General features: G+C 43.5%; 3 protein-coding genes across 3 annotated transcripts; 1 reads left to right on the top strand and 2 right to left on the bottom strand.

Annotated features, from left to right (window-relative positions):
- The first annotated feature begins 14,172 nt into the window (after positions 1–14,172).
- LOC138595654 (cadherin-6-like) lies at positions 14,173–84,262 on the top strand. The gene is made up of 12 exons (XM_069666994.1): positions 14,173–14,350; positions 36,292–36,675; positions 49,417–49,711; positions 52,903–53,022; positions 58,781–58,948; positions 60,956–61,143; positions 66,530–66,783; positions 74,063–74,199; positions 76,297–76,418; positions 79,130–79,247; positions 79,483–79,734; positions 80,733–84,262. The coding sequence occupies exons 2-12, from the start codon at positions 36,439–36,441 to the stop codon at positions 81,233–81,235; spliced, it is 2,394 nt and encodes a 797-aa protein (XP_069523095.1). The 5' UTR covers positions 14,173–14,350; positions 36,292–36,438; the 3' UTR covers positions 81,236–84,262.
- Positions 84,263–86,012: 1,750 nt separating this feature from the next.
- On the bottom strand, positions 86,013–201,689 carry drosha (drosha ribonuclease III). Its single transcript, XM_069667781.1, has 32 exons — positions 201,552–201,689; positions 199,568–200,414; positions 199,416–199,484; positions 198,978–199,278; positions 197,180–197,321; positions 195,861–196,021; positions 194,358–194,438; positions 191,955–192,041; positions 191,612–191,698; positions 187,424–187,495; positions 187,023–187,104; positions 185,880–185,954; positions 184,349–184,518; positions 181,750–181,874; positions 176,579–176,678; positions 168,251–168,358; positions 160,415–160,522; positions 152,773–152,911; positions 152,618–152,678; positions 152,240–152,299; positions 147,743–147,842; positions 145,051–145,153; positions 134,934–135,004; positions 126,639–126,683; positions 122,365–122,522; positions 112,622–112,727; positions 110,232–110,373; positions 105,624–105,706; positions 104,025–104,128; positions 98,450–98,542; positions 97,419–97,465; positions 86,013–86,586 (listed from the first exon to the last, which is right to left on the bottom strand). The coding sequence occupies exons 2-32, from the start codon at positions 200,410–200,412 to the stop codon at positions 86,456–86,458; spliced, it is 4,056 nt and encodes a 1,351-aa protein (XP_069523882.1). The 5' UTR covers positions 200,413–200,414; positions 201,552–201,689; the 3' UTR covers positions 86,013–86,455.
- A 50,563-nt stretch (positions 201,690–252,252) lies between these two features.
- mc4r (melanocortin 4 receptor) lies at positions 252,253–253,236 on the bottom strand. Its single transcript, XM_069667178.1, has one exon. The coding sequence runs from the start codon at positions 253,234–253,236 to the stop codon at positions 252,253–252,255; it is 984 nt and encodes a 327-aa protein (XP_069523279.1).
- Between the last annotated feature and the right edge of the window lie 35,122 nt (positions 253,237–288,358).

Below are 288,358 nucleotides of genomic sequence, written 5' to 3' on the forward strand. Positions count from 1 at the left end.
AGACACTGCAGCTTCCACACTTTCTTTGCACTTTATTAGTTGTTTGTACATTAATACAAAGAGTCGCTTGGCTTTTAACTCAGGGAACGACAATATGGCAGCACAAAGTTCTGTTTGTCTTAAGGCTAATGGGATTGGAGGAAAGCTGAGCTGCATTACCATCTGATCATTATCATAGCAGCCGAGCAACAATATGAGCAGTTTAAGACTGATGGTCCAAAGTACAGGCACTGTGTTCACTTCTATTACTTAAGCCAGTCTCCCAAGTCTCCCAAGACGAATGGCAGCATCTGTTATTTTACCCCTAAAACTTATAACATTAAGGACTAATGTCAGTGTTAAAAATATAAAAATAAATAAATGGTATTCAACATTTTACTCAAGTAAAAGTACTCTAGTGCCAGTCAGTATCAGTAACTTTTCACCTCCCATTATATATCATTATATACCAAATCATTTTGTAAGGTTATTGGAAGTGGCCATCAGAGGCGATTCATGTTTCTGAGGTAAAGCTGTGTGCCCCGGAACCTGTATAAAAAAAAACGACAGCACTGCGTGTAGCCAGGGCTACACTTACAGGTATCGCAGGTATCGTGGAGCGGATAAAAATATTTTGAAGAAAAAACATGACAGACACAATTTATTATTTCAAGCAGAGCGTTTTATATGTCTTAAAACACGACTGCAGCTGGTCTCTAATATAGTTTTATGATATTGCAGGCATGAAACGCCCCAAAACCACATGTACCAGATTAATGCGAGCTTTAATCTTACGCCTTTAAGTGTGCCCCCCATGTGTCCCATGAGAAAAGCTCTTTACCATGCTATAAGCTTTTTGGAAATCTATTACATGTGAAATGCTTCCCGGTGAGAAATGGATTTTCACAACATTTGTGTGCGCGATGAATTTACGTGTTGTGTTGAGTGATAATAAATGTAGTTTGGGAATCTTGCCATACAGCCCTTAGAGTACGTTTAGAGAGTTTCTCATGCACTGGCCTTCCTGTTACTGCCATCCCAACAGCACCTGTCCACTTTACACAGCAGACCTGATTCAGCACTGCTCCCTCCTGTTTTCTGACTAGATCTGCATTATGTTTGGATGCCTCGCACTGATTAAACCTACAGTGTTATACTATATGTGTACATTATGAAAACTGACCTCATGGGGGGGAGAAGATCTGCCAAGTGGACTGATAAAGCAGAATTTCCCAGACTTATCGCACACACTCGCTCATTATGGTCCGGGCTAATAGACATATTTTGCCTCAGTGTGTCTGTGATTATATGGGCTGGATGAGGCCCCGGCATGCCCCTGTTTTTTTTTGTCCTGCCATTTGCAAAGCCTTGTGGGATATGACTAATGGAGTGTTGTGCTTAAAGGATTGCGGTGTCTGGTGCGAGTGTTCCCTGGGTCGTGGTGAAGTTAATTACCTGGGATTGAACAGTTACTTTGGCCCTCTCCTGGGATCCAGTCAGCAGACAGGAGAGGAAAGCGATGCGTCTTGAACTGGCTGCATATCCAGGTCACTGTGGAAAAAACAACACCTTTTTAATTCTTTTTCTTCTTCTGCTTGAACCCTCCTGTGTGCCTCTTTGATCTCTGCATATGGCTTAAGAGTCCGACTCATTTCACCGGAGCCAAAGGACACCAATATCTCCCCATGTGGAGGTACTAGGAGGGTAATGGCTACTTTTCTTCTTTTGTTTACTATGTGAGGGAGAGAACAAACACATATGATATATTACCAAATGTAGCAATACAAAAGGCAATATATCAAGCGTGCACTTTAAAACAACCTTTAAAAAAATAAACAATTTCTTTGAGATTTCTTCGATAAAATATATTTTTTCCAAGCCCCACCTTACTGATCCTGTCAAGATTTCTTTTCTCACACTCACATTCGTAATGTTGGCAGATTTTCCACTTGAAATTCTTAGTAATAATTTAAACAATAAGGCCTTTATTTCAGCTGGAAATGACTAAAACAGGCTAACATTTTTAGCTACCAACCATCAATTTTGCCAGCTAATATCTTAGACTGTTAAACTGTTGTTGGCTAGCTACGCAAGCTAACTTTAACTACATAAATTGCTGACAAAATGCTGTGTCCTGTTGACGTTATTTTCTGCTACAATTTGCTACAAGTACAGATATTCCCGTGATGCTCTCTTTCTTAGCTATCTTTTAATTTTAGACACAAGTTTAGAACAGAAGGCTTTATTTGATCTAGCAATGATCAATTTTATGAGCTGTGTTTAGCTAGCTACATACACTAAAGTTAGCTATATATATGCTGATTTTTATATACTTGATCAGCTGAAATGAGGTCATAGTAGTCTCACTGGTATTTTAGGGATCCTTACTTTCTCAGTAATCTTTTACATTTAATTTCACCTATTTTAAGCAAGAATCATCCATTTGGACAGCTAAAATTACAACTCTCACTTCCAGGTGTTTAAAGCTGCTCTTAGCTATGCAAGCTAAGGTACGTTACAGATGAAGCTTTCTATTTTACCATTTCTTTTTTAGCAGTTACAGTGCTTTTACTGTGCTTGTCTGCAGCCTTTCTGTTGTTTTGGCAAAGTAGCAATACTTTGGTGTGTACCAATTACATTATATAGCCGATAAAGATGATAAAAGCTCCAAAAAATAAAACCCAAAATGGACTTAAAGGTGTTACAATTTCTATGAACGCCTGAGAGGATTTAATGTGGTTTGTGGAAAGAAAAACTCGTTATACTTTTTTTTGGGGAGTCACCTGGATAAAGCTTTAAATTACTTCAAGGCTTCCTGAGATAGCAAAGCCCCATCAGAGACGGCGAGATGGAAAAGCATCAAAGAGACCTTGACTCTCCCCTCTTAAAATGTCAGCTTAAACACACAACCTTTGCACCGCAAGCCCCGAAAACTCTCCAAAGCACCCCAAACAAACAGTAGCCTTCAAAAAAATAAAAGCTAGTCTGAAAAGATAAATTTAAAATGGCTGAACGCAGAGGGTGAAGAAATAAAAAATAAAATAAATAAAAGATGAAGAAATCCCTATGAGCGTTGGAGCGTTTATCAGGGGATATATATCCCCAACTAGTTGGCAAGTGTGCAATGAAGCCTGCCACAGTGTCACGCCGCACTGTGGCTTTTAATAGGAACACGGCTTAAGAGGCCCTTACATCTTTCGTTTCACTTGAAGTTGTCACTCAGTAATCCCTCGGTAAAGTGTAATGCCGCTGGATTAGCGCCGCAACCCCAGATTTCCAAATTATCATCTGAAAAAACCCACTGAATGATGTCGCTAATAGGAACCAAATTATGCAAAAGAAGAAGAAGGCCATTTTTTCCCCTCCTTCCAGCCTCTTTCAATTCGTCATGTCACTTTTTCTCTCTCCCTCTGTAACTTTTAGAACGGGCAGATTAGCGCGCCGCTGTGTTCTTGTCCACTAGCTGCTCGGAAGTCAGAAAAGAGAGAGAAAAAATGTCCAGATGAATATACAGCATCACAGGAGGATTTATTAATAGGGGGCAGTCTCAGTCCATCTGTGGTTGAGCTCAGGCCTAATCCTTTCCACCGACTGAATGAGACTGTACAAATTCCCCATGATGGCCCACGTCAACAGCTGCAGGAGTGGGTGGGGAGGATGAGAAGCACAAGGAAAAAGGAGAGTGAAGCATCCAGGGCCTCCTCCCACTGTCCATACTCCCTGGAGCCATCTTAACCAAAGCCGAAGCCCAGGCTGACCATGTTTGTTGTGATCGCTAAGCCCGGAGACTTCCACTTTCAGGATAAATATGATTTCCACCGGCCCTCCTCCGAAACCCACACACCAAGCCTGACTTACAGATTCTTTTTTGGGAGAACTCTGTCTGTCTGCATTTTCTCTTCCTCTTTCACACTCGTTCAGTTCTTTCATGTACCATCTCTGTCTCTCTCTGAGTTGAAAGACTGAGAAAGACTTCCTCCCAGAGTGTATTTCAGTGCATCTCAACCGTGCTAAATCGTGTGCACTCGAGGATCATGTGCTGTTTTTGTCCATACTTTGTCAACTTGATATCAAAAGCGCCACAAAGGAACAGAATTGTGACTACAACGTGACGACAGTGGCTCACCCCCGCCCGCCGAGAGATCAATGCTGATAGGAAAAGAGACAGAGAGAGCAGACATGTTTTTGCCGTTCCACTTCTTTCTTCAGACACAGCCAGGGGACATGGGAGGAGGGATGATGGTAGCTTCAACCTGCCCTCGCAGCACAATTGGGCTGCCTGCCATGAGTCCGATGATTTATGATGCCGTCAAAATGTACACTGTTTTTTCTGTTGCTTCACCAAGGGTCACTGTGTTGTCTTAGATGCCTCTATCTCCCGGTGCGTCGCGATGCTCTCACATCTAAAAAAGAACAACTAATCTCCGGCAGTCAGTGTCCATTTATCTGCAACACCTGAAAATGATGTTAAAATGCTAATCCTGCATTTTTAATATTCCTTCTCATCCCTCGGTGCTGTGATAGGATCCATTCTCAGCCTTTGTTGCAGGCAAGGAACGCTATCTTAGATGCTATATACATACACAGTCTTCAGATGTTAGCACCAATTACCAGAGAAACCTGCAGAGCTGCACATCTACATAGAAGGGACCATTACGCTTTGAATATTACCTTAAATGGTGAACTGCTGAATTTATACCTCTACATATGCATGAAGCTGCGCCTTTCAAACCTCTGCAGACACAGTGAAAGAAAACTCCCACACACCTTGCAAAATTCTGGAAGAAGTGGAATTATCATCATTTAGCGGGACACTTTGTTTGAGCATCTCCTGCCAAATCTGGGAGAGTAAACGCGACATGACAAACTGTTTAGATGTGTGGCTAATTCATTTACCCCCCTTCCCCCTTTTTCTCCTCCACACGCCCATCCTCACCTCCTACCCCCGCCGGAGTCAGAGCACCACCGGTTCATCTGCTGAAGCTCTCCGACAGGGAGAGGGATTTCTCTCCGTCAAAGGACACGGCTCGGCTTGGCTGATTAGCTACGCTCTCTGAGCATGCCCGGACGCCTAGGCCCTGCCGTTAAAGAGGTGGAATGGATTCGGCTGCAGGAGGGAGGGAGGGGTTGAGGGAAGAGGGGTTTTTTTTTTTGCCGACGCAGAGTGCAAAAGCTGAGGTTGCATGCTAATAAACACAGGGTGTCACAGTGTCATGCAAATATAAACTCCCCTTGGCAATTTCTCTGCATGTTTGATACAGCCCCTGCGTGCCACTTTGCCTCACTATTGTTAAGGGGGCTGGAGGTATGGTTTTGACTTTTTCCGCTTTTTAGTTTCTGTAGAGAATGAGGTCCTCAAATTTGGGCCCAAATGCCGTTTAAAATCCTTTTCAAATGCTTCACTGTGATTTACTGAGTGGCATATCTGAACCAGCCCCCTTTAAAACCGACACTCCCGGTGTGTTTGAGCTGCGAGAAGAACTTCTGAGGAGCAGATTTAAGCCCTCCTATTAGATTATCAACACACATCGCAATTGAGACAAGATGATTTGACTCAGCGTGTGAAGAAATCGCAATATTTTTTCATTAGGAATATGATTGTTTGGCAGTAAAGCATCCGCGATCTGGGATAAATTAGTCTCTTGGCCCTCTGAGCTGCGGTGAATCCTTTAAAATATTCTCATTGACTAATCTGCTGATCAGCATGAGGTGTGGCTGCCTTTCTGTCAGCAGAGAATTATGTTGATTATTGCACTATGTCAGAAAATCTGCACCGGGTTGGGGGGGGGGTTCCAGAGGCAGTAACAGCTCTGCTATCCTCTGCATAACACCAGAATCAACTCACAGGAGAGTAATGAGAATATTTTGGTCCAAACAGAAATAGGATCATAATCCCTGCCTTGTGTGTGTGTTTCTCTTAAATAGGAAAGAATTGCAGCACTATTCACTAATAACTTCCTACTTCCTAATAAAGGGTATTTTGGAAACCGGGAAAGGTCATCTCATTATTGGGAATTACAAGAGGAAGCCGTACACTCATGTTGAGTATGTACACATAGAGGCCAAACACAAGTGCGAAGACCTTATCAGTTTTCCAAATTAGCAATATGTGCACAGAAGAAACAGCACTAAATCTGTCTCACTGTTAACATGCACATGCACACTTTAATTGGCTTCAGGGTATGCTTAGGTGCCCATGCCAGAGTCCTATTAAAACCTGTTAACCACTCTATATATGGAGGCACTGTACCATACTGTAAGACTAAAGAACAACAACTTCTCCATATTAGAAAAAGCCAATCAGTAAACTTTGCTTCGGCAATATTCATGGAACATTTATTCATGTTTCTTTAACTAGGTCGTCTAAAACAACCAGAAAAACCCCCCAAAATGTATTATCTGTGTAAAAAAATATTTACGCGATTTGTTTTACTCTTTAAGTAACATCTAAACACCGGTGCTAGCATGACAAATGCAAGCTTAAGTAATATCATGAGAAAAACTAGCCATGCTAACCATGCTAACCATGCAACGTGCCAACCACTAAATCACCATATTTTGCATCCATTTTCCTTTGATGTCACACTCATGGTGGGAGTTCCGAACAGTTCCTATCGTGTCCTGTAGCAGTATCAAATAGTAACGTTAGCTAGTGGTTGAATGCTAACGTTAGCTATTGTGTAATGGTAGCTACTGGGTTATCAAATATGTTGTTTCACCTTGAAATGTGTCACATTATAACTCCAGATTCTCACCATGCAATGTCTTAATAAAAAGAGATTAAATGAGTAAGATACAAACTTAAACAGCCCCTGTTTCAAGCAGTGAATTATTGAGAGTATATTTTTTGCCGTATTTTGCTAAAGTGGGCCTGGGAAATATTTGCCAAATTGCTGCAACTGTTGCCACAAGTGGCTATTAAAAGATAACAGTAGCACACAGTCTGAGAAATGTCCGTTCAACAGTGAAATGTAGGCTATGTGTTAGCTTTGCTATCATTAGCTAAAATAAGCCGTAGCTACTGGTCATACAGACTAAGTAAGGCTGTGACAAAACTAATGGACTGAACTAAACTGGGGGGCTTTTTATGACTGATGAATTACACTTTCTTTTTGCAAGAGAAAGAATGTTACTGCTTTTATCAGAAGTTTCACAATCACACGTCAAGCAACATTCAGCCATTAAAGAGCACTTTAACCTGTGAACGTCTTACGCTGATTTTTTCCTATACTGTCCTCCACGAAGAGTTAAGCAGTCTCCTTATAGCAGCAGCTTCCTTATTCCTACTGTACTGAAGGTATTGTCACGTGTGTGACTAGATTGATGACATAGTGTGAATAGTCCTCTGACAGTTAGCTCAGGCTTATTTTCAGCTCTACTTTGGCTGGAAAAGGTGAGTTAAGTGTTCCAAGCTCTGTCTGCAGTGCTCCAGAGAGAAAGGGAGACTAAGTTTTGATCTGCTTTAGTTTATCTTACCTCAATCGATCATTTGGTACAACTTCCACCTTGTAAGTATTTGCAAAAACACAGCATTTCCATCTCTATCTGATTACAATTTGTTTTTCCAAGAGGACGTTGGAGGACAAATTCTTTTTTTACCGTCTCTCTAAGAAAGGCAGCTTGCTCAGCAGTGAAAGGAAATGTGCATTATACAGCCATGTCAAACCAATATTAACGTCAAAGCCCTAAGCCTCGGAGAAAACAATCCACCATACAGTGGAAAACTTGTGACCATCAGCTGTTTTAAGTGTGAGTCACTCGACACAGAGCACTGATTCAAGAAGTGCCTGCAAAGATAATTACACAATGCACTGTAAGTGTGTCGTAAACAAGTTTGAATTGCTTCCTTGTGTTAAATGTTGCTTTATCTCGGTTGAAAATGACAGAAGAAATATGGTCGACTCCAGGCAGGGTTCCAGTTAAAGCAGGAGATGCAGCAGTATTTGTGACACAGTGAATATTTATGCCACCGAGTCCTCCGCGATGAAAGATCCAAACATTTGCAGCGTTTATTTCTCTCGGGAGTTGGGAAACTATGTTGATAAAAACTTATCTTTGCCTCACAGAACAACAGCGTATCTGAGATTCTTTAAAAAGGACCATGATATCTGTGATGCGGGGTGCTTGGGCGCCTGACTCCTCCGTGCTCCCTTGTTCACTTTCCTGTAGCGTATTGATCTTTTTCTGGGATTGTTTATAGGACTCTGCGTGTCTAAAAGGAGACCTATTGATTTCCTTTTGGGGGGTTCTGCCACAGCAGAGCTCTAAGTCTCACCCATAAAATTAAACACATAATAAAACTGGTCAGCTTAATCATACATAATGAGACATGCGCTTTAAATGAGAATCTCTGTACTTTTTGTTGGAATTTTCAAGGTTCCTAACATCCTTGATGGGTTGTTTTTGTACAGCGCTTTCAGCAAATTGCTTCTTTTTTTGTAGCTGTGGTGGCTATCACTGCTCATGCTAACCACCTACTGTCTTCGTTTAATCTGAACACATGAATCCTATTGGTCCAATAATAAGACCCGAGTCCAGTTTTGCAAACCAGCATCCACAAAGCTCAGTACTGACCAACCAATTAGTCGCTATAATGTCCAAGTCAAACCTGGACCCACCCTGACCCTGTGTGTGTACGGCCTGTCATGTGATCTGTTGTCAAACGCTAAAGACCAAAGAAGATTTATTTAGAGTCATAACTAACTGTACTCTGTTTTGCAGAAATAGTCAGTAACTACATTTACACTTATAACAATGCTGTCTGATCAATACAACTCCATTAATTACCGGGATAATAATTCAGATGTCTCCGGGCTTTCACATAAAGAAGTCAGTCAGGTGGTTTGGCTCGGTAAAATGTGATTTTGATGGAAGCCCCAAGCAGACATGCATCTATACATTTAATGTGCTCTGATTTTCCGTGATAACGAGTAATTTCCGCTTGTTTTCTCGAGATCATGACTTATTTCTCTCGTTATTTCTAGAGAAAAATGCTGGTTTTCCAATAACGAGTTAATTTCAGTAGTTTTCTCAAGATCACACAACTGTGGGGATATGAGTTATGATGATCTGATGTTACGGTGGTGCAGCGTTATCTCAAGATCACCTTAAATAAGTCGAGATCTCCGGAAAACAACCGGAAACGACTCGTTATCACGGGAAAGCAGAGTAAATAAAATGTATTGACGCATGTCCACTTAGGGCTTCCATGGGAAAAAAACACTTCTGTTTTCACTCGCTGCTGACCTGCATTAAGATCATTTCCCTTTGCCTTGATTTGTACATTTCTATGAATTCCTTTTAAACCCAAACATAACTTTTTTTGCAGGTTACCAACCAGGTTTCCTCGGGTTTCCAACGAGAGGAAGGACTCTGACTGGAAACTCCAAAGTAAAAGATGTTACCAGAAGTTTCTGGGCGATCGGAGTGAAGACGACGTGGACCGAGGAGATTCCTCCTGACGTCTTACTGTCAACGAATAATACTAAAACATCAAAGCCAACAATTGACTGTTTTCCACACAGCCAAAGGTTGATAGAAGTAGCTTATCCTCCTGGACCCCCACTCCTGAGCTGGAGCTGAATCTTTGTACAATTGTTAAAAACATATCGATCAGTAACACTGTTCCACCACATTAACATAAACACTATTCTCCTGCATACAGCATACTGGTGCACTAATGCAACAAATGTGTTTGTATCTGCAACTGAAAATCGTCCCCCACCGTATAATATTTACTCCTGTTGGAGTGATGTTTGGGTGAAACTACAATGGCCAGCTGTTTTAGGAAATTACTGAGCTCTTATCCCATTGGGTCATAGTGAGCCAGCTTAGAGCCGAGTGGCACAGACAGAATAGAGGATTTAGGAAGCATTTAGAGATAGACTATGACCTGACACATTATGGCTTTAGTCTTTTAATTTTTTCTGTCCCTGCACGGCTGGGACTGGGTCTGAGGTTGTATCAGTTCACTTTAACCCGACGGTGTGTACACAGCCCATTTATATGTCAGTTTATCACAGCGAGACAGATTAATGAAATATGGACGTCTATAAACACAGAAGCAGAGAATCCGGGCAAAAATGAGGCTGTATCTTCAGCTCTGATACATCCTTTCTCTGACAAATCCTGAAGTATCTCAGCTGTCAGGCATAATAGGAGTACAAATTTGTACTGAGGTTGCCCTCTACATCCCCTGTCTAACTCTGTGCCCTATAAATGTCATTTTTCGGTAATGCAACACATGCTGAATGAGGGTGGATATCTAGGCTTTCTGTTCCGACACGAAAAACTCCTTTACAAGTCTCTTATTCCTGCAGACATTTAGAGGGAAATAATATCATTGCCTGGATCATTATATTCTCAAATTACTGCTATATAATTTGTAAGCGTTAATTTGCAAATAGCACTAATTACAACGTAACGAACTGTCTGCATTTTATTTTTAACAAGCAGCAGAAATGGCACATTGGGACAAAATGGGTGTTTGCAGACCGCTCTGCCTGTTGTGCTGTGTTTACGGAGGCAGGCTGTTAAATAAACTGCACAAAATACTGAGGCAGTGTAAGCTCATTGAGTAGCAATGATGCAGTCAAGGGCAGCGGTTATTCATCTCAGGCTGATCTCCTGATAGAACTTGATGCCAAATGCAGACATCCCTTTGGCTCACTGCATTTTGCGCTATAGGCAAGAGTTTGATGTTTGGTTGAGAGGACAGGGCAGCAGCAAAGTGGATGCTTGGAGCGCTTCCAGGGATTAAACTCATGAATCTAGCAGCAGCCAGTGGTCATCATGACACAAACACTGCATGGGTGGTAACGCATGCACAGCGTGGGGTCTTTGGCTTAGAAAAAGAAGAGGGAAAAAATTTAAACCATAAAACCATAAACGCCCGCAGACTCTCCTTCCATCTTCATATTGCACATTTCGTGTGTGCTACATTTTTATTAGATGTGGCATATGTTTTGTGGATCAAGTATCACTGGAGCTGTGCTTTGAAAATTACCAGACGCAGATGATGAAACACAGAACAAGCTCTGTATTTCAATGTGTTTCAGATCTTTTTTTCTCCACACATTACCGCATCAAATTCTTTTTTCTTTCTTTTATGTCTTCTATACGTAAAATACAAAATATATGAAAGAAATAACACATTTTTTTCTAAGTATTAAATCAAATTCAAATGTTTATAAAGTAAAATGGAAGCAGAGAGAAGCTAACTGCTCATTTGTATTTTACTGTTATCATTAAATCACTATTTAATTATCCCGTTATCTCAAGGAATCATGCTATGTTTACTTGTGGTTATATTTCCATTACCCCTAGATAGTAGATAAAAGTGACCTGCATTTTATAATATAATAACTTAATTAAATGACTAATTATAGCTCCAGTGTCGGCCTGTGTCCTACCTTTACTACACTCAAGTCTAGGACTGATTTTAAAGCTGTTAATTCAATCATGGCTCGACTAAATTATCTAAAAACAGGCTCAAAGGTTGTACACGCGTATGCTTTATTAATCTGTAATTATAACTTTAGTAACAAAATACACTTTTAATGTATAAAACAACATATTATATTATATGCAATCCACCAAAATGCATGATGAGTATCTTTAAGGCGTCATGTTTCTTGTTTTTTTCCTAAAAAGCTATTTTAGTGAAAGCTTTGAGGATGGCTGCGGGCATTACTGTTTCTTTTATGTGACTCACATTAAGAGTCCAAAAACCACATCCCTTGTGACTTCCTTTCACATGTCATGTAGCATGTAAAATTGCTGTTTTTGCATCACATGTGACGTCTTATATTTCACTTTCTCCTTTGAAGTTACCGCGTGAAATATACCCGAAACAGTAACAGTAGGTACAAGAGTATATTACACGTATTTCTACACGTATAAATAAAATATTACAGATTACAGTGTGTAATCTGATCAAGGCTGGGCCCAGGATAAAGCATTTACGCTGCATTAGTTTGATTACTGTAAACCCCCACAGTTTACAGGCTTGGTCAGTAATCAGATTTCCCTCTAACCTTCTCCTCCAAAACGAGTCTGACATCATTAGCAGCTACAGACATCAATGCACTGTGTACAGCAGATCACATTTTCACTTCAACGGGTCTTGCTTGCAAATCACAGCTCCCACCCACAGAACAGTGACTTTAAGAAACTTAAGTCAGCTACAGGCAAGAAACAATCCAAGTGGTAAGGCCAAAGCAAGTCAAACAGAAGGGGTGGACCGCTTATGCTGATTTTAACTGGCTTTTATAGGTGGAATTTAGCCTACACACTCACTAGTACATCTCCTTTCATGCTAACACAATACAATACAACACCACCAACTACAGCCTCCAAAATGATCATAACATCTAATCAACATGTCTCTAAACACCGTTCAACAAAACACAAGGATTGTTGTAGCAGATTGTAGTATTTTTACCAGATGTAATTTCACTCCCTCTAATTACTGCATTGACACATTCTTCTCGTTTTTTATTTGCAGCTTTGCATCTTAAAGTATGCATAACAGTATCTTAGATTTAAAAGGGATCTCTGTTACCGGTTGTCATTAAGGTCAGATGTTACAGAGCATTTAAAACTTAAACTATACTATAAATATGAACTATGTCAACACAATCTAGCATTAATAAGCCTATAACGAAGAAGTTGCAGCCATGTTTACAATTATAGAACTAGTAAGATCTGTACTTAAAATAGTGTGGGTACAATGCTAAATTTAAGCTAAGGTTTTCATACGAAACAATCAAATCAGGAATCAAAACCATAGTGGACAAAAAAGCATGTGTGGATTTACAAAATACTTCAGCTGTGAGCAAAAACAACTGTAGTAGCACTGACAACAAAAACAACAACTAGCTAGCGGCTACCTGCCAGCTGTAGCTAACGTTAGCCTGAGGCGCATACTGCACAGCACATGACAGAAGTAGCTTACGTTTAGCTAACGGCGCTAACTTACTGTATCAATAGAGCTCGGTCAGACAGTCCTCTTCTTCACCGCCCTCCTCGTCGTCCTCTTTATCCTCCACCTTGGCCCAGGCCTCCACCACGTGAGCATCCTAGCCGTTCGGAATTAGCCGTTCGTGATGTAGCCACCGATATAATCCACTTTCCTTCGTTTATTATGGATGTGAAAAGTAACACGGTTTATAATCAGCTGATTAAGACGAGTTGAATGTATTTCACCGAATTGATTCGTCCCTTGCAGTAACTAAAAAATGACTAGAAACTGTTAAAAGTATGTTTATGTTGTCCCACACATTTAATGACGCTTGCAACGGTAAGAATCAACCGACCAATCAAATAGCACTAGCGGCAAGGTCAACGTCCTCATTATGCGTCACTATAACGTCATTACGTAAATGTAAAATATGATTACAATTGTATTTTTACATGTGTAAAGAAAGGCCAGATATATCGTTCTTTTTCTTTATATTTAAATACATCAATGTTTTTATTTCTTTAATATTTACATCTACTTAACACTATTTCATTAACAGAAGTTTAGTAGGCTGTTAGTTGTATTGTCATGGTTGCAACCCCAATAATATTCATTAAGTGCATTGATTTGATTGGCTGTGTTCACTTGCAACTCTTTTGTGTTTTGAGTTTGAAACTCTGCTGGATGCAAAATACAATAAATAAATTGTGACAATATCACTAGATTGTGATTTAAACCGGAAATTATTATTATTTTTATTAGTAGAATAGCACGGTAATGTCGAACACATGCTAATATAATCTTTAATACATACAAAGCCGCCGAAATTTAATTATAAGCCATTGTAATAGCACATGATCTACGGCTCTATGTTTTTCTAAGACGCAGGGAGTCTAACTGGAGGCTTTTACAAAAATAGCCCTTCATTGATTGACTCAAGCCCACACTCAACCTCTGACTTTGCAACTATTAATCAGGGATTATGCAAATGTAAAGAAAGCGCGTGCACAGAAACGTTTGGCTCTTATTATTAAACTTGAACATCGCTTGGCAGTTAAAACGCACCCCCCTCACCGGAGCGCTAATCTCCTTTTATTCCATCTTCCTTTTGTTTTAATCGCTCGTGTTTTTTTTTTCCTCCTCCTTCTCCTCCTTTCTCGCGCCGTGTTCTGCCGGGGACTTGTGAATGGCAGCCAATGGGAGGGTTGAGTCCCCTCACAGCCTCTCAGCCTCCCTGACATCCACACACAGCGAGAAGTGATGCAGCGCGACTGAGACGCGCAGTTGAGGTGGAACAACGGGCAACAAAAGCTGCAGCGAACGGATACACTCTGCACCCGACGCTGCGCCTTCACAACCCCGGGGAGAGAGAAAAAAAACTGCCTTCCGAGAATAAAACTTCATTATCAGGTGAGCGGAGTCATTGCTTACAACTTACTTACATTCGCTGTGGAAATTTGCTCTCATTTGTGGCACATTTAGCGGCTCGAGCAGAGAGAGCACTTACTTCTTCTGCAGAGCCTATTTGGACATGTCCGAGCCGAGGTTACTCTGGGTAGCTCACACACACTAATGCGAAATAGTTGTGCGGCTTATATAAGAGCTTCATCTCTTGTGTAGATTCTAATGAAATCGAGTAATTATTGGATTTGCTCCGGGGTTTTGCATTGGCAATGAGTTGGAATCGGAAGTTGTTCGCATTCAACTTACAGCGAGGGTCAATCCCCAGTCAAACTTTTATTATTTCTTTGTCATCCATGCGCGTAATTTTTATGTTTTTGTCGCTGCAGAAACTAAACGTGCCCTGGTACAGAGGTCCTGCTCTGCGCAGTGCGTTCGCCCTGACGCGCTCCAGCGATGCGAGCATGCACGGCCTGGCCCTTTAACGCAGATTTTCTTAATATTTTTTACATGTATGAAACTTCCGGCGTTTCTAAGGGAGCTTAAATGAATCTGTGAGGCTGTTTTCTTCCTCCCCTCTCTCCCCTTTACACCGATGATCTCGCTGCAGCCAGTGGCAAATCCACGGGATGCGAATCGATGCAGGTGGGACAGCGTGCTCTGATAAAGGCGGATGACTGTCTATCTGTGGTTGCCTGCAGTCGCACTGTGATGCCCTGCTGCCTTTTTTGGTAAAGAGTTAAGCTGAAAGACCCTTATTTTGGAGGGGAAACCACTCCTGGAGTTGACTCAAGTTCTCTAAAACAACGTGTCCTCCAGCGTTATTGACTACAAGATGATATCAGTGATGTGGCTGTGAATATTTAATGCACTTGCTGAATAATGCAGGCATGGGGCTATAAAAGAATTAACTCGGCTTCTTTGCTCAAAGTTGCAGGTATTGACAAAACACAAAGAGGGCGGGGAGAGGTGTAGTGGAGCTTGTGCAACCCTGAAAATTGCATATGAGTCCTCGGGAAAGTTTTACTGTCCTTCCTGTTGCCTGCTGATTGCTCCATGTTAGTTATTGCGCTGGCTCAATGTAAGCCTGAGGAAATGTGCCTGAAGCGGGCCAAGAAGTTGTTTGGGGGAGTTGTCAAACTACCCCGGGACTTTTCTTCTGCAATAATGACTCCTCTGCACACATACTTTTTAGATTACAAACAGGGTTTTTATGCTTATCAGGAGAGAAGGTTTAAGCTCTGAGAAAGAAGCTTTATATGTGTAACAAATAGGTTTTGTTATTATAAGGCAGCGAGCAGGTTGAAACAGAGATTGTCTGAACCAGGACAGGTTTTGTGGTCCAGGTTTTTCACTCGCATGGTTTTGAAGTTCAGAGATGAAAGGGACAGAGCAGAATCTGTGGCTGATCAAAGTCGAACAGGAAACACGGCAGGTGCTGAATATTTAAAGGGGATCCTCTGGGTGTGCATGTGTGTGAGGGAACATGCCGCATACGAGGTGTTTCTGTGTTTATGGTTTGTATGAAGATGTTCAAAGTTGCATCGCCGAGCTGATTTGACAGGCCGGGGAATAGACACATCAGAGCCATGAGCATGTTTGAAATCAGAGCTCTCATTGGCACAGACAGTCCCTCACATTGCATCTTTCTTTTCTCCTCAAATGTCTCCATGTGCGGGTCATGTGCAGCAGCTTAGGGGACAGTCCAAAAAGCTCCCATCCCGTCCCTGTGAGCGCTGACGTCACAGGATGGTGGGTTTACCCGGCGGGCCAGACGACGCTGATGACCGGTGACCCGAGTTGATTACATTATTTGTGCTCCAGATGGGCAGCATCATTTTTGATGTGTCCTGCTCATAATATCGAACGTTTTCTAGTCCTCTTGTCGGCGGCATCTGGAGCTAATAAAATCACATCCACAGTGGCTGCTGCTGCTGCTGCTGAAGCACACTCCAACCCCCTGTGGGAATGTCCGCGGCCCTCTTTCCTCTGACGATACTTGTGGACATTTGTTGAGCCTACATGCACACAGCAAGTGGCTCTAATGTGTGTGTGTGTGTGCTGAGAATGTTTGAAGTCAGTGGCAGACTGAGAGAGCACCCCTGGGCTTTGTAGTTCACTAGATGCACCTTGATTGTTTGAGTGCATTAGTCACGGTCTGTATGATGTGATAATAAATCATGACGTTGTATTTGCTGCGAGTGCTCCGGGATTCCTGCAAAGATTTTCTCGTGCCAAATACTTATCTGGAGATTCTGCTTGTTTCTTTTTCAGCCAACTGGTCCTCCCTCTTTTCTTTTCCTCTCTATTCTTTTATTTTCTGCTCCTTTCTTTAGTTCCTTTCTCCTTTACAATGCCCCCTGCTGCACAAGCCAGACTGGTTTAGCCACTTTATGAAGAATGTCCGCTTTTACTCCCATTTTCCAACCCCTATATACCGTGACACTCTCTTTTATTTCTCGTGGCTTCTCGTGACCATTAGTGCAAATTTCCTGCAGGCACAAAGGGAAGTTAATAACTGCCCCCTCACTAATGAGACAGATTCCCTTTGGAGACGCCTATTTACGGAGCAGTCACAACTGTAATTGCACAGAAGCCAAAATACAGAAACATGAATTTCTCAACCACCAACACGCAGCGGGAAAAACACTGTGACGTCTAGTTACCTTTTTTTTGTCACCTTCTTTTGGAGAGTCAACCCCGGCCCCTGACTGAATTTGCTACACCTCAAATACGTGAAATAGATTAAGAAAGGATGTGGGCTAAACAAAAGGAAAAGAGTTGAATAAAATAAATAAATAAGAAAGGTGATAAAACAGGTGGGATTTCAGACAAATAAACTGCTCACTATAAAATAAAAAAGTCATTGAGGCGTCTCGTGGGTCCTCAAAACGGGCGAGTCAGCCTCAAACCTCCCAAAAAGGCCTGTTATGCTTTCTGATCACACAGTTCACACCTCGCTTAACAATGGGTAATTATCTCTCCCTGCTTTGTGCAACAATTACACGGAAATATACACATTTTCAAAAGTGTTTGGACAGAGATATGTTGCGTGTGTGCACCGTGCTGGATGACGCAGATAGTATGGAGTGCATGTTGATAAGAGAAGAGTCCATCTTTCTACAGTGTGGCACACTAGGACGGATGTGACTATGAAATCACTTAGATTCATGTCTTTGGGGTGGGAGACAGAGTAAATTGCTGCCAATGTTGAATAATGCAGTCTGCCAACAGCTTTTTTTTTCACTCTCTCCCTCGCTCCCCCTCAAACTGTGGCTTGGCTCCACAGCTTTTCTAATTATGAAGTGGCTGAGAGATAGCTTCACAACTCCGATACTGCCTGTGCTGCTGCTGCTGGTGCTGGTGGACGAATAGCAATCTAACTGAATTACCAACAAAGCCTGACAGACTTGTGGAGTTTAGTGAACATATTTGCAAAAAAAAAAAAAAACTTAACATCCCCACCTACCTATTCAGGAGGAAACTCAGACACACAGACACAGACGCGCTGACTAACACACACTTTGAAGTAGGCACAAATGCAAGCAAACAAACACAGTACAAAGAGGGAAGGTGTACAGTTCTCCACACGCTTCTCAGCACAATTTAACAAGATATATTAGTCACCCAGGAGGCAGCAGAAAGCCCGGCATGCACGGAGTACAGCAGACTGCAGTCTGACAGTGAGAGATAGTGATTTACAACAAAGCCCTGTAGACCGTGGCACAATTTCAGAGATGCCGAAATGACACTGGTAAAGCAGGGGCATGAAAGTATATCCACCAGCCACGTCTCATTCCTTACACTATTTGCCCTGGGAAGAGGAGGGTGGAGGAGGACGGGGGCAGATGACAAATCCGGTATTGTAGCTACAACACAATGCCCAGGAGTACAATTTTGTTTGGGTGTCATCTAAAATATGAGCAAAAAAAAACTAGAAGGAAGCAGCCTTCAAGGACGCCGAACATTCATTCTTTCTTAAATTTAAGGTGAAATCGATTTTCTGACCCTGCGAGTGTAGCGTCAGGGCTTGGATTGGATTTGGAATTAAATCTCTATATCCAATATGTGGAGGGGGAAAAACAATAATCATCTAATGGTGGAAATCACAGATCCAGATCACTATCAGAATCTAATCAACTGTTACTTGGCTCCGGGGTGATCTCGCCACCAAATTTCATGGAAATTTTGTTCGTTTTTCAGACACCCTGCTGACATAAAGATTAACCAGCAGGGGCGACAGTAATACTTCCTTGGCAGAGGTAAAGATGAAGCTGATTTTAGTGAAAGAAAGATTTGCTTAACCTTTCAGCTTAAGCTATGCAGATTATTGGGATATAAAGCATTTGAAGAAACTCCAAGAAATGGCATCACAAAAAACAAAATAACCAATGTATGCAGAGGTTTCGATTGCAGAGTAATAATCAGTCAATTACATCCGTTTTTTTTAATTGTGGGGGGTAGCATCAAACCTCTGAGGTGCATGTAAGAACTCAAACTTGAGGAACACCATCAAACATACGGAAAATGTCCAAACGTCCTCCAACCCTTCATCAATCAACATTTTAGTTTTCAATCTGTCCTAATCTGGTCATCTGCTTCTCTCTTACTGTACGTTGTCATACAGGAAAGAAAACAAAGCCTCCTGGAGGCAACTGGTGCAGCAGGAAGAGTGTGAGTGAATGCAGCAGACAGATCATGTCCGCAGGTCCTGCCTTTCCCCCTCTAGTTGGATTCCTGTCTGTGCAAAGCCCAGAGGCTTAACTCCGGCTGCAGTAAGTGGACTGAGGAACGCTAAACACTGTCTTGGGGAAGGCTGCTGAACATGACAGCCAGTTAATAAGTGTATGGAAGACGAACAAGTGCATGAAGGAGTGAATGGGGCGGGGGTGGAGGGGGGGCGTCGGTCTGTCTGACTTTTGAGACTTTTGTGAAAGCAAAGAGGAGAGGGTGAGGATTGGTCATGACGGGAGGAGGGGGAGGGGGATAATATTGACTGTAGGATGACGAGAGGGTAATAGGAGATCAGAGAGTCCAGCCACAGGACAAGGAGCATTAGCGTCTGACTGGAGTACAATGAAGACAGGGCAGAGAGTGGAGGGAAAGGGGTCGGGTGGTGGATAAAAGAAGGGAGAGCTTCCAAAGAGCTTGTTCCAAGTGGAGAGAGGTATGGCGGGAGGAAGGCGATAATGATGCTTACTTTACTCCTGCAAGGCAGCCGCAGTGAGAGCTGTCAGCTTCAGGCAACGCTGGCTGGCGGGACACTGCTGGGATGCCACTTCGCATGTTAACCCCCCAAACACCACTGACAGTCTGTGATAGATTGCAGGTGTGTAATTACATGTGTGTTTGTTTGTGAGTGCAGGAGACGGTGAGGATGTTTCCGGGCCTTTGTGCGTGTGTGTGCATATTGAGGTGTGTGACTTTTAGCGTGTCAATTTTTCTTGGCAAGCGCTGAAAGCAGAGTGATGTGATTTTCCCCTCTAACAGCCTCCAGGAGTAATGATCCAGGTTATTGCAGATGACGTGTAACACCTCAACCCGGCGGGCATTGGCGCTGCAAAAACCTGTCCTTATAGGTTAGGCTTCAGGGAGGCTGTTGTCTTGGTGGCAGAACCGGGTGCGCAATTCCTCCATCTCCCAAACCTGTCACCTTCAGATGGGCCCCTCCTTCTGAGGATAATGGTCTCCTGTCTCTGTTGTGAATGATATCTGGACTCCATTGTGCGCCTGTTTCCTCCACTGCGCCATTGTCCTGCAGAATGCCTTTGTGAGTTTTTCTCTTTTCATTTTTTTCCCCGTAGAGGTACAATGTGCAAGCTGTATTTCTGAGGTGCTGTAAATGAACAGGCAAACACAACAGCAAAGGTCCTATTTACTCTCAATCCCGAGAGTGAGAAAGAGAGGTTTCTGCCATTGTTCTGCCACCTCTCAAAACATTAGGATGGTTCATTGTGAGAGAGAGGAATAGAAAGACCTCCCCGCACAAACTACCTGCCGAATCAAAGCGTGCCTACCAATCTGGGATCGTATACTCCTCAGGGAAGGACACAATCCTAGATTTCTGCAGCAACATGGGACACGCAGTAATAGCGCACTGCTGTATTGGACCGAATAATACCCAGGGCGTCTCTCAGGCAGGAGGGGAAACCTGTCCCCTTTGAGGAAAAGGTCACTCTTTGAGAACCCCAACAGCTGCACACAGTGCTTTGACATGAATAACTGACAAACTGATGTGTACGGGTCTCTCAGGCCTCCAATTACTGTTTGACGCCGCTGTCCATCAAACACAAATGGGGCAGGACCTGACAGAGGACGTTGGAGTTTCCTGAGCGGGCAGGCGAGCGGCCTCAGTCGACAGTCCACCCCTGTGTCAGAGGCGCTGCAAGCGCTCTGCAATAATTGAGTTTGATCTAATGAAGGTAATGCCAAACTTGGGTTATTGTTTGCCCGAGGACAATGCAAGAGAGTTGTTGGCAAAGATGCCAGGGGAATTTCTTTGAAATGGAAAAACTGCATTAAACATTCCATTTGTATTAATTATATTGTGCCTCTTATTAACATTGGCGCGCTCAGCAGCAGGAGCAGTGCTGCCGGTGGTATTGGGCTTCAAGCGGCACTCAGAGCAATAATATTAGAGGCAACCATCCATGCCTGAGGCGCTCGGTAACTGCCTGTGATGTCACCGAATGAATGAGTATAGCTTTATTCTGAAGCATTGTGTCTAGACCTTTGGTCCTGCGAGACATCAGTCACTCAAGTTACTCACCACTAGAATTCAATTAATCATAGCCTTAATTCAATCCGATGGTTGGGCCTCCCAGCTGTAAGCCTCTAAGTGGGTTTTAAGAGAGCTGGTGTAAGGTCCTCCATGCAGCTTGGAGGACCGACTGTGGCCGACTGTCTGCCAGGCATTTAGTGACACTCCAGAGGTCAAAGGTTGGACATGCAGTGGCAGGTGGAGTGCTTATTGGGTTTGGAGGAAGCACACACAAAAAGTGCACCTGTACATTCACCCACTCACTCATCAGCCTTCAGCACAAACGCAAGCAAGCATGTGGATGTGTGTTGGCGTGGACACACACAGAATACAATGTCAGAACTCGACCTACAGTTGCAGCAGCTTGTGCAATGCAGTGTGGATCTCCTCAGACTCATAAATAATGGACGTTGGTGAAGCATCTGTCAACTTTTCTGTCAACCCTGTTCCAGATGGGAGTCAGACAGGCCAGGCCGGAGCAGCGTGTTACATACACATAACAAACCACCATCTAGTGTGCCTCATGCACCCCGCGCCCTGTTTACATCAGCACACTGACACCCGGCTCACCTACACGCTTCAACCTATGTGCTGATTTATATTAGGTCCTGCACCCGGCTTCCTCAACCGTTTCTTCTTGGCACACACACACACAAAGATATAATCATTGCAAGACATGCTGGCGTGCTCCGAGAACTCCCCTTGGTTCAATAAATAAGAGTAAAAATGTTCTCTATCTAAATACACATATTCCCCAAAAGCGCTTGCATCAGTAGCACCTCCTCACTTTGTGGTGGGGAGATTGTAAACACACCTCCAGTGCCTTACATGTTTGTTGACTTAAACATGACGCTTCACATTAAACACTCGCTGGGAGTTCCTTCCCGACATAGCCACAGAGCTGCAACAAGTCATGCTTCCCAGACATCTGACTCAGAGAGATCTGGATGTGTCGTCCACAGCAGAGATGGGAAGTCCTTAGGAAGAGTTTTCACTTATCACAGTATTCCTTTTACCCCAAAAAACCTGTGCTTTCTGAGAAACAGCCGGGAGAAATGTCCCTCAGAAGGACACCTTTACATTTCAGAGCCTTTCACTTATATGTCAGTAAGAAGGTTCAATCTGTACTTCTACTTTTACTCTACCCCTTTTTGTCAACAAGTATCCGTACTTCTACTTGAGTAAAGAGTTTGTGTACTCGTGACAGAGAGCTTAGGGGTTTGTGCGCTTGAGCAAGTCTCAGTTGCGGCTTTGTTCTCCATATCGCTCGCCTCCCCTTCCTCCCCGGCAGCTGGGTGGTAGGATGAGTGGGCCGCGTGCTGCCGGGTGGCGGTTACTGTACGGTTGCTTTATGGACTAAAGCAGCGTCTTCCCGGCCTTGTCGTAATAGAGGATTCAGCTCATAAAGCAGCATCATGATTTGCAATAAGCAGAGTTAGGGGAGAGTAATGAAGGTGTAAATCAACTGAGCCATTCTTTTTTTTTTCGTCGTCTTCTTTTAATCTGACATTGGCAGTCTCTCTCTCTGTCCGCTCCCTCCTCCTCCTTTGCCTCTTCCCCCTTTTCTCTCTCCCCTCGCAGTAATGGAAAGCCTGGCGCTCTGTAATAAAGCAGAGTGAGCAGCAGTATTAGTAAACAGTCTCCGCAATCATTCAGCCAAGTCCAACTCCTTTATTTTGTCTGCGAGGTATTTCATACCCCCGTGCGGCGTTCGGGTTGTGGGCGTGGGGGCTAATGAATGAGGAAGGAATGAGGAGTATTTAATTCCAGTCTGGGAGAGGGACTATTTGTTGGGCCTCCTCATAAGAACGCCTTTGTTTTCATTTTTTTTCACAGAGGTTCTAAACAAAAAGCTGCCTATTTTTCAATGGCAGCGTTGGGAATGTAGATGCAAATTCGCTGCACACAAGCATTCGAACAGAGGAGCAGGACCACACAGTGATCAGCAGGGCACCAGGGCTTACTCTCGCTCGCTGCCCTTTCCCTCAGATGAAGACGTCATCAGAATTTGAAATGGGGTAGTAAGTCGGATTGGAAGCAGTCATCAAAAGAGAGGGTCCAATACTCCCGAGTTAAAATGCCTGGCTGGGAATCATGTTAAAATTTCCATTCCTCGCTGCAAATCGATCGTATGGGTCCCTGCTCTCCAATATCCGTGGTCACCTTTGCTATAAAGTAGGGTATTACTTCTTTAATGCAGTGGGGTTCCATTCTGTGACCAGTGAGGGGAGGAAGGAAAAGAAATGTATCTGCTGACCTCAAACACAAAGAAATGATGGCTGGGGATAATGAAAGAAAGTGGCCTGAGTTGTATATATGTATCGTTTTTTTTGCCACTTCATGAGCAAGATTGGTTGCTCGAAGTCCGCCCATGACATTGGGTTGAATTATTTCCCTCGTCTGCCTGTTTAACTCCAGGTAGCCTCCGCGGACACGTTAATGCAGTATTGATTGTTTATCTGTAATAACACCATGCTGTTGGCGCACTGGTGACAGCAGGGGGAGGGCAGGGGAGGGGTAGAAAGGAGAGGGTTTGGGGATAGAGGAAGGGAGGGAGCAGCGGGTGGTAAGGTGGTGATAGATAACAGAGTATACCCTCTTTTGACTGGTGAATTCTGGGGGTAAAACGAGGTGGCTGAACATATCCTATCTGGCAATAGTCCAGGTGTGAAATGGAAAATAGAAACTGGGGTGCAAACGTCAGTGCAATGTGGCCGCTGCTCGATAAGGTTGTCTCCTGCCTCCGAATAATTCAATCTCCTGCTCTGACCATTCTGGTAACTTCCCCGGTGCCAACGCCGCCGTCCACCCACTCTCTGCCCCTGGGCCCCGGAGCCCATATGGCCGGCTACGCTGTCTCTTTTTGACCTATGGCCGGGCCCTGTTGTTCAGCCAACCCCCCTGAGGAGCTTGGTAATTACAAATAAGCTGGAAGTCACACCAGCCACGAGAAAAGGTGAGTGTGATTAAAGATGTGTGTACAGCAAAGTTCAAGGGGTTCTCCAATGGCATGCCGGCATATTGGATCGTGTGTCTCGGCAGCGCTCGGGAATCAAATGCTAACGTGGATCAATCAGGCTTCTTTGTTCATTAGAGTTGTCCGCTCCCAGGAGTGGCAATAAAAAAACAGCCCATCACGGCGCTCATTTCAGTGATGAGGCCGCCGTCCCTCAGGGATAACTAGCAGAGGTAAATAAACATGAGTCACAGTTAAGGTCAGAGGAGATCACGGCCGTCTGTTGTTCATCTCGGAGGACGCCTGAATCCCTTTTGGCGTGATTGGATTGAGAGCAGTGAAGAAAGGCCCTCATTTGTAGCAGCAGGATCATTCAGAAATGTACTGAACAAATAATATCAGCGAATATCCCTCTTTCATTTTCGAGTCGAGCTAAAGGAATATGTATTTATACGAGGCATTCAAACTCAGATGCCATCACAAATTGGGCGGCTCATTCTTAAATAGTATTCAAACGATTCTTATTATTCTCGTGTCTTTTACATCCCCAGGCAGGGCTGATACCCTGGCAGAAGTCCTGCCAGTGACAAACGGCTTTCTGAACACTCAAATGGCTCAGTGGTTTTTCTTTGGTGCAGTTTGAGAGAATTTGGTTCAATTTAACAAGAGTCAAAAGTCAAGGTTTCAGCGCACATCTCTAGCTTTTGAGAGCGTGTAAAGCCTTTGCTATTAATAATGTTAAAACAGGTGCACCTAAGTGTTGCTGTGTGTTTTTATGGTGGGCTTCCAGGCAAGGTCATTAATCTTAGCATAGGGCGACAGACGTTTCCCCTGCACAGCCTTTTATTAGGGCTATATTTTAGGTCTGTGATGTCTTTGTTTTACCTCCATGTAATATTTAGTGTTGTGTGACGATTGTGTTTGTAGCTGTCTCGCCGCTGACCCGCTGCTACAGTCGATACGCGCCTGAATGGAAATGTGCCTCCACGTCTCTCCCTCTCATGTAATTGTCACAACGGGGAGGCTGAGACAAACGTGGGAACACAACTCCTCCACTGATTTTCAATTCACTGCGGCAAGTTTGACCTTTATGCAGTCCAATCAATGCATCTGCTTCCAGAGACGCACCATTCGTTTAAAAGCAACATCTGCAGCGTGATCTAATATCCTGCTACGGCGATATTATTAAGGTGTAAACAGTGTTATTGATATAGAAATAACAGCTTTTAATTACGCAATTTATTGTGAGTATTATTCCTGCATTGATTCTGCGGTGGCCTTTAGCTCCAGACAGTGCGGGGCTAAATGTACAGAAAACAGACTCCTGTGCTCGACTGCACATGGCACACACAAACACTTGGGAAGCAAACACTGATTTGCATAGAGACGGAGGCTCCCATAGCCACCAGTGTATTGCCACAAAGGCCACAGTGGGGAAAGCAGGAAGCCGGCAGACCTCTCCATTGAGCCTCCCCCCTCCCTCCCCCTTTCTGCCATTGTCAGCTGCGTTAGACCCCTCGGCCGCCGGTGACAAAACATGTGCTCTGATGAACACACAGGAAAGCAAACAACCAAGGATGTCTCATCTGCTATCGTGTCACCGGATGAATGCCATTAAGCTATTATTTCTCTGCTCTTTATGTGCGAGGATGTCTTGTGCCCATTTGTTCAGCCGTCGAGCAAGGATGACCACATCTGCCCGCCACCAGGGTACTAGGCGTTATTAATCTTCGCGAGAGGACATTTAGCAGAATCAAACCTCCATTTATTAGCCCCTAGCGCGGGATTGGAAAACTGGCGAGGGGAGATAATGACTTTAAGCTCCCATTTAGTCAATTAATTCTGAGAAGTGGAATCAAAAAAGTGCTCGCTAAAAAAGTGAGAGCCTCTGTTGTTTATGATGACACAGTTCAAGAAAAACATTTTCCAGGGCTTAAAGCCGTTATTTGGCACTAGAGTTGGAACAAAACAATGCTGCCCTAATATACTAAGAGAATCCGGAGTGACTTCAGAGAGGAGGGACCCGTTAAAATAATGTGCTGAGAGGATCCTCTTCAACTGTGCTGTCGCTCGATGGTAAACACAGCCATAAACTCTGCTGGTGCAAGTTCATAGAAGCCCATCTTTGCTTTTGTCAAAGTGACAACAGGGAGAAAGAAAAAGGGAGTGAGCTGGAAGACAGAGCCGAGTGCGGAGAGCTGGCAGCCCACAATTTAGTCCAGACTGTGCAGACATAAAAATCAAGTGCACTAGAGGAAGGGTTACTTCAGGAACCCTCTGTGGGTTCTAAACTGGGCCACTCCGACGGTAGTTGTGAGAGCTTCGGACTGAGTGATGCGAGCTCTGCTGAACGATGGCACAGTGGAAATAACTAGAAAACAGGGAAAATAGCCGGCTCTCATTGACTTGGCCCAGATTGTATGATTTATATGGGTTATTTGGTATGCATTTGGGCAGCGAGGCAAGGTAATGTGTTTGCAGTGAGCTCTGGAGCGGTGCGCTGGGATGAATGTTGTGGGCACAGCCCTGCCTCTGACAGGGATAGTATGAGCTAATTTGTTTGGATTACTGCCATGCAGACAAAGACATGTGCTCACATTTCCCTGTCATGTATGAAAACATACCACAATTTGAGGGTTTTGTGAAGTGTCCTTGTTGTTGCCGTTCAACAGATTTGTTGGCAGATAACATTAGAGCTGCACCCTAACAGTTTAACACACGTTTGAAGATGAGAAGTATGAGCGTCTGTTATACCTATCTTTAGCTTTTTTGGTGGACCCTTCTATTCTAGGAAAGATTGCCTGGTACGTAACACATGTTTGGACGGCGTCTGGCGTACGTTTCTTATGGGAAGTGAATGTTTACCATGTGGGAGTTACAGAAAATTATGAGGCTGTAGAAAAACAAAAGCTCAAGCACTCACAGAAACATGGATGACTCAGTTTAACGTGGGTAACGAATGCGTGATTGTCTACCGTGCACCCGAAGCGCTATTTTGAAACAAAGACTGGAGTTGTGCGCGCTACTACTGCTGTATTCAGCTATGAGGCAGTACCACGGACACAGTGAAGCACATGTTTTCAATGCATTCTTAGGTTATAGTAGTCAGTAGAAGGTTTCCAGGTAAGCTCAGGATCATGTACATTTTCTTGACTGGTTTTAACACCTGTTTTATGCAACCATAGCACAACATTGCTCACTAGTTCATTCGTTTGCTAGTTAGCAGCTATGAGCTAGGCTTAAGCTAGCTTAGTCAGACTTTAAAAAAAGAGGTCTCCTGGCTGCTGTTTGGAGAACTAAAACACAGAAGGGACACAAATAAAGTCCAGTCTCCTTGCTAGTTTTTCTGACACATTCAGAACTGTATATATGACCTCTTTTGCCATTAGCAGTACAGTTAGCAGTATCATTAGCAGGCAGCTTGCTTCATGTGTGCACTAGTAAAATGTACTTCCAGATGCCCCCAAAATTACACATGTGGACAGTTAAATTAATATCATAAACATGCAAAGGGTTAAGCTAACAACGATAGTCACATGGACACTATTTCGAAGGCGGTAGCCCTAATTAACATCCTGTAAAGTAGATTGTTAAGTTGAAAATTGGTGTAAACATCTTGGAGTGAAAGCTAATGTGCTATTTAGAAGCAGAAAGGCAGCCAGAGAACTGAATCTTGGTGCGATTCCAGTGTTGTAGGTTGAATCCTAATTTGGACTAGAGGACTCCTGTGTTTTGCTTCGCACTGCTGACATTCAGTCAGAAATTTCAGATCGGCTTTGCATTCCAATTTGACTGGGGATTTCAGCTGTTTATTCGCCAGCGTTTTATGATGATGAATTTGCCCTCCTCGATCCATAGACATTCTTTATTTTCCTTTGTGGTAATATCCCCCATCTGTCTGAAATCTCCCTTTAGTGATCAATTTCCTTTCCTTAATCTGTGAGGCGTGTGCATCTGTACATCAGATTGCAATGGGGTGACGTTATTTTCAAGACAATATGACAGTGTGTCTAGACGGTGTTTCTCAGCTAAACAAAAGATCAATATATATTGACAGGTTGCGAGGGATTTTTTTTTCCTGTTTGGTCGCATCTGTATCCATTTTGCTGCAAGGACAAGGCTTGTTTTTCTACATTCAGAGAGCAAAAGTTCATCCAGCCACCCAGTTTTTGATAATTTGCCTGTTTTTCCAGCTCGGTTGTGAACCACTAACCCACATGGGCAATAAGACAAATGGAGAGCCCGAGATTTGGGTCGAGCCGCACGGTTGCCTGATTCACACTTGGGATTTACCTCTAAATTTCTCCAGCGAGCAGCATAACATGGAGTGTGAAAGACGCCTACTCTGTGTCTGAGTCTTCTTAACAAACTGAGGTGAGGTGAGGAGGAGGGGATGCAGGGAGGCCAAAGAGTGAAGAGATAGTGGAACAACCTGCCGCTGACACCTCCACACATTAGCAGCCTTTAAGGGCCTCCTCTGTGGATTGTAACACGACCACGTTACCTGTGGCACCAGTGCCCAACCCTTCTCCTCTACCCTCCTACCTCCCCCATCTCTCTCCCTCGCCCCTCTCTCTTCTCCCTCGCTCGTCGCCCTGGCTGACATTCTCCTCTCTCACTTTTAATTGCACCCCCGGGGCTCTTTCTGGGTTGCTGTGGAAGTCTTCGGCTCAACGGGCGCGATAGGGTGCTTCGCCGTGTTGCTCATATACCTCGTTAGGGGGAAAAAAACAGGAACATGGGAGAGGTAGAAGACGGTAGAAAGAAGAGAAGAAGAGTAGGCCTACTCTAAGAGGTCATTCCCAAGTCTAGATTTGGCTAAAATGCCACACAGGCCCTTTGTGTATAGCACATGTGCACTGAAAAGGCCATTAGCTGGCCAGATCCAATATGTATTGACGAATGCATTTGTGCGACTCGCTGTGTCCCCGTCTCTATCCTCATCCTCCTGTGTTCGATAAAACCAATAGATACATTTAATAGCTAATTGTTCTGATTCAAAATGTTATCCCAGGCAATTCTTTGAGCGTAGAATCACGGGCCATTCGAAAATTGGCAGCAGACACATTAATCTTGCTTACCCAACACCACAACACAATGCACAAGTCTTATTGCTCCACGGTGACTCCACACAATCTGTGACAGGCAATTTAAAGCAATTTACTTTTTTCATTTTTTCATCAAGCACTCTTTTTAATGCAATTAAATGGCACATGATATGAAGCGGAGACGGGGCAGGCGAGAGAGCGAGACAAAGAGCGAGTGAGTGTGTGCGTAAGGAGGGGGAAAATAAAGGCAGCCTTGTGCTTGTTGTAAACACTGCCTCTTAACTGGGAGAATATAATTATGGTGTCATGTTCTATTACACACCTTCATTATGACGACGGTGCTCCCTGAGAAGGCGAACAGGGAAAGACGAGACCTGTGGCTCTTTTTCTAAAATCACCTCCAGCGACAGGCGTTGGAGGAAGACGGCCGAGAACATGAGCGCTCATTCTGTCGTTGGCACTTTCTCTGTCACGGTCACGCAGCCTTGCTCCGGTTTCATTTTTTTAAAGGAAAATTCCGGTTTATTGCATCTTGGATTTGTGTTCTTGGCTCATCATTTATATCACCCAGTCAATTGGGATCTGAAAACACAATGATATTTGACCGGGAAAGAAGAGGAAGGTTGAAATAAACTTTATTTAGAGGTGAAAGAGAGTGCATCAGAATTGCTAATAAAACTGTGTGCCAACAGCAACGGGTAGTGCGGTAGGTCAACGTGGAACAAGGACAGTCTCTAAACAGGACAGTCTGTAAACTGTGATGGATGTTTGGAAGGGACTATTTTTACTAGAAAACCAAGGAAATCTGTTTTTTGCCCATGAATTGCCTTCATCATAGTCGCATTTCCTTGTTAGACCTTCTAACAAACTTCTTTTGGCATCAAGAACTCCTCCAGGATTCTGACTGATCGCATGGAACAACAGGCCCTTATGTTTCGACGTATAAAGCTCCACCCTGGCCAAGTGGAAGATTCCCTTCGGTGGAATATGAGTATAAAAGGCCCTGTTGTTCCTTGGGATCTATTTTTCTCTGTGATAAAGGCTCGATGCCAAAACTGCTTGGTTTCAGGGTCTAACGTGACAATGGTGTGACAAAGAATGCATAGAAATTGCTCAAAAAGAGAGCGCCTTGGAGTTTTCTTTTGATTTGATGTGTATCTTTGTGCAACTCATGGGTACAAAATTTGGGTCCGGAAAGCCCTCCCATCCTTACATTTTTTGGACATCCCAATTAGCGTGCTTAAACTTGGGCGTTAGTGAGGCAATTACCATAATTATTTTAATCTAAGTAATTAACTTTGTGCCAATAGAAGTAAAGGCCAAGGCTAGGAATGAGATCCAAGTTGTGAGAGATTGTAAATTCCCTTTAAGTCTCCGTTCGTCCTTTCCTTCAACTTCACTTTCATACAGTACAAATGGAAAGAGGCAGGCATTTTGTCGTAGCCACCGGGCTACATGAGGCACCATAGCATTCTTAACCGGCTGTGACATTTTTTGACGTAGCAAAATAAAGCTTTAGCTGACGAACTGCTGGTTGTGGTCCCTTGTCAAGAGAATTATCAGGGCATGGAGCTGTACTATACGGCTTCCAGGGTATGACAAATGTGGTCAAGGGGCCAGCGCTCCTTGGGGACGTTGGAGCCCTCCGTACAGTGGAAGCATTAGCTTTCCACAGTGACATTATGAAGAAATCTATTGAAAAGGCCGGCTTCCCAGTGCTGGGGGACTCGAGGTAGAAAGCTTCATGAGTCCACCCAGGAGACCGACTGGTATTTCCAAGTACGCCGAAGCCTACAGCAAATCAATAGCTCAAAGTCCCACATGCTCCTCACCAGCGTCAATTAAGTAAATTCATAAAGTCGAGTGCGCTGGGAGTTGGGGGATGAAAATAAAAAGGGAAAATACTGGAGAGAGGGGAAGAGAGAGGAGGGAAAAATCATCCAGTCATCTCGCAAATTTGGAGAGGAAACAGAGCTACTGCCACGAGATTTGCGGCTTATAGAAAGTGGAGAGTGGCGGTCTGGGAGACTATTTCTCTACGGGCATTATTAAGAAGCCTGACAGTCCATCTCACTTTCACCTGCCTCCATCAGCACACGCACTGTTGACCCGGCAGTCTTTTTTTCCCCCTGCCCGTGCTGAGCCAGGCAGAGGACACATGCAAAGTGACTGGCTTTCAGCGAAAAGCCCAGCGATAATGCATATCAGCTCAGGCCTGTGCAAGCAAAGTAGGCACAGGCAGGGGGGTGGGGGTGGGGATGGGACGTGGAGGCAAGAGGGGGAGGTGGGGGTGGAGGAGTGCTATAAACTGCAACGCATGAGGGAAAAGAGAAAGAGGGGACCTAACCCCCAAGCTTCCACTGCTCGCAATTTGCCTCATAAGGGGAAAGCAGGGCATGCCTTGGCTGCCTCTGGAAGACAGGTAGCGTAATGGATGGGCCAGTCTCCCAGCCTGACTGCTGACGCTGCTCTGACAGGACGTTTCTACCTCTCCTTGACTTCCTCTCTCTCCCCGTTTGCCCCTTAGTCTTGTCACGTTAACTACATCTGATATAAAAAACTTTTAAGCAAGTGAGTTCCAGATTGCCCAAACTCCACTTCACCATCACATCTAGAGGGTGTAAACAAACACTCAGGTGTGTGCAGCGGGGATTTTTCTGTTTAAAGAAAAGCAGTAATCCTTAAGACAGTTCGACGTCTTTCAGCCTGCTCAGAATCCCCAAAGTCGTTTAACCGATGACCAATCTCTAGGTTAATTTAAACCTCCTGAAACGCAAGAATTTGCTGGTTTTCTCTGTTTAAAGGGTATAATTGTAAACTGAATATATTAGCTGGATTGTTAGTCCAACAAACCAACCAAAAAATCCTTAGTTACAGCTCTTAATATAGGCCTGATGTAGGCAAAATACAGGTCAGCGAGGTTATTAGCTAGAACCTGAAGAAGCTAGCATGCTACCTGAAGACGGGCTACTTTATTTTCTGGCTTAATATTTTCTGGATTGATGAACCAGCCCAAAACTGATTGGTTACAGCCCTGAAATTGGGACTAATGTACACTTTTTACACCTTTATTTTCTATTTCTCTTTTCTTCCTGAAGTATTTGCAAACATGGAATTAAGTTTTAGCTTTCTCGCTAGTTAGCTTACAGTGTTCTGCAACCAGCTGTGAGACTCACTTCCTTCCATGTGTCTAAACTTTGGGAACGTAAGATACAACAAAACATTGCTGTTAATAAAAAAACAGTTGACAAGCTCCTTTGTCTGATGTTGGAATGTGCGCCCTCAGTGCATTTCGGGATGGGCTTGTAGGAGTGAAAGTAAACTGTCTTTATGAACATCTGCCGGAGGAGCAGACAGAGCCAAAAAGCTGAAAACACAAAAACTATATCAAACTCTCCATTATGTTTTGAACCGAAGCCTTCCTCAGCGCAAACAGCTTGACAGACAGGCACAGAAGTGGAAAAATATGCAGCTACTGTATTTTTGTTTATGGAGCCAACAAAGACACCCAGCCGACATCAAAACGCCCTGTTCGAAAGTTGCTGTGAAGCTGTCCCAGTCGATGTGGTGAGACATCTGTTTGTATAAAGCTCAGCTGTTGTTCTGTGACTTTTCTTGATGGGTTTTCATTATTTTTGTGGAATCAGATTCACAGATACTAAAGTTAGCACTGCTATCCACAACAAAATTGCTTTTTGTGACACACATTTCCCTTCAGTCTGTCTGGCGCCACTTCAGCATGAAGGTCAGGGTACTTTCATTCATGTCCAGAGACATCGTTTCCTCATTCCCTAACATACTCTGCGAGGGAAGCCATCTCGACCCGCCATACATACATCGGGGCTAGACTGCACCCGCCTCCTTCCTCCACCCGCCTTCTGAGAGCGTGCGATAGGGAGACAAGCTGCAGACGTTCCCCAGCGGACCCACTGATAACCCTCCTACCAAACCCCAGTCGAGGAACACTGGCGGCCTGGATATCGCCCAACCGGGGAGGAATAATGAGAACAAAAGCAGAATACATGGCCTTCTTTCTCTTCCTACCCTTCCCCTCCTCCTCCTCCACCTCCGTCCTGCGCCGTTCCTCTTGTTCCGTTTCCTTTCTCACATTCGCCCAGCACAATCTGCGCTGGCCTTCAGAGGACGGCGGACAGAGAATGAGGAGAGGGGATGGGTGGGAGAAATGATTGAGAGACGGAGAGCGGAGATATTCCACGGCCCACGACAAGGCCCTTCTCTGTGGTTTGCAAACAGTCATTTTGTTCAGTATCTTTACAATGATCTTAAGGTAATAAACTGGGGTTGACATTGCCCAGGGTCTCCATTGGCATTCTGCTGGGCCTGATAACAAAGTGTGCCGGAGCAGATTGTTTAAAAAGATAGAACGGCCGCTCCACATAGAACCTCGCGCTCTATTAGATGTTGATTCAGGGGCTTAATGCAGATAAAGCCGCTCTACACATGCTGTACGAGATGTAAGTCTATACATTGACGTGTAATATTTCTAATCTGATATTTATCAGGTTAGGCAGCTCTCCGCCTGCCCATCAATCAGATGATTGACATTCAACATCCAGTACGTGTGTGCACATGAATGTATATCAGGGCTTGCGTGGATGGGAGCGTGTGAATGTGTGGCAGCAGAAAGTCAATCACACGAAGAGCCGCGTTAAAGATTTCAAGCCAGCTCTCCAGAATGCTTTTATCTTGTTGTGCTTGATTACTCAAGTCATAACAAGTCTTCAGCCTTAAGGTTGTATGGCGTGAAAAATGCAGTGTCCTGTTGTATGGATGGAGGGCTTAAACTAAAAATTAATTATTTGTTGTAACCAAGGTAACGTCTTCAAATAGATCGTGGATGTATTTCAAGCTTCATATTTCACTCTGTGATACCTGTGGAGTAGCTTAGCATAATTTACAGTTTTAAAAACTCCTCATTTGGGCACTGGGTTTAGCTCAGTTGAAAGAGCAAGCCCCCCACAGAGGCTACAGTCCTCGACGTACTGATCGCAGGTTCGACTCCCGGTCTGCCGATCATTTGGTGCACGTCACCCCCCACTCTCTGCTCCCCACATTTCCTGTCTCTCTTCAGCTGTCCTATGAATAAAGGCAACTCCTCATGTTTCTCACACTGGTGCTCTGTGCAGGCCGTCATACAGCCTCAGTCAGCGCTGTCGCTTTAACACTGGAACCGCCAACGGGTAAAATTTACCCCGCAGCTGTCTTGTGATTGTACTTTTCCTAAAAGTGTGTTCTGTAGCGCCCCCTATTGTTAAAAAATGTCAACATGAAGCCAAATTTTGAAAATAGTCATTTATACCTATAACAGCCAGCGGGTCAGATTTACCCAGATATAGAACGCCGTCGTTTTCGCGCTATTCATTCCGCACATCTAGATTGATACTTTGTATGTTGCTATGGCAACGCCTTCTTTTCTACTACTGTGTGTCATCAAGGCATAAACTCCAATTCAACATGGATAAGAGGCAAAGATGCGTGAATGTAGATTTACTCAATGAGTAAAGGTGAGTCTGATGGTGGGGACGTCTCTGGACTGTATGATGGTGTTTGGTTTGTTTTCTGCGAAGCACCTCGCAAATAAAGTTCTTGTTATATATATATTTCACGTAAGCATGTAAGCTGCATAAAGACACCACATCTAACATTTAATTATACAACTTTGTGTTGTAAAATGATAAACATAAATAAACAATGTACCTTGAAAATCAGTACATTCTAATAGTGGGTAAATTATAACCGTTGGCAGTTTTAGGTATACTGTTACCCCTGGCGGTTCTAGTGTTAAGAAACCCCGCCTCTATAAGCCCACTCTCTTCTGATTGGCCAGCTCCCCAAAGCATACTGAGGCTGCACTTTGTGACATCACAGAGTGCAGCGTGTTGAAAGAACTGTGTGACACCTGGCGTTCACAGCAGACTGAGCTGAGAAGCCTGGGGGATTACTTCTACATACTTTTACCTACAGATTTGAAACTTCACCCACGTTTAGTCTGAACATCCAACATTGTAACATTATATATATGAGTTAAAATGTGAAACAGCATAAGACCTCCTCTTTAAAGATCTCCTAAAATGTAATAGTCTTGATATGGTATTTTTCAGAACAAAAGGACACCTATAGTATATAAAAGGGGAAACTTAAAGACTGCTGATATGGTGGCTGTTTTTTTTTTCAGGGACAATGAAGATAAACTTTGTGAACTCATTTTGCATTGATATGCCCGTGAGAACACACTCAAAAGGCTCCTTTTAAAACAAGTAACATTATTAAAGAATATTCACCGTGAGTATGCAGTTTGGCATTGATACAGTGCTGCAGACTGTGCTGAGAATTTTGTAAAAAAAATCGTAGTCGTAGCAACCTCTCCTGGAAAAAAACATCCTTTTGAAATCACTCCAAGCATTGTAAATGGTAAAATGGTAAATGGACTGTACTTACATAGCGCTTTTCTGGTCTTCAGGCCACTCAAAGCGCTTCTACACTACATGTCACATTCACCCTTTCACACACACTGATGGCAAAGGCTGCTGTCAGGATCTACAGCACGAAGCTACGGCAAAAGCTTCATAGAGGTACAATGTTTAGAAACAAATTCATGTGTCTACTCTTGGATTTGGGAATATTTGGCTTTATCAGTGTGTCAAAGGTCACCTCAGATCTAAAATTCCAGCATCTTTAGCTCAGCCGAAAGTGGAAAGTTACACAATGTGCAGAAAAGTGCCTGCAGTGTGCATGAGAGAGAAACTGTCTGAGAGCGGAAATAAGTTTGTGTCATAAAACGAGGTCAATTGATTTTACTAAAATAGTCTCACAATTCAGTTTGTCACTTTAGTTTCCTCCCTGTTTACAGCGCTGAGATGTCCTATACGTGTGGTCTTTTTTCTTATTACATTTCTGTTACTTCAGGCTTTTAAAAATCAACTTCCTGGACCTCTATCTTTATTGATTTCTTTTTTTAAAGCTGGAGGCGCACATTTTGAAAGACAACTTTTCACTCCCTATCTACACTTGGGTTTTATTCAATTTTCAAAGTACTGCATCTTCAAAAAGCCTGGAGTTGGTCTTGAGTATGGGTTTATGAAACAAAACAAGAGCTTGTGCACTAACAAATTGCTGCCTCTCCTCCCAGTATTGACACTCTTGTTTTTCTGTGTAAATGTTCCAGGTGCTGTTTGCCGCCCTGTGCGAGTGTGAGGAGCCTTTCCTGCTTCAGTAGATTACAGCATGTGGACTGATCCGATACTCTGACCAGAAACCAGCGGACGCAGACCACTGAGGGGGGGAGAAGGCAGACGGGTGTGGTGGTGTGACCATGGATAGAAGGAAAGTGTGTGCGTTGATGGCTCTGTGGGTTATAGCCCACCTCAGCTCACCAGGTTACGGGCTCAGGGCCCTGCGGAGGACTACAGGGGGGCGGAAGGGGTCCACAGGGCTGACGGGAGAGGACGCCAATGGAGTGCCGCTGAGGCGCTCCAAACGAGGATGGATGTGGAACCAGTTCTTTTTGTTGGAGGAGTACATGGGGGCAGACATGCAGTATGTCGGAAAGGTACTGTATCAGCACACGTTCTCTGTTTCTTTGTTATCGCACACAAACAGAGAACCACATCTGTCACATCATGTGCAGGCGGTGTGAGACAACAGCTGCAGCGTTCGGAACACATTCACATACATGATCTGATATACCTGATCCCAGCATGCTCTGATTGCAGCAGCTCCATGAGGGTAATCACAGATGCGTCCCCTGCAGACTGATCTGAAACTAAGCATATATGCACAAAACAAACAATGATTACGCACGGGCACGTTGATAAGAGCAACTCACAACAACAACACGTAACACGTCTAGATCAGTAAGCATGTTATAAGGGTTATTGTATTCAAGAGACACTTTAAACTAGGGTTGGGTATCATTTTCGCACAATGTGCCTATGCAAAGATACTCAGAAGGCTGCTTATTTAAAGGAATATTGAACATTATTCTGCATCCACAACCAATTCTAGTGCTGACCACTGATTCTCTGACGCTGTGCAGGTCAAACTACATGATGGCACCACTACTAAACCATCCCAAGCCTTGTTTTCTGCATTATTTGCTCATAAAAGCTTGTCTTTAAAAAATACTGATATACAGCTCCGGAAAAACTTAAGAGACCACTCCAAATTTCCTTTAAATCAGCATCTCTCTCTACATGTCACGGCCAGCCCAATCCAGATGTGAACCCCACTGAAAACCTCCTGAATGTGATCAAAAGGAAGATGGATGGTCACAAGCCTGTGTTGTTTAAACATGAACTTATTTTCTTTGCTTTGTCCGAGCTCTGAAAAACATTTTTTTTTTGCATCTTTTGGTAATATCTCAGTTTCGTTCTCTTTGGCACCGCCTATGGTGATAAACGGTAATCGCGGGAGCACACTTCCCAGATATCCAGACAGTGCTGCATGTGTGACGTCCACGGCTGGCTCCGGTTGTAACTCTTGATTTTCCTGGCTGACGGTCGCTTTCCTTTTCAGACTGTTTGCTTCATCTGAGCGTAGAGTTGTTGTTTCTTCTTCTTTGGATTTTCACTTCTTGTTGAAGTTGTATCTGTAGTCATCCATCTTTTCTTTGTTTGTTCAGCCATAGTAGATTACTGTTTACTCGCAACACTCGCAGAGAGCGGAAAAGCAGCCGCTTAGCTCCGCCTACCCTCTCTGGCAGACCAACCACTGCTGGCTGATGGAGAACGCGTCACTAACTGGGCGCCGCTTGTGATTTTCTCCATGAAAGTCGCCACAGACACCCAGTCTGTAAAACTGCAAATGCAAAGGCTTTCATCAGAGGGCCATGGGCTCAATCACCATTGTGTTACCTCATTCGGCGATAGATACAGACTTAACAGACTTTTATTTAAATGACAATCAACATGATTATCACTTTAAGCAGCCTCATTTCCTGCAAATAAAAGACCAAAATGAGAAATGTTGTTTACAATAAAACAAACCTATAACTAGAAGAACCGGAGAAAATCATATTTTTGCTGTGGTCTCTTATTTCTTTCTGGAGCTGTATCTGTGATAGGCCCATTATCGGCCTATAATATCGGCTGACATATCGATGTATGATATATCGGTCGGGCTCTAGAGTATCAGAAATGTTCAACTGTAAAAAGTTTGTGTGGTAAAGTTTCAAATCTTGTTTATTAATTTGTTGATCAGATAAGTTCTTATATTCAAATACTAGTTTGCTTCATTAAAAAGTGATTAGACTTCGAGGTGTCGTAATGAGATCGGTATACATGAGACACTTGATCGTCAAAGATCACGTACAAACGCAGACATAGACAGCAATAGTTATTGATATTTTGTCTGCGTGGTTGATCAGAAGCTGAACTGGAGTTAAACAAAAATTAATGAGCTTGTTTATGTGCGTTAGGAACAAACCAGTTTAAAACAGTGACTCCGATTCGGGAATTAATTAGCATTTTAATTAATATCTCCTTTAAATAACATTGAATTATTCTCAATCAACCCACTGGTACCTTCCCACCTCGCTGTCTTTAGATGGTCTTTTGGGGGCGATGGGCGCCGCTCCCTCAAGAGACCTGAGCCCGTCTGAAATTTCATCCGAGTTTAAACTCTGTCACCTTGTTTTTCTACACGAGTCTGGTCCGAATGAATAAAGGAAGTACTCTGTAGTGGGCGTAAGCAGCCACAACAACTCGCCACAGCAGCAACGAGAAAGAGAAGAGTGGCACATAGAGAAACTTCATCATTAGAAAATGCCAGAGCGCCCGACTACACGTTGTAGGGAGAGCCACCTTTGTTCTCGTTCCCATTCTACAAGCACACAGACGGGAGGTGAGTGGGTTGACAAGGCCAAGTGGATAAGTGATCTCTCAGAAGTGAAGACATCGCAGCAGTAACCTCTTTAGTGACAAGATGTTTGCAACAAATACAAAGCAACAACTTCCATCGCACCGTCTTTGGCCTGCGTGAGGCGAGTCCACGGTTTTTAGTCTGCGGGAGGCTCGCTTCTTCATTTTGTCTATTTTAAACTCTCTGTTTGTTTGTTTGTTTGTTTATTCTTCAGGGATTTCATTTTTGGCTGACCACCGGGGTCAGCCCTACACATGGGTCTGTATGTGACCGACTGAGCGAGTGAGTGACCGTACTTTCAGAGCCAAATAAAGTAAAACACGGCCCGGGAAACACTACCGGAAGTGTTGACCTACATTACTCTCCATGCCTGTGACTTTTACTACAGGAAGATATGTTGATATTGCTGTCAGAGATCAATAGGACTCATCACAATTCATTTTCACTGAGTATATTGACCGAGAACCAGACACGGCTCACGGTAAAAATAGGCGAGCCTCCCATTCTCTACATTTTCGGCGCGCGTGTCACGCCAGAATTGTGAAGACTCGTCTGTTTTCATGCATTCAAATGAAAAGGAAGACGTCTCGCAGCCGCCACGCTCACACCACGCTTACAGTGTTGCCCACGAAAGCGCACATTGATCTGATGTGGTCAGCCACATACTAGGTTTTCACCTAGTCTTGTTTAAGTTTCTCTGAAGCTACTGCAAACGTTTTACAAGCCGACATGTGAAAAGTTGTTTTTAAACTGTCAAAGATCCAACCCATTTACCAATACATCCCATCCATCCATTATCTATCCTGTTCAGGGTCGTGGGGGGGCTGGAGCCTATCCCAGCTGTCGTTGGGCGAGAGGCGGGGTTACACCTGGACTGATCAGCAGTCAATCACAGGGCTGACACATAGAGACGCTCACATTCTCACCTAAGAATCCTAACGAGCATGTCTTTGGACTGTGGGAGGAAGCCGATTAGGCGATAGCGCTAACCACAGCACCACCTTGCAGCCCCCACCGATACAAATGAATGCAAATTTCCCCTCGCAGATATTGTTTTATTTGCCTTTAACAGCCACACACACAAGAAAAATGTGAATGTTTTGGTGTTACTTTGGAAAGTTTAGTTTCTATGATGGCGCTAAAAGGGGACAAAGCTAACTATGGTGCCTTGTTTCAGAGGCATATTGGATTTAAAGCGAACACGATCAAATTGTCTGGGTGAAAACCATCTCGATATGGAGATTGATACAAATTTATGTAAATAAAGTCACCATTTTTTTACCCAATATGGACGAATGTAACCCTAACCCAGCGTTAAAAAGACGCCAGGTATTCTGCAGTTCTTGTCAAGCATTTCTAGCTCGCCAACAGTTCTTTATTTATTTATTTGGCTTTTTATGCCTTTATTGTTAGAGAGAGGACAGTGGGTAGTGGCAGAAATGGGGGAAGAGAGAGTGAGGATGACATGCGGCGAAGGGCCGAGGGCGGGAGTAGACTGTAGCCTCTGTATATGGTCGCCAATTCAACCGCTGAGCCAAACCAGCACCGCTAACAGTTCCATCCAACTACTGTCCTACTGCTTTAAGTCACGTCACCATCACTTTGCAGATCCTTAATGTGCTTTAGTCAGTGTTTCACCAGTTTAAAGTTCTGTCTGTTTTAGAGGGAGAATCCTTGTAGTGGAGGAGCCCCAAATATATCCTAAGCTCCAAGTTGCTGGAGGGCAAAGAAACACCGCTAAAGTATGCTAGAGGGCAATACATAGAATCTATACAGACACAGCGATCATATATTTTGCATTATCGTCTAGCCTTATGCTCGACCTTCATAGAAGCCTAAACTCAGTGAAAAGATCTGCTCTTAATGAGATGCTTAAAAATAAATACCCTCCTGTACATGACTGTATCGCTCTGTCGGTAAGAGTACGAGGATCATCTCATCATCAGAGAGTAGACATGACAAGCTGCTCCGATCGGCTAATGCTCATATATCGGACTTCCAACCGTCCAGCCTCGGGCTTTGTTTTCTGTTGGCTGTCGGATACATTTTGTGCTTACTGTCAGCTCTGTGGCTGCTTGCTCCATGTCCATTCTGCTCACATCACGCCGTCCTAACGCGGCCGTCTTGCCCTACAGTAAAATATGACTTTCTCCCAAGGTATTATTTGTTCAACAAAATGAAAACACAGTGTCGACCCAGATAACATTGGGGGGGACGTACAAGAAGACGGGCCAAATAATGCTTGCTTTACATGCAGCGGTGCGGAAGTCAAGATATCCGTCTCCTCTTCCAACCTACTGTAATTGAGGAGATTGTGAAGCGTCGTTGCAAGGTCAGGACGATGGAGGGGAGGAAGAAAGGCTGTTTTGTGCGAGGAGCTGAATGGGGCTAGTGCTTTGCATTCCTATCGCGTGTCCGCGGAGGATAGAGCCGTCCAACCAAATGAGATTCCGCAACATACGTCCTCCCTGACTGAGGGTTGACTTTCAGCCCTGGACTAAAAGGATTACAACACTCGCTATGGTTTGAGGCGAGCAAACACAGGGGAAAGAACAAAAAAAGTTGAAAAGAATGAAAAAAAAACACAGACTGAAAGAAGATCAAAAGTAAGTACCGAGCATGATCAAACCACTTTGTCTGTAGAGAGTGGTGATTGATGTGCCACTCGTCCTTTTAGCTTGTAAAAGGACTAATAGCAAAAGAAGAATGGATTATCTGAGTGTGGTATACACTTAGAGAGCCAGGGGCTGCGGCCTAAGAGCCCGTCTCCTGAAGACGCCATTAAGGGATCAACCTTCGAGCACCACACTTAATCATGACTCTGAGCGCTTGTTGTTCCCCCCCAAGTACATGCAGCTGGGCGCTCTTCCCTCATTGTCGGCTCTCTAGCCAGTTGTCACATAGGATTGCAGTGCGTAGATCTTATCTGATTGCAATTACTGTTTGTTAATTGCCAGATAAAGTAGGAGTGATTGAACGTGGCCCTAAATAGGAATGAATGGCTTTTTGAGTCGAACACATGGTTCAACTTGGAGAAGGCGCATCTGTATTCTCAGGTGGAGGCAGTTTTCTCACAATGCAGTGAAACAGGAAAAATACAAAACTTCAAAAAGCACAAAAGAAAGAGCTTTTTTCATTGCGGGTGACATCATGGCAACAAGAGAACACAGCACGGAACAAAACCACTTTTGTTTGTGCTGAAAAAATGAATCGGAAATAACACAATGGCAGGTTATTATAAACAAGGGAGCAGCTCTTGACACACAGTAAAAGATAGAATGATGAAACCGCGCTTGAATTACAACATCCCGTCTCCAGTTATTTGGTAAACTCAATCTCCCCCACTTGCCTCTCTCTTTTTCACCCCTTTTCTTTCTTACGACTGCTTTATCGAGTTGTGAAGCGCTAACAAATGAAACTTTAATCTTTCCTGAACAAGCGTAACAAAGGCAGTTGGAACAGGAAGGAATTAAGAGAAGCGATCGAGATGAGGGAGGGGAAAAAAAGGAGACGCTGGCGGTGTCTCGTCGGGGAGCTGGTTGGCTGCTAATCTTGCTAATCTTGCTGTATTGGCCAATGATTTTTTCGCTCCTGCAGGAGGGGGAATTGTACTCTGCCTCTCATTAGCAGGCGAGCTGCATACACGCCTCGGAGGGCCCGGGCTGTCACTGGGGGAAGAGCATGTTTGTTTATTTCATTATTTCTTTCTTTACCAAAGGGCACATATCCACTGAAAATGGTTAATGGCCTGTGGTTTAGGAGTGTTTGTGCTGTACTATCATATCTCATAAAGTATTTACAGCCCCTGATAGGCCCCAGTGGTTCTGGGCCTGGTGGGTAGACTCCTCAATGTAGTCCCTAGCAAGAGAGCGTGCACGCCGACGCGCACGCCTGCAACACTGGCCTCCAGTAATGGGCTGGAAATCAGGGGAGAGAAAAAAATAAAGGCGGATGAACAAAGACATAATATGCTTCAGTCCTGTATGACTCAGCGGCTGAAGCAACCTGGGGGGAAGGACTCGAGCGTCTTGTGCTAGCAGAGTGGAAAGGTGCAGGGATTTGTGTGTTTATTTGTGGGGGGGTGGGGGTGGTGTCTGTTCTTGCTCCCCCATTACCAGCTGCTCACCTTGGCAAGGAGGCAAGGAGTTTGCAATATGGCACAGGCCTTGCTGTACCCGCGCCATGGCAGCCCCGGCGGTCTCCAGCGGCGACCCGGAGCACACATTGGCAGTGTTTGTTGATTAGGCGATAAGTTTACGCTTGTGTGCTAGCAGGAGGATAGGAGGGGGCGACTTCAATTATGCTCCTCTCCGTCACGGCGGAGGAAAGGGTGTGATGAGGTCGTGCAGAGACGAGGCCCCGGCGAACATCTGTCTGACAACGTTGCAGGGGCGAAAGCGATGTCTGAGCGAGATACGCCGACATCGCCCCAGCACCTTCGATTGTTTCCACACTATCACCTGCCTACTACTGTTTCTAACACCTGTTGGTTTTGTCAGGGGGAGATTAATTGATTTTCTATCATCAAACGTTCAGGCTTTTCTTTGCTATCAAGAAATTAGTTTGCCGAGTTTTAATAAAACGAGGGCAAACTGATAAGACAAGAAAAGCAAGGCCGCAGCCAGGATTTTAGATATACTGAGGGCTGGAGCAAGTCCCCACAGCTCCACCACTCCAGAAATAACCACAAAGGGTCAAGTTTATGATCATGATCATATTTTATCAGCTAGTATCAGATAGTAAAGCCTGTTTCATCCAAATTTTCCACACAAGCACACGACCTGCTGCTCTCGGTTGTATCGTCAGCCTTGCAGCAAAGTAAATAAAAACTGTTGTTTATGAAAAAATAATAAATAACAAGCCGGAAATTTTGCATTAAACATAAAACAGAAGATTTAATGTAAGCTGACGCTACACCTCATCATGTCTCTGCAGCTCTGACTGCATATCTCAAGTTTACACATCAACAGACATTTGATAGGCTATTTTTGTGCACAGTCTGAGGCTACCATCTGGCTACATAGAAGGCAGCCAGTTCCCGACAGGCCAGGACACAAGGCCTTAAAGGCTAACTGGCTAATTGCCCTAAGCAGCCCGTTTCCAGTGCCATCTTTTTGGCCTAACTGGAGTGAAGCACAAATGGCGGCCAGATCGAGTCTGCACTAACATTTGCTGCACTTGAAGCTGATTAATTTCACAAACAAAGACGGCTCGCTTATAAGTTCTCACGCGCAGATGTCTGATGAGTACCACTCCACTTCTCAGCCCACTTCAAACTGGAAGATGAAGCACAGAGGAATAGAAATAAATATCGTCTACTGTGAAAAACTGCCAGCCTTTGGAAATATTTTGGTATCACTGAGTCACTAAGTCTAATTGAGTGGAAGGTTTTGAAATATGTTGCATGTTATTGATGATATAGCGGTTTAAGTAAATGCTTAATAGTTTGCTTCATGGCTGAAAGAAATAAGAAGCTTTTTCAGTCCTTTTTGTCTGTAATTGAGTCCTTAAAGCCGTCATTTATTCAAACATGTGAGAATATGTGAACCTGTTCCCAAAGAAAATCAGCTTGTTTCAAGTATTCTCTGAAATCAAGTTTCATTTTTCTTGATCAGAGAGCAGAGACGCTCCTTGTTCTTTTTTTCCTTCAAGATGCAGACACTGAATAATCTAAAGGAGCCCCCTTTCTGTTTGAGGTATAATTTCAGGAATACATTTATTTGCGCTCTTTCTGAGAGATGAAAAGACTGAAAACACTCTCAGTTCTGTACTGCAAATATAAGGCTAGCTCCAGCTCAGCTGTGGGATAGTTTAGGTTTGGAAAAAGACTTAATTTGGCCTCTTAAACAAAGATATTATCGCATTGTAGCGAAAACAAGTTAATGCTAAGCTAACTTGCGGCTGGCTCTTTTTGTATTTTAACTTGGAAGGCATGTGAGAGGTATCAATCTTCTCATCTAACTCCTGCAAAGAAAGCAGGAGTTGTCTGAAACAACTTGGTCAGGCGACTTTGGAGAAAGTAGCAAGACGAGTTAAAGCTCACTTTCGCTTTGTGTTCAGTTTGGCGCCCCCTGTGGACAAAGTCGTAGCTCTTATCTCTTTGCTGACATTGTCCTGTTCATCCTGCTTTCTCTAACAGTCACATGTATCCCTCACTTTAAATTTCTGCCCCTGAAAATGTAAACAACGGCAGCGTGCGGTCAATCGCTTCGTCTGACACCTACCCCCCCGCCAGCGGTTTCAGGCATTAAAAATAAGTATATAGAAACCATCAATCTTGTCGCTGATGGTCTGGTTTGCCTTTGAAGGTCATAGAGAGTCATCAGAATTAATTTCAGTCTGTTTCATAACCAGTGAAAACCTCCTCACAGGAGCTTTAAGCTGAGTGTCCAACCAAAGCCACGCCCCCAAAAACGAGCCTCTGCTAACCGTATCAACCGTTTTTTGCTGCCATTTTTATGCAGCTAGCTTGCTAGCTTTAGCTTTATGTCTGCCTTGCCTTGTAGGAGGGTCGAGTTATACCCAATCAGAGGGAGGGCAGATTTTGCACTCAAAGCAGGACTGAATGAAATGATTGAATTGCCCTGGAAAACCACTGATACTGTCGTTTTTGTTTTGTGGCAGAGTCTTTGATTTATTGTTATCTTCAAGGTTTTAAAGACAATTTCAACAAATAAAGCCTTTAAAAATAAAAGGTCGACCCTTGCTTTAAGAAAAAAAATGACTTTAGGCCTTTTTTATAGACAGAATGACACAATAAGACGGAGATTTTTATGCAGTGTCCCTAAAGTCCCAGTGTTAATGGCTATAGCGTCATGCTCTCTGCCTTTTTTACGATTAGCTACCATAGGAGGGCAGAGGAGAAAAGGCTGGCTATTGATGTGCCAGGGCTTCTTGGTGACCAGACTGAATGCACATGTGGCTTTCTTTTCTCCCCCTGTGACAGTTTAATTGTATTTTCGATATAAATTGATCAAAGGGCCATTGTGAATGCACGTTGGGCTGCCACATTGATTTCCGGGAGAGGTTTTTTTCTTCCACTCTTAATTTGAGTAGAAGGGCAGCAGTAAATTCTCCTCACCAGCAAGGTGGGCAACTGGGAGGGACGGGGTCACTGCAGCAGGCGCTGGAGTTCGATACTCTGCGCTGCCTTGTAATATCCTTCAGGGGGGCGAGGAGGAACTCTTCAGAACCACAAGATCTCTCTGTTTCCATAGAAATGACAGTCGACACCACATATGTCACACTGTCTATCTCACATCTCAGACGAAAGGAGAGGACTCAACGGTTATTAACTGAATTGTCGTGCCGGCAGAGATAGGCAGCTTGATAGACAATCATAGAAAAGGACATTGCAGCTCTAACAGCGGGGGAAAGATAATAATGTTGAAGTGGATTGTTTTCAGCCAACTGAGTCTCTGTTTGGAAGCACGTTCTGCAAAGCAGAACAGAAAACAAATAAAATTCTGCAGGATACTCTCCTGGCTTGGTTAGACAGAGAGAATGAGAAAAAAACAAGGCTTGTTTTGACCAGAATTCAAGTGGGTTAATGAAACAGTGCTCCACGCTAGATCATAATCCGAAGAAGCTAAAATTCTGCAACACACTCGACTGGCTCGGTTAGACAGACAGAGAAAGGAATGAAAACAGTCATTTTTTACCAGCATTCAAGCAGGCGAACAAAATAGTGTTAAAGATGCTAATCCACAAAGCTGCTCGTCTCGCATGTGCCAGCTTTGCCCTGATAAAACAGCATGAATTAGTAAAGCTTCCGAGCACCTGGGATGAAAAGCTTTTTAATATATGATGAGAAGGGAGACTTTGCAATGTGCTCCCACGTGACCCAGCTGCAACGCACAATATCCCCCCGCAGTCTGTCCACCGGCGGAGCCAAGAACACTTGTAGACACAACAACAGCTCACGCTCAAAGGAAAACATGCATTCAAAGCGTCAAAATCAAACGGGCCCGCTCACTTGAGTTAATGAGGTGTCAATAAGGGAGCTCAGAATTATGTCTAACGCCCACTTATGGGTGTAAACATTCAGATGGCGTTTGGCTCGGTTCGTACCTAGCCAACACGTGCCCTCCTTTTGCCCTTTACCTCCCCGCGCAATTATGACCATGTCCTTGGTTATTAAGGGGGGAAAGGAACGTAGGCAGGCGAGCAGTGGGAGGGGAAAACGACTGGACAAGCTTTTGATGAGTTCTCTGAGATAAATATGTTGGGGGGGGATTTGGTGGTGGAATTAAAATGTCAGCGCATGCTAAGCTGCTGTTCATGCAGAAAAAAATTAAACAGGAGATAGAGAGGGAGAGAGCAAATAAAAATGAGAAGCCGCGCAGACAAGTGGACTCTCGTGGTCCTCTGGCATGTTGGTCATGTTGCTGATCCATCAGGGATTGGCAGGCGGCGGGCGCGTGCGCCGCACTCATGCTGGTACTTCACAGACTTCGACCCACTGGCATTCTGTTTTACAGCGCTGTGAAAATGCCACCGTGCACGGCCCTGCGGCGAGGAAGGCATGAAGACAACCTGTATGTAACACAAGCAGCAAAAGCAACATTTTAGGGCCTCTGGAAATTTTGGCGTGCATGATGTCAAAATCTGATGAAGCAGCAGAGTGAAAATGAGCCTTCATAACAAACAGATCATGACCGATAAGCTCACTTTGCTGTTCAGACCATTTCTCATTACCGTGTGGGTGCAGCCGATAACATTTTGATTGACATCTTCCTGGTTTCACACACAATAATGATGCATGTAACAAATAGTGTGGTGCAGCTTTTCGTATCAGAATCAGAGGAGGCAGCAGGAGCCTCCTGAAACTATTCACTTCAATCGGTCGCTAACAAAATGCTTTGCTATCGATGTCATAGTTAGCAGTTAGCATCTGTAATGTTAGCTGAGATGAGGCTAGTTGAGATATATCAGAATCAGAGGAGGCAGCAGAAGCTGCTTGAAGACAATTATTCACTTACATCAGTCGCTAACAAAATGCTTTGCTAACGATGTCACAGTTAGCAGTTAGCATCTGTAATGTTAGCTGAGATGCAGCTAGCTGAGATATATCAGAATTAGAGGAGGCAGCAGAAGCCTCCTGAAAATATTCATTCCAATCGGTCGCTAACAAAATGATTTGCTATCGATGTCATAGTTAGCAGTTAGCACCTGCAATGTTAGCTGAGATGCAGCTAGCTGAGAGAATCAGAGGAGGAAGTAGAAGCTGCTTAAAGACAATTATTAATTTCAATTGGTCACTGAATGGTGAGTTACAAAACGCTTTGCACTCCATATGATTGTTAGCAGTTAGCATACACATACAGCATTAGCTGAGATGCTAGCTATTTGTTGTCAAAGCTATGAATGCATGCTAAACAAAGGCTCTGTAGCGTAACTTAACTCCTTCCGGTGACGCTAAACAACCACTGCTAAAAATAGATCATCAACAGTCTGAACCAAACTCTCGCTAAAAATAGTGAACTGCCGACACTCGACACCCACAGTGGGAAACGGTCGCTAAAGATGCTAACGGTGGATTTTTATAGCCTAATAGCTGCCGCATTATTTTCCTGTGATTGGTTCCTGGATTCTAAAAATATCAGAGCTTCACAATGCTCTATTCATACCCAGAATTATAAAGGCTCACACAAACTTAAATGACAGTATTTTAAATGTGGATTAAAACAGTTTTTTTATACTTTTCGGTGCTTACTATTACGTACATAAGAGCCTTAATTAAGCCGTAAGGAGGCTGTTGTGGGTATGTGTTTCCAGTGGCTCTAGCTGCTCCGGCTGTGTGTTTTCTTCTTGGCAGGATGTGAATTTCACAGAGACGAGGTGAAGCCACGACGATGACAGTTTACTAAAGATGATATGAATCTGTTAAATAACACCAAACGCACTTATCAAAGCTGTCAGTGTTTCTCTGCCAAGGCCCAGATTGGTCAGATCACTGATATGAGAGGAGCGTATCAGAAATACCTAAGTGCAAAACTGTGATTCTACTTTGAAATTAGATTTTTTTTTCTTTGACATCTTCGGTTCAAAGTGTTCGTTTCTGAGCTGTTTTCTTTCCTTTGCACTTCTCAGACATCACCTGTCAATCAAACGCAGCCAGCACTGTGATGTTTCTTTTTTTTCTTTATGTAGATGTTTCTGTTCACAGCTGCTATTTCTGCTCACGTTAACTAGCAGCTTTTTCCCCTGCAAAGAGTGAGCTGACACTCCTGTTCATAGGAGAAAATTAAGCAAATGTGAAAGCTTTCATAAACCGGAGTTGTAATCATTGTTGTGCTATAACAATTAGCAGTAGAGAGCTGCAGAGTGGAAATGTATTAAAATGAAAGTGCCACAAACTGCTGCTTGGAATAGTTGTTTTGGTGCTGCAGGGATCCACATTATCATATTTTCTTTTCTTTTTCATCCGCAGCTTCACTCAGATTCCGATCGAGGAGATGGAAGCGTGCGGTACGTCCTCACGGGGGAGGGAGCGGGGACCCTCTTCAAGATAGACGAGAAGTCAGGCGACATCCACGCCACCAAGAGGCTGGACAGGGAGGAGAAGGCCTACTACATCCTCCACGCCAAGGCCGTCAACCGCTTCACCAACGAGGCGCTGGAGGGGCAGTCCGAGTTCATCATCAAGATCCACGACATCAACGACAACGAGCCTCGGTTCACCAAGGACCCGTACTTTGCCAGAGTCCCTGAAATGTCCGACATCGGTAAGTTTGTGGCCTAAAATGTTCCTTATAATTCGGTGAATTGTTGTGTGTATCTGCACTTTAGGACTATGAGAGAATTATTTTATTCGGTATCATGGTGTGTCATTACAAATGAATTATCCTGAACTAACAAAAGCTTCTGAGTAAAAAAACAGCAAGAAGTAGGGGTGAGCCGACGTGTGAATGCAGCAGGTAATAGTCAGGAACATTCATCACGAGCGAGTGGGCTGGGTGATGACGTTTACATCACACGACTGGTGTGAAACCAGAAGAGTGACACATAACAGGATGATTAAAAACATCCGAGGTTGAAAAAGAAAGATCGTTTACAAGATGACGCAAATCTGCAAATCAGAATCAGAAATACTTTATTTATCCCCGCGGGTAAATTCGTCCGTTACAGTTGCTCTGATGTAAGAAGCATGAAGAAATAATCGGTGCGATGAAGATTTTAGGAGCTTCTGGATGTGGGGGCCGACGCCAAAATTGTTCAGCGGACTGCAGCGTACTTTTTACGGCATGTCCTGCCTCATTTTTAGGAACGCAGATTAACATTGTTAATACTTATGTCTCTATACTGCAAATAAACAATTAGACATTGCATTAGCTTGCTTGAGGTGCAACTTGTAAGTTAAATTCTTACTTTTACTTAGTCTTATTTAACACGTCACTCACCAGTATGTCCAATTCTCCACCGTTTCTCATGGTTGATGGTTTCCAGTCCCTCAAACCTGAAAGTGATAATCTCGAAGATCTCAGTTTCGTTCTCTTTGGCGTCCAATTTGTTTCTTTTTCTTTGGATTTTCACTTCTTGTTGAAGTTGTATCTGTAGTCATCCATCTTTTCTTTGTTTGTTCAGCCATAGTAGATTACTGTTTACTTGCAACACTCGCAGAGAGCGGAAAAGCAGCCGCTTAGCTCCGCCTACCCTCTCTGGCAGACCAACCACTGCTGGCTGATGGAAAACGTGTCACTAACTGGGCGCCGCTTGTGATTTTTTCCGCCATCAATCATCAAGCATTGTGTTACCTCATTCGTCGATAGATAGTGACTTAACAGACATTTATTTAAACGAGAATCTTCAAGATTATCACGTGCTCACAATCGGAGGTCCATCATTTGCATACGGATTAAAGCATTGTTAACCTGCACCCTCCCCCTCGTCCTGAGATCATTTTGTCATTATGGAAATGAAGAAGTTGATGGATAAATTGTTAATAAATAATAACAAAATAATTGAGCGATGCAAAACTAATAACATGAAATGATACTAGTTATTTAAGGGTGTACAGCTGTGTGTTAAAGCATATTGATTGATCATAACTCAGACAATAATTAAGTGTTTACACAAATTAGGGTGTGTGCTAATGTGTGCCTGTGTGTGAGAAGCCGGATTTAACTGGCTTATGATTCAAATAGGAAAGAGACGTTGCCAGTCTAACCGGATCAATGGGACTTTATCAATCATAATAATGATGCAGAGGCAGCAAAGAGGGCCCCACTAATTAAACGAGAGAGGCTAGGAGCTGTTTCATGACCGGAGAATAAACAAGGTAAAGCGTGTGTGCGACGGCGCTGGTGCAGATAATCTTTTAAATACAGTATTGCATCTTATTAAAACAGTATTTAATTTAATTAGCAGCATTGTCAGCTGTGTCATCTCAGTGAATTATTCCATTTCTGCGGTGCCAGTGTGACAGTGAGACGGCACCATTTCCTGCTTTATCATCTCGTCTTGTCGTTGAAATTAAAGTTTAATACAGTGCGCACTTTGGCTCCGGCTCCTGGTCTGAAAGTACATACTGGCCTCATGAATATAGATAAACAATATAAAAAGGCTCCTAATCAATACTTGCATGAAAACACGGAGTGAACTCTCTGTTCTGCTGCTGCTGCTTCGAGCTTCGGGGACTGAGGGACATCGCTCTCGCAGCCCAGACATGTGACAGAGTTGTCACTTGGTTCAGCAACCCCAAGAGGGAGGCCGGCACTTATCTAAGGGCAGCACGGGTGCCCATGGCAACAACCGAGGTGTGATGTCACCGCTTGGCAGAGCATGTGTTCATGAGTGAGTGCGTCGAGACACTGGCCCTTTAAGTGTGACATACACTTTGAGTTTTATTATAGTCTCACGGCTCTGACATTCTTCTTCTCTCGGACTCTCGCTTTGACACGCCCCGTCTTTGACAACTGAGCGATTACAGTCGGGGTAATTTACTCCCCCTGCACTAAAAAAAAAATGTGATTATTCCTGACTTGTTTGTCAGAAGATTCTCCTCTCAAAAGCTTAAAGTCAGCGATGAGATGGCTGATGTGGATCAGTGATATTTTCAAAAAGCCGGCGTGTCAGAAAAGCCTCTTTGAGTCTAATTCCCTAGTTAAAGGTATTACCGATCAAGGTTCGGTGAACTTGCTCCCGAATCCTCCAGAACTGTCACTTACACCAAATCAGACAGCCGTGGTCTTTCTCTCTCTTTGCTTTCTGGTCCCTCAATTTTTTCTCCACCCTCAACATCCTTCATCCATACAAATGACATGGATTTTAAAGGAGGGAAACTCTCCTCTCGCCCCTTTACAGATCACAACTGACATCAAATTAGAGAAGTTTCATGGGGTCGTTATCCCTTTGTATTGCACAATTCTATATTTATACCACTTTGCCATTAAATATTTCTACTCAATTAATTTTCTTCTGCATGTAATGAGGCAACACTTGGCCCCGCAAGGCGCCATTTGGGAGGTAGCACTTGGCTAACCGTTTCCCTTTGTTCTGCTGAAATAGGGCTTCAGCCTCTCTGGAAGAGAAAATGGATCACAGTCGTTCGCCTGCGATCAGATATTTGGCTTCTCCAGATCTGTGGATACACTAATAGGCTTCTTGGGGTTTGCAAAGAGCCTGGTATCGGTGCCGCTCGTATGCTTAGAGAGATATACTCACAAAAATACATTAGGACTTATTGATTACCGGCGAAAATCAATCATGTATAAGGGTATAAGTGGCCGCGGAGTAAGGATTGGTTGGGGTAATGCAAAGGGACAGAAATGATCAGTCACATTCTGCATGAGCGTGATTAGAAGAGGAGCCGACACCTCATCAGAAGGTGCATCAGCTTAACCAATTATCCAGCAGGCAATTTTCAGCAGTATTGAAGAGTTGATCTAAATCATTGTCATGAATCTTCTCCCCCCAGGCACCTCGGTAATTCAGGTGACAGCCACAGACGCAGACGACGCCACATACGGGAACAGCGCCAGGGTGGTGTACAGCATCCTGGAGGGCCAGCCGTACTTCTCTGTGGACCCAGAGACCGGTCAGTGTTCACTGTGCATGTAATCCATCTGAAAGTATTCTTAATGCAGTCAATATGCTGTGGTTGGTGGTTTACTTTGAATTACTGTGTCTATTTGGTTGTCTCCTTAGAGGAGACAATGTGATGACAGGTTCACTGCAAATAAAGTTCAAGTTAAATTAATTCAAGAAGGAAACTCGAGCAGTGTTTTAAAGTTTCAACATGTTTCCTAAATTCTGAATTGTTTCAGAATTTTTCGACTACACTTCTTTTTAAAAGCCAGAGAAAGACGGTGTATTAATGAAAACTGGGACTTTGGGTCTTTTCAAAGAGGAACTGACTACAAGACGTTTCTGTCAATACCTGAAACTTTATTTTTCTAAAAATCTGACAGGACGGTAAAACATTCAAACTTTTTTTTACCATCTTAATAAAAATAATCCTAGAGCCTCCTAGATTCAAATAAAACTAGAGCTTGTTAATAAGAAGTGATTATTTATTGACATAAAGTTTTGAAGCTTTGAGTTTGGGATTGTGCCCGTCTTGGTATTTTGGATCCAGAAGTGACCATATTTGGACAAGAGGGCGGAGCTGAAGAGAAGTCATCATCTAAAGCTCGCACTAGAGTGTTAAAAAAGTTTGATGCTAATTTTGGCTTGTGAAAACAAACTTTAAATTAATAATCTCAAAGATTTTCATTTAAATAAATGTCTGTTAAGTCACAAATGAGGTAACTCAATGGTGATTGAGCCTATGGCCCGCTGATGAAAGCCTTTGCATTTGCAGTATCACAGACTGGGTGTTTGTGGCAACTTTCGTGGAACAAAATCACAAGTGGCGCCCAGTTAGTGACGCGTTCTCCATCAGCCAGCAGTGGTTGGTCTGCCAGAGATTGTAGGCGGAGCTAAGCGGCTGCTTTTCTGCTCTCTGCAAGTGTTGCGAGTAAACAGTAATCTACTATGGCTGAACAAACAAAGAAAAGATGGATGACTACAGATACAACTTCAACAAGAAGTGAAAATCCAAAGAAAAAGAAACAAACTCGACGCTCAGATGAAGCAAACAGTCTGAAAAGGAAAATCAAGAGTTACAACCGGAGCCAACACGTGGACGTCAACACTGTCTGGATATCTGGGAAGTGTGCTCCTGTGATTACCGTTTATCACCATAGGTGCCGCCAAAGACAATGAAACTGAGATCTTTGAGATTACAACTTTAAACAAAATGTACTTAAGTGCTGTAGAAGTATTTCTTAGGTCACTGCGATAAGGTAGGTAGATAGGACTTTAAGTTACAGACACATGCGAGCAGAAATGTGTCTTAAACATTGTGAACACCATGTGTTTGTCCTTCACTAGACAGAGGCTTCTTTGCATAGAAGTAAAAATACATCTGTTACAGAAATGGCAAAGATTATAATTTCTCCTCACAGAGTGTAGCCTCAGCAGACCAGAGAGCACTGTGGCCATGAAGGATGTTTTTTCCTGACCAACATGAACCGCTGCTGCAACAGTGCTACCGCCATTGCACTCTCCACCTACAGATGTAACCCACAGCTGCACGCAGCAAGTTTAACGTCACCTTTTAACTTGAGGTGGCCGTTCTGAAAAGTACAGTATAACTGAAAGAGAAATAGAGGAGGGTTAACTGAGCTTTACTCGGAAAATAAATTCAAACAATTTATCATGAAATAACTCCAGGAACGCTGTGACTGTAACCCAAAATACTCCAGCACACGTCTGCCTCCTCTCGCATGCAGACAGGCGGAGGGGAGGGGGATTTGTAGTGGAATGAGTGGCAAATCACCAAGCCCAAAAAATCTAGCCGCTCGCTAGTTTTAATCATTAATGTGCGCTTTGGAACTCATCCCGCTCGTGTCTTTTTTGCTTAAACAAAAGGAGAACGACAAAAAAAGCCATTTGCAGATTAGTGGAGGGATTAACAGTAATATGGTTTATCCCACATGTGGTATGTAAGCTGACATCCCCTCTTACACAAAGACATGCCTGGACATCACATTATAAGCAGGATTTGTTTCTCCCCTCCTCCTCTGTGCTTGGTATTGTAGTCATTAAGCAATAAAGAAGGTAGGGAGAGCGATAAAGCGGCTATACGTTTGATTCTCTTCCTGCAATGCAGCCTGAGCTGTCGCTGTTTTAAAACCCTAACTTTAAAAAAATATATTCAAATAAGGAGAAACTTCTTCGCTTTAATCTCAAACATGCACAAGATATGAAAATAAGTTAGTCAGATTATCATATGTGCCAGAGGAGTCAGCGCACCTCCCCACGAAGGAAGCACACGTCAACGAATCTACAAAACATTTTCACTTGGCGGCCGTTTCTCTCAGGTTGGAAACTTAAATGCTGTTGGGTTACCGGTTGAATATCAGGATCATTTCACCGCTTTAAGATTGATTAGCAACTGAAAATACAATCTGGAGGGACAGTGGGCCATATTTGTCAAAACATCATATTTGATGACTCATTAGCTAGCCTCAGAACGCAGTTAGCTTTTGAGAAAGGTCCAAATGTTGACCTCTTTCCTCAGGCACCTAGTTCTGTGAGCCAATGGGGTTTAGGCTTGGGCTCACGTGACCTCCATGCTCAAGCACTAGCTCCTGGCCGCTAGCACCTAGCTTCCCAATGCTGTTTAATAAACTAAATAAACAATGTGTGATCGGCAAGTGACTATACAACTGAGGTACCTGAGCAGAGAGGGTCTTAGCTTCCAACCACTTCCTAGCTAAAATTATTGCTAGCTAGAAATTTGCAGTTTTTGTATTGTATCATACTATCAAACAGTAATGTTAGCATTCAGTCACTTCCTAGCTAGGAAGCCTAGGAAGCGGCTGAATGCTAACGTTTGCTGACGGTAGCTAATTGTTGCTAATTGGTTGTTTAACCTTAAAATATGAGCTGATATGTCCCTCTGGATTTTCACTATTCATTGTCCTTTAAGTAGCTCATAAATCTGGAATAATTAAATGATAACTATGTGTCATATTCCTTACGTTTATACCACTTACATTCTTGAACTCAACAACATTACAACAGCATTTCAGCTTTCCAACTTGTGCGTGATGACAGAGGGATATAGCCACCTTGTGAATATGATCATAGACTACAGCCAGCTGTCGTGATGCTTTTGAGTGAGAAAACGCAGAAAGCTTAACATATGGAAGATAAAACGTTTGGGGATACGCGCTCAACAGGGGTTCTTCAGTGAGAACTGGAGGTGAGACTGTCACTGTTCATTTTCTGTCAACAGTAGCATGCTAGCTATCGTTAGCTTAGGGGCTAGAGTGTTAACTGTAGCTTGGAAATGCCTTCAGCGCCTCTGTTTACTTCTCTCCTTGTCTCTATGATTTGCTAATGTGGTCTCGCAAGGAAAGTGCTGACATAATAATCCTGATTTTAAATCCTTAATATGAAACATGTCTGAAATTATCAGGGTGGCTTCAATGAGCCTGCGCATCCTCACAAACCTCACCATAACATTGTGTTATCTGTGGGACGAATTACACATAATTAGGAGGGAAAAACAGTTGCATTTTGTGTATATTTCTTACCATAAATATGAGAGGAAAAAAGAGCAAGTTGTATAGCCTTCTGAGCAGCGTAGGCCAGCCTGATGTGAGCCTGAGTGATGTGCCACGTCAGCCTCTCCCTCTCCCTTATTGTTTGATATGCAATGAATCATCTGTTCAGGCTGAAAGAGATGAAGTTTGTCAAAGCGGTTTATTTAGGGTGAAATTTTTTTTTTTTTCATCTTTATTCTCCTACTCTTATCTGTCTCTCTCTCCCTCTCCCTCTCCTCCACCTGCTTCCTTTTTTATGATGCTTCAATTTCAAACGTGTAATAGCAGACAGGATTTAAGACCCGGCTCTGATGGGAGATGGAGCGCACCTTTTGAATATGCTGCCAATTACTGCCTCACTCAGTCTCTGTCCTGACTCCAAACTAGAGATCTAACGTGTCAGAGCGGAGAAGTAAGCAAGCGCGCCGCACTTGAAAGGCTGAACATTAACAGTCTTAATTCCAAAGAGGAGATAAATGACGTCGAATGCATTTGGAGGCGAATGCTACACTTAGAAAAATTAAAGGAATACGCTGTGGTTTTGGTGGATTGGCCCTTTGGTCCACTTAGCAGTTAAATCATGGGAACACAGACACCAGAATGTGCTCCTGGGTGGCCGCTGAGCTCTGTGCCGCTGTGCATACTGAGCAAGAGCACTGACCTTTTGGTAATAAAATGTTCTTAGTGGTTTAATTATCTGGCCTGTAGATGCATAAATCTAAAAAATGAAATATCATTAATTCAATACAGCTGAGGCAGACAGACTTATTTTTAGGAATGTTTCAGTTCAGCACGGTGATCTTAGATATATGAAGACTACCTGTGGATAGCATTTGGCGGGTGGATTTCTTAGAGGTTGTACACAAATCTGTCGAGCGTTAGAGCTGCACAGATTTGCTGCTTATTGTCTTGATTAATCAGTGTAAAAAATGTCTGAGGTTATGTCTATAGATGCCTTGTTTTGTCCGCCAACAGTCCAAAACCATGGGTTGTATATTAGAAGTGAACATTGTGACGTAACCCAATGGTTTGTGTTCCGCAGGTTTTGACATTTTGTCCGTTGCCATCTTGGTTATTTTTGCTCACTCTTGACCTGCAGCTGAAGGGTCAACGAGGTTACCAGGCCCTCTTGTGCTGAGCACAACTCAGAGAAAAGGCTTTTAGTTATAGGAAGTCAAGAGGAAAGAGAGCAAAAGAGCTGCTGATGATGCATTAGAGTAAAAAAAAAAAACTTTTAAACTTTTAGGTTTTGTGCTTAAATTTTCAGCAAGGTCAGATTTCAATCCAGATTTCAATTAATTAATTTAAACGTTTTAAGACATATAAAATGCTCTGCATGAAAAAATAAATTGTGTCTCATTTGTTTTTTCTGCAAAATATGTTTAATTAAATAGTAGAAATCCTTCCAAGGCATCTCTTCCTTCTCCCTCGTTGAAAAATCCTGAATCTGCATAGGCCCCGCCCACTATGCAAATTTCCAACCGCCCTCTTCGTCACCAAAAAGAAACACGAAACACGAATCTTAGCTAGCTTGAAATGTAGCCGTAAAGATACGACTGTTACAGCTGGCCCGCGCATCGCCGAAGTGGTTGCCATAGGTTACACATAATGATATGCATAGCATCACCCCGTCCATTAACGGGATTGGCCCGAAAACGTGTCGTTGAGCCTGTCCTTGGTACACTGCAGTTTAAAAGCAGACAGGCCCAGCCATGGAGATGATGCTGATGTTGTCCCTGATATGTCTTATAGCACATGAAGAACACCACATGGAGATGTTTACAAGGTTAAAGAGCTTTAAGAGTTTAAACTAATGATTATTATCCATTATTGATTAGACTCCTTATTTCTTTTAATGTCAAAAAAAGTCAAAAAATTTTAAAAAATTCACAGTATAATTTCTCAAAGCCTGAAGATTCCCTGTTTTATCCGACAATCAGTTCAAAACACAAAGATATTCAACTTAAGTATCAAATAGGACAAAGAAAAGCAGCGAATTCTTACATTTTGAAAGATGAAACGAGCTGGATTATGGTCGTTTTGCTGAAATTATTCACCAACTAAAAAGTTAAACTTCAACAAATTTGTTCCTTTGTACAAATAAAAACTGAGATTTTTTAGCCCTATGATGACACACTTGTAATTTGGGTCTGTAAAAACACACTCATCACACTCTCTTGATGAATCTTCTCCCCTCAGGCCTGATCAAGACCGCCCTGCCCGGCATGGACCGAGAAGTCAAAGAGAACTACCAGGTCGTGATCCAGGCCAAAGACATGGCCGGGCAGATGGGCGGGCTCTCCGGAACCACGACGGTCAGCATCACCCTCTCCGACGTCAACGACAACCCGCCGCGCTTCACCAAGAGTGAGTACAGCAGCCTCCCACACCCACGCCGGCTGACCGCGAAGCCCACTTGTCAGCGTTGGCCAGTGCCAGGCAGGCAGGCGGCCCCCATCTGGTGTCAGTTTCAAAATGAATTTGGATTATTGCAGGGAGCTCTGGGTTTTGTGCGGTTAAGGCAGGCCTCTTAAAGGCAGCGAATAATTAAATATAGAGCCATATGACAGAGCGAAGGGTCCTGCAAAGTGCATCAGATCAGCCCTGTAATCCCTATTAAATGAAGAGAGTACATTCACTGGGCTTTATCTCCCCTACTGTTCCACTCTCTTTGTCTATTAAGTCTTTCTTCTGCTGCCTTTTACTCCATAAAACCAATGTTCTCAATTTAGTGCTCCCACTGTCCTTGGTGCACTTTTTTTGTTCCCTCTCGCTCATCAATCATCAATCCTTTACTTCCTACTCTCTCTTTCAGACTAACACATTGTCTCCCTTTCTTCTCCCACCCGTCTCACTTCCTCTCGTGCATCTGGCAGACGGCGAAGCCGGCAGATCAGATTGACAGATTACTGGTGTCGTCGTGTTTCCCCCTCAGTTACAGCGAACGCCGACTGTACAGTGCGCACGGCAAACACGCGACCGCAAAACCTCCGCCTACCCCCCCCCCCCTCCGCGCGTTTATCACTCCCACCAGCTTGGGGTGAGGGAGGGGAGGGTGTCATCCCAGCGCTCTCGGCCCAATGAATGAACAGCGAGGGGAGGACGGAGGGAGATGGATACGACGGGGATGCAGGAGGTGACAGGAGGGGAAGATAGAGGAAGAAAGAGGAAGAGTGATGCAGGCGACAGAAAGACAGCCGGTGATGGAGGGAGGAGGGGGAGACAAACAGACAGAAGGGGGAAGATTGAATGGGGGAGAAAGAGGAAGAGATATTGTAATGGGACACCCAGAGGAGGAAGAGTGTCAGGAAGCGATATCATTGTTGTCTGCCCGAGTGATGCCTCTTCTTTTCCACCCAATGCTAAATACCTGTTAGCCTAGGGAAGCCTCCTCGTGCTGCTCTCTGTGTGTGTGTGTGCGTGTGTGTGGAGGCAAGTGTCAGCGTCACGGAGACCTGCCGACTCAGGCGTTGCCAAAACACTGTCAGCATGTTTTATTAGTGTGTCAGTGCTGTTTGTCTCCGCAGGCTGTGTGTATATCACGCCCGCTCCCTCCCGCAGTCCGGCTATTTATTTAAGCATACGAGATGCAGCTGGGGCCGCCGCCGCCGCCGACAGGCAGCCATCAATTTATCCGCCTCAAACCACGAAATCATCTCACAAAATAAAAAAAAGAACGAAAGGAAGAAGGGGAAGCAATTAATTTATGTTGAGCAAATTGGCCCAGAATTTATGTTACGTCCTAAACTTGGGAGCAGCGAGTCGATACCGCTTGTAGCAACTCGTGCTAAAGGCCAAATGTCTGTTTTGGAAGTGAAATATGTTTCGCCGCATATGAAATGTGCTGCTCCACAGCTGATCTACAAATGTTGCAGCACTAAATCTCCCACTCGGCTTCTCCTCCTTTTCACACTCTCCCTCTCCCTCTCTCTCTCTGCCTCCCTCCTTCCCTCCCCGGCCGGCTCTTTACACCTCTGCTCTCTGATTGGCCGTGACTCACTCTCCCTCCGACTTGCTCCCTTGTGCTCTTGCTCTCTGACTCACCCGCTTGCACTCCTTCTTTTTTCGCTAACAGGGTCATGAAAAATACTCGGGTTGTGACGCTGGCTGGGTGATCTATCTTTCTTGGCCAATGTGTTTTCAAATGAATCTTAGGTTAAACATTTCAGGGCTTTATTTGTTCTTGATCAGGCTTTTATTTTGAAAAATGTCTTAAAGAGAAATTGATTCACCTCTTAAACGAGGCCCTGCTCACACATCCAACTCTCTGACTCACTCCTGAACCTTTCCTTCTTCCTCTCTACATCTCTGTACGACAAACTTCCTCTGATTGACTCCGAGATCAAACGGTTTTCTCTCGCTCTCTCTCTTCAGCCCTGTACGAGTTCAGAGTGCCCGAGTCCATCGAGCTCGGGGGCACGGTCGGAGTGATCCGCGCCATAGACGCAGACATCGGGGAGAACGCGGAGATGGACTACAGGATCATCAGGAGCGACGGCCTCGGCATGTTTGACATCGGCACCAACAGGAGCACGCAGGAGGGCGTCATCGTGCTGAGGAAGGTCAGGGACTCTCTGTCGGTGCTCGATGAGGGGTGTAATGCGGCCGTGTGAGCAAGAGTGCAGTTTTCATTGGGGATGAGGGGGCGGGGGACATATCTTACCCAACAGCTCCAAGACTTACAATGCTTCACACCCCATTTGAACAGATTCGGATTAATTCCAACCCTTGTTTTTAGATCTTCTTTAAACTGCTCTAAAATTAAAACCAATCAAAGCAAGAGCCTTAAATGTTTCAGCAGCAGAAAGCTAATGCTCGCGCTGTGCTATTGTTGATGATGTTATTTAGTTTGTGCGACGGGAAACACGGTGACAAGTGGGCGTCTGCAAACTGGCCACAACAAACAAATGTTTGCATAAACCAGTTTAAAGCTCGTGTGAGGAACTTTCTGTTTGTGTTGATTGTGGCGCCCCCTGTGGACAAAGCTGATGTTGTCCTGTTTAAAATGTAAACAAAGGCAGCGTGCAGTTAATCGCTTCACCTGACACCTACCCCCCACCCCGCCAGCAGCTTCAGACATTAAAAATAACTATACAGAAATAATCAATCTTGTCGCTGATGGTCTGGTTTGCTTTTGTGTTTCATAACCAGTAGAAAAACTCCGCACAGGGGCTTTAAATCCATCCAAAAAAACAAAACAAAACAATCATAGCTGGAGCATAACTTACAAAACGGACAGGATAAAGAAAAATGGCGGCCAGAAATCCAGGAGTAATATCAAAAATAAGTTTGGATGTCATTAAATCAAGAAGTAATTTAAAGGTTTTGATGATCAAGTAGAAAAACTGTGTTCGACTTTAAGATACAACATAAATACAACTTTACCTCTGACTGCACCACGTCTCTGAATTTAAGCAGGGTCATTACTAATGAAGCAATCTCGGATCCCATCGGCTAAATGTAGCGTCTGGGGAAGCGGTGACCATGCGTGGAGCCAGCGGTTAGCGATAAACGACATCCTTTTCTGCGTGCTGCAACGTTTACAGAAAAAGAACCGTTTTTCTTGTGATTGACTTTAATTAACGGGTCTTAAGTTTGCTGAAATAACAACATCATGATGCAGATCTTTAAAAAGGAAAAATGAAGCAAATTTGAGGTCGGATCGATCTGATGCGTTCAAGGAAGTCGGGAAATCTAAATGTCTGTTTAAAGAGATTAATAAGAAGCTACATCGTTGTCAGATGACCGCCTGCTTTTGCTCTCCACACGGACTGTTTCTCCTGCATACGCCGCAGCCTGCTGATACGTGATTGGTCAATTTTACTCGGACTAAAAGCAAACGGAAACCAGAACACTTGCCGTCCCTACAATCCGCGTCCCTGCCTAAAGATTCTACATAGAAATAAAAATACAGTGCATATATCCTGACCGCCGGGGTCAGCCCTGCACACAGGTTTGTATGTGACTGACTGAGTAACTGAGCGAGTGAGTGACGGTACTTTCACAGCCGCAATGGCGGATCATGGAGCTTATTGGACCTCCACTGACGTGACTCTCTGTCTGTACAGCTCTGGATACTTTGTTCGGGGAGTAGGCGGGGCTGCTCCTCCACTGCTCGTCCGCTGTCCTCACCTACGTCCGCAGAGCGCACCTGCTTTCAAACACGTTGTCATCGGCCTCATAAGGACAGTCCTCGTAACACATTGCACAAAAAAGCGCACATTGACATACAAGGTTTTGACCTCTTGTTTAGCCTGCAATTATTATGATAACAGTTTTATTATAATGTGTTTTTTTGGGAGATGGATGTGACTTAATGTTGGCACAGAATTTAAATACGTACCTATCATTGCATGGGCCGAGGATCTGACTCAAAAACAAGCAATACTATTGACCAAATATGAATACAGTTAAAGAAGTTTATCCAGACAAAGTGCAGACTTCTGGGTCATACAACACAGGGCTACTGATCATGTATTGTACCGAGGGAAACAGGAACAGTAGGTGAGAGGACCCAAATACAGACGGTGGCTTTATTACCATTGAAAGGCAAAAGCACACGGCTTACAGTGCCTGACAAAGGAGAGGGTGGAAACAAGGAAACCAGTCCAATAAGTCCGATTTATCCACAAAAAGCACAAAAACAAGTGAGAAAAAAAACACCGGGGTTAAAAAACATCAAATAAACTCAATAAAGCAAAATCCTGATGGAAGCTGTTTGATCTCCGTACGCTCTGACAGGAAGAAGACGGACAGCAGGGTGATTAGATTCATACTTACATTTGCCCACACTGGCGGTACATGTGTTTTGAGTGAGCTTCATTCTCCCTCTCAGCTGAGACCAAAGCAGAAATATCGACGCTCAGTATAGATCGAGCATTCAGCGGTGTGCTGCGGTGTGTTTCTGATGTATTCAACAGAATCTGCCAGTTGCCTTATCAAGCGGCCTCTCTGCAGCCTCCGATCGATCGCTTCCATCATGCCATCATTAAGTGGAAGATGACATAATTGCCTTTTGTAGCCGCGGCGGGGCTGTAGTGGATGTGGTGTGCGGGCAGAGTGTGTGTGTGGGGAGTGAGCGTGCCCTAATTCTGAACCTTCTAATTAAATGGGCTTGTCAAGTGGGAGTGCCTCCCTTTTTCTGCTCGCACCGCGCCTTCAAAGCAACATTCGTGCGTCCCCCCCCTTTCCCTTTAACAAGAAACGGCAAAAATCACTGACTCATATTGTGTTATTATTCATGGCTTCAGAAAAACGCCTCACTCCATGTGGATTTTTCAAGCTTTCATTGGCTGTTTCCAACGATCACGGACCCCGGCATCCTTTCATATGTACAGCAGGCAGCCTCGCTCTGATCCAGCTGCTCCTGCTCAGCGCCCGGTGCACATTCATTAAAATCCACCGCTCCCCAATTATTTCCATCAATAGGTTGATACCTTCGGCGGCTACGACTTCAAAAAAGTTCAGAAAAGGGAACATAAAAGCGAGAACATACCGCCGACCTGCGCTGGAATGCACAGTGAAGGAAAACAGCGGCGATGGTGCAGGAATCAGGCCACTAATCATTGTGCGCGCCACATAAATTAAAGGATGTAAGAGCTGTGTGCAGCAGATGCAGGATTATACATAATAAGTTGCTGCCTTTTAAGCAAACAAATGGGTAGAAATAAAAGCATGTATATAAACACAAGACCCCAGCATAAACATACATTACATTACTTTAAATACATGTATTTACAGGCAGAGGAAACGACCATAAAAAGAGGCACACTGCGTCTCTTCGTACATTTATAAGCAGTTAAATATTAAGCTTTATTACTATAATTTATTCACTATTCACTCTAATATAAAAACCTAAGATATAAATGCGTAAGTGCAGCTCAAGAGTTGTGTCCTTCAGCAGAGAAACATTCTTGATTTGATTTTATTCTCCGTGTTTAAGTTGTTCTTGTGAATAGATTGAAATGTAGAAATGTGCGCGTCCTTGATGCGAGTTAAATTGTAGATTTTCTATCTGCATTAAAGAAGTATTTTCCATCACGAAGGCGAAAGAAAGTCTTAACATTCCTCGGCACAATATTTCCTCAGTTGCCTTTATGCTAATCTGATGTAGTGATCTCTGCATTTAAGACAAAACTGAACAGATGTCAGCAGCAAACATCCAGAGACGACGTTGATTGATCGTCTCACAGAGTGTGGCGGGGGATCAGGAAATCAAGTTGGAAAAGAACAAACATTGAAGAAGTTGGCGTGTCTTTGTGTCGAAAGCAGCAGGCACAAAGAAGAAAGAGAAAAAGAAAATGTGCCTTCAACATTTGTAGAGATGAAGCAGGAAGAATTTAAACAACAGAAACATGCTTGTTTGTCTCGTCAGAACAGCAAACACTACTTTTTCCGTTCAGGTCCCCTGAAATAAACGCTGTTTTAATCACACTTATAGAGCAACTATTTTGTACATGAACCCTCAGGACTCAAAGAAATGTCCATCATTACCTAAATCAGTGGTTCTCACCTGGTCTAGCGTCAGGACCCACCACCACCTCCTTAAAGACAAACCGCGATCCAATTTTTTTAACCAATCAAATTGAATTAATTAAAATCTGTGCAGTTTGCATAAGAACATATTCCCTCAACAATTCAGTCAATTAGCAGCTTTTTTTCATCAGAAATAAACGAAAAAAAGTACAACTTAAATGCAACTGTGGGGCTCATCAAGTTTCAGGAATGATAATAAGTAACTGTAGCTGTGATTACCCAATCAGTGGACACATGGAGTGTGAATAAACTCCACTACTACTGCAGGCACGGCATAGGAAACCCATGCCCTTCAAAACAAAAGCGCAGCATGCTTTTTTTTCCAAGCACACACTCCCACTCTCTCCTCCCAACATTTCCCAACAAATGAAGGCAGAAGCCAAAGGAATATAATCTTACTGCGTCTTTTACACCGAATTTTACGGTACTCATTTTTATGAGCAGACTGTGAAGGCTACTTGATCCAGTCGTTCTAATCTACATTAGAGATGCAGTGTCTCCATTGTTTTTTTCTTGTTGTGATGCAATTTCTTCAAATATCTTTAAATGCTTCATATCGCTAAAATCTGAACAACCTTAATGTTATAAAAGTTGTGTCGGTTGTGTTCGGGCTATTAGGGCTATTCGAATTATGCAAACAATGATCGCAGTCGCCCCTGCTGCCCGCGCATTCTTACCATGTCATGTGACTCAATAACATCATGACTGAAACTACAAAGAAGGAAGCCCTCTCCTTTGCAGTAAAAACAGAGGGTCGACATGTCGTAGTTTTTCCTTTAGATTGATCTTAACAGAACCATGTTAGGCCGCCAGCTGCCCAGCTTTGTCCACCTGTTTTACACCCCAAGTACAGTAACATTATGATGTCATCAGTGAGGATGCACGGTGTGTGTGTTGTTATCTTTCAGCTGCAAAAAGAATAAAGGCTCTTGCTTTTATAGCTGTTATTTATATGGTGTAAGTTTGACACCAAAATGCGGCCTCAGCCCCGGTGTTCAGGACGAGGCAGCAGGTCAGTTAGAGGCCCAAAAGAGCACAGGCCTGATCGGTGCGTGTCCATCAACATTGTTGTTAATGTCCTTGAACGAGACACTGAGTCCCTTCACACGCGCTCATTAGAAGCTGCTCTGAAAAACATTGTCAGTTTAATGAATAAAATCCCAATCTGGCCTGAAATTAAATGTGGCAGGATGCTCTGAATGGATATTAGTTTTCCCAAAGTCAACAGCTGAACGTGCTGCTGCATACAAATTAATGCTTTAAAGTAAGCATTAAGGGACAAGAGCCGTGTTTACAGCAACAACGAAAAGTCACAGAGGAACTTTGTTTTGAACTCAGGACAACAAAGGAAGGCGTGAAGCTACAGCGTGTTCAACAACTTAACTCACTCATCTTCTTCCTGCGTTTTTTCAGCCTCTGGACTTTGAGAAGAAGCGTCAGTACAGCCTGAGCGTCCAGGTGGAGAACGTCCACATCAACCCCCGCTTCTTCTCCGTGGGGCCCTTCAGGGACGAGGCCACCATCAAGATCATCGTGGAGGACGTGGATGAGCCGCCGGTGTTCGAGCGAGCCAGCTACGTCATGGAAGTCAAAGAGGACGCGGCCAGGAACACCATCATCGGCTCGGTCAGCGCGTCCGACCCTGACGACAAAAACAGTCTTGTCAGGTAATAAACTGTGCTACAGATAATTCACCACACGTCATAAATACTGAGCAGACTTTTACTGGGTTTTACTTTTCTTCTCAAAAAAAATGTACTGTGACTCAAGCTCAAGCTTTTTTCCAGAACTTTCCACCGCATCCTTTTGGATCTTTCATGCGTGTTCGATTAAGAAGTTAATGATCCAATAAATACTCAAGAACAAACATTAGGTATATTTAATCGTTTAAAATAACATTATCATTGTGTGGTAGTACAGTTTAAATGTAGTCTTATTTTATTTAAATGTCATAATAAGTTCAGTTTAATTCAAACTTAATAAAAGACAGGACATTACATAGAGAAATACAAAAGCAATGGAAACTAACACTGCAGGACAAATACACCCAAAAATATAAACCTGTACATATATTATGCATTTTAGGATGGCCTGCAAAAATGTAAAACTTAAAAAAGTTTATTTAAATTCTAATTTCAAGCTTCAAGCATCAATTTACAGTTAAAAACTCATGTTTCTCACCCTGGTGCTCTGCGCAGGCCCTCACACAGCCTCTGCCTGAAACGACTCAGTCAGCTCTGTCCCTTTAAGAAACCCCGCCCCTACAAGCCCGCTCTATTCTGATTGGCCAGCTCTCCGAAGCCTGCTGCGGCTGCACTTTGTGACATCACAAACATTGTAACATTGTAGATATGTCGTAAAATGTGAAACAGCATAATACCCCCTCTTTAAGTTTTTAATATCGGTTTACATCATTTTGATGTTTCAATGATGGCTTCAGTTAAAACAGTTTTTATGTTAGAACTAAAAATACATTTACATGAGCCCATTAAAAGCAAACATCATAATGTTAGATAAGGCTCAGCTACAGAAAAGAAGAGGGCCATTCGTGCAGAAAGAGCTAGCAGATGGCTTTGGATAAAGAGCGCTGATCGGGGGGTGGTTGCTACTGGGACGTAAGTTGGGGCCTGATCAACCCCGGCTGGGTCGCCTGGGCGAGGGTGTCTGATGTTGAAAGACACGAAACACCTGATGACCCCAGGTCACATCACTGATGATGCATCCCAGTGCATCCAGGAGATGTATCTTGCACAGTGTGCACCAAGTAACTGTTTGCTTCTCCAACTCGTTCATGTCAGGGACTCTCCAGGGAACCAATTTAAGTCCAAAGGCCCCCTTTTCATCAGGATGTTCTATCAAGTATCACAAACATTTAGAGTTGTTTAGGTGTCTACCCTGTACCTTTAAAATGTAGTTAAATTGGGCCGCTGGTGTAGCTCAGTGGGTCGAGCAGGCACCCCATATGCAGAGGCTACAGTCCTCGATGCGGCGGCCCGAGGCTCGACTCTGATGCACCTAATCCCTCACTCTCTCCTCCCCATGTTTCCTGTCGCTCTTCAGCTGTCCTGTCAGTAGAGGCAACATGGCCTAAAATATAATAAAAAGAAAATCTAGTAAAATTAAACTCCATTTAACTGCTTTTCTTTGGAGATTCAACCTATCCCTTAATAATAACATACACCATGACGGAAAGGGAAAGCGCAGAGAGAAGCTACAAACTGGCCGCTAAGGTGGAGGATTAATTTTAGTTCTAATAATGGTGAAATTTTCTCCACGTTGTCGCTGCTAAACACTGTAAAACGTTGGATTTTAGTCACCATAAACATAAAAACAGCATTAAAACACAGAGCGATGCCTCGGTGGAGAGCCACGCCGTCCTGCTGGGCATACTAAATTCTTCTAAACACTAAAATGTGACTAAAGTTCAACTTGGTTCAGGAAGATACAAAATTATGCACGTATTCTATTAAAAGGAAGTAATGGCAGCGGGGTGTGAGGCTGCGCCTTCCACTCTGTCTCAAAGACTTTTTCATTTTTATGATGCACTAAGGGAGTTGGCTCTCAAGGTTGAAGTTCCACCACTTTATTGCAGGTGTCAAATATGATATCATTCTCTTTTATCGCCCATCATCAAGGAGGTAGCTACCCCGTGGCATTTAAAGCCGCGCGGTGCAGGCGGAGGAGGAGTGGGAAGCCTGGGGGCTGCCTGGCATGAGAGAGTCACTGAGACGGTTATCTTTATTAGCTCACACCGCTCTGCACAAACCGGCGCGGACGTGTGCACATTTAGGCACGGATGTATACACAGATGCTCAGTAAACAAGGATGTGTGCATGCATGGACATACAGTATGTGCAGAATATGACATCTGGGATCATAACGGCCTGTTTCTGGTCGCTCAGTCATCATTAGTGATTTTAAAGCTCCTAGAATTTGACCATCATTCAAGGTTTTGTAATAAAAACTATTTTTGAATAAGCCTGAAAGCTATCTCAAAGTGTCCCGCTGTAACTGTACCGGCCCGTCCGTCTTATAAGGCTGCCAACTCTTGAAGGGGTTTTATTAGTCCTGGTTTTAATGAAGCGTTTTAGTGCTGCGATGTTCTCGATGATGTCTCAAGCCATACCAAGGGCAGACTTATGCAAAAGCATTGGAAACTTTATAATAGTTATGCATGACAATCAATAAGTTGGAGGTCAGAGTTCAGTCTTGACCTTGAAAGAAGCTGTTTTAGACTGGTCTGTAGCGTTAGGCCAGTCTTGCAAGTTAGGAAGTTTAATACATTTGTAATCCTTTCTGTTAACCCAAGGAAACAATCTTGTGCCTGTATTGTATGTCCTTGTTGACACTTGGATTCAAAGTATTGATATTTGTCATACATGCTTGGTTTGGTCTTCCCTGGAAAACGTCTTTGGAGCTGTTGGATTGCTTCAGACAGCAAAAGAATCCTGCTGGGGTTAAACGAGCTGAGCAACTTGGAGCATTTGCATCGTCAGCCATCTTTTTTTAAAACGTATAAATGAGTGATAACCCACCCAACACTCATTCCCCACGAGTCCTAATGAAGATAATGAAATATATTTGTTCAAAGGATGAATTAAGATAGCTGACAATTGGCCAAATCCAAGCCAAAGTCTATCCTAGTGAAATTGGCCCCAGAAGCGAAGCAGTTTCAACAGCAGCCAGTGTGGGCAACATGCATTATTTGGTGTGACAACCAAACAATGTGTATGGTAGGCAGACGTCGCCATCGTGACATCATCCGTTGGTTTGTGCACCATATTTTAAGGCTTGTTAAATTGGCGCCATCTTGTTTTCTTGCGGCCAGAAGTGAACATATTTGGATGAGAGGACGGAGCTGGATAGGAGTTAGGTGTTAGCAACTGGTAAGATATCAGCAAACCATAGTGCTAGCTTGGCTCACAAGGTGCATTTATATTTCAGGGTTTTTTGCATGCCAGAAACAGGCTTTAACAAAATGTTCTAACTGGGAAAATGAGCTGCAGACTCCTCAGAGTCTTCTAGTACAACCGAACGCTGAGCAAGGCAGGTGGTCGTGGAAGCAACTTGTCAATCACAGGTAGCTACGCCCGAAAGCAAACCAAACTTTATCATCTATTGGACTCTAAGTGGGAGCAGAATTTACAAGATTTTCGACCTCAGTCCTATCATGCTATAATGGGGAGTTCATTATTATTATGGTAGGAAATAAATGCAGTTTGGCTCTGTGCCTTTGGAGGACGCTATCTGCTTTCTCCAATGGGCCCTGGAAAACCTCCGCCAGACTACGTCAAACGTGTCATCTGGTGGAGACCAGGGAGCTCGCTAAACTACACTTCCTCAATCGAGGACGCCCGCCTCTGATGTCATGTCTTGTTCAAAATCGTCAGGTGTGAAATGTAGACTGCAGACCTGAAGATGCTTTCGACGACCCATCGGTATATTCTCGTCGTATTTCAGATTCTGTCCCGCTCTGAGCCACTGCCTGCAGCGAAAAGGTCGTATTTCACATATGTTCCTTTCAGAGGGAGGGGCGCAATGCATGCTGGGTGTTGTAGGAATGTAGAATGTAGAAGAAACCACGAGCTGTTTGTACAACTTTCTCCACAGCTATGGCGCCAACTTCAAATATTATTGCTTCTATCGATGACAGAGAACACCAGCTTTGACTGACGGCTAATTGCTCCTTTAAAAAAGACTTGAAGCTAGTTACTGAGACCATAAACTCATTAGGAAAAGGTTTAGTGAGTGAATAAATCAAGTGAAAGGTAGGCTCGTTTTCTCATAGACCAGACTTTGCCCTCTGTTGGCCACAAGACTAAATGCAGGTTCAGGGCACTCCTAAATTGCTCGCTCCAACTCCAATATAATGAAGAGGAAGGTCATGTTATTTGATCAAAAGCTCCCAAGCAGCCACTAACCGGACCTTGAGCAAGCTTTTCAGTCGTCGGGGCTCTACATAATCACTTTTAAACTCTTTAAATGGGTTGAAAGTCATTGAAATGTTGTCAAAACGATTATATGTCACCTCATTAAAAAGCTTCAAAATAAAGCCAAGGTCAAACTCGTCTTCTTCTGACCTGCAAATCCCCCAATCAATACTTAGACTGGACGCCCACTGGCTCTCGTTCTTGAAAAATGTCTTTGGAAAACAGTGTGACAAAGCAGCCGGTCGTGTACTTTCTGTAGGGAGGATGGGAAAGAGGATATATGTCCCAACCCGCTGATCACTAACATTTCTGTAACCCTCCACGTCCTTCTGCCCGGCCTCCCGTCCTGCCAGCTGCCTGCCTGCTGAGTGCAGCACTTTGGATGCCCGGTCAGGACGAGGCGCGCTGTTATCTCTCCGCCATTAATCAGGGGAAGGGTTAGGCCCAGCCGGCTGAATTATTGGGAATATTAGAAAAGCAATTAGTAAAGCCCACGACCGACGCGGATTTAACGAGGTTAGAGTTACTGCCGGGGCCGGCGAGGTGCTGGGAGAGGAGAGGAGAGGCAGGCAGAGATGAGGAGGGAGTGTTTAGATAAAGACACTAAAATGGTTGATGCAGGAGCAGCAGCGGTGATGAGGGAGGGGCTGGAGGGGGGAGGGAGGAGGATCGGCGGAGAGAGGAGAGAGCGGTGCGGCGGTGCATTGAAAGCCCAGGTTCACAGTCTCCCCTCGGGGGTCTCCTCCTCTCTTACGCCGGCCCTCCTGATGCCTGCTACTCCATTAATCACACTGATGTATCACAGGAGTCTGGGAAGCAGAGAAAAACAACACGACTGGATAACCTGTTGGTTCGTACGTGTGTGTGTGTGTGTGTGTGTGTGTGTGTGTGGCACTGCAAACACTTACATAAATCTTTCAACACCACGGGAGAGACTATTCAACACTGTTAGCACCACAGAAGACAGTGTGTACTATAAATGTTAAAGGGTCAGTTCAACCGTGTCACAACAAATAGACGTACCTGTAGTCGTGTGTAGTCATGCAGATAGTTGTGCTTTTTGTGCCTATAGGTTTCTCATCTACAGCACCAGTGCGACCTTAAGAACATTCAATTCCTGTTAAATAAACAGGTTAAATAAAAATATATATATAAACAAAGAGTAGTGTCCTGTTGCTAAGCAAACAGACCAGTCAGGTTTAAGCCCGGCAAGCACACCGGAAAATAATGCTGAAAGTGTGCCCCACAGATTAGCATGTTCTGGTAAGTCATGCAAGCGACACAAGCTGCGTCCCAACTCAGGGGCTGCATCCTTCGTATTTGAAGGCCGACTGCATCACAGCGGCGTTTCGGAGGCTGTCCGATTTTTAAGGCAGCCGACAAATGCGTCCTCCTTTTCCTGGGCCATGAAGGATCCATCGGGTGCATCCTTTGCACTCCCCCATATGGTGAGATTCATAGATGGCGGACTCTTAAGCAGCCGAAGAATACACTTCAAAGTGTAAAAGCTTTTGGCTTCAACTCAATCGAATAGCTAGAGAAACAAATGTTAATAATAACGAAAGGGGCCTTGAAACAAATTCAAATAAAGTTGTGAAGTTACTTACGCTAGCTAGCTACCTGTTGCTAGGCGACAGAAGCAGCACTTTGTGACGCGAGGGTAAGGGCGGGAACAGCTGGTGACGCAAACAGGAAATCCTCCGTCTCGTTTCAGTTCGGCCTTAGCGTCTAGGCGGGCTTACGAATGACTCATCCTCCGTAAACCGCCTCCTTCGAAGGATGCAGCCCCTGAATTGCCTGAGCGGCAGTAGAGATTAACAATACATTTATTAGAATTAGGATTAATTTAGTCCGTGGTTGACTGAGCTAGCAAGAGAAGATGTAGCTTGTAGCGGGAGCTAGCAAGACACGATTATGTATGGAGCCAACAGGGAAACAGAACAGCAAGAAAGTGGCCACAGATACAGACTGCTACTTACATTTTAAGCTTCACTTGTTATTAATATATGTGGCAATGTGACATAAACAGATTGTTGAATATGTTAAACTTACATATTTTAAAGGTTTTGAAAGCTAGCTGCAGGGATGTGTTAGCATCTTTGACCTCCTATGAGGATAACACATTTTAAAAGTAAAGATAAAAAAGCAGTGCGATCCATTGTGGTCACAGAGGTGTGCTGGTACTTTTGCATTTAAATTCTGTGTGAAAGCAACACAAAAAAAGCACCACTAAGAGGGAGAAAATAACTGTTAATGTTGTTTAAAAGTCTTTGTCTCCACTCGAACGTTGTGCCAAAGCAATCAAGAAATCTGTCAGTCAGTTTGTGCCTGTATTTGGATTTTCTCTGCAAAAGGAAACTGCCTGTAATGTAATGTTTTCAATGTTTTGAGCATCATCTGCACTCACCTTTGTGTTTGTGTGGTGGCAGATGTTTCAGGGGCGGGTGTGTTCAAACTCGCGCACTTGAACCTGAAGCTATCCGCTCGGTTACACAGCGGCACAAAGGCTAATTGAGAAAACGTCATTTCTGTGGCTCGTGTGAAAGGATCCTGTGACAAAAAGCTAAAAGCAAAAAATGTTTCCAAGCGGATTATTAACTCCTGTAGTTCTCATTAATTTATGCAGCTAAAAACCAATTTTATTCTCTTCAGCGAGGTCAGCCTTTTCTTCTGAGGGCAATTCTGCTCCCTGGATTTGTGCTTAAATTCAGCCTTTTCTTAATGTGTTCTTGTGTGGTTTGAATAGCAAAGGAAGGAACTAATGGCAGACGTGTCCATCACGCTCAGGCAGACTTGTTTTGAGTACCTCCCGCCTGCTGAAACCCCCTCACCACACAGAATGTCAAATGTGCTAAGACTCGCCAGTAAAGTGACTGTTTTCTCTCCGGTTCACACCTGAGAAACTCTCTGAAAGTGACGGTACCCTGTACCCCTCACCCAGGGACCACAGCACACCTCAACACAGCCTGAATGCACAAGTTTAGCAGCAGCTCCCTGTGTGTGTGTTTTTGTGCAGGTACACCATTGATCGGCGCACGGACATGGACAGAGTGTTCAACATCCATGCAGGCAACGGGTCAGTGTTCATCCTCAGGGAGCTGGACAGAGAAGAGAACCCCTGGCACAACATCTCCGTCATCGCCACAGAGTTCAGTAAGTGCAGCAGGACGGGAAGCAGACATTTCTGATCTTGTTCTGTGCGCCAAATTGGATTTTTGGAATGGAAACGTAGCTCTGGATGTTGTGTGTTGGAGTGCACTACCAGCTTGCCCAGCACTGACAGGTTACTGGTGTTTGATTTAGACTCCTGAGTAGCTCTTAACTACTGTAAATCCTCAAATTGAACTGCAGCAAAGGACTGTACATTCATTTGTTCCTGTTTGCATGGTATTATTCTTAATATACACGTCTATGAGGACTTATTTTCTTGATAAATACAGTTTTAATTCCATTGGCATGCTGTACTCACTAATCTGCTGCTAAACTTCCTCTATTTTAAAGAATTACTAATCACATTCACTAATTAGTTTCACTTGCTTTGCTTACTTGCTATTTTTGAAACTCAGTGCTAAGTAACTGTCAATTAAACTTCCTGCAGATTAACATTAAAAGGCGACATGGAAACGGGCGGGTAATGCCTTTAGAGCAGCTGCAGGACTAATGTGACGTAATGAAGGAAGTGTCGCATATCATTCACACCATTTTTCTTTTTTTAAATCGGTGTTTTGTTCATCTTTATTTACAGATTCTACATAGAAATGTAGCTTGTAGTCCGAGTAATACTGACCAATCACGTATCAGCAGGCTGCGGCGTATGCAGGAAAAACGGCAGGCGGAACATAAGGCGCTGTAATGACATCCCGGCTCACATCAGCGTCATCAGACATCTGCATGCTAACAGCTAACAATCTGCGCTAGGTCTAAAATTTAACTTGAGATAAATTCCCTTGACGCTGTGTCACGAAAGCCGCTCAGCGCTTAGATTTCCCGTCTTCCTCGAATGCATCAGAAATGATCGATCCGACCTCCGTTCAACAAACGAGCATTTCAAAAGTAGTTTTCTTCTCCTCTTGAGGACAAAGCTTCATGTTTACAAACCATCATGATGTTGTTATTTCTGCAAACTTAAGAGCTGTTAATTAAAGTCAGTTGAGAAAAACTGGTTCTTTTTCTCTAACAATGCAGCACACGGAAAAGAAAGTCTTGACAGGAATCGGTAAGCGCTAGCTACACACCCGACATGTTCACCGTTGTCCCCAGAGGCTATAACGTCGTCAGACTATCGCCGCTGGGATCTGAGACTGACAAAACACCAACCTGTGAACGTGTCGGGCGTGTAGGCAGCTGTTAGCGACGTCTGTTTATACAGATTAAAAAGAAGGTAAATCATCACCAGTTGACGCTGATGGGAGCCGGACGTCATTACGTACCGCCTGCGTTTGCTCTCCACACGGACCGTTTTTCCTGCCGCAGCCTTCTGATACGTGATTGGTCAATATTACTCGGACTACAAGCGTAGTTCAAACGGAAACAGAGATTAGTCACATTCCCTTGAAGACTTTTAATGTGAAACATCTGCAGGAAGTGGTGATTTTGATTGACAGTGCTGGGATGTCACTGGAAAGAAACGACCAAATTATAACAATATATGTTTGTTAGAATGTGTAAAAGTTTAACATAATATTAAACACAATAAGAGAGAAAAATAAGACTTAAGAATTGTCTGAATATATTAAATATTAGCAATTTAATATACAGCACAAGCTGCAGCTGTAAGGAGAACTTCACAATAAAAGTTTGCACATGCTCAGGGGCAAATATGCAAAAGAAATATGCTAATAAACTCGGAGCAGAAGATTGGTGAATATTAGAATTCTCTTGTTGAAATGATGAAATCAGTGCCGCAGAGTTAAACTACATTATATTATGCTGAATTTCTCATGTTAGCCATTACAGTACAGGTTATACAAACCACCTCAAAGTGAAATGAATCTGAGACTGACTTTTATCTATTCAATATTTGAATTCTATCTTTTATTTGAGGATTTACAGCAGCTCTGATTTGCTCTTTGAATCATCAGCAGAGAGTTATTTCACATGTCATTCATCATTTGTGTCTCTGCGAAGAATAAAACAAACATCTGAATTAAACTCTTGACTTAGTGTTTGCATGGAAACACGTGCTCGAGCAAATAACACGTGTGATATTTTAAGTGTAAAGTGACGGTGTGCACCTTCGTGTTTTTGCAGATAACCCTCGACAGATCAGCCGCGTGCCCGTCTACGTCAGGGTGCTGGACGTCAACGACAACGCTCCGACATTTGCCACCAATTACGAGACGTTTGTGTGCGAGAACGCCAAGGCCAATCAGGTTGGTGAGAGAGAACACGAAGCAGTCGCCATGGTTTCGTGTCGACTTCCATAATGTGTGCAGGTCAGCGTGTAATTAGCAGAGAGAAGTTGTAAATGTGTCGTGTGTTTTAAGCTACAGAAGAATTACATGATAGGCTGCACGTCTAAGGTGCTCTTGTCGAGTATTTAGTCACATCTAAAGCAGATGAATATTCTTCCAGAGCAGCTTCTGCCTATAAATAACACAACATCACAATCTTACAGTTGTCTTCTCAGTTCTACAGCTGCCACTTCTCCTCGTCGAAAACACAAAAAGCTGTGACTCTTCAGAGATAAACAGTTTTCAGGTTCACAGACTTTGTCCTCACACTCGGGTCCAAACCAAATATTGCAGTCTGGACTTTATCTGAGTGTACAGGAAGTGTAATGACCCGAACGCTGACTTGTTAGACTTAAAATATGTGAAACAAAACCCCCCCACTACAGACAGAATATTGAATCTCAGCTGCAGGCACGCACGCCCAGGCGGTAAAGTCCAGGTGCTGGGCAGAGAAGGCACATAGAAGTGAAAAATAGTCGGCACACTGGATCATCCTCCCAAGTAGTTCTTTTATTTTATTTAATGGTGGTGGTTAAATAAAAGAACTAGTTAGGAGCACATGTGTGAGAGCTCTGATGTGGACTTTACAACACCAAATTACGGACTTTCCGTGAGTCTGCACATCTGCAGACTGTCCTGTGGGACTTACCCAGAGTTCATAGTGAACATGGTGACGTATACAAACGTGATTGTCCAGCCCCCGACTAAATGTAAACAAATGTTCGTATATTTACGTATTCAATAAAGTTTGACCAAAAAATAATAATGAATGTAAACAATGCGAGCGTGGACGGTGACGGGAACCTCAAATACGTTTATCTGTGTATGTAAACACTGTAAGACACACACACACACACACGCTGCAGCTCGGCTTTAATGGCCCATCTGGTTTCCAGGCAACGTGAGATTTTACACAGTTCTCAAACCCTCACGGACTCACGCACTGCACGCCTGACGCCATTAAAGTCTGTAAGTGTTCACACTCAGGCTTCAGGGTGAAGTTTAGGATCGGGGCGTCGTCTGTCTCTGTGTGTCAGCCCTGTGATTGACGGGCGATCAGTCCAGGGTGTGACCCCGCCTCTCGCCCAATGACAGCTGGGATAGGCTCCAGCCAGCCGCGACACTGCACAGGATAATGGATGGATAGATTAGAACTTGTGATGCAGTTGCGAGTCCGCACACAACGTAGGACCAATCTATAGTAACCTATTCTATAATAATTAATCATTGATTATATTTTCTGCTTATAATCTCAACAAGTATTTAGAGCTTTCAAATCAATGCACTGAATTGATTTTATTTGACAGGGACGATGCAGCCTCTTGTCCCTCGTTGGGCCTTTAGAGAGCAATGAGGTACAAAGTGTATTTACCTCTAAAATCAAGTGTAAGGTTGCTCAAGTTAAGTAAAAGCACCTCCAAAGTGTGCTTAAGTATGACAGTAAACTGTTCTTACATCACTGCTCCTCTGACGTGAATGTTTTTAAATAATAAATTATGTCTGCCGAGGCAACAGGAGCAAACCTGAGAGCTAAACATCAGGGACTCTGAGGTTTATCTCTTGTCAGCTGGTGATGAACTATTTGTTCCCCAAACACCAAACTATCACTTTAGGCTGGATCAACAGCTGATGTTACCATTAATATGCAAATAGCAGCCACTAACAAGCTGTACTTCTGATATCCTTGTTAATTAGGTGGTTGGCACGCATGACAACATAAGCCATAATATTATGACCACCTGCCTCATATTATGTCCTCCTTCTCCTTGACCCGTCGAGGCGTGGACTCCACTAGAGCTCTGAAGGTGTGCTGAGGTATCCTCACCACGACGTGAGCAGCAGATCCTTTAAGTCCTGTAAGCTGCGAGGTGGGGGCCTCTGTGGGTCGGACTTGTTTGTCCAGCACATCACACAGGTGCTTGATTGGGTTGAGATCTGGGGAATTTTGGAGGCCGAGTCAACACCTTGAACTCGTCGTGCTCCTCTAACCGTTTCTGCAGCGAGGCGGGGCGCATGATCCTGCTGAACGAGGCGGCGTTTTTACTCGCTGCCTACTGACAGGCGCCATTGTGTCCATAGAATGAATATTACAGATTAAAGCACAGGCTTTTATTTTGAAGGTGGCAGGTAAGCATTTCCGCTCACACACCGACTATGTTCCTTTTGTTGACATGTTGTAAGTACATGTTTATAAAATGTTATATTACGCTTATTTATTGTGTTTAAGCGCTTACATAAAATCCATGCTACACAGAGAGGAAGTGAAGCTAACAGATGCTCGGCATACTTCCGGAAAACTCCCAAACATTTTCCTTTAACGATATTCATGATTAAATACAACATTTCCAAAAAACTACGTCAACAAAACTAATGAAACACAGACAAACGGGATGGCGGAAAAGCTAATAACTTGAACCCCCTTCAAAATAAAAGTTTGCTACAATCCATTTTCAGGAGTGTAATGCTCTGTTCATTATATAGCACAACAAAATCACACTAGTACATTCAAATTCAGTATAAAAACATATTTACTGTGATGAAATGTTTTTATCCCCCGCTGTGGTGAAACTACAGGAAGTTGTGTTCATAAATTTGGCTGCTACAAGTCTTTACGTGTGTTTCTTCTTCAGAGGATACAAACGGTGAGCGCCACGGATCCTGACGAGCCTCTCGCCGGACACAGATTCTTCTTCAGCCTGGCACAGGAGGCTGCAGGGAAGGCCAACTTCTCCGTCCGGGATAACAAAGGTGATACACTCTCAGCTGCTGCGTGCGGTCATCAGATTAACTTTCATCTTCAGTATAGTGTTCCTAAAGGCACTTAGACTGTTAAAGTTAAACACATCTACTGTTGTAAAGCACATGATGTGATTTCTCTCCTCCGGGCGCTGAAAGCACGTTCAGAGGCAGAACGAAAAGTGATTGAAATATTCATTCAGGTTATTGATTGATGTGTAGTAACAGGATCTCCTTTGGTTTTCAGACAACACCGCCTGGATCCTGACGCGGAGGAACAGCTACAACAGCCTGCAGAAGAGCATCTACCACGTGCCGGTGGTGATTTCGGACGGAGACTTCCCCATGCAGAGCAGCACCAACACGCTGACCATCAGGGTGTGCACGTGCGACCGCGAGGGCAACATGAAGCTGTGCAACGCCGAGGCCTTCACGGCGAGGGCGGGGCTCAGCACGGGCGCTCTGGTGGCCATTTTGCTCTGCGTCATCATTCTGCTCAGTGAGTACCGACCCTGCACGAGGAGCGTACCTGCAGCTCTGTTTGTTTTTTAAATTTGATCTCCGATTAAACCGCTGAATATTTGATTCCTTAAAGTCACACTCGAGTGCTTCCTCCTATTCATCGCAATCACCTCTCGCAGGTGTTAAAGAGACAGTTTTTATTTCACTTTAATTTGATTCATCGCTTCCCGTGGGCGGATAATTCAGCCGCTGACCACAGCTGACATGTTAATTTGATTTCAGCGGCAGAGATCTACAGCATCCGCTGGAGGAGAGGAACAGTGTGCTTAGATGCAACCAAACTTTGTGCTTTAGGATGAAGAAGACAGGAGCCATTTTTAAATCAGCCTGCTGCAGCTGCTTGAGCTCAGGGAACAGTATTAATATCTGTCCTCTAAGTCCGACAACAGCACACACACACACTCGTCAATCATATCAGAATATCGACAATCTGTCCTCCACAGGATCATTCAGACGCAGCACATCAGGGAAAGTTATGCGTACTTTGTGAAAGGCAGAAGTTTGCGTGCCTGTAAGAGAAAAACATTCAAGAGCCATTTACATTTTCTTTGTCAAAGGTAGGAATGCGTTAACAATGCACCTTTTTAATCCTGGAGGAGAAAAACGCCGCTTCAATGGTGCATTTAAAATATTTTCATTTGCATCACTTACATGTCAGGATGCCACAGACAGTTCACAGGTTGCATCTCCAGCACAAAATGTGCTTTAGCTCCGCTCTTAAACTCTTACACCACATTCCTTTGTGATCCTAAGTAGCAGTGGCCCTGAGGAGGGAGAAAATACATAATGCATCCTTGTGGTAGCTCAGCCTGTTCTACAAAGTCAGACAAAGTCCCTGAACATCAGTGAACACTCATGCAACATCAACTATTCCCCCTGGACGCCGGCTGGCCTTCAGAACAAGGAGAGGGAGCAAAGAAACAACAGCAAAAGTCACCCAACTCTGTTCCTTCTTTGTTTTTGTTCTCCCTGTAGTGATCGTGGTGCTGTTTGCTGCCCTGAGGAGACAGAGGAAGAAGGAGCCTCTGATCATCTCCAAAGAGGACGTCAGAGACAACGTCGTCAGCTACAACGATGAAGGGGGCGGAGAGGAGGACACTCAGGCCTTTGATATCGGCACGTTGCGAAACCCGGAGGCCATCGAGGAGAGCAAGCAGCGGAGGGACATCGTCCCCGAGACCTTCTACCCTCCGGTTAGACGGCCCGTGCTTCCCCCGACCCGGGACAATAACGGGGACGTGAGAGACTTCATCAACCAGAGGCTGCAGGACAACGACAGCGACCCGACGGCGCCGCCTTACGACTCCCTCGCCACCTACGCTTACGAGGGGAACGGCTCAGTGGCGGAGTCCCTCAGCTCGCTGGAGTCGGTGACCACCGAGGGCGACCAGGACTACAACTACCTGAGCGAGTGGGGACCCCGCTTTAAGAAACTGGCGGACATGTACGGGGGCGACGACAGCGACAGAGATTCCTAACGAGAGCCTGGCACACAGAAAAGAACATGAAGGAAACATGTGGTGAAAACTTTTCGGGCAATTGCGGCTCAAGTGTGGCGAGGTAAAAGGACCGAGAAAGGAGCGCTGCGCTCTTTCACCGCCATCGATCACCGTTCAGTTGTCCCTCCAGGTGACCAGACGTAGGCTTTGTGTGTCCAGTCAGTGTTAGTTGCGTTTTTGCGAGGGTGCAGTAAAAACAGACTCTGTGTCAAGACTTTTTTTGTGTGTAAACGGGATAAACACGACGCCCGAATATATCTATACTGATGAGTTCTTTTTTTTGTTTGTTTTTCCAAAGCTGCGTGCGACGGACACTTTCAACAAGCAGTTTTGTAAACCAACAGATATGCCTATGTATTTTTCAGTGTTTCTGGAACAAAAACATGCTGCATATTGTGAGTTCTATCTTAGCTTGTGTACGTATGGTAATATGAAACATTACGCTGTACAGTTGTTTTGTTTTTCTATGGATTTCTATCGTCCAAACGATCCCCCTTCGTTCGGCGATGGCTGCCTCACATTAGCCACAGTTGCGCTCCGGTCAGAAGTGCTTATAAAAAAAATCGTCATCACTGCTTAGAAAAGATCTTGATACAGATTGGATGGGAGAGGCAGCTTTCCCTCGGAACAAGGAACCTGTGGAGGCGTTTCCACTGCAGAGAGCACCCCACAAAATGTCCCTGCTCGGGGGGTAGTATTTCCAAAAGTACAGGAACCTTTGTGGTGGCGCCTGCAGCACTTACACATCTCTGATTTGCAGCATTTTCTGTCAGAGTTGGTGTCATTATTTTAATTTAGTCTCTGTTAAAATGACTCTGCCTTGCTGGTCTTGAGACCGCTGCAGGCAGGCTGAACAGGCTCTCTTAGTTCCTTGAAAGGAGACGATCTTGGGACTTAAAAGTTCTGGGTACTCTTGTTGGAAATAGGACTTAAGTTGTTGTGGCAGGTTGTTGCTAATGTTCTTTAAAGCGTACATGAAGGAGTGTGGATTTTACAGCCAGAACAAAAAGTCACAGAAACACCAGTTTGTCATCCCGCTGTGAGGTGAGATACCAAATATTTCTTTATTGAGCTGAATGTCTTCAGAACCGTTTTCTCCGTGCAGCCGACTAAGCGACACAGGACAGTGTTATTTTGATAAGTCTGACATAGAGCAGGCTCAGTTCGAGGAAAATACTGGTCCTGCTGCTGGGACTCCTTCGCTCGTCTCGACCGCGCCGTTTCACTCACGTCAGCGCTCGCTGCTGAGAGGACGCCGCCGAGCTTGAAAGTGCGGCGTTAAATTAGATTAGCTGAAACATCTTGTCTTGACATAAAAATTCATCGTGCAATTTTTATTTTCTTACCTGAAATGATTCATTTCATCTGTCGAGCTGATGAAGAAACACAGGAACATTCGATTGGAATTTAAGGGGTAATTCTGCACACGTTTAAACGTGTGTAAAGCTTTTTTATTCACGCGACAAAGCGGCAAAGTCCACGGCATGAATCAAGAGAGTTGCCTTAAATTATAAAAGCAAATCTACACTTTGAGAAAAAGCCAGGAAGAAAGCTTCAAGTAGAAAGCATAAATGCACACGACACAGAATTAAGAATTAAATTTAGTCTCCTTTAACATCAAACCTTCAGATCTCGTGTCCTGAGAGGCAGCGCCCTGCACGCTCGAATGTATTATAATGTAACACACCGGTTCAGTCATGGAAATGTGCCAAAAAGCGAAGGACACCAGTATTTTCCTGTAATAAAAAAACCCTTTTCTTTCTGTATTCCGTCCGCTGCCCTTCATTACATGTACTGTATGTACTGCTGAACATAAAGCCAGTCCGAGTGCCGAGGCTTTACCGCACTGATTTCCTGAGGGACGAGCAGCTTTCTCCATAAAGGCGGCTTATGGAAGGGGCACCTGACCTTTGAGTGCGGAGGAATAAGGTCCTTAAACCCAGAGGTGTGTCCTGGGCTCAGAGAGAAGGTCATCCTGCAGCACACACATCAGCTCAGCTTTAACGCGATTCAGGAGGCGACAAAACAACAAAATAAAAGCAATATTGTCAAATTACTTTAAGACCTCCAGAATATGAATATTTCAGAATAAGAGGGCCGGCTGAACCGTGATATCAACAGGAGGCTAAAACAAGCTGTGCCCTCACTTTAGCGAAAGGCCAACCTGTGAAGAGGCTGACATTTATCAGACGTTTGAAACAGTAATAACAAAACACGACGGCATAATTGCCACTTTTTCTCTCTGAGCTCTGAAGCAGGCTCGACATCGGCGGTGATTCAGCGCATTAAACAATCCAATTGATAAAAACACAGTGGTTGGAAAATTCTTCATGCTCGCCGATTGTATACACGTTGCCCTCATGTTTTGTTTATTAGCTTGTTGCGGGAGCTCACATTGTGAAAGTGGCCGTTTTCAGACTGCGGCAATGTCGCCGTGATAAGCATTTAATGGGTTTAGAAACCCTTCACTCGCTTTTCTGCCTCGAGGTGCGACGTGAGGTCTCAAATGGAAATCGACATGACAGCAGCTCTTCCTTCAGTCTTCACTATTTTTCTGTCTTCATGCAAAGTGTCAGCATATCGCCATTACGAAGACGTGCTTGTGTTTTCCTATGGAGAGTATAATTGCCTCCAAGCATTGGCGCCATGCTCAGCTAAGATAACAGGAAAATGATGCACATTGTAGCGTACCGCGACGCCACATATACGGGGGGGGGGGGGTATGTTTTAAGTTGCAGCAACTTACATGGTGACGCTGATGTCCTCTTTTCTCCACATACGATAGATCTGTGGTTGTTGGTGTGTAGACACGGTCGGCCCCGGGGCTCGCCTCTATACTTATGTTGGTGACAATGTGATTGAGCAGTGGAGTTTTGTCAATGTAGAAGCAGTCTGAGAGGTTGTGGTAGTGTAAGGGGGCCCTACATCATCGGCCATTCATCAACCTGCTTTGTAAAACGTGATATTTTGTACTGAATATTTATATGACACGATTAAATATCTTTAAAATCAGCCTCTCTGCTTTCTGTCTCAGGTTTTCTTCCCTAAAACAATGAAAATTACCGTAACATCCGGAATACATGGCACCTGTTTTGGGGGTATCCCAGAGGGGAAAAGGTATACACATCACTTTTTAAATGTATTTTCATTAGGGATGCATGATATTGGATTTTTTGCCGATATTTGATATGCCGATATTTTAGCCACCTGTTTTATTCCGCCTAATTGCAGAGAACTTCAAGTCTCCCCTGTAGTGGAATTCATATCATGCCTACTCTTATTGTAAAAAAAACTGCCGGACCGCAGACATCTTGCATCCTTCTTCATGCTTGATCACTCACGTTTCTGAGCGCACCTGAATGCAGCATCCCCCCCGAAACACGGCAGTGAGGGAGACATGCCCGGACTTGTTTACCTGCACCTACTACGGAGACATCAGTGATCGCCGGCGGACTCTTTTTATCGTGTGTGCGTCCGTGAATATGTAAGTTAGTTTTGCACTGATGTTTATGTTACTCTCTGTTAGTGTCGGCTTTGGCCATGAGCGTATTTTCTCTAGTTAACCGTTTCTGTGACTTTTTAGTCTTTATTGTAAATTAACTTTGCGCACGCACACTCATGCGGAGTTAATGTCGTAGCATTAATCAAGCTTTTTTAGGGAATCATCGAGCATTTAGGCAAAATTAAAGCGTTGTTTTATCGGCAGAGAATAACGGCAGAAAAATGACATATCAGCCGATGCCGATATGTCATTTTCAAGCCATAACCTGCAGACAGCGATAACGTGCCGATAATATTGTGAATCCCTCATCTTCATTTAAAACACATTCAAAACACACAAATTACAGCCTGACATCTGTTGCTGTAGCTAGCGGTAGCTGGCAGCCTACCTGGATTGTTGTGAGGATGGCGGCTGCAAAGGCGATCATGACGGTGCATGACCGTGACGGAGCTTAAATCAGAGAGGAAAACAGCAGTGCAGCATGCTGTAAATAGGAGACGTTGCAGTAGCTTGGACCCATCTAATGCAGAGATGTGACATCATCACTTAGCAACCGGGTAGTGCCATAGTTTCCATGGGTAAAATACTGTACCACAATACCATACCCCTCTCTTGCACTTTATACTGGTATATTGGCTGCAGTGGTATATAAGACGCAGCCCACTTTTAGACTAAAACATGTATTAAAAGTGCGTCTTATACATCGAACTTTACGCTAATGATTGGTCAGGTTTATTTACTTGTGTAGCAGCTCCAGTGGACCACTCCCCTTCTCTCTCCTGGCTATATGGACGATAATTTAACTTTTATCTCCAGCACCATGGCAACCACAGGCAACAGGCAGGAAATTTACCCTCCTCACAGGTGTGTGTGTATTATCTCGGATAAATCTCCGTCTAAAAAGACCCACCTCCACATGTCAGATAGTAATATTCATACGACGGCTGTTGTTAAATAGCTGGATCCAGAGGCTACTGAGCTGAGGAAATTGTTAATTAGACAATCTATAATTAAGATCTGTCAGGGAGCCAATCGGATTTGGAGCGAGGTTTAAAAAAAGAGAGAAAAAAAAATCACATTTTGATTATTAGAGGATGAGTGGCAGATGTGAGACAGCTGGTGACATTGTAGTGATTGAGTATAATTGAGTGTGGTGTAGGCCTCTTAGCAGAGAGCTAAGCAGGTGAGGATTACAATTAATGCAAAATAAATCAGATTTTTGACAGAATCAAAAACTTTATTTATCATTTCTCTTCCATTTAAAAACATGTTCTTGTACTTCAGTAACATTGTGCGCTTCTCCTGCTGTTGTTTTGGATTTAAAAGTTAGCTCAATATTTAAAGAGTAGGCAACAAACAAACAGAACGCAGCATAAGGCCAGCTTTGACAGTGCTACAGTACTAAACAGCATAAAACATGACAGCAGCTTGCTTCTTTTCTAATTCTGTTTGCCTTCGGTCCAACTTTTCCTTTGAAAATCTCGGACAAAAAAGCATCCTCCTTTTTTGTGTCACGGGACTCTAACACATCCTCACCTGCGTCCCATCAGTGTCCACGTACTTAAGGAATCATAATTGCTATATCACCTGGTGGTGCCTCTATATCTACCCTTGCCTGGGCCGCTGCCTCATTTGCAGACGGAGCTTCTTGATGATGTTGACGCAGAGTCCTGATTGGCAAAGAAGAAGGTGCGCTGTCACTTCCTGCATTCCTCGGTGTCGTCGGTCTCCTTCTCCTGCCGCTCTCGCTCTCGTCTCATCTCCTTCAGCTCCTGTCTGTATTTCCGCTCGATGAAGCGCTTCTGATGAGCCATCTGTGGGAAGTTATCTGGTACGGGGAGAGGCAGAGCGGGGAAACAGAGAGAAGTCGACCAAGGAGAACAGATAAAGAGGGAGAGACACAGAGAAAGAGGCAGGGGTGTGAAGAGACAAGGTCAGTTTCCAACTGGGCGAGGACAGCAATTTAGGACTCAAATTGCGCAGACTATAGTTTTCATAGCAAGTGTCATGTTGTCACTTTGGTTCAAATGAGCCAAAATGTAGCAGGCAGCGTCGACACGAAATTACCCTCATGTTGTTATTTCATTAATAATGATGAAGTAACGAGGAATTAGACAGGCCTTGTTTGGTTTCAGCACAATGACTCTGAGATCTGATAACATAATTACAAGTGAACATGTATAAATGAGATCTGTAATAAGATGGCGGAGTGTGACAGCAGACGAAATCAAACGCAGGCAGATACAAGCCGATAGCGTGTTAACGTGTAAATACATTAACGTGTTTCACCTGCGGTCGGGGCACACGTCGCGTTTAAGGGTTTATTACAGCTGAAAAAATTGCACACATTTTTAGCGACCAATAAAGTTTAGCAAATCATGAAAGCAACATCTGCTGCATCAAACATGTGCCAAGTGAAGACTCGATTGTGATCCTACATTTGGGCACAGAAGGAGGCTGAGGAGAAGGTACAGAGTCATAGGAGTGCCATAAAAATAACACATCTGTAAAAGAATTAAATAATTAAATGTGAAAATATAAAGAGAAATACTTATTTTTATAAATGCGTTTTAAAATGAGGAGTTGAGTGACGGAAGTCCTGCTGAAGCAGGATGAGCAAGCGGGAATTGTAAAGGGAAAAATAAATGTACATTATTTTAAAATAAGTCACGCTTTTTTTTAACTACAGAAAAATAATTGTGTCTTTATATTCCCATTATTGTTTATTTGTCTTCATACCTCCACATTTATTAATCTATTTATTATCTGGTGAATGATTTTATGGGGCTGCACAGTGGTGCAGTGGTTCACGCTGCCGCCTCACAGGGGGTGAGGGGGTTTCATGTTTCCTCTTTCAGAAGCATGTTTGTCTGAGTTATCCAGAAGTGTCTGCTGCCAGCCAGATATTTAAACATCTCAAACGAGTCACTGTAATTCTTTAACTCTGTCATTTAAGTGGACAAAGAGATTAAGTCAGCGAAAGTTAGTGACAGATCAATAAAGCCCCGTCTAAACACGTTGGAAAGACTGATTTTTAAGTTGCTTTTTTAGTGTGTTTTTGTCCTGGTTTTAAAACGTTTATAAGGTGAGTATAGGGCTGCACGGTGGTGCAGTGGTAAGCGGCGTCGCCTCACAGCTAGAAGGTTCCTGGTTCGATTCCTTGTTCGCACATAAGGGGTCTTTCTGTGTGGAGTTTGCATGTTCTCCCCGTGCATGCGTGGGTTCCCTCCGGGTACTCCGGCTTCCTCCCACAGTCCAGAGCCATGCTCGTTAGGTTCATTGGTGACTCTAAAATTGCCCATGGTGTGAGCGTGAAACGTTGTCTGTCTCTATGTGTCAGCAGATTGACTGGTGATCAGTGCAGGTGTAACCCCGCCTCTCGCCCAATGACAGCTGGGATAGGCTCCACCCCCCTGCGACCCTGAACAGGATAAGCGGTGTAGATAATGGATGGATGTTTTAGGCCTCCGATCAGTCAATGATACACTCTTGAAATGCACCTAAACTTCACAAACGACACAAATTAGTTATTGATTGAAGACTTTATGTGTTAAAAATACAACAATTAATTTATTAATTAAAGTTAAAAAAAATTAAGCCGGCACCTGGTGGTCGTTGTTGGTACTGCAAGTCAAGCCCCTTTTTTAAGACTGCTTGGCTCCAGCAATGAAAACTTTCAGCCCTGCTTCTGCTTCAGGACATTTTCCAGACACTTCAATGACTTATTAGAATATTCATTTGGGTTAAATCAGGGACACTTAAACCCTCTGACCCACCAGGTAGCACTGTCACATTCCCATCTCAGGTAATTTCCCTTCAAGTGTTTACATTACTGCACTCTTCTCACTGCACACTTCAATTTAAAACAGCATGCATGACAGCTGCCCGGTGGCTTGTGTCACAACTCGCTGAGGCAGGAATTTGACAGTGCAGTTTTTCCGCTCGCTGACCATGACCATGCAAAGCCAAACAAATTAAAAGCAGCCTTTCAGTGGCTTCAGTTTGTGATGGAAAACGGAGAGGGCCAACAACAGCACTAAATAACTGTAAAGCAGCTCTAAAGCGTTCGGCTCTTGAGTTTGAAGTAAGAGGTCAAAGGTAACAATAATAACTTTTTTTAATAGCACTTTTCTAACAGGTAAGTGGGAACACTGACTTCAGCTTTAATTTGACAGTTGAAGGATTTTAGCTCTTTTTATAACACTCCTTATATTTAATGGCCCAAAAGATTCAGGGTAATTCTTCTTCTTCTGTCTTTTTAAACGTGGGCCCATTGCCACATGATTTGGGGTCTAAAAGACGTTTTTCTGACGGGTACAAAAAGTTCTGGAATAGCTCCAGTAGTCGCTCAGGTAGCTTCAGCCAGCAGCCATGAATCGAGCCGTAATGGCTGTAAACGAATCCCTGCGGAAAACACAAGTCCGACCAAAGTACGTCCAATAAAAGTGCTTGTTCTTCGCCTGTTACAGGCTCAGACTGTTAGGCAGAAATTAACCAACTAAGAGAGGGCGTTATGCTGTTTCACATTTTACGACATATATATCATAATAACAATAACAATGTTGGATGTTCAGACTAAACGTGGGTGAAGTTTTAAATCTGCAGGTAAAAGTATGTTGGAGTAATGCCCAGGCAGCCAGGTTTCACACTGTTTTTTCTACATGCAGCACTTTGTGACGTCACAAAATGCAGCCTCAACAGGCTTCTGAGAGCTGGCCAATCAGAAGAAAGTGGGCTTGTGAGGGCGGGGTTTCTTAAAGGGACAGAGCCGACTGAGTCCTTTCAGGCAGAGGCTGTATGAGGGCTCGCACAGAGCGTCAGTGTAAATTATGCTAAGCTACTCCACAGGTATCACACAGTGAAATATGAAGCTTGAAATTAGCACAATATTCCCCCTTGTTTTTTCAAGACACAGCCGTACCCTGCTCTCATCAAAGCCACCATCCCACTGACAAAACCAGAAATGTAGTTTGTCTTCCAGTGCCTCGATCAGATTGTGTGTTATTCTATGTCTTGGTGTCTAAAATTGTAAGATCAGATCAAACACAACATCTGCACAACAACACAAAAACTGGAAATCCCCTTTAAATAGAGACGTCCCATGAAACACTTGGTTGTTAATGTCTGTATCCGCTGTGGAAAAGCTCTAACAGGAGCCGGCGTCTCTGAGACTTCTCGCCTTCAGTCTTGCCTAAAGCAAGTGATACTCTGACTTTCCAAGAACATCCAACTGCTGGCTCTTACAAGATCTTTTTTTCCTTCTTCAGCTGTTTGTTTGGATCATTTTCCTGCTACTCACACTGGAAAGACTGTTTATACAGAGGTCTGAACTGTTTGCCTTGTTTGGAAACATTGACAAACACTCACTGAGGGTTCGCACTGTAACCTCACACACTGCTTCAAATCTAATTCTATTCAGTGCCGATCCAAAACAACACAGTGTAAACACTGCGCTGAATCACGGGCAGATAGTGTAAATTATCCTGTGACAATGGGGGAATTTAATTAATACTATTGTCCAGACAGCAGACTCACGGCTGATAATATGGCACCTTAGGGTTTGGGCCAGCTATTCAACTGTGTGGTGTAGATGCTGTGTTTTTTTCCGGCTGTCCCGTTGCGGCACACACACATCCAGGGTCTGAGTAACACACCACAGAAGAAGAAGAAAACATGGAGCAACACTTTATCCAACTGGATTTCTTGTGTTACAAGATGTTTGAATATAATCGGAATTTAAAGTTGTAATCTTGAAGATCTCAGTTTCGTTCTCTTTGGTGGCACCTATGGTGATAAACAGTAACTGCAGGAGCACACTTCCCAGGTATCCAGACAGTGCTGCATGTGTGACGTTCACGGTTGGCTCCGGTTGTAACTCTTGATTTTCCTTTTCAGACTGTTTGCTTCATCTGAGCGTCGAGTTTGTTTCTTTTTCTTTGGATTTTCACTTCTTGTTGAAGTTGTATCTGTAGTCATCCATCTTTTCTTTGTTTGTTCAGCCATAGTAGATTACTGTTTACTCGCAACACTTGCAGAGCGCGGGAAAGCAGCCGCTTAGCTCCGCCTACCCTCTCTGGTAGACCAACCACTGCTGGCTGATGGAAAAGGCGTCACTAACTGGGCGCCGCTTGTGATTTTTTCCACGAAAGTCACACCAGACACCCAGCCTGTAATACTGCAAATGCAAAGGCTTTCATCAGTGGGCCATAGGCTCAATCACCATTGTGTTACCTCATTTGCGACTTAACAGAAATATATTTAAATGAAAATCTTTTACTAAATTTAGTCATTTATCAACTAAGACATGCAAGAAAAATGGTCGGGTTTATCTTATCTTAAATAAAGTTTATACTTTTGGACACTGAATTTAAGCACAGCAGCTCTCTAAATTTTGTGTCACTTTATGGACCTAACAGAAGTAAGCGTTAGTCTGTGCCTCAGACAACATTCTTCAAGGAGGAATTGGTTGTGATAAACTTGGGGCCAGGCAGTTCGGTGGAGCTGCCCCCTTAAAGTCAATGATTCGAATCATCAGCTGAGGAGGCCCCGAGTCGAATCGCACTTTGTCAAGTCAATAGTCAATCAAAAGCTAATCTCTGCACTTTTGTTCTGTTTTTTCTGCCGGGGTCATTGTACACAGAGCGATGCAGGAGCGACAGCATGGCAGGCTGGAAGATTAGAAAGCAGCTCTCAAGATGTGAGACGTCATCAGTCGACTTCGTTCACAAGGTTTTTATCCAAAGCAGAATCATCAGGTCTCTTCTTTCCAAAGCAAACTAACCTTCCATCCATCCATCTATTATCTATAGCGCTTATCCTGTTCAGGGTTGCGGAGGGCTGGAGCCTACCCCAGCTGTCATTGGGCGAGAGGCGGGGTTACACTCTGGACTGATCGCCAATCAATCACAGGGCTGACACACAGAGACGGACAACCTTTCATGCTCACACTCACGCCTACAGGCAATTTTCAGTCAACGACGAACCTACCGAGCATGTCTTTGGACTGTGGAAGGAAGCTGGAGTACCTGGAGGGGTGCAAACGCCACAAGGAAAGGCCCACTTGGCCCAATCCGGGGTTCAAACCAGGAACCTTCTAGCCGTGAGGGAACAAACCACTGCACCACCGTGCAGCCCCACAATAACCTTATAAACGTATTAAAACCAGGACAAAAACAGCAATCTCACCTTAACAATCAGTCTTTCCAACGCTTTTAGGCGGGGCTTTATTGATCTGTCACTAACTGTCCACTTAAATGACAACAAATTAGTGGTTTGAGATGTTTAAATATCTGTCTGACAGCAGACACTTGAGGATAACTCCGACGGATGGAACATGAAACCCCTATAGGCTGAAAAAACAGGAGCAGAGAGTTGATGCTTCGTATGAACTAAACCAAACAAATTTGACGGTGGACAACGCAGCCCGACAGTTCAGACATTTTAATTGTTTGCAACAAGTTCCCATAATTATGACTCAAAAACCTACTAAGGTAAATTAAACACTAAGAAAAACTGCACCTTGCATTTGTGTTTGACTTGTGAATAAAAGTCAAACACGGAGGCTGTTCTTCCCCTTTCAACACTCTTAAGTCCTCATTATGGCAGCACAGAGGGAAAAGGCCAAGATTACAGCACTATCCTATTAAAAAGCAGCCGGATCAAATAAAAAAAATCCCCAAGAGAAAAAAGATCATTCAAAGGGAAATTTGAGACAGACACACACATGCATGGATACACACAGAAACACAATCTATTTCAATATGCTTTCGGTGAGTGAGGAACCCTCGGTGTGCCTCGGAGAGAAAACTACATATTGCAGTTAAAATATGGAAATCACCAGCATTTTTCCCTGGGAGATGACTTGAGAATAACGCACTCGAGAGGAAAAAAAAAAAAAAGCTTTGGCCATTTACATTGTTTAACATGCGGCACAAGAGCAGGCGTCAGAGAATGGGGTGGCTAAAGAATACACAAGGCTTTTTATTTCGGTCTGTGTCGGGCACCGCGAAGACATATTGAGAATTCTCAGCCGTCCGGTGTTGTGGAGAAAAGCACCTTTGAGGAACGGCGCGCTCTGAATACCGATTACCTTCGGATAACGCACTTAGCCGGGCTCAGGTCTTTTGTTTATCGACAATGTGGTAATTCCTCTCAAGGACGGAGGTCTTGAGATTTGGGGCGTAGCTGCTTTCTGAGCGACACGTCAGTCGGGGGGCCTCTGCAACAACGCGGCCTGTTGTGCCCGTCTACAGAAGCGCTGAAATGCGCTCACGCGGCAGCTGGATGTGGAATCTGTGATGAGGGATCAACTCCCCTTTTAAGGGCACAAGAACATACAGTGTCCTTTCACTTAGGCATTCACTATTCAGCCTAAGCTCGGGCTGTGAGGCGACTCCACAATACCCTTTCGCCGGCTGAGTCTATCACCTAGAGCTCAAGCCCGCCACATCAGTCAACAAGCCAATAGTGCGCCTGTACAGCGATGCTGATGAGGGGATTTCCCTGCCATGCCAAAGGGCAAACAAAAGACTCAAGCCAGTGAATAGAGATCCTGCATACTGTACTTTACTCTGCCTCTATCCATCCAATGCTTTTATCCGGAGATTAAGGGGTTTAGAGAAAGCCGAAGAAAAAAATGTAGTCCCCTTCCAGCTACTAGCCAGATTGAGGCTCCTTCTCATATTCAACAGATATTCCATTGTTTGAGAAACAAGCAGCTGCGAGGAAGCTAAGAAAATGAAGACGGGGAGGCGGCTGAGTCTTAGAGAGAGATTGGAGACTTGAACAGAGCCGGTACTATCTGTAAGGATGAATGATAAATGGCTTAGCCGTTTCCATGTATTTTTGATGTCGCCTCAGACCTAACGGCGCGTGGTGCACGCAGCCTCAGGGCCTGGGAAACTCTGCACCGCCGACTCCTTCCTTACGCCACCTCGGCTCCCCTACCTGGCTGCTCTCAGCTCGATTTGTTTGCACTCATGTTTCTCCCAGTCTGGGCCTTGGTTAACATTTAATTCTGCCTTGACAGATACAGGCAGGAGACTGTCAAAAAACGTGGGCCATCAAGTAATGAAATGTGAATCAGCCGAGCCACCAGCGGATCGGCTACAGACAGCACACACCAAATATTGGGCCCAGGTCTCTTTAATGAGCTCTGAGCTGTCTGACTGAAGCAGCCATGTCTCTCACCTCTCCGACACCGGCGGAGCCGCGGATTCTGTCTGCCAGGAAAGAGCGCTGCAGCAGAAACAAAAAGTTCAATCCGGCTCAAAGTGCTCCTGATACTCGAGGAGGCCTTAAATAAAACATGGAAATGAATCCTGACACGTTGCGGGGAGGTGCTTTCGATCCGAGAGTTACACAAGGTAGAACTGTTGTACACGGGGAGTAATGGTGTAGCCAATGCTGCAGAGAGGGCCAACAAGACAATCAATGACGAATTACATGACACCGGGGCTAATGTCCTTGATTAGTCTTGCTATGCGAACAAATGAAGCGAGGCCCTTGACAATCACATGAGAGACAATGCGGCTCCAACAGGAGCTGATGCATCAGGCGGTTCTGCAGCCGATGAGCTCCAGTCTCATTACAGCAGCTCACGGTCAGGAGACGCACACATCCTTCAAAGGTGTGTTTGAACCCTGCTGACTGACCTTGCATATTTATACCAACAACTGAACAAGAGAATAAGAACGAGAGGTTTCTTACAGAGAAGTGATTCATTTAGACTTCAAAAGGAAAATCAGAGAAATAGCAAATGACCTCTAAATAATGAGCTCTACCTGTAGATGATGGATGGTGGAGCAGATCTGATCAAGTGCAACCAACAACTCACTAGTGGAGATCTTTCAGCCTGGAGCGACCACATTAGGGCTGCAACTAATGATCGCTTTCATTATTGATGAGTCTTTTAAGATTAAAGTATCAACCATTTAGTTCCTAGAGCTTGTGTTCGTCTGATAAACAGTCCAAATACAAAAGATGCACAACGGAAAAGCAGCAAAGGAGCAAAGACTTCGCATTTTAGCCCAATAAATAAATAACACTATTCTTACATTTCTCGGGATATAAATAGTACAATTTTTTTGGAATAGCTCCAGTAGATTGCTTCAGATGGCAGCCATTAAAGGGCTGTAATCGCTGCAACATAATCTTCCAGGGCAAATGATCAAAAGTCGTTCTCTAAAACTCGATTTTGCCCCTGACAGGTTTGGATTGTTAACAGTGTTTAAAAGTCAATTGTTAAAGTTTAAGATGCTTTTTTAAGCCAAAAACAGCTGCTGCATTGATTTCTTCCAAACCACCAGACTCCATTGATAAAAACACTCATTTTAGCTTGCATTTGGGAACGTGCCGATACCGAGAACCGATATGAGTACTTAATAATATCATTACAGTTCTCATGATGACTTTAAAAGCATGTTTCATTGTCATCAGACGTTCCTCACTTTCTGACTGAAACCAAGTAAATCGACAGAATGATGCAACTGTTGCTGACGTTTTAACACTCAACTTTGTTTCACTTAACAAACAAACGTGACACTGACACCTGAACGCAGCATGACTCAGCGTATCCCCTCGAAACACAGCAGTGAGGGAGACATGCCCGGACGTGTTTACTGCACCTAATAGGAGACATCAGTGATCGCCGACAGACTCGTGTAATCGTGTGCGTCCATGAATATGTGAGTTAGTTTGCCTTAATGTTTATGTTACACTCTGTTAGCTTCAGTTTGGCTGTGAGTGGATATCTTAGTGTTTGTCTAAAAAGTACTCGGCCTACCTGCTTAACTAACGGGAAGCTAACGTCTAGCCATACTGGTATCGGTATCGGTGCATCCCTAGTTTGATTGTTGTGTAACTTTGGTGTGGAAAAGGCACCCCTGTCCCACCTCAATTAAAGGTAGAGCCCATATTTCCCCTATGCTGATTGGCCCGTTCACCTGCCAATCAAGAACCCTACTTGCCCTGATGACCAATCACGTCTCTACATTTTAGGGACTAATAATCTTTTCCGGCTCTCTCCACTGACGCGGCATTGCACCATACCAGCCGCTTTACCGTCGCTCCAAATCTAGTCGAGTGGCTTTCAATAGGGAGTGCAAACAAAAAGGTCTATTTCTGTAGCCATCCTTTCTTACAAGTTGTCAGACAGTTTCAAAGAGACTGGAGCCTGTCAGTGGCAAAAACAAACACTTTAAGTGGACGTTCTTTAATGGGGAACATTTTCCCTGGAAGATTATAATAGAGTTTGTTCCTCCTCTATTATTAATCAGACTAATATTTGGTACTATCTAAATAATTGACAGGCTCACCTCAGGCACTCTGGGTGAAAGGAAGGAGTACATCAAGCTGCAGAGGTGAGTTGTAAATTAAGTGACTATCCAAAGTCAAACAAAGTCGCTGAACTGGAGGCATTTTGGGTGGAAGGAAGGAAGACTTGCAGAGATGATTTTAAATCAACTGACCTTTTAAAAGGCATTGCTAATCTAGTCACATGAAACAGCAATTTATGAGGGGGGAAATGTTCATTTACTCGCAATGAGCATCTATCAATCATGGTGACAGAGGTGTACACTGGGGAGAGGAAATGGGAGGAATTAAGGGAGGGCGGAAGACACAGGAGAGAGAGTGTGTGCACTGAACTACGCCCCCTGATAAGGAGGGAGGGAGGGAGGTGGGGAGCTGCAGCAGACAGAGAGAGAGCGACTGAGAGAGGCGTTTTAATAATAGCACCGTAACGCTAATGTTTCATAAAAAGCAAAAGCTCGAGCGCACAAACAGTATCAATCACGAGTGGCTGGAGGCCTCATTTATGAGCCAAATGAAATCAAAGCTTGACCTTCGCGCCCTCTGCAAGTTCTGCAGTCCTGCTCCAACAAAGCCATTTGTGTTCACCTCCAGCTAATTAGTTGAGTGAAGAACAAATTGTACGTTTGATTAATGTGGTGGTCACAGAGATAGCAAGCAAGGCCAGTCCAAAAAATTACACTTACCCAACTCTTTACACACTCAGAGTGTTATTATGCATCCACACACACACACACACACACACATCTGCGTTGAGTATGGAGGCTGATGACGGCAATAACTCGTGGATGCGTGTCTGAGAGCCCTGTAATTGTATTTTTACTTGGCAGTGAATGAGGCATTGTAAATGCCTAAAAACCACCATCTATTTTCCTTAAGTGGTGGTTGATGACAAGATGAAGACAAGCCAAGGGTTGAAGCAGCACATAAGGAGCACGTCGGGCGCGCTCCTTCAATGTGAAGAGCAGCGCTGAGGACAGAGGGAGAGGCCTCGCTCTCGTCGTCTTTAACAGGGCTCGAAAACACGACAAAAAATAGAAACTTTGCGCGGTCCTCGACTCAAACTTCCTGCGGTCCCAGCGGGATGATCGACATGTTCGAGGAGGCTCAGCTTCCCCCGTCCTTGTTTTAGTGGTTCTCCATCCCTGGCTAGGCCCCGTGCCTGTGCTCTGGGCTAGCACTTCAAACAGCCTAATGTCCTATATGTCGCAGCCAACCGGCTGGTCAGGCCACAGCTTTCTGCCAGCCATCTTGCATACTGTACAGCCAAGGCTAATATTCAACACTGTGGCTTAAAGTGTGAATATGTGTTTGTGTGTGTGGAAGGGGATGGATTGCCAAACAACTCACATTTTTCAAGCGCATCCATCGCAGCTCCCATTTCCGCCTGTTGGATGCTAGATTAGAAATATTTGAAAAAGGAGACGGAGAGAGAGAGACAGAGAGAGAGAGGAGAAGAGGTCTTTAGCATATTCAAAATGTCCCTTTTTTTTGAAAATGTGTCAAAAGAAAAAAAAGAAAAACAGGCCCAATATTGAGCGGATTATCAAAAGTGCTTTATATTTGTTTTGAAAGAGCCCTTTTGCCAAACAATCCCAGGTAACACAGTGCACACATTTCAAAAGGTAAGCCTATTGGCGGCTCGGCGCTGGGCACTGTTTACGCCTGCGATTCACCGTCCCTCCGTATATATTATGTGCTGTGTGATCATAGCCCAGCAGCGGAGGTGGCTGGGAGCTTAAGTCATGTAAATACAAAAACAGTAAGCTGTCAAAGATCCTATGGAAGGGACAAAGTTATCGCCAGCTTAGAGCAAGAGAGAGCGCTTTCAAGTAGGGGGCCGTGGAGGGATTTCCACATGTGGGGAGCGAGGGGGGCGAGGGGGGGTGAAAGATGTTGGATGGATTTAGGTTTCATTTCTCGCAGGCTCAGCTGCAGCTTTATTGTCAACCCTTCCAACCCTGAAAAGGCCTTCGTGTGGAGATTCACTTTCTTTACTTTACAAAGGCGTGAATGTGCGAGCACACACACAAAAGGTGTGCAGTCACAACAACACAAACAAACACCTCCTGTCCTGCTGTGAACACAATATCCCAGGTAGACGTGAACGCTGCCTTTAGATGCTCCGTCGCCCGGTCGCAGACTCTTCTCCTGCACAAAGTGATATTTCCATAACGCAATTTACGTCAAATCAATAATGAATCGATTCATTTTCATTCTGCATAATGTCTCTCCCGATAGAATAGGCCAACAAGAGCTTAATTGCTATAATAAACACCATCAATAAAGCACAGCCATTATTCTCGAGCCCATTAGCGGTGCACTGAGAAGTGGAGCGCCTTGTACTGTTGCGTCTTATTACATTGTACTGTCTCACTCACCTTGGGCCTTTGCCACAGCCGATTCGCTCCCCTTTGAAATACACAGCGACGGTGTAGGTGCGAGCGTGTGAGGGTCCAACTGTCTGCAGGGTCCTGCAAATTCAAACACAGAAATATGGGATGAGAGGGAGAGAAATAATAATGATACACAGGAGAAAGGCACAAGGACACTCTGGGACATTGTCCTTCAGAGAAATAAGAAGTGAGACGCACAAAAAAAAGTTTCAATTGGAACAAATATAATTCATCTGAAGCGGCGGGTTGAGAGGAGGGGAATAAGGCTTTGATTCAGTGGCGTGCTTTGAGAGCGAGCAGAAGCCATCTGAGGGACATATAAACAACTTTTAAAGCCTTCCAAACTCCCCACACCCATCATCTTCAGATACCGAGATCTGTGTTTGGTATAAAAAAAAATATAATAAATGACATGTGGGGAGAGGAACTGAAGTAAAAGAATGACAATAGTCTTTGAGAGACCCGGGAGTCTTTGGTGTGCTAGAAGGGTAAACAAAGGAAGAGCTGAGGAGGAGCCAGGAGAGATATGACAAGAGGAGATCTCTCGGTTAATTTACAGATGTACCTCATTTGAAAGGAATCAGGCTGTCGTTTCTGCTGGGACATCCGTACAACACAGCAGACAAAACTTGGGAGATGTTAGAAATGTTAACATTAGCATAAACATCTCAGACCCAAGCTGCGAGTCACCTAAATTATTCACAGACAATTTACTTATTTCAGGAGAGCGATCCATTTTTAATGCAATGTGGTCACTTATGACACTTTATCAATAATTCAGCCCTCCTTTCTCGCTTACAAACGACGAAGCACATAGCATGTGTGCAGCAAATAAGACTCTTGTGCGCGACGTTTTAAGCCAAGTCTCAACAGGGAGAGCGTGTCACTTGGAATTATCACGCTGCTAAAATAACACAAAACGAGACGGAATGAAAAGGAAATCTGTGAGCTGTTGGGAAGTTGTCAACTTCAAGGCTGCGCACAGATGGAAGTGTGCGAGGGAGAGAGAAACGGCGCCGTAGAGGGTCTGTACAAGCTTCGGCTCGCACTAAAAGCAGCTACTTACTGTCTAAGGCCATTCTCTGCACAATGTGGAAGAGTGTATATGCGCTCCCTGGTGTGTCCTGCCCAGACGAGATGTACGGTAAAGTGATGGTGCCGGGGTTGAGGTGTGAATCTGTCATCAGCCAGGCACATTCACCGGGGAACCTTTTAGCACGGGGCTTAGTGCATTAACTCCCTTCCTTTCCCCCCCTTTCTGTGTCCTTTCCTGCCCTCGTGTGATCATTTAGGCTCCTTCCATCTGACTCGCACTCTTGTCTCATCCTCCGTTTGTCTACTTTTTACACGGTTTAACAAATTCAGACAGACCCTTAAGACAGTCTGGCAGATCTGATGGCAGAAACAACGGTGTAAAAGGTTTTAAAGATTTCTGGCTTTTCACCATTTTCACATGGCGGCCATTTTTCTCTGAACCTCAACTGAAAAGACAACAAATAGTACCACCTTTTCCTACTCAATACTCTTTGATAGTGTGAGACAATTCCATAGGAAAGGCTTTCATTACTAGCTAATGTTGTTAGCTAGCTAATGGTTAGCTGTGTCCCGATCCAGGGGCTGCGTATTTGAAGGCCGAGTGCGTCACAGCGGCGCGTCGACGGCTGTCCCACTTCAAAGGCTCCTCCAGATGTGTCCGACAAACGCGTCGTCCTTTTCCCAGGTCACGAAGGATCTATTGGGTGCATCCCTCGCGGCCCAACGTATCCCATGATGCATTGCTCGCCAATTCAAGCTAGATGGCGGACTCTTAAATGGCCGAGGAATACACTCTAAGTTTTTGGTTTGAACTCAATCGAATAGCTAGCAATACAAATGTTAAAGATAACGAAAGGGGCCTTGAAAGAAAATTATCTTTAAAATAATGAGTTGCGTGACGTTAGTCATGCTAGCTAGTTAGTCCGCTAGTTACCTTGTGACGCAACGGTAAGGGCGGGAATAGCTAGTGACGCAAACAGGAAATCCTCCGTAGACCAGACCGTCTCATTTCAGTTATGCGGGCTATAAATGGCTCATCCTCCGTAGACCGCGTCCTACGAAGGCTGCAGCCCCTGAATTGAGACACAGCTGTAGTGTTTGCTAATATTTGATTAAATGCTAACCCCAGCTGACTCTAAGAGTCATCAAATATGTTGTCAACTTGAAATCAGGCTTGTTTTCCCCCACGATCGTCAATATCTATTGTTTCTTTGTTGATGAATCAAGAAGCAGGGAAATTTGTTCCCTTTTTTTGTTAGCATTCAACCAAATCCTAGCTAACATTATCAGGAGCTAGGGATTTATGTCTTTCCTGTTGTATCTGTTAGCTAGGAAGTGGTTGAAGGTTAACTTGAGCTCTTTGGTAGCAGATGGTTTATCAAATATGTTGTTTGTACTTGTAATATCTCCTGATTGACATTCAGATTGTGTTTTTCAGATCAATCTGAAGGTGGAGAAATGATAACAATTTGCAAGGTTTCCTATGATTATACGATAAGAACGCACGCATATGACATTATAACAGCTTTTGAGCGTCCCACTCACAGACTGTATAGAAAGATGGACGTTATGACAGCTCCCTAAAAGTGAAGCCAAACCCTCTCTATCGCCCCCCGCTGACTGGCTGGTCATAAAGCCCGCCTCCTCCATGTTAACAGATGGGACATGAGTCACGATGTCAATGGACAATGGCCGCCATGTGAATATGGCAAATTGCCCAACAGGGGTTAGTCCATGACAAAGCTCAGCATTATTGAGCTTTTGTGTATTCGCAGCACTCGGACAAAGCGGGTAGTTATATCACTCAAGGCTGTGGCAGTGGCTTCAAATCAGCAACGGCGAGCTTTATGTAAGCTTGCGCCTATTATGACTTGAAATTCAAGTCAGCCAGGAGCTCTTATTTGTTTCTTATTCACGTCTTTGCGGGCAATGGAGTTGGAGGAAAGTGTTGATTGTAGTGTCAGAGTTGTGCTGTGTCAAAAATCACCATGCGTCGGGCAGATAGACGGAATAATAAACAGAGGAGCTTTGGAGAGAGATTCAAATAAACACAAGGAAGAGAAAATATAGAAGAGGGAACTGATTAAATCCTGGATCGTGGAGTTCATTGTACATAAAAGCTCTCCGTCTCCAAACACCCTTGCACGGCCAGCTGACCCCATTTTTCCCTCAGAGAAAACGCTGTTTGTCGGTTTCCATGGTCACAAACTGCTTCATGGCGGTTCTCAAAAGCCTTCTGTCAAATGACACTTGCTCCTTGACCTTTTGTCAAATAGGAGGTCTCTTTGGGTGTGTTTACTTATCACAACAACGGAGACCTTTACACAGCTATTCACAATGTTCAGGGACCAATGGCGGGAAGAAAACGTCCCGTAAATTATGTTTGTGCCATTTCATTTCTCTGAATGTGAATTGTTGGCCCATGTGACGCCCGAGTGAATGCATCTCGACTGACTCTGGGTCACGCTGAAGAAAGGGCCGAGAACACTTAATTCCTTCTATGCACGGCGGACACGTGTATGAAGATGTTTAGGATTTATCAAGGCACCAAGATTTTTAAATGTGTCATACACATAAAATCGATTATGTAGAGGGTAGTTTCACTCTGTTCATCCCGAGATAGCTTCTCCTTTTATATCCATGGGTATGTCAGTGATTCACACCCTAACTAATACTTGAGCAGGTGCTTTGTGCACGTGGGAACATGTGGAGGAGCTAAACTCATTAAAAAAGAGAAAACACAATTTAAAAACAAATACATCGACATGATAAGTCTTGATGAAAACGAGTTAGCAAGTAGTTAAAGAAGTTAAAACACTATAAGTGCTTTAAGTGGTCGTAATAAATGGACTGCACTTATACAGAGCTTTTCTAGTCTTCCACCCACTCAAAGCGCTTTTACATTACATGTCACATTCACCCTTTCACACACTGATGGCAAAAGCTTAAGTGCTAATCTCCAATCAGGATCATATATAGACACTCATACGATGATGGCTGTGCCTTCGGGAGCAATTTGGGGTTCAGTGTGGGGCTGAACGATTTAGAAAAAAATGTCTAGTTGTGATTATTTTGACTCATATTTCGATTTGTGATATTAAAGGGAATGATCATTTTTACATCTTTTTTCATATACATATTTATGGTGTGTTTTTTGTGGGGATCTGTACCAAGCTAAGATATCTGATACTTACAGTGTGTCTGTGTATGATGTGTCCAGCACATCTCTGATATTTTGACACACATTTTATCTTTAACAAATATTGCACCTCCTGCGCTTTGAAAACTGCAGGTCATATTGCGATTTCGATAAGATTTCGATTCAGTGCTCAGCCCTAGTTCAGTGTCGACATGTGGCTGTAGCAGTCAGGGATCGAACCACCAACCTTCCGATTGAGAGACGACCGACTCTACCACTGAGCCTCAGCCGCCCCAAATACAACAGTTCATATAGCTTACCTAGTTTATAGATACTAATAAATGGTTTAACTAGATTCTGTTGTTAAATGTAATGGATAAACAGTTTAAATAGCTTCTTAAAAGTAATGAATGAATGTAGCCAGAACTAATGGATACACAGCTGAAGCTAGCTAATGGTGGTTGGTGAACAGAGCTGTTGTTAAAGTAATTGATAAATGGTTAAAACAGATACAGTAGCTAGAATGAAGATAAACATAGTTAAAAACAGCCTAAATTAAAAGATAAACAAGTGAAACTGTTTGCTCAAATAAGATGCTTCTTAAAATAAGATAAATGTTGGAGATGAGCGGCAGCGTAGAAGGGGTGCATTATCTTATCTGACAGGAAGATAAACAGGTTGGGAACCACTTTAAATATATATATTCTCCTTCATATGCTGGTACGTCCAGATCCCTTTAACAAGGAAGAAAATATCTGTTTGAAAAATGGCCAGTTTAAACTGAACTTCGTAAAAAGGTTTATTTCAGTGAGGGCAGGGGCGGATCCAGAGGGGCTTCCCTTGAAATCTGATTGGCCCGCCCAGGCTTCACTCCAAAATCCTTAACTATGATTGGCTATTTTCCTCATCAGAGGCGGAACCATCTTCTTAAAACATAGAAGATTTATATGTTGTCACTTTGTTGTGTTGTGCCGCAGTTGGGCCATGCCAGTCAAAAAAGTCTGGATCCGCCCCTGAGTGACGGGCAAATTCATCTAATTGCTGGATTCATCTAGTCGCTCAAAACATATCACAATGAATTATACCAACCATGAACGTAAGGTGAATGAAATGCCACTTGTGGCAGATTAAATGCTGTTTCACTTCCTAAAATTCAAAGTAGAGAAAAACTGTTTCATAGGACGGGTGTGTAGGAGAGGAAAACATCCATCAAAATTGCTCCTGCACACTGTCCAACTTGCAGAACATACATTTATTTGCTTGCAACGTTTCGGTACTCGACCTTCATCAGGGGAACAGTCGGCGAACAGGGGCGAGCAAATTAATGTTCTTGCAACGTCCCAAAATCCAACATCGCTGCTGGCTTGAGTTTTGACTGGTTCTTACTTGTACAGTGGGATATCAGGCTCCTTGCCCTCAGTCCTCAGGGTCAGACAGCACTGCTGCAGCTGAGACTTTGGGTCATTCCAGTCCTGGTTGAGAATAAACTCCTGCAACACACAAAGAGAAGCCAACACAGTTATGATCAAACTTCTCCCACAAACTTCTCACAAAGACCCAGAAACAGGAAAACAGAAAAATCAGCTCTCTCTCTGTCTCTCTCTCTCTCTCTCTCTCTCTCTCTGGGTCGCTCATGCTTTTATTTCATTCTTGCCGTGACCCTCTCTACCATTTTTACCCCTCCTTTTGCACTCACTTATTTGCTCTCTCCCTGACTGGCTCTCCATCTGTGTCTTCACGGTGAGTACAAATCACTGGCTACTTAAGACAAAAGCCAATCCCCGGCCAGATATAAAGAGCGTCTGGGAGTCTCCCAGGTGTGCAGCCCTGATACATTTCTCTTATCCAAGAGGGACTTCTAAAAGCCCTTCCATTAACAGGGAAGCAGCCTTGTCATAAAAAGGCAGACTTTGAATCCAGAACTGTCTGCTCCTATTAATTTTCTACAAAGAGTGCTTCTGCTTCTGTTGCTAGCGCTCGCCCGCTCTCCCGCTTTACTGCCTCCCCCCAACCCCTCCGTCTCTGCTGTTCTCGCTTCGGCGCTGTACTTTCCCTTTTCTGCTTCCCACTTTTCCTCTCTCTGGGGGGCATCTACACCCCCTTTAGCCCAAAGCAGAGAAATGAGGCTGTTTTGAAAAGAGGCTAGCATATAGCTGCACTTTCTTCATAAGGGAAGGGGGGGAACATAAGGAAAAAGAGCGTTTATGTCCCTGTTTTTCTGCCTCTCTATTTCCATCCAAATTGGATGAAGCAGCACAGTGTGCAACGCTGTGGTTTCCAGAAGGCTATGTGAGGAGACGTGCTGGCTTTTTCACAACTTTTCTCTTGGAAGTGGAAATGAGGTGCTCTCTTGCAGCGACCATGACGCAAAGCTCAGCTACTCCAGAGCTGGGGATTCTCCCTGGAGAGGCACACCAAGACAGCAATTAGCATGGCATATCAGACCACTGCAGTATCTTCACAAGGAGAGGTCCACGCTGGGTGGGTACTCCTATTTGAGCATGTGTGTGAGCGCACTTCTGCGCATGCCCCGTTAGATGTGAGTGTGTGTGTGTGCGATTGTTTGTGTCTCAGAGCTCTTCTGTCTAAATTTGGAGAATCCAGTGGTGCTTCAGAATAAAACGCCTGTCCTCCAACACTCACATTTGACCATGGGAGTCTTGACTGAAGCTTCCTCGATGTATGCAACTCTTGGAGGAACCCGAGAAGTGGGCGCCATTAACAGCCCAAGCACTTCTTGGACCAATAGAAAAACTTGGTTGCAATTCCTGTTAAAGACGACTAAAATAGCGATAAAGCCTCCGTCGCGAGAGGCATTCAACAGCCGAGCACCACTTCAGGCCTTGCGTCAATGCTAGCCCCATTAGGGCCCAGCCATTAGCTCCCTCCTAATCATCATCTCCCTGCCTCTTTGTCTCGGAGGTGCCCAACTCAGCGGCTCATTGATCACACGCGAGCGGTGAATGGCTATCAATAGGGGCTCACCTTCAGCCGGGGGAAGAAGCAGACGTTCATGAAGGTGTGCACGAACTCCAGATCTTTGTCGATGTAGAGAGCTGCGATGAAAGCTGCAAACAGAAGAAAAAGAACAGAAGGAAAGCACTTATATAAAAAAATCAATCAATAAAAGATGGCAGTTGACGTGTGGCTTCTTTTTTTTCTGCTGCAATTGGCTCTCTTCCTGATTTTAAAGTAAATAAAACAAGAGCAGAGGCTGTGGCCCTTCACAGCTAAGTGACTCGCTGTTAATATAAACTATTTGAAAAGATGGCTCCGCATCCTCCTGCCTTTCTCTTTCAAACAGGAAATGAGTAAAGCGAGGGCCACACAGAGTTCACAGGAACATCTTTATAATATATAAGATAAAGCTGCGTGTCAGGCTGAATGGAGAGTAACTGAGCTGAAAAAGGGGTTTTAAATGTAAGCGGTAGGTGGCGGGTGTCATCTCCATCTCCTGGCTGTCGCTTTGTTTTCCTCTCCTATTAGCTGCCTGTGCATTTACTCATCGCAGTGACTAAGACAGTGGGACATGGGAGAGGAATAATAGGTAATATTTCAGGAGGCCAGTGAGGGGCCCGCTGTAGCTGCAGGGCACAACTGTTCATATGCGGAAGAGCTGCACTCATTTCCAGCGCTGACCCTCGTCCTCTTCCTGTGTCATCAACTCTGCTCCGGCCCGCACTCGGAGGGATAATTTGAAAGGCAAATGATATGAAGCTCTTGTATTAAGGTCTGCCTATTGAAGGCTGACCTGGAAACGCATCAGTGCTTTTTTTCTGTCTTTGTTTTTCCACTTTTTCTGCCAATCTGTAATGGCCCACTTCACTTTCCTCCCCTTTGTACTGCCGTCCCTGTCGCTGCCAGCTTCCTCCGTCGGCCTTTTCATTGTGGTTTCAGAGTATGCGCAAAAAACTTTAAAGAAAATAAATCCTAAATTTGCCTTTAAGAAAAATGTATCTGATTTTCTACCAACCTGAACGGCTGAATAAAAGAAGCACTTATGATCCGTTTCATATTTGGAGACTTGGGAGTTCGGGGCATTATGCATTCATAACAGAACTGTCGGCTGAGTAAGAAAACTTCTGTCAGGAAGAGTTCATTATAGCCAGACATTTATTGGATTTCCATTAAACCAGTAGATATCAATGGAATCAGTGGATCAATGGAAAAGCAATCGGTCCAATGAGGGTTGCAGAAGGGGCTAAAAAATTAGCCAATTAGCTCCACAGGCTGGGCTAATCATAAGCATAATTAAGAGGTGCACCACAACCAAGGAGGAGAAATCACAAACATGGCAACCTCCATGGAAAAGATGGATGCAGCTCCACTCTGAAAACCCCGGCAGAACCATCAACTTTAGAATATGTGGTGAATACGTGGGTCACAAGTGATCGGTGGGAGAGTTGAAACTGTCAAACCATCCATTATCTATAGCGCTTATTCTGTTCAGGGTAGCGAGAGGCGGGGTTACACCCTGGACTGACAAAGAGACAACCTTTCACACTCACACCTACAGGCAATTTACCGGAGTACCCGGAGGAAACCCACGCATGCACGGGGAGAACATGCAGACTCCACACAGAAAGGCCCACTACGTCTGAACAGGTATTTGAACCAGGGACCTTCTGGCTGTGAGGCGACAGCGCTAGCCACTGCACCACCGTGCAGCCTGAGTTGAAACAAAACGGATATTAGAATTGTGACTATAATAGTTGCCAAAGCCCTGTGATTGACTCGCGATCAGTCCAGGGTATAACCCCGCCTCTCGCCCAATGACAGCTGGGATCAGCTCCAGCCCCCCGCGATGCTGAACTGGATATAGATTACGGATGGATGGATGGATAGTTGCCAAGCTGGACATCCAGAAACAGGGTAAAATGTCTTTAATAGAGCGACATTATCAAGCATTCAGACGCCTCAGGTCATGGGCGGGTTTACTCAGGCATGCCTTAAGTTTCTATGAACGAGCGTCCTGAATATCTGAGATAATGCTGTCGTTTAAATCAGAGCTCAAAACACATAACTTCTAAATCTCTCTCTTTTTTAAGCTTACTGTTACATTTTGTTTTATTGTCCTGTAAAAGTAATTTAAATGTATCTTAACGGCTTGTTCTTAATGCACTTCCTGCCGCTGTGAAGCACTTAAAGGTATTGAACCTGCGTCGCTGTGATAGTGTGTCCCTATTTGTACCTTAAATAACCGGATAATGTAACAGTCCTCACTGCAGGAGCACTTATTTTCTTCACCATCACAAGTCAATAACATAGTGTTATTGTAACCAGCAACTTACATTAACGGCATAATGACTTTCTACCTTTTATCCAGTCAAACAGAAGCTGCCTCGGTGCAGATGAGACCACGTACGGTGCAGCTCACAGTTTGAGACGTGTAGTTAAAATCAGAAGTCAAGTATGACTATGTTATTAGAAACAGGAGGACGAACTCTCAACATAATGTATAACACACTAAAAGACATTTGCCATGAGCGTTAAGTGCTGCCTCCTCTCCGTCACTAAGTCTGGATTTAATGTGTTTTTTAAACGCTGTAGTTATAAGACTCTCTACGTTCAAGGCTTTTACTCTGAAAGGAAGCCTTAAAGGGGAGCTCTGGTATTTTAAACATGGCCCTATTCTTACATACTTTGGAGGTCAAAATGATTAAAAGGTACAATACGTTTTGAAGTTTACTCAGAAGGGGCTTCAACATGATCTGTGAGGTCGACCAAAGTATGTCCACTTAAAACTTTAAAGTCGAGCTGAAACGGCATTCCGAGAGTATCTAGCTTCCGTATCGTGACGTATTTCCGAGTGAAACAGGACGTGCAGGCGGGACATATCATCGGAGGGATTTGATTTGATCGTTGAGAAGTGGGCGTAGACAGACGTTCTCCACAGCGCAGTAGCTAGCTAACTGACCGAGCGTTCTTGGTGCTCTGCGGCTAAATGTTGCAGATTGATTGGTTGAAATTGTTTGGTGCTAACTTACGTAAGCACGCGTGAAATTTAGTTTTACAGGAAGAAAAAATGATCTGATTGTGATATAAGAATACGAAGAAATGGACAATATTACCGGGGATGTGATCTAAAAGGATTAAAATGACATTTTTCATTTCACCTCGACTTTAAAGCTCCTGTGAGGAGCTTTCAGTTTGTGTTGATTTTGGCGCCCCCTGTGGACGAAGCCGTACCTCTTATCTCTTTGCTGATTTTGTCTTGTACATGCATAAGTGGTGGTTTTAAACAAAAAATCTTATCCTGCTTTCTTTAACAGTCATATGTATCAGTCACTTTAAAGTTTTGCCCTGGAAAATGAAATCAAAGGCAGCGTGCAGTTAATCGCTTCCTTTGACACCTAACCCCTGCCAACTGTTTCAGGCTTTTAAAGTAACGATATAGAAATAATCAATGTTGTTGCTGATGGTCTGGTTTGCTTTTGTAGGTCATAGAGAGTCATCAGAATTAATTTCAGTCCGTTTCATAACCAACGAAAAACTCACAGTTCTTGTTTTTGCCACTGGCAGGCTCAGATTGGTTCTCTACGTGTCTCAGAAAGGATCCAGACAGAGATAGACCTTTTTGTTAAAGAGAACGATTCTTTTGTTTAACCAGAAAAGGCTGTTAAGCCACCAAACTCCCCCTGACAAAAGCAGCTTTATTTTGACCTGCAGAACATGGTGGTTGTTCGTGACGTAGAACTTAACCTGCCCAGGGACTGGAAAAATAGCAAGGATCTAAAACCCGATGCAATCCATCTTCCTTGTTTTCTATAAGGTTTTTGTTCTTTGTGCATTATCCCTGCTCAAAGAGACACATGACAGAACACAACATACCAATACTGCTGCCTTGAACTGTTGCTTTGTGTTATTGCTCAGATCCAACAAAACACAATAACATGAATGAACTAACCGCTCACGGCAAAAGCAGACCAGCAACTTCGGTGTTCTGTGATGTAACTTTCTGGCAATGGAGTGCGGTGGCTTTAAATAGAGCAATGTAGCGATTGGTAATGTTGTCAGACGCGTAGAAAAATAACAATCTGAGCCAGTCAAGGGTGAAAACATGCATTTGTGACTGTTAGCAAGTTAGAGCCCAACATAATTAATTTGGACACTTTAAAGTCTATCAAAGCCAGTGTGCATAAAATCACGCCTGGACAATGCAGAGAATTTTGTCTTCAGCAACCAATCTTGAGAGGTCAACCATCAACTTATTTTACAAAGCGTACTTTACATGTCTTACTGTGTTCAATACCAAACAATATATGTTTGTATGAGTAGAGTACAGAAAGTAGATGACTAATGGGGGCATATGGCGGTGGAAATCAAAAGAAAAACCACCACTAACTACTCCAGTCATGACGAGCACATAGGGGGCATCTTCAAGTGCCTTCAGCAGAGAAGTGACTGCGTTTGACATCCAACACAAAGGCAACAAAGAAATCAATAACGGTACTTCACGCTGCCGCCTTAAACTGCACATTCTGGAGAGACGTGCGAGAAAAGGTTTCGTAGGGCTCTTTAAAAAGGTCTAGAAAGATTTTCTTTCATTTCATGTTATATTTCTGCAGATGAACAAAAGAGCTGTGGACTTACACTCCAACAAGTCGGCCAGAGTCTTGGTTCGCAGGGCGACCGGTCGTTTGGTTTTGTCGTTGGTGATGGCGAACTCCTGCATGCCCAGCTCCTCCGCTACTTTGGCCTGCGTGCGGTTGTTGACCAGCGAACTGCGGAGAAGCTGAGGACAAACAAAAAGATCTTTACATTCAACTCAATTCAATGGCTTTATCAGCAGGAAAGTTTCATTGAGTCAATTTGATTCAGTTTGATCAATTTATGGATTATAAATTGAAACCAGCAACTTTGAATAAGGCTGCATCCTTTGAAGGGTGTATTTGAAGGCCACAGCGATGCGTAGAAGAAGGCTTTAACATTTTGAAGACTCCTCCAGATGCGGCCGACAAATTCGTCCTCCTTTTCCTTGGCCATGAAGGATCCATCGTGTGCATCCTTCACGGCCCAACATATCCCGAGATTCATTGCGCGCCAATTCAAACGAGATGCTGGACTTTTAAACGGCCGAGGAAACACTTTAAATCTTAGTTTTTGGTTTCTACTCAATCGAACAGCTGCGATAGGAAAATTAATAAAAATAGAAATTGGCCTCGAAACAAATTATCTTTAAAATATTAGGGTAAGTTTGGATTTTAGTTATGATAGCTAGTTAGCCCACTAGCTACCTGGTGCTAGGTGACAGGAGCAGTGTCTGGTGACGCAGGGTTAAGGGCAGGAACAGCTGGTGTCTACGCAGGCTACGAATCACTCAACCCGCGTCCTTCGAAGGAAGCAGTCCCCGAATTGAGACAAAGCTAATATGAAGAAGAAAATTGTCCAAATATTGGCAAAAATACATAAAAAACAATAGATTGTTAAAATACAGTACTTCAATATCAGAGATGTGCTCAAGGTGTGGCCACACAAACACTCCTGCAAACACACGGCGAAAGATAGACTAAAAGCACGCCGAGACATCAAACTAAAACCCTCACATGGAATAATTCATCAAAGACAGAAATGGTAATGCAGAGTAAATGTTTCAGGGAGATTGCACGTTGCTCTGTTAAATATTGCATTGTGACTCGGAGCTTAGCGGATGACAACATGTTGGACTGGGCGAGGTACATTTACGTCTCTAAAAGGAAAAACACAAACATGTTAAATATAGCTGCAAGACGCGCAAAAGAGCAAATAGAATGCAATATGACTGAATCTGTCTCGCTGTGATGTGCCCTCCTTAACAGCGCACACGCAATCTCAAACACACACACACACACGCACACACACACTGGTTGAATGAGCACTTTTTCCCCCGATTTGAAATCCATTTCAGATGTGCCCCATCTTGACTCCTGGGCATCGCTGGAGCTTTCAGTCTCTCAACCAAAGCTGGCTGGAAGCTTTTAGACGTGACGTCACAGCCTCCATCTATACGGAATAAATATCTAACTGCAAAAGGTTCTTATTCAGGTTTAGAGCGGTTCAATCCTTTTGGCCTGAAGCAGTCAGCTTTTTGAAGAGAAGTGCTGACGCGCGTAGAAGAAGAGAGATTTGTCCTGCCGTCTGTCAGCGAGCGGACTTGCATGTTCAAAGTGTGATCATTTGCTTTGCACCTGTGTTACACGCCGCGCACAACTTTATTTTTCAGACACTTGACAGCTTCGGAGAGAAATGTGCCGACAAAGATGTGTTATTGAGAAAAAAAAATAAAATAAAAAATAAAAAATACTGAACAATTTTGTCTCATGACAATACCCATCACAAGGCGTACAGTAAACACACAGACACAGAGCGGGGTGAGCAGAGGAAGAGAGCGGCTTTGTGAAAACAAGCAGAAAAAGAGGAAGGAAGGAGGTGAATACCTGGCTGCCACTTGGAGATTCAAAGATTGATGGAAAGGAAGGAAGTAAGATAAAAAAAAAAACACACCCACACACACAAAAACACAAAAGCACAGCTGTAACTTGATGTCAGGTAAGGAAGAAGTGAGGCGCAGTGGTTTCAAGCAACTTCAGACGGCACAAAGATGCAGAGATGTTCTGATACCGCTTCTTCCTTACAGATACCGAAAGACTCGAGTATTGGCTGATACCAAGTACCTGTCTGATACCAGTGCAGCTATACAGCTTTATACTTCCAACCCTAGATGGATGTGATATGATCGCTATCACTATTGTACTGCCTGACTCAGTAAACTTAGGGAATCGCAACCCTAAAACAAGCCGAGCTAATGCTAGCTGCAGCTTGGCTCCTCACGTCAGAGAAACCCTGGATTCAAACATGAAACTGCTTTATTTTGTTTCTTAACTTTCAATCTTAAAATAGTGCCTTTAGATAGTGGCAGCAGCTTCAGAACAATTCCTAAGACTAAACACAAAGATCCAGATGTAAGATCAGGAGGGGATCCTGTACATATGATTTGATCTTACCGTTAAATGTCCTTCATGGTGGTCGGGGAAGTGGATGAAGAGGTACTCCGTGGCCACCAGCTGCATGATCGAGTCTCCCAGGAACTCCATCCTCTGGTTGTGGCCGCTGGGCGACAGGAAGTAGGGACAGATGGACAGAAGTTAAACATGGAAAAACAAGCTGGAAGCTCAAGCCCTGCATCGCCTTCTCCCTCTGTAATACAGGATCTTATGCACATGGCTGCAAGCATTTAAGTGAAATGATTATTTTTAGAATGTAAATCTGAATCAGTCTCAGTTCGAAGGCTCCTTCAGATGTGGACGACTAATGCATCCTCCTTTACCCGGGCCACGAAGGATCCATTGGGTGCTTTCTTCGCGGCCCAACGTATCTCCAGATTCATTGCGCACCAAATCGAACGACATGGTGGACAATTTAAATGTAAAAGTTTTTGGTTTCAACTCAGTCGAATAGCTAGAGAAACACGTTAAAAAGAACGAAAGAGGCCTTGAAACCAATTGCCTTTAAAATAAGTTACGTGACGTTAGTTAAGATAGCTATTTGGCCCGCTAGCTACCTGCTGCTAGGCAACAGCACCAAAACAGGAAATCCTCCGTAGACCAGACCGTCTCATTTCGGCTCGGCCTTAGCGTCTACTCAGGTTACGAATGACTCATCCTCTGCAGACCGCGTCCTTCGAATGATGCAGCCTCCGCATTGAGACACAGGTATAATGTTTAGGGCTACACTGCCTTGATGGTCACATGCACCATTGGCGTGTAGTTGTTTTATCTTGGCTTTCTTATAGTTCTAATAGTTCATATGGATTTTTATTGATGCTAAATGAGACTTTGAAATATATGCATCTTTGCTACTTCAAGCCAAATTTCGAGAGGCTTTAAATGAAAAGAAAACATAAGGTTACAAATGGATATGAAGGGAAACAGAATGTTAGGGGATGGGTTGGAAGGCAAGAGAAACAGGGGGAAAAGACAGGACAGGGAGGGCATCACGTGAAGTTATTTAGCTACACGTCAGCGCGGCATGAAAGGCATCAAGCTCACTCGACAAATCTAACCAGCTTTTAGTCTCTAAACAGAAAAGGTGTAGCCAGCTGATGTGCATTTCACGGGTGGCCTCTGGGAACAGCTGCACTGACAGGCTGTGTGACAACCTCGGAGGCTGCCTGAAGTAGCAACCCCCTTCTGAAGGAACGACGCGTCGCTTTGATTGCAATTCAAATAAACTCTAAAAAAACCTCAGCTGCACCTGCAAGATGCCTCTCAAAAAGTCCAATAAAAGCACACACACGGGTTTTTAGATCAACTTTCTCACTTCTAACAATTTCTAGAAAAACCTAGCAGCTCTGTGATACTGTACATCAGCTTCCTGCCTTTCTCCCCATCTGTGAAAGGCAGGTCATTAATTAAACAGAATTATAGATTAGCATTGCAGATGTGGGCTGGTGCTGTGCCAGGCAGGCAGGAAGCGCTGGGTGGGGGGGAGGCGTAAGTGAGAGTCATGCAAGCAGGGAGGTATATATGGCAGCACAGCACATATCCATCTATAGATGTGAGCAACCTCGCGGGAGGGGGGAGATGTCTGAAGATGAGAGAGAAAGATGCAGAGGTAGAAGACGAGGAGATAGCCGACATCAAAGAGGAGAAAGTTTATTGTCCGATTTCTGGCTCATCGGCCTTTTATGGGCTGCAGGGAGTCTGAGCCAAGAGACAGCGAGAGCCTCTGAACGGGGCTCATTTAAGTCTCACGTTGGAGAGACAAGAAGATGCCTACATGAGTCGAACTTAGAGAATTAATCAGTTAACTCATGAGTTCCTTTTGGCGCTCTCGTCTTTAGTTTCCTCATTGTGATGGCAGGATTTGATGCCATCACTCAGTATTTGTTGGGATCTGAAGCATTCTGAGGAGGAATCCCCTGCCATCGCTCTCCCTCCCACCTGCTTGCCGTCATCATCACTTCTCTCACCCACGTTTGTTGTATAAGAAGAATGTAAAAAGACGTATAAGAAGAAGAGGGAGATATGAATACATTTAAGCACAATCACAGCACTTTTTTAATGTACATAAACTTGCTGCCGACTGTACTTCCAACACATCCCAAATGTAATCCTGACAGATAAATGTGTTGGTTATATTTTCCATCAAGAATGTAGTTAATGAGGCGTCATGCAATAGTGCTTGGTGCAACGCCGACAATTCCTTGCATTAAGGAACATGGCCGAGCAAATGTTGCTGCTTAATAAGTAACATCATGTTTGATTGATGATCAAATTAATTTACCAACCAATCGTTTGGGCGTTACTCAAGTGTTGGTGAATGTTTTGGGAGGGTTGGCTGGTAGAAAAATCTTATTTGGATATTTAAATGTTTATTTAAAAAAATGGGGGAGATTTTCATGAAGAGACATGTGGAAGCCCGAAAAGGCAAGTAAGAGAATAAAAATCTTGTGATCCAGTTTCTAAGTCTTATCTAAATAGTTTTCTCTTCTTTGAATTAAGGACGGCTAATCATTTTCGTTTTTGTCGATGTGATATTTACTTTTATGTTCTTTTAAAAATAAGTTTCAGCAGGCGGAGGGAAAGTTTGTTATTAATAAAGATCTTTTGTTTTAAAGAAGGCATGGCCTCGGTTTAACTCTACGGTGAAGGCGCTCGCCCCATGTATAGAGGCACAGCCAGCGGCGTAACTACCGTTGATGCAGGTAACGCAACTGCGTAGGGCCCAGCGTGAGATTGAGCAAGCTGCTGGTGAGCAGCGCACAGGGCCACCGATGGCTAACGTAGGCATTAATCATTCTTTATTCACCTGTGAGGACAGCACTGCTGAGCTTTCAGGCGCTGTCCGAGGTGCTGAAGTCATAAACGCGCAGAATCAGGTATACGAAACAGTCGCGAACATTCAGGACATTCTTTCAAATTTATTCAAACCAAATTTTATGTGACAACGAGGCTGTTGTTGTAACTGAGCGATCTGTACTTGACAGGGCCCACTTTTAGCCTTGCACTGGGGCCCGGAGCTGACACGTTACGCCACTGGGCACAGCCATCGACGCAGCGGCCCCGGGTTCAACTCCGACCCTCGGCCCTTTGCTGCATGTCAGCCCTACTCTCTCTTCTGTCATTACCATCTATCCACTGTCGTTCTCTGTCCTAAAAAAGTATTTAAAAAAAAGGAGAGAAGAGAAAAAAGTGACTTGATCGAAATAAAAAAACCCTACAAAGCTAATACTGGCGACTCTTTCTTCACCTGTTCTTCAGTAATAAACACAGAAGAGAAACATTTGTACCAGCACATTTCTTCTCACTTGCGTCTCTGGGCTTCCGTAGATTTACAGCCAAAGATAGCAGATGAGCTAATAAAGGGAAAACAGGATGAGTAAGAACTTGAAAGTCTACTTTTATATCACCGTCTTCAAGGTCTTCATTAGAAGGAAAGGGAAGCTCTCTGACGCACATTAGAAATAATCACAGGGCTTCTTAATAAAAAGGCTCTGCCACAACACATGAGAGTGTGAAGAGCTGAGGGTGGGATGTGGTTGGGCTGAGGGTGGGTGGGTTGTGTGGGTAATAGAGGAGGGTAATGGAGGCCAGTTGGAAGCTGAGAGAACTCCATGTTCTCCCTGCACTTCAGCACTGCACACGTGAACACGTGTCAACAGGTTTGCTGCAGATTTGCCACCATGCATACTGTATGTGAGCTGGGAAAGCGGTGTGCCGGCCGGGGAGAGTATGCTGGGAAGGAGCAGACGTAGAGGGTGAAGTGTGAGCTAATTTCGTGTCCAATAGGACTCGGAGCGAGAGAGGGAACAGTGCAGTAACAGTGAGAGACGAAAGGAAAAAAAGAGCAGAGATAGAGCGAGAAAAGGAGAGATAGAGCGGGTCAAAGAGGAATGCGTTGCTGTGTGAAGCGTCACAAAGAGCCATTCCTTATTCACTTCAACAGCGGAGCACAATGCTCCAGTACGGTGGGGGAAATTGAAGTAAAGTGTGGAGCCGAGGTCTTTATTCGCCTTTGACTTTGATCTAAAATACCTTTAACAGCCCCTCTGAAGAGGCGGCGGCGACATGCCGCCCGCTCCCAGAGAGCCGAGCACTTCATTTTTTAAGGCCATTTTTCCTCTCGGTTCTTGGGGAAATAATGTTCTTGTTTCATATGTGCATGCTTGTGTAAGGTTCAAATGTGTAATCTGAAGCTGCTTTCTACAAAGTGCTACTGGGGGGCAAGAGGAGAGGGGGACGCTCATTCAGCGACAATAGGAAATAAGAAAGACTCTGTTGGCATCGTGTGATGTGAGAATACATTTTACAACATCAAAAGATCAATATTAATTCAGAATGGCTCTTCATTATACGGAAATCTCAAGGTCTCTGTTAGCAAAGTTGCACTAAACAGAAAATGAAAGCGTTTCCCTGCAGAGGAAGAAAGTTGCTGTAAGTATAGAATAAAATCTTTATAGACGAGCTATTTCATGAATAACCGAATCTTAGAAGTCTCGCTTCTCTTCAAGTCGCAAATGAGGTGAAATCTTTCCACATCATATTTCAGCGTTTCAGTACAGCTATCAGTGATGAGGAGTCGGCCTTGTTTAAATACTGAAACCATTTGCAGAATGCTCCGTTAACGACTCCAAGAAAATGTCTTTATTTAAAAGTTATCCGCATTAAAAAAGGGACCTATATATCATATTTATATAATGTTACAATGTTCACACTAAATGTGGCCGAAGTTATGAGGTAAAGAGTTAACTCGAAGGCTTCGGACTGTTTTTTATACTTTGCTACTTTAGCAGACGTCAGGTAGTTGTTGATGTTTCTGTACGCTCGTCTGCTCCGTGCCCAGCTGCCCACTTAGTGCAGGCGTGCGCCATTTAAACGGCTAAGCTAAATAACGTTTGATGGAGTTACTGCAGATTTAATAATTAAGAATAGAAAGAATACATTTCCTTTTTTTAATTAGGCAAGGGAGAAACACTGAACATTAATTTTCCACAATTGCTGTAATTGTATGTTCAAATGATCCAGGTGACCCCTCTCAAAGCTGCACAGTGAGATGTACTTCCATTTAACAAATACTGCACTTGAAGAGAGATGGATCCTTTTTTTTCACTAACGCTGAAATTCTTGCAACACCCGGCTCTTCCGCTGTGCGAGGAGATAGGAAGCCCAGCGCCTGGGGGCCGCAGCTCTCCATTTCTGCTGTCTGATGCTAGCCTCCGGCCTCCACCGCCTCTCAACAGGGTGAAACTCCCTTCCCTGCTTCTCGTGCCGCCTTCTGCTTCTTCTTCTAGGTCAGTTTGTCCTCTGCTTCTGCATAAAGCACATCCTGTGACCTGGGTCCCCTCTCCTCGCCTGCTGCCTTACCTGATTGTCTGACCTTCCTTTTTTTTTTATCTGACCTCCTTCTTCTTGCCATCACGACAGCGTGACCTAGTTTTTGTATAACCTTTGGTCCTTATGGGCAGCCGTAGCTCAGATCCAGCTTTCAAGTCAGTCGGCTCTATTTAGGTCAGCCTGTCTTTGGCCACTAATGAGCTGCTGAACATAAATGAGCCTGAAAATATAAGTCTTTGCTTTGGCTGCAGGAGAAATAACAATGAAATTATGTTAAATAAGAAATCATTAGGTTAAATTGCCACCTTGTAAATACTGGATACAATTGTCTGAATTAAACACAAGACATTTTGTGCCCTCGTCCCAAAACTTAAAATTAACCTACCACACAACCCTTAGTGGTCACCCCCGCTGGATCGGGCTGTACACTCTCCCTCCCTCTACTCCCTCACTTTCATGAGGGAAGAGAGACGAGAGAGCAAGGCAGATAGGGGATGAAGGCTACTACCTACCCTACCACATGGCTTTTAACGGCCCCTATAGACCTCAAACTTGTAGTCAGATGGGCAGCAAGAAGCAGCACATCAACAGGGTTATCAAGTGGTTGCCTCCCTTCACTGGTGTTTCGTCAAGTTAGGCCCACGGCACCTCGGGGAGGCTCTACAGTTTGCTCCGCCGTCCCAGAGCCACCCCCCTCAATGCTAGCTCTCAACAGCCATCAAAACCTCGTGCCATAGAATCCTTATGTAAGCAGTGCAGCTATTCCTGTAGCCAAGGTTATATATGAAAAAGAAACGGCATTGGAGAAAAAGGGCTGGGTTTAAAAAAAATCATAAATAAATCCCGAGATCGATCTTTAAAAATATGCGTCTGATCACTCACGTTTCTGAGGGCTCCTGAACGCAGCACGTCTCAGCGCATCCCCCGGAAACACGGCAGTGAGGGAGACATGCCCGGACTTGTTTACTGCAGCTACTACGAGACATCAGTGATCGTCGACGGGCTCTTTTATCGTGTGTGCGTCCAATAAATATGTAAGTTAGTTTTGCACTGATGTTTGTGTTACTCTCTGTTAGTGAGTGTATTTTCAGCAGGTTGTTATACAGCATGCATTTCCCCGTAACTCTTAGTCTCGTTTGGTTTTGTTCTTCGGGCTGTGAGATCTCGTGGCCAAATCTCGCGCAAGATGAGCCCCAGTTTGTTTAATCAAAACCATGAGCCAGATGTTCAGACTGAAAATCTGAAACTGAAAAAAACTTCATAAGCTGCCTAATTCATAAAATTGTTAATATTGAGTTGACTGCTGTGTGTTGGTCATGTTAGATAAAAAAGTACATGATGTAACTTCTTTGGGGTCAGTTGTTATTGTAAACATTAAACATGTTGCTCTGTTCAGCTTGACGCGTGCTTGAAACGGCCTCCGTCAAACATAGACCCAGCGCGTACATTTAGCGGAGCAGAGCGCTTCTGGGATGCGCCAGAGATGGACCGCGGCACGTGCTGTGGAATCATTGACTTGAATGGGCACGATCGACTCCAGAGGTCGCGCCGCACGCGGAACGCGCCGGAGACGGACCCTGTGGAATTTGAGGGTAAGAATAAAGGATTACTATAACATTCGTTTTGGCCCCCAACTGGCATTATTTCTCCTCATCCAAATCCACTGACTTGTTCTAACTGCTTCGTCTGACATCTCCTTTACTGCCTTTTCACAGACTCCGTCCTCGCACTCCCACAATGAACATATTGTGCTTGACAACAATGAAGCTAGCTGCAAGGATGTAGAAGCAGCCAAATCCACCAGAAACTTTGGCGACAATAAAGCAAATTCTGGACGTGGAAACATTTATCTATTCAACATAAGAGCACATAAAAAACTGGATAAGATTCCTTTCCTTTTTTCTGTTTTCCATTACATCTGATCGGTTTAATTTCACGGGTTTAAAATGTATAAAAATGAGCCACGGACGTCAATATGTCTCTGGAAGATAATGAAAGAAAGATAAAAGAGGAGTTCAGTCATTGGATTTGATGCCACAGAGTCGGAGAGTATCATCGGTCTCAACCTTGAGTTGGAAAGTCCTCAAAGTAAAGCTCAGTGGGAGTCAAACCTCTGCACCTCTAATCGACTTCACTGACCATGAGTGGGGAGAGGTTTGACATTTCAGTGATGGATTAGATCATACAAGCGGTGTACTGTCTGTGGGAATGTGTGTACATGATACACACGCGCGTGCACACATACACACACGCGCGCACAGCAAGCAATGTCCTTGTGGCAAACCTAAGCAAGCAATTACAGAGTGCAGCCTGCCAATAAGATATCAGAGGTGTGCTGCCAAGGCTAATTTGCTTTAGCTGTCAAACTCACTATTGTGTTACGTTGTAAAGCTCAGGAGTGAGTTAAGCTTCCTTTGCAAACTACCCTCTCCTCCTGTGAATCAGAAACACCTCAAATTGGAGTGAACAGTCTCATTAGCGAACACATTTTCTTATGAAAATAGCAATCTTTTCAAACCCGCATACTATCAATGAACGAGCAAGGTTACACACACTTCTTTTTTTTTTTAAACAAACACACCGAGGCCGTTCTCTCTCCCTGCGCTCTCTAGAAGTTTGTAACTTTACTTTCTATCGAACAAATGTCATAGCAGAAGTGGAGGGGAAAAACATTTCCAACGTCAGTGCTAAATTACCGCAGCATCACGGTGTGCGGACGCTGCAATTAACGGGGGAAAAACAACACAAAAAAACAAATGCACACCTCTGCAAACAGAACACACAGCAGAAGGTACATGTAGCACAAATTCAATCTGGATAAAACTACAATAACCAGCTCACGGTTGTGTGTCTCTGCAAAAGGTGCAATTCACATCTATCAGTGTTTCCTGCAGAATACGAGCCTAACTGTAGGAAGGAACGGGATATATGTGTGTATACACGTATATCACAGGATCATAACAGGAGGAATATATACTACAAAAGAACACCTTCCTGTCTCTCTCTTTTTTTCCAATTTTAATTATCAACTTAATTATTTTAATCATTCTAGGGTTTATCTTACACACCTGTATTTCCGTCTGCCTTTTAATTATGTTATCTTTGTGTCATATTCCCCCTGTTGAGTGATTTAAATAACCTTCTATCCCTCTCTCATCTGGTTCTTCTAAAGCTTTGCTGTCTGTCGTTTAATTGCTTCTGTAACGGACTCGATATCAAGAACTGGAACAACTGGTGGGCAGAGAACTCGAAGTGGTTAAAAAACTGTCACTTTAAGGAATTCTTAAAGTGATAATCTGGAAGATTTTCATTTAAGTCTCTATCTATCACCAAATGAGGTTACACAATGGTGATTGAGCCTGTAGCCCACTGATGAAAGCCTTTGCATTTGCAGTATGACAGACTGGGTGTCTGTGGCGACTTTAGCGGAAAGAAATCACAAGCGGCGCCCAGTTAGTGACGCATTCTCCATCAGCCAGCAGTGGTTGGTCTGCCAGAGAGGGTAGGCGGAGCTAAGCGGCTGCTTTTCCGCTCTCTGCAAGTGTTGCGAGTAAACAGTAATCTACTATGGCTGAACAAACAAAGAAAAGATGGATGACTACAGATACAACTTCAACAAGAAGTGAAAATCCAAAGAAAAAGAAACAAACTCGACGCTCAGATGAAGCAAACAGTCTGAAAAGGAAAATCAAGAGTTACAACCGGAACAGTGGACGTCACACACGCACACACATGCTCCAGCAATTCCTGTTTATCGCCATAGGTGGCGCCAAAGAGAACGAAACAGAGATCTCCGAGATTACCACTTTAAGGCGGCCTGAAGCATGACAATGAGATATGTCCAAAAAGAGATGTGGCTGCAGTGATTGGAAAAGATACATTTTAAACCCTCTGCCCCAGACAATGCAGTGACTGAAAACACAATTTCCCATGAGCCAACGGGGTTATGGCCTCACAGATACAGGCGGGCTACAAAAATGGGCTCCCTCGTGTCTCTTTCTCTTCTTCTTGGCTGTGAAACTGTTGGATGAGGCCAAAAACAAAGACTTTCACGGAGGTACCTTGAACACGACATTGAACACATCACTTTTTACACAGGCAGCGTTCGTGACAGTAAGAAAATGTGTAAGCTGCAGGGGGTAAACATAATGACGATGTGGGAGGAGGAGGCGGCTGCTATCACAACAGACACAACCATTTAAAATGCCGGACGTGTGAGAAAAGTCCCCGCATCTCAGATCATATTATATATTATAATGCATCATGGCTCATCACCTCTGAAGGGAGCCGGAGACAAAGTCTGGACCGTTCTGCAGCATCCTTGCAAATTACATCTGGCCAAAGAGCGCCTCACTTTGCATTTTAATTGGCTGTAGCTCCATTACCAACAAACAAACAGTGACCGGACTTACAGGGTGAGGTGGTTGAAGCCCACGGTCCTCAAGGTGAAAGCTCTGGCCAGGAGACGCACATGTGTGAACAGAACTCCAATGGAGTCCTCGAAGCCGGTGAGCTTCTGGAGGACGGGAGACGTCTCAATCAGCTGCCTGTCTGACTGAGGCTCCTGGACCTGGACAAGGACAAAAGAAGCACAAAGGATGGGACAGAGATGAAAGCCTGCACAGTTAATGTTATAAGTATTATTCCATGACCCAGAAGAGGACAGGAGCTCAAAATAGAAAATATGTGTCCAGCACGAACCAGCGTGAGCGCGTCCCAAAAAACCTCCTGCCTCCTCAATGAAGTCGTTTTGCATAAGAGCATCAAATAAAAGCCTTAAATGAAGTGAACCTCTACAGTATGTGCTGCTTGAGGGCCTGTTTAGAGTGTGTGTGTTTTTCCTCCGCCTCAAAACAAACCGAGATGATCTGCAGCAGATGGAATCTCTTCGTCATTAAGTTTTAAGTCAAACAGCTTGCTTTTTTCCCCCTCTCTGTCTAAATCTGGCGATTCAAGCGGTCAATTACTATCTCCGGAGATTCAGTCGTACCGTTAGTTCATAAAGCAGCGTGTATCAGAGACTGTGGCTGGATGACTTTGATGAGTCTTGAAAGAATAGATTTTAGTTGAGAAAATTGCTGCAGATTATACTTTAAGCATCGGCTTTAGGGCTTGTTGAGTTCTAATGGAGACGGCTGCAGGGAAACACGGCCGCTCGCTTTAAGTGCAGAATTTGCTCATGCCTTTGCCCATTAGAGAAAAACATGATATGCTTAGAAAATATGTGCATGCATGTTTGTTGAGAGATATCCTTATGGGCGCATTAATTAGGCTGCTAGAAACATCTAATTGGTCTCTGCGTGGTACGACTGCAAGCTTGACCAAGACATCTTTTCTAAAAAGAACTCATGGATGGAAAATAGTTTCATGTGGACATTCAAAGGGAACTAAAGCTCATTCAGTTGACTGTGTTGGCTTGATCAATTTAGCTGTACACTATAAAAGCACCCAAAAATAAGATTAAAAACATTCAAGACTCAAGCATCTTTGTGTTTTCAAGCAATGACAAGTAAACAGCTCTCTCACAGTCTCCCATGTCAAACCAGCGCGTACAGCACAGATTTATTTTTAAACTCAGTATTTTAATTGGAGTGCCGCCAGTAATGTCATGGTTCCATCTTTCAATATGTCCTAAGAAACATTTCATTTCAGCCTTTTTTCCCTCTGTTAATTAACGGAAGGCGTTTAAATGTCATGCATCACAACTAACGGCATCTGAAGAGTTCGGCACTCATAGGCGCTAGCTATCCTTCAGGGGGAATGGCCAGCAGCAAGGCTTCAAACGAAGTGAGGAGAGGAGAAAAAAATACCAACAGCAGTTATGAAGAGAAGGAGGGAAAAAAAACAGACTTTTTGAAATGGCTTCAAAGCATCACTTTCAGCTCAGTCCAGACAGAAATCAGAATCAGAGCCGAGGTCTTCAGAGGCTCGAAAAAAACCCCTGAAACTCATGTATCTCCCTAATAAACCAAAGGAGAACATTTGAAATGCAGACTAAATGACGTTCTGGTAAATTATTGTGGAGAGCTGAGGGTGATGATGCGCTGGTGCGAAAAAAGCGAACACGAAAGACATGAAGACGTGCCTGTCGACCACGAAGCCTTCCACCGCGCTCTGCGGGGCACGTCGGTGGCAAGGCTAATGTATGCGTGTATGCCAAAGACGGCGGTACACATAATTACCCACGTCGTGGCGAGCTGCCATCGCCATCCACTCAAATCTCATTAAGGCAGCTCCTCTTTCACCTCTGTTTGTCATCCCTGAGAAAAGGGGGGGGCGGTAAGATGGAGCCAAAAGCTGTAGTCCCTTGAGTTGCCACTTGAAGCTGGCTCCAAGAGAGTCAGCTCGAATACAGGCTGATGTTCAAATACCCGACTGACAGACGAACATGTTTACAGCCCGATACAAAAACAGGTCTGCTCAGCTACTTTCTCTATTCAAGACTAATGCACAGGGGGTGACCCTCTTTGAGTGACAGCTTGGTACTGGTGTCACCTCTGCCAATTTAGTCACTCTACTTAAAGGGCCAGTTCGACGATTTTCAACCTCAGTCCTATCATGCTATTGTAGGGAGTTAATGCCATTATGGTTATATGAAATTTCGCTCTGTGCCTTCACTTTGGAGGACGCTATCTGCTGCTCCATTGGGCCCTGGAAAACCTGCACCAGACTACGTAAAATGCATCATCTGGCGGAGGCCAGGGAGCTCGCTAAACTACACTTCCTCAATCTAGGACGCCGCCTCCGATGTCATGTCTCGTTCAAAATCGGTTTGAAATGTAGACTGCAGACCTGAAGATTTTTTAGACGATCCACTGGTATATTCTCGTCCTATTTCGGATTCTGTATCGCTCTGAGCCCGCAGCGATCAATGTTCTCGACTGGTCTCCCGCCTTTCAGAGGGAGGGGTGCAATGCACGCTGGGTGTTGTAGGAATGAAGAAGGGGCGAAACCACGAGGTGTTTGTACGGCTTTCTCCACAGCTATGGCGCCAATTTAAAATTTTATTGCTTCTATCGATTACAGAGGACACCAGCTTTTTCCAGGGGCGAATTGCTCCTTTAACCTCTCAGCCGTGTTTGTGGTGCTTTTTGGGGCTCTTGCTACGGCTTGCTGTGCGGTTAATATACTCGCAGACCATCCAAGTAGTCTGCGCCCCAAGCTTTTCCAGCAAGTAAATTCTAGTATTGTTTTATTTGCCCAGCAGAAAAAAGGGGGACGATGAGAGAACCAGTTATTTTCAGTTACCCGGTTTGTGTCACCTGTCGCTTACTCTTCCAGAGACGTGGGCGGAGGTAAGGGGAGTTCTCTACGATCCAGAAGCTCTCTTAGTGTCTTAGATAGATGAATAAACAACTCCGGTCATCTACCACACAACAGAATCTCAGTTTGTGGGAAACACGATGGCTAACTAGCTCATTTTCAAGCACAGCCTGTGGGGCGATGTTGTGGTGGCTGCACCATTTTTAGGTTCCGGCTCTGAACTCCAAGTGGCCTTCATCAATTATAGAATAAATAATGAAATCAATAAATAATGAAGGTAAAGATGTTTTCTGGTTGTGTGAAACTGCTCAGATTATATCATCAGAAGGTCAGGATGCCATGAAGCTACCACGAGGTTGGCACAATTTAACAGGCGTTACCCCACTGGCAGGGGACCACCCAGAGGAAACCTCAGCCACGCGCAGTGTGTGGTAATGAGGCCGCAGCTCTGAAGCAGCTAATGACTACTCATGCAGCACACTGTGGAGGTTCCCCCCTCGCACCACAGAGCGGTTGTAGGGCTGACCCCGGGGCTCCACCCTTACCCGCCGAGCCCGCCGCTGGGGCCTCTGCTGTGCAACTCACCGGGAAAACAGGCTGCTGGATACAGCGGGTTTATTTTGAGCGCTGACAGGCTCAACTTTATCAGTCAGGCGGAAGGGATGAAAAACACGGGGGTCAGGAGGTGAAGATGAGGAAAAACAAACATAAATACTACATACAAGCAGACAGGAAGCAAACGCTCATTGACATGCAAAAGTGTACATTTGAAGATGCAGCAACACTCGCGCAGACGCAGGGAGATGAATAAACTGCTTAAAGACGAGTCTCGGCATGCACACAAAGAAACACTTTCCCCACACAAACACATCAGAGGGAAGGATGGCTGACGGTCCCTGGAGGCCCCATGTGATTCGGGACTGTAATCCTGTTATGGCATCTTTGATCTCTTCTTCCAAATCCTAATTTCAAACAAACACTGTTGACATGTTCAATGTTTCTGGGCAGATCATGCAAAGCGAAAGAACGGTAGAACAGAGAGACGGAGCGAGGAGGCAGAGAGGGTGAGTCAAGAGGCACGGTGGCGGAGAAGAGGAGAGAGGGGAGAGAAAGGAGCGATGCTGAGGAAGAGAGAGTGAGTGAGTGAGTGAATGAAAACAGCGGATTAGGGGCTCGACCAAAATGGCGAGCAGCGACACACAGGGGCAGAACAATGGAGACGAGTGGAGGCTACTGGGGGCCGTGTGACAGCTTTAAAGAAGTCAGTCAGCCTCAGGCAAAATAACTAACAGCTTGCCCACCTCTGTTAGCAACACACACACACAAGGAACACCCTACATCGAGGCTGGAAAACTTCAAAGATGTGATGTGTGTTCTAATGAGCCAAAACTAAACGTCAATAATGAAATTGATCTACGCTCACCTGCAGAGGGTGTGGAGGGAAGTTGAGCCAGACCTCCCGTAGGTCCTGCAAAGACAGGAAAGACAGGGTGTTAGAGAGAAGAGCTTACAGTGTGAGGATCGGCTTTGTTTACAGTACAAAAAAACAAACTTGAAAAATGTGTATTATGTAATGTTTCTAGGAAAAAGGTATTAAATTCTTTACAAATGCCAGCGTACTCTTAACGGTACAAGTGCGATGCATAAAGCCCCGGCTTTAGAACAAACAACTTATGTAACAAATGTTGATTTCTAAGTGGTCAAATGTTTCTTTTATTAAATATCATCTGCCTCGTGCACTTTCTGAGAACTGAGACGTTTTACTGGCTGATGGAGAGGACACACTGACACAAACATTCGATTCTTTCACGCTCATACACACATGCACGAAAGGATCAAATGGACAGGCGCTAATGGAGAGATGGGGACTCGGTGCCTTGCTCAAGGGCACCTCGACAGCGCCCGGGAAAGGACCTGGCACCTCTCCAGCTCCCAGCCCCAACTCCACGGTTGGTCCATACCAGGACTGGCCACCCTCCGGTTCCCAAGCCAGGCCCCTATAGACTCAGCTACTGCCCCATATTATATAAGGAAAAACATTAAATCTATTAATTAAAGATGATGCTGTGGTTTGGAGAATCGATACAGTATCACAAACATAATATCGCTATAATCAGGAGTATCTACATTTTCTTCCTAACCCAACTACAAAGACTACGACCCGCCCCTCAGCACACACAGCAGCTCTGTTTCTTAACTCTTTATGAACAAGTTATATTATTTATGATTTCCTTGCGGATTAAAAAAGAATGAGGTCGTGATGATGCACCACAGATGGCTCCATGTCAGGGACACTGTGCATCGCTGAGGCCAAGTGCTTTTAGGTGCCATCAGCAGCCCCAGCGGGGGGGCGGTGAAATAAAACGGCAAATGAGTCAGCATCTCATTTTGAGACCAAGGAGTCTGTATATCGACCACCCACTTGGGAGGGAGGTCGGGGGCTGGGGATGTGGATTGGAGCGGAAGGCGCGGAGGTGTTACGGTTGGCGGGGTTGGCGGGATCTGGCTTTGAGAGGTGTGCTGTCTCTGGAGGCACACACTGACAGTGCTGGACTCTATCTGCCTCCCCTGCCTGTGGAGAGGAATATGTGCATCATCAACATGTTTCCCCGACCCCGCTCTGAGGTAACCTTATAGGATCGAATGGTACAGAGACAGAGCCTCAAAAACACACAGCGTGGAGAAGGAGGGAGAGGGAATATAAGCTTCGGCTCAAGTTGTTGCCAAGGACAACGCCAGTCAGAAGCCGTTTTGGGCCTGGGGTCTAATGTTGGGTGAGTCATAGCAGTGATAGAGATGTGGCGAGGGCCTTAAAGTACAGTATCACTCAGGTGTTTAAAAGGTTCAAGGAGATAAACCTTTGAAATGCAGCGCTAGCCCGCGGGGGGGTTGTGTGTGGTCAGCGGCATGGAATGGGCGCCTCATCTTCGCAACCCACCTAGCTGGCAACCCATCGCCTTGAGCGGCCAATGAAAAATTCATGAAAGTGGTCAATATGTTTGAGCAAATGCTTCCTTTTGGTTGCCTGTCTCTTAGCCGGGGACTGGAGTAGAAAAAGCACTAAACACAGAGCAGGTATCAAGTCAACACGGAGCCTGCTTGTGAATACAACATGGCGTTCTTGGCTGTGCAGGATGGCATCACTTAAAGGAAAGTCAATAGCACTTGCTAATGGATCGCTCGCCTTCGACGTAGTGATTTTGTAGCGGCACAAATCGCCCTGAAATACACATGAAACACGGGACACACACGTGCAGACGACGAGGCAAAAGAAATCAGCAGATACTAAAAAAAGCAAAGAGGACGCAAAGTTGCTTCAGCTTGTGATCAAGGCTTATGATTAAAATCCGTCCACAGGGCGCACGCGATCCGCCCACATGCTGTATATAGACCCGAACAGCTAATGTTTCAATTACAGCCATTCCAAAGACAAGGCAGACAATGATTAAGCCAGCATCGAGTGGGGATTTAAGAATAACAACAGGTTTTTTTCCTCCCTCCCTCCCTCCCTACTCGCTCTCTCTCTCTCCCAGCACGAGGAAGGTATAATTACTGGGGGCACAAATCATCATGCGCAGCAGCTGAATCACAGCCATTTGGAGGATGGAGCTCTTGTGCTACAAACAGAAATAAAGGAAGGCAAGAAGCATATGCAAACATGTTTATTTGAATGTCAGCGGCCTAGTCGTAACGAGAGTTGAAATTAACTGCGGAATGAAAGGCAGCTCTGCGAAGCCGCCTATGATCTACGATTTAAGGTGGGCTTCAATCAGCGCTGCGAGAACCCACGGGGGAGCCGAGACGCAGGCTCAGTCTTGCACATGATCAGGGCTCTCAAGCCAACCGTGAATAGGCAACACCGCTACCCACACACTCTCTCTCTCTACCCCCACACACCCCTGGGAATGTTGGCCATCCATGATTGGGACATAATGGTGCTCCTCTCTGACAAGGTCCAATGCTCCTTGACAAATTGGTCTCTAGCTACATGCTGCCAATCAATCCATCAAACACAGTAGTGCAGCAGAGGAATCGATAAGAGATAGCGTCGCTGATCGATAGCAACACAAAAGCAGCCCCAAGTCCAAAACGGAGGCTCCTGTCAGCGAGCGGTCAAGGTGATGCGCAAAATATGGGAAAACTAACTCTGAAGTCTATCACACAGCGTATTGTTGGAGTGATGAGCAGGAGTTTTACAGATCCTGAGTGTGTGGGCAGAAAATGTGTATGTGAATGGTGAATGCACATGCATTCATTCTCCAAGCCAATACCACACCAAGGACACCAGCATCGGAGGCACTCTCATTCAAACGCTGGAAACGCTAGCTGCAGTTGTCACAGGACACAGCATACAAATTGCATGGATATAAACAGGGAACAGGGAAGGGAAATTGGGGTGTTGAAGTGGTAAAAAGTGCCCGAGTGGAAAGAGAAGTGGAGTGCATGTTTGTGGTTTATGTAACAGAAAATAGAAACACTCATTCATTCTCAGAAACACTCATATCCAGCGAGTTTTCTTTCAAAAAGGGAACAAAAATGAAAGATCTGTGTTTATGCAAAAGCTTTAATCCCCCCAGCAGAGACAGGGGGTTACTGCTGCCGCAAGCCAGTGAGGTGGCCTTAGTGTGGAGCCAGCCTTTCACCCGTATGAGCATGTAAGCCTAGCACACTCTACTGGTGTACCAAGAGACCATAACAATATCAAAGTAAGTCATGTTTATCAAATACAACTAACACCTAAAGTGCTGGTATTTATCTGCAAAACAACTCAATTAAGAATATGCTAGCGTCGTTTTGCATGCATGGATGTAGCTGTCACTGGAGGATCACACATGCCATCTTTAGGGTGTCCTCATATCAGCCGAGAATTTGATGTTGCTGCTTTTGCCTATTCAAAGCCCTTAGACCCACATCGACCTTCGACTACATCCTCGCCAAATGATTTCACGTCCCTTGTGTCCACAGTAAAGCTGAAACATTCCTTAAGAGGTTTTTCTACAAAGGGATAGCACATGTAAAAAAAATCTAACCCTCGAAAATGGATGTATAAGGAGAATCTTAGTGGTTGCATCTTGGATGAAGAATCATTCATGAAAGCTGTAAAGCCTGAAGAGTTTGACTCTACTGCAAGGAGAGCTAAAGCATCATGTGGCCCCGAGATCACGCAGTAACCCCGCCTCCCGACCTTCTTGACGCCGATGCATCATACAGAGGAAAATAACTCTTTATGAATTCTGTGTATGTTTGTGGATCTCTTCCGAGAGCTTGGGATGGGCGGGGGTGAAGAGGAGGTGTTTTTATGATTGGAAAACAACACAAGATTTGTCATCTGCTTGAGATTATTTTCCAATAAAGATATAAATGGGGAAAAAATGGTAGGGAAGGGTTGAAATATTGGGAGTACTTCCGTTAATTAAAAGCATCTCTGCAGCCATTTCTGGCACTGCCCCCAGCAGACGTAGGGGAGGGAGGAAGGCGGCTACAGTGTCATGAAAGTGCCACGGTGACCATCCGAGCTGTCGCAGCAACCTCTGTTACGTTTGGTGTTTGGCTGCATATGCTCGTGTGCTGGTGTTAATAAAAGCCAGCAGTTTAGCCCTAGGGCGACTAGTGAGATCATCATTATGGTGATTGCTCCTCAAAAGGAGGCCCTTCCCCCGGGACAGCACAGTGGCATCAACATCTCTTCCCAGCCATATTGCACTGCTGTTGAGTCCAGGTTGGGAGCAATGGAGCAGCTCCCCCTGAAGTAGATGTTTCCTGCCTCTCTGCTGATGCTTTAATAACCTCCACAGTAATGTCATTAGCAAATTACCATCTACTGTTTCCTGCGGGCTTCTGTGCACAATGAAGCTAGATTCCATCCTCGGCTTGTTGTTTGGGAACCAGCGCTAGAAAAGGTGACGTGTTTAGAGACAAAAAAAAAGGGTATAGAATTAACTGTTGCACTCCAGCCATGAATGCCATGCCAATTAGAGAATAACAGTGAGAAGGAACGGGCCGCTGTTTGTCTGGCTAGGTCTTGAGGTGGAAATTACATGCATGCTTTGTCTTAGGTAGTCAATTCTGAATTCTACCTCCGGAGTTGTGGAGGTTTTGTGTTGACTTGTCATAAGAGGACTGGAGCGAAACATCTGTGGGGGTAATGACATCCCGGGGTGTTCGATAGAGGGAAGAGAATGGAAAGTACAGACAGAGAAAACAAGAGGGAGCAGAAAGAGGAGCACCAGCCGGCATCCTGTTGTTCCAGAGAGAGAGGGAGGGTATGGGACTGATCACCCATGTGTGAATGGAGGAGAGTTCCATAAATAGGAGCAGTGAAACCTTCCAGGGTGTGATGCAGGAAAATGTAGGGTCGTTCAGCATCTCATTAGTTTGGTAATGTGCTGTGTGAAGAACAATTCTGACGTGTTGCGCTAGGAATACAAAAGGATTGGAGTGGTCTTCTCCCTCTGTCTGTCCATCTCTTTGGTCTGTATCATCTTACCACCCGGCTGGTGTTTGGCTTTGTGGTCTGAGTCCATCTGTCTCCTCTCAGCTTTGTACGACTGAGTGGCCATCAGGAGGATTCAGTAGGGGGGGGTGACAAGCCATGCTATTTCAATCCGTCGCCTGCTTTGCCAAAAACTTTCAAGCCAAAGTTGAAAATCAGTCAACTTTGGTTTGCACAACTTTTCTTGGGAGGCTTGGTCACATGCTTTCAAACCAATATTCAGGATCTTCAGCTGTGCAGCACCAAACTCTAAGAGTGAGTTCAGTATATTGTATGTATTAAACAGATTGTTACACAGTGTAAATATTTTGAAGTGCAACTCGGACTTCACAGAGTATTGTCTCAGTACCAAACTTGATAAGAAGGCACGCTGGGGCTGAGTGGCAGAAGTGTATGTTGAAGCTTCCTTAAAGAACACACATGTGACTGGCACCTTGTTTCTTTGCCACTGGTACAATCAGTAATTGTGCTTTTTGTGTTTCCATTTCCACACATGAGTCTGCATCATAGCAAACTCTCCAAGCAAGCCCAAGCCAAGAGAAATACTGGAAGATTGGCCAGCTGTGTGACAAGGAGTTAATTCAACCCGAGGCAGAGCTGGAAGACAAGGCATTTATTTTTAGCAATCTCAGAGGTATTTAGTCGTTACCTTTCTCGGTAGCTAAAAGATGGAGTTTGAGAGCCATCGACGGAACCCTGCGGTTTATACATTTTGAGTGGTGCCCTGTGGTGTTCGACTCAGAGACAGGAGACAGGAAATGTTTCTACATGACTGTCGTCTATGACTTATTTCCACTCTAGACTTTATATGTGGAGTAGTTCCACAGGGTTCCATTTTGGGACCTTATCTGTTTATTATTTGCTCATTAAGGGTCGTAGGTCTCCTATTAAAAAAAGTACCCTTTGATTGGCAGCAGGAAATCTTCCAGGAAGGAGAGGAACTGTTGTTTTATTCTAATCAAACTTTGAGTTCGTGAACAATTGGCTGTTTAATGATGTTCCTAATCTCTTTCATTCAGAGAAAGCTGTTTATCCTTTTATTACTCTTGTACTGACCAATTTAATTTCCTGTTTTCTTTCATAAGCTGCAAAGCTCGAACTCATCTCCAGAGGTTTTAAAATGCTGACTGAGGCACTTTTATGTAGAACAAAGAATATAGATCACATATCCTCGTTTTAGCCATTCTTTTACATCCTCCCATTAGACTGTAGACATGTTAGGATCTCAATTATTATTATAACTGATAGGATAAGCTACTTTGGAGTCATGTCAAAATTTCTGAACTTGAATGCCCTTTTTTAATATTAATCTATTTTTTTTTATCCTTATCCTACGCCTCTTTATTTCTATTATTATTATTAAATCAAACAGATACTGGTTTGATCTCAGACTGAACACGGCCGTGGCTCAGTTAGTCGTCTCTCCATCGGAAGGTTGGGGGTTCGACGCCTGACTGCTACAGTCACATGTCGAAGTGTCCTTGCAAGACACTGAAGCCTAAATTGCACCCCAAATATGAATGGGCATGGACCCTGATTGGAGATTAGGCCTTTGCCATTAGTGTGTGAATGTGACATGTAGCGTAAAAGCGCTTTGAGCGGTCGGAAGACGAGAAAAGCGCGATATAAGTACAGTCCATTTACCGTTTATAACACACTCATTGTCTATTTTCAGGTTTTATGTCCATAAAACATGCTACTTGCGGACGCCGCCTTTGGAGGATGTATCTGAAATATCCATCATAAGCATGCCTAATTTTCCTCTCTGTTTTCTCCCTAAGAAATGAAACAAACAGTGCACTACAGATCCTATCATTGATTGGACCATCATGGAAACACGCAGGTGATTGGATTAATTCAGACGCGCTGAATGCTGTTGCTTTCTTTTGTTTTATAAGACATGTTTGTTTGTGCATGCTTCTCTTTGTTTATCTGGTGACTGCTGTTTTTAATCGCAGTGTTGATCAGCAATCTGCCTCATTCTCTCTCTGTTCCAATAGATGTTGCACTGCTCTTTAAAATACATTCGTTGGATTCTCGATAATATGTCGTTTTTTAAATCTGTTGAGCAGCTTAAAAAGGTCAGTTTTCATAAGGGAATCTCTCATCACACAAATTGAGAGTTGAATACACGTCAATAACTTGGTAAGTGCAGTCAATGTTCAAGGGCAGAGGGTGACAGCGAAACAGAACCAAGGACGTTTCCGCCCTCCACCTGGAAACAAATGCTCCGCAGTCAGCACTCGAGCACAATGGGTGCCCACGCTGTAGAAAACACTCGTATCCGAATGGGAGAAAAATCAAGGACAGATGTTTTGTCAATTTAGGTGAAAAAATCTACAAATAAAGGGCTCGTATTTCAAACGAAATGTTAGCCGGTGTTTCAGATGACTTTTTTATCCTCGCAGCATTTTAAGTGGGACAGATGATCATCAATAACAGATAATCTTCCCCAGGAGTTTTCTGCTGTGAGGTTTTTAAAGGCTTAGTCCTGAAGCCTCTGATCCGGTCTCTCAAAGACATCCCATTCTGTTTAAACATGTCTGATGGATCGCCATGTGTCCTGTCGTGTGCGGGAGTCACCCACTGAATCTCAGACAAACACCCGCAATCGTCAATTAGAACCAAGCCTGCTGCTCCAAACAAGACGCGCTGCAAGTCTTTTAATTGATTCATAACATTTCTTGCCAAGATGAATGCAAATAATGATTCATTTATCTATTATTCATGCCCACTGATCTCACACACACACACGCAAACAATAGCAGGTGTCCTGCTTAAGACTGGCAAACTGCAATGTTCCACACCTCTAGTTCATTTTCCAAGCTGATTTTTTCCCCTGTTTATTGTGTGTAGGCTGCCATGCAAGATGAAACAATAAGACCGAGAGTCAAGAAGTATTGCAGGTTAATGCGAGCTTATGCGAGATCTCATGTTCTGAGCCTGGCGAGGCCTCAATATCGATCAAATCTGCGGTGCTTTGCCAAAACATGCAGAGTGTGGGTTTGAACAAATACAAGACACCAGATTGGCGAAAGCATTACAGTGAGAACTTCCACAGATCTACATGGTCTCGTCTGGCGTGTGTGCAGCTCGTCTCTGTGACTCTATGTTCCTACACATTAGCGTCCAAAAAGAAAAACACGATCTCGCTAATGTGCACAGTGTACTTTAAAATAAAGGCGGCAGATTACAGAAGCAGAAGCAGCGCGTCGTGTCAGTTACCTCGCCGTTGAACAGCAATCTTCCAAAGAGCTGCCGGGCCTCCTCCAAGCCTCCTTCCAAATACACAGCACCTGAGAAAACAAACAGAAAAACAAATGAAGACAGGACACGTGTGCAAACTGTGTGCAGCATTTGCTGGAGAGGATGTAAGATGCTTACTGTGACACAGAAAAAAAGAAGCGGTTAATGAGAGCTAACCTCCATTCAGTTTTAAACCAACTGTGAAAAGCATGATCTGTACTGCTGCTGTAAGAAAAAAAATCCTGCAATTCTGAGGCAATTTCAGACTTCTCTCCTAATGGAAAAGTTAAAATTAATTGAACTCGGCAATGAGTTATAATTGCTTTATTAAAAGTAGGAGTGCATTTTTATTGCTTTTTGGCAGTGAAATGACCTCGGGGTTCCAGCGCAGATCCACCTCCCCCTTGTCAGAGCGGTAGAATAAGAGGAGGAGGAGGAGAGGAAGGGATAGTTGCATCACAACACTGAAATGGAAGTGGCCAAGGTCACGTAAACATCAAACTCGAGTTTAGAGGCTGAGCCAGGGTCTCACGCATCGTCATGAATAGACAAAGACATACAAGCCCACCTACAGACTTCAGCACGTCATCCTATTTATGCACAGTGCGGACAAAAGTATAATGCCCTCTTTGTCGCACGCCTACACACATGGGCACAACCTATGTGTGCAGATGTCCACGCGACACACAGAATGTGGTGAATCCAACTTATAGAACTGTAAAAAGTCAGGGACAAAGATAGAAATGCGAGGATTGGTCCCAAATTGCAGCGAGCTGCTGTCACAGCAAGAAAAAAAACAAGACAAGTCTCCCAAATATCTTTCTCTATGGGAAAAATATGCAGCATCTCCAGCTCATTCAGCTCCTCTTCACACGTCAACCGTCCTTTGTGTGTTTTGTTGTTTTGCTCTTCAACTGTTTCGTCTGAAATCAGTGGAACTATCATGGTGCCTTTAAGCTGCGTACAACTTCGAACCATCACACTTAGGGTGGCTCATTCAATTTAGAAAGCAATAACCACCTGGCAAATTGGGTATACAATCGTGCAGCGGTTTTTATTATGTGCATAAATGAGCCAGTGGAAATGGGGCGCGCGGCGGCTGCAGGTCTAAATGCGCAAACTGCTTTCATGGACAACATCAAAAACATATGAGGGATTCATCATCTGGGGGAGGGAAACTGCTTTCAGATGGCTAACAGGCCATTTACACACCAACACACATATACACACAAACAGTGGAGATGCAGCCTACATAACCGAAACCATAAAAAAAACCACAAACAAACCACCTAACACAAAGACAAACACAAATGCACAGTCACTCAGTCACTTTGAAACAGAGTGGGAAATTACTAACAGCCATTGCCCAAATGTTCGTAAAATTTGATTAAGCCTGACAACTCTGTCTCACCCCAGCAGCCGCTTCAGGAGGGAGCAGGCTCTCATTCATTTGGAGGACCTTCACTAATATAAAAACCTATTTGAGTGCTGAAATAATGAGAGGAGCTTGTAGTTCTGGAAGGTACCATTTACTGTAGTTTCTTTTGAGAGGCAGACTGATGTGGTGTTGAAAACAATATGGATGCTGATTTAAGAGGGGAAAATACACATTTTAAAAAGATGGTGATTTTTTTAGCTGAAATAAAAATACAACTTTTTATGTGGCTTGTTCACCATCGTTCACCATTGTTTGGAGCGATATGACTCAGCTAAGGTACCCAGAAGTCCGTTTTCTAAAGAATCTTTAACATCATTTGACATTTTCAACCAGTTGTAGGGCGGACCTTTGCCTGCTCGGCTGCGACGCTCTGCTACACGTGATGCAGACAGTGCTGACACTATGTCCTCTGTTGACAAATACGGCTCCTGCAGCCGATCTGTTCTGGATTAGCAGAGTAGAGGAGGATCGGCGAGAGGAGACGTAACTAACACCTCAGTCATTAAAGTTTCCACATCTGTGAACGTCTGCTTCAAACCAACACAAGAAGCTGTTCTGCTGTTAAACAAGCCGACGTGCCGAATCCTTGATGTGTTTTTTTTGGTAAAATAAGTGTGTGTTTTAATTAGCAGAAGAGGCTACAGACTCTGGCTCCAAATGACGTCACCATCACAAGATGGCAGCGCCCGTCACGGGGGCTATTTTGGCTTAAGTTTTGTACAATGAGAGCAGATGGAGACGCGTCATTGTGTAAAGCACACACATACACGTGCATGATATACATTTAACAAGCTGCAAATTGTACATAATCCACTCTAGTTTAGTTCATATATCAGTAAGCTCAGTTAACAGCCGATATAGGCCCATCACAGGTAAAGCAGGTTTTCTGATATGGAGGAAACTACGCTGGGTTGATTTGGGAATGGGGTAATAATGCAGCAGGTCCAGCAGAGCACTCCGGCTCCATTGCCATACAATACATAATGTATGATAATGTTGCATTAAAGCAGCCTTCTGAGTAGCACAGTCCACATATACAAGCCTTGTTTTCATTCAAACTCAGGAAACTCTCCATATCAGCTGCCTTGTCTCTGAATTTTTCACTTTAAAGATTTCAGCTGGGCTCCACAAAAAAGTAATTTCTTCTAACTCTTATGACCATCATAAATCTGAATATAATACGGCTATAAATCAACATCTATAAACGCTTGAAGTCCACAAACACAGCAGGCCGCTAAACCCCTTGCAGATGTCTATCAGCAGTCCAGGCATGACGGGGGAGCGTCTCGCAGAGGCTGACCGCAGGAGGCTCCACAGAGAGGGGGAGCGGTTCTTCACAGGATGTTTTCCGCTAAGCATCAGCCCTGAGATTTGTGGTTTTACCATAATGGAGACCTCAGTTCTGGATGCTGCTATGAAGCAGATGTTTCCTCTGGGGACCAGCTGTGGGAGGATAAGAGCCTCCTCCTAGGACCAACTTCTGAATGTCTTTCAACCATCACTCATAATGCATTCCTGTGTTTGATCGCCGAGGCTACGGGGGTGTGGGTGGGGCCGGGAGGCAGTTTTCTTCATGTTTCGATGACACAGCAGATTCAGAAAGTTCCCCAAATGGAGGCCTCGAAGTCGTTGAAACTCAAAGTTTTTGCTTCTTATTACATTTTCAAAACTTCTTCCAACGGGGGAAGGAGACGGTGGGAGGTACGCAGAGGGAGGGAGGGAGAAACCAGTGGAGCCTCAGGAGATTTAGACAGGTATTAAAAATCTCAAAGCATCTTTGGTGTCAATCAAAGGCCCGGTGGATGAAGAAACCAAGATATGTAGTTAAATCTAGCCTGAGCGCTCCTGACAAGGCGGCTGTCCGTGCAAAAAGTGTGCCCCAAAGCGATCCAATCAATCGCATAACTAGCCGCAATCATTAAACGGAGATCCGTGCTTCTCAGTTCACTCCATCAGCCTATGATGTTGTAGCTGACGCCCTGCATACGGCCCAACAGAACCGGCAATTACATGCTAGCATCTCTCCGCAGCTCATTTCGCAGTAACATCATGCCCGGGTCAAATCACTCTGCAGACTTAGAGCTCCGACACGTCCGGAGTTGTTGACCCTGCCGAGGGAGGCCGGCGCAAAAAACAGAACGTCTACGAGTGAGTACTTTTTAAACCTTTCATTAAATGTATTAGAGTTCTATCTGACAACTTAAATCAGGTAGAAGCACGCCTGCACCTGTGTGCAGAAACAGGGCTGAAAAATCTGAAGGTCTAGCAAGCGAGAGAGTTTGTTTGGAAGCAAGTGAAGGAAAAATGGTGAGTGCACGATGCTTAGCGATCACCAAATGTATCTATTTGTGGCTATCATAGAAGAATAACTGTAATATGAGGATTGTGAAGCTCTGTAAACTTTGTTTTAGCTGCAGTCATACATGTCTTTAGGCCTTTATCTAAAATATTGTGTTGCTCAGTTATAGTCGTATTGTTGATAAAGCTAACTAACTAATTAGCCAACAGGAAGTTAAAACTCTGTAGCCAACATGCACAAAACACAGCTACGTCTCACAACGTATTTTGTTTATAAAATAAATGTATTACAAACTTGCGTGGGAGGAAGACGGCAAATTCAGAATCAATTTCTGACCACGGCTGACATGTGTTTGCGCCTGTGCTCCATCACCGTCCACTTCTTTAGTCCACTCTCTGCTCTTCATCTGTTCGCCGGTCCTCCCCTGCACATGCGTGTGTATTCCCTCGAGAAAATCTCCTCCTGCTTTAATTCAACTGTCTAACGTACAACTCCAGTCTGCGTGCTGTTGTCAGAGTCCAGCCAGTGATGACAGGCGTTAAGAATGGGTTTATAGAAATAGCCAATGTTCTTGTTGATGGTCTTGTTTGCTGTTGTGAGTCAGGCATCAGTAATGAATTGAGACTGTTAACAATCCTCGTAGTAAGGTTAAAGTGAACTAACAGCCCAAGAGTTGGATAAATGCTAACCTCTGTAGCGCTCTTTGCAACCTTCGCCTGGAAGATTTGTTGGACAAAGAGCCTAAGGAATTTTGTTTCTCTTTGGCGGCAACTATGGCGATAAACAGTAATTGCAGGAGCACACTTCCCAGATATCCAGACAGTGCTGCAGGTGTGACGTCCACGGTCGGCTCCGGTTGTAACTCTTGATTTTCCTGGCTGACGGTCGCTTTCCTTTTCAGACTGTTTGCTTCATCTGAGCGTCGAGTTTGTTTCTTCTTCTTTGGATTTTCACTTCTTGTTGAAGTTGTATCTGTAGTCATCCATCTTTTCTTTGTTAGTTCAGCCATAGTAGATTACTGTTTACTCGCAACACTTAGCTTAGCTCCGCCTACCCTCTCTGGCAGACCGACCACTGCTGGCTGATGGAAAACGCGTCACTAACTGGGCGCCGTTTGAGATTTTTTCTGTGAAAGTGAAGTGTTCAAAATGCTGCACTATACACTACATACTACATACTAAATACTAAATACTGCATGCTGCGTTCGGCGGTAGTATGTAGTATGAGGAGCTTTTCAAATTAATTTATGCCAGACGGAAGTAAACAATAACCGCCGCTTCTTAAGCTAAAGCGCCCCCTTCTGCTGGAATGCTGCTGCTGTCCGTCACTTCAATTGCCGCTGTGACATTCCGGCGCTTTGCATTGTGGGATACAGTAGGTTAGGTAAACTGGTCCGATGCATGCTGGAGATTTTCTCCTGGGCATTTTTGGCACCCTGCACATTTTGCTTTTGTTTGCATACTACATTTAGGCCAAATCAGTACATACTGCTGGTATAGTACGGCACCAGCTCCGTCTGTAGTACTGCAAATGTTGTGTGTTACCTCATTCGGTGATGGATAGAGACTTAATAGACATGAATGAAAATCTTCCAGATTATCACTTTCGTTTCCTAACCTGGACCCTGAAATAAAACGGCCTGATGGAACCTGAAAACATAAACTGACGAATGACAAAGCTGACACAGGTCAGAGAGAACTCTGCGGACAAAGTCTAACAAAGTTTTCAAACAGTACTTTGTGGAGAATATCAGTCACAGCCTGAGAAGGCCAGCCACTAATGAATCTCCACATCTGTCACAAGTCTAATTCCGACAGCCTCGCCGACTGTACAGTGTTATGTTTAGGAATAGAATTCCAATGTCTGTGGGCTTTCAGTGACCAATAAAAACCCAGAGTCAGGGGCATATGAAACACCAGCGGCTGACAGTCACATTAATAACCTAGAATGAATTATTCAAAAACGCTCAGGCTCTAATCCATCAAATAATATATTAAGCCGCTCCCTCTCAGCTCAATGGGGGCTGAAGCAGCAGACGGACACGGAAGGCAACACATTAAGAGGCGCAAAAATAAATAAAATAACCAAATCAAAACAGGGAAAATGGAATTTCCGCCACAGCAGCGACAAAGGAAGACACTGTAACATCAAACATCTTAGTTTTCAAAAATGAGGCTCGGAGCGGGGAGGGGTGGGCGAGAAACTAAAAAAAAAGAGGGCACCCAAGAACTCCAGCACTGCAGCAATTAACAAAGGGAGCAGCACTCGCTCAATGAATACACCGGCTGCATTGTGTATGAATCTGATATTCAGCAAGTGAGAGATAATCCTTTCTCTCCGTTCTTTTAATAGGAAGAGCTTAGAGAGGGCCCTCACAAAGGTTCACCATCTGTATCCCCCATGGCTGCTGGCAGCGTATAATCCACAGATCAACTGTACAAGGAAATTAGGGCCATAAAAACAGAGTGGGGCCTCTTTTCTTCTTCTCTCGATTCTTTTCAAACTGTTCGGTAGGAAGGGGAGCGACGTGGCTTATCAGTGAAGAGGACCTGCGAGGGAAAAAACGGGAGGGCAACAGGCGTGCAGAGTTTCTCTGAATAAGCAGAGAGAGAGAAAGTGGTTTCTAAAGACGAAGAGGTAAAGTGGGCAAGAGCAAAAGTACAGACGGAGAGGGTGAGAGAGAACGGGAGAAAAGGGGGAGGGGGTAGTGGAGAGTGGGAGGTGCGCAGGCCAAAAGAGCCCAAATGAGAATGGCCCACTCCGGCAGAAGTTAATGACAGGGGATCAGAAAAGCAAGATTTCCATTCAACACTTTGAATTATTCAGGGTTGCAGGGCACCCATTTGCATTGCAGATGCCGTTGCTTTCCATTCCTCTACTGCTCTCCCTCCATTCTTCCTCCCTCTCCGGCTCTCTCCCTTTTTCTTTCTCTCTTCTGTCTCGAGCGAGAGAATGGCCCTGCCTCAGGGTTAGCAGATAGACACATTCTCGGCTCCATGGAGGAAAAGCTTCGCCCATGCAAAGCAGGAGATTATCTGCCATTTCCAACAAAGCCCAGGTTCAGCGGTCACCGTGGCAGAGAAACAAATAAAACAAAGGTCAGAAAACATGCATAGTAAGCCGTTAAAGCTATCTGCCGGGGCCTTGGAAATATTATGAGCATGTCATATTCCATCAGAGCTTTCAGAAAAGGAGCCCATTTGAATTCTATGCGTGTGCACGCAGGAGGAAGAAAGCATGTTAAAATGGAAGGGAAGAAATCACAAAAAGTGATGGTACCTTTAGAAAACAAGTTAGTGACACGTCTGCAAGTGTGTATCTGTTGATGTGGCGCCTGCTGCTTTTGGGAAAGTGGCGGTTTGACGTCTCTGTCAGGCCTGCGAGAGGATGAAATGACAGCATTTGTGTGCCCCTCGTACCTTCCTGCGGCACGTGCGAGCGATCCGAGTTTGTCTTGTAAGGAGAAAAGGCGTCGTTCGGTGAGCGAGTGTGAGGGCTGGAGGGTGAGGAGCGGGAGGGAAGAGGAGCAGGGGGAGATGACAGAGTGACAGGATGACTCATCATCTGCGTGGCGCATCTTTCACCTAATAACACCCAAACTCTAGATCACAGAGGGGGGAACAGAGAGAGAGATGGAGGAACGCAAAGGGACATAAAGAGTAAGTCAGAGACGGGGGGAGGGTGGAGGCAGATAGACGGCTCAACGACAAGGTCTTAAAGGAGGCGTTTGAGCTATAAAAAAGAACTGGAATGAAGATGACAAAGTCTCTGTGAAAGAAGAGAAGCAACATCAGACGGCATTCTCAATGCAAGCGACTTTGTACGTCTCGATTGTTAGTGTATGTGTGCATGTTTTGCCCCTCAGCGTGTGTGTCTGTGCTGGAGAAGGGGAGGGTGATATTTTTGAGTTAGCAATCTAAAACCCATCACCACAGGGTGCTCTCTGACAGCAGTTTTCTCACAGGTCCTTTTATACCAGCATCCCTGTTTATTCATCACTTTTATTAAGTTGAAATTTGACAAAGAAGCAGAAGAGCAAGAGGGAGGGGGGAAGAAAGAGAGGCGTCGAGTGTCACGGCCCTGCTGCCTTGCTGGGATGTGTGCAGAAATGAGGCGGCGACAGCCACGGGACAGAAGAGATTACGACTCGGTCTCTGCCGATAATGAACCCCTAACAAGAACGGGGGCCCCGGGGCCGGCGGGGGGCCGCGGTGCCAGTCAGCACTTTCCCCCTGTCGCTCTTGGCACACTGCTGTTTCGTTTTAGGGGGGAGGGAAGCGCCGAAGATCTCTTTAAAGCCACCCACTTTCTGTATCTATCATCAGGGGAGCGCGGAGATGGCTGAACTGGTTCAATCAAGATGGCGATAAGATGAGGAAAGCTGCCGACTCTGCAGCTCTCCAGGAGCGAGGCTGAGCTTAGTGCTGCCCATGGGGTTGGATGGAGAGAGGGAGACCGTCGCCACCGAGAGAATTCTGTGTGTTTTGTGTGAGTGAGTTTCCAGCGCGGGGCCCTAATCACTGCACAAACTCTATCACAGGACTGCTAGCCTAGATGAATAGCGAGCCTGTGTGTGTGTTCGGTGTGGGTAAAGGAGTAAAGCAGGGCTCTGGGGATTGTCTGTCCAGCCAGAGGTCAAACCACATCTCCTGAGATCAATAAAGCTGTGTAATGTTTCCACAGCCTAATGGGAGATCCACTGCAGCTATTTACACAGCTTATCACACTCACAGAGCCGAATTAAACTATTAAAAGACTACATTGTATTCAAAGCACATCAGGTTAAGAGGTGATTCTGGTATTTTTAACTCCGGGTCTTATATATTGATATGTTTGTGTCTAAATGACTAATAGGGACAAAAAGTTTTGGAATTGCTCCAGTAGCTCGCTTCAGTCTGGTACACTGCAATGGCTGCAATGTAATCCTTTGGGGCAAGTGACCCAACCAAAGTACATCCAGTTAAAGTGTTTGTTTTTGCCACTAACAGGCTGAGTTTGGTACTTTAAGTCTCTGGTAACATTACAGAAAGGATGCCGACTAAAAGGAGCAAATCTGTCAGAGTCCTCTGTTAGCGATAGAAGCAATAATACTTGAAGTTGGCGCCATAGCTGTGGAGAAAGTTAAACAAACAGCTCGTGGTTTCGCCCATTCTACATTCCTACAACACCCAGCATGCATTGCGCCCCTCCCTCTGAAAGGAACGGCCCAGCGAGAGACGCTGGAGTGAAATACTACCGTTTCGCTGCAGGCAACGGCTCAGAGCGGAATAGAATCCAAAATACGACGAGAACATACCGGTGGATCGTCTAAAACATCTTCAGGTCTGCAGTCTACATTTCAAACCTGACGATTTTGAACGAGACATGACATCGGAGGCGGGCGTCCTAGATTGAGGAAGTGTAGTTTAGCGAGCTCCCTGGCCTCCGCCAGATGACGCGTTTACGTAGTCTGGTGGAGGTTTTCCAGGGCCCATTGGAGAAGCGGATAGCGTCCCCAAAAGGCAAAGAGCCAAACCATAATGGCAGTAGCTCCCCATAATAAAGCATGATAGGACTGAGGTTGAAAATCGGTGAACTGGCCCTTTAAGATTCTTTTATAACCAGAAACAGCTGTAATATCGCTCTCTTCAAATCCACCAGACTCCATTGACAAAACTGTAATTTTACCTCTAAGTACAAGCAAGTTGCTGCACCAATGAGTGAGTTTGTCCAGATTCAACATTTGTGTAACAGAAATAACACAAAAAAACTAACCGATGAAAAAAACATAAGAAAAGCAATTCAATGTTCTGCAGGGTAAAATATCTGTTTATTTAAATGGAGTCTGGTGGCTTTAAAGAGAGCGACATCATGTCTCTCACTCTTTAAGTAAAAGGTCTGCCTCTGTAGGGATCCTTTCTGTAATGTTGTCTGAGCCTGTCATTGGCATTAAACAAGAACTTTCAGCAGACATACGAGGTTGAAAAGTAAAGTCTCATGGCTGCCCGCTGAGGCAACTACCTGACCAATGCCAAAAGGTTTGAACCTATCATATAGTTAAACATGTAAAAATAGAAATAGTAAAAAAAAAAACTAGAATTCCCCTATCAAACCTATTTTAGCGCAGAAGCATTGCCAATAACAAGGCTGCTGCAAAGTCAGGCACAGAAACACTGCAGCAAAACTACAGTATGAAGCCCCCTGCTGCTGCCTGTGTTGTGTTTGTAAGAGCGGAGAGATGGTATTTGTTTTCAGTGTATGTAAATCTATTCTTTTAGGAATAGATTTACATATTTACTTCACTCAAAATGCATTTGTCTTTTTATTTCTCCTGTGCAGCCATCATGCCCGCTTCTGTCTGTGTCTCGTGGGAATCTCACCGATAAGAGCCTCAAAGCAGTTGGCCATGGCGTGTCGCAGGTCCGACTCCCGGCACAGATCCGGTCCGTGTGCGTAGAGCATGAAGCGATCTAACTCCAGTTTCTGTAAAAGACAAACACATTCATATCAGTGCGGCTGCCACCGACACCTCAGTAATAGCCTCTTGAAAAAGTAATAGCATTTTTTGCTGTTGCACATTTTCATAGGCTCTCCGCGGAAAACAAGGGGAGGAAAAAAAAAAAAAACGGGGCCCAAAAAAAACTCGAGGGAAATGAAAAAGATTGCCTGCCCTTGCTGGAAAAGGTTCTACTTCATGGCACTGACAGATGTGCCCATGTGCTGTCCAGCTGTGGCATGATGCACTAAGCCGGCACAGGAGGAAAAATGGTCACACACACACACACACACACACACACACACAGGCACGCTAGATAATCCCAAGATAAATTGTGAAATAGTGGAGCTGTGACCTTGATTCTGACTGAAAAATGGCGACTTTCACTGCTGAACTTATCACAATAACAGAAGAATAAAATCTTATTAATAGCATGCATTACAGTGCTATAAAGTGATACTCATACTGTATGAAAGGACTGCTACACTATAACAACAGTTTCCAGGGTCCGACGTGTCTCTGTGGTACAATGTGACCCTGCATTTTAACCTATACAGCTAGATTAATGTCAACAAGCTCAATCCAGCACCTGGCTGCACAGTAACTAACTACCTGCACTACAAATAGACAGTATATTACAGTGTAACTGCACAATGCAGGGAGCATGCAAGAATGTATTTTTAGTATTGTCGAGTGTCCTTACGTCATGTCTTCTACCTTTACGACTCTTTGCGCTTGTAACGTTGTAATTTCCCAGCGGGATTATGAAGTGGTCTGTTTATCTTTTCTATTATTTTTTAAATGTCGCCGCGGCCTTTGTCAGAACTTTCTTTATTTTCTAATATGTGGAGAGTTTTCTTGTCATAGAAGCGGAGCCCTTTGGCAACAACTGCTGATGTGGGCCGGTTAAGCCCATTGAGGCAGTTTAAGTCGTAACGGGGCCGGACAAATACACTTAACCTTTGAGATAAGGGTCAGCGGGAAGTCGGGCTGTACCTTGATTATTCATCCCTTTAATTTTCAGTTCAGCTCCAGACTGAACTCCTGCATCAGCCAGGTATTATGTTTTACTGTGAGACTTGTTTAACACGAACGCCAGCAAAGAGCATCACGAGCCCCTTTCACACATGCACTCCTGACACCTGAAAAGTTGCCTTTTGTGGCAAGAATATTTGGCGACTAATTCTGTCACCTACGATCACATAACTTGCTGAACACCGTCTCTCCAGCGTGGTCACACCTGTCAGAAACACAAACATCCCTCCTGCAAATACGTCGATTGAGATGCGACGTCTTCTGTTACCTTATTATTTAGTTTGAAGATTTTAAGTGCAGCTGCGTAGTGTCGGTCTCATTAGTTAGCTTTGATGAATAAAGTCGGGGTCAAATATTCGTCCGTTTGCGCTCACACATGCAGCCCACCCGGAATATGTCAGGAGATGCTCATGAGAGCAGTGCATGTCTGAAGGGGGGCTGCAGAGACACTGATCTTTAAACTGCTTCATGCAATGTTTTTAATGTTTTAATAACCAGGTCTGATTCTGTTTTAGACCCAAGTTTACAGCCTGCCATGCTGCTGCTCCTGCACTGCTGTGTACAATGACGCAGCTAATAAGCATAATGATGAAAAAATGTTTCCTTTGCATTCCATGTAAATGCGTGTTGTGATGTGTGGGACTGTTGGTCAGTAAAACTTTCTGCAACTATTCCTCTGAACCAAGTCAAAAGTAGCCCAACTCCACTTCACTGGCAGACGAACACCCGGCAAAAAACAGTCAGGGTGCTATTTAATTACGCCTGAGAACTGTTGGGGGTATCCCACCCCCCGCGATTGCACACACAAATTAAATCACAATTCATAAATACTCCAACTCAGAGGGAAACCCGTTCTGACTTTTAAGCCTTCCGACTGAAGTGGCGGATTGTTGCCGTTGCTCGCTGAAGATATTTTTTGAAAGATAATTGCGAGTGTTCTCGAGCAGGCGGCTTTGGAGGAGCCTGGTAAACAAGTTGGCAACGACGAAACACTGTATCACACTCACTTTACCGCGAGCGGCAAATTGAAACAAGCCAAACTGCTACACAGCACTAATGCAGATTCAGGCGGCTGCATCTTTGTATTCAGCGGGGAGCAACATGAAAGATTGAAGTTTTTAATTGCTTTCTCCACATCACGGGACGATTATTGTTGTGTTCTTTACAAACGTGCCAGACTGAGGCTCGGCTCTACGACGCTGCCAGCAACAGAGAGAGAGACGGCGGGAAACAGAGGGGGGGCCTAAGATAACAGGAACTGGAGAGTGTTTCAGGAAGACCTCTAGGGGCCCACAGGGACCCCAGCCGCACTGGAGTAGTCCTCCAAAACAACAACCTTTTAACTCCAATTACAAACCTGAGGGGGCAAAAAGAGAAGTAAGGATGGCAGAGAGACAAAATTACTGTTTCCCCCAGTGTCCCCTTAGAAAGAAACACAGTCATAACAGTAAGACAGGAAACAATAACACTGTCTCTGACATGCACTGCTGTCAGCGCGCACACCTTTCACCGCTCCGCCCTGCAGAGGGAGATGAGTTTACCTTTGCCAGCATGGCTAAGTGCTGGTTCTGCACGATGGCTGTTCTGTAGGTGGCCAGGCCGCCCTCCTCTAAGCTGGGGAAAAGGTAGTACAGGTGGACACTGTGGACAGAGAGAGAGGAAGAAGGAGTCACTCGATGTCAGATTTCGTGGTTTGTAGACATTTATACTGAGACGAGTTTGAGCAAGCTGCAAAAAAATGATCAAAGTGAGATGAAATATCTTAAAATTAAAGCCAAATATGCTTCTGTTTCGGTTCCTGACAACATATTTCTTCATACCAGGCTGTTTTTATGTGAGAGAATTTCACTTCTTTTAAGTTCTTTGGTCTTTAATTAACTATAACAGGATGCTGAGATTTTATTTCTGAGTTACTTTAAAACAAAAACAAGCAGAATTAAGGAGATCTTTAAAGGGGCCACATCCTTTGAATGGAGATCCTCATGTTGCATGGTTTCACATCTTTGGGTGTTTATTGTTTTCAGAATTAAATGTTTAAAAAGGTCGCCTCTGAAATGGGCCGTTCAGAGCAGCTGCAGGTTTCTACGCAGAACCTTGCTCTCGCTGAAATCGACCAATCGTCAGCCACCGTCACTCGCCTCAGGCTGCCTTCTCGCACGAGCTTGTAGTCAAATCATTGTCAAGATTTCATCTTACCATTCTGACACGTCCTGGTGATTCTGGCTCGTACATATATGTCAGAATAACCGATCCTAGAGCAGCCATGTTTTCTGCAACTTTGGAGTGACAGCGCAGTGCGGCCGCCACGTGGGATTGCACTCGTGGGGGAGGGGCTATTGTCAGCCAATCATGGCTAAGGTCTAACCTTTGGCAAAACGACTTGTTAGTTTCAGGAGGAAGGAGAGGCTCCGAAAAAATAATCAGATTAAAATATGTATACAAGTTTTAAAACGAAACGTGATTCAAAATCTGATAGCTAAAATACGTCCCCTTTAAATAAAAACGACGGCACAAACCAGCTTCGTCAAAGTCACAATTTCTTTTTTCAAGCATTTATCAGATTATTTGTTGTTTTGTTGTCAATCGTAAAACACAACCAAGCAATGATGCTTTACTATAGACGTTCAGAACAAAGGCAGCACACTTTCCACATCATGGGAACACACGATAAGTAATAGGAAATGTTTAATTCTTTTAGAGATGGTATTTGATTTGTACACAAGTTTGCTTAAGACTTTGTTAATTTGCTTTTAGCAAGCTGATCTCTTTTCTAGCACAGAATTATCTTTATCTTTCTCTTAATATATTTTAAGCACAATATGCTAATTTTCTGTGTGTATTCCAGCGTACATAGCCTTATCTTAACACCATTGCACAAAATATTTGATACCAAATTAAGCAGATTTTCCTGCATAGAGAAAATGTGTCTGAATCAGACAACTTTGGATGTTTTTAGTCATTACGCAGCAGTTTTTAGATTTCTATGGGTTCTTTAAGACTAGATTTTTTTATCTTTTCTGTTGGAGAATAATTTAAAACTTATATTTCGAACATTTTTTTCTTTATTTTGAGAGCTGACTTTTTGCAGTGCCTCATAAAATCAACAGAAATAAGAACGTGCAAACCACATTTTTTCAAGTCCACCTAATTAGTTTCAGACATTTGCAGCCTTCCCCAGGTCTGTGCTGGAACCCGGAGATGGCCGCGGACGCTTCAGCGGTTCCACAGCTGGGTTCCAGGCGAGCAGGTTCCATTTTCATTACGGTCCAGCGTCTCCCTAACCGCGGCGTATCATTTGATTTCATTTGAATTAAAACAGGCCATTTAATTCAGTCATTTCTAATCAATGCAAAGAGATGAAAGCAGGTGGCGTTGTGTTTTTTCCAAAGTCACGAGAGGTCTATTTGTCAGGCTATTGTGATCTTAGTGTGGAAGCAAAGCACTTGGAATTAATAAAAAGCACTTAGCGTAATGAAAAATAATTAGAGCAGAGACACTTGGTCTGCTGGCACAAGTGTCGGTCAGAAGGACGAGCTAACGGGGCGACAGAGCATTCTGCAGGTACAACAAACATCCTGTTTGTAACTCAGTCTGTCATCGTTCAGAGGCAAACCGGCTCATCAGATAAAGTTCATCCATGAAGAAGAAGTTCTGCATGATGGCAAGTGTGACCCCGCCTACCATGCAGCGTGTTTAAGGGTCATTTATTATTATATTCAAACCTGGGCCATATTTTTTTTTCTTTTTTTTATATTTGGGTCTAAATTATTCCAAAAGTTCAAAAGTTTTTGAATAGCTACTTTGGATTGCTTCATCTCACCAGATATCACACATGTGTTGATATTAAAGGCTCCTTGTTAAACCAGACACAACAATGACATCGCTCTCTTCCAGGCCACCAGACTCCATTCACAAAAACACTCATTTTACTTTGCAGAACACAGGAGCTACTAGCCCACCGCTGCCTTGATACGTCTGTTAGCATGTGATTGTCTGTTAGACACATATGGTTTAGAATACAAACTGACATTTAAAACACCAGCGCCACAAAACAACACAAATAATAACACAAATAAATTGATTCACTAATTGAGATCATATTTTATTGATTGACAGAATAGCAAGTAAGTAAAACAGTATGAAAATGAGATAAAATAAATAAAAACAGAAATACGAGGTATATACAACTTTATGATCTGCTATGTAAAATAACTGTTTTTCTCAATGGAGTCTGGTGGCTTTGAAGACAGTAATGTAAATACTGTTTCTGGCAAATAAAAAAAACAGACAAACTGACGTTTAAGTCTTCTGAGTGAAGGGTTGGACTGATCTGAGCCACTCAGAGGCAAAAACAGGAGCTGTCGGTGCTGGTAACTCATGATACACTACGACACGACACGACACGACACGGCACGGCGCGATACTCGGCCCATGATAACGATAATATCACGATACAGCGATTCTGCGATAATTGATTGACTTACTCTTGGGCCAATTAATCTTCGTTCACGTTACCCTTATTCAGGTCGAAAGCGCCACCGCGAGAAGTCATGAAGAAGTGACGCGGTGAGTCAGAATCGCAGGGAAATCTGTTTAGAGCGCCATTTATTTGTAAGTTAAAATATCGATATTTGGCGCCAGCTTATCGCCCGAGTCAGGACGACAGTATCATGCCTGATATTTTGTTCCATCCCTAACTGTCAGTGGACGTTACAGCCATTACGGCCCATTTTGCGGCTGCAGGCTGAAACAATCTGATGAAGCAACTTTTTGTACCTGTGAGTAATTAGACCCTGAAATATGTAAAAACAGTGTCCGAGTTTAAACATACAAGAAGCACGACATCTTGTCGTTGATAATTATACACATTTAAGAACCAACCGGAACTTTAAACACTCCCTGTTATGAAAATTAGACTTTAATAAGAAGGGTCACTAATATTGCACTTGGACTTATTGCTTTTACATCATCTGCTGACCCTGTTAAAAAAACATCATCCGGTGACCCCCCCTCTGCTCAACACTAACTCCTGGTGTTGGGGCTTTTTCTAAACGTGCAGAATATTCTGTCGGCTGGACAGCGGAGGCACAGATAGCCTCCAAGGGCAGCGCGCGCTGGAGGTGCACGAGGCAGTTGGCTGGATCTGCTGTTACCCATTTAACTGGACAAGAGGCTGATAAATAATTCAGAGGGCCAGAGTGTAGGCCAAGCATGTCTCGTCAGACGCTAACAATCAAAGAAAGAAGGCAGAGGAAGAAGGGGGGAAGAAGGAGGGAAAAGTGGCGAAACATGCCCAGAGATATCTGAGGAAACAGAGGCTAAGCGCCTCTTCGTAACAATGTTCCTGCTGCATAAGGAGCTGGAGCAGTGTCCTGTATAACCCAGTGTCAGTTCCTATTAAGGTTTAATCCGGCTCCTGGATGCTCACTGTTGTGGAAGTGTTAGTGTTGAGGGTTACGAATTACATTTTGGTAGTAGAAGTTATGCTGTTGGGCAAATGGAAGTCAGATAAAAAATCTATTCTTCCTTTTTGCAACCTGTGTGTTTATTCGAGTGTTTCATCCCGTGGCGAGAGGGAAGGCGCTTTTCTCATTTTTTATTCCAGTAATATCCACTCAGAGGAGGCGGGCGGGTGGGCACTAGCTTTGCTAGGTAGTCTGCAAGATTAATAATAGCTACGTATAATTAGCACGGTGCTTAGGTAAGTGCCGGGCAGCAATGTTGGCTCTCACCTGGGAGTCAATAACACAGTCGGCATTCCAGACAGCAATTCCAGACAGCTAATTGCAAGTTGTCATGGAGAATTTCAGGCCTGTTAAAAGGGGGGAGGGGGGGGATTACATCCCAGTTCCAATTACCAGTAGATCACTGTCTTGAATGAGTGGACGTATTGAGGGGTAGCATGGTTTTGACAGACATGGATAGATGTAGACAATGAGAGAGAAAGGAGCGAGGGGGGGGGAAGGAAAGGCCGATAGTGTTGTAGTCGACTTCAATTAGCAGTCGTGTCTATCAAAGATGCGCGGGCGCTTTCTCACCTGGTGAGGAACTCGACAACGGCATCACCCAGGAACTCCAGTCTCTCGTTGTGATTGATCCTTCGGGGGAGGCGGGAAGGAAAAGGTGGAGACGTGAGGGCAGTTCACAAAGTACCGAGAAGTAACAAAAACTTGAGAACACAGCTGCTTACCTAATCGGCGCTCTGAGAATAACAGCAGCTCAAATTCAATAAGAAGAAGTCGTTGCCCTTAAAATTAGCTCATTTCATTTCCTCGGAGATATCTCTTCCTTTCACAGTTCATGTTTAATTTTCCTGTCAGCAGGCCTGCTGGGTGGATTAATGACAAAGATCGCCCCTTTGATTGCCCCTGTGGTCAGTGATAGCATGAACAGATATGAGCCCGCAGGCAGCCTACCTGGAGGGGGAAGGGTCATCCTGCCCCAGACGAGACATGATGTTAATCAATGTGTTGATTCCTGAGAACAAATCCCCAAAGTGGAGAGGTGAGGGGCCATAAATAGACTGAGTTGTTATTTGACAGCGGGAAAATAAAGGAGGGAAAAGACTCACCCTTCTTCCTCATGTACATGTGGTGGACCTTCCTGTCTCCGTACTTGGGCTGACGGATGCCGCAGTTGGAGAGAGAGTTGCGGGCGTGATCGGGATTCATGCCGAAGTTGAGGTGGTGACTGGGGTGAGTCATGGCGAGCTGGCGGAGAGAATCGGGGAGTTAGCAAGTAGTTGTAATGGTACGCTTTTTAAACCACAGGACCATTTTCAGAAACCCAGGAGCCCTTCTACGAACTCAGAAACACCACCTCAACCTGGGTCTTAATTAACTGTAGTTCCTGTGCAGTATTTTCTGACCCGAGGAGAGTCTCTGCTCCTGGGTAGTACTTTGTGAAGTACTTTGTGAAGGTCCTGGAGCTCCTGCGGCAGAGTTTAGAGCACTGACCCTTGCTGGCTGCTCAAAAAAGAGCCTTGTGGCTGCTTCAACTTGTGTGCGGCATTCATTCACATACAAGAGTGCATAATTACTTATTGCCAATAGCATCAATGCCCCGTTGCCCTGTCGGTTCAGTAGGCTGTTTGCTTCCTCTTTTTATAGAAAAATAGAAGAAACTAAAGAGCTGAACACAAAACCATCCAAGAAGTACCTGGTCAAAGCATTAGGAGTTCTGATAAATGGTTAATTCTGAAAAAAAAAACGTATAAATTTGATTCTGCAAAATCCGAATCCCAGGTGGATTCTGCAAAATCAAACTGTCTATGTCCAACCATTTCCATATCTTTCCAAAACCAACAATCCAACATTCGTGGTGCTGGTTTAGCTCAATCGATAGAGCAGGCGACCGATATACAAAGGCCAAACCGTCCTCACCCCTTAGGTGCATGTCATCCCCCCTCTCTCTCTTCCCCAAATTTCCTGTCATGTCGTCACTATCCCGTCCAGCCTGGACCAATGCAGAAGATCTGCCACGACAGGCTGTAAACTTAATCCCGTCTGTAGTTGTTGGCTGCTCCGACACAAAGTGCAGTCGGTGTGACTGTCAGGGACGTAAGCTAAACCTCTATTGAACCTGATGTTTGTAACGTTATGTTATAACCTCTTTAGATGCCGCCTGTGAAGCCGTGCAGGGCTTGGATTTTATGACTGAATATGATCAGGAAGCATACTTCTGCTTAAAATAATAATCTCAAAGATTTTCATGTAAATAAATGTCTGTTAAGTCTCTATCTATCGCCGAATGAGGCAACACAATGGTGATTGAGGCGATGGCCCACTGATGAAAGCCTTTGCATTTGCAGGATCACAAGCGGCGCCCAGTTAGTGACACGTTCTCCATCAGCCAGCAGTGGTTGGTCTGCCAGAGAGGGTAGGCGGAGCTAAGCGGCTGCTTTTCCAGTCTCTGCAAGTGTTGCGAGTAAACAGTAATCTACTATGGCTGAACAAACAAAGAAAAGATGGATGACTACAGATACAACTTCAACAAGAAGTGAAAATCCAAAGAAAAAGAAACAAACTCGACGCTCAGATGAAGCAAACAGTCTGAAAAGGAAAATCAAGAGTTACAACCGGAGCCGACCGTGGACGTCACACATGCAACACTGTCTGGATATCTGGGACGTGTGCTCCCACATTGTTGTACTAACTACTCTGATGTACATAACTTTAGCTTGTTTCCAAAGTGCAGCGGCTAAGGTACCGCTGACCAATGGAACATGAATAATAAGGGCAGAGAGGATCTTTGTTACAGACAGGCATCTTGCCTTTGTAGCATTTTCAGCCCCTCTGTTCATCTGCTTCTCATCGTCCTTTCAGACAACAAAGTCACGGAGCAGTAAATTGCAAAGAACATGCAATGAGACCGAGTTGTTCTCTCATCATATTGAGACTCAAATAAAAGCCGCTCAATTCCATTATCAGTCTAATGTAGCTAATCCTCACAGTTCTTCTGATGTAGTCGAAATGCACCACAGAGGCTTTTAGCTCCTGATTTAGTTCTTCAGTTTAATTTCTGGGGCTTCCTCTCTGGCCACAGAGGGCCGATAGTTTACACAGTGAGCAACAAACGCCAGACTGACAGAATTTAGGCATCAACAACCCAGCCCGACCCCGGGGCCCGTGAATCCCCTGCACAGAGCCTGGATCTGTTCCACGTCCTCTTTTGGCTACCGGCTAATTACAAACAGCAACACTGGTCAAAGCGAATCAGTCTAATAATGTGGAATCAGCCATCGCTCTGAGGAAGAGGAGCGGCGGCTGTTCTCAGGTGAGAGAGTGTCCCCTCGTGCCACTTTGTCAGGGTGAAGTTGTTTGTATGAAAGTTAATGACTTAAACTTTCCAACCTGTAAAGCGAAGCAAAAGAGGGAATTTAAGGTAAAATAACCCCGAAGGAAACGCATTAGTCGACATTCAGCTTTGTGTGAAAGGAGGACAAAAACTGCTGTGCCTGGAAAGACTGCTGCGGCTCGACATCTCAAAGTCGCTGAGGGAAGTAAAAGGGAAAAGATAGGGCTCAGTAGGATATGTCAAGCCTTTATCAATCTTACATTAGTGGAATGTTAATCTCAGCCAAAAAAAAAACCTCCAACTACTCTCCCCCCTGGGCTTGCTTTTCAAAATGCTTGTCTCCTTTCAGCCAACTTCAAATCAATTTCAAGCTCCAATGAGATATGTATGTAAAACGTTAACAGAGAGGTTTCAATATTTATAGTTGCTCGAGAGGCCTTCAGCTTTGTAGCCTTGAACACAGAGACGACAAATTCAACAGCAATTGTACTTTTTTCCTGTGGTTAAGAGGAACAGCAGCTTTTTTATGAGGGAGAGAAAAAAAAAAGCGAGTTATTTGACATGACACGAGCTGAAATCTAGCAATTCTCAGCGCCGTGTTGACAGTTTGATAAAAAAAAATAAAAAACGTAAGTAAAAACAACAACAAACACGTCTACTTCCAATTTCAACTCCCCCATTGTGCGATGTCAGGCACACAAGTCAATGACTGCCTACTGCACAGCCTGAACTACAGAGTTTGGTACTGCATCAAGCAAAATACATCAGTTATTCTGTAAACACTGCAGGTCCTCTGCTGCTAAGGACAACATCCAACACCAGTATTGGCTTTTAAGCCGAATCTGCGGAGAGGATTGACGTCTGCAACTGTTCCTGTCAACATAATGACTGCGTAAAGTATCGGAGGGATTTGGATTTAGTGATCACTGCCTCAGCTGCTGCTCAACTGCCTTTGGCTAAACGGGAATAAACATCATTGCTCAGTTGGAGAGCGGCAGACTTTACTGGAAAGAGTGTTGTTGCACCCGCATGCGGGGAAAATGATGGCCAAACTGCTTGTTTGGCCAACAGCACTCCACAGTGTCAGTGCCATGGAGAGCACTGCACCAGTTAATAAGCACACAGGTGAATCAGGATGCAGAGGGAAACAAATGAAAGAGAGGCTGAGATCGCTGGAAACATTTGTATACTGAGCTTTATTTTATTCTACGTCCAACAAGCTGCAACTGGAGCCTGAGCAAGACGGGACTCTGCAGACCAAGGGGGTGTAAGTCACTGCTTTCCAATATGGCAGCCAAAACTTTTTAAGCTTGGATGAAAGTTAAGCATTATAATAGATCATAAGAAAACCTTTTTGCATGTTTAATTGGTACCTTTGCACAGTTTGATGTAAAGCGTAAGCTGTGTTTAAAAAGCTGCTTGACAAACAAAGTCTTCGTACTTACTTACTTACTTCATCTCAGTGGGCAGACTGATGCAGGAGATTCACAGGAGAGTTCAGGGGTGACTGTGCAGCCTTAGCTCTGAAGCTAGCTCAGTGCTACAAAGGCTTTCCAAACACCGTGTGAAGGCTGCGCTGCGATTGGTCAGTGTGTTTTCTCAGATTGTTGATAGTGTGGACAAGATGAATAAAGCTGAAGAGAGTCTTGCTAATCTTTTGAACTTTTCAGTTCTTACAAGGTCATCTTACTTACTTGCTGCTTCCCCAAGTCGCCGCTCTTTATTGGGGAGAATAATGGGACGTAAACACAGCCGCTGCATGGCAGTGTGCTCAGAAATGGGACAAGGTCGAGCTCCCCAGCATCCCTCTTTATGACATGTAGAATGGAAGAATAGATATTCTCTAACTGTGGAACGTATAAAAGCCTGACATTGAACTATAAAGTGAAAAGTTCGCCATCGATGTGTACAGTTGGACTTTCAAAAACGCCTCAGGACAAAGGTTACATGTGCCCTCCACACAGGTCATGTCTTGCACCACTGCCTATAGCATTCATATTATTCGTCAAGAATGGGTAAACACCCATTCAGAAACACAAGCAAACATTTAAAGAATCTAAAATGGTATTCAGGGCAGCCCTACATGAAATAGTTGCTTACCTCAATCACATGGCTGAGCATGCATCGCCATGAATATCAAAACAAATAAAATACCCTCATACTGAGCACGCAGAGTCACGGCAGCGTTCGTCAGAGCACACAAACAAAAGCATGCAATATCAGCGCCGGGGCCGCGGACTTGTTCAGTTAAATTATTGAGATGCTCTGTGATGCCTCTCATTCTGTCAGCATGGGTCATAAGTGAGGAATGGGATGAAGCAACAGGGGGTGGGAAGGATTATGAGGGTCTGGTGGATGCAGGGATGCGGGACCATGTGGCGACCGTGAACACATGTCTCTCCGGCCCCTCCCTCAAGTTTTAAATGTTAAATGTTTAACGGGGAGGCTCTCAGAAGAGGAGCTTCAAAGGGCCGTGGCTCCACTGGAGCCAGGCGGGGGGAAGTGCAGAGAGCAGGGCGCCCGCTCTCAGGCTGGGTTTTTGTCAGTTGCCTCATGCCAGGATCACATTGCCATTCTGTACTGCAATATCAGGTATGTTGCTGCACAGAGGCAGGAAAGCCATGTGAACATTATGCGATGCTGAGTGTAGTACAGTGATTATACATTTACGACATATGCGAGTCTTGATTCATAGATATGCTTTCATTAAAACATTACAGAGCTGGAAACAAGCACTGATTCTGTACAGACCCACCCAACTCTCTGGTTTCCCAGAAGATCTGCTTTCATCTCTTCTAAGGAAAATGTGAAAAAAGGGAAATAAATTCTTGTTCCTTTAATGGGAGTACAGCTCATTAGCCTTCACAGCCAGAACAAAAATTCCCATTTTGAGATACTGCTTTATCTTTCCCGACCAGGAAGGACTGCCCACATCCGGCTCCTCTAGAAATACTGCGTGAAAGTTGGTAGGTAAAGGTGATGTGTCGTAGCATGGGTAGTTATTCCCATTACTGTTAACGAATGACCATTACTGATGAAAATCTGTGTCCCATGATTCAGGAACAACAAACAGACTGTACATCAGGGTCAGGGGTCTCCAATAGGTAGCTGGATTTTAGTAGCTGGCCAAGAGGTTCACAGAGTCTGTACAAAAAAATCCGACGACACTAAATGCAGCTCGAAAGCCTCTTCCCACTCCAATTCAATCAAATACACAAGCGTCCCGCCCCCTCCAATACAAAATAATAGGATAGGCCTATCAGCTGTTTGTCAACGTCTGAACCGAACCAATCACAGCAACTCTGCAGCGCCCTCCATCTCCAGGTCGGGTGCACTGTACGCTAGTTGAGCTAAAGTTTGGTGCTGTTAGATTAATGATGAAGGAAAAGCAGAAAGCATACTATTCCCACAGGGAGCGGTGCCTCATCTGTGGCACCAACGTTTCAGTCGACAAAAGTATCAACACGGGGCGCCACCAGCAATTACAGCGATGTGATGCAAGTAGCTCTTGGCCATTTCCATTTTGTCAAAGTAGCTCTCAGATTAAAAAAGGTTGGAGACCCCTGATCTAGTTGTTACGACTCTACCTCCTAAAACCAGCTCTGGCTCTTTCCCCACCAGAGAGGATTGTGGGCCTTCACCAGCTCCATGCTACCTCCTTTCAGCCGAGGCCTGATCAGACGCCACCTGCCACTTCACAGAGGAAGTCGGTACTGAAGTTACAAAGGACTGCCAAAGTGATCGGCACATCAAAACATTGATAGAAACCTCTCAACAGTCCATTGATCCAAACGATCAGTATGCTCAAAACATTCGTCGTCTCATCTCTCTATCACAACCTTCATCAGAAACGCCAAAATGCTAACTAGCATATTTAGGAATCTGTAGTCAAAGACTTCTCAGAGCCACAGGGCATCTGTTAGCTTTATTATTATAGCATCTATATTGTGCTTTAAAAAAGTCTTGATTAAACACTTATAATTAATTAACCAACGTATTACAAAGGGCTAAAGCTACAGATGAATACATTCAAAGCACGCACACGTTGTATTCATTTACAATGCAATCAAAGAGTGCTACCAGATTCCCTCACCTGAAAAATAGATAGACCGCCTCTGGAAATCATTCAACTCATTAAATGTGATCGTCCCATCAGAGAGGAGGCAAACGGGAGGCGATGGCAGATCTGAAACCAGGAGTGTTTGAACAAGCACCACTGCGCTCCTGCGTGTGTGTGTGTGTGTGTGTGTGCTGTGGGACGATAGCCGCTGATGTGCACCGAAGATGAGGAAGGCGCTGTAAAGCCGGCAATGATGGCTCCCTACCCGGGTCATTTTCAGTCCCAGTAGCGGTGAACTGACAACACTGACTTTGTCCAAACGCACACACGAGGAGCGATGTCACGGTGTTAACACCTCAGTGGACAGAATGGTGATGCAGAGAGACAGGCAGCTCGCTCTGCAGAGGCCTTTATGTGAGCTGTTATGATCAAACTGATTGTTTTGTTTTTGTTTGTCTTTTTGGAAGATGAAGGAGGGACACATCCATTAACTTCTCCCTGAGAGACGCAGATGTCAAGCTCAAATGGGTGTGATGAAGGGGCTGCAGCTTGTCAGGTGACGGCCGGCCTCGCAGCAGGTCAGTGTTTCCTTTTTGCGCTCGTAATGACAGGTCATCATTATGCAAACGACAAAAAGGCCAGTCATGGATCGATATGTGCAAATCCCCCGCACATAAACACACTCGGGGCACTGAGCCGTCATGCACACAAACCCAACACACACAGAGCCTTGAGCGAATCTTAATGCATCCTTCCCCTCTTTAACTATGAATAGGCTACAACACATTGATTTCTAATGTATCAGGTTATGACAGCTCTTCAATACTGCTGGAGGCAGCCGTTGGGCTCACTCTGAGAGCGTACAGCTTGAGGCTGCAGACCTGACAGAGGCGGGAGAGCTGGCATTACGGAGGAGGCTGTTGTTGTCCTGACTACTGTCACTGCGACTCACAGCGGAGCCGGGCTGCTCGCTGCAGAGATGTGACTCAGGCCGGTGTGTGTGTTACCTCAGCTGACTCCTGAGCCCCTGATTCCACCTGAACTCTCCCTGCAGAGGTGGAATGGTCACAATAATGAGGCAAACGCTGCCTTCCAGGATTTCTGTGCACAAGATGCCCCTGCACAAAAAAATGTTGACTTTCTTACCCGGCGATCTGACCGGCCTCCTAAAAGAACCGCAGGGATTTGCCTACTCTTATCCATCCTGCTAGTTATCAACTGTGCCAGCCTTTAACCCTTTGAAAAGGGACCTCCCCCTAGTGGCCAAGAAGGGGCATTGACTCTGTTTAAAGGGTTAAATATGCAGCTTGGGTTGGGGCATAAAGTCAGGCCACTTTGTGTCATGACTGCGTCTTACCTGAAGGAGGCAGCGCTCCTTGAAGACGTAGCCGATGAGCTTATCCAGGTGCATCAGGCACTGGTGGTACCGGATGTGATGCGTGAGCACAGGCAGCATCATGGCGTGCTGTGGAGGACAGAGGGAATTGTCAAAAAAGGACAAGAGGGAAGCCAGCACACTGAGGAAATGTCAAAAAAAAGGGAAAGGGATGGGAAGAGACAGAGAAGAAGGATCGTGCCTTATGTGGAGGAAGAGTGATGAGAGTGTGTTTTTTTGAGAGAAAGTGTGAGATTGTGGGAGAGAAAGGGAGAGGGGTTGATAGAACGAACAGGGAGGGAGAAATCAATCAGCCAGTCATTATTTATTAAGTGGTGCTCTGCAACAGAGAGATGAAATAATCAAAAACCCAATCGCTCGCACTGTGAGATGGAACGACAGAGAGGAGGGAAATTCACATTTGGACCGGACAGTCCAATCGAAGCCCATTTCGACATGTTGACACACTTACATTCGGACAAACACTGACAGCCCCCCCATTCTGACCCTCGTATATTAAAGGGAAAAGTTTGAGAGCAACAAAGTGAAAGGAAAGTGAAAAGAGAAGAGGCGGAGCTGCGAGTGTGCATATCAGAGAGGGAACGTGACACGGACAGTGAGAAGGAGAGAGGAAACAGTGGACGGTCAGCAAACGAGTCCGTCAGTCACAGAGCCAATCTAAGAATCATTAGTGGAGGCTTATCAAGTCGGCCGGTCGAGAGAGAGGCTGAGAAACTGGTGTACACACATTAACCCCGTGCCACCACATGAGAGAGGAGGGAGCCATGCATGTTTTAATTAGTGCTACTGGGGAGGGGTGAGCCCGAGGCCCGGCGGCTACAAGCGGTGCTGCCACGTAGCCCTTGGGCCATCACAGGGGCCGTGGTGACACACTCCCCAGGCCTTGTTAAGCAGCCAATTAACAAAGCCGGGCCCTGGTCGTGTCTACAGCTCCTGACCTGCTCTGATGAGTGCCGGAGTGACTGAGCGTATGTGTGCGCAGAGAGGCGAGGTGGGGGCTTGTTAGAGTTGATACTCGGGTAATTAAAAGGTGGGAAATTTCTAATTTGCTGTCACGGCTGACGTTTGGGCAGTTTGGAGAGCGTCCAACTGGACCAGCGGCCCGACTTTCCTTTTCCCTTCCGGCTGAAATATTGCGAGCATGAATTTTAAACTGCACTTTAACTTTGACGTTATCGGCTCTTTATGAACTGTGACGTGATGGAACTTATTTTCCATTTAATCACATTCATATGATCCCCGTACAGCAAACAAACAAGGTAAACATTTATACTGATATTTGCTTTGTGACCTGATTGCTTACGGAGGCCTGTGGCAGACAATCGGGTGTGGTTGAAGGGTGTCGGAGGTCTGTGATGTATGTGGGGGGCCAGGCCATCCACTAATATGGCCCTTCTTCCTCGAGCCATTGAGAAGCCTGGCCGCATCATGTTGGACCAGTTGCAGTCGGGACGACTGAATGATGCCAGTAAACAGGGAGTTAGAATTTGTATGGCACTTTAACACCTCTAGCTCCCTGTAAAGTTTTAGATATAATTTAGTTTACATTTTAGATTTACTTAAGTAGGTTTACTTTTCAGATATGACGCTACAATTTCTCAGTTTGGGATCAATAAAGTACATCTATCCATCTATCTATCTATCATTTCTAGGGCTGTCGATCGATTAAAAAAAAGAAACTAAATAATCGCACAATTTGCTGTGATTAATCGCGATTAATCGCTTTATTCGTCTTAAGACTGAGGCTTGTATTAATGGATATTTAAATGTAAAATCAGGAAATTAATGTAGAATCAACACAAAAGAAGTTTATTTAAAGTCGAGCTGAAACGGCATTTCGAGAGTATCTAGCTTCCGTATCGTGACGTATGTCCGAGTGAAACAGGACGTGCAGGCGGGACATATCATTAGAGGGATTTGATTTGCTCGTTGAGAAGTGGGCGTAGACAGACGTTCTCCACAGCGCAGTAGCTAGCTAACTGACCGAGCGTTCTTGGTGCTCTGCGGCTAAATGTTGCAGATTGAGTGGTTGAAATTGTTTGGTGCTAACTTACGTAAGCACGTGTTTTTTTGGCCTATATTGTCAAATAGATGCACAATATTAGCGGGAATGTGATCTAAAAGGATTAAAATAACATTTTTCATTTCACCTCGACTTTAAGTTAAGATACTTTTAACTCTAAACACAGATTCTCTCCTGTGAACAGATTTCCAGTAAAACAGTCAAGGCCATCACAATTGACTGCCAGCTTGAGAGGCGGATTTATATTATGTACTAAAAGAAATAATAACAAAACCCAGCTATAAGTGCCAGTTGAATTTCAAAACCATCATTGTCCTTATCCATCTTTAGCCAGGATGGCTCAGTGTGGCGGTTGTCACAGCACTGCTGCGGAGAGCGAGCTGCCTGATTGGCCGCTGTCCTCTTCCTGCCTGTGCCCCAGGCCGGCCCCGCCTGCCCCCGACTGCCTGCGCTGTGCTGCTGCACACGGGACGAGAGGAGAGAGAGCAACTCGGAGCTGCTGGCAGAGGAGCCATGAACTGCGATTACTCTGAGCAGCACACATGAGAATGAATTACAATATGACACATTTCACGGGTCTGAAAAAGACGCTAAATTTGTCGCGAGTCGCTTTTTAGAAAAAAGTCGCCAAGAGGGAGAGAGAGAGTCGCTGAATTGGCAACACTCACAGCAACTTCCACAGGAAGTAAACACAGCGGCATTATTTTTTTTAACACTTTAAATATTTCAAATTAATCGCAGTTTAGTTCTTGCGCACTGGCCAATATTGAGTACCCTACCCCTATACAAGTGGGGAAAAAACAAACATATAATTGATATTTTGAAACGGCTTTATACTACGAACTCTGAATGGATGTGAAATGATTGATATCATTGCCTCAGTACACTGAACGAAACTCAACCTAAAAGCTCTGTTTTGTGGTAGCTTAGCTTCAGTCCTCCCGGGGTCTTTTCACCTGTTTTAGTTATCGGAAATGTAAAGAGCCTTAAAATGTGCGATGTTAAACCTCCTATTGCTGACTTTATGCTAGCTCTGACTGATGTTACACTCTCCGCTAGCATCGCGGTGTTACGGCCTGCTATCGCTCGGTGACCTAATATCAGTTCACTGCTCTTAAACATTATTTTGCTAGCGGTGTATATTACAGCTTTGCAGGCTGCTGATTTTGAGAAGAAGAAACAAGACAGTTTTCTGCAGAGCTAATAAATTACAGTGTTGATCGGTGCACTGGATGGCTTACTTATCGATACTTTATCTCTCATTTCAGACGGCTGGGAGCATTTTTGACTCTAGTATCTGTATTGGACCAATCTCTCTTTACAGATTCTACATAGAATCGTCTACATAGAGCAATCTGTAGGCAGGGACGTGGATTTCAGGGAAGGCAAGAGTTCTGTTTGAACTACACTTGTAGTCCGAGTAATATTGACCAATCACATATCAGCAGGCTGCGGCGTATGCAGGAAAAACAGTCCGTGAGGAGAGCAAAAGCAGGCGGAACGTAATCCGGCCATCAGCGTGATCTGACGATGATTTACCTTCTTCTTAATCTCTATAAACAGACATCTGCACGCTAACAGCTAACAGTCTGCTAGATCTAAAATTCAACTTGAGATGAATTCCCTTGACGCTGTGTCAGGAAAGCCCCTCAGCATTCAGATTTCCCGACTTCCTCAAATGCATCAGATCGAACCGACCTCTGTTCAGTTTTCTTCTCCTCTTGAGGGCAGACCTGACAAAGCTTGAAGTTTTACTTCTTACAAATCTGCATCGTGATGTTGAAATGTCGGCAAAGGTAAGACCCGTTAATAACAAGTAACTCACAAGAAAACGGTTTCTCTTTCTGTAACAGTGCAGCACGCGGAAAAGGAAGTCTTGACGGGAAGACATTTATCGCTCGCAACACGTTCACCGGTGTCCCCAGAGGCTGTATCGTCTCAGACTATAGCAGATGGGATCTGAGATTCGTATTGGACCAACTCTAGTTACAATAACCGACCCGGGAGGAGATGAAACATGGATACGTTTTTACAAGATCACTGAAAAGCGATCAAAAGAGGTGTCATTCTAGAAATGTGAAAGCAACTCAACTTTGCAGTTCAGATGAAATCTACTTCCTGCCGTGTGTGTTTTGTATCCTGTCCTTAACATTTATGTTGCAAATGGAGCTGATGTGATGCAAGAACAATGTCAGACTTGGTCTGACAATAAAGTATCTATCCATCAATCCAAACGTCAATAGCTTTATTTTCCTCAAAGCGCCCTCTTGGTTATGTGATATATGTAGGTGGATTAATGTATATAGTAAGCGATGAGAAACAGCAGTGAATAAAAACATCCTGCAGTTAGTGTGCCGTCTGTAGAAGAGAACAAGCTGCCTTTTCCTCGAACTGTTTCGGACCGACTGATAGCCTTCACAGGGATTTAATCAGGGACACAAAGATTGCAGGAAGACAAAGTAAGAGCAGTAAATCAAAAGAGATACATGCACGGATTAAATTAAAAAAATAAACATTGATGAGTTAATAAATTCAGTTCCTGCCTCCAATGCCTAGCCTGGTCCTTGACAGAGCCTTTCAAGTGAAACAACCTTGGTGTAGTCGAGCAATGTCAGTAATGAGGGTGTTGATTTTGTTCTGAATAGAGCGCTGGCTTTTTTTCGAATCAAGAAGCTATGGGTCAGTTTTGCCGTTATCTCTCGTCTGTGTCACACGTTGTGCAGAGTGTACCGCCGCAGTTCGAACTGAAATTATTCATGAACCAATTAGTCGTAGCAGTACAGCTTGAAGCAAATATAATTGGGCGGCAATTATGGATCGGATCCTTCTTTGCTAGACCTTGCTGTAAGAGAGGTCTGGTCTGCGAGGCTAGAAACTTTTCTGTCATTCCTCTCCAAATGTGAGTATCAGCTGCAGGCTGCAAACAGGGAAAGGGTGATGTGTTCAGAGGAGAAGCTGTGCAATGCTGATGGCAATTATTTTCTTGAGTAACAGGCAGAAAATACAGACAATAAATAAAGGAATATTAAAATGAAGCATGCTCGTCTATTTCATTACGCTGACAAATCCGCAGACAAATCTGCATGTTTAAGTGGGCACAGCGCGGCGCTAACACATTCAGGGTTACGGTTCAAGTCTCATTAGGGCTCTCCATGCTAAATTGTATGCATGCACGGAACTGCAAGCTTCATATGTTGCCCCACTTCCCTGAGATCAAGATAACATACAAACCACACGGAGATAAAACTCCATCCTGGTTGATTTTGCTGCTAACAAGTGCATAAGGGTACATGTGTTCTCACCGCACTCAAATGAAGTTGTATATAAATAAAATGTCATGTCTGAGATATTACTTAATGAAGGGTACGGCTGCTGAGGCTCAGTGGGAGTCCACTTCCCCTGACACAGATTTTTGACACTTGAACGGAGAAGTGACGCAACGTGTGGAAAGATCAGAAGCTAAGTTTCTGAGTGTGGCTGTGCTGCGAGCACTGGTCTGTGTCCATCCAAGTGAAAGTACAGCTGTGTGCATGTATGTGAGAATCTAAAGGATAATTGCGGTGTATTACAAATTGGGTCTTATTTCTTGGTAGCTGTGGACATCATTCTATCAGATGTTATGGTCAGGCTTTCAAAGGAAAATACGGCTATTTCTAAATGAGTGAGTTAGTAGATTTCTCCGACTGGCAGCCATGAAACCGACTGTAATGACTGCAACATAATCCCTGCAGACAACTGTGCCTGATCAAAGGACATCCACTGACAAGTTATTGTTGTTATTCTGTGTCTGACATTACAGAGAGAGAACTCTATGATAAGGTAAGATATGTTATTTTAAAGTTGATATTGCTGTTGCATTGCAAAAGACACCAGGGGCCTCAACTACGCAGCCACTTCAACACACCCAGGTTATCTGTTGGCTATATGGCTTCATGTAACCTGACACAGGAGATCGTACTAAGTGCACAAACGTTGTTTATCAACTCGATAAGTCGACCCGGGGTTTCTATCAATCACGCATAGGGACAAGTCTGCCATCAGCTGATCGGCATATTTTATAAACTCAGAGCAAACTTTGATTTTAGACAGAAATGAAGAAGTTAATCCAGTCTAAAATTCACTCTGAAGGCAGGAAGGACAACTGGAAGAAAATTAAGTCTATAACATCACTGCTCCATCATTAGAGCATGATATATCGATGATAACGCCCGTGTATTACGTTAAATTAGTACATTGCACAGATTTATTTTTGTGGTGGTTATGACAGACTTTAGATTTATTCTTTTAGCCTCAGCCGAAGGCGATCACATGGACTTATGGAGCAGATAAAAATAAATATAAAAGCACAGTTTAAAAGGTATAATAAGTAGGAGTTTCCTAGAAAAATAAAATGTAGACTTTTATAAATATTATATAATATAAATCATCACTTCTGGGCCTCTATACATGTGTGTTGGTGAGTGTGTGTGCAGACCCTTGTGAGAGCCTTCCATCTGCATCTTTACTGTTGTTTTGCTTTGCACGGGACGTTTTCAGGAGGGGCTGTTGTGGTTCCCTGAGCCAATCACAGCGTACAGGTGAGTGTGGGAGTGGTTCAAATTAGCAACTGGGCCTCATTCAGACCGGCGAACATGGCGACAGAGCGATGAGCCTTCTTTCTGTTGGACAGGTAGGTGCCTCAAACTGCCTCTCACCATCTTCTCACAGAGATCCTGACTCAACAGACCTGATTGGTCAGTAGGTGGTGCTTAGTTCAGGTTGATCTCTTATCTCGAGCATAACCTGCTCCAGAGCAGGTTAGGTGTTCAGCATAAGTTACCATGGTGATCTACCCTGGTAAGAAGGAACCACCTTTGTGGTACTGAAAACTCGGACTTAACCCTGAAGTTTGACAAGCGCAAATCCTGCTTTGTAGTAAATCCCTCAAAGTCCGTTGAAAACAGTGGTTTTACCTTGCTGAAAAGGACTTTCTGGTTTACTGCTGCCTCGACCTGTTAGTTTGTGTTTTAAAGGAGAGTTTAGGTCCAACACAACATCTTTGCAGCTCAAACAACCAAAATAATAACCAATCAAGCAAGGCATCCTTTATTGTTGTAAAGGTTTTTCAAAGTCTTTCCAAAGTCCTCTAGTTTATGGCGGAAATAACTTGTAATAAAGTAAAATTCTCCATTAAATATAACCATAGAACCGCCCTGCTTCAGCCTAAGGCAGGTTTGAAATTGATTTTAATATTTTATTGATAACTTTTAGGGCTCTCCGTGGTCTGGCTGCTGTTTGGACCCTGATCATACCACGGCATGATTCAGACAGACTCTGTTTTAATAGCTGAAAACAAAGCACAGAGTGTTGTTTATGTGTGAACAGGTGTTTGCCACGAGAACTCTAAATATGCCAGACGGTTTTTTTTTGAGAATAGATTTTTTTGTTTTATGTCATTTATTGATACAATTTGCCAGAATCTGTCTCGTTTTCAGGCTCTGGAGTGAGAATTTGCTCTTTTCTTTGTCGTGTACAACTGTAATTGAATATATCTAATTTTAAAAATGATGAATTGATAAGAAAGCTAACCCTTATTTGCTTTCCTCTTACATTAAATGAGCCAATTTGCAGATTCTATTGTTGTCAATTGCATCTGTGTTCTGCAAACGTGTCTTTGCGCTGGAGAGTGCGTGTCGATCTGTGTGCGTGAACACGCGTTGGATCCACCAGCGTGTACTGCAGCATGTATACATGTGTCAGTGTTTGTGCATGCGTACAGTTGACGGAGCTGTTACCTGACAGACGTCGGAGCGGATGCCGGTCTTCCAGAAGCCCTGACTGCTCAGCTCCACTGTCACCTCGCGGCGCATGGTGTTCTTCTGACGGATCTTCTGAAGAGCTTCCTGCCAAACAACCAGCCAGTCAATTATTGATCTGCCTGAGCTCAGCCATCGGGGACAGCTCCCATCCTCAAAAACTCCACCCTCACCCTCACCCCCTCCCCTCTTTCACTGCTGCTCCCCCAACAGCTAGTCTGGCACATGCAATAAAATGAAACCTCCATGGTATGACACACATACAGCACAGCAGCGGACAGGAGCAACAGGGGAAGTGACAGCTCGGCTGGTGCTGGCTAATTGAGGGCCCTGCAATGGGCCCGCATGGCTGTGGGCAGTGGTGGCGCTGGTAGTGGGTGTAGGAGGGCTGATACTGAGGCTTCAGTCACAGAAACCAAGAGCCGAGACACCTGCCTGCCCATTAGGACCACCGTGCAGGAGCCTGGAGGTTTCTCCATCAGCAGCAGCAGGAATCATTACAGACACGCTCATACAGCATCATGTCAGCCACACAGGAAATAACTGGAAATTCAGTAAGTAGAGAAAGAAGGGAGGGGGGGTTCGTTTGAGACAAGAGGGTCCTACAAATAACAACCAAGATGGAAGATGTATTGACAGACTGCACCTCCTAAATGTGTGTGCGCACCAAAATGTGTTTCATTCAACTGAGACGCTATCGACTGCGTCTGAGTTCGCCGTGATCTGCCTAAAATGGAACGCCAGGAATTTTTGACTCGCAGAGGAAATAAGAACAACAAAGGCATGAATAAATAATGCCATCCTACTTTGAACTGCGCATCAAAGTGAACACGCTCGCCCACGCGCAAAGCATGCATGCGCTTCCACACACACACACAAACACACAGCAAACGTTTCCATGGACAGCCAGGCACTGTATATGGAAAGCAGTAATCACAGCAAAGTGCGAATGATATGTAAATACTTTATTTATGCCGGGCTTTCTACAGGGTCAGGGAATGGACAGAAGTAGGAAAAGTAAATAATTAACCAGGACGGGGAGTGCAGGGAGACTAACTTTCTGTCGGTCAAGCAGACAAGTCACGACACATTTGACTTTTATCATGACGTCCTTCTGCGGAGGGCAGTGTTTGTTTTGGATCAGGCGGAGGTCAAACACCAAAGACACGGTCTGAAATTCACGGCATGCTGCATGCAGGAGCACATCTGTGGCCTGTGGGCTCCCTGGCTTACTTTTGTTTTTCATGATTGTTAAGAAGACTTCAGCTCATTATCGTGTCGTTATTTACATTGTCAGAGAATTCTTTAACTAGAAAGCTAAAGCTGTCGCAGTGTGTGGTATATTTATATTACCTATATATATATATATTATTTTCCAACTCCTTTTAGTGGATATCAAACGCTCATACCGATACAGGCCTTTATTTTTTCCATCTATGTGCAGACCCCGTCAGGTCTCTCCTTTATTGGAAAACACATTGTTATCCTGACTCTTATTGTTATGACCCACTGGCTAGTATTTTATGCAGACATAAAATACTAGCTGGTAAATCTTCACGGAGCTAAATAAGAAAACAACTTTAGATACGTGCTAAATATTAGCTGTGTAACAAAATATTGATACGCTTTAGTTTTGTGATGCTGTCTCAACTCAAAACGATCAATTCTGAATTAATAGCTTGCTTTTTACTAATATGTAAATCCCACTGATAGCATAGAAAATGTGCCTTATTTTTAACTCTGATTAATGTATATGGTGATGAGTTTCTTTGGCATTAAAATCTTTATGGGCCATGTTGTGGGTCGTCCAGCATGAGGTCTTTTAAAACTGGTTGATGGATATCCATAAATACGCAGTTAGGGGTGCGAATTGCAGGGTCTCTCATGATACGAGACGATACAAGATGGTACGATATGTGATAGAGACGAGACGATACAATACAAGGTGATACGTGACACGTGACGATACGAGCCGATAGAAGATGATCCGAGACAAGACGATACGATACGTGTTAGAGACGAGGCCATAAGTGATACGAGATAGGACGACACAATACGACACGATAAGAGTCAATATGAGACGATACGCGATACGAGGCGATACAAGATGATACGAGATGTTAAGAGACAATATGATACGAAACGTGATAGAGACAAGACAATATAAGATGATGTAAGACGTTAAGAGACGATACGATACGTGATAGAGACAAGACAATACGCTATACAAGACAAGACGATACAATACGAGAAGATATGCTATACGAGACGACACGTGACCCACGATAACGATAATATCACGATGCAGCAATTCTGCGATAAATAACATGTTGCAAGACAATCATATAATGATACATCATGATATCTGATTAACTTGAATTTTTGGCCATTTAATTTCCGTTCATGTTGTGACGCGGTGAGTCAGAATCGCAGGGAAATCTGTTTGAAGCACCATAAATTTGTAAATTAAAATACTGATAATTAAATTGCACGAGTCAGGACGACGATATATTGCTGAATCCATATTTGTCCAACCCTTACATGCAGTAGATATTTATGCTTTCCAGAGGACACGACTTAAAGCTTTTAGCACTTACATAACCCTTTCCTTTGGACCACACTGAGGAATAGATGCACTTCACTTCTGGATAACATCAAGCTGACCTTATGGAGGTTGAATGCACTAAATGTCTGTTAAGACAAAAGCTTCTGCCAATTAAATGTCATGTTAAATAAAATAGAAGCTTTCCTCGAAAAATATCCAGGGACATTCATCACCTTGATTTAATTCCTTGTATTTTGCCTAAAGCCTCATTTTGGTTAATTGTTTACTTAAATTTTTAATAAGTACAAACTCAAGGAAAATTGAAGAAGCAGGTTTAAATGCTTAATATTAGGAATGAACATGTTTGGTGCTGCAGCGAGACAATGATCCTTGTGAACACACCGCACGCAGCACTGGAATATGCTGTGAAAAACAGGGTGTTAAGGTCTTGTGTGGCCCAGCTGAAGCCCAGCCTTGAAACCAACAGAAAAATCTGCAGAATGAGTTTAAGATAGCTTTGAAAAGATGCTCCTCGCACGGCTCTACTGAGCGCGGCCAAATCTGCGAGGAAGCATCAGAGCAAATCCCCAAATCCACATATGCTGAGCTGATAGAGACGACGCAGAGCTGAATTCACTGCCAAAGCACTGACTCAGGGCTGAATGCTTATTCAAATTAGAGATACGACATAATAAAGTAGCACACTTTTGTACTTTATTTTTATTTAATTCATTTTAATTTTTAACAGTGATTTTATTTAACAGGAATATATCCTCTATGTTGGGCTACTTTAGAATGACACAGTGGATCGTATAGGAACATGATTAAGTCATAGTACAGCAGGTTATACACTTAATAAAATATTATTGATGTTTATGTGCTCATAAGTGTACATTGATATATATCACTTGCATAATTTATATCAATGTTATGTATTGAACATGTTATAAAGTTTTGGAATCATTATCACATTGCATTAATTGTTTTATTATTATAACGGTAGATAGAAGTATTTTGTCCTCTTAAAATCATTATATGAATTTTACATATTTATAATCATGCTATATATAAATAGCATATATAAATGAATGGACTGTTCACACTCTTTATATATATACATATACACACACACACACATATATATATATATATATATATACACATATATACACATATATACACACACACACACACATATATACACATATATACACACACATATATACACATATATATATACACACATATATACATATATACACATCTACACATATATATACACATCTACACATATATATACATATATATGTGTAGATGTGTATATATATGTATATATATGTGTGTATATATATGTGTATATATGTGTGCATATATGTGTATATATGTGTGTGTGTGTGTATATGTGTATATATATATACATATATACATGTATATATATATATATTGTATATATATGTGTAGATGTGTATATATATACATATATACATGTATATATATGTGTATATATATATATGTATGTATATATATATATATATACACATATACATGTATATATATGTGTATATATACATATATATACATACATATATATATATACACACACATTTAAAGAGTGTGAACGGTGTATGTATATTTGTATTATTTAGAAATCTATTCAAGTAGGTAGAAGTAATACGTAATACGGTTTCGACGATACCAGAATTTTAAACTTCGATACAATACTAGGAAAAAAAAAAAAAAAGATACTCGATACCACGGCAACAGAAAAAGAATCTTCTTGTTTTCATTTTTTTTCCTGCACACGGTGCTGCTACAGAAAGAGTCACAAACCAGCTCATTTGACATCCTGTTCACAATTAAAGCCTTAATGAGCAGGATTTTAGTGTTTAAAATGTTCCCCTTTCAATTATCAATCATAAGAAATGAGGAAAATCTGCCCTTTATTTCTTATCATTTTGCTGTGTTTTCTGGGTGTCAATAATTGTGCAGCGGTGTTCACCTCACAGGCAACAGTCCACAGGTCGGGACTAAATGAAAACGTAGAGACCAGGTGACGGCGCCATCTCTCTCTTCTGCTCTCTGTCCGTCTGCAACAGACGCTAACGGGACTTTTGAATCTTTATTAGACGCCGAAGCGACTTGACAAAACGTCTGTATTTGCCAACCTGTGAGCGTGAGGAGTATAAAGAGCTGCAGGTGACGGAGAGCGGAGCAGACAGACACACAGTCGGCAGGATGAAGCGCGTCTTCAGCTGCAGACAAACAAAATCCTGTACCTTCCCTGCAGGGCTGTACGGAGGTGTGAGTGAATTAGTTTGTTGTTTAGAATGCAACAGCTGTAAAACAATCAGGAAAACACCGTGCTTTGTTTTCACTAATAGCGCTCGCTTTATTCACTTCCTGTCTGTCTCACTGCACCACCACTCTCTCTGCAGATTTGTGGTGGAAACTGACCTTAAATGTGTTTTTTTTTCAAAGCTTCGGTACCTTTCGGTACTATCGAAAGTGAAAACAACGGAGATTTCATCGTTTTAAACACGTGGTATCGAAAAAGTTTTGAAAATGTTCAAACCTTACTTGGCATGACAATAACGTTATTGTTATGGTAATCTGAAATTGTGGTCTGAAATGAACAAAGGTTTCTGGCATTTGTGGGCAAAGAGAAAGTTGTATTTTTTTCCTGTGGTTGTGGAATATATTCAACTACAAGGTGATGATTTTGAAAGGAAGAAGGCCGTTTTTCAGGCTGTTGAAATGTGTTTTTTCATCTAAAATACAGGAACAATAAAAAATTCAAGATGAATGTAAAATTGTCCCAAACATCCGAAAAATCTGAGGAGCATTCTCTCAAGACGATACCAGTCTGCGTGTACGTTTGAGGCCCTGTCAAGTGTTTGGCAACGGGAGTCGCACAAAATCCATCTGGGCAGCACACACCGACAGGCTGCATGTCTTTCAGTGGCACACCGTCTACACCCACACACGCAATCCTCCGCATGGGATCTGGGCTCAGAATCAAACGCCCTGGTGTGTAGGCAACTTCTGCACACCTTTGGTCTCCCCGGAACTACTCCTGACTCCAGACCGTGCACAGAGGTAACTAAAGATCCAGGAGAGGAGCCGGAGAAGTGCAGTATTGCTGTGAACGCCTCTGACAGGGTGATTCTTAATGGTAGAAGATGCCTATCAGCGCTACAGACGCTTACTCTTCCACTGAAAGACCATTTACACAGGAAGCTAGAGTGTGTTCCCTCGGGCATTAAATGAGTAGCGATGCCACGCTGCCACTGCAGTGAAGAGACACTGACATGGCTAATGCTTCGTGGTGGAGCCTGATGGACCCAGTGTGTGAGTGTGCATGTGTTTGGGTTCACTAATTGCTCCGGTGCAGGTTGACAGTAGGATCGTCAGGGCCTGTTAGCGGGAGAGCCTCGCAGAGCTACCTGGGAAACAAGCTAATTGAGCTCTGAGTTCTGGCTCATTATTGGTTCAGAGTGTATCAAACACACCAAAAGGAAGAGGGTGTGTGGAGATCTGTAGCACACTCAAAGCCTGAGAGGGTTTAAAAGCTGTATCTAGAGGAGGTAAGTCACAGCCGTCCTGACAGGAGAGATATGGCTGGACAAAGCTACATCAGGCCACACACACAGCACCTGTGCCCTGTGATTCCCTGTGGCTACATGGTCATTACTTCACCTAACCCAAACCTTTCCATCCTCGGTCCCTCGTGGCGGTTTGACCTTCATGCTGAACCCAGGAGAGCAGTTATAGCCGTTTTATTCTGAGCTGTAAATTCATCTAAATCATGCATTATTTAGTACAGCCGGACCGATATGGGATTGTTGAGGCCGATACTGTTTATAGAGGGGGAAAAAAATCACAGTTTACAGATATCAAAGTGATATTTCAAAACAAAATGGACCTTTTGTTTGTGGATTGTGCACTGATATGACTATATGACTTTATGACTCTGAGCTCGCTCTGCTGGACACTAACTGAGCGATGACACCATTTCTAAATCAGAAATTAGTATTGTTTTCTGCACTGTAAGTTCTGTAGCAAACTATATGCCGATACTAATATCAAATATGCCAAATCAACCCATAATATCGGCCAACCAATATATCAGTCAGCCTCTAATATGAAGCTCAAGAGGGGGTATTATGCTGTTTCACATTTTAAGACATATATATGTTACAATGTTGGACGTCCAGACTAAACGTGGTTGAAGTTTCAAAGTGCAGCCTCAGCAGGCTTCAGGGAGCCGACCAATCAGAAGAAAGCAGGCTTGTAGGGGCGGGGTTTCTTAAAGGGACAGAGTCGTTTCAGAGAAAGGCTAAATGAGGGCCAGAGCACCAGTGTGAGAAACATGAGGAGTTTTTTTAACTCTTAATTATGCTAAGCTACTCCACAGGTATCAGAGTGAAATATGAAGCTTGAAATTAGCATAATTTAAATAAAGGAAATTCCCATCATTACCACATCAAAATAAAAACAAAGTATGTTTATCTGAAGGAAAGACAACAGGAACTAAAGCTTATCGATCAGCCGATTTTATCGGCCGATATTAGCACATTGAGATATATTGGTATCGGCGAATATACTCTCCGTAATGCTCTGATATTAGTATATGAATTTTAGCAGAAGATAAAACATAAGAAGATGCCTGACAAATGTAATACAGTGTCATTTTGTCTATTACCAAACAGAGGTTGCTATACTGTTTTTCAACACATAGAACAGACCCACAACTCTTTACACAAAATTTTGTATAGATAATTTTTTTACTCCCCAATATCGGAATCGGCCCTAACCATCCAGTCTCGGTCGGGCTCTACTTATGTAACCAGGAGTACAGAGGCATGCTGGGGGGAAGTGTCTGAAGTGTTGGGAAGGAAATCAAAAAAAGTGAAGGCCAAACAACATTCTCAAAATGTCCGAATTTGAACGGAATGCCAAATAAAATGTATTATTTAACTCTTTTTTTAGACTGTTCAGTAAAAAATAAATACATAAAGTAAAATAAAATAAATAAATAATAAGCGGGAGGTGGTTGCTCTTAAATTTAGAGGCTGGACAATTTATATGTCTAGTCAAGTATGTCTAAACCTGGGCGCCAATTTCTTCTGATTTAATCCAAATCTACACCCCAAAATATAAAAATAGGGCCCAGGTTTAAAAATACCAGAATGACCCTCTATGTGAAGCCAATCACTTTACGATTTTAACATGAAATAACACATATCTCGTCTTATAAACATAATTCTTATATGCAAATTTCTATTTTTCAAGGTGGAGCCCAGAATGCAGTTTCAAAATATCCCTCTGTTGTGTTATATCATTAAGCGTGTGAAAGTGAGGCTGTGTTTTCTAACATAAAAAAATCAACAACACCTAAAAAAAACACAACGCTGCCTTTCTGGATTTTGGCCGTCTCTCTTTCGTTAAGTGAAACAGCATCCTTGTTCCTCCCAGGCAAGCGGGTTCCAGATAAGCAGCGTCTGAATCACAGCGCACAGCAGGAATTATAGTAAAGGTAATAGTTTTGTTTTGGAAATTATTGGCTTGTTTATCTTTTATTTCTGAAGAGTGTGAGAGTGCTCAGCGTAACCTTTTATATCTGCATGAAATGAGCTTCCAAAATATTTAAATTAAAAAGCACATAGCGGCGAATCCACACAACAAACACAGGCCACCTGGCATTGTTGAAACATGAGTGTGACAGAAAAACATCAGAGCGTGTTTGTTTTCTTTCAACCCACCTCTCTCTGCGTCAGCTTCTGCTTGTCAATCTGCTTGACCTTGGGGCTGTTGGCCAGCAGGTGGCGTAGTTTGACGTAGCTCTTCCACAGCTTCTGGTACCTGCAGACGGTAAATAAGAAAGGTGTCAGGCTGACAGGAGTCCATCTCCCATCTCTCCCCCCTTCACTCACTCTCCTGCTGTGCAACAACGCATCAATATTTCATCCCCGGCTTGCCTGATATTAAACATAATTTAACAGTTGCCTGCGGCAGTTATTGCATTAGCTGCTTGTGTGTGAGGGCAGTGGACGCATGAGATTCCCTGTGTTTTCAGACGTCCACCGTTTGAACTGAGAGCAGAGGTTCACACGCACTCTTGACTGACATTTTCACTCTATTTTCTGTTCTGCTAAAAAAGCTGTAAGTCATGAAACATTTGAGCGGCTCTGACACATGACTCCAAAGCTATCTCACAACCTCCTTCTTCTCATTTTCTATAAAACCTCCATTGTCTTTGCTCTCATTTGCATCTGAAAGGAGTCAGGGAGTTATCGGCAAGGTGACATGTAGCCGCCATACTAACCACCTACCCTCCCTCCCCCTCCTCTCCTCCCTCCCCCCCTCTCTCTCTCTTTTCAATCAGAGCTCCTGATTGATGCACTGAGGGCCGAGTGTGACCGTTCTGCTCCCATTCAGGAGACTTTCTCCTCATTTACTCAGAGTTATTCAATTATGATTGGTGGGATGGAGGGGTAAGGTTGGTGGGGTTTTGGAGGAGAGGACGGTGCATTGACAGAGAAAAAGGCAGAGAGGCGCACAGAAGGAGAAGGAGAGAGAGAGAGAGGGAGAGGAGGGAGGTGTACAGTGGAATAGAAGAATTATAGAGCTTTAATAGTGGGGACTTCATTAGAGACTGAGACGAGGGAATGAGACGGCTTTACCGCCTCGATTATCAGCTCACCACCACCTCCGCACTGAAGCAGCCCGAGCGGACGAGAGAGGAAGAAAGGGAGAGCCATACAGAGGAAGAGAGAGAGGGAGCCGATCCAGCCTGGGAGGCCGCCTCGTCCCCAATCCGCTCCAATGACCTTTCCACAGATCCGCTGTGTGCTCTCAGGGTAGCGCTGCCGAGGCCCTCGCCACTCCCTGCACATGCTTTCATTAGCATATGCTGCCTCTTCCTCTTTTCTCTCTTTCCCTCCTCCTCTCCTGGTTTCCCATCTCCAGCCCTTTTCATGCTCGGTATCTGCAGCACTGCTGGCTTCATCTATCCGCTAAAGTGATGCTATTTGGCATTTAAAAAACAGTTACTGCTACGTAAAGTGCTATAGCCGAACAAGACAAGACCATTAGGGACAAGACTACAAAACTCTGGTAACTGGTAAAGACGGACAAAAAGAAAACAGTAAATGTGTCCGTCTTTCTGCCTTCATGAATGAATTTTAGGTACCAAAAGTTTTGGAATAGCTGCATTGTAATCTTTTGGGAAAATTGGCTCTATTAAAGTACGTCCAAACAACACGGGAGTTGCTAGTCGTCTGCTTCCACGACGGGAGGGATTGTTCCTTTGGTTGTGTTACTTTCTGTTTTGAAAGGGTTAGCTTGGATCCAATCTCGGATCCCGTCGGCTATAGTCTGACGACAATATAGCCTCCGAGGACAATGGTGAACATGTCGGGGCGTGTAGCCAGCGGTTAGCGATGATCGGGGCGGCTGTGGCACAGTGGTAGAGTCGGTCGTCTTTCAATCGGAAGGTCGGAGGTTCGATCCCCAGCTCCGTCAGGCTACATGTCGAAGTGTCCTTGGGCAAGACACTGAACCCCAAATTGCTCCCGGTGGCATAGCCAACGGGTATGAATGTGGTATCTGATTGACAGTTGGGCAATTTACGTAGCAGCCTCTGCCATCAGTGTGTGAATGGGTGAATGTGATATGTAGTGTAAAAGCAGCTTTGAGTGGTCGCAAAGACTAGAAAAGTGCTATACAAGTACAGTCCATTTACCATTTACTTCCAGTCGCGACTTCCATTTCCGCGTGCTGCATTGCTTACAGAAAAACAAACCACCAACAGCACAACATTTTTCTTAAGTTTAGATTAGTAAAAAGTCAAAATGAAGCTTTGTCCTCAAGAGAAGAAAACTACTTTTAAAATGCTCGTTTCTTGAACAGAGGCCTGATCGATCCTCTCTGATGCATTCGAGAAAGTCTGGAAATCTCAACGCTTTTGTGACGCCGCGTCAGGGAATTTTTCTCAGGTTGAATTTTAAATCTTGGACATATTGTGAGCTGAACTTGCTGCAGACGTCTGTTCATAGAGATTAATAAGAAGGTAAATTATGTTGTCAGATGATGCTGATGGGAGCCGGGATGTCATTAGGGCGCATTACGTTCCTCCTGCTTTTGCTCTCCACACAGTCTGTCTTTCCTGCATACGCCGCAGCCTGCTGATACGTGATTGTTAAATAATACTCTGACTACAAGCGTATAAGCCATCCCATAGACTCCATATCCCTGCATACAGATTCCAAATTTCTTTGTAGAACCTGTAAATAGAGATTAGATTGGATCAAACAACTTGTTTGCGAAACTCAAGATAACACAAACAAACTCGCTGGTTGTGGTAATAGTGGACATGAAAGTCCAGCGCTCTGCAAGGCAAAATTACTGTTTTTGTCAGTGGAGTTTGGTGGCTTTGAAAAGAGCAATATCACAAACTTCCTCTGTGTATCGCTCCTTGCTGTAATGTTGTTAGACTGTTATAAACACATCTTTTACTTGTCTGCTTGCAGTAGTTTGTGGTACTTTGTTGACGAGAAACGACAAAGAAGTTATTGCCGTTATCTTAACATCACAAGCATAGATTTATCTCTCTCTGGTTGTTTTCCCTTTGTGCAGCTGTAGCCATTACATTAACCCCTATTCACACATATGGATTCAGCACTGGAGATGTGACAGAATGCAGTTCAACTCACAGACTGAAAATGTGTCCAACGGCAAATGCAAATGTCTATTCACACGTCGGAGAGAGCCAACCTCGCGGCAGCCAATTTTACTTTCCTCATGAAACCGTGGCATGCACTTGTTTTCTCCTCCTGTCAAGTATGTAAAAAAAAATGTAGGAAATGAAGGACAACAGCTTTCAAACTCTTTACAATGTAAGCTTAACAAGGTAGCAGGGGTTGACAAAAGACAATTTATGACACAAAGAGACGCAGCAGTCAGAAGTGAAAGTACTTCACTGCGCACCAGCAGAGTGGCAGGAAAAAAATCGGAGCTGAGGATGTAAATTATGTGCTGCTACTCGGAGTTCAACTTGAGCCAGAGGAATACGACATGGTCCAAACGTGTAAGAGTGTTATCACGTTTGCAGCAAAGAGACTTCACCAAAGACGGCTCATTTATGTTTTACTAAAAGGGGCATCTGTCTTTTAGCTTCTTAAGATTCCCCTGCATGCCATTCGCGTGCGTCCCTCTCTCGTGTTTCACCCCTCCTTCGCCTGCGCTGTCCGTCCTGTTCCATCCTGCTCTCTTTTCTTTACATTCCCTGACCTCTGACATGTCATCATTCTTGCCTCAGCGGTCGTGATGGAGCTGCAACGAGCTCGAGTGGCGGCCCTGAACACAAACTCGTCATGCAGTGGGCAGCGTGAAGGGGGAGAAGACAACACAGCTTCCTCAGTCTCCTGAGTTAATATATGCTGCTGCTGTGTCCGAGGCTCCCTCTCTGTGGCATCGCCGCCGCCGCAATCAACACCGACTCCTGCCCTCGCTACACGCATCATTAGCGGTGGTAGGAAATCCTTTTCCGCTGGTCTCTTACTACTCGTTTCTGCATCGCCTAATGATGTCCCAGTCCATCCATAAATTTGTCGTTGTCTGTCGCTTTGAGAAGTTTGACATGGCAGCAGGGTGCGCAGGGATGAAAGAGCTCAGCGGACAGGCGGCTAAAATATAGCGGCAGGGGAGAGAGGACATTAATCAGGGCGGGGGGATGAAGCAAACTAGTTCTGCCTAAATGGATTTCTTAATGATCCTCCTCTTGTTTGCATCTACATCAACTACATTTCCCTCCTGACAGTTGTGAGTGAGACCGGATATTTGAGTTTAAAAGAAATCCACAGGTTTAAATTTAGAACGAGAGCGAGAAGTTGTGTAGAGACTTTTTGATTGGCGCTCGGCGTGGTGTTGTCGCATCTCTCTGAACACCTCAGAGACGGCGGCTCAGATGATCTAATACACTACTTTTGTTAATTATGCAGCAGCACAGTACTGTATTCCCCGCTGCAGCCCTGTGGCGTCTGAGTGTGTGTGTGTGGCATTACTATTCACGAGACATAAACCGCAGCAGCTCCCACGGCGGAGGCACCCAGCGGAAACCTGGGACCCGTGACGACGCATGTGAAAATGTCACGCCGCTCGTTTCCTCGTCCTTCTTTTCCCTGTATTTTCATATCTCCCCCTCCTCTTCGACATACGCCGTTCTCGTCCTGCTTGACGTGTGACACAAGAGACTCTGCCGTCACAGTGTCCTGGGAGAGCGCCGGTGAATAAGGATTGAGGGAACGAGGGAGACAACGCGCAGCGGGGGAAGGAGGGATCTGTACTTGGATGGGTGTCGACATTTGCGTGAAGGGTTGTTACAAAACTAAAATGTTAAACTGAGATAAGATACTTGGTACCTCATTTGATACTACGTCACGCTTTCTTACTATTTTTTGGGACATTTCTGGGAGTCAATCATCAGGCAGTGGAGTGGAGCCTACAGCAATGTCTACAAGTCGGGACTTAAAGAAAACATAGCGCCCCGGTTACATCCCTGTCTCTCTCTGCTCTGCTCTCCGTCCGTCTGCGCTAGGGGATATTTTGGATGTCTGAATGAGACGTTAAAGTGTCCTGACAAAGTGTTGGTATTTGCCGACCTGCGAATGAGAACGGTCTGCTTTTTGTGGCTGTGTAAGAGCTGCAGGTCTGATGGAGGCCAGAGCAGAGAGGCCAGAAACAGCTGGCAGGATGTGGCATAGCTTTGGCTGCTTACAAATACAATTTGGCAACTTCCTGCAGGGTCGGTCAGCGGCGTGTGCATGTTACTTTAGAGTGTAACCACTGTTTATTTTATCATTTATTTCTCTGCTATATGAAGTTTTAGGTTGAAAATGTGCTTGTAGATCTTTACTTTTGACAGAAAACTTACTGAGGGTCTCCGGCGTAGCTGAGCTGAGCGGGCCTGATCCCAAAATGAACGATGATGGGGAAGGTGATGACATCCGGGTTGAACTGCTCCCTGTCCAACTGGTCGATCCGAACTGAGCTGGGTTTCTAGGGGGAAAAGTGAAGTCAAAAAAGTCTCATGTTAGAGTATAAACACTTTCACATATCTACAAGGCAGCCATCATTCAATCTTCTCCTATCAACATGTGAAGTAAGCAAATAATCCACGCCACGAGGCCCAGATTCCGCAAGAAGCGGGCACACAATGATAAAGCAATGTCAAGGTGTGGCGAGGTAACTTCTGACGCCCTTATCAGGCAGGAGATTGACAAGCAGCATGTCCTCAGCTGACTCCCAAATCACAGCTAGCCTGTCAGGCGTTTTGCGAGATCAGAGGAAGGAGCTGTAGCATAAGGCGTGATGAGCTGCGTGGCAGATGGCTCGAGGCTCGGGCTCACCTTGACATTAGCCGCAGCTCGCTCGCTCGCTCGTCACGGCCTGCATACAAACTTTGATTTGAGGGCGAGAGGTCACCAGCCAACTTTGATTTCGCCTTTAAAGCGACATAATCAGGTTTGATTGGCTTGATGGAGGCCTTGATGATTGCCCTGTTTACAACCCTGACACAAATACATTGTACATGCTAATTTATATATACAGGGCCATTTAGCATGCACTGCTTCTTTACTTATACTTTAATGCATCAAAGCTGATGAAGGCTGATGACATTTGTGCCCTCGTTTGTCGAACTCGCCACTCTGAAATAATCACTTCAGCATGGCGTGTTTGATTGGCATCTGAAGCCCATTATTTGCTGTAGCATGTATGTGTGACCTTGACATGACACAGCGTGTACGATTTCTACAAAATAAGAGCGTGCAAAGACAGCGAGTAGGATTTCTACAAAATAAGAGTGTGCAACGACAGCAGCTATGATTTCTACAAAATAGGAGCGTGCAAAGACAATGGGTAGGATTTCTACAAAATAAGAGCGTGCAAAGACAGCAGGTACGATTTCTACAAAATAAGAGCGTGCAAAGACAGCAGGTACGATTTCTACAAAATAAGAGCGTGCAAAGACGGCGGCTATGATTTCTACAAAATAAGAGCGTGCAAAGACAGCGGCTATGATTTCTACAAAATAAGAGCATGCAAAGACAGCGGTACACTTTCTACAAAATAAGAGCGTGCAAAGACAGCGGTACACTTTCTACAAAATAAGAGCGTGCAAAGACAGCAGGTAGGATTTCTACAAAATAAGAGCGTGCAAAGACAGCGGTACAATTTCTACAAAATAAGAGCGTGCAAAGACAGCGGTACGATTTCTACAAAATAAGAGCATACAAAGACAGCGGGTACGATTTCTACAAAATAAGAGCGTGCAAAGACAGCAGGTACGGTTTCTACAAAATAAGAGCGTGCAAAGACAGAGGCGGCCCACCTAGCTCTGAAGGGACATTACATTTTCTATTTAGATTTTTCAATAAAGTTAATAAATAAATTATTTGTTTAAGAAAGCAGCTTTCTGAGTACCTTAATACCTTACATTCAATACTCTAATATTCTAAATCTTACTCCCCATATTGGTCGGGCTCTATCAGAAACTATTTTAATAATCGGTCAATCCTTTCAATCATTCATCAAGAGAAAGATTTCTGGTTGCAGCTGTTCAAATCTTCTGTTTACAATCGTTAATTAACATCTTTTGGTTTTTGACCATATTTTGGACAAGTCATTTAAATGCGTCACCTTGGGCTCAAGGAACCTTCGAAGGGCAGCGTTTGAATAATTCTCAGTATTTATTGACATTTCTGACGGGCTCATTTAAAACATAACGCAGAGATAACTCATTAGAGCAAATGTTTCTGAGTTGCAGTCCTTCTATCAGCAGTGGGTGGCACATATAAAAGCTGGACATTAAAGTAATCTTACATTTTAAACCAGTCGCTTAATGTTCGGCTGCTTGTTGTCAAACTTTCAAAGGGAATTAAATGACCATAAAATACCATCTTAAACCAGAACTAACTAACTCATTATGAGAAGTCCTCAAACAGACATGGAAGACAACTATTTCCCCTGACACTTCTGTTTTATATATGACCTTTTAAATAGACTTAGTTTGACTGTCAGACCAATCTTTAACATGAGTCGAGGGATGGAGGACTATTATACACCCACCTATGAGGAAACTCTGACAGCAACAATTCAGTCCTGCCAGGAGGAGCAGTTGACTCAATAAGTCACCCACGCCAAAGGTTACACAATCATATTCACTGTTCATATGCAACCTTTAAGCTAGCAATGACATCTTCACCTTTCCCCAGACGCAATTACTGTACATCCTTTAAAATATGGGCCAGACAAGAAGGTTAACCAACTTGATCGCGACATAAAAGCTTCGGACCGGATAGTGTTGATGACAGCAAACGCCCTTGGGGATAATAGGTGAGGCTGCTCATGTCACGGGCTAACAGGAACAGCCTTATTCCTGCGGTGTCGGGGGGTTGGGTGGGGGCGATGACTGCCCTTGAAAAAACAAGACAAGGCCACCTCCTGTCCTTACAGAGACGCTGAGGCCTCACCATGCCCGGGTTGGTGACGATCATGCCCTTGCACTCCTCCGCGTATTTCTGCCACTCCAGCTCCTCCCACTGCAGCATGTCTGCAATCTCCTCCTCGGGGACCAGCGGCTTGCTGCTGCGCAGGAGGTAGTGCAGCACCTGATGCATGGACAGCACCTCCTTCCCGCCATCTGAGACAATTATCGGACATAAATGCACATCAGAAACTAAAGCATGCATGCACAGAAGCATTAAACACATGCACAATGTTGAAGTTTTCTGCAGATAAACAAGTAGTGACATTTTGTAGAATGGGAAATGTTTCATTGGGCTCCTGCAGAGTCCTTGGACCAAAACCAAGGTTAATGTTGCAGGAAATGTTTGTTTAAGGGCTGCAACTAACCATTGTTTTCATTTTGATTTACCTGCTGATTATTTTAGTGATTAATTGTGAATCTTTTAGTCGACAAAATGTAAAAAAAAAACTGTGAAAAAAACACCAATTAGAATTTCTAAGAGCTCCTGAAATTGCTTCTTTTGTCCAACCAACAGCCCACAATCCAAAGACTCGTTCATTTACTGTTACATGACGAATAAAAGCAGCAATTCCTCAAATTTAAGAAAATCTAACCAGCAAATCTTTCTTTGTTTTTGCACAAGCGCCTTCCGCCGCCTCGCCTCTGCCAAACTCTGAGCTCCTGAACTAACATTACATACTGTGAGAATATCCACAAGTGCTCAGGTGAACGGAGCGATGATGCAAGGACAGAGGTGGTTGTATGCACATAATGATACATCCCACACACACACACATAAAACATTTCCATCTGTATTATAGAATCAGGGGTGAGCAGACAGTCAAACACAAATAACAGAGAGATACAGCCGGGCATGTGCGCGCAATCTACCAGGTCACACAGAGCCCGTTTAACAGACACTCATGCAAAATTGATTGACCTCCATTTAGGACGCACACACAAATATCTACTCCCCGCTCAGACCTGGAAATGCATTAAAAACAATATCAAATGCATACCCACGCACTCTCACTGTAACTTTCCACACATCCTCATGCTCTCACTGTACCGCCCGTCTCCTCTCAATCTCTGCCTCTCCACAGATCACATCACAAACATTGGATTGGACAGTTTGTTGTTTTGTGCTTTTGTAAAAAAAAAAAAAAAAGAGGCCGATAAGTGTTTGTAGCCGACTAAATTGGGAGAGCTGGGAGAGAAATTGTTTTTTGATGGAAAGAAGGTAGGAGGCACGGCTGTCATAACAACATCACTGTGAAGATATGATGGAGCAGCAGCACCATCATGTGTAGCAAATATGAATACCACGCAGAGGCACAGCAGCTCGCCCACTGCGAGGCATTCTGCACAGATCACAACACAAGTATGCAGACACGTTCGGAGGAGACATGCAGCGTCTTTGGTCTTCTTCTGGATCGCGTTTTTAACTGGAGGAATGTGCCGCCGCTGACCACCAGAGGGAGACAAAAGGCAGAGGAAGGAAGAGGAGGTGGTTTCTCGTTGGTAAATAGTCTCACCTGGTAGGAATCGGACGAAGCGGGGCATGAAATGGAACTGCTGGCATCCAGAGGCCTCGTTGTCGACTTCAGGACCTGAAGAAAGGAGGAAAGAATGGGGGCCGCTTTAGCTCAGCGGTTATATCGCGTGTCTCATGCACAGAGGCCACAGTCCTCAATGTGTCGGCCCCGGGCTCAACTCCCACCCTCGGCCCTTTGCCGCATGTCATCCCCACTCTCTCTCCCCTGTTTCCGACACTATCCACTGTCCTCTCCCTCCCTCTCTCCCTCCCTCCCTCTCTCTCTCCCTCCCTCCCTCCCTCCCTCTCTCCCTCCCTCTCTCTCTCTCTCTCTCCCTCTCTCTCTCCCTCTCCCTCCCTCTCTCTGAATAATAAAGGCACAATTTGTTGTTTGTTATGTGGGAACAACTTTTAAAAATAATATCTAACAAGCTTTTGGCCCAAGTGTTTTTATTTTAGATTAGATTAGGAGTGCTTGGTCAAAATGAAAAAAGTTTTTCTTTAGTTATTTATAAATAGAAAAGAGCTTACAAGTTATTTCAACACTATTTCAATTTATTTTCATTTGAAACACATTCAAAACACACAAATTACAGCCCACCATCTGGACTGTGAAGGTGGCGGCTGCACTGACGATCATAGCCCTTTTTACACTGCGGCTCCTCCTCAGCGCCGTAAACGAACAGCGCGTGCTTCAAATACACACACACGGCGCTGTTCCGCCCTGCTGGCTCTGCAGTTTACGCAGACGCCGTTACGCCTCTGTAACTACCTCCAATGCCGGAACGACTTCGCCCCGCCCCTCCACGTAACAGAGGTGTAATAATCCCACCTTAAACTGTGTAAAAAGGGCTCATGACAGCGGCTTCCTGCTCCGAAGGACATGACAAGCACAATGCTTGTATGAACTTTAACTTTTAGAAAACTGAATAGGGTTAAAACTCTGAAAATGCAGATATTGTTCCATACTGTCTTTTCTTCTCCACACCACCCCATACTCTGCAGAAAACCCTGAATCTGATGTTACCTCTGCACATTTTATTTGCTCGTTAGCACTCTTAACTATGTCATATGCAAGTGAGAAACATGAGCGAGACTGCCAAATCCCTCTCATGAAACCGGCACTTTAGTTGGGGACTTGTACCTGTCAGGTTCCAGTCATACAGCTCCAGAATGTCCTGGAACAGGTAGACAGCAAACAGCTCCAGGCCTCGGACGCAGTAGTTCTGGGCACGGAGAGAGAGAGAGTCGTGTGAGCGTCAGGACAAGGAGAAGACTCAAGAAAAGCTGTTATACTACCATGAAGAGTACTATAATGTAGATATGACTGATAAGTAAATCCGGTTCTCTAACGTTATCACATAAGCCACCTTATCGATGTAATCAGAATCTCTTTTCCCTCTTCTACAAGGATTAGCACCTTGGCTCACCCAGGCACCGAGGTGTGAGGGTTACACGTGGCTCAGCTGCGCTCGGGCTCAGCCGTTTGAGATAAAACAAAAAGGGGTGAGAAAGAGCCGGGAGATAAAGTGGGGTTTTACCGACCTCCGGTGTCATCTCCTCTATGAAGTGGATGGTGTAATCTATGTTGAAGCGGATCACACGGCACAATGGAATCTGTGATGATGAAAGGGACAGAGGACGAGAAGAAGAAAGGACGGGCCGACTCATTACCATGGCGTTAGCAGAGGTTAAAGCTTTTCAAGGAAACTCATTAAAACCTCGTCTCCTTGTGCGGAGCTCACACCAACATGGCCGACACAAGCACAGGGAAAAGAAAAAGTGTGGATACTCAAGAAATCACATAATAAGGTGTACAACAGAGGGGGGAAGAAACAAAGTACAAATACTCTAGAATATTTACAAAATTCTACTTTCTATTGCGTATCTAGACTTTTACTTTTAGTGATTTTAAAAAGGTTACGCACGCTTTTATCGCCACCCGTTTGACTGGTGTTAGCCGAGCCTCTCCGTCTCGCCTTCAGCTTGTTCAGAACGCGTGAAACTATGAACTTATAAATCATAACACCTATCTTTCAGACCTTTTAAAACCTCATATTTCATCAAGGACACTTTCATCTACAGACCAGTTGCTTCTGCTTGTCCCAAGGTCATGGTTGAAGCTCGGGGGTGACCGAGCTGTTCTCAGCTGCAGCTCCAAAGCTCTGGAACACTCTGCCTCCACATGTCCGACCGTCCCCCACCCTGCCTGCTTCTATTCCTTGGCTCTGCATGAGAATTACCTTTTTTATTCCTTTACTGTCTCTTAAGGCTTTTTACTATTTTATTGTCCTGTTGTCTTTTATTGTTTCTATTGTGCTTTATAAATACATTTGGATTTGAGCGAAAGCAGGCAGAACGTAATGCGCCGTAATGACATCCCGGCTCCATCAGCGTGATGGGACGATGATTTAGCTTCTTATTGATCTCTATAAACAAATGTCTGCAAACAATCTGCTCTAGATTTGAAATTCAACTTGAGACAAATTCCTTTGACGCTGTGTCATGAAAGACGTTTAGATTTCCCGACTTCCCTGAATGCATCACAAACGATGGCTACGACCTCCGTTCGACAGACTTGTCAGGTTAAAGTAGTTTTCTCCTCCTCTTGAGGACAGACCTGACAAAGCTTCATGTTGTTCCTGATCTGCATCATGATGTTGTTCTTTCAGCAAACTGAAGAGCCGTTAATTAAAGTCACAAGAAGTAAGCCAGAGTGCAGCCTCTGTGTAACTTACTGTTTACAGTGAGATTGAGACTCAGACAGATGAACAGGCGCTCTGATTTGAACACACGGTCGCTTCTCAAGCTGCTGACTGGATTGTAAACAATGCAGCGCACGGGAAAGGAAGTCTGGGCTGGAAGTCGTTCATCGCTAACCGCTGGCTACACCGGACACGCCCGACATGTTCACCGTTGTTCCAAGATTGCAGCCGTGCTAATATTCCATACAACTGCACTCCCTCTGGTGTGATATAGATGAATTAAGAGCAACAACTCTCCGCTATTGAATCTGAAAGGTAGACTGTTTATTGTCTCCTCTATATGACGTGAGGTTCAGTGAGTTCAGTGAGCCTTCAGAACTATTCTTACTTCTCTGTGATCATTTCAGAGCCTTTATCACTTCAGGAGAGAAGATGAATCAGCACCTCTGCCTTCACTCAAGTATGTTTACTTCTACTCGCGTAAAGAAGAGGCGTTCTTCTGCAACTTCAGGTGTACAATCATCACCTTCAGTCAGACATGTACAAATACTCCCACAAATCGAGCCGCCACACACGCACACACTCTTGGAAATTAAGTAACTCAAATCTCTCGAAATAGATAAGCCTGCTCCTCTGTGTTTAATCTCCCCTGTTACACGGTCTTTGTTGTCGAAGCGCGGGGTTTTTTTTAAGAGATTAACCTGGGAGACACATTTATTCTCGCCCATCCTGGGCCGTTAACTAGCAGGGGGGCTAATATCACCACGCTCAGAGGATCCTAATCCCCCACGCTGCCACGAAGCGTTTACCCCAGCTTTTAACAAGGGCTGCTTAAATTATCCAGTTCAAATCATTCCTAATCCTCGAGGCTCTTCTCTTCAAGCCAGACGGATATTGACCGAGTAGTTTATTATTCAAACATGCGGGGAAAAGTCGACGCCGACGGCACACATGTGTTTCCAGATACGGAAATATTCACACTTTGAACACATTTTCAAGAAACGTAGCGGCCCCTATATCGATTTCCCTCCGCCTTTAAACCTCCTCCTCAGAAAAAGAGAAGGTCCTTTAAAGTACCGACCTCTCTAATGTTCGATAGTCACTGATGGGGCCTTCAAAAGCGGGGGAGAGGACTCTGCAGCAAGGTCAGCGCAGCGAGAGCAGCACTTTGTCCGAGCAACAAAGATGCAGACCCGAAGCCAAAAGCCCATTTGAAGATATTTTTGAGGAGAGTGGTGTTAAAGGAGGAGAAGTGGGGGGATTTTTCGCTCAAACGCAGACCTAAATTACACAGTTTGTGTAGCCTAAAGAGACGTGTAGACGGAGGGTGGGGATCACGTGTGGCAGAGCTGACTGAGCAGTGGTCAAGTAGAGTGTATAGAGGAGAGATAAAACCATGATGGACCTGGGGGTGTGATACAGCAGAGCTTTATGTAGGCAGTTTTAGTCATTTTGACCGTTTACAGTTTAAGCCGACGACAACTCAAAACATTTTAGACGTCTTTAAGTCAATAACTTCTCGTTTTCACCCGTTCGCTTCAGGTAGAATTATCACTTTAAATTTCAGCAGATCGTCCGTACAGTTAAAGAACGAAGAGGATGCAGCATCTAAAGATTACTTTTCATCATCGCTTCTCACTGAAACAGTCTGACTGAAGCACACAGCCGATGATCGCGAAGTGATGCGTGAAAACGTCCCTTTTTTTGTGAGCACCTTTGTGATAGCGGTTATCTCCAACCGGGCTACCCAGTTACAGCAATAAATTGCTTGTGTTTGTCTCCATCTGCTCCCATTGTACGTAATTGATGCCAAAATAGCCCCCGTGATAGGCGCTGCCATCTTGCGATGGTGACGTCATACGGAGCCGGAGACTGCGCAGTAGAGATCGGCGTAGCCACTTCCGCTAACCCAAACACACACTTAACTTACTGAAAAAACAGCAAGGATCCCGCACGCCGGCGTGTTTAACAGCAGAACAACTTCTCTGTGTTGGTCTGAGGTTAAAGTTCACAGGTATGGAAACTTCAATGACTGTAGTGATTGTTTTAGTTACGTTTCTACTCGCGGATCGTCCTCCGCTCTGCTCACCCAGAACTGATCGGCTGCAGGAGCTGAATTTGTCAACAGAGCTGTCAATCATCATTTTGACAGCATCAAATAACTAATTAAAAATAAACTTGTCAGAAAAATGACATGAATCTCCATGATAATAACTAGCTATAATGACAGAAACCATGTTTGAGAAAAATTTATGGGGCGTGTATTTTGATTTTATAGTTTGACTCGTTTGACTTTGTCCCGTCTGTTAACATGGAGGAGGCGGGCTTTATGACCTATACTGCAGCCAGTCAGCAGGGGGCGCCCGAAATGTTTTGGCTTCACTTTTAGGGAGCTGTCATGTCGTCCATCTTTTTATACAATCTATGGTTTTGACAGACAGATTAGACGCACAGTCGGGGAAAATACGGATTTTGAATGTCCTCCGCTTACATTTTAGTCCCGTCTTGCCTTGTTAACGAAAAACAAAACATACGTCGCGTCACAGTTTTTATTATCAGCGATCCATTTTTAGCTCGACGTCTCGTCTTCATCGTGGAAAAAAGGTCGTTGACGAACATTTTTCGTCAGATTTTTATGATATGAGGATGTATACATGTTTATGATCAACAGAGGAAAATTTGTGTTGACGTTTGAGTCATTCACATCATTCCTGACGGACAAGACTTTGGGTCATTTGTTCCAAATAAAGCGACTTTGTGTCAAAGGGCTCAAAAGCTTATAAGGAAGTGGTAAATATCTCTACTATTATTTCATCTTTTTGAGGTTTCCTTGAGTTAAAGAAACTTGTGTAACACCTGCCCTCAACATACAAAATAAAAGTAACTGTAAGGAAATACAGAATTAAGATGACAGACTATTAAAAACAGGCAGAGCAGGGAATTTAAAAGCTTTTCAGTGACACATACTGTCTGATATTTTGTGAAATATACGCACTAATATACAGCAAACAGATAAAAGCGGGCTTACACTTGTGAGAGGCGTGTGGGAGAAAAGAGAGAAGCCTTCAAACAGGTACTCGTGGTCATCGTACTCGATCACCGTCGGCCTGTCGGTCTGAAACACAAAACAGAGCCACAAAGCAGTTTAGGCGTCGTGTTGTGAATGCATGAGCTGTGATTGCTGCCATTACACTGTGGAAAATGTATCAGATATAACGCACAATCATATTATACTCAAGCACCGCAAACAATACCTGCTGAAGCACGCAGAAAAGAGACTCTTATGGAGCACAGATAACACGCATCCTGCTGCATGATGTTTTGCAGGTCAGCGTCTTAGGCTTTTATTTTAAGGGGGGACAAAGTCTTACCAGGAAGTTGGTGGGAGGGGACACAGTGATCCTGTAGTGAAACAGCTTCCCTGCGTTGTTGTTCATCAGACGGCACTGTTTGGCAGGCTGAAAGAGACACAAAGAAAATTACTGTAAGTATAAGTCCTAATCTGTTTTTGGGGCTATCCCAAAGGTTTCTATAGCAATTATCTTACTACTATTTCATTTTATTTTCATTCAATAAACACACAAATTACAGCCTACCATCTGTTTGCACCATGTTGAGTTTGCAGTCCTGCTAGCTACTGGTGCAGCTCAGCCTACGATAACGTTGATTGTTGCGAGGGTGGCGGCCGCACTGGCGGTCATGACAGCGCATGTCCGTGACGAAGCTTTAGCTAGATTATAGCACCATCGTCTGGGTAAAATACCGTAACACAATAAAGTCCATCTTTCTGCATTTTATACTGGTATATTGGTCGCACCGGTTTTTGTTTTGTTTTTTTACCAGCAATTAGCATAAAAAGGACAATTAAAAAAGGATCCTTCAATCTACACACAGTTGCTAAAATTAAAACGGATCGTGACAAACTTTTTTTTAGACCTGTATACACAGACGATAAAAAGTAACTCTGAAAAACGATGTCCCCGTTTCTTCGCCTGCTAAAACATTTGGGGTTAGGGCTCAAGGACCCAGCCTGGCAGAGATTAGCGCTGTGACGGAGCTGAATTTTTCTAACTGTGGTAACCATGGTAACACTAACGCCCCCTTGCAGCCCGCTGCCGGAGTATGATATGTGTATGAGTATTTAACTACAGCGTGTCCCCCCGGACAGTAAAACATCGACGTGAGTGAACACAACATGGTGGAACGCGAGTTTAATATCGCTACTACGTTTTTATCCTTATTTGTTGAAATGAAATCCGTGGTGACGGGCCAGTTGTTGTTGTAGCCCTAACACAGATTTTAAAAAAGTAACTTGAAGGTATAATAAGTAGTTTTTCTGTGAAAATAAAATACAGACTTGTACAAATATAATATAATATAAATCATCACTTATGGGCCTCTATGCACGTGTGTTGGTGAGTGTGTGCGCAGATCCTTGTGAGGCCCTTCCCTCTGCATCTTTTCTGTCGGAGGGGTTGTGGTTCCCTGAGCCAATCACAGCGTACAGGTGAGTGTGGGAGTGGTTCAAATTAGCAACTGGGCCCCATTCAGACCGGCGAACACGGCGAAAGAGCGATGCAGAGTTGGCCTTCTTTCTGTTGGACAGGTAGGTGCCTCAAACCGGGTAGGACAAGCTAACCGGCGGTTAGCATGCTAGCGCAAAGATAACCGCGATGCTGTCGGTGTTAGATCGGCGGGGTGGGCGTGTTCTCGCACGAGACAGTGAGAGTGAGCTTCTGGTGATGATGAGCCCGGGAGGAGGGGCCCAGTTTGAATGTGTTGTTGACAAAATGCTACTTACTATACCTTTAACTTATAACGTATGCTGACAAAACTTTTTTTTAACTTGTTCTTCAGTCAAAAACACAGGAGAGAAAAGTGTTTAGCCAGACTTAGGATGTGGATAACAAGATATTTGTACATAATCTATAATAACCAAATAACATTTGTGTAATTTACTCTGATTAAAAGCAACAATTTCCAGTGCTACATGATGACTTAAAACTTAACTGACATCCTTTATAATGAAAACAGTCCTACTTTCCTGACACTGTAGAAAGCCATGGCCTGTCTGACTTACAGTTTCCAGGTCAACAAAGACGCTAACGAGCAATTAACTTATAAATTGACAAACAATGGGGTGGTCACTGTTCATTTTAACACCTTAACAGTTTTCTTAAGATATAAAATGGCCTTCAAAATAAACTTAAAAGGCGGGTCCACTATAACCAGCATTTACAAGCATGTATCATGAAGCTAATGTTCATAGGTTAACACCATCATTAAGTAATCTATGAGCTTCAATGCTCCCTGATGGCTAACAAAAGGAAAATCGACTTCGGCTCCTTCTAAACAAACCATTCGTTCTCCTCAGCTGAAATAGTGTAATAAAACTAAGGAGTGATGTCACACCTTTGATAAACACAAGGTTGATAAACTAATTTGTTGTCTGAATGAGTCACACCGGTCAGCTGAAGATGCTTTTCTCCCAAAACACGGCAGAGCCAGAAAGTGAGCCATGAAAAGGAGAAATCTCAGCCGCGGGCAGAATAATCGATGAGTCGCAGGTACAGATCAACTCTCCTGTCAAATCCTTCCACGTGTAATATCATCATTTGCTTCTTTGTGATGATGAAATCTTATTGTCCCTTTAACACAACGGAAAACGGCCACTGTGCTGCGAATGCGTTCAGCCGGACTAGAATAATGTCCTTGCCCCCCCGTGGCACCGCTTCAAGGTTATGAAAGTGTGATTTATGCACGGCGTGTCATACCTCCTCCCCCGGGTAGATGCTGTGGCGGATCCCTGTACGTCTGGCCTTGGCACTGCACTTACACAGGGGACCATCATTCATCTGGACAGAGAGAAAATACGTAAATCAGACACAACTGCTCCACTTGCCATGTAGAACACGGAGGCTGCTGAACGTTTGAAAACTGCACACTCCCGACCTTTAGTGTTTCAAGTTGCCCTGTGTGATCGAGTCTCGGCAATGTAAAGCCACATCGTGACAAAGGGATATCAGTGGTTGATCGTATTCCTTTAAAAGGTCAGATAAACTCTTGAATAATCTTTGAGTACTTTTCTGATTATGTAGAGATCAATGACCGTATAAAGATGGACGACGCGTCTCCATCTTCTCTCACTGTACGAAATTGAAACAGAAACACCCCCCCGTGACGGGCGCTGCCACCTTGCAAGGGTGACGTCATTTTCTTTCCAACAAATTTAATTTACATCTATAGCATGTGAACAGTTTGTGCTTTCTAGGGACTTTTTCAGCCCAGTTTTTAAGCCCTGATGGCAACAAATCAGCTGATACAGTTTTGTTTCTTTAAACAAAAACCCAAAACATAAATAATCTTGATAAGAATCATCTGGATTTGTGTTTCTCCAAGAACTGTTTCAAAGATACACGAAGAGCGAGGCTCCTACAGTGTCAAAACAAACTTGTCAGTGCTCTCTGGTGGACAAAATATGTAATAAAGACATGGGCTGCATTCCATTACTTCTTAAGTATTTAGTATATCAGGAAAAGATTAAGTCCCAATCAATGTTTGCAAAAAGCACCAGGATGGATTATAGTAGAGGAACAACCCCCAAAACGGGGGTTACAACAGTCAGTAACGTGCTGGTCAGAGGCCATAACTTGTAATAAAAGAACAGTATTATATTTTCCTTTAACAGGTTAGTGCCAAAAGCTACAGCAGCATGTGGCACAATAACGACTCGTATAGAGGAATGCATGTTCTGTGTTTCACAACAAGACGACAGACTTCGCTCAGAGATGTAACCCACGCTTCATAAACGGTGGCCCGCTAGAGGGAGGCTTAAATGTAAGTGCTGTTGTTGTTCCCTTAGCAAAGATGATCGGCACAGTTTCTGTCAAAGCGTGAAATTAAATCTGTGTTTGAATACGAAGGGAAGCGTGTTTCATCTAAGTGGATTATATCATTCATGTTAATCACAAAGAAAGTTTATTGGGCTTTATTTGAGCATCATGCACTTATCCAAAGAGGCAAGGTAGCTTAGCTTTGTGATTTAAAGCTTTGTGTTAACACTGTTATCCACTGTCAGGACCTGTTATCAGTTGTTTAAATAAAGCAAAGGTTTAAAGTATGAATAAGGATTCGTTTGCAAAGGTTTGTCCCGTCCTTTGCGTTACACCTGCACAGAATTACAGCAGAGAACAGAAAGAAAAAATGGGGCTGATTACAGGATTTGGTAACAGATCCCACACGAATGTTACACAACGGTTCAGAGGTGGGTAACCAACCTGCCCGGGGTCGTTGTACCACAGCTCCTCGTGCAGGCGGTCGGGGTGAGCTTTCTTCCTCTTGATCTCGGCGATGACATCAAAGACCTCTGAGTCAGAGCTGCTGGAGCAGGTGCTTCCTTCAGCATCTGACTCACAGTCTGACTCACTGCTGCTGTCATCTGAATCCAAAGTGCAAAAAGGTCTTTAATCATTAGGGCTGAAGACTGAGACACAATGCAGTCGAGTGGCTGAGCTCCCCGGCTCGCTGTGCCCTCACAGAGAATTATACAACATCAAGACTCCAGCTGTCAAAATGCTTTCAAACTGTGCGCGCTCACTCTGAATCTGCTGCTCTCGTAGAGGAGTAATTAGCCTCAAAATGACGATGATAGAGCAGAGTTTCAGACGTGTCACCTGGTTTGGATTTACTTAATGTTTCTTTAGGGAAACAAACAAACAAAGACTATTTTTTTGCCTTTATTTACAGGACAGCTGAAGAGAGGCAGGAAATGCGGGGAGCAGAGAGTCGGGGACGACATGCACCAAACGATCGGCAGGCTGAGAGTCGCACCTGCGATCAGCACGCAGAGGACTGCAGCCTCTGCACACGGGGCGCCCGCTGCACCAACCCAGCACCGCCACACAAACAAATGTTTATCACTATGTCGGAGTCACTGTTTAAATACTCTAGTTAATTAAATTTCCTACTTTACAATAAACCGGAGACTTAAATGCATCTTTAAGCTGCACAATTCTTCTTGTGTTTTCTTTCCTTCTGTCACACTTTAACCAAAAAGAAACCTCACACTAAATAAGGATTATGACGACCCCTCAGCTCAATGGTTTGTGGACTCCAAGCAAAGCAAAGTCTTTAATTCTTATCATCTTTTAACTGTAAGTACTCGATTGTGAAGTCGGCGCCCGGAGCAACATATTTAGCAAATTAGATCTCCTTGAGCGAGGTTGGTGTTATTGCAGAGCTGAAAGAGACAATCAGGCTGACAGCCGTGCAGATAACATCATAAACACTGAACTTAATCTCTGCCTCAGTCTAACGCACGGCTGAGGAGACGGCACGTTTTTATGCATATCAATTACAAAAGATTATCAACAGATGTATGAACTGTTTACACATTGTTGTTCAGTTGTTACAACTAACATGCTTACAAGAGAAATTTAGGGAAATTAACAACAGATTACTTTACAAGGATCCGACCCTACAGCTGTGATTTGCATTCACTTTTCTCAATAAATGACCAAAATGATGCTACAGCCCTTTCATCATATGAAAGTTGTTCCTGTGTAATTTAGCTTGCTGGTTCTGCAGGACTACTCACCTGGGTCCTCATCCAGCTTGGTCTTGGGCGGGTCCCATTTCGGGCGAGCAGCCTTGGCTCTGTCCTGCCTCCTCACCAGCTCTTCCTCAAACCGCTCGTACAGGTCGCGCAGCTTGCTGGTGCCCACCACAGTCGAGTCTCCCTGAACACATGAAAGTAAAATACATGACAATCCAGTAAAAATCAAGTGTTCATGTGCTACAAGACATATCAGGGACAACATCAGCAGTCATCTCCATGGCTGGGCCTGTCTGCTTTTAAACTGCAGTGTACCAAAGACAGGCTGAACAACACGTTTTCAGATTGGCAGGTTTGAGACGTCACAAACCTAAGGAGCCAATCCCGTTAATGGACGAGGTCACACTATGCATATCATTAGTGCAACCTATGGCGACCACTTCGGCGATGCGTGAGCCAGCTGTAACTGTCATTGTATTTTTTGCAAACTCACTACTGACTGCTAACGTTAACGTTACTACTAATTTCTACATTTCAAGCTAGCTAAGTTTCAACAAGTTGCCACTAAATGACGGCAGAGACGTGTTTTGTTTTCACGACGAAGGGGCGGTTGGAAATGTGCATAGTGGGCGGGGACTAGTGAGGGAGAAGGAGGAGATGCCTTAAGAGGATTTTTACAAGGTAATTAAAAACATATCAGACACAGTTTATTATTTCAAGCAGAGCATAAAACAGTCTTAAAACATGACTGGAGCTGCTCTTTAAACTGTGACTTCGCTCTCACAGCAGAAAAGTTAAAGAGTGCTAAGCCTGTTCATGGAGGAGCAAAGAAATAAAGTTTAACGTCATCTCGACATCTATCGTCTCTTTGTTCTTAGAGAATTTGTGGCAGAGAAGTGGCTGATGACAGCGTGAGGCAAGCGTTCAGAGCCCGCAGGGAAAGGTCAGAGTTTTAAAGAAGAGAAAGGAGTGGGCACAAACCAAAAGAACCAAAGACGTCAGGAGGGAATTTCAGAGGGAGAGTGGTGATTTGGGCAACTGAGGCATCTCTTAAAGGGCCAGTTCGCTGATTTTCAACCTCAGTCCTGTCATGCTATTATGAGGAGCTAATGCCATTATGGTAGAAAAAAAAAATTGGCTCTGTGCCTTTGGAGGACGCTATCTGCTTCTCCAATGGGCCCTGGGAAACCTCCACCAGAGGACGTAAAACGTGTCATCTGGCGGAGGCCAGGGAGCCCACTAAACTACACTTCCTCTATCTAGGACGCCCGCCTATGATGTCATGTCTCGTTTAAAATCATCAGGTTTGAAATGTTGACTGCAGACCTGAAGATATTTGAGACGATCCACCGGTATATTCTCGTCGTAATTCCGATTCCGCTCTGAGCCGTTGCCTGCAGCTAAACGATAGTATTTTGCTCCAGCGTCTCTCGCTGGGCCGTTCCTTTCAGAGGGACGTGCGCAATGCATGCTGGGTGTTGTAGGAATGTAGAATGGGCGAAACCATGAGCTGTTTGTACAACTTTCTCCACAGCTATGGCGCCAACTTCAAATATTATTGCTTCTATCGATTACAGAGGACACCAGCTGTGACTGACAGCGGCTTTGTCCCGGAGCGAACTGCTCCTTTAAAGGCTTGCTACTGAATGAAAGGCAAAAGTTATCCAGCATTATAGAGAAGTAATTTTCTAATTCTACCAAAAACAAACTGACAGGGACATTTCAAGGACTTTGGACTCTGAAACTCTTGCAAAGGGGTGCTTAGAGTATGATAACCTTCAGAAACAATTAGCTACTGCACATAGGGTAGTCATAATACAGACAAAAGTGCAGACAGTACCACTTGGTCCATGGGGTCATTGGAGTAGTAGTTCTCAGCATGTGTGCAGCGGATCCACGCAGGTTTCAGCAGCTCTTCTTCCTCCTTCTCTTCCTCCGTCTTCTCTTTCTCTTTCTCCCTCTCTCTGTCTCGGTCTCGCTCCCTCTCCCTCTCTCGCTCTCTGTCGGTGGAGGCCTCCTCGGAGTCTCTGCTCCTGACGGAGGTGTAGCTGCGATCCCTGCTCAGGCCGGAGGAGCTCTCTGACCTTCTGTCCCTGTCCTCCTCCCAGCGGCCGCGTTTCCTGTCTCTGCTTGAGGAGCGACTGCAAAAGACAGAAGATCAGACCGAAATGGAAGTCATGAAAGCTTGTTATCATATATATTTATCATAAAAGGACAAAGTTGAGGTTGCATGAGGACTAATAACTAAATTAAGACAAACAATGGACATCACGTGTACCTTCGAGGCCTCTTTCTGTGCCTGTCGGGCGACTGGGATCTCCGGCTCTCTCTGTGACGATACCTCTCCCTGTAAACAAGCACACACATTTTAATAAGATCAATAAATTCCCAACTTGATTTCACACAGAGGAGTTGCTGTTTATTACGTACCTGCTTCTTTCTCTGCTCCTGTGTCTGGGGGGAGTCCGGCCTCGGTCGTACTCAGACCTGTAGCGTCCCCCCTCCGGCCTGCCGCGCCTGTCCGGACTCCTCCCGCGGTCTTTCCTCTCCCCAGGGAACTCCATTTTATGCTTTTCACCATGCCCGCTGTAGCTATAGCCCTTCTGCCTGTGGTCGTCATGACGATAGCCTCTCTCTGGAGACCTGCGGTTGTCCATGGTTTTCTCATACTTGTACTGCCCCCCGTGCCTGAAGCTGTGGTCTGGTTTGAAAGTGTTGGGGCTCTGAGTGTAGCCCGGATTGAAGGGCGGTGGAGGGAAAGGAGGGTGAGGAGGGTGGGGGTAGTTCATGGAGTATGGAGGGTGGTAGCTCATAGATTGAGAAGCAATCGGCGGGGGCATGGCAGGGTGTGATAATGGTGGTGGGGGCATCATGTATTGGTGGTAGGCATTCTGAGCAGACACCTGGGACCCTGGGGTGGGACCACCTGTGGAGCTGGGGAGGGGAGGGGGCGGAAAGTTGGGCGGAGGTTCAGGGAAACCATGCCGCACAGGGGGCTTGGGGAAAGGTGGGCGCACGGGGCACTGGTTAAGAGAACTGGGAGGCTGGGAGGGTGCTGGTGGAGGGTACTGCATGAAGTCAGAGTGTGAGGGCATGTATCCACTGTTGCCATGGTAGCTGGAAGTAGGAGGAGTCTGAGGATCGTAGTGGTACTGGGAAACAGGAGGCTGAGGAGGAGGCGGCCTCAGGTTTGTGGGGCGGTAGTTTTGAGGGGAGCCGTGCTGGCCTGGAGGCATTCCTCCTCTGGGACTGCCCCGATCATGATGGAAAGACATGACTGCAGACAAGAGAAGATAACAAGTTACAAATGAATTAAACACACCTGAATGTATAGCACCTTTTAAAACACACAGTGACAAAGTGCTTTATATACAAGAGAGAGTGCACATGTAAAATCCTGCACAGAAAGAATTTATGGAAACGCTAACCTAAAGTTAACTAAAACGCTAACTAGTTTTTAGCAGCCGTTAAAAACTGACCACAGATTCAGCAGACCCAATGTTCTGGGTTAGACTGTTGCAGAGTTTAGAGGCTGCCACTGCAAATGCATGATCACCTCTGGATTTCAAGTGTGATCGAGGAACTGATTAAAGGCCCTGATCAGAAGGTCGGAGAGGGCGGCCGCCTGAATAAGGGCTCAATAGTCCTGCTATGTATACAGTTTTGAAATTGATTCTGATCTTTACTGGAAGCCAATGGAGGGAGGCAAGAATTGGAGTGATATAAGACTGACGACCAGCACTTAATAACAACTATGAACCCTGACTTATGTGAACCGCCAGCAACACAAATGACCTGAAACATTGTAAAGGATTACTTTACTTACTGTCAAAAATAATAGGATTTTGGTGTTCGATGATTAATTTGTGTGACTAAGTATTTGTGAACAATGTAGTTGTGGACAAAAGAAGACATTTGAGAACGTCATCTTGAGCTTTGGGAAACATTTTTCACAATTATTTGACGGAACAAACTAACTGATTAGTCCAAAGAATGAAGTACAGTGAACATAACAGTGAGTTACAACCCTTCTTCTAATGCCTCTCCATATGTTAATGAATTATTGCATAGTAAATTTTTGTAATTGAGCAAAACAAAATAACTTGCTACTGTTATAATTCATTAGTTAATCGTTTACTTGTAGCTGAAGCAGAAACGTTACACCTGCACTGACGTGAGCATCATTAGCTAAGCGTAGTTAGCTACAACGGTCATTCTTCTTAACAAAGGGGATAAACCATTTGAAAGTAACTGACTAAATATTACCCTTAGGAAGAAAGTACTCACCCTGGATCGTTGTTACAACCTCTTAACTTTAAGCTAACAGCAACAGCTAGATAAAGCTTCAATCGCTAACATTTTAGCAAGCCATCCTGCTAGCACATAGTGACAGAAAATACGTGAAATAAAATACCTTAAGTGAATAAGATGCACTCGCAGCAGCGTATCATTCCGTCTTCACCACTTGGTCAAGCAAATACAAATACACCACCGACTTAGCTGTCTTAAACAGGGCTAATTATATGAAGCTATGTAATACAAACAGTGATGATTTGGGTGTCACGCTTTCCGAGTGTCCGTGTTTCCAGCCGGAACGGTTAGAGAGAGGAACCACGATTGACCAATCACGTTCAACGATGAGGCCGCTGACCAATGAAATAACAGAGTAGTTTTGAAGGTTCCTAGCCGGGCTGGAGCACCGCTTTACGGCGAATAAAGACCACTTTCTGTTCCACTTAATGTTTTATTCTAATGTAGGTCAATGTTATTCGAGACTTTAAAAACTGATGATACTGCGTGATATGTATCTGCATTTTTTTCTTCATCTATTTTGCAACTATTCACAATTATCCTCAATAAAGCACAACAATGCACCGTATGTCGTTAAAAGTCATCAAAATGGATCTTTCATTTAACATTCTCTTGACTGAGAATTGCTTGACTGTTTTACACGTTGATATCAGTTCATACAGGTCGAGGCTTTAATCTCTCAAGGCTTATTTCCTTCTTACATGTTTCCTCGGTATTTTCCAGATGGATAATGGTGGAGATCTTCCCTGTCTTCCTTCAAAACATAATTCTACTATACTAATGGCAAAAAAAATCGTTTCTGAAATTCTTAAAGATGTTAGTCCATTTTTATTTCTTTGAAAACCAATAAAGGATAATGTTGGACATACCTTTATTTGAAGTGTAATTCTTATATGTTAGTATTTGATCGTAGTCCTTCAGCTGTGTACATGTGTTTTCAAACTTGTCTTGCTATGTCTTATTACCGTTTACTTAAATGATAAATAGATTTTGTAAAAGTAAAAATACAAGCCAAAAGTTGTTTCTGTGTACTTGTACCATCTCTCCACCAGAGAGCAGCAGAGGCTACTTTTTGGAATCGCAATACCTCTGTCGACATTGCCATGGAAACACATTACACATAATTTTCAGAATGAATGAGCCAGGGACAACACCACTGATGTAACACAGTACATTCACGTCTTTAGGCTCATCTCCGTTATTGTGTTGTTGAAGAACCAGGGGAATGTTTTGGCCTCTGTCCAGGATACTTGCGGCAAACTATTAGACTTTTTCTCTGTATTGATCTGACCCTGTCTCTGGAGATGTTGGTCTAAATACACGGCTCACAGCCCCGTCGTTAACCTCGGGGTGTTGAGGCATTGACATGCCCCCTGTTGTGATATTACGCACTGCCTGCACATCCCTGCTGGATAAATCAATGTGGAGGAGAGAGGTCAAAGTGCACACGCCCACACAGTTTGCTCAGAGAAAACACCTACAATCTGTTCCTATTACTAATCACCTTCTTGGGAGATTCTGTGCCGCAAGACTGGACTGTTAGTCAGAGCATTAATTGTACTTTGTGGCCAAAAGTATACGGACACTCCTGCATATTGAGACTCTGTTACAGGGAATTTTAAAAGTGTGCTTTCTTAATTATAATTCATTAACAGCTTACATAACAGCCTTCTATTTGAAAGTGTCAATACTCTTTACAAAAAGCCAGCTCCATAAAGAAGTGGTTTTCAGAGAACACTGACCTCAGACAAATTGGGGTTAATTGAAACTCTGACTAAGACTGCAACTAATTTACACAAATTTTGTAGTAGAATTAATTCTGTGGGCTACACTGTCGAAAAAGGCTGAAATCTTAATTTCCTAAAGCCCGAAGAGACTTTTTAAAATGCTTGTTCTGCTGATGCCCAATCTAAATCACAAAGACCTTCAGTTAAACCTCATTAATGAAAAATCAGAATGTAAAAAATTAAGGAGCTGGAGGTAGTTTTTTTTGCATTTGTGCTGAGAACTCATCAATTATCTCAACACTTGCAGATTTATTCCCGTTTTGAGTAACTCTAAGACTTGGATCCTTATCGCCCAGCATCAGTGTAGGAATCCCTGCAGGCAGGGAATCCAACATCTCAAAGATTGTGTGAAACCAGAAGAGTGGAGGCGGTTTGTGCCCATCATGAATTTGCAATAACATGTTCAACAATACTTTGTGCTGTATAATGTACTGCTCTCGGCATCCACAGAGAAATAGAGGCCAGAACTTTTCTCCCAAGACTGGTGGAATTAGAGGGGCATCACTACTAATGTAATGTAAGATCATGTTTTATTACTTAATCCTTTGTTTAAACGGGGAGTCTCTCTGAGATCAGGATCTATTTTTTAAAAAGACCTGGACACATAAAATGAACATACACACTTTATGGAGATGCACAGAGAAAATATGCAGACACACATGATACAAGAACAGCATTTTGAGTGTAAATCATGTACGATGCGTCTCCATCTGCTCTCACTGTATAAAATTTAAACCCCAATAGCCCCCATAACGGGGGCTGCCACCTTGCACTGGTGATGTCGTTCGGAGACGGAGCTGCACAGTAGAGATCTTTGATTTTATAGTTTGACTCATGTCCCATCTGTTAACATGGAGGAGGCGGGCTTTATGAGCTATACTGCAGCCAGTCAGCAGGGGGCGATAGGTAGGGTTTGGCTTCACTTGTCGTGTCATGTCATTCATATTTATATACAGTCATTGGTGTAAAACATAAGAAGAGTCAAATGAGAGAATGAATGTAACTGTTTTGGCATGAGTAAAGGTGTCCGCTTACTAAAATTGTACCCCTTTGAAAACGTCTGTACCTTAGACATATTACTGTACAATGAACCATATTTTAAGATGGATTCTTCCTCTAAGTCATCAGTCGTCACAGGTGAGTTAACCAATCTGTATGCTGCAGTCCGCAGACAAGCCCCCGACAGTTTAAACACATGCTGTTTGTCTCCAGCCAGAGCATTTCTCATGACTCACTGTCTGCTGTGTGCTTTCCAACGTGACATTTTTCAGTCATCCCCAAGTATTGAACAGAAATAATCACAGATATCAATTCCATTCGTGGCATGGCAGAGGTAAGAAACACAGAATTCCTTTTTATAAAAAGAACACGTTTTTATCCGGCTCTTGATTTTCAGTTGGTATGTCCGATGGTCAGCAGAACGGCATTACGATTCACTTCATGTCGCCTCCAGCAACATTAATATTCTGTGCCTTCACGCTGGTTACGCCCTCTCTCCCCTGAAATAAATAAAAAGATAAAAGAAGGGCGATTTTCTTCCTCACCAGGCGTCCCCGGCATCTGACACGTGTTTTAAAGAAAATACGGAGTGAATGGCAGACTTTAGGTCTTTGTCTGACTCTCAAACATTACTGAAGAAATACCTGGAAGTAAATCGCTGTGTGAAATGATCAAACATCACATTATGTAACAGCATCCTGAAAGTCAAACACAAGTGATTACGTAGGAAGAAAAATCCAAACAATAACTAGAGAGAGTTGACCTTGAATTTGAAGCGACAAATTCAGCAACGAGTGAGTGCAGGAGACTCGCTGCATTTTCCTCTTGAGCTGACAAATACACATCACACCTTTCAATCCTGAAAGAACAGGGGAAAAAAACAGGATTTGTTTCAAATGAAAAGACAAAGAAGAAAATGGTATGATTTGTTGTTTGAATGATACAATGGGAAAGGCTGAGCCAGTGAATATTAACAAGGAACAGGTTCGTCCAGGAATATTTGTCAGTGAAATCAGGTGATAAACAACTCAGCATGGCCTCTGTCAACAAAAGAAGTAATTTCACAACTGCAAGACTTTTATAAACTCAAACCTGCCAATCTGAAAACGTGTTGTTCAGCCTGTCTTTGGTACACTGCAGTTTAAAAGCAGACAGGCCCAGCCATGGAGATGACTGCTGCTGTTGTCCCTGATATGTCTTTTAGCACATGAAGAACACCACATTGAGATGTTTACGAGGTTAAACACTGGAATTTCACTGGAGGGGGTCTTTAATATAATCCATAGTGTTTTAGACAGTTAGGAAATATAAACCTGGAAGAAATGTTAAAGGACAGTTAGGGGAAGGTTATATGTTAAGCTAAGTGAATTTTAACTACTACACCACTACTGGTGAGTCATTTATTCAAGGATGTCAATAATGAAGTGCTTCTCTGAAGTGTTTAGTCATCTTTCACATTACCCTCATCATTGAAGTGAATGAGAGCAAGGCCAGATATGCGGCTCTAGTCCTCGCTTCCTCTGCCCACCAAGAGTCTGTGTATTCATTCTTTCTAATGTACACGATGTTTGTGGTAATTTGTCCGAGCTTTCATGCCCATGTTCCCTCGATGTTAATGTACAGAGAGAGACACTATTTCTCCCCCCACACACTCCCACACAGAAATAAACAGGACTATTCAGGCGAGGTGAAAAACTAAAATGTTTAATGTGTTTTTCAGGCAGTGCATCTTTCTGTTGGGCTTTTTAATAAAACCGATTACATAAGACAGAGAGCGATGCTCCTAGAACAGATCCTTTTACAGCAGCCGCTGGACATTTTGGGGAATAAGATAAGAGTTTTCTTGCTGAGAGTTATGAAGATTGATATCAGTGTACAGTAAATACAAAACTAGCTAGCAGCTGGTAGCTGGTAGCTGGTTAGGCTAGTTTAACGTTGCTTCTATTATTCTAAAAGCTAGCCTGGCTAACACAATTGTCCTTGTAGCAGCCCTTACATTCAAATTGAACAAAGCTGAGGTATAAACGAGTTATTAAGTTGTATGGTTAGATGGATTTTGTTAGCTTCTGACTAGCTTGCTGTTTCTTCTTATCCGAAAAGCTAGAGCAGCTCTGTCCAGAGGTAACACAATCAAACTTTTAAAAGTCAAGTATTAAAATGTTATCTGGCCAAAGCTTAAGTGTAAACACAAAAAGTAGAGCAGTCGGGTAGGTTTTGTTAGCTTCTGACTAGCTAGCTGTTTCACTTTAGCCTCTTATGCTAAAGCTAGCCTGGCTCTTTCCAAAGGTAACACAATTCAACTTTTAAGGATCCCTAAAAGTAAATTATTATAATAATTAGTAGTATCATTAAACAGCTGAAATAAAAAACAAAAGTAGAGTAGTTTGGTGTTTTGTTTTAGCTTCTTACTAGCTAGCTGTTTCACAGTTTCTAGCCTCTTATCCTAAAAGCTAGCCTGATTCTGCCCGCAATGCACCTCTTAGCACCCCTAAAAAACAAACAGTGGTCTATGAAATGGATTTCGTTAACTTCGGACAAGCTAGCTGTTTCACGGTGCCGAGCTGCTTATCCTTAAAACTAGCCTGGCTCTGTCCAAAGGTCCACCTTTAGCACCCCTAAAAGTCAGTTGAAATATTTCAACTGTACAAAACTGAAGTGATAAAGCTGATCTGATTTTGGGGACGTTAGCTGACTCTTTCCGAAGGTAACATGCCTACAAAAGGTAGCCTGCGGTAACAGAACTAAGGACCCCTGAAACATTTTATCTCTACAAAGTTGAAGTAAAAAAACAAAAACCCGGTCAGGTCAGGTGGATTTTGTTAGCTACTGGCTAGCTGTTTCACCGTTTCTAGCCTCTTAACCTAAAAGCTAGCCTAGCTTTGTCAAGAGGTTACACAATTCACCTTTTAGCATCCTTACAGGTCAATTATTAACAAAGCTTAAGTGTAAATAAATAAATAAAAAAGTAGTGTAGTGTAGTAAGTTATGGATTTTGTTAGCTTCTGACTAGCTAGCTGTTTCAGTATTTCAAGCTTTTGTCCTAAGCTAGCCCGTCCCTGTATTAACGTGACACCATCAAACTTTTAGCACCCCTAAAAGTCAGTCAGGTTTTTTTCTGTACAAAGCTTAAATACAAATGACATCATTTTTAGCCTCATATCCTAAAAACTAGCCCGGCTCTGTCCAAGGGTAACACAACCTTTAAGGACTTGTTAAAGTAAATTATTAGCGATTTATCAGTAAAAAACTGAAGACAAAATAGTACTTAACCATTTTTTAACAAGTACAAAATATCCAGGATATAATTTGCCTCGTCTTTGCCACTAAAAGTACTAAAAGTACTGATAATTGGTATGGGTGCAAACAACTGAGAACAGGGTTGAAATTAGAATTTGACTCAAGGAAATTACGTTTAATGATGTGTTAGGTTGATCTAAATAACCTAATCAGAGACATGCTCCCCCTGCTAATTCAGCCTGCTTAATAGAGCATTACTGGGTAGATATTATTTGAAATGTCACAAGGCAAAAAAGTACAGTTGTTTACTTCTCTAACTTAGATCTGAGCCGCCTGCATCACAGTGTTTTCCTCTGAAGCCTGCAGGGTAACCAGTGAAGGTGAGGTTAAAAGAGGCTGGAGCAGTGTGGGGGGGAAGCAATGAATTATCTGGGGCCAATATTTAAAAGAGTGCATGGGAGTGGAAATTATGCCTCTGACTGAGTGCCTGTTGCTCTGCCAATGTGGCTGCAGGGATTAACACACAATCTGGGCACTGGTAGCCATACTGCAGGATTCTAACTGTGATTATTTGAGCTAAAAAAAAGAGACATTCAACAGTCTCCTAGTACTCTATAATATAATGTTTGATGTTACATATAATCTTTAAGTGATCTTAAGTTAAGGATTCTTCTTATTATACCAAACTCTTTAAAAACGCACTGATCATTTCCATAATATATTAAAAGCAGAATTCACACATAAAACTGAGGCTGCTTTTCCTTTCTCCTCCGCAAAAACTGCCTGTTTGAGTGCCTACATATATTCAATTAGATATAAAATCAATGGGCTCTTGCTCATCTTTTGAAATGATACCCTGCTTCACAATAAGAGTCCTGTGAACTCACATTAGAGATGTCCTCAGGGTTTCTGAAAAGGTGAGTGTGGCCAGGACCACTTTCAAGGACATTTGAGGAGTCACATTATTTGCATGAATACCAACTGTAGCCATTGACCAAAAAACATTATCATTTTTTAGGTATGTAGAAGCAAGTGATGAATCATCTTCAATTTAGTTTAAAAGATTACAACACAAAGACTGACATCTGGCTCTCATGTGAGAAGGGCAGCCATATACCTCTTCCTCCCCTAAAATTAGTGCGTTGACGCAGGTTCTTCAGACCCGGGAAGACCTGCTTATAAATGCTTATTGTCTCTTTTCCCATTGCCAGTGAAGTATCCTCCTGTCGGTCTCTTTTCTGCTGCGTCACCGTCTGACATCACAAATGCGCCCAAAACAGGGTTAGTAAACAGTGAAGATGTTACGGTGGTTAGGTCTTTATTGTATCTATTACTCATTCAGTCTGTTTATCAAACTCTGCGCCGACAAATTTGGAACGATGTTGGAGCGCTGCTCGGACGGAGACGGGTTGAATTTGTAGCTGAGATGACGAGGAGTCCCAGAAGTTACCGTGTTAGCGTGTTTTCACGGGTTTTGTGATCCCATAAATGCAGATTGGAGCTGAGGCGATAATTACCCGGGTCTACTGCATCATTTGACTGATTGTAACCTTTCCCATTCAGCCAAAAAGCTTAGGTTTTTTTGACCAATGGGAAAGCGGCTAAAGATACAAAAATGAACAGCGGTGGATGAGAGGAGGGGCCCATAGAGAATGCATTTTTACATGGCGCAGATTTTTATGCAACACCCCTGCCTGTGTGCACTCTTCCACGTCTTCCCCAAGCTAAGGTTAGCAAGCTAGTCACACAAGAAGGTTGGGAGAGAGAACTATGCGCTGACCTCCCCCTCCAAAAGCTCTCTCTTGTGACATCCTGCACCAAGAGATGCTGAGCATGTTCATGTGTTTGGGGAAAAGTTTCCCCTCCCAGCTTTAAGTAACATTAAGTGATTAATGATCAAACAGGATTCTATTACAGCAATGGCCATCTGTTCCCTTATGCTCGGAGGAAAGCTGCTGCTTCCTTCGCATTAAAAGGAGCGAGCTGAGGTGCTCAAGGTGATTACAATTTCTCTTTCTTTGAAGGTTTTAAAGGTTTGTCCAACGTGTAGGAGACCCAAAGGTAGACCCCGAACATGCTGGAGGTGTAACATATCTAACCTAACAAGGCCTTTATATCCCTTAGGATGAGCTGGAAACTGCTCCAGGAGAGGGGCGTCTGCATTACCTGGGACTCCCCCCTGGATGAGCAGAAGAAACATGGATGTAGGGATGAAAACAATTGACACTTGACCTCACCAAACTATCCGAAGCAGCCAGAGTGTTAAGTGGTCTGTTGTGTCCAGATAAGCGACTGTTTCCAGCATTAGTCCACCCTAAATGTTTAGTTAATTACCGAGCAGAAGTTTCTGATGACTCTGCAACGCCTTCTGCCATCTAATAAATGTAAAGATCTAACAAGGTAGGCTGCTATTATTTCTCATTAGACTTAATTAGCAGTGGTTGCCTTGCTAAAAGCCCAGCTCCAGATACACTTACTGCAGTTTAAGTGTAGTTCTTTATGTCAACAACATGGTTTATTAGGTTAAAGAGCTCCCTCATGTTCCAGAGAAAATGTGAATGTTGTGCTGTTGATTTAAACAAGACAAAGTCGCTCCCCTGATATAGACGATAATGTCATTTTCTTGAGGAACATGCTCCTTATTAGTTGGCATTTATCATCTCGCTCACTGTGCAGTGCAGAGCCTGCGCGTACATGGACACACATCATTACCAAAGGTCACATGCAGAGATTGAAGCACATTTTTCATCTGGCCAACGATGATGCTTCTCATTGGAGTGCTGGGTAGAGGAAATGAATTTCACAGAAAAATAAGGGTCAGAAAGTTCTCTCCAATGTACCGAGCTTAAGTACTGAGGCGCTTGTTTTTGCTGTGATTATGTGTTATTACCTGAGTTGTCTAAAAGGCATTCAGATAAATGCAGCCAATGTAGACTGAGAACGGTGGGTTTAATTACCCAGTTTCCTCTGTAATGATTCAAGCCTGTTTTTTTGGGTTGAGTTTTGTGTCTTTACGTCAGTTGAGGACAATTTTTTAATTAAGTTCAGGGCATCATTTTTATTTAGACTTTTCATAGATATAACCCCTCAAACCTGCTTCTTAATCAGCGAAATGGGCAGAGAATAATACGACAGGGAGATGACGCTTGAGTGCAGAACTTGAATGTCATTCAGCTCCATCCAAATCATTTTTAGACAACGCTGTTTTGGCCTAAGTCTGGAGTCTTTGGTGCGCTGGTTTTAATGCACTTTGTGTCATATAAGCAGTGATTGGTTTGCAAGAGATGAAGGTCGGAGCAACTAGAGAACTACAGAAACATAAGTAAGGAATTGCAGTAACAATTAAAAGAATAAAAGTGACTTAAAACTCATTTAAAAGGGGAGCAGAATTAATAATATTGAATAATTTCTATATCCATCCATCCATTATCTATACCACTTATCCTGTTCAGAGTGGCAGGGGGGGGCTGGAGCCTATCCCAGCTGTCAGTGGGCAAGAGGCGGGGTTACACCTGCACTGATCACCAGTAAATCACAGGGCTGACACATAGAGACCGACAACCTTTCACACTCACACCTACCGGCAATTTAGAGTCACCAATGAACCTACCGAGCACGTCTGTGGACTGTGGGAGAAAGCCGGAGTACCCGGAGGGAACCCACGCATGCACGGGGAGAACATGCAGACTCCACACAGAAAGACCCACTACGTTCAAACCGGGATTTGAACCTTCTAGCTGTGAGGCGACAGAGCTAACCACTGCACCCCCGTGCAGCCATGAGGTAATATTTATATCCAAAAACCCATGATGGCTGATTTTGACTTTAAAGCAACAATCTTGAAGATTTTCATGTAAATAAATGTCTGTTTAGTCAATCTATCGTTGAATGAGGCAACACGATGGTGACTGAGCCCACTGATGAAAGCCTTTGTATGTGCAGTGTTACAGACTGGGTATCTGTGGCGACTTTCGTGTAAAAAATCACAAGCAACGCCCAGTTAGTGACGTGTTTTCCATCACCCAGCAGTGGTTGGTCTGCCAGAGAGGGTAGGCGGAGCTAAGCGGCTGCTTTTCCGCTCTCTGCAAGTGTTGCGAGTAAACAGTAATCTACTATGGCTGAACAAACAAAGAAAAGATGGATGACTACAGATACAACTTCAACAAGAAGTGAAAATCCAAAGAAGAAGAAACAAACTCGACGCTCAGATGAAGCAAACAGTCTGAAAAGGAAAGCGACCGTCAGTGAGGAAAATCAAGAGTTACAACCGGAGCCAACCGTGGACGTCACACATGCAACACTGTGCTCCTGCAATTAGCGTTTATAACCATCTTTGAAATAGTTACTGCACTCTGCGTTTGCATTGCTTTATGGTTTTAATAGTAATGCCAAAGTAAAGTACAGAACTAAAATTTTATACAATTTTTTTATCCTAAAAAAGCGACATTGAACAGAAAAAAAGATAACACAAATAAAGAAGATGATTTCTTGTTAAAACCTGATGAAGTCCCCAAAAAGTAGTTCCTACGGACAGCCTTTGGACCGCTGTATGGTGGAGCTGAATGTGGTAAAACCTTTGAAGTATCCAAGAAAATGAAACGCTGCATTAAGAGGCAGTGAAATGAAGAAAGCAAAGTGAGAGGTTGCTTTTTTTTTTCAGTCGGTGAAAATTGGAGAGCGCTGAAGGAGAAAAGAGACTCATGCAGTGACAATGTTTCTTTAATGACTCTCACTGCCAGAGGGGGAGGACGGAAGTTCTGCACAGTTTAAGCTGAAGACATTAGTGAGATTTTAATTTTTAAATTCTTTATATTAGCAGTTTACTTTTAGTCAGCATGCTGGTAATTGCTTTTGACATTTTGCAGCGATTGATATGACTTTCCTGCAGATCCTTGTTCTCCATTACTCAGTGTGAAAGCTTGATGATGCAAACAGAAAATGAGGAACAGCCAACGCACGTAAAAGCATTTATAAAAAAGGAGGTTCATGCAAACAATGAAAGACAGTCTGTCGCACAGTCAGCTGCAAAACATAATTACAGAAGACAAGGAAAGATAATGTAAACAGAATAATAAAGTGACATTTCTCTGCATAAAATCACACTAACGCTTCAAGTTAATTAGAAGGCTCCTCTGTAAACTGTAATGCAGTTTGCATCTAATACAACATTTCCCATTTCAAATCGTTGTTGCAAACAGACCGACATGGGTTATTAATTCACAGGTACATTATTGTGTCACAATTTCAGGAACATTATTTCATTCGTCCTCGCTTTTAGAGACAACACATCAAGTCAGTTTATTCACCAATGTAACGCTGAACCTTCTTCTCATGCATTGCTTCATATTCGTGCAGTAACTCTTGTGTTTTGTTCATATTTTAATCAGAGCAGCTTCCTCTGCTGAACGTGTCAAAATAAGTATTATGTTAATTGACCTTTGTTCTGACCTTATAAAGCCCAGTGTTTGGGAAAGAGTGGTTAACCTTTCATTTGGCACAAACTGACTTTGTACATTCAAGGAATAGATTAATTATCCTGTTCAGGGTCACGGGGGGGGGCCGGAGCCAGTCCTAGCTGTCATTGGATGAGAGGCGGGATACACCCTGGACCGAGCGCTAGTCAGTCACAGGGCTGACACATAGAGACAGACAATCGTTCACGCTCACACTCACACCTACGACCAATTTAGAGTCACAAGCTGTGTCCTAATCCACGGGCTGCAGCCTTCGAAGGAGGCGTCCACGGAGGAGACGTTAAAGCCGAACTGAAATATGATAGTCTGGTCTTCCCTTGCATCACCAAACGCCGCTCCTGTCGCCTAGCAACAGGTAGCTAGTCGGCTAACTAGCTAGCATAACTAACATTGAGTAAGTTAATGTATTATTTTAAATCTCATTTGTTTCAAGGACTCTTTCGTTTTCTTAAACATATGTAAGACTAGCTATTCGATTGAGTTGAAACCATTTTAAAACGTATTCGTCGGCCGCGTAAAAGTCTGCCCTTTCGTTTGCACTGGCGCGCAATGCATCTCGGGATACGGTGTGCCGCGAAGGATGCACTCGATGGATCCTTTGCGGTAACAGAGGACGCATTTGTCGGCTGCATCTGAAGGAGCCTTCGAATTGGGACAGCCTTCTACGAGCTTCTGTGACGCAATCGGCCTTCACATATGTCCTTCGAAGGCTGCAGCCCCTGGATTGGGACACAGCTATAGACTAAACTAATTAGCTAGAAGCAGGAAGCTGGAGTACCCAGAGGGAACCCATGCATGCACGGGGAGAACATGCAAACTCCACACAAAAAGGCCACTTTGTCCAAACCAGGAACCTTCCAGCTGTGAGGCGACAGCGCTAACCACTGCACCTGTGTGTACATGGACTTCTCTTTGACTTGGTAGGGGGTACTTAGTGCGTAACTAGCACGACCAACACCATCAACGTGCGTTTTTCAAAGCGCTAACACAGGTTATGTCATTTTTCATACTCACAAACTTTCAGGTCTATAATGAATGCTCATAAAACTGGGAAAACTCAGGCTGATAAAACAATGTTTTTGAGCTGTGAAAGAGAACAGATGGCAGAACCTTTTGAAAAAAGGAAGTGTGTTTTGAGAGTTATGTGTCTCATTAGGGAGCCAGCACTTATTTGTTATAAGAGACGTGCTTTAGGTGCTGGTAGAGTTCATTTGAAGTGTATTGCTCCGACCAGAGTTTGCTGGAAAACTCTGAACCCAGGAATTAAAGGACAGCCATGGATGTGTGACACCATGCTTAGGCCAACCAGATTCAAAGAAATATAATAAATGACCATCACCTCTAAGTAGCTCATTACACAGTGAAGGCTTATTGTGTTTAAATTACGTGCCAGAACAAAGAGAACAATGCCAACCCTAAATGAGAGTCCTTAAACGCGTTATTAATAAGCTGTGTGACGTAATGTCCTCAACTTTGACCTGAGACAACGTCCATTGGTCCGGGAAGGTAACAAATCTGAAAATGGAGTTTAGCCACAAATAATTCTGGACAAATTGGACTAATTGAAATGTTGACCAAACCAAGGAGGTACATCTAAAGTTCACCAAAGTCACTAGAATTCATCCAGAGGAGGACATAAATGTCTGCATCAAATGTCATGGCAATAGTAGTTCAGATAAAACATCATCGTGAAAAGGGCATCGACAAACATAGTGGGATTTATTTTTTGGAACAAATGGTATCTAAATCAGATTTCAGTGGCCGACTGTCCTGTGTGTTCTTTTCTTTTATTACATCTGAGTGTAAATCTGAGACAGAAAGCCTTCTACAGATGACTTCAAATGCTGCATAACTTCCAAACATGGGCAGGTCAGTGGAGAGGTGGTGAGATTAAGGAAAATCAGCACTCTGACAAATCCAATCCAGTCTGGGCTTGAAGGTCGAGGATTTCTACAATAAAGGAATGATTCAAACTTAAAAGGACTCTTAAGGAACTCTCCAGTGGCAACTTATGATTGGACATCAAACTGTCACCACCTTCAGGCATCAAAAGTTGACTTTGAAAGGTTTGGGGAGGCTTCTTCTCAGAGGACATAGCTGTTGACAGCTTGAAAACACTACCTGAATTCCTACGGTGACCCAGTTTCATGGTGAAAACAAAGTATTGAAATGGGTCAGGTAGCTTGCAGCGACGTTCCTCTGCTCGTCTGCTGGTTGTGCTTAAAACATTTTCTGGCCAGCATTGATACTCAACTGACTCATAACATGCAACATGGCGATACCAGAGGGCCAGCTACCCGAGGGTAAGTTGGCCTCAATTAAGACATTTTTGAAAATTGTTGCTAACATGGTGTGGCTTCCTTCCGAGTGGGCGAGGTCACTGAAGACGGTGACCGACAGAGGCTGTGCAACACCACTACCTGTTGGTCATTATCTTGAATTTTGTTATGGGGCTTGGTCCAAGCCACTTTGTTTCTCATTTAGGCTCAAAAGCAGCCAGGGCTTATTTAGAACATAACTTATAGATTAGATGAATACAAGTGTTCGTCTTTAGCGTCCCAAAACAAAGCTGTATGACGTCTGAGAGAGGTCCTCAAGTTTGACCTGAGACCTGCGTCCATTGGTTCGGGAAGGTTAACGAGTCTGAAAATGGGGAATTCATTTGGGTATGGAGTCAACAGGAAGTGAGCTTACCAGACCTCTGTAGCTTCCCCTGATATCTGCTTGAGGCTAGCTGTTTGAGGCTACATTAGCCGCTACTATCATCACAAACAGACTGATCTTTCTGCGTTTGAGTACCCCGATTGTGGGTAATATAGGTGCCAAGACACAGACAAGGTTGGGTGGAATAAAAAAAGATGACATATTTGGTCCAACAATGTTATAAGAATGCAATGATAATCCTTGAATTTTTGTGACCAGTTGATTTGGCTACCATATATCCACAGGATTCATCCATCCAAAACAGCCCCCCCAGCAGCATCATCATTTTCTTGTCAGATTCTGAGGCGCTGTGATGGTGTCGTCAGCAGGTTTGTTGTGCATTCGGTCTGACAGGCCGGTCAGACAGGGACAGGCTGCCTTGAATCTTAAGTAAGTATTTTATGTCGGTGTTTCATGGAGAAAAAATCAGACCAGACTTGTTTTAGGGTATTGGATGTTGTTATCATCGCGTTTAATCCGTGTTGACAAAGATAATGAACACATAGAGGATGGCTGACGGGGAAGATAAGATGCTTTGTTGATTCCCATTCACAAAGTCTTCCTTTAAATCCCCCACCTCTGGGAAGCAAGAGAGTTATATAACAGCACCCTGCTAAAGGACGACAAAGACGATCTATGCCTGGTGTACAAAGCTTACACTGTCTTTTATATTTACCGTAAGAAAGGCAGGTTTTTGTTTCTTCTTCTTTGTTCACATATTGTCTCAGTCCATATGTACGTCCATCGGTGCAAACACAATATCTCAGGAACCCGTGGATGGAATATCTTTGTTGTTCGGCACCAACATCCACTTGTACTCAAGGATAGACAGTACAAATTTGGATTGTCAAAGGTCAAAGGTCAGGGTGATTTTCCGTTTTTTTGGCCTTTATCCAAATGTAAATATGACAGAATATTCTGCAAATGTTTAATAGCATTATATTTTTTTCCCTGAAGGGCAAAGGTCAACTTCACTGTAACATCTTGGAAAACCTTTTTTCCAAGACATCACATCTCAGGAACGTCTGGAGGGAAATTTGTAGTCCGCTAAGACTCCAGGGTGAACAGAGTCGGTTTTGGTGGTGAAAGGTTAAAGGTCAAAGTCACAGTGAAATCTACTCTATTGCTGTGTCTTAAACCGCATACTAACGTACTGCCTACTTCATACTCAAACAGTATGTGCTGCATACTGCCGTTGGCATCATACTCAGAGCCGTCTTCTCCGTATCACGTGACTTCAGCGTTTACGTATGTCAGGTCTGATCTCCGGTCCATCTCCGCCATAGTAGAAGCTGAATAGCCGCAATGCATTTTGGGGCGGTTGAGTACAACCAGTGAGCTCCCGTCTCATACTCAAACATCCGGGCCGATCTAGTATACATCCGGGCATTTCTCGCATACACAAAATTGCATACTATGAGATGGGAACGCATGACATACTCAATTTTACGTCACGGTTAGTATGATTATTATATATAGTATGCGGTTTCAGACACACTGTATGACATTTACATGAGTGCAATATCTTAGCGATGCTTGGATGGAATTTTCTTCATCCATACAAGGAAAACGATGCCATTATTTTTAGTTATGTTTTGTCTTTAGCTTAATGTATTCTTTTCAATATACTGTACAAATATATTCCCTCTGTCAGGTTACACTGATGGATGTCAAGTGCAACCTAACTGGCTGGAAAAGGCAAACTACCATGTGTTAGAAGAGATAGTTAAATCAAAATTGACGCTCGCTTTTTGGAACATTGGTCCATTAAAGAATCCAATATGCTGGTAATGGATTTTCTTCTTTATTCCACTTTTTTTTTTCTTTTTTTACAAAATAACAACTTTGTTTTTCTGGCATCAAGAAGCAGGAACATTAAGAGCATCCATTAGCTCTACTGTATGCTCCATTATAGCTATTATTAGTCATTTTACAACTCAACATCACAGCATATCTTAGAATCCACGATTCATTCTTTGAATGCTGTAGAAATCACGTAGCTCTTGTGTTGTATAATATCCTGGCATCCGGCAACAGGCTCCTGGAAGAAATCATGTCTGGTTGGGAATAAGACTTAGACTTAATGTATCCGCGGCACTAAATAATACTTTTTCCCTAACCCTGACTTTTTGGGGAAGAATGGCTACTTATTTTAAGGTGTTACAGTGAGAGATCTCGCTGCATATTGTTTACAACAAGATATTTTCATGTTGTTATGGCATATAAAACAAATAATTTAATAATAAGTTTAATAAAAGCCAACTTCCATATGTTGCTCTATGTTATCTGGTTAAATCAAGCACATTTTCTGTAGAAACCGATACTTTCTTTGCTGCGGTGAAAGCAATATACTGCCGTAAGAGCAGCTACCGTTACCGCACAGGTAATGGGGACTCCACTCAGACTAGGTCTCAGGTAATGGGGACTTGACTCGGAGTCTGTCTCAGGTAATGGGGACTCGACTTAGACAAGGTCTCAGGTAATGGGGACTCAACTTGGTCTAGGTCTAAGATAATGGGACTTCGACTTGGCGTCTGTCACAGGTAATGGGGACTCGACTTGGTCTAGGTCTAAGGTAATGGGGACTCGACTCAGAGTCTGTCTCAGGTAATGGGGACTCGACTCAGACTCGGGCACAGGTAATGGGGGACTCGACTCAGACTAGGTCTCACATAATGGGGACTGAACTTGGTCTAGGTCTAAGGTAATGGGACCTCAACTCGGAGTCTGTCACAGGTAATGGGGACTCGACTTGGTGTAGGTCTAAGGTAATGGGGACTCGACTCAGAGTCTGTCTCAGGTAATGGGGACTCGACTCAGAGTCTGTCTCAGGTAATGGGGACTATACTTGGAGTCGGTCTCAGGTAATGGGGACTATACTTGGAGTCGGTCTCAGGTAATGGGGACTATACTTGGAGTCGGTCTCAGGTAATGGAGACTTGACTCAGAGTCGGTCTCAGGTAATGGGGACTAGACTCGGAGTTGGTCTCAGGTAATGGGGACTCGACTCGGAGTCGGTCTCAGGTAATGGGGACTATACTTGGAGTCGGTCTCAGGTAATGGGGACTAGACTTGGAGTTGGTCTCAGGTAATGGGGACTCGACTCGGAGTCGGTCTCAGGTAATGGGGACTCGACTCGGAGACTGTCTCAGGTAATGGGGACTCGACTCGGAGTCTGTCTCAGGTAATGGAGAATGGTCAAAGTGCAAGACAGTTACCCCACTGACCTCACAAATTTAGAATAGTCATGAGTTGCCGCCCTTCACAGACTGTCAAATTCCCTACACGTTTCCTTGCGGGTGTCTTCACTTACTGCCTCATGAAAAGGTGAACTGCTGTGAGTTCACTCATGAAGGTCAGTTAACGTTTCACAGGAAGTGCTTCTCAGCCTGTGAAACCAGTTATATAATGTCCTCTATGTCTCTGTGGGAGCTATTTAAAGTTAAGAATAAGTCAGTGTGGGCTTGAAGACAAATTTATAATCGTCTTTATGACAAAGAGTGCTGGGCTGCTGAAGGACGTTGGAGTTTAGCAAAAAGGTGGGTCTATTTTAGGAGACAGGGTGTTGATTGACTCATACTCTGGATTCAAGTCAAATTTGTGGTTATTTTGGTCGATATTGATCATTCTTTTTTTATATATTGTGTCCAGTGAGATCTCCCAACGTTATGAAGGTTCAATATTACATCACTGGAGAATTCTTTCTATGCATGATGTGAGAGATGCCACTCATGGCCTCAACGTAACGTGGATCATATTGTTCTCGACTCATCTCCTCACAGAGAAGAAGGGTGGGCTTTCTGAATGGGTACCTGAGCTTTCATCTACTCACATATGCAGATATGTTTGTGTCTCTTTCATCAAAGAGTGCATCAATTTTCTTTTTTCTTTCAGAGTAAAAGCAGAAATGTCATCGCCAAGATGCCTAACACCTGCGCTCGCAATCATACGCACATCATACGTCTTTCTCTCACTCTCAAGTCCCCAAGAAATAAACTCTGTACATTACATAACATAGAACACAATGAGGGGTACAGAGAGCTGTGTATGTACCACATCTGTGCTCCTGAAGGAGCCTGATGAAGTCTGAAAAGCATGACACTTGAAGCTGTGCAGGGAAGAGAGCAACAGGAAATAAAATGATTATCTCTTGTGTCTTTTTTAGACTCAATTAGCTGCTATTACAGTCACACTCCTTATGAGTCACACATGCTGCACATGTTCTGACAAATTAACATCCACATCACGCTAACCGATGCATATGTGACCGGACTTATTAAGGAGTTCTTCTTGTCGGGCTGAGCAGCGACGTTTCTGCAGCAGGAAGCAGAAAGGTTTACTCACAGGCCTGTGGCGGCTGCTGGAGCAGAGCTGATCCGAGTTCTGTTTCAGGCCTGATAAAAGCTTCGCCTGTGATCCTTCATCCTGGCTCTGAGAAGGTACACACACAAAGGTCTGCCTCGGTACCTCTAAAAAGAGGAGCTGGTCAAACTGCGGTTAAATCATCTTTAGAAAGGCTTCCACCCACAGTCCAAGTGCATGTCAGGTAACATAAAGACTTGTTATGTCCAGCTATTGAATGAATTTATCCATTATGTGTTCATCTTAGACTGAGGGAGAGAGTGGCTCTTTGATCCTGTGACCCTGAGGAGGGACAAGTGGGCACAGACACAGACGGACAGAGACATTATTTATCGCTGAAGATGACCTTATGTAACACCACAGAAAACTTTTTTCTTTTCCTGATGCTTAAGTTATGTTCAGCGGGGCGCCGGTTTGGTCTGCCGATCATTTGGTGCATGTCACCCTCCACTCTCTCCTCCCGACATTTCCTGTCTGTCTTCAGCTCTCGTATCAATTAAAGGCAAAAAGCCCAAAAAATAATATTTATTAAAATATCTGTTCAGCAAGTATTTATCGTTACGTAACATGCCTTTGTTGTTGTTTCATTCACGAATCAAACTGTAGGCGCTTTGTTGAACTAGCTAACTGGAGGCGGTTTATGTAGAGAGAAGCTTAACTCAGGCTTAGGAGGTATGTTTAGCTTTTTTATTTCATTATTATGACGATAAAACATAAAAAATAAAATGTGTGAAATGTTTTGAACATGTTGATTCACTTTGTTGTAATAAACTATGAAAAACTATTCTTGATTCTTTTAATATAACCTGAAACTTCTGTTTATTCAGACACTAACATTTATGATAAAAGGGAAAGAAGCTCACGCAGAGGGGAAACATGAACTCTGATGATGGAACAATAAGTATCAAAACAAGAGAAATCAAGTAAAAAGTGGTTATTTTTCTGTCGAGAAACTGAAATATTAAATAAATGCACCATAAAGAATCCATCCATCCATTATCTTTAGCGCTTATCCTGTCCAGGGTCGCGGGGGGCTGGAGCCTATCCCAGCTGTCATTGGGCGAGAAGCAGGGTTACACCTGGACAGGTCACCAGTCAATCACAGGGCTGACACATATGCTCCGAACTGTGAAGTCTGGAACGCAGCATTTTTCCGGCCTCCGACTTGGTCAGAGGTGTTCATAAAGAGCTGGGTCTGTAGCTTCTTCTTAAAGGTGAAAGGGACTCCGCAGACCAGTAGGAGTTTGGTAGCTCGTTCCACCACCGGGGGACGACTGAGGAGAAGAGTCTAGTTAGAGACTTAGGGCCCTGTTGTGATGGGAGCTCCAGGCGCCTTTCATTGGCAGAGCGTAGTGGGCGGGAGGGAGTGTACACCTGGATGAGGGCGTTAGGCAGGAGACGTTCTTGTTGCTGTTTTGTAAGCGAGCGACAGGGTTTGAATTTAATGCGAGCGGGGACTGGGAGCCAGTGGAGGGATATGAATGAGTGGAGTGACGTGCTGTTTTGGGTTAATTGAAGAGCAGTCTCGCTGCTGCGTTCTGGATCATCTGCAGAGGTTTGAATGTGCAGTAATCAATGCGTGATATCAGAGCCTGTACCAGCAGTTGTGCTGCATGCTCTGACAGGTAGAGTCCAGGCAGACTTAGTGGGTACGAGTTCAGTTTGTCCAAGCTGGATATTGATCTGTGGTTGCATTGAGGGACTGGCTGGGACGACAAGGAGCTCAGTCTTAGAGAGGTCGTATACACAGATCCTGATTGGCACTTTGGCCTTTGCCATCAGCGTGTGAATGAGGGTGTGAACAGGTGAATGTGACATGTAAGTACCGTCCATGTCCCAGGATGCATTGCGTGCAAGCAGCATCAGCCTCGGCCTCGCGTTCATGCATTTCCCAGGCTGTTAACTGTCACTCAAACAAATACAGCTGAATGTCAGACAAAACACTCTAAAATGTGTCCTCGACCTATAACATCCTCTTCATTCACATAGTGGGATGCTATTGTTGCAGTTTGCAGTGCAGTGTCGTAGCTAGTTTGCAATCCAAGTGAAAACAGAGACTAGAAATCTAATGTAAAATGGTCTGCAGTTCTTAAAGGCCTCGAGCTGCGTCATATGTTAGTGCTGGAGCAGGACAATCAGATTGTGGAGCTGCACCCAGAGACACAGAGATCATCTGCAACAACCACCTCTGACACGGGGTTAAGATTAGAAACTGGACAACAATCTCTGCAAGGTCACTCTTCATTTACTGCGTCCTAACGTATAACAAGTCTAATCAATAGTCCAATTGTTGATGGAGAAAGTGCGTTACTGTTCAGCTGAAAAAGAAAATAGAAAACTCAGAAGTTTTATTTCAGCAGGAGAATATTGTGAACAAATGCAGCCCATGAAAATACGAGAAGAAAGATAAAACTATTTGTCTGTTTGTTTCCAGGAGCTGCGGAGGCAGACATCTGCCTTTTCAAGGGATTTAGTGAATAAAAAAAGGTTTTTATTCCGAGTTGTAGAACAAAATCCAGCGAAATGGGAAAGCCTTGAGCTGGAGGTCGGAGCAGATTAGAAATGCAAACCAGCAGAGAAAGTTTAAACATACAAAGATTTTCTTTCTCTGCTCGCACTTAGTTTCAAGTGATTTAGAAAACAGCAATTAAATCGGACGTGTGTCTCCGTGCACCAAACAGCAGTTTGGAGGCTGAATAAATATCAGTTTATGTGGAATTACACAATAAAAGCATCTGTTTATGACATAACACAGTGCATTATATTGTAAAGTACACTGAGGTCGTATTAATGTTTGGCTTATGTAAGGGTTTAAAAAGGAAACCGAACCATTTCAGTTAATTTCAGTTCACGTCTGGTTATTAATTTGTTCCACAGGGCGATAAACTGGATGCATGAAGCTTTTTCTACCGTTCACTGTTATTCAGTCTAAAACACTCAAAACCCATAAACCGCTCTCACCCACAGACACAGGAATGAGCCAGTGAACGAGTTCATGCTAATTTTCATGCTTGAATATAAAAAAGTTAAAAAGAGAGTGCACTGAAATTAAGTTGCGTGGTGCAATTATATTCTGCTAAAGCCATTAGGTTCATCTTTTCATGCCATGAAGGTTATTGTGATGTGGCTGTCCAGTGAAAACGATTCATAATTAACTGCTCTTTTATAAGTGCAGAAATTTTGATGACGAAGTTTGGACTTAAAAGCCACTAAAGACCTAATTAATTTATCTAAATGTGCATTCATGCATAGTAAATGCAACGCAGTTTATCCAACAAGTCCTCCAAATTAAAAAACACGTTTTGGACACGTTGTTTCCATGCCTTCAAGACAGTGTCATTGTCGAGTCACCAAACCTCGAGTCCGAGTCTCAAGTTTCCAGTGTTTATGTCCGAGTCTGAGTCACCAAGGAAGTATCAGAGTCGAGTCTCCATTACCTGAGTCCAAGTCCAAGTAAGCTAGCAGCTAGCTTACGGTAACGTTATCAACTGTCCAAGTGACTTTAGCATCTCACTCACTTTTTCTGTGTGCATCCTGGACAAATGTCTCTATCTGGCATAAACTGTTGCTGAATGAGACGGCACGTGAGCATGCATGCAGGTAAACACGTGCCAGCCCTTGCACAAACTGAACACATGATTAGGTCCTTATCAATAAATAAGTCCTCCCCTCCATCTTCCGAGTTCGAATGCAGTCAGTGCTTGAGAAACAGTGTTGTAGTCGAGTCCAGGACTGCTGGAAACAGGACACTGCTTCAAGAACAACAGATATAAGCCTTTGCTGATCCCACAACCCTACCTGCAGGACATAATATAGCAGAGTCCTCCAAAGCTTTCACAAACCCCTGTAGCAAAATAAACTTGTTATAAACCGACACTAGCAGGGTTGTCGTCGTGGATGGGTTAAAAAAAACAGAACTTTTACATTGGAGTTCCTGCCGCATGTGGAAACCAACTTATTGTAAGTTATGTGTGTAGCTACAGCAGGTATGTTACATAACTTAACATCCTTATTTTAACCCCAACCGTGATCTTTTCCTCGACTCAAACAACTTTTATGTTTCTAAATGTTAGCTTACTTTTTTTATAACGTTAAGCAGGTGTTAGCATTTATGAAAGGCCCCTGTAGGTTGTATTAGTGATTAGTCTCATGGGTTGGAAGACTTGCTGTAATGACTTTCAGTTTTTAACAAGAAACAGCATTTTGTTTACCCTTCGATCCGCCAATTTTATCGCCTCACTTCCTCTTTTGTTCTCATAATTATGAGTCACTACAGGACTTCGTCACTTGAATGAAAACCAAACATTGTTTCTGGAATGATTAAGATTAAGATGAAAACTGTGTATTTTGATTAAACATGGTTTGCATTGGAGAGCAATGGTGAGCTGCCAAACCTGCACCACTTTCAGCTGCTGTTTGGCTGAGCAGCTTTCTTCAAGCGAGTCTTTGGCTGAACTTTACCTGAACTTGATTTACATAAAACAAGAAGAAAATAGTAAGAAGAAAAGGTGTTGCAATGATCTCTGAACAAGCTCATTTGCATGTAGGCATGCGACTGAAGCAGCAGCGACTTCCCAACTTGTATCCACAAGTGGCTGTGTGAGGGTCCATTACAGCAGCGCTGTCGCCCACTCATTTTTAATACTGTCGAATTTCATGAACTTTCAGGGTCAAATCTGCTCTGGGCTTTAGTTAACTTCTGACCCTGACTTAATAAATCCCTCCTGTCTCAGCCAGCTTTTGAAAAACATTCTGGATTGTAACGCTGATCCTTCTGGGCAAATTCTTTGATTTGAATCTGTTTGTTATTCAGCACCTGATCAAACACCTGGATCAGGTCAGACAAGTTAATGGCGGCTGTGTTAACAGGCCCACGATATCGTGCAAGTTAAAAAAAGGAATCACAGACGAAAAGGGGCTGCTGAAAATTATACACAGCTGGAAGATCATTCAGGAAGCTGTTAGTTTGCAGCATGAATCTTCCGACTGTGTCATCATCCCGATTGCTCGCCCTCAAGGCTCTCCCAAACGTCCTCTGATATTAGCTTTTTGCTCAGCTGCTTCAGGAATCACGTAGGTTGAACTGATTAAATTTGCTAATCATATGCATGGAAAAAAAAGCTTAATTTTAATTGATAAAAGGACATAATTTCCACCTTAAATTATTCATATAATAATGCTTCTGTTAGTGCAAGATGCAGCTTCCTTTTGGGCTTTTCCTGTGTTATGATGCTCTGTGATCAAACGGCGTGAAAGCATACGTGATATGGTTTGGAAACACCTCTGTTTCTTCGATGTGTGGCCAGGGGGGAAAAAATTGTTTGGATGAATATTGCTAGAAAGAGGAGCATCTGGACTGCCTTGCTTAGCCTCACCTGGCCAGAGATAAGATGCAGAAATTGGAGGGATGGCTTGGACAGAGACAAAGATGTTTTAGCTGGACCTCCACTTACAAGCTTTCCGGGGGGTTAATTGCATGGAGATGGCTGGGTTGAACGAATGAGCGACTCCATCTGCTGATAAAGACTGTGAAGCCTGATTTACACTTTTATTTTGAACCTACACAGAGCCCAAGTGGCCTGCACAAGTGGCGGACGCCATTATGAGGATTTATACGCACACCGATCAGCCATAACATTATGACCACCTGCCTAATATTGTGTCAGCCCCTCTTTTGTCGCAACAGCCCTGACTCGTCGAGGCGTGGACTCCACTAGACCTCTGAAGGTGTGCTGAGGTATCCGACACCAAGACGTGAGCAGCAGATCCTTTAAGTCCTGTACGTTGTGAGGTGGGGCCTCCATGGATCAGACTTGTTTGTCCAGCACATCCCACAGATGCTCAATTGAAGGCCAAGTCAACACCTTGAACTCGGTGTCATGTTCCTCAAACCATTCCCGAACCATGTTCGCAGTGTGGTGTGGCAGGGCGGATTATCCCGCTGAGAGAGGCCATTGGGGAATACTGTTTCTATGAAGGGTTGTACTTGGTCTGTGTGTCATAAAGATGCAAAAAGAAGCCTCCAGCGTCTGCATGAGACACACCAGGCTTTTAACTCCAATGAAAACCCTTCTGCAGCAATATTAGTCATTTAGAGCAACTGCTGCATTCTCATCCAAGGTTGTAATATACAACTCTCACTCTTTGTCACAGTCTCTCGAACAGATGCACAATGGGGCAACAATTTTTTCATACTGACATGGGGTTAAAGTGAAACTTTTTTTGTTAGCTTGGCAATGAAAGCAATTAATTTTGGAGCTTTGATCTATATGACCTCATAATGGAATAATATCCTGCACTAAACACAACAGAGCACATGCCACAGATATTTATGACGTTGTAATTTGACTCTAGAAGGCACTAGTCTGAGTTTCCTCTATTTTTTGACAACTCACAAAAGTCAGAGAAGAAGTTTGGAGACGTTCTTTCTTGACGACTCAAGAAAGCTTCTGTGCGCCAGGGTACTTCTTGTGCTTGGTTGGTCTGTCCACTTGCAAGTGTAATTAAACCGAGAAGAACCCACTCTCCCGTTGTCTGTTGTCAATCCCTTGTTGTTTGTGTCGTTCGTTACACCATAATTACCACGACAACCTCGAACAGCAAACATCTGTCGACGCTGCACGCAAATTAGAAGTGCCTTTGTTTACATGGTCCTTGGAAAATAACGACAGTAAGCGGTTGAATGACAGCAGGAGGACCTGGTTTTAGTGAGAGAATACTGATGCAGGTAGAGGACCGGCTCTGCAAAGAGTAAGATGCGTGGCACTTTGTCCACGGGGTCACCAAAAACAGCACAAAATTAAAGTTAATCACAGGAGCACTTAGTATGAAAAACATCACAGAGTTAACTCAAAGTTGACGTCCTGTTTCACAAAGTATCTTAACTAAAGAACAGTTTGAAAACACACTTCTCCATTATAGTTAAAAGACAAAGTGACATTCCTGATCCTCTCCAGCAGTTTCCACTATAAGTGAATTAGCACTGTGACAGCGCCATGACTTATTACATAAATATGTAAAATACTGGAGTCGCTCAAATGCATTATGGGTCCAAGTAGCACTTCAGCTCCATAAAAGCTTCTGCCCTCACTAACACGGCGGAGAGTTCATCCACAGTCAGAACACAAACACTGCATTCGTTTGGATTTAACCTTTCTCCATTAATTGTCCACACAACATTAAACACTACAAGTGTGGCCTACAATCAGCGAGCATGCCCCCAATTTGGCACTCGCACAAACACTCGATGAAATTAGCGTAATGAGGTTGCAGATAATGGATCAGACGGAGGGCAGAAAGGTTTGGACAAGGACCAGCGCGGCAATATTCCAACAAAAAACAAGACACACGACTCTTTTGAATGCCTATGCGATTCGTCAAAGCGCTGAGATTTCCCATTGTGGATGAGTGTAAATGGCTCATTAGAGCTGCTAAAAGCTTGAGCTACATTAACCATCATGCATTTCCACGGGCAAAGAGTTTTGTTGACATTGTTGCTTTTATTTTCAAAATGAAATGAGAGATATTACAACAGCAAAAAGTTTCTTTTAGCGCGTTCAACCTCTGCCCTCGCTGTGTTTATAAGTTCTTTAAAAGCATGTAGCTTCATTCTGGGACTTTCCCATTGAATCAAACTTCTTAAAGACGGTTACAAATAGAAGCAATACACTGAAACCTGGAGTAAAGTACTTCCCACTGTTGTCTCTTTCCACAGTATATTAACAGTAGTGAAGTCAAGTCACACCTAAAGGTCAATTGGAGCCCAAACAAAGTGATAGAATTTCTCCAGTGCTCGATTTAACCACCAACAACAGAGAAGACTGATGTGAATCTCCAACGAAGTCGGTGTTTTCCTGCTGCGTCGCCCCGTGAGACAGAAACAGATCGACCTTTAGCATTGATGAGTAGCAGGGGCTCAAAGAAGAGCGAAGACACGTTGCACAGCAGTGATGTATGAACCCGTTTAAAGCCTCTGTAGGATGTCAGGTCAGTAAGTGTAGATTCATCCCTTAACCTTGTGAGTGGTGTTGAATCTTTATGTAACAAAAAGACTGGAGCAGCAAAGGAAAGAAATGAGGGCAATGCTACCAATAACTCACATCGACTGTATGAATAATGGAGCCACCATGACGTCACATATTGGTTCATCGACTGTGGCATTTTGACCCCCGCCATGTTGGTTTTTTGACTCCAGAAGGGACTATATTTGAGCAAAAAGGTGGTGCTGGCAGGTAGAGAGGTAGAGGGGTTAGCAAATGCTAAGCTATCAAAAATATAGAGTCAGTGCCAGTGGCGAATCAGAATCAGGTTTATTGCCAAGGAGGTTTACACATACAAGGAATTTGTTTTGGTGATTTTGGTGCAGAAAGCTTAAGACAAGACTAGAATAAAAATAAGTGAAAGACTTAAATAGAATAAGGTTTTTTTTTTTAAATGGAGGGGTGGGTTCGAGGCCTTGTTGACGAGGCTGGCAGCGGAGGGGAAGAAACTGTTCCTGTGGCCGGAGGTTTTGGTCCTGATGGAGCGCAGCCTCTTGCCAGAGGGGAGGGTCTCAAAGAGACTCTGTCTGGGGTGAGAGGGGTCGGCCACAATCTTACCTGCAGGCCTCAGGGTCCTAGAGGTGTACAGGTCCTCGTGAGATGGCAGATGGCAGCCAATCACCCTCTCTGCAGAGCGGTCCCAAGGAAGCGGAAAGACTCCAGGTTGTTCTCACCACACCAGGTCCCTGGATGGTCAATCTTTCACCTGTAGGCAGACTCGTCCCCACCAGAGATGAGTCCAGTGAGGGTGGTGTCGTCCGCGAACTTCAGGAGCTTGACGGACTGATGACTGGAGGTGCAGCTGTTGGTGTACATTAGCAGCCAAGATAGAAATGGCTAACCGACATGTTTCCCACAGAATTTGATTATTTTTGTTGAGGTAGTTGTCTGGAGTTAGGCTAAAAAAGCTAACAGAAACACAGCAGACTCGAAACAGCAGGGTTAACAACACTAAATGAGCTAACAAGCCAGGTATGATGACAGACACCAATACCTGCTAATCAGCGCAAAAATATCAGTAAAATACTAGATTTTACTCACTGGGTTCTTGGGTATAAATTCCAGAGCAAACCAAATCAGTTGTCCAATATTTGCATTACAAAATCCCCAAAAGACAACAACAACACAAACACGGCCAAGAGGTGAAAGTCCATGACGGAATTAGCTGAAGGGACACCTAGCAGTAAGCTAGCAGCTCCTACCTGTCACTTGAAGTGCCAACACCCCTAAATATAGATAATTTAAGCCTTAATATAACTTTAAAGGTTGGCATTTTAATAAGGGACTCTTTGGATTTTTGGAGCCGGCCTCAAGTGGCCAATTGAGGAACTGCATTTTGTGACAATTCTGCTTTTGCTTCTTTTCCGAGCCCCAAAGGTTGCAACTTATTTTTCAATACATGTAAAGACATTTTTAGACTCATTTCATCATGCACTAAGTGTATTGCATAAAAAAACAGATAACAGTGACTCCATACACCAATATACAAGCAGTTCCAGCAGGCGCCTTTCTGGCAGACAGAGAGGAATCAATCAAAGTCCTTCCTGTGTTCCTTTCTCATCTTTCAATATGTTCAAATGATCAATTCAAAGCGCTTCAATCAACCCCAGCCAGATGGAGGAAAAAATCAGTGGACTCTGCTTCCAATATGAAAGGCAACAAAGAACATTTCCTGTTGCACTGCGAGGAATTGTTCACACTACCGACAGGGCTTTTTCAATGAATAACACGGCCCATACTGAGAAACCAATCAATACTGAGAAAAATCAATTCATGGATGATCTTTTGTGTTGAGTCTGTTATTGAACAATTCCATGTAGCACAAATGAAGATAGGGAACCTACAGCTGTATTGTGCAAACATTACTTGTTTGTGGAGAATCATCACAGAAATTTGAAATGCAGTAATTGTATAAGAGTTACAAGCCCCAGTAACGATCCAATACTTCAGACCGTTTTGGGTTGGCTCATTGCTGCTTATCCAAGATTTTAGACTGCGAATACGTTGTTGTATGTTGATATTTGTTTCTCCAATCTTAATAAAATACAGTCAGGTAGGTGGCAGTAACAGATCTCTTACTGGCCTCAAATGAAAAGCAGGACTAGGCTTAAATTAGAGAGACTCATCACTTACTATTAAGATATTTGTCATGAGCCTTGAAAAGTACTAATAGCTGGGCGATGTTTCATTTTGCGGCATTTCAATCGCACTGAAGCACTGTATCATATTAAAAGCAAGTTGTAGCTGACAAAGAGCTTGCGTTGGTACAGATCCAGGGCATTTTATCACTGCATCATTGCTTAGAAAGTTTGGAACATTTTGATCAAGACTTTTTATATATAAATAATAACAACGGTCCCAGGATCGTTCCCTGTGGCACGCCAAGCATTACACTATGGGAGCCAGAAGTGAGGCTTTCACCGTGCACATACTGCAATCTGCTGGACTGATAATTTTCTAACCACAGACTGTTTGTTCACATTGCCTTTGCCAAAAGCTCTTGATAAATCAATGATAAGGGCTGAATAATGCTGCTTTTACTTCAAAGATTCATGAAATAATCTGGTACTTTTAAAGGTAGTTGTTGCTGTGCTGTGATTTTTCAAGAACCTGGTGTAATAGTAAGTTTTCTCTCAGAGATCTCCTGCTTTAGTTACTGTATGTGCTATTTTTCTATTGACGCAAGTGTTCACGTCTTCTGCTTCGAAATAACTAATCTAATTTCTCACTTGTGTGACCTTCACACGTTACTCCCAGATAAGTTGTTTTTCTTACCACCAAGACGTATAAAGACACACAAAGAGAGACGTTTTACTTCTGCCTATGACTCTGTTGTGTGCAGTTGTTCCTTTGCAAAGGTTGGAATAAAACTAACAAACTTCTTCTCTTATAGCGTGCTTCATTTGATGTTCTTACCACACTGGTTACAAATGCAGGAAGGACTTTGAGACTTTAATATGAAATGCCACTTAACATTAAACAGTTTAATAATTCCAAAACCTTTGCATGTGGATCACTTCCTCTCTGTAGGACTTCAAATGCCTGTACACCCCTGTTAGCAGCTAATTGTGGCTTTTCGCATGGTTGCAATGTGGCTTTGAGCTAATGCTAATGTCATAAAGCTGAATTGCTCCCAATCCCAAAGCCAAAGCTATTGATGAAGAGAAAATGTAAGCTATTGGATGAAGCATTACCTATAGCATGCTAACATTTGCTTATTAGCAGTATAGACAAAATACAGCTGAGTGGGAGAACTCCAAACTATTTGAATTCATACTAGGAGGGACTGTTAATGCCTGTAACACTAAAGAAATTCCATGGCAATCCATTCAGTGGTTGTTGGAATCAACTTTTTGTCCAACCAACAAGCCGCCAACAGACATGGGTAAAGTGAGATAAAATGAGGTCTAAATTAATAGTGAAAATAACCCAAAAAAACACATAAATGAGCTAAAAAAGACGATTAAAGTCCCTGAGATGGTTCAGATATTCCAAAGATGTTTCTGCTTAACTCACACGGAGAAGATGTAGGAGAACTAACGCTGCTGGTAGCTCATAAGGAAGTCCGTCTGTCAGAGAGGCGTCAGTCTTTAACAAGACTCAGTCAAGTGCTTTTCAAAACGGGTCCACCCTGTGCTTTCTTTCTTGTAGTTAAAAAGGAGGCAGCGCTTTTCTATAATGACTATCAGTGGACAATGTAAGACCCCTTTAGCGTCACATTAATCGACCATTGCTGCTGCAGTCCTGCATTAATTACGTTTACAATCTCCTGTCAAAATATCGGTTTATTGGTAATTAAGTAGAGTAAGGACCACACGGTGACAGCCCCCCGTGGGTGGGTTAATGTAGTGTGATCTACAATGTTTGCCACCTCTTCGCTACAGACACCTCGCGGTGATGAGTCAGCGAGGGTAACTGCAGATGAGTCACATAAATCTTGAACTACACAACCTCTTTGCAGTTTGTTCACCAAGGAAGGACAAAAAACGTTGGCGTCAGTGCTTATTCTGAGGCATTTTACTTTTACAAGACCAATGTGAGCTGTACACCTGAAACTAGACCCTGCTATAACACCAATGCCATTGTGAATTCATGTAAAGTGCAGTGACTCAAGTAAATAATGAAGACAGTGCATCATAAGGCATCATAATGTTGAAATTTAGAGACTTAAGAAGTAAGGAGACAGGTTGTTGTCGGTGTTATTGCTCTGTTTAGCTTATTTAAAAAGGTTAAGCAAGCTTTAGGTGGTGTAATTTTAGTTTTCATGATATTATAATTGGGCTGCACGGTGGTGCAGTGGTTAGCGCTGTGGCCTCACAGCTAGAAGGCTCCTGGTTAGGACGTGGAGCCTTTCTGCTTGTTCTCTCGGTGCACGCGTGGGCTGTCTCCGGGTACTCCAGCTTACCCACACAATTCAAAGACATGCTTGTTAACACCCGTAGGTCTGAATATGAGTGTGAAAAGTTGTCTGTCTCTGTGTGTCAGCCCTGTGATTGACTGGCGACCTGACCCCCGCCTCTCGCCCAATGATTGGCTCCAGCCCCCCGTGACCCTGAGCAGGATAAGTGGTATAGATTAAGGAATCAATATTATAATTAAATTGTACATTTTGTGTTGTTGCACGTCTTCTAACAAGTGGGACAACGATGGAACTAAGTCCTCTATATTTAGATTATTAGCACTTGAACCTGTTTTTTTAGATCCATATTTAACCCAATTACTGAGGAGGCTGCCACCGCGACCCGGCCTCGGATAAGCAGAGGATAATGGATGGATTTAACTCAATTAAAAAAAGAAAACAAATAGGTTTAAGCTCTAAAAGTATTTATAGATTGAAAGTAGAAAATTGGAGTCATTTCACATAATTACGAGGTGCTTAAGAAGGCTCTAAGACAAGTAGCTCTTTACGAGTGAGAAATGAGAAGAATTTATGTGTACGCTTTTTGTGAAAGACAAAACAAGACTTGTGAGGATTTATAGTGTTTGTGTTCTTTATGTTTTTAGATGTATTTTTCTTTATATTGGAGCAAATATTGGTAGACACCATCTTCTGCATCAGTTTTCATAGATTTTCCATTTTCTCCCGACACCACAGGACAACATCAGTGACTGTGTTGTGTTACATTTTTACACCGACGATTTGCCTCAGACAAAGATGTTTGAATAAATATTGGAACCTGTCCAAACAGGTGCACACAAATTCATGCCACCACTGGGAGTGTCAACAGTTTACAGACAAAGAGACGAAAGCAGCCAACAGTAAATGCAATCCAAGCCTGCAATCTGAAAACTGTTGTGTTGCTGTGAGGCAACCATCCTGCCGTGATATCATGATTTCATTTTTACTGCGAGTTTTTTCACTTTAGGCAACCTGAACACAGACTCAAAAAGAAGGAATCGATTGTGCTCGTTAGTTCAGTTACAGTTTTGCGTGTGAAGATCAACACTAATGGAGTTTGAAAGGACACTGATGAGAGGAGTATGGACTGTAATACCAGATGTAATACTTTAAGATCATGAAGGAAATGTTATTGAGAAGACAAACCTGTCAGGTATCGTTACCCCTCAGTCTAAAGCCAGAGAAATACTTGCTTTTAACGTGGTCTCAAGATGCAGTCTGCACATGAACAGTACGGGGGGAGGCAGAGGGGATGTGACAGGGTCAACACAGCAGCAGGAACAACAATGGCTGTTGTTTACATCCCGCACATACGGTAGTTGCATACGCCCTGAGCTCTCTGGTGCGCCCTTTAGAGGTATCCTCCAGTAACACGTGTAGCTCATGGCCAAGTATGTGAACAATTACATTCATGACGCAGCCGGTTGTGTACGCGAGCGCAAGGTTAAAATCAAAGTATATCTCAGGCCTTACTTTAAACACTGCAGTGAATCGTGTGTAATTTTCCAGAATAGCCTTTTGATAATCACTTTTTAAATGTCAAAGAAAGAATATCATTTTGACATCACATAAGAAGAAAATCTTTCACTCGTCTTTTTCACAGCTGACAGAAGAAATGTGTTCAGTTGAGGGACTCGGCTCCACTCGGCTGACACAAGGAGCTGCCTTCAAAGAAGCCAAAGTCCTTCTTTTACTTGACAGGATGTGTGAGAGAGGAGAGCTTTCTGTGAAGTGGACTGAGTCCACTCTCTTGGGAGGCATTGAAGCTCTAAGCAAGAAAAATTGAATGTAATAGTATTAAAAAGGTATTTTGTAACCTAACCTCATTAGCACTGCCTATACGGTCTCCTACTATATACTTAATGGGGAATTAGTGTTCTGCATAGCTTATTGCAGATGTATTCAAAGGCCAAGGTTGTTCCTATGAGAGGAAAAGGGGCTTTCTATGTCCCCAACACAGCAGGGAATAGTTTAATAGGAATTAATTCATCTCTGAGCCACAAATACTATACATTAGCCCAGGCTGAGCTACTGTATGCTGAGTTTAAAGGAGCTCACGATGTTGTTTCAGTGACTCATGTATTGAAAAGAGATTTATCATTGTTAATAGAAAACTTTTTATGTGGCTCCGAACATGCTGAAACAGAAGCCCTGCACACAATCGTTGAAGGTTAAACACTTATTAAGAAAGTACACAAACTTTCAAACGTGCACAATATTTATATATCATTTCTGAAGTATCTTTCCGTCTGACATGGAAAGTGGAGAAAAGGCACGTGTGAAAGCAGAGTTTGAAACAGATTAATAAGAGTTTGATTGCAACACATGGAGGTACGGACAGGACATTTGACGGCTTGTTTTAACAGTGATGTGTGCGACCCTTGTGAGACCCTTCTCTCTGCATCTTTTCTGTTGGAGGGGCGCTGTTGTGGTTCCCTGAGCCAATCACAGTGTACAGGTGAGTGTGGGAGTGGTTCAAATTAGCAACTGGGGCCCATTCAGACCGGCGAACACAGCGAAACAGCGATGCAGAGTTCTTTCTGTTGGACAGGTAGGTGCCTCAAACCGGGTAGGACAAGCTAACCAGTGGTTAGCATGCTAACGCAAAGGTAACCGGCTGTTAGCATGCTAGCGCAAAGGTAACCGTGATGCTGTTGGTGTTAGCTTGGCGGGGTGGGAGTGTTCTTGCATTAGAGATTCTGGTGACGAAGAGCCCAGGAGGGAGGGGCCCAGTTTGAATGTGTTGTTGACAAAATGCAAGGAGGAAACATCCTAACCTATTATACCTTTGAATCAGTACGAAATAACAGAATGTTAGATTTCTGTTCATCTACGTGATAAGGATGCATTAATCCCAACCTTTTCTCTCTATAAACTTGTAGGAATCAGTTACTTCTTATTTCCTTTAACATACTAATCATCTCTTTTTCCAAATCTTACAATCTGCAAACTTCTCTGCATGGAACTTATTTGAATCATTTTAATATAATATGGCGTATATAAACGGATTGCTTTGAACTGAAGTTTTATAACCTAATAAAACCTGCTCGATAAGGTTAGTATCTTTACCAATGCTGCATATTGGATTGGTCTAATTCTGCTGACTAGTATCAGATAGTATCAGACTGGTAAATGAGTCAAATGACTTATGAGTCACGACACAGGGCGGCAGAATAAAAAAAACGTCACTGGTTGATGATGGTCCACGAAGCTTGGAGACAGAAAGAGAGTCAATTAGGACTGCACAATTAATCGATTATCAATCCCGACCACAATTAAATAACTGATGGACAGCGATATTGACGTTTAAAATGCTCCGCCCGTAGAAAACTCTGCTGCATATCAAATCAAGCGCTCCCTAAACAGCCAGGGGGGTGATTGGAAGAGTGAACATCAGAGACGGTCGGAGAAACAAAAGTCAAAGTCTGGAACAGAAGACGAAGAGCTGGTCCTCCGAAACGGCTCGTCATCGCTTGTTTGGAGGTATTTCTGGTTCAGGGCGAGAAAAAATCATCTGCAAAGAGGTCATGAAACCTGCGTCTGCGCTGCAAAGCAACACAACTAACTTGTTCAAGCTGAAGAAACAGCACAAAGTGCAGCATGATGAGTGTGTGAAGGACAAGAGAACCAGGCCCCAAATGATGACCGTGCATGCTTTACAAGCTGCCATCTTAAACAGCTGACAGCTTTGTATTCTAATTTCAGCCCTGTTGTTGTTTAAACTATAGGTGCCTGAGTGCACTAATGAGGCTCCCTTTCTTTCTCTTGACATCATTAAAAAGTTTGAGCTCTTCCTCAGACTTAGGTGTTGCATTGAAACCACAAAATGTTCTTCCATGTTGTCTGGAGTTTGTTTGATTAGTTTTTCATTGAGCTGATGTTGAAGCTGCTCCTATTGACCCCGTCTGTTGTCTGGGAGACTTTCAGAGGGATGTTTGGCGATCTTTATATTGCTGCAGTGAAGAGACAATAAATCAACACAGGTCGCTTTACAGAGAAAAGTTACAAGACTTATGAAACTCTACCTTAAAGCAATTGTCACACATTTGGGGTTGAAGATTGCAAGATAAATCTTAAGCGATGGTAAGATGATTGAGAAGACAGAAAATGGGAAAATAAGTGCTGGTAAATTTTTCTTTCTCTGTCCTGCTGTTGTGAAATACTGCAGATTTCGCCTCCTACAGTGCTGAAAGCCACACCTTAATCCAATGTAAGAAAGCCGCCCCAGCTTTGCTTTTCAAAGGAGTAGTTTCACATTTTCAAAACTATTAAACTACTTAAATCTGCTCCACAGCTAGCGAGTGTTTCATCCAACTTGGTGTCCAAATATCCGTACTGTCCCTTTAATGTGAGTAAAAAAAGTTTACACTGTTTTCTAGAGCCAGAAATGTTGATTATGAAAGTGTGCATATATGTTAATGGCTCTAAACGAGAGTATAATTATCTTGGCATGTGGCGACAAAAAGTTGGGTCCTTTACAGAAACAAATCCAGTTTTCCTTTGTCTAGTAGGAAGAATTGTTGAAGCAAGTTTCAACTCTTAAGCCCCTGGACTCGGACTGTCGCTTTGCCCTAAGATTCATCCTGGTGATAGATATGGAAGTCATCATTGTGTCCTTCATGAGAAGGTTCGTTGGTCTTCTCTTGCAGAGAGGCGCAATAATATTTATCCTTATGTCTGGCACTATGCATGCGTTGGCGTTTGACATTTTGACATAGTTTTCAAGTCATATTTTACACTGCATCTTTGGATCCTGACTGTTTTTATATCATATTGAATTGTTCAAGCGATCGGGCTCTCTGACTTTTAGTTTTATGTTAGCTAGCATTACCACCAGCTTGTTTTTAGCTCTGGTAGCTACTGCTATGGGAACTGCAGCCTTCGGGTGCCCCGAAGAGCTACACTCTGCAGACTTGAAGCCGAATCTCCGCAGCAGGGCCAAGACCCTCATTGGTAAGCTACACAAACTTGTTGGGTTGGAATTTCAGAAGGTACATGACTCGTTCATCTGATTGGGTAGTTCTTAAGGCCAGTTCAGATCAATGATTCGCAACGAGACTGGATGCATCTGCCAAAAGAATCCCCTGACATCTGATCGTAAACGCTCTGAAAATGGGCCGTTCACATCAAAGCAACGGAACGCACACAGACACAGCTGACCATCCCCATAGCAACGACGCACTGACATACCCCACTACTTATGCGTTAATACCATAACATTAGTTAATACTATATAACGTTAGAATTAGGCCCAGGGTACATGAATTAACTAGCTGGATTTCTGTTATTGTTATAAAAAGAAGTGGATGATAGTGACAGTGACATGCTCACAATGTTAGCTGTAACACTGATTAATAAACGTCAAAGACAGAGAGTTTGGAAAGAGAGGATCTGAAGCTTTGGCTACATTCTAAAGCTGTTTTGTTGCGTTGCCAATCATTGATCTGAACTGGGCTTTAAAGTCCCTCGAGCTGAACTTGGCAAATCAGCACTTTCCATTGATGCCGCAGGCTCATGGAACGCCCTTCAGCGCACTCTTAAGATTAAAGTTCTCCCCTCTCTTGCAGAGTTCAGGGCTTTGATTTGTAGCAATTGTTTGTCCAATTGTAACCGTTTTAATTGATATTTATTGATCTGTTGTTTCTGTGATTGATTATATGTGTTTGTTCTGTTTGCCGTTTTATTGTCTGTAATCTTGACGGCATTGGAAATGAGGGAAACCTCAATGTCCTTTTGAGAATGAAATAAAGGAGACATTTAGCTTAATAGCGTTTAAAATCAGATGTTACAGCCAGCTAGTCCCCCTAGCACGACCGCTAAAGCTGATAACCTAACAGTTGATAAATCTGCACTGTTAACACATTTATTGTTGAGTTAACCGCACAAGCAAAAGTGTAAAAACTACAAGACAACAAGTTCCTTGTGACTTCCTGCTAATATAGCTGTTTCTGCTTGTGTCCAGTCTTTAAGGTTAAGCTAAGCTAACTGCCTGCTGCTGTGTTTTTACTGTAGTATTAAGACATGAGAGCAGTCTTCCCAAACTAAAAACTACTGTCTTGTTGTAAACATAATATTATATATTATACATAATAATACATATAATATATATATATATATATATTATTGGTAAGATGCTGGCAAGAGAATATCAGAAAAGGCTTATGCTTTATTAAACACGACCAGGTCAAAACCTAGTGTGTGGCTGACCGCATCAGGTCAATGTGCGCTTTTGTGTGACGACTGCAGGACGTGTTAATTTTCATTTTAAATGCATGAAAACAGATGAGAGTCTTGACACTGCTGAAAGAGGATCAAAATCAAAATTGTGATGAGTCCTGATGCACGTAACACGTTCTACTTAGCAACAGTAAAGTCCGCGTACCGTGGTCTGCAGATACGTCTCCTGCTGCGCTCGCTCTCTGCACCCGCTCTCTGCACCCGCTCTCTCGCTGACTGCACCGCACGGCACAAGGGGGCACTTAGACCTCACTCAACAGCCTTTCCAACAAGTACTGTCATTCACGCACAAATAACCTGGTTTTGCTTGAACATTCGGCTTGAACCAAGCTTAGTCTTGCAGGCAATCATTTTGAATCATATAAGTGCTGTAGATATCATATTAATACGTGTGGCACGGTGAGCACGACTGATCTTGCTTCATCATGAATGCGGAGCTAATGCAAATGTTGTCCATGACATTCATCTAAGAGAATGTCATATGTAAATATCATGCAAATACTATTTTTTCAGATCTCTTTCCCAGGCTTCTTCATGTCCCTGTCTGTGGTCGTATCTATGTCACATGGTTTGATAAATGTGCTCGATCATCTGATGACACTTGTTTGGGAAGTTTAAGGATCGGCTGAACAAAAGAACAAAGAAGCTGTCAAGCCTTTTTTTTATTCCCTTTTAATGAATCTAAAATGTTCTTTATTCTGTGTCAGATAGATGCTTTTATTTTGCAAACTCCTGATGCATTTACTAATTGATCTCTTGCGCCAACTACAACTTTCAATTACATATTCAATACAACAAAAATGTTTACAAAGTACCGAGTGGTTAATTAACAGTTCGGGCCGAGCTTCACGCTTCACTGAATGAATAAGAGATTAACAGCACAAAGAAGCAGGGGAGATGATCAGAATGCTGATGGCATGCACGGCGCAGCAGAGGATATGGGATGATGACCATGTCAGCTCCTGTCAGGAGGAAGAGGAGGGTCCATGATCCTGATGACCTCTGTGACAGGATGTGGACGCTCTGCATGCTGAGCGGAGCAGCCTGCAGCCATGTGGAGGCTCGGGACGGCAGGTTCAGGTGAGAATAAAAACGGTATTTGATTCTCTACGCTGAGAAAAGAGAAGCTGAGTTCATCCTCCCGTAGCTTTCTCCACCTCAGAAATGCCGCTCCAATGTTGGCGCTCGTTTTGTTTCTGTCTCGGTCCAGCTCTTTCTTTTTAGCTTACTTTTCCTCTTTTATCGTTTAACGGTCTTTGTAGTGTAAGCCTAGTTGGCCACGTTTTTAAACCTTTGTGGACACAAACCGGCTGACGCTGCGCACAATGAAGAAATTAAGCTTGACCGTGTGAGCATGCGCGGAGGAGTGGAGCTGCGCAGCGTGTGATTGACACCAGCCTGAGAGACTGCTCGGCTCTGATTGGTTGTTGTGGTTCGGGAGCCTTACCCCTCGATCCCACAGGATCTGTCTGCGGCGCGCTCGATATGCGCCGCGTTCTGATCCGTCATTGGCGCGAGCCCTCGCCCACAGGAAGCGTGTCTGGTCCGCAGCGCAGCGCTGGCCCAAGCAGCTGGATACGCAAGATCACAAGATCGCGGGAGAACTACATTATCACGCGGGAATTGATAAATCACGCGAGAACATCAATGTTAGCAGAGCAACACACAAACAACAGTTCAGTTTGCACATCCAAGGTTGATTATCTGCTCATTTGGAAATCATTCTGTGATTTTTGTGCTTCTACCATGGAGGAGTACACTACTCAATTAAAAGTGTTCTTTTTTCAAGATTTTAGTGTGTTGATCTTAAAATAAATGGAAAAAACGTGAGTCTGTACCGGTCTGAACATGGTGTTTTATTTTGAAATGACTGGATGCTGTATGCTGCTTTCGTGTGTGACTCTGTTCAGCTTGACGCTTGTTGGACGCGGCCTCCGTCAAAAATAGACCTGGCGCATATCTTTAGCTTCTGAGGCGCACCGGAGACGGACCGCGGCGCGTGCTGCGGAATCACTATCATTGACTTGAATGGGCGCGATGGAACACGCCGGAGACGGATCCTGTGGGTCCGAGGGGTTAGATTCTTACAAATGCCATGAGGAGCAGTAGGAGGAACCAGAGGAACATGATTTTTTTTTTCCACAGATTCTCTCTCTCATGTACTACTGCATGTTTAAAGTGACAGTTTAAAGTTAGTTTTAATAATGTTACCTACTGCAGCTCTAACTATGTGATCTGTTCCTTTCATAGGATATGAGAATAACCTGTTCAGTTAGATAGAGACCCCTCTGACGTGTTTACACACTGAGGCCGAAGCACAGTAAGTGGATATGAGCTTTAACCATCTGCAGCTTGAGTGCCGCTTCATGCCCGAGCATCTCATGAGACGTTTAAAAATAAAGCAGGACAGACTCTTAATAACACAGACTCCTCGCTCGCTCTCATGCAACAGCAGTTTACACTGTTCGTGATGAGAAGTATAGTCCAAAAATGAAGCATTATGAATTCAGTCACAGAGCTGCATTCAAGTTCGACATGTACCTTTGTTAGCCCTCACTGATCCCCCGTCAGCGTGTGCAGCTTTTTCAGTCATGTCCTTGACTTGTTGGTTCACTCCGTTTAGCGTCAGTTACATCGGTTGGGCAGTTACATCAGCAACAGTCTGTTGATGCCTGAGCTCGCTGGTCAACGATAAGTCAAGTGTCTGCAGCCATACCACCAGATAAAAGAGCAACTTCTTATTTCATCCTCCATTCTTTACCCTCATTATTTTCTTGTGTGTGGAAGAACGGGACTACAACTAACATTTTGATGTGCATCCCTGTGTTGGAAATGTAGGGATGGTAGATCGGCTGATAAAGGGCAATAAAACAAGTGCCTTCCATCCCTCGCAGAATGACGAACAAATCAACCTTGATCCTCTTACACAGTGAAAGCGATGAACATGTGCAACAAGCTGAACAAGTGACTGTGAAGGACATACAGGACTCATTTAATGTTCAAAAGAAAAATGTCTTGCATGTCAAGTGTTTGTGTAAGTTGTAACATCCAGTGCTTAAAGTAATGGAATTACTAGTATGGTTTAACACAAAGAGCAATACCACTCTGACTAATGTGCTAGAAATCCAACAAGTGATGTAAACACTGTCATCATAAATCCTCTGACGTTAAATATAGCGCTTTATTACTGCTCGACTTCGGCTGCCGTTTCTTTAAATACACCTTAAATCTGCCGTCTTACATTTTCCACGTGACTAAAGCAATAGATGTAGATCAGGGCCTGCGTCAACTAGTGGCGTTTTTTTCGGCTTGCAGTGCCCAGTTCAGCGTCCTCAGCCCAAAATCATCGACTTTCAACTTTTGGAACACCGCCGCTCTCGTCAATGTCGCTTCTCCTTCGCTGACCAATCAAAATCAAGAAGAGATATAAGCGTTGTCGACAACAATGGCGGAGGTGAAGCTAATCTTTTCGTTTTTTCAAGGGTAAAATTTACAGGTGTAGGGCTGCTGCTAACGCCAGGACACGATTCCGTTCTTCGTAAAGTTTCTGCCTGTTGGAAGGAAGTGTTTCTGCCAAAGTGCCGAATGTTGCTAAGTGCTAAAAAAAGAGAACGCCTGCTCTTTCTGAGATAACTTTGGTTAAGATTTGGAGCTGTACAAATAAAATTTGATTTCATTTGAAAATTTCCCAGAATAAAAGCATATATTAAGAATATAGAGGGATTTAAAACACTTGACGATCAGATGCGTTTTAGCAGCTAGAGGCTTTTTGCGCACTGCTTTTGCGTTTCCGCTCTGTGCGCCTCACGTTTTTGAGGAAGCGCCTCGAGTTGAAAAAACTTTAACTCAAAGCAAAAAAGCACCCGACGTCATTTTTCTCTTTGTCCAATCGGATGAATGTAAAGGCGGGCCTTCTGTCAGAACAATATAACGGTTAGGTTCATGACAGCTATGATGTGGTGGTTTCCTTAACAACAGTAAAACCATTAACCATTTTTTAACCATAGGCTCCAACAAAAAAAGGCAGGTTTTACAGCCTGCAAAATGCGCTCTGTCTGATCAGGACCTAAACGACCCGAGGGAAGCGGAAGTGCTGCCTGACAACTTTCGTAACCGAGCAACAGTAAGCGTCGGGGAGAAGCGCTCTTAAATTCAGGCCGAGGGCACTGCTGACATAACAAATGGCCTTATGATTTTCTTTTTTCCTTTAGTTCCAATTTAAGATTTGACACCTCATTTGTCACCAACACATAACAGAATTTTATAGATTTTCTCCTAAGATACATGTTCTCCCTTTTGTATCCCCTCGTGTAACTTTAAAATGGATAAAATCATCTTATTCCGGCGCTGAATGACTGTACCACATATTCTGTTTCAGTGTGTTCCAGCTCTTCATCGCAGCTCATTGAAATGGATGAAATACTGAAAACCTAAAGCAGGCTGCCAAATATAATTGGCACAGAGACGTCACTCACCACCAGAATTCAACGGAAATATAATTTGTCCTGAACAATGTTTGTGTGCGCCGCACAGGTTTGAGCTGATTTGGTCGCTTACAGGGGACGCTGCTTTTGTAAGAGGTAATTAATCTCTGTGCAGTTACATAATACATTGATTAGACCGAGTTGACACACTTTGCCTGAAGTGTAGATTATACACACTTAATTCTGCAAGTTTTAACTAATGAGCATGTCATTAAAATGCATGAATAAGCTGTTAGTTGAAGTTTCACTCGGCCAAAAAAGTTTTTCAAGAAGAAAGGCATCATGGGGTGCTTTTTTGCTTTTGTCGAAAAAGAGTTGAAGCGATAAATTGGATGCTGAAAGTTTTGGCTTTGTGAACATTTAACTGAAATCACTGAAACCTGCTGCTTGCATTTGACGCGCTGCGATACTTTATCTTCCCCCTCATACAGTTTGAAACATGACCAATAGTAGATGTTCAGAAAAAACTATTTAAACGTGGGGTTAGGTTGGCGACGGTGATTTGCTTTGTTTCTTTAACAACCTTTACTTCTTCTCGTGTAAAGCTGAGCCTATAAAACCTACGTCTGATTAAACTCCACGTTACAATGAGCCTGGTTTATTCACTCCAAATCACTTGACGGATACGTCGCTTTTCTTTGTTGTGACATTTCCAAATGAACAATTGAACGTTAACTCAACTGTTGCCAGCTGTGACTTCTCGATGCAGTATCTTTGATTCTTCGGGTAGAAAGAAATCTTGATTGCTATTCACTGAGATTTGGAGTTAGAAAGCTTCTGTAACTACACACATCGGCAGCCTCCTGGTGAAGTAATCACTGACTCCGAGTTGTTATCTGCAATCACATTTACCTCCTGCGGGTATATTTTGGCCAGTTGGAGTACATGCACCAGGCCTAAGGTCTACGATACAGCTGTATTGATTAAAAACAGCTTGAACTAACCCTTGACTTCTTAAAGAAAACGTCTCCAAATTCACTTTAAAAAAAGGTTTCATAAGATATTCTGCAGGGTTTTGACGTTGTGCACATTCAAAGAGGGTTTTTTCATTGCTCTCACTGTACTGACACGAGAAGACAACAGCTAAGAACGAAAGCAGAACAAGTAAAGGTCAGGAACAGACAGGAGTGTCATGTACGTGAGCATGGGAACAAAGGTGTATATAAAGAAATGTGAAGGTCTTTCACCCGGGAGACCAAGGTTCAAGACCTGTGTGAAATCTATTCAACATTACATCGAGTTTGTCTCGTATCTCACACACGTCATTTGACTAAACCATGATCTGTTTTTCTAAACCTACCAAGTATATTTTTGTGCCTAAATCCAACACCGTTTCACAGCATAAACAAGGGGTCTTTTATGGGCAAGCAGGCTGCAAAATACAGGGGGTCTAAATAAAAAATTATTTGTCACTTTTTGTTACTAAAAATATATTTTAAAAGCTCACCAATTGTTGTTAACGATGTTAGCCTTGGTGATGTGCATGCAACGCGTGTATATCCTAGCTGATTGCCACGGCTTGCGTCCATGCAATCTTGTATATTGTGTATTGAGTCTGTGTAAGACTTCAGCATAATGCTGGAGCACTAGGTAGGAGTGAATCCCCGATTGCCACTGAGGATTTCGCACACTGCGGACAAGTGTCAGTATGGAGACACGTGTTCTGCCATCAGCTGGGGCATTAAAATAGGAAAGTTTTTTTTTCTTTGTAAAGTTTCTGCCTGTTGGAAGGAAGTTTTTCTGCCAATGTGCCTAAAAAAAAGAGTACGCCTGCTCTTTTTGAGATAACTTTGGTTATGATTTGGAGCTGTACAAATAAAATTAGATTTCATTTGAACATGTCCCAGAATAAAAGCAAATATTAAGCATACAGAGCGATTCAAAACACTAAGGGCCCGATCAGACAGAGTGCGTTTTAGCAGATTAACAATGAGACAGACGCTCTTTGAGCGCTGCTTTTGCGTTTCCGCTCTGTGCGCCTCACGTTTTTGAGGAATCGCTGTGAGCGCCTCGAGTTGAAAAAACTTAAACTCAAAGCAAAAAAGCGCCCGACGTCATTGCCGTTTTTTCTCTTTGTGCAATCGGAAGAATGTGAAGGCGGGCCTTCTGTCAGTACAATATAAAGGTTAGGTTCATGACAGCTATGATGTGGTGGTTTCCTTAACAACTGTAAAACCATTAACCATTTTTTAACCATAAGCTTTAACAAAAAAAGGCAGGTTTTACACTGCGGACAAGTGTCAGTATGGAGACATGTGTGTTCTGCCATCAGCTGGGGCATTAAAATAGGAAAAGCTCCTGTGGGTCGCACTAGAGATTAGGAACAAATTACAGACGTGGTCATAAGGGTTTGAGGGCTCAAGAAAACATTAAAAACAAAGAAACATTGATTTTTCTGAAGAAAAGGTGCTCCAGATGGGTTTAGTGGTTTGTGCAAGCTTGGTGTCGATGGTACTTCAGGCAATATTCCAAGCATCATTGGGTTTTGTGTACAAGGCCATGCTGGGTAAACTGTAAACTCCAGTAGTCTTCAGCTTCATTCCATTAGGTGGCTCTCTTACCAGGTTCCGAGGGTTTGTACAGAGCTACGGAAAAAAAGCTTTCTCCTACTTTGCTGCCTGGACTCGGAACAATCTGCAGAGTGATTTACATCTTGAAAATGTTCCCCTGGAACAATTTAAAGCCATGGTAGAAGTCCATGTTTCTGAAAAATGTAAGTGCTTCATTTGAGGCGGTCTTAGTCCTTTTCTTGTGTATTTGATGATTTTATCTTTATTGGAACTGTAAGTGGTATGCCGTCTTGGCCAGGTCTCCCTCGGAAAAAAGATTTCATCTAAAAACATCATTCCGAATATGAAGATGCACCTAATGGTACCACAAGGCCTCCACTGTACACCTTTCTCTTTCCTCTTGACTTTATTGTGAATAATCAAACTGCAGCTGCAGTATGTCCTCTGGTTTTAAGCCTGGGAGTTACCAATACCCCACATGTGCTTTAATGAAGTGGTTTGATACATACAGCAGCTGCTTTATTGATTGGACTTGTTCTGTTCTTGTAAATGACTCAGTGTTTGCTAGAACATCCTCTCCTGGGTGGCCGCACAGTCACAGGTATGGTATTTGTTGCTTCAGGTGTTTGGGTGGTTGTTTTCCTCCATGCAGGGGAGTGAGGTTGGAGGAGTGCTGTCTGACAACTTGGTCTCACACAGTCTCAGATGACATCATGCACAGGCGGGCGTTGTTATGGTGACGAAAGCATCTATTAGCTTCCCACCCTCCGTCTCGCACACACATTCGACACAGTGTTGTACACCCAGGGGGATTAAGACATATAGATGTACAACATGGATCATGAAAAACAAGTCTGAAAAGGGCTGTAGAGCTGCAACATTCAAGCATGTATAGACGCAGTAAGTTATATAATTCTAGGCTAATCTGGTGCCTTGAAAATATTGATTTCTCCTAATAATTTATTTAATTGTTTTCTACTCGCACTGCGGCTTATTTCTGTCAGATAATTGCTATTTTAGAACAAGGGACACGACAGTTGCATCTGTGGCGATCCATTTTAGCGTGTTAATTGCACTTACCAGAGAGGACCTGACTTGGAAGTTAATTCCAGCATTATTTGCTGTTGCCGGGCACGGCGGGAGTAGAGTCAACACGGTCTAATGTACACGAATCCCTGCAGGAGGCTGGCATGACGAGGACCGAGCGAGCCGGCGAGAGCCAGAGATGAAGCGGCGCTAAAGGCCACACGCGTGGAGGAAATTGTGGCTCTACAAAAGAGGAAAGCACTTTTTCCACTTTTGAATTAAGCGATTTTCTACTTAAAAAAGAAGGATTGCATCCTTCATTTCCTGGAGTTAGTGCTTATTTGTTGGCTGTGGGGACTTATGAGTGTGCAGGTGATACATTAGAGGCATTCAGGCGCGCGCTCTCCTGGAGTTTGTGATACCGCGGCTTCCCTCAAGCTTATTAGGATTCAGCCGAAACCTGGAGTTTAGAAGAAGCTACATCACAGTCTGACGAGCAGGGAGACGGAGCAGAACATCACCAGAGAGAGGAGTTAGGTGAATTTTAACACTCAAAGAAAAAGGATGGAGCTCAGTTTAATGGATTGCACAATGGACAAGAAGATCAGCAGCAACAACCTGTAAACGTGGATTAAACGACCCAGTTACTGCAAATTATACATTCACATACAAAGGACACAAATATGTTTCGATTAGGCATCATGACTGGTGCGCCCAGTCTCTTCTGTAAGGATAAGTTGGTGTTGAGAAACGGCATTTATTCAGCAATGAATCAAGATTATTGTTGATTGCTCGCAACATCTTGATCGTCTTCTCTCGTTTTAAAATTTGACAGTCTGCGGCGTGACCTCACGGCATCCGTACACTTTCCGACGTTCAGCCAATCATAATGTGTAACGTCATCCGTAACCACAGCCGATCCGGAAGCCGAGCACTTACAACGGTCTGGTCTACGGAGGATTTTGTGTTTGCGTCAACTGCTGTTCCGGCCCTTACCCTTGCGTCACCAAACGCCGCTCCTCCCGCCTAGCAACAGGTAGCTAGCGGGATAACTAGCTTGCATAACTAACGTCATGTAACTTAACCTATTATTGTACTTTAAAGATGATAGAGAGATTTATAGTCTCATGTTCCTTCGCCTTCTGCCTTTGAAGAAAGGAATCAATCAACTGCCCGCCCCGCAGAAAGAGACATCATTTCAGAATCCTGTTGTATCATTCCGTTTGTTCAAAGTGACGCATGGAGGAGCATTGCATACCGTCCTTGGCAGACCACTGATGAAGTGAAGAAGGGACTCTGCCTGAATAGTTCTCCAACCTTCATACACAATAACCCTGGAACACCTTCTCCTCACTTTCATCAAGTCTCTTATTAACTTCTAAAACGCTCAGGTGAACAAACAACTTCGATTTCTTCGTCTTTGCACAGAGCACTCATTGTTTTGTCAGCTGTATAAGAAGGACAGCAGAGGAAAGCAGTGAACCAGTGCTGAACTCACTCATTCGTACATGGTGTGAAATAGTGAGTCAGGTGTGGTGCTATAATGAAAGAGAAGTGGTATAAAGAAGATAACACACCTCCCTCTCTCTAAATCTTTGCAACTGAATGTTGCTTAGATACTTTCTTTTAGATAAATCAACATTGTAAAAATCAACAGCTTCTCGTGTTGGTCTGAAGCAGACGTTCACAGATATGGAAACTTCAGTGACTGTAGTGATTGTTTTAGTTGCGTCTCCTCTCGCCGTAGTCTGCTAATCCGGAACAGATCGGTTGCAGGAGCTGGATTTGTCAACAGAGCTGTCAATCATGAGGTCACACCCCCTTTTTACAGCATGAAATAACTAATTAAAAGTAAACTTGTGAGAAAAATGAAGACTTGGACGTAAATCAGCATGATAAGAACTAACTATAGTGACAGAAACCATGTTTGAGAAAAATTTATTTGACGTGTATTTTGATTTTATAGTTTGACTCATGTCCCATCTGTTAACATGGAGGAGGCGGGCTTTATGAGCTATACTGCAGTTAGGCAGCAGGGGGCGATAGAGAGGGTTTGGCTTCACTTATAGGGAGTTGTCTGTCAGCCATCTTTTTATACAGCCTATGGGGTAAACCAAAGGCTCAGCCTGGAGAAACACATACAATATATATTTATATATTTGTCTTTCAAATTATTAGATTAGATTTCACTTTCACGTCCAGAATTACACATAGATAACAAACATAAATAACAAAACATAACATACCAAAGGCAAATACTACAACATATATACATCGGACATCACAAAGCGGCTGTAGTGCATCACGTTCAGCCCCGCTCAGTCCATACATGAACCCTGCGGCTTTCTTAGAGCCCAAACACTGATTTAATAAGTTGACAGACTGAGGGACAAAAGACTTCGAGCCTGTGGGAATCTAACTCTTCTGTTTGATGCCATCTCATCATTTAATGTTGACTCCCTCAGGAACCCTTTACATCTGGAAGTGACAGGTTGTCAACCTTACTGCTTATTTTCTCTTTCTGACTTCTGAAAAACATCAGCGACCGCGGCAGCAGGAAGTGCACCCGCTGTGCTGCTGACATTATGTTCCATTTTGTTGCAGTAAAAATAGATTTTTTTAAAAGATGAAAGGGAAAGAAAGTAGATGATATGATACCACCGGGGCTGGAGTTGGGCTGTCAATCTGAATTGAACAGAAACATTAGAGAATGCTGAGTCACTGCTGCCTATATCTGTAGAGATGTTATGTGTCATTCTGTGTACTGAAAAATCCACCATCCACATTTAGGAAGCAAATTCCGGCCTGAGTGTGAAGCTGTGTCCCAATCCACGGGCTGCTGCTCGAAGGAGGCGGTCCACAGAGGACGCTTCATTCACAGCCTGCGTATACCGTTACAGCCGAACAGAAATGAGACGGTCTGGTTTAAGCTTGCGTCACCAAACGCCGCTCCTGTCGCCTAGCATAAGGTAGCTAGCGGGCTAACTAGCTAGCGTAACTAACATCACGTAAATTAATTTAAGGATAATTTAACTTCTGTTTTCTTAAACATGTGTAACACTTGCTATTCGACTTAGGATACGGTGGGCAAAGAAGAATGCATCGTGTGCATCCTTCGCGGCCGGGGAAACGGAGGACACATTTGTTGGCCGCATCTGAAGGAGCCTTCAAATTGGGACAGCCTTCGACGTGCTTCAGCAACTCAAAGGCCTTCAAAGGCTGCAGCCCCTGGATTGGGACACAGCTAGAGTGTAGCAGCATTGATATAAATTATGCACAATATGTCAGGATTCTCAAACAGACAAATTATTTCTTCTGTGTCTTTTATGGATTTAATGAGATTTTTTTCTTCACATTTACATCCCTGATTTGCCTTTAAAGATTCAGTGTTTCGTTGGCAGCTATGAATCCATTACAACAAACAAATCTATTATGATGCAAACTAATTTGGGCTTAATTACTTTCCATTTGTCCCGCTGATGCTGCCGAGGCAATATTGAATTTTAATGAAGTTTATAAATGTTGTTTACTTCGGTTTAAATTATTCACTGTAGTCGAGGAAGAAACATGTGCTCCATTTTCACTCCTCGTTTGTAGGTCAAATGAATGGGAACAGTTACAGTTGTGCTTGCAAAGCATTAAGGAAACTGACATTAGGAAAAATATGTTTGTTTCTTTCCTCCTAATATAAGTCAATACGTTTGTGTGTGTGGTTGTTTCCCATCTGAATGAGAGAAATGTTGTTTTTTTCCTCATTAAGGTAAAAAGTCACCACTAGGTTTTTGTGTAAAGGTTAAATTCTGCAGACGAAACGTGACACACACACACACACAGCTGCTTCTGAGGTGGCACTCTGATTTATTGACATTTCTTTGCAGCAGTGATTCACAGAGGATGCAGTGATCAAGCAAACACCTTCATATAGGCGCACAGGAATCCAGCTGAAGCTTTAAACACAGAATTAAACACCCTTCAACACCAGTCTCCTCGTGTGCGTAGAAATGCATTTCAAGTTTAAAAAGGCGTAAATAAATAAGGCAATATTGAAAATAGCATTTAAATACTTTCTGAAATACTGTCACAGCGGGAACGGTTTGCTCTTTACATCACAGTGCGACAAATTTAAGGCCAGGAGAGAAAGCAACAAGTTACACAACACGTACTTAAAAATACATTCAGTAAAATCTGTCCGGTTACGTAAACATGATGAAAAATAGATCTCTTTATCTTCACATTTACATGCCGAGAGTGAGAACAGCCCACGTTGTGCAAATTTACACAAGTATCACAGAGCACAAGTTCACAAGAGCTTTGATCAGAAGTCACCAGATGTCACGAGTCAGATTCGACTGACAGGTGCGTCATCGGGTCTGTTTTATGAGATGAAAGACTTTCACGAAAAATAAAAGTGACTTTTAGTTCATCTCTGGGGCATGAACGTGTTTTCTGTTGCCCTGCTTCAAAGGGAAAGTCAGAGATAAAAACATCCCTCATCAGGCAGGGAGAAAAGTGGTCATAATGGAGCCAAAAACAAAATGAAGATGATTTTTAGGTACATATTAAACAGGTTAAAAACTAAACCAGAAAGGCTTATAAACAAAACAAGGCTTCCCATTTTGACGTCATGCTCATAATTGTTAGTGAGAATTAACGTGTAGCTTTGTACCCCTTTTAACCCAGCAGGGGCTTAACCACGGTGCGACCCAGCTCTTTAGATCCCAGCGTGTCAATATTGTGCAGGAGAATCAGAACGGGGCTACAGACACGGGAAACAACAAAGAGTGGAAATGTTTTTGTGCTCTTATTTTGTCATTTCCAGAAAACATGTCGGTGCTTTGATCCTTTAGGTCATCTTAGAAAAACTCTTTTCTACAAAACAACCTATTTTGATTTCCTTACTGACACGTCTACCTTACAAAAATGGACCCTTAGAGAAAAAGTTCTCCACACCTTGTAAATCCGACATGATTGGCACATTACACATGCAGGAAATCAGTAATGATATATTTCTTGACATTCATCAGTGTGCAAAATCCCCGTTATGAGGTGGATTACTCTCTCACACATGGAGGTAGGCTTTCATATTCTATCTTAATCCTTCTGTCATACATGCAGCGTTTCATACAGAGTTTATGCACTGTGGCATTCAAGTGCAGCAGCTGTGACATTTAAGTGCCATGATCCTTGTAGAAACATGAAGATAAGATAGGATTTTTTGACAGCAAGGTACAAGAAAGTGTGATAGGCAGATAGACGAGATTTCAAAGAGAGCATGTGAATTGGTTTTATACATGCCGCTTGAAATTGCACTTTAGACCGGCGTCAACTACAAAACAAAACAGCATTTTCTACACGAGTGGCACTCTATCTTACAAGGGGTTTGTAAACCTACCTCTTCAGCAACCTGACTCATGATAACACAGGCGTGAACCCTCATTAACCATCAAAAACAAGGGCGCACATCAGTCCACAATGATAACAGCTCAAGACCTCAAAGTCCTTGTCTGCAATGTTACATTTCATTGGGGCTTTTCTGAAAGAGGCAGCTCACACGCACAAGAGCGCCTGAGAGCAGCAGAAAATCTCTTTGAAGGTTTTCCTCATCTCCTGGCTGCGGAAGGCGTAGATGATGGGGTCGATGACGGAGTTGCACATGATGAGAATGAGGTACATGTTGAAGTGGGACATGAAGCAGGTGCAGTAGGGGTTCCTGGGGCAGGTGATCATGAGGATGAGGTGGAGGAAAAAGGGCGCCCAGCACACCACGAACACCCCGAGGAGGATGGTGAGGGTGATGGCGCCCTTCATGTTGGCTCGCTGATGGATGGGAGCGTTGCCCGGCAGAGCTGCAATCCGCTTCATGTGCAAACGTGCCAGCAGGAACATGTGGACGTAGAGCGATGCCATGAGCACAAGCATGGTGAAGAACATGGTGATGAGGCAGATGAGCACAGTGGTGCTCTCTGAGTAGATGATGAAGAGGATGCCGGAGACGATGCAGCACGTCCAGATGCTGCTGATGACCAACATCGCTCTCCGCAGGGTGACGATGTTATGATATCGAAGTGCGTAGAAGATAGTGATGTAGCGATCAACGGCAATGGCTAGCAAGCTGCAGATAGATGCTAACAGAGAGCTACAGATCATAGAGTCAAACACATTGTCCATGCTTTTTATCAACGTCACGGGGATTGTCAGGTTGCCTCCGTTGATGAGCGCTATCACAATAGTCTCAGAGGCGTTGGAGACACTCACAAGCATGTCAGCAACAGCGAGGCTGCAGATGAAAAAGTACATAGGCGAGTGAAGGTTCTTGTTTTTGACGATAGCAGCAACGACCATGATGTTCTCCAGCAGGCTGACGATGCCCAAAGTGAGGAACACCTCTGTGGAAATCAGCAGCTGTTCGTAGCATCCCGCCGAAGAGTCCTTGTCCTCAGTTGATATGTCTTTGTTAAGCGGTGAAATGCCAGAGGTTTGGCTCCTGTTCAGGTAGCCTTGGATCAATCCATGGAAATCTGTGGTGTTCATGATTCCTCTCTGTATTCTTAGGCTCTTTTTCCACTTTTATTTGTCCATGTGGGTTGGCAGTGTTTAATTCTCAACGTGCATGCTTCTCAGTGGAGGACCACCCCGAAACCCTTACAGGAGAAAATCCTTGCCGGTCTTCCTTCTTTTCTTTGCAGGTGTTCCAAGAACAGAAATTTTCTTCAAACATCTCCTGCTGTGGTTACTTTAAGCCAAAAACAATCCCAGCGCTCTCCTTTTATTTTCCACTCTGGAGAAAACTAGAATGAAGTTAAAAAAATTAAAATAATTGATCCCTAAAAAAGGATAGAAGAAAGTGAACAGGTGCGAGCAGGAAGGAGCATGTGTAAGACTCGTTAACAAACAGTGAAAGCATCTGAGGCAGAGAGCGCGGAGTGAACCACCGTGCTGTGCGAGCGCAGACAGATCATCACTTAGCAAGCTGCTGTGCGCTTCCTCTCTCTCTTTCTCTCTGCTATTATACCAGGCTCACACACACACACACACGCTCACACAGCCCTGAACCCTTCTGGTTGTTTCTGTCCTATCCGCTCGCTGCAAAGTTGAAGGAGGAGGAGCGGAGTTTTGCTTCACGCACATGAATGAGCAAACTGAATTTGTCGAAACCTGCTGCAATGAATAACAGGGTTTAACTTGAATTAGTCTGTAAGACTTTAAGACTAATCTTTAACACTATTGATTGTATAAAAACTGATGTTGTTACAAGTTACAATTGAGAATATTAGGGTGGTTTATTCATAAATTGGACTTCTACTAGTGAAAATACTTCCAAACATTCATTCATGACTATTTCTATCAGTTATCCAGCAGCCTAACTTAGCTAACTATTTCAAATGTTTAATCATTAGTTTAAACTAAAAAAAAAAGTAACAGAGTTTCTTGAGTGTTGTAAACATTTATTAATTTAAGCTAACTTATTTAACTGTTCATTTTGAACTTTTAGGTAAGTATGTGGACCATTTATCCAATTATTTTAGATTACAAGCAGTCATCCATTACTTAAGCTAACAAATAAAACCATTTGGTCACTAGTTTTAGCTAACAATTTCAACAGTATATCTATGGCTATTAGCTAACTATTTTAATTGTTTATCCATGACTATAAGTTAACAAGTTCAACAGTTTATTCATGGCTATTAGCTAACAATTTCTACAGTTCGTCCATGGCTATTAGCTAACAATTTCTACAGTGTATCCATGACTATTAGCTAACAATTTCTACAGTGTATCCTTGACTTACATGGATACAATTTCAACCTTTTGTCAATCACTTAGCTAACAGTTTCAACAGTTTATTTTTTAGCGAATGATTTTAACTGTTTATTGATAGCTTTTTGCTAACTAATCCTAGCTAACAATTTCTACAGTTCCTCCATGGCTATTAGCTAACAATTTCTACAGTTTATCCATAACTATTAGCTTAAATTTTTTAACATTTCATCCATGACTATTAGCTAACAATTTCTACAGTTTATCCTTGACTTACATGGATACAATTTCAACCTTTTGTCAATCACTTAGCTAACAGTTTCAACAGTTTATTTTTTACTTCTAGGGAACAATTTTAACTGTTTATTGATGGCTTTTTGCTAACTAATCCTACATCTTATTGAGCAGGATAATTTATATTTATATGTATATTTCAGTATTTCTGTTTATTCATTACTTGAACTATTTCAATGTATATTCATTAGCTGACTTTTAGCATAATTTCAACCTGAAACCATTAGGCCTCACTTTTATGGAAACAGCTGCAAGTTGCAACTCCAGCTCTCCAACACACTGCTTATTACATCAGTTGCGTAACTTGCTTACAAATAATCTCCTGTCTGACTGATAAATATCAGATCCTGCATTAAACAGGCTCTGAAACTTGCATCAACAACAAATCAATATTTCGCCCCTTATTAACATGCTGAAACACAAGCTGCTGTCTCCAGAGAACTATTAAACAACAGATGTCAGTGATGATGCAGAAGGATAACCTTCAGTTAAAGGACCGTCACTCTGACGGGACTCATGCATTTCAATTTAAAGACCAGACATTAATGCATTTGGGGAGATAGAGGAGCAATTAGTCTCGCAGTGCAATGATTATCTTTTTTCAAAGTTGTAACTTACACTGAAATGATAGATATAAAGATAATTGCCTGTAGTCTGAGCCATTAAATAATACAATAAAAGACACACTAGTCATCATTCACAGTGTGCACGTGGTGCTTTTCAGCAATGACCTTTTGCAAAATATATGTAAATAAGATTCAGGAATTAATTTTGTGATACGTACAACGTAGTTTTAATTAGGTAATTATGTAGTAATTATTTCTCAAACGCTACAACTCCTGAAATATGTTAACATCATTTGTAAGTAATTATCTATTTATCATAATGAAACTGAAATAATTATATTCAGACCACTCCTGCCTCCTGTAGTACTTTGGTGTGCTTACTATGCTCCAATCAAACCCAATTATAGTAACAGACACTGCCTCTGTTGATCACCAACAAATTAAATGAATAAAGAACATGGAAAAATGGAACAAGTTGCAGGCCTACGACATTCAGAAATTTGACTAATAAGTTCTTTAACGATCAGGAGTTTCATAATTACGTCACTGATGCCTTCGTGAATACACTGATTTTCCACTATTCAGGAAACTCCACTAGCTGCCTATTACTGTCAGAACTCTGTTTAAGAGTATATCCGTTGAGTATAAATCTCTCTGACTCCAATTTCTGGGGGGGGACTCGGTCAGAATTTGACAGTCCTGAAAGGAGATGATGAAAGTGGTGCAATCTTTCTTTGTCAATCAGAAACAGTGGTGTTGCTGCTGAGCAAAGGCTAGGTGGAAAAATCCAATGACACGACTCCTGCTGTAAGACCTTTGATTGCGACCACGACAATCAGAAAGAGATTTCTTTTGTAACATGCAAATAAATACACACACGTGCAAGAAAAGCCTTCATTTTTCTCTAACTTGACGGTAATATAAACGAATACGAGCACATGCCATGTCTCCGCCTGCATCTGTTCTCTTTTCATATCATATTGTATCATCAGGTGTTCCTCACACGTGGCATGCTCTGAAATGATAAGCATGCAGTCTGAAACAGATTGTGGCCAAGATAATATTAGAGCCGTGTTGCACAGCGTGACATTTAAAAGATTTATATTATATCTATATACATGTGCTGTTGTGAGACTGCCATCGGTATTTATGCACCAAAAATATGAAACAGCCATTATGCTTAGACCATTGTGGTATAATTTTAAGTATTTTATTATTAATTTGAATGTATTTAATTCTTAATAAAGTGATGCTGTTTTTAGAGCTCATTTTTCCAAACCAAACTTTGCAACAGTAGATTATTTAATGACAAGGACAAGCCCGATTATCAATAGCAGTTGCTTAAAACAGTTGAACAACTGACCCAGGACTAAAATCTAAAACTCCTCCGCAGTTTCAACAAAACTAAGAGAATGCAGCAAAACGCCTCAGACGGACAACTGCGCTCTACACTCACAAAAGATCCACAATATACATTCCAAATGGCAAACACTTTCTGCTACGGCTGTTAAAGACCTACCTGCACCCAAACACGTCCAGCCTCTGAACATCAAAGAGGGGGCTTTAAACGGTAGAAGCTGAAAACTGTAATCATGCTGCCTCCCACAGAGTTACAAAAGCCAAAAGAATGTAATTATCCTGCAGTGTTGCAGCTGATTACAGCACTTAAAAACATCTGTAAAGTAGTCGTGCATGCATATTCTAACCAGTGAGCACATATTTAACTTCTGCTTTAGACAACGGCAATGCAATCTCTTCATCTGCACAGAATCATAGAAAGGCCAGGATTCAAAGGGCAATAGCAATGGTGCAATGACAGCAAAAGTACATGCCCAACCTCATACCAGTCTTTAAATCCACATGGCAGCTTCCTCAATGGCCTTAAGGTTCAAACTATGATGCTCTATGTTCACCTCTAGCATCAGTTGTGCAAGAGCAAGGCTTTGTAGTTAAGTTAGAAACAGCAAATACACGACTTTTGGTTAAAAATAAAGGCATATGGTTATCAAAGCCCGTAGCCTTTTAGCTTTGAGGACACCCACAAAACATCCCTGTACGCAGACGATGTGTTGTTATGTGTTACGACCAGGTTTCATCCTTCCCCGTTATTAAAGACATAAAAAGTCTCCTGCAAATAAATCTGGTGTCAAATCGATAAAAAGATTTGAGAAAGACTCTCAAAATAAAGTAAACACACTAAGTATGAGAAACATTTCACATGCGGGACAAATACGACCTTTGTTAAGTAATTCAATAGAATGGTCTTCGGAGTGTCCGTTCTCTTGGTCCTATTTCCTGACTTCAATTACCCATCACAAATTTACTACAGCGTTGAGGAGAGCCTCCGGAAATGATGTTACAGGGGTACTTACGTTGTTATATAGTCTGAAGTGCAGAGCTACTATCAAGGCTGCTGTGTTTGAGAGCTGCCTGCCTAAAACACATTTATCAGTACAAGCTGAAAGTGGTGAATCCAACGCTGAGTGAATGAACAGAAGCACAACGCACGGAAAAAGTAAAATGCCATTAGTCGTCAATACAACGCACTCGTCGTTGATTTAGAGTTGATGAAGCAGTTATGAGCCGCTGCTTCAACATGCTTTTTCAGGTCTGACCCAGATTCAATATTTATTATTACATTATGTAAAAAATTCCATCATCACCTGTTTTAGAGCTTTGCTCCTCCACATTTACATCTGAAGAATCTTGTCAGCCCCGTGCATCATACTGCTGATTATGTGAACACCATAGAAAATCAGTCAAGGCTGCTCCTCTCTCCTCTTGATGAAATACCTAGTAAAGCAGTTACCATGGTAAAGGTGTAGAGCGAGCGGATGAAAAACAACCTGTGGCTTCATGTCTGATGAGCAAATGTCTCCCGAAAAAACGACATTCTCTCCTCCGCTCTTACAACACTTTTCTTTCACTCCTGACAGATTAGGACAAACTAGAATATTGTTTCTTTATGACTGTCAGTTTCTGAGAACACAAGACGACAGTTACCTATTACAGTGCATTTTATTGCTAGTTGTTTTACCAGGAAAAGAACAATGACAGTGTATAAATGTACGATGGTAGATTTGGTGGTCATATTACGTGCTCATCGGTCCCGCCCTGCATGCTTTTAAAGGCTGCAACACATTTCCCCAGAAGCTGTTATATTCTCACGTCTACACTTTAAGATGTTCCAGTTCCTTTAAAAATCACTTTTCACTTCTTCAAAGGCTGTCTCCTTCAAAATGCCGTCAGACGGGGTGTAACCTTACACTCTGCCTGACGTAGCTTGCATCCTTGCAGTAACCATCATGCAACACAATCAACTTCCCTCCTACGTGGCTTTTCATTCACATTACAGATATCTGCAATGCACTAATGACAAGTTGCTGGAACAAAGCTTTCAGAAGATCCACAATAAGAGATCTCAGTTTGTAATTTACTTCACACTGAACTGCAGAATAGTTTATATAAAGGTGGCCAGTAAGATGTGAGAACCCATTTCACAAGAATGCTCCATATAGTGTTTCTGTAAGAGCATTAAACAACTACTTTCTTTACCTGCTGCTTAAAGGTCAAACAAGAAATCACTCAACAGTTTCTATCCACTGGCCTGCAGTCAGAGGAAAGCCAAGTCGAGTGGATGCTTTCAAGGCCGGGTGAAATTACAGAGTCCGGAGTCCTTAGATGGACAATCTGAGTGCAGAAAGGCTGCAGCTGCATGACAATATGAAGAGAAAATGTTGGACTGTATTCATGAAGCATTAGCGCCAACGTGAGTTTAATGGGATTTCTCATTCATTTTGAGCTCATTCAGAAGTGCCAAGGACTTATTACCAATGACCAGCTGGGCTCTTTGTTCCCCAGGGACGTTTAGACATTTCTTGTGCTCAGGATTTCTCCACGTTTGCTGTATGACCTTGCAAGGATGTGCTGTGTTTGCTGTTATGACAACAGAACAGTAGTAGTAATGGTAAACAGGCAGGCAGACAGACTGGGCGCTGTTTCAGCACCATGGACAGCGACACATTCAGAATGCAGGGAGACAAAGGCCTCTCGTTTCTTAGTTTGTACATCCAGCTGTAACTTTCCTCTCCTTGTCTCTTCTCCTCCCGTCTTTGTCCCTCCCACAGAGCAGAGGAGGTGAGTAAGCACAAGTAAGCGTAACAAAAAGCACCCACGAGATGAGAGGAGTTGAAGCAACGTGCAATCATGTGGTCGCCTGTCCTTTACATAGTTTTCTTCTCTGGTTGTCTGCAAGGCACTTTTGTCAGCTCACGTTGTTTAAAAGTGGCTTTAGAGATAAATCTGACCAGATGTTACAGCCTGCATGGTTTGTATAATCCAGCTGCGTGTCATGCTTTCTTATAAAGATGCCGAAAAGACAAATGCAAAGGATAAACCCCAAAGCTTGCTCAAAGCTCCTTTAACAAGCCTCCTCTCTCGTCTCTCCTCGGGATGAATTTTAGAAAATGAGACGATTCTTCGAGACGGTGTGCTGAAATAGATTTCGATTCTCCGGCAGGGTAATGGAAGAGATAAGGAGATAGATAACGAGAAAAGCTGAGGGCCTTTTTCTGTGCCTCGTTTGGACTCTCGGAGCTCAAACTTGGCAAATATAGCTCGTCAGTCCAAACTCCAAAAAACAGATGACGCAGAACAAACTGATATTTGGAACATCAGTGTGCTGACACCTGATATCCTGTCTGCTTTTGTATATGTATAGAAAGTTACACAAGATTCATCCTGCCTCATTAAATGTAATTTGAACAGTAAATTTGTTTAAGTATTTTTATCAAATGTGGTGAAATCCGTACAAGAAATTACCCTAAAGTCCACAGAGGCAGCATCGTTGTACTTTCCTGTCCAATTAAAATATTAACTTTAACTCATGTGGCAGCAAAATAAACTTTGAGAGCAACATTTATCTTCCAAAAACAGTTATGCACTAAAACGCAACAGAGCTTGAAAGCAGTAAAACCACCACAGGTTTCACAAGACAAAACCTGCTTCTAGGTTTGACGACATGTGTTTCCTGGCCGGTCATCTTGGCAGCTCGCAGCCCGTCTGCGCGAGATGACTGGCCAGGAAACATATGTCGTCAAACCTAGAAACAGGCTTTATCTTGGAAAGCTGTTGGGCTGTCACTCTGTAGAATGTCCCCACGGGGCTGTCGAGCGCTCTGCACAGGGAGGAGGAGATGTAGGCTCTCTTCCACTGTCCATCATATACGCGGAGATGCTGATCCAAAATGCAATTAAAAATATTCGAACCAAAACATTTATTTTCCAGCAGATTTGAGCCTTTCCGTTCTGTTCTCTTTCTCCACATGACCGGCCTCGGTCTGTTTTCCTCTCCCTGTATTAATCTGACTTTCTTCAGCAGCAGTATGTTTTTATTAAGCTGCTGAAAAAACACCACATGCATTTTGAATTTCCATCACCCTTGATTCAGTTTTCACAGCAGCTGAGCAGCCTGAAGAGGAGGCTCGTGATTATGACGCAGTGTGTCGGAACAATCGAAACTAACGTGGTACTAATTGACAGTGGTGCCCCCCCACAAGCTCTTACAAAACCAGCATAAGTGGGTCTATATGAGACACACCTCAATCAGTGCCTTTACATGAGGGATGTAGGTCCCTAAGAGGACGACTCCAGGTGTGAGCTTCTTATCAGTGCCTGTGTTTTGACGCCTCTCTTTACAGGTATGCGTGGGAAGGTTATTCACAAATAAATTGATTGTCGATTGCATTGTTCTCTTCAGTGGAGAGAAAAGTGGTCGAACAGGTTGGCAAATATCAGCTCTGTGGCTGTCTATGCGAGTTGTTCTTTATATTGTTAAATTCACTTAAAGAGCAGCTCCTGTCATGTTTTAAGACTCTGCTCTGCTTGAAATAATAAATTGTGTCTGATCTGCAAAAGATGTTTAATTACCTTGTAAAAACCTCCCGAGGCATCTCCTCCTTCTCCCTCATTAAAGGGATAGTTCGGTTTGTTTGAAGTGGGGTTGTATGAGATACTTATCAATGGTAAGTGTACTACATACAGTGCATGCCGGTCATCACGGCCCTGGTGTTGAGGCCAAAAGCTAGGGGCAATTCCACATGTAATTTGTCCACTTATAAGGACGTCTCACCTAAAAATCAATAGTGGTACCGATTATATTTGAATAATTCACCCCGTTTCACTTTTCAGTAAGAACGCCTCTTTATTTGGCGCTACTTTGTGCTGACCGCAACACGTACGTGTTACTGCGCCTGCAGCGTACGGTGTCGGATCAGCTGTTTGTGTCAGCGGTTTGTAGACGAGACGACAAACTGAAGAAAATACGATATTATGGAAACGACAAAGTGCCGTTCACGGTCGGGACCAGAGGACGTTGTTTTCCTTTATGCCGTGAAGTGTAGCTAGTAATTACTAGTAGTAACGTTAACGTGCAAAAATTACGATGAGGGTTACAGCTGGCTCGCGCATTGCCGAAGTGGTTGCCATAGGTTACACATAATGATATGCATAGCGTCACCCCGTCCATTAACGGGATTGGCTCTTTAGGTTGGCAACGTCTCAAACCTGCCGATCTGAAAACGTGTTGTTCAGCCTGTCCTTGGTACAATGCAGTTTAGAAGCAGACAGCACAGCCATGGAGATGACTGCTGCTGTTGTCCCTGATATGTCTTGCAGCACATGGAGATGTTTACAAGGTTAAACACATACAGAAATTATCAACAAATCAATGCCCTGTGTGAGAAAGTATCTTTTGCTGACGCAGGCATGAAATGTGTCTGTTGTACCTTAAAGACAACCAAGGACAGCGCACTGTACCCTGAATGTAAGAAGTGAGTTAGTTTGAATGTTTCAGCACAGCAGAGAGAGACAAAGAGAAATAGGCTTGATTGTTGCAGGTTTTTAAATACAGGTTTGTTTACGCAAACCTCAAGGGCTCTACTGTTATTCTCTATGGAGAGAAAAGCTTTAAGTTCCTAAAATACACACTCAGGAAGTCAATTACAACAGCCTGTTTTCCTGCCGTAATGGTATCGTGACCATTTAAATGGATCTGCTGTTAAAAAGGTAATTAGTATGGAGTTTTTCTGTGAAGATATACGAGCTCTGAAAACACATGAGAATGGTTTAAATAAAGTTTGGGCAAGAACTCCTTAAACGTCTCTGGGGAGGCTTTAAAGCTGAGGCTGCTGGGGGAGATAATAGCAGAGTATTACTTTGAACAAGCCCAGGACTCTTTAAGATGAGAGCGGCCCGTCTGCAGCTCACACTTGCATTTAGATGATGTATTTGCTTTTCATTTGTGCTCAGACTTCTTGCATTCTCACCGACAGCTCATACTGTTAGGTACAGATGAGAAAACTTTTGATTTGGTCTTTAAGAAAGGACAGACTCTGCGGTGTATCTGGGTCGAATCATCGACATATGATAGAAAATTTCTGCATTTCCACCAGCTTGTCCTCCTGAGAAATCACACATTGTGTGATCATTTCTTAGAGATTTTTTCTGTTCGGACCACAGGTGGTGCCGCTTTTACAGTGCAGGAAGGAACATTGGAAAAAGCTCTGATGAATGAAATGAAAGTGAAGTGCCCTTAGCACAGCTGGAATTCTTTATTCTTATTTTCCCCCTTTGGTAGAGCCAAGCAAAGGTAAGCCTGCTGCACACAGGTCATAGAAACGTGAAGGCTTTTGCAAGTAAAAGAAGTGACTGTCAAATTTAGTTTCTCCTGATGTAAGGGTTCCTATTATCTGTGTTCAATTGTAGAACTATTATAAACTCATGAAAATAGACCAAAAAGACCATAACTCCACCCACTGCACAATTTTGAAAAATGCTCAAAGTGGGCAAGGTACTGAGAGGGGCTGGAGGGGGGTGGTTGTGTCCGGCAGCTCGGTGACGTCCCCTCCCCTGGCCAGAGAAAAGTGGAGAGCGTCCCCTAAAGAGCACTTTAGTGTGGTGGAGGACGGTGGTGGTCCCGAGCCCCATCAGTTTGAGCAGTTGGCTCCAGCCCCACTAATGTCCGAAGCCGGAGCCAAAGCAACGCAAGTGCGCATGCGGCGACCGCGCGTGCAGCCTGTTACAATCACTTCTGATTGTGAAGAGAGAATGGGCGCAGTCTCTTAGTGGTAACGTAACGTTAGCTAGAAGGCTAATGTACAGTGTGCTAGCAAAAATAGTGAATGACGCGTCTCGATCAGGATACATTTGAAAATGAGCGCGGCTTCACAGACTCCCTCTCAAAGACGGGGGCCGGGGGTGGTACCGCCCGCCTCTGATTGACAGGCGTTAACAAACAAAGCGTTTATAAATTTCATTACGTAGTTTCGTCCCAAACAGTCGCCTCTCTGTTGTACGAAAACTAAAACGTGTGTTTATTCCGGTAATGACGGTATTGCAAAATCCATGTCGTGGCAGAACGGGACACAGGTGACTGTATTGAAACCGGGATACCTCCCACGTCTCTTTATCTCTTTTATTCATAGTCCAGTGCGCTCTGCTTTTTTTCCTCCAACTGTTGCCCTTTTTCCTGGCATTTAACCACAAGTAGGGGGTCAAAGTTTGTGCAGTGATGTTGACATCGGATGGATTCTGCGTAGAAAGTAACCAGTCCCATCTATCGGGACTGTGAATCTCGGGTGGGCTACATTGTGCACTTTGTGGGCTTGTGGATCCTACTGGCACTGACACACTTACAAACATATCCTGCGTTTGAAATTCATGCCGACTTAAACAACAAATGTTACATTTGTGTCCATGTGTGGCGATCCATGCATTAGAACATTGCAACTATTAAACAAACTACCTTAACACCAGGTGGAGTGAGTTCTTGAAAGGAACTTAATCACAAAAGAGGCCATTTTTCTCTCAGCTTTATCGTGTAAAAAGAAGTAATATTCCTAACAGCTGCCCTTACACTCCAACATAGCTTCAACCTTGCATGCTGAGCTCTCTGCTGTGTTCACTGTGCACCTGCACAAACAGTAAAACCAGATCATGCAGATAAAGTCTGTCACAGTGACGCTTTTAGTTTTCAATAGGACACTGTCACTGGGCATTTGACATTGCCGCTTGCTGTCTCTCTGACCTGCTGGCTCTGAAATGTCCTCTCAATATGCTGCTGCTCGAGTGAATTAGTCCTGTTTTACTCTTTGTTATATCGGGCTACATGTAGCTTTGACTCACCAGCAGGAAATCGGGCTTCGTCAGAGAGAGCCACGCCGACAAACACAGCCCCAGACTGACATCTGCACGCATGCTGTGGACAAACACGAAGTAGATATTGGTCAGTTTGACCTTTGGGGCGCAAACATGGAAACTACACTGGAAAACAAAACTACTAAAGGACGACTCAACCTTTGAAGCACATACACTCTTTGCACACGCACTTTCATATTTACGTGCAGGGTCGGGTCACGTTAGCCCAGTGATTCTCAAACTTTGGGGCGCGCCCCCCCTGGGCCAACGTTTGGAAAATGTAGCAGGCGGAACTATGTTTTGACGTCGGACAACCCGGACTCATTTTCAGGTGGCACAGTACACAAACGCGTTGTCCTCGCATATGTCAATGATTTCTGTGAGAAGCACATCACATGTAGACCTCCACACTCTAATTGTACTCTTTTCTTCACTGTATTAAGTTTTAATTCATTCACAATCTACTTTAATCTGATCACTTTGCTTTCCTTCACTCCCCCAACACACCTGTACCTCTGCTCTCTGCACAGCTGCTGGCCCCGCCCCCCTCTATCTGTCTGTCTCTCTGTCTGCTTTGTTGACTACCCTCATCAGCCGTCTGTTTAATTAAGTTACAAAAGTTAAATATTTTCTCTTGCAATTCAAAACAGCACGTGAGCCGCGTGTGCACGAGGGACGTTATTAATGACGTAGCGATCAAAACGAGCGATCGATTGTTACCAAATGACGTGCACCTTTTTATAAGCTTTATAAACAGCGACAATCAATGCATTTACAGTAGGGACATACGGAGATATACAATAGGATTGTTTAGATTAGATTGCGTAACAGAACTGCATATGATTGTGTGCGGACAGAGAGCGTGCGATGTCAGACCCTCTTTTACCCGTTAGAACAGTGTGAGGAGTAAACTGGCCCCGCTGTTGTGTATTTGGTTGCCACGACTTCACGTGTGATTGATGTCCTGTGACTCCTGTCACTGTTTCAGGGCCGCCACAGCAAAATGTATGTAGCGGAAACACTGTTTTTTTTAAAACACTGATTGAACTTTATTGTTATTGTTCTGAAAAAGTCATCGCACATTTTATTATATTTCTATTTGGAAAAAGTCTGATGGAGCCATTGAAATAGTTGGGTGTTTTTGCACAGCAAATTACTCAGAGAAAAGTGAAAAGAACGGTCACGATCTTGACTTTCTTTCAATAAAAGTTTAACTGCACCCATTTGTGACATTTTTTTGGGGGGGGGTCAAGGGGGGGCCTGGACATTTTTTTTTCTCCAAGGGGGGGCTTGACAGAAAAAGTTTGAGAACCACTGCGTTAGCCTCAGATTTGTTATCTTCCTCTCATATGACGTCACCACAAACACAAAGGACTGCAGCATATATAGGTATTTACATACATAAATGATGCATACAATCTGAATATTCTGACACTGTGCAAGTATCGTTTTACCCAATGGGAGCTGTGACAGCAACACATCCGTAATTTAATATGCACGCAATTCATTTGGACTCATTATCAGCTTAATTCCTGCTTACAGGCAGTGCTACTTCATTGAGAAGGAGAACCTATTACTGTGAACAAATGGCTGGATGACTGTCTGGTCTGCAGTAGAATTACTCAGCTAGTTATCTCATTTTGCACCATTGACTGCAGATGAGGAGCTGCTGCCTCAGTGGAAATGTCAGCAGGAATTCACAGGAATAATGAAGCTTTGGGATTTTATCTCCACCACCGTGTGCTGCAGCGTTTACTTAATTATATATTCAAAAGGTTTAATTCTTCCAACAAAACGATGATGTCCTCAGCGTGATGGGTCCTTTTCAACGTGCCGTGTCCACACATTCAGACGCACACACGCTTCACTTTTTAATCTTGATCGGGAATGGCTACTTTTGAAAAAGAAGGTGCAATATTTTTTTACTTTTGTGTGTTTTATAATTGTAAGTTCTGCATCAATAGATTCTTGTTAAATATCACAGCAACTTCTCCTGAGGTTTAGACCTGCAATGTCTAGCCAAATACCACTCTTTGTGCCCAAAATGAAATAGACATTTTAAAGAAGTAAAAGGTTCTTTGAACAATAAAATCAGACAAAAGGTACGATGATGAAAGCTGAAAGCCAGACAAAATGTTTTTTGAAACATGGCACAAACGAGGCAGAAACCTCCAGGGCTGAATAATGCCAAAACTGCAGTACCTTGAATGGCCACTAGAGGCTGGCTCCCAAAGTGAGGCAGTCCCCATAGACGCCCATGTTAAACTTTAAAGCAGAAATAAACATGTTTACAGCCTCCTGTGAAAAGCGGTGTTTGACTTTATGGCTTATTTCCTCATCCATGACGACTGCACGGAATTGAATTGAAGGTATTTTATTTGAATAGGGACAACGCAATTTAACATAGTTCCAGTACAGAGCACCAAACTGATGTGTTGCTTTTGGTCATTTTGGCTGCATTATAAAAAACAAACAAACACAGAACTACAGATTTGAAAGTATAGTTAAAAATATTTGCCATAATATAACACAAACACAAATACCATACAATAATAAATAAGTAATCTAAAGTACAATAAGCTAAAAATGACTACAGCCCTGGTTTGCTTTGAGCCAGCATCTAACCTTCGCTGTGAAAGGTTTTACATCAGGGATTAATTTGATGTCTGTTGGTCATGTGTTCCAGAGCTGACAGCCCGTCATGGAGACGGCTGATTGTCCAACTTTAGATCTGCGATGTTGTGTTTTACAGTTACCCTTATTCATGCTCCTGGTTACTCTCTTACTGTCCTGTCTTTGGATATATCTGCGAAGAGGTTCAGGGGCCAAATCGAGGCTTAAAGTCAGGCAGAATTAGGGGCGTGGCTGCTTTAAAAGTGAGGCGGGTGCTGCCAGGTGTCACCTCAGCTAATTCAGTCACTAAACTAAAATCAGCTGTGTTTGTGTTGTTGGTGCGTATTGGAGAAGTTTACATCCAAATATTGGGAAAGGTACATGTCTTGTTGGAGGATTTATTCTACGAACAGACCGTCCAGAAGTCTAGATTTTTTTATTTATGAGAGTATCAGTATTTATCTGTTAGCGCTTATTAGCATGTGTGCTCTCAGTGTTTCTCACACATTGATTTATTAGTGGCTGTGGCAGTGGAAGTCAGGATTGTTGTGGTTTTTCACCACAGAGAAGACAGCACTTCTACCCAAGGCAGGTGTTGGGGAGGAGCGAGCTTCACACGCTGCACAAGCTCTCTTTGCTTTTCAGTATATCATATAAACAACTCTGGTCAACTACCAGCACAAACAGGATCTCGTTGTGCTGGAAACACTGGTGAAATTAGCCAGCCAATGAATACACCACGGGCATAAACTCTTTAACTTCTGCTATCCCCACCAGCTCGTTAAGATATGGTCTCTTCTGGTTTCAAAGGGACAAAAAAGCGATGGCAAAATGTTGAACTCAAGGATGCAAATAAACCAGCGGATCCCGTCATCATGCAGACATCCACTTTTCTATCATGAGCTACAAGATATTATCAAGTATGAAAGAGAGTCTCTAACATGTCAGCCCAGTGGCCTGAATTTCAAGGAGAAAATTAGACATTACAAATTAATCCAGTTTCTCTGTGACGTGGATATCATGCAGGGAAAAACACTCACGTAATGTTCCTACACTGTTCCCCCCTCATGTCTTACTCCGAGATGCACCTTTCAGACTCCACAAACGAAGGTTTTTCTGTTTGCTGTACTCAAGTGTCTCTCGAAAATAGAATCTGAATGAGATGACCTGATTAAATACAGGTCATATATTGTCCCCATGGGCTCTAAAAGAAGAGCTATATAAGCTTCAGTTAGTGCAGCAGAGAGCAGAATGACCAGCAGTGTTACACAAGACTTTGAGTAATTGTTTTTTATATTAAACACTCTTATCTCGGACCGGACGATGAAAATGAGGCTGATGATCTGCTTCGATGCCCTTTCTCTCTCCGCGCGTTTGAAGTGCTGCGTGTTTCCAAAGAACACAGATACAAGTGAAGTCAGCCTGGGTATCATTTCCCCCAGTGTGGTGTCACTGGTTGCCATGGTCACACAGCATCAGGGATGGCAAGATGAAAAAGTTGAACAATCACCAACTCCAATCTGAAATGGCAGATTTTTTAACAACTGCGGGCAGCGAAAACATTGATTATAATTCATTTTGAGTCTTTTGGGCCACACGATGATTTTTTAAAGCAGCCTAAAATACGTCTACGAGAGTCAATTTAAAGTATTGATCAAATGGTCGCTGATCCTTCCGACTGAAAGCTCAAATCTACTTATTATAATCTAAAGCAGGGTCTCCAACCTTTTTTCTTCTGAGAGCTACTTTGAAATAATCCAAGTGGCCATTCATGAATAAACACTTTCCCACTCCCCGTGGAGATAGTTTGTTTTCTGCTTTTTCTTGGCGTGACCGCCTTCACTGTTCATCATAAATCTGGCTGAACAGGCTAACAGCGGCGAGCTCCTCACTTTAGCTCAACTAGCGTACAGCGTAACTGACCCGACCTGGCGATGGAGGTCGCTGCAACATCGCTGTGATTGGTTCGGTTCAGACGTCGACAAAGTTGCCAGGAGCATCACCAGTTTTTTATTGACAGCTGATCAGCCTATCCTATTATGTTGTTTTGGAGAGGGCGGGGAAGTGGGAAGAAGCTTTCAAGCTGCATGTAGTGTCATCTGATTTTTGTACAGAGTTTTTTTTTGTCCAGGCCACGAGCTACCGTTAGCTTGTGAGCTACCTTTTTGGAGTTTTGAAAACATATTTTGCTCCCACAACTACCACAACAAGTGAGGGGGGGAGGGGACATTGTATTCTGTCTTTCAATGACAATTTAAACATTAGAAAAGATCATTTTCACCTTTAAGTTTCCCTTAAAATGTGTTAAAGCCCCTGGAAACGTATTTTTCTGTGACTTTAAAAAGTTCTGAATGAATACAGAACGAAAAGTTGGAAGATGATAAACAATATTTACATTTCATATCAAAAAATTAAATCAACCATCTTCTTTGAATCAGATTTAAAGAACGTCCCACTTCTGTTACCAGATTCAAAGGTTGGACAGAACTGTGTGAAATAAACTTTTCCAATTAGACTTTTCATGGTCACCGCAAACCAAAATGACTAAAATACAAATACAGAAGTGTTTATTTTCTTAATGGAAATAAGAAAAAAATGTTTTTCTGTTCTGCCAAAATACTCAAAGATAATTGAGAAATGGGTTTTCAGGGCCCATTCAAAGCAAATACGAAAAAAGCTTTGTAAAGATAAATAAGTTTCCTCTAACTGTTCTCTGCAGCACGACGGTTATTTTTTACCCGAGGACGAGTGCTTGTTGCCAAGGTTGTCCCAACTAAATTAAGTTAAGGACCTTGCTCGCATACCTTCTCGAGTTGCTCCTGAGATCTCAGGTAAGTCAGAATTAATGGCATTCATACAGCTTGTGGAGTTTTGGTTTCTACGCTGTGGTGCAGTCGTTAGCACTGTCGCCTAAAAAGGCAGAAGCTTCCTGGTTCGACTCGAAGCATGGGGGCCTTTCTGTGGAGAGTCTGCATGTTCTCCGGCTTCCTCCCACAGTCCAAATAAAGAAAGCATAAATAGTTGTGTCTCTGTGTGGCAGCCATGTGAATGACTGCCGATCAGTCCGGGTTGTACCTCTCGCCCAATGACAGCTGGAATTGGCTCCAGCCCAGGAGAAGCCGTACTGATGATGGATGCGTGGATGGATTCTACACCTCATTATTCTTCGCATTACTTTGCTGTTCATCAGAGCTGTTTACATCAGCCTCTGCAGCTCATCTGTTTCTGCACATGTGCCGTTTAATATTCAGAATGTGACGCCCATGTGCATCCCAGGGATTTCATGCACACTCTCTGAACCTGATGCATATGGATCACTAATCCTCAGTGCAAATACTGTTTATTTTGTATTCCACAAGCTAAAACAAATACACCAACACATGGTGAAAAATATGAACCGACAGCAAATTCAACTTAATGCACTGATGACGCATAGCAGCCATAGCAGGTATTAATACAACCACATAAATTAGAAGCAATTACACTTAACCACACAGCAGTAAGAGCAACTGCTGTGATGGGAGGAAATGGTCCAAATTGGAGCCATGGCAGGTCCGAACTGAAATGTGGCACACGTAATTATTGGAGACTTTCACTGAGAATTGATCCCACCACAGATGGCTCGTTTACTGAAAATTCAGTCCAAGTGATGCAGCCACCTTTCAGCTGGGCTGACCTCCCACAGCAGCAACACAGCACACAGTGGTTGTCGGGGTCTCAACTAAATGCTTTAAGAAATATTGATCATTCGAATTCTGCAATAGAAGTTGGTCTGCAAGTAGTGTGATGTCATTTTTTGGAGTATCTTCAAATGCATCGTATTCCTAAAATCTGCAAGCTGAAAGTTAAATGGTAAAGGTACATGTGAGCCAATGAAGCATAAGTCGATACATTACTAAAAGTACAAACATGAGCGAAGTATATTTTAACACGTCAGAAGTTATTTGAACTCTGTTAATGTTTTAGTTTTGGAGATATGCCCATTATGACGTCACTTGTACAACCTTATGGTTACATGTTTTGTCAATTATGCTGTTGCTATTATGGTTTAATTTTAGATCATTTTAAAGACGATGCAGTCAGATTGCAGCCGTCCACTCCCGCCCATGCGTTTTCACCACATGTAACATAATTGCATCAAAGCAGTCGTACAATATGACGACGGAAAAGGCAGAACCATTAGCTTCCTGTGTCAACATAATGAAGGTTATAGCTATAGTCATTTAGATCAGTTATGAACAATTCCTTCAATGTCGCCTCTTAGGACAAAAATGACCCTGGATGCTCGGGTCAACACAGCAGCTGAAATCTGCACGAGGTCTATGAATGAAAAGTGTCTCCTACAGCTGCAGTTTCATGTTGTTTTTGCGTTCATATCGAACCCGAGCACATTCTGCTTAATGCGTAGACACAGAAAAGTTAATGGCATCTGATAAGACTGTTTCATAAACACAGCAAATGGCAGAGAGAGTTCACCCCTGCTGCAGCTCTGTAATTAGGTTTGATAGAAGCCAACACCGGCCCTCGCTTCTTTCATTTTCCGAGGGTTACGTTGTGTCGTCATTCCCTTGCTCCCCGCCACTAAAAACAATCAACTGGAAAGAAACCATCAAATAAATCACTAAACATGGCCCACAACACAACAACACACCCACTGTATTGCAGGAAGTGTTAATTAGACTGAACTAACTCTGGCAGTTTTTAATTTCAGCAGCTCAGGGGTGATTTGATTTCTCTCTTTCCTTCAGCAGTGGAGAACACAACAATATTTTTCAGAGTAACACATCCAGTGGGGTTTGTTATATCTCGTGCACTTTGGCCATTAGTAGACCGGGGCAATTTCCCCTCACAGCTGAGAGTCTGGCCTTTGCCACGCCTTCGATTCTTGTCCAGCGGCTTTTATTAACACCTACACACACACATTCATGTTTTCTCTCCTTCAGGGGACGACACATCGGCTCACGTTCATGTCCCGGATACTTACCCTAACAATAACCACAACAAGTTTTTAGTCCAAATTGCAAGTTTCAAGTGTTGTAAATCCTAATTAAAATAAAATAGACGATAAAGCAGGTTATTTTATCAGGTTTGCCTACCTGTCATCGACAAGTCGCTACAACGCCAGCCTGTAAACCAAGACAACGATGTAACAATGGGTATCCACCCTGCCATCCAAGTATGGTAACTTCTGGTTCCAATAAACCAAGATGGCGACCGCTGAAATACCAAACTCGGGGCTTCAAACTGGGTTCACAAATCAAAGCAATTCTTTTCTACGGTCTCTGCCTTAATCTAAACTAACCTTAAACCAAATCCTAACACGGAACTTTAATGGCTTACATCAGGGGGACATTATGTCCCCTTAAGGACAGCGGGTCCTCATAATGCAAGTGTGTACGTGTGTAAGAGTCCCCACAACACACAGACACACATAGAATCCCTCCTAAAGGGACATGTTGTTGATGTTTTTCCTTTGCAGTGATTTATAGTGTTTAGATAAAAGCCTGGTCTTACTTATTTAATCTTATCTACTTAATTAGGGGGAGAAATCTTCATACGTAAATGACACAATAGCTCGTTTGTCAGTGCTTCTACTGAAATAATGACTATTGTCTGAATTAGCGCCGGTCTTCTTTGACTTGTGCATAGTTTGGTGAGAGTTTCCCTTCACAAGAAGAAACCAACACGACATGTCAATCTAACCCTGCAGTCCTCCAACATAACTATACAAATCGAACACAGCAGTCATCACTGAACATTATAGCGCAAGATTTAATGTTTTGATGAAAACAGATGAAGCCGTCAGGGAGAGTTTTACTCATAGAGACGGTTTGTGACTTGGCAGGTAGGAAATGACTGTTTCTTAATTGTGTTAAAAGGAAATATTATCCTGTCACTTTGCTGTTGCAAATTAGTTTTGAATAAATTCTTAGAGACACTTCAGACTCTGTGTCTGAATGGAGCTTTGTGTCTCAGAGGGATAAGATATTTCAGGCTTTTGAATCACACAGAACTTGTCGTCGGAGTCGATGAATAGTTGTTTTTCGCTTTGTGGTTACAAGAACAAAGAACAAATTGAGAACGCTGTTTAGCGTCGTTTCATGACGGTGTGAGCGTTTCGGACTTTCTCCTGATAGGTCTGTGTGCCTGTGCTCTCACGGCAACATGTTCTCAACATCAGTGTGTTACTGCTTAGTTGGCTCTGTTTTGTCCACAGTGTCTGTTAGCAAACTAAGTGCTGCTGGTTTTGCCGAACAGAATGAGCCGTAGATTTCTGCTCACAGCAATAACACTGATTACCGCTGGTTTGATGTGTATCTGCGCAGACGCCTACAGACGCCTGCTCTCCACAATCAGACACAAACCAAGAGCAAACAGCACGGAGCTGTGAAACTTTATGGGCGAGTTAGCGCTTGAATATCATCAGTACAATGTGTTTTGTGAATCAGACCTGGAGACGAGTGAATTACCCCCTATGTTTACCAACTGGTCGAAAAAACGAACATAACAAACAGGCAGACTTCTCGTGCAGACCTATGTAACCACGCCCTCGCTGGGCCCTTCCTTTCAGAGAGAGAGGCGCAATGCACGCTGGGTGTTGTAGGAATGTAGAATGGGCGAAACCACAAGCTGTTTGTACAACTTTCTCCACAGCTATGGCGCCAATTTCAAATATTATTGCTTCTATTGATTGCAGAGAACACCAGCTGTGACTGACGGCGGCTTTTTCCAGTGGTGAATATGTCCTTTAACAATAGCAGCTTTATAATTCAACTAGTGGTGTCTAACATCCTCCTCCGGGACAGAAACAGGATGTAAATACAGCCAGAGTATGATAGCTGTGTGTAATGTTTTTCCTTTCTTGTGTTCAGTATGTCATTTGACCTGGGGTCGACTTGAATGCATCCGCACATTCCTCTCTTAATGGATTTTAAGGTGCATTACTTTCACAGCAGCTGAGCACAGCAGCCATTCTACCTTGAATTCCCTCTGTGCGATGCCGTGTTTGTGCGTTAGTGACAGAATAGCATCACCACACTTGTTTCTGAGTGCTACTTAGAAAGAGAGCCATTCCAGGTCAGGAAGGCAGTTACATGATCACAGGGAAGAGGCTGTCAGAAAAACAAACACAACTTGTTTTAAGCAGTTGCTCTTTTTCGGCTGCAATTTTTGTATGTTTCGCCTTTTTTTTTAAAATCTAAATTGTGCACAGATCTTTTAGGACACGCTCGGTTTGTTACTAAAGACACGTCTCTGAGGGTGATATTGGTTTTCCGGAAAGTTGCGGTGATCCATCTTCATCTCTCAAGCCCTCCAAAAGCCTTTGGGGATTGAAGATCGGCGCTGTAGCAAGGACGGGTTTGCCTTCGTTTAAAAAGGGTAAGCAAAGAGGAAAGGGAGGGCAAGACAAGTAGAAGGACTAACAACAAATTTAAGGCAGTGAGGCATCTGGGTGGTCTGCTGTGAGTTAATAAAATAATTAGATGTGGCCGATGCTCCCTGAATATTGTCCACTTAGTTAGGCATTTATAGCCTGCCAGGGAAATGAGATTCTGTGACTAAGCACCAAACGCAGGGGAAAAGAGCTGATTCACAACATGTCCCCATTTAATTTCATTTTCTGGAGCTTTGTACGTTTACTAAATGAGTTTGGGGGTAATTTAGTAATATTTGGGAATGACTCCAACCACAGTGACCAGTATGGGCATATTACCATGGAAGGCATGCCTCTCTCATCCAGGCAATTATTGAGATATATACCAGAGCTGGTACTAATGAGAGGGCAGCATGGACGCAGAGGACAGCGCGCGCTCACAGCAGATATTCTCAAATCTAATTGTCCATCAGATAATAATGCACATCCAAAGCTCCGGGTTTCATTTTTATTTACTTGTTTTTCCATCAAGAAGACCTGCCAAGGGACCGCCGCTGGAAATTAGCTTTAGGCTAACACTGGCACCATAAATCAAATGGGAACATTTAGCCTCAGGACCCACCTCCTTAATGACAAATCGGCGCCCAAATTTAAGACATTTCTCAACCACTTAAATTTCTTTAATGAAAAATGGTGCGGTTTGGACCTGAGACGGAACAAACATCACAGTAGGTCATCATGACCAAACCCAACAGTATAATTTCCTCTACGAAAATAAACTAAAAAACAGTTAGCATAAGTCCAACTTCTGTCGTGCTCATCAAGTTTCAGGAATGTTAATGTAACTGTAGCCGGTATTACCCAATCAGTAGATACACTGAGTGTGAATTAACTACACTACACTACTTCTGCACGCCAACACAGGAAACCCATGTCCTTCATAATAAAAGCACTCAGACTTTATGCCAAATATTTCAAAGCACACACCACTGAAAACAGCTCCGTGACCCACTTTTGGGTCCCAACCAATGACTGTTTATATAGATGGACGACGCGTCTCCTTCTGCTCCCATTGTATGAAAGTGATGCCAAAATGGCCCCTGTGATAGGCGCTGACTGTAGTGATTGTTTTAGTTACGTCTCCTCTCACCATTCATCCTGCACTCTGCTAATCCAGAACAGATCGGCTGCAGGAGCCGTATTGGTCAACAGAGCTGTCAATCATCATTTTTATAGCATCAAATAACTAATAAAAATAAATGTGTCAGAAAAATTAACACTTGGACATAAATCAGCATGATAAGAACTAACTATAATGACAGAAATCATGTTTGAGAAAAGTGTATTTGATGTGTATTTTGATTCTATAGTTTGACTCATGTCCCATCTGTTAACATGGAGGAGGCGGGCTTTATGAGCTATACTGCAGCGGGCCAGCAGGGGGCAATAGAGAGGGTTTAGCGCTGTCATGTCGGCCATCTTTTTATACAGTCTATGGTCCCGAGCCACCAGTTGAGAACCACTGTCGTAGAAGTCATAACGGACATAATTACATGTGAAAGGGAATTTAAAGTTATTAAGTTAACACCCAAGGCAAGGCTCCGACTACAGGAGCTTTGAAATACATAAGGAGCACCTAACGCCTCACGTGATCTCGTATGATCTCACGTGATCTCTCTGGGACGCAGGTGTGAACAAAGCAAAAATTGTCTATTTGTCAGCAAGAAGTGGGGGTGAGATTTTACTTGCTAATTTTCTTTTCAACCGTAGTCTTCTGGCGTTAGCCTCAGTGCTACAATGCTCACAGTTGCTTGGAAACATGGTAAGCTTCTCAGCCTCAATCCTTCTCTTTGGCCATTGTGGGTCTGCTAGATACTGACATAATCATCCAGATTTTAATTCCTGAATGTAAAACATGTTTGATAATATGAGGATGGTCTCGATAAGTCCGCGAGTCGCTCAGGAGGTTAAAAACTGGACGTATAAATCCCTCATATTAACAGAAAATCCGGGTTGAACCTCAGAAAACTTGGATTTTGCGGGTTTTCAGTGGATCTTTGGTTGTTTGTACATATCATATGCTAAAAGACCAATTAAAAAAACAATATAAAGGTGGTAGTCAGGCATTGTTTTCTTGTCAACAGCCTGATTGGCTACTTGTCAGTGGTTTCATTTACACATACTGACCCCGGGCCCTCTTCGTATTAACATGTAATTTGCATCTGGATACTTTATCTGGATCGTTACTTCAAGGCGTTTGCATTTACACCTGGTAGGCCTATTAACAAGCACTCTTGTTATTCTGATTAGGCGTGCAGTGTGATCAGATTTTCATCCGTATACAATCACACTCCACAGGTTACATACAACGCCTCTCTATAATGTCAACAGAGCTGCTGGACTCGTTAGCAAACATGGTGCGCCTGCAGTCGCAGGAAGTTGTTCACTCGAGGGATGACAGCGTGTAAATCGAGGCTAACCTGACAGATGGGAACAACTGGAGGGATCCATAGAAACAAGGCTCATATAACTCCTGCTGTAACAAGACTAATCGTCTACAGCCATGCTCTGTGAGGCTGTGCTCAGACAAAGCTTTGAGCTAAATGCTAATGTCAGCATGTTAGGCTCACAGGGACTTTGCTAACATGCTGATGGTAGCAGTTTAACATGTTCTCTCCCCTCAGAACCAACGAATTATACATTTTATGGTTTATATACACTGTTTTTATCCTACAAATAATCCAATCACTGTATATACGTTATAAACACATGGATATCTTGTGCATAAACACAAACTTCTAATTTACATGAACAGTTTGATGTTTACCATCCTAGCTTAGCCTGTTAGCAACATTTGCTTGAAAATAAGGAATGACCCCTTTAAGAAAAGCTCTCCTCCTGGCTCTACTTGCTATGTTTACTCATAGGAAATGGTTATGTAGTCTCCCGTCTAATCTCCAGTTTCACCTCTTCTACAATATTGCATGACGCTCATTTTGAAAGATGATGGTTCTAATGTCTGAAGGTTCTCGATCATGGTCAGTCAAAGCTTAATCCAAAAGGCAACTGGACTTGGCTGAAGTTCTTGAAGACGTCTCACCTCTCATCTTCAGTTTTAAACTGACTGGTGGATGGAGCTAGAAACATAAGCCTCTGTATGCTAATAGTATTCTAACAGATGTTGTGATAAAGTGAGAGTAGTTAACCTGAGCTGTTGATCTAATAGCACTTAGAGTCGTTAGCACTCTCTGGTGCTGGTGGGTCATTGGGCTCACATGAACCTGAATGTGAGTGTCGCTGTTGGTGTTTTGAATTCTCTGCCCAAACATCAGCTTACAGAGGGTTAGATTAGAACTGAAGACGAGAGGTGAAACAACTTCAAGAACCAAGTCCAGTTTGGATTATGCTTCGAATATGGTTTAAGTGACAGTAAAACAGATAGTAAAGCAGGATATGCTGAAGGGTGCGGCTACCTGTGATTGACATGTCCCTTTCACGGCATCTTGTCAATCAAGATAAAGGTTCCACCCTCTCGTCCAATCATGGCCACTTCTTCTTAGACGTGGATAGATGTGTACATACACGGATATGGAAGTTATAAGCTTAAAAAGAATTAGCCATTAACTTGGTTCATTGTTCACCAGTCGTACATTCTGTTTTTGAGTTAACGCTGGTAAACTCTATTCTTGTACATGAATTTTATCACTAATAATCGCTCAGTCTGCTGTTTGAAGGCCCGTTCCCGGTGATAAAACTTAAAGTTTCCTACTTATAAGAGTTTATACTCATCTGCCAAAGTTTTTGCTTGTGGTCCATTTATTCAAAAAAAAAGAACTGGGGTGAAAAGTACCGTCAATGTTCGAACACAAAAAGCAGCGTTGTGGTACTTTTCTGCCAGATAGGATGTGGTATTGATTTACATTTTAAGAAGTTTAATGGCAGCGTTCCAGCCAGCAGAAAGATCTTCCATCTTAATGGAAATAGAAAGACTGCTTTCTATTATTACAAGCTTTAGTGATCATTACTTTCATCTTTATGGAAACATGCTTAAAAGCCGTCAGAGTGCCGCTAAATGATCGACTGACTGCAGGAAGACAATCTCAGAATCAGTCAAAGTGTTCCTTTGTTCACTTGACATTCACATTTTGATTAAGCGTAACAATATTTGGAGGAAGCTTTTATCCGGAGCACCTTGAAGAATCGTTAATGCATATATTTGTGGATTTGCTCCGATAATGTGATTGGCTAAAGATTCCTGGTGCTTTTAAAACCGCTGCACCGAGGCGACAAAATCAGGAGGGTCCGTTCCAAGATCAGATTATTTATATTCATGATTTTTGTCGTGGTGAAAACAAGAAGCTGCTTCTCTTCAGTCAGGCCTGCTGAGACTGGAAGTGACTAAAGCAAAGCTCTTTACATGCACAGTGTGGAAAGGTTGTTAACATTGTAAAAACACGAACTTCAAGTCTTTAAGTTAAATAAATGAAAGACACTTCAAGGACGCGTCAGTCAGCTGCAGTGAAGCTGACAGCAGATCACGAGGCGTCTCTTTTGTGCAGCAGTTTCTACCTGCACGCAGCAGGTTTATGTAACAGCTCTCTGTCTCCTCCATGGTCAGCACTACATCTGCTCTCAGCCAATGCCACAGATTTGTATGCGAGAGTTTTCCACAGCTAGACTCGACACAAAAGCTCCAAATATATTTTTTAAAAATTAATTTTTGTTCATTTCCCTCTGGGATTGTTTCCTCTCTTAACCGAGCCCTCTGTACGGATAATGTGGCCTCGCATTAGTCCGACAGACACGGCTTAAATACCATAAATAATTTTTTTTACTGGAGGGCGATCGTACCAGAAGTTCCTGAGTCGTCATGTTGATTATTAAGCATGCACACGTTCATATTAATGAAAAGGGTATTTTCTTACAGACTCTGGAATAACATTATCTGTCCATGTAAAATAATACAGCCTGAAAAAGAGTCTTTAAAGGATAATTGTGTGGAGGAGTACTGCTGCATATGTGAATGAAGTTGGAGTGGCTCCTGAGAGAGATGCATGAGGATAGATGTCCTTAAGTGATGTCACTTGAGTCAGTGTCAGGCGGGTCTGAAGATTGAAAAACACGAGCAAAACAATTGATGGGAAAAAAATAATAAAACACAAGTAACTGCATTAAAGGAAAGAAAGAGGCCGGCGGCAGCAAATTCACACAAGCACAGAAAGCATTAAAAAGTTCATTTTGGGGCTTAATTTAGAAAAATGACATATAAACAGAGCCTTCTGTAAGACATGATGAGGACACCTGAAAAACAGGTGATGCTGTCAAATTAACAGCAGACTAAGGATCGTTATTAACAACAATGGTTCTGATTGGTCAGAAATAGCGCCTACAATGGGCCCGTGAGCATCAGTGGAAGAAGGAGGCCTGGTCTGATGAATCTTGTTTCTTTCATGTGGATGTGCTTCGCTTACCCAAGGAAGACATGGCACCAGGATGCACCATGGAAAGAAGGTAAGCAGTGTGATGGTCTGGTGAATGTTCTGCTGGGAAACCTTAAAGGGCCAGTTCGCCGATTTTCAACCTCAGTCCTATCGTGCTGTTATGTGGAGCTTATGCCACCGCTTCTCCAACGGGCCCTGGAAAACCTCCGCCGAAAACTGAAAACGCGTCATCTGGCGGAGGCCAGGGAGCTCGCTAGACTACACTTCTTCTTCACAATCTAGGACGCCCGCCTCCGATGTCATGTCTCGTTCAAAATCGTCAGGTTAGAAATGTAGACTGCAGACCTGAAGATCTTTTGGACGATCCACCATTATGTTCTCATCGTATTTCGGATTCTGTGCCGCTCTGAGCCGTTGCCTGCAGTGTAACGGTAGTATTTCACTCCAGCGTCTCTCGCTGGGAAGTTCCTTTCAGAGGGAGGGGCGCAATGCATGCTGGGTGTTGTAGGAATGTAGAATGGGCGAAACGACGAGCTGTTTGTGCAACTTTCTCCACAGCTGTGGTGCCAATTTCAAATATTATTGCTTCCATCGTTTACAGAGGACACCAGCAGACTTTTTCCATGGGTGAACTGCTCCTTTAAAGGATCTGCTGCTCACGTCTTGGTACCGGTTACCTCAGCACACCTTCAGAGGTCGAGTGGAGTCCAGGCCTTGACGGGTCAGGGCTGTTTTGGCAGCAAAAGAGGGGCCTGCACAACATAAGGCAGGCGTTGGGCCTAACATTAAAGAAGCCGTATTCTCCTTTTCAATAATACAGCGCATGTTTAAAATCCGACAAACTACCACTACTACTTTACTAAAGATATTTAAGTTCCAGTTCGAGGTGGTCCCCTCGTTAAGAAATAACTAATCACCTTCTAGTAGACTAAATAATATACCATGAATAATAAAGCCGTTTGCTCCCTGCAGACTCCACCCGCTCACTCCGCAGGTGGCTTCATGTCTCACTCAGCGTCTGCAGCTATATGTGGATGGTGTGAGAAAGTGAAGGAAGGTGTCATAAACAATTATTGGGCTTCTGTCACGACCGGAGGCAAACAGAGCGAGGAGCAATTAACAGCACAAGTTAAAGGAGAACATCTGGGTAAAAACAATCAAGAGCAAAGAATAAACATTTCATACTTCGGCTTCAGTCGATCGGTAAGGAGTGACATCATCTCAGGCTGGGGCTGGAAGCCCAGCTGGGAGCTTTTTGTCTCATTTTCATTCGTTTTTGTGGTGGATACGAGTGAAATCGCACATTTGAAGCATAATGTTGGAAGAGGAAATTGCTTTTGCTGAGTGTTTTTTACTTTATAATGAAAGTGTGAACCCTTCTCTTTTGATATAATCAATCAGACAAATTATATGCTTTTCAAATAACAATGCATCGACTCCGCTGTCTGTATCGGGGTTATTAATCTGTTTGACAACGACAGGAAGAAATATCAGCTTGTCACAACAGCATAATATTACTTCCTTTATTCTGAAAGGTCCTGTCGAGATACGTGATATTTTCTATTAATCTTGTTAGTCTTGAGAATCATTTCAGTCAGTTGAGGAGGTGAGAGTCGATTTTCCAGAAGCAAGGAGAGAAAAGTCTGGAAGGTAAACATCATTTAGAAAAGAAAACGTTTTATTTTCCTTATTTTTTTGATAAATTGGTCAAAATAAATGCAGTTTAAGATGAGATATGTGGTAAATATTGATATTAATGTAATTTAGGGTTGAAAAAGAGAAAATACTTGATGGAAGACGTCAATATATTTAAATTTCCTGAGAGAAATTGAAAAAAGGTAAACACAAATTTGCAGTCCTCCTGTTTTTGTTTCATATTGTTTGTTTTTTGACGGACTAACAACAAAAATCCAGTTTGGCATGTGATCTATAAATATAGATATTTTTAAAGTTAGGTTGTGAGCTACATTAACGTTGTTAAAGAGCGACATCTGGTGGCCAATTCAAGTACTGCACTGCATCCTTATACAGGCCTACCAATAATACAGTACAGTACTCATGTTAGATGATATAAACCTTTATAATAAAGCATAGTGTCAGAATTTTTTTAGTCATCTTTAAGCGTATTTTGATGCATAATGAAAGGACGATCTTTAGTTAACCTTCAGTCCTTTAAACCCTCTTATCTTTCTATGAGAGGATTCAGATTACACAGAATTATAAAACTGTTAAATATGCTTTTTTTCTGTCTATAACAGGATGTTTGTTGAACTGGAACTCTCTCCCAGTCTCTGTTTGCCTGGTGGCGTTCCGTGCATCCATTATGCGGCTGTGTTAACAGATGTTTCCACACTGATTATCTGTGTTGTGTGATCAGGCAGTCAGTCAGAACGCTGCGTCCTCACACGGCGGGACTCGGAGCAGAGCAGGTGAAGGTAACGGGAGGTAAAGAGGGAGAGGAAGTGGGTTTTTCTTTCAAGGGAATCAATAAAAGAGCATGTTTACTAAACAAAATAAAAACACTTAAGGAACGTGTGGTACAACGGCCCAGCTGGTCCACAATTAGAGGATTTTGTGAAAGTAGATGATGTTCTCTGCACAGATTATGTCTCCTTTCCTACCTTAAAAAACAACAGTGCACTGTGTTATTAAGGCCACATCATTATGTAATAAAAATACTGAAATTATACCTGCTCCCTGCAAATTTTGGTGTATGCAAATATCCCACACTTCTGAAATGGGCTCTGGCTGTTTGAGATGAGCGAGGCCCTCTCAGAATCCATTGCGGCCTTGCCAAGCACATCGCATGACTGTTAGGTTGTAGTCCGACTTGCTCTGAAAACCCGACTGAGCGAGGCTTTGAATTCCCACGGGAGCGAGGCGGCCGCAGTTTTCAGGGCAACAATTTATTGTCTGAACACGTGCAGTACACAAAAACGCCAGATGTATCACCTGCAGACAGTCGTCAGAAATGTAAAGATACGATATCAAAAAGGCTTCATTAATCTTTCTTCCTGCCAATTTTACGATCATTGTTAAAGAAAATAAACTAAATTCAATTGACTTGTTTACAAGAAGCATTAATGAGATCGAAAGTGAAATGCATCGCGACACAATCACAGTCAAACTGATTGCAAATCACGAGGCATCGCAGTATGGTATGTAAAAATGTCAGCCGGTTCCTGTTGAAGCATTAATCAGTCATCAGCCTGCCTGCTGCTGTACATGCCTTCTGTTTGTTTGTGCTATTTGTGGATTCATCAGCGAGGTGAAAATGTACTTAGTGTGAAGGTGTGAACGACGTGAATGTGTGTGTAGATGTATAACAGCACAGTGTGGTGTGGAAGAGAAGGTCTTAAGTGTGAAGTGGGTGTCTAATGACGTGATGCTATAACTGCTCATGCTGGACTGCGAAGCTCCGTGCAAAGACAAAGACGCAGTTTGGAGCTTTCAAAAGGTGAACAGCAAAGTGCCAAAAAGTACAACACAAAGCAGGATGGTGGTTACAGGTAGACAAAGTAAATATGTTTAAGGCAACTTGAGGGGAATGACAGCCACAAGCCAATCTTGGATACACACAGAGCTGACAGAGAGACGTGGCTGTGCAAGACGTATCTGCACAGACAAGGCAGGGCTTGACCTTTGACCTAACAATTCCTGCCCCACCAGGTAGTAATTCTATCATGCTTGCAAAGGTTGTTTGAAATAAAAAAAAACAACAGTAACACTTTTTTAAAAATGCCGCAAGGAAACAGAAGCATGCACGTTAAAGGGATTTATCGGCCTACACCTGCGAGTATGTGGCGCTGGTAAAACACGATATACTAAAGTTCTGTCAGTCACATTTCTGTGCTTCTTCTTTCAACAATTTAGCACGCAAATACAACTCCCAGTGTTAGTAAATGAAACGTCAGCCCTGTGATTGACTGGTGATCAGTCCAGGGTGTAACCCCGCCTCTCACCCAATGACGGCTGGGATAGGCTCCGGCCCCCCGCGACCCTGAACAGGATAAACGGTATAGACCATGGATGGATAAACATAAAGCACAACTTCCCCCGTGATATGAGATTGTGACAAAGCTGAGCGTTGTTGTTCAAGTGAAGAATAAGCATTAGAAATTGAGGGGGTAAAGAAAGACATAGCGATAACTGCTAGATACGCACTTAGGGGGGAATTCAGTGAGGGATCGCGCAGCTTTTGCGCCCGCAAAGCCTGTGCAATGAGACGAAAGGACTACTAATTCTCGAAGCATACACAAAGGGCTGAATTCACTCTAAACAGCGCTGCAGAGCAAACAGCGACTGTGCTCTGGTGCTGTTTGCGTGTTTAAATAAGGCATTATGCAGACAGTCTATGCAAATGAGCCTCGTGGCAAAAAATATTAGCATCTGCAGAGGGCTGGTGGTAACTGTGGCGCAGTATTATAAATATGCCGTGTGAAGCGACCTTGAGACGGGGCAGATAGCGGGGGCAAATGGTTTGCAATCCATACTTAGTGAATTTCCCCCTGATGGTGCACACCAAAACAGGAGCATTGTTTACATCTTCTTGTTTACGTCAAGTTCTCACAAATATGACTTGCATGTTTGACAACTCTGGTAACTCGGCAGACATGCACATTAGAGTAGCATCCTGGTATCCCACATGACACGAGCACGTTGATAACTGAGAGTGTGAGAGCTGGTTATCCAGCAGACGTAATGTAGGCACAGTCGGGAAAGAGGGGATAAAAAAAAAGGCTTGGAAATTAGCGTCTTTATATGTTGAATGAGTTAAGGGTCGACACGAGGACTCTGCCGTGGTGCGAAATGATCTGAGAGCAAACAAACGGACGATTCACAGCTGTACAGTAATTACCAGTTGTGTTTGATGTGAGCAGTTTCAACATGTCACAAAATTGGAAAAATAGTAACGTGATGCGAGAAAATTGGATGGAAATGATAGCTCTGTGACTGTAATCAGGGGAGGCGACAAACTACAGGAAATGTTCTGCAGACGGAGCTCCAGGCCTCCACTCTGCTCGGAGAATGATTTAAAGATAAACATTAAAGTTCGACTAATCTATTCATACAAAAATAAGAATGCATGTTGTTTAAGTGTTTAAACAAGTTTATATCACATCTATAGACTATACATGATAGACAGCAGCCACAGACTTGGTACTACTGCTCCTTTATCAGTCTGTTAATGTTAATACTGGTACAGTTCTAGGTGAGAGGCTGATTAAACACATATACACCTTTTTCTGTGAGATCAGTACAATATTTATCAAACACACACACAGAGGTTTAGATGTTAAATACATAGAAACAAACAGAGGAAGAATGTTCACAAACAAACCTCTACCCAAAACACACCTTTACCTTGTGGCCCTGACATGTTGGAGGGGGGCTCAGTCTGCAGCAGAACAGCTTCCTGTGTCGGTCTGAAGCAGATATGACATTGGATTTAATACGTTAATAAGCTTGAATGAGGTGTGTCTTGTTGTCCAAGTGAGTGTTAACATCTGATATTGATTTGAGGACACTGGGTCACATGACACGGAAGCAATTGGAAAAAAACTAAATGTTGCTATAAATAGATGAAAAAAAAAAAGTATTAAAAGCGCGTCTAATACACTGAATTTTACTTGTTTCGTGTTAATGCAACTTAAAAGGTTTAAGATAATCGGTTTCCTAAATTGAAGTGTCGAGTCGACAGAGGAGAGGTTCATCTTAGTTAAAGGGCCAGTTCGCTGATTTTCGACCTCAGTCCTATCATGCTGTTACTGGGAGCTAATGCCATTATGGTATGAAAAAAAATGCGATTTCTCTCTGTGCCTTTGGAGGACGCTATCCGCTTCTCCAACGGGCCCTGGAAAACCTCCGCCAGACTACGTAAAACGCGCCATTTGGCGGAGGCCAGGAAGCTCGCTAAACAACACTTCACCAATCCATGACCCCCGCCTTTGATGTCATGTCTTGCTCAAAATCGTGAGGTTTGAAATGTAGACTGCAGAAGATTTTTGAGACGATCCACCGGTATATTCTCGTCGTATTTCAGATTCCGTCCCGCTCTGAGCCGTCGCCTGCAGAGAAACGGTAGTACTTCACGCCAGCGTATCTCGCTGGGCCGTTCCTTTCAGAGGGAGGGGTGCAATGCATGCTGGGTGTTGTAGGAATGTAGAATGGGCAAAACCACGAGCTGTTTGTACAACTTTCTCCACAGCTATGGCGCCAATTTAAAATATTATTGCTTCCATTGATTACAGAGAACACCAGCTTTGACTGACAGCGGCTTTTTCCAGGGGTGAACTGCTCCTTTAATTGATCAGTTCAAAATACTAATTTAAAGTTCAATACACTGGATGGAATGGGAACCGTTTACTTTATTTATTTAAGTTACCTTAACAATGGATACAAGAGGTTTCCTCGAATGGTTTGAGTTGAACTAACTTATCAGGTTTTTCAGTGTGCTTGGATACATAAGTTCTCACATCTTTAAAAAGTACAGCGTACTCCAACAACGCATATTCCTTCTAAATCATTTCACATGACTGTACACAGTTAAGCTTACTTTTCCTAAGGTAATCGGTTTCTTTAACTTGTTAGAATGTACAGTGTATAAGACAACTTCAGTGGTGTCACGTATTCAGGCGAGCGCAGTGGACTGTAACATGTACATCACTGTGTCCTCCTGTATTATTCACCAGAACTTGACTCAACTGTACCACATTACCTCAGACAGCTGACACAAAGCTATACGAGTTTATCACTAAAGGTAAAAGAGCATTCTAGTGCCATAAGCTCAGGTGTCCTCTGGATGACTGTCCTTACATTTCTACCTGTCTACTTCATGTATCTACAGTATCTACATGAGGCAGACGAACCCCCGCCAGGATCAAAAGATGCATCTGTGATCCTCAGCAGTATCAGACGCTCACAGACGGGAAAGCTCGCTGTGAATTCAAGATCACATCGTCCTGCGTCTGCCTTCTTTACCGACCGTGTTAAGACACTTTTGAAGTCACATTTTCACCGCAGCTCAACCTTGTTGCTGAAAGTCGGCTCTGCACCTTTTTCTGCCGGATAAGCACGCTCATGTAGGATTTATGCCTCGTGTAGACAAGAGAAATGAATTTCCATCTCTTGTCCTCTGTCTTGTCAACACCAGGACATCTATTTTTCATGCTGATGCACTGACAATATGCACACACATCAATCAAGCATTGTTTTAAGTAATGCATTGAAGGAACAGCCAAGTCTGCACTCATTAGTTTTCGTCTCCACAAGAAAACAACCTATGTGGAAGAGAATCTCAGAGTCAAACATCATTAAGATTTGCTGTAAGCGGACACTAGAGGGCAGAGTAGCACGCTTTTTGTTCTTCCACCTCGCTGCTTGGGATGATGCACGGTAGTTAAAACTGGTGAGACATGCATGGTTAAAAGAAAATTGGCAGGAAGTTTGAACTAATAAAGTGCCAAACAGGCTGTGCAGAGACAAAATGAGGTTCTGCGGAAGTCATAACCTTCATATTCAAGGGTAAATTAAAATAAAACTGAAATAATTTAAATTCATTAGCAGGAAATTAAAGACTCAAACACGCACGCTTTGCTTGAGAGTGCTTAAATCAGTATTTTAAGTTCCTTTTTTCCTGCTACCATCTCTACATGGACAGGGCTGATTACTGTCAGCTCACAAAGCTGATTCAAAACATATCTGTGCAGGGGGAGGGGAGTCGACTCCTCTGGGTAATACAGTATTCATTGCCCTCTATGCAGCGCTCCATGGATGTTCTTTGTGTCTGCCTGGTGAACCTCAGGCTCACATGTGTAATGCGTCTTATCTCAGGTCCCTGGATCCAGTAAAGATACCAAGGCAAAACCGATCACTTATATGGTGGCTAGATAAGTGTAAACCATAACAAAAACTTTATTGTAAATATAACTAGATGTAGATATTTTTAGAGATATTGCTTGCTAATGTTAAGACGACAGTTCTGCACAACAAACCTAAAACAGAGTCGAGTTACAACCAGACTCTGTGTCACAGTAGGCAGATATATATTATGTGTTTTATGGGGGGAAATAAAATGTGCAACAACTAAAAATGAGCTCAAAACACACGTGCAGTGACTACAGTCCCGTTACTTTAGCTAGCTAACTTTAGCTAAAAGGTTAGCTGGTGGGATAATAAACTAAAGCAACTTCACTCCCATTTTCCAGGTCCTAATGTTCTGATTAAGCTATATTTTGATATTCCAACATCTTAGAAATTGACTGCATTGATTAAGCTTTCAAATCATAACAGGGAAATAAGCATAACACCAGCTAAGCTAAGATGTATAAAATATGTTTTGTGGGGGGGAATAAAATGTGCAAGAACTAAAAAAGGAGCTGAACTACAGTGACAAAAGTCCAATTGGTTAAG

The sequence above is a fragment of the Semicossyphus pulcher genome, unplaced genomic scaffold (assembly GCF_022749685.1).
Source record: "Semicossyphus pulcher isolate SPU_LCO1_2020_fin unplaced genomic scaffold, fSemPul1.0.p SCAF_18, whole genome shotgun sequence".
Taxonomy (NCBI): Eukaryota; Metazoa; Chordata; class Actinopteri; order Labriformes; family Labridae; genus Semicossyphus; species Semicossyphus pulcher.

Coding starts and splice junctions, on each gene's coding strand:
- drosha (XM_069667781.1), bottom strand. CDS start 200,412: ATGTCTTTCCATCATGATCGGGGCAGTCCCAGAGGAGGAATGCCTCCA. Junction 187,496..191,611: donor CCCACACGCCTCTCACAAGT/GTAAGCCCGCTT, acceptor TCATCATCACAG/ATTCCATTGTGCCGTGTGAT. Junction 184,519..185,879: donor CTTCGTCCGATTCCTACCAG/GTGAGACTATTT, acceptor TAATTGTCTCAG/ATGGCGGGAAGGAGGTGCTG.
- LOC138595654 (XM_069666994.1), top strand. CDS start 36,439: ATGGATAGAAGGAAAGTGTGTGCGTTGATGGCTCTGTGGGTTATAGCC. Junction 61,144..66,529: donor GCGTCATCGTGCTGAGGAAG/GTCAGGGACTCT, acceptor GCGTTTTTTCAG/CCTCTGGACTTTGAGAAGAA. Junction 79,735..80,732: donor CTGCGTCATCATTCTGCTCA/GTGAGTACCGAC, acceptor TTCTCCCTGTAG/TGATCGTGGTGCTGTTTGCT.
- mc4r (XM_069667178.1), bottom strand. CDS start 253,236: ATGAACACCACAGATTTCCATGGATTGATCCAAGGCTACCTGAACAGG.